The sequence below is a fragment of the Ranitomeya imitator genome, chromosome 9 (genome assembly GCF_032444005.1).
Source record: "Ranitomeya imitator isolate aRanImi1 chromosome 9, aRanImi1.pri, whole genome shotgun sequence".
NCBI classification, from domain to species: Eukaryota; Metazoa; Chordata; class Amphibia; order Anura; family Dendrobatidae; genus Ranitomeya; species Ranitomeya imitator.
Window position 1 is genome coordinate 103,975,085 of NC_091290.1, and position 288,358 is coordinate 104,263,442.

The window sequence follows — 288,358 nt, forward strand, 5'->3', positions numbered from 1 at the left end:
TGAGTCTGTTTTTGAGGCTTTGCTTTGCAGCTCACAAAATGCACCAAAAGTCACTTAGGAACCTTTGAGGAGTGTTTCTAACCTAGCCATTGACTTGTATTCTAAGTATGGAGCACTTCTAAATGAAAAATACCAGAAGAAAGATATGCTTATTTCAGTTAACCGCTTGGAATTTTTGGAAACTTGATGTGGTTAAAAGACGCCAAAAGCCCGATCATATGAACAGCAAGTCTTTTTTTACATGGAAATGAATTTGTTCAGTGTTTTCAGCATTTTCAGAGTAATTTTCAGGATGTTTTTGGAATGGACCCACTCCATATCCACCTTATGAAGAGGTCAAAGTCTTAAACTGTACATGGTTCCCATTGATGATGACTCGAAATCAGATTTTTACATTTTTACTGGGACCTAGAATTTTGTTTCTATTTTCTGAGATATTTTCCAGAGGGATAATCACTGATCTTGATCATGGTGCTATAAGAAAAGGTGTGTGAATCTCATCAAATGTTAATGTCTGAGTAGTCGTGGCCGAGTGGTTAAGGCGATGGACTTGAAATCCATTGGGGTTTCACCGCGCATGTTCAAATCCTGCCGACTACGTATATGTTTCCAAATCTTTTTGACTGATTACCTGAGTAGATTAATTTGCGCGTTTCCTTGTCTACCCCCATGACAGTGATATGCAAACTCTGGAACGGTTTTCAAGAATCAGACTGATTAGATTTTTGGATGTACATTCCATAAGCCGATCTGGTGCTGCATCTCATGTGCATCATGCCGCTAATCAAAAGAAGCACCGTGAGTGTGGCACCAGGTAAGTGGTGCTTCTCCCGCTTTTGTCTAGCGGCCACAGACCATTGTTGTGGCAGATGTACTGGGACATGCACTTTGATTTGCAACAACCTTGAATTATCTCTTGGATGAAACCTTTTACCACACAATGAAAAATTTTTAGCGACTTCTGGATGAACAGCTTTCTAACAGTATAAGTTTTGCAATTAATTTTTTTCTTGCTCTTTTTCCAAGTAACAGATCCAGCACTCTTTTACTAGTCACTTTTTATCGACACTTAAAACTGTCCATGCTGAGATATCGTGGAACCCTTGGCACACTTGTGGAATAAAAGTTTAGGAGATATTAATTTACCATTGTGTATTAATTGTAGATTTGCACTACAGCTTTAGAGCCTGTTTTCACCATCATTCATGAGTTCAATTGTGCTTTCCAGAACACAAAACTGCAGCCAAGTCTTTTTTGTGTGTGGTTCCATGGTGTAATGGTTAGCACTCTGGACTCTGAGTCCAGCGATCTGAGTTCAAATCTCAGTGGAACCTGGGCAGTTTTTCGTACACATGTTTCAATTTTTCCACTGACACTGTGTTCTCCTGTTCCCAAGGTTAAACATAAAAAGAGAAAGTTAAAATCAACATGCCAAAAAAAGATTTCAATGTTCCAAGCATACATGGAGTGATCACTGTGAGTTCTGTGGCCAAAGCTACCTATGAAGCAGGATTAATGAAACTTAAAACACCACCATTTTCGGTGGTGTTTTTCTAAAAATTATTTTGGGCATCTTTTGAGTCTGTTTTGAGGCTTTCCTTTGTAGCTCACAAAATGCACCAAAAGTCACTTAGGAGCCATTAAGGAGTGTTTCTAACCTAGCCATTGACTTGTATTATAAGTATGGAGCACTTCTAAATGAAAAATACCAGAAGATTGTAATGCTTATTTCAGTTAACCGCTTGGAATTATTGGAAACTTGATGTGGTTAAAAGATGCCAAAAGCCCGATCATATGAACAGCAAGTCTTTTTTTTACATGGAAATGAATTTGTTCAGTGTTTTCAGCATTTTCAGAGTAATTTTCAGGATGTTTTTGGAATGGACCCACTCCATATCCACCTTATGAAGAGGTCAAAGTCTTAAACTGTACATGGTTCCCATTGATGATGATTCGAAATCAGATTTTTACATTTTTACTGGGACCTAGAATTTTGTTTCTATTTTCTGAGATATTTTCCAGAGGGATAATCAATGAACTTGATCATGGTGCTATAAGAAAAGGTGTGTGAATCTCATCAAATGTTAATGTCTAAGTAGTCATGGCCGAGTGGTTAAAGGGACACTGTCACCTGAATTTGGAGGGAACAATCTTCAGCCATGGAGGCGGGGTTTTTGGGTTTTTGATTCACCCTTTCCTTACCTGCTGGCTGCATGCTGGCTGCAATATTGGGTTGAAGTTCATGCTGTGTCCTCTGTAGTACACGCCAGGGCAAGGCAAGATTGCCTTGTGCAGGCATGTACTACGGAGGACAGAGAATGAACTTCAATCCAATATTGCAGCCAGCATGCAGCCAGCGGGTAATGAAAGGGTGAATCAGAAACCCAAAAACCCCACTTCCATGGCTGAAGATTGTTCCCTCCAAATTCAGGTGACAGTGTCCCTTTAAGACGATGGACTTGAAATCCATTGGGGTTTCCCCGCGCAGGTTCAAATCCTGTTCCTAAAGCTTTTTGACTGATTACCTGAGTAGATTAATTTGCACGTTTCCTTGTCTACCCCCATGACAGTGATATGCAAACTCTGGAACGGTTTTCAAGAATCAGACTGATTAGATTTTTGGATGTACATTTCATGAGCCCATCTGGCACTGCATCCCATGTGCGTCATGCCGCTAATCAAAAGAAGCACCGTGAGTGTGGTGTGATAGAAATATTTATATCATGTAGATCTCACTTGCATGTATACTCCTCTATAATCATATATACTCATATAAACGCAAATATATCTATATACATTATAATAAATGGCTTAAAATGGCTGACATAAACTAATATAAGCCAGACTGTTCGTTGTTTTCCACCCGAAAAGCAGAAGAACTCCAGATGTATTAAGTGCTGATGAGATGTATCAACTTTGTCCCAGATGCAGAGAACTTCATGTTAGTTGCTTAATCAGCAGTCATATGTGCATTAATCACAATATTCCATAGATATTCAGATAACCAATAACAGAGGAGCTAGACAATATGATTATTAACTAATCACCCCTAACCACTCCTTTCTATATGCAATTATAAAACTATGTATCAGGAAATAAAGGGTCAGTATTGATGGAATGCTTTCCTGTCACAATCGTGTACAGACTCATTCTTGATGAGCGCTCAAAATACTCAGTCTTATTGGGAACGGCAACAGCACACACGGGATAGATTTATCCCACCCAAATTTCCATATCAAATGGCGCCCAACGTGGGGCAATGTGCATTGAGCAATGTAACATCAGCTAACTTCCCTTATTTTCCTTTCTACGTCATGCCATTCTGCAGCTTGAATTATGCCATTCTGATGAATTTCACATACTTTATACCTTCTAAAATTCTTCACGTACTTAACACCTTCGTGTTCTACCACTATCTGGTTGGCTGTTGCCAGCTGGGCCAACGCCCAATCCAAACAATGTGGTGCTTACAGCATAAGGCACCCCTTCTATGTTTCCAATACAGCCCAGCCTCTGACAGTCATGGTATCGGGGGAGGAAGGTGGAGATCCCCCAGTAGAAGGCACCCCCCAAGCTACAGACACATCAGGCAGCAGACAGCTCAGCTGTTGTGAATTCTGTTGTCGAGCTCCCTCCTGTGGTCGTGAATGGTACTTCGGCGAGTTCTGTCCATGGACTCCCATTGGTGGCTGTGAGTGAAGCTGCTGCTTCTGAGGTTCCTTACACAGGTGACGTGGTTTATCCTTTGGTTGGTTGCTCTATTTAACTCCACTCAGATCGTTGCTCCATGCCAGCTGTCAATGTTCCTGTGCTGGTTCAGTTCGCTCTTGGATCTTCTGGAGACCTGTCTCTTCCTGCAAGAAGCTAAGTCCCCGATTGTTATTTTCTGTTCTTGGTTTTCTAGTCCAGCTTGCTTTCATGATTTTGTCTTGCTAGCTGGAAGCTCTGGGATGCAGGTGGCGCCTCCGCACCGTGAGTCGGTGCGGGGGTCTTTTTGCACACTCTGCGTGGTCTTTTGTAGTTTTTTGTGCTGACCGCAAAGATACCTTTCCTATCCTCTGTCTATTTAGTTAGTCTGGCCTCCCTTTGCTAAAACCTGTTTCATTTCTGTGTTTGTGATTTTCATCTTTACTCACAGTTAATATTTGTGGGGGGCTGCCTTTTCCTTTGGGGAAATTTCACTGAGGCAAGGTAGGCTTTATTTTCTATCTCTAGGGCTAGCTAGTTCTTCAGCTGTGAAGAGGCGTCTAGGGAGAGTCAGGAACGCTCCACGGCTATTTCTAGTTGTTGTGATAGGATTAGGGCCTGCGGTCAGCAAAGCTCCCACATCCCAGAGCTTGTCCTGTGTGAGTTTAACTATCAGGTCGTGCCGGGTGCTCCTAACCACCAGGTCATAACAGTAGAGCTGGCCCAAAGTATTAATGCATCTCAATAGAGGAATAAGAGAAGCTCTGAGACCATTTTTTTTTCTTTGCACTGTGTTTTGTCTTTCTTTTTCCCTAGACCTTTGGGTGGTTCAGGACACAGGTGTAGTGATGGACATTCAAGGTCTGTCCTCTTGTGTGGATCATCTCACTGCAAGGGTACAAAACATTCAAGATTTTGTGGTTCAGAATCCTATGTTAGAGCCTAGAATTCCTATTCCTGATTTATTTTCTGGGGATAGAGCTAAGTTTCTGAATTTCAGAAATAATTGTAAACTGTTTCTAGCTTTGAAACCCCGCTCCTCTGGTGACCCCGTTCAACAAGTAAAAATCATTATTTCCTTGTTGCGTGGTGACCCTCAAGACTGGGCATTTTCCCTTGCGCCAGGAGATCCTGCATTGCGTGATGTTGATGCGTTTTTTCTGGCGCTTGGATTGCTTTATGATAAACCAAACTCAGTGGATCAGGCAGAGAAAATCTTGCTGGCTTTGTGTCAGGGTCAGGATGAAGCGGAGGTGTACTGTCAGAAGTTTAGAAAGTGGTCTGTGCTTACTCAGTGGAATGAGTGTGCCCTGGCGGCAATTTTCAGAAAGGGTCTTTCTGAAGCCCTTAAGGATGTCATGGTGGGATTTCCCACGCCTGCTGGTCTGAATGAGTCTATGTCCTTGGCCATTCAGATCGATCGGCGCTTGCGTGAGCGCAAAGCTGTGCACCATCTGGCGGTATTCTCTGAGCATAGGCCTGAGCCTATGCAGTGTGATAGGACTTTGACCAGAGCTGAACGGCAAGAACACAGACGTCGGAATGGGCTGTGTTTTTACTGTGGTGAATCGACTCATGCTATCTCCGATTGTCCTAAGCGCACTAAGCGGTTCGCTAGGTCTGCCACCATTGGTACTGTACAGTCTAAATTTCTTTTGTCCGTTACTCTGATTTGCTCTCTGTCGTCCTATTCTGTTATGGCATTTGTGGATTCAGGCGCTGCTCTGAATTTGATGGACTTGGAGTATGCCAGGCGCTGTGGTTTTTTCTTGGAGCCCTTGCAGTATCCTATTCCATTGAGAGGAATTGATGCTATGCCTTTGGCCAAGAATAAGCCTCAGTACTGGACCCAATTGACCATGTGCATGGCTCCTGCACATCAGGAGGATATCCGCTTTCTGGTGTTGCATAATCTGCATGATGTGGTCGTTTTGGGGTTGCCATGGCTACAGGTCCATAATCCAGTATTGGACTGGAAATCTATGTCTGTGTCCAGCTGGGGTTGCCAGGGGGTACATGGTGATGTTCCATTTTTGTCTATTTCGTCTTCCACTCCTTCTGAAGTTCCAGAGTTTTTGTCGGATTATCGGGATGTATTTGATGAGCCCAAAGCCAGTGCTCTACCTCCTCATAGGGATTGCGATTGTGCAATTAATTTGATTCCTGGTAGTAAGTTTCCTAAGGGCCGATTGTTCAATTTATCTGTGCCAGAACACGCCGCTATGCGGAGTTATATAAAGGAATCCTTGGAGAAAGGCCATATTCGCCCGTCGTCATAACCGTTAGGAGCAGGTTTCTTTTTTGTGGCCAAGAAGGATGGTTCTTTGAGACCTTGTATTGATTACCGCCTTCTCAATAAAATGACAGTCAAATTTCAGTATCCTTTGCCGTTGCTGTCTGATTTGTTTGCTCGTATTAAAGGGGCTAGTTGGTTCACCAAGATAGATCTTCGAGGGGCGTATAATCTTGTGCGTATTAAACAAGGCGATGAATGGAAAACAGCATTTAATACGCCCGAGGGCCATTTTGAGTACCTGGTTATGCCATTCGGGCTTTCCAATGCTCCATCAGTATTTCAGTCCTTTATGCATGACATCTTTCGAGAGTACCTGGATAAATTCCTGATTGTGTATTTGGATGATATTTTGGTCTTTTCGGATGATTGGGAGTCTCATGTGAAGCAGGTTAGAATGGTTTTCCAGGTCCTTCGTGCGAATTCCTTGTTTGTGAAGGGGTCAAAGTGTCTCTTTGGAGTTCAGAAGGTTTCATTTTTGGGGTTCATTTTTTCCCCTTCTACTATCGAGATGGACCCTGTTAAAGTCCAGGCCATTTACAATTGGACTCAGCCGACATCTGTGAACAGCCTGCAAAAGTTCCTGGGCTTTGCTAATTTTTATCGGCGCTTCATCGCTAATTTTTCTAGTGTTGCTAAACCGTTGACTGATTTGACCAAGAAGGGTGCTGATGTGGTCAATTGGTATTCTGCAGCTGTAGAGGCTTTTCAGGAGTTGAAGCGTCATTTTTCTTCTGCCCCTGTGTTGTGCCAGCCAGATGTTTCGCTCCCGTTTCAGGTTGAGGTTGATGCTTCTGAGATTGGAGCTGGGGCTGTTTTGTCGCAAAGAAGTTCTGATGGCTCGGTGATGAAGCCATGTGCTTTCTTTTCCAGAAAGTTTTCGCCTGCTGAGCGCAATTATGATGTTGGTAATCGAGAGTTGTTGGCCATGAAGTGGGCATTCGAGGAGTGGCGTCATTGGCTTGAGGGAGCCAAGCATCGCGTGGTGGTCTTGACAGATCACAAGAATTTGACTTATCTTGAGTCTGCCAAACGGTTGAATCCGAGACAGGCTTGATGGTCATTATTTTTCTCCCGTTTTGATTTTGTGGTTTCGTACCTTCCGGGCTCTAAGAATGTGAAGGCTGATGCCCTGTCAAGGAGTTTTGTGCATGACTCTCCGGGTGTTCCTGAGCCGGCGGGTATTCTCAAAGAGGGGGTAATTTTGTCTGCCATCTCCCCTGATTTGCGGCGGGTGCTGCAAAAATTTCAGGCTGATAGACCTGACCGTTGCCCAGCGGAGAAACTGTTTGTCCCTGATAGATGGACTAGTAGAGTTATCTCTGAGGTTCATTGTTCGGTGTTGGCTGGTCATCCTGGAATCTTTGGTACCAGAGATTTGGTGGCTAGATCCTTTTGGTGGCCTTCTTTGTCACGGGATGTGCGTTCTTTTGTGCAGTCCTGTGGGACTTGTGCTCGGGCTAAGCCCTGCTGTTCTCGTGCCAGTGGGTTGCTTTTGCCCTTGCCGGTCCCGAAGAGGCCCTGGATGCATATTTCTATGGATTTTATTTAGGATCTCCCCGTCTCTCAAAAGAGGTCGGTCATTTGGGTGGTTTGTGATCGCTTTTCTAAGATGGTCCATTTGGTACCTTTGTCTAAATTGCCTTCCTCCTCTGATTTGGTGCCATTGTTTTTCCAGCATGTGGTTCGTTTGCATGGTATCCCGGAGAACATCGTTTCTGACAGAGGTTCCCAGTTTGTTTCGAGGTTTTGGCGATCTTTTTGTGCTAGGATGGGCATTGATTTGTCTTTTCCCTCGGCTTTCCATCCTCAGACAAATGGCCATACCGAACGAACTAATCAGACTTTGGAAACATATCTGAGATGCTTTGTTTCTGCTGATCAGGATGATTGGGTGTCTGTTATGATAGGCAATTCAGTAACACAATGGACATAGCGGTCAGAGCACATACAGTGATCTGACAATAACCCAAAATCATAGAACGAGCTCTGAGACGTGGGAACTCTGCAGACCGCAATCCCTAATCCTCTCCAAACAACACTAGAGGCAGCCGTGGATTGCGCCTAACTCTGCCTATGCAACTCGGCACAGCGTGAGAAACTAACTAGCCTGAAGATAGAAAATAAGCCTACCTTGCCTCAGAGAAATACCCCAAAGGAAAAGGCAGCCCCCCACATATAATGACTGTGAGTTAAGATGAAAAGACAAACGTAGGGATGAAATAGATTCAGCAAAGTGAGGCCCGACTTTCTTAACAGAGCGAGGATAGGAAAGGTAACTTTGCGGTCTACACAAAACCCTAAAGAAAACCACGCAAAGGGGGCAAAAAGACCCTCAGTACCGAACTAACGGCACGGAGGTACACCCTTTGCGTCCCAGAGCTTCCAGCAAAAATAATTAGACAAGCTGGACAGAAAAAATAGCAAACAAATAGCAAAGAAGAACTTAGCTATGCAGAGCAGCAGGCCACAGGAATGATCCAGGGAAAAACAAGTCCAACACTGGAACATTGACAGGAAGCCAGGATCAAAGCATTAGGTGGAGTTAAGTAGAGCAGTACCTAACGACCTCACCAGATCACCTGAGGGAGGAAACTCAGAAGCCGCAGTACCACTTTCCTCCACCAACGGAAGCTCACAGAGAGAATCAGCCGAAGTACCACTTGTGACCACAGGAGCGAGCTCTGCCACAGAATTCACAACAGGTGTCCTTTTTGCCGTTGGCTGAGTTCGCCCTTAATAATCGGGCCAGCTCGGCTACTTTGGTTTCGCTGTTTTTCTGCAATTCTGGTTTCCATCCGCGTTTCTCTTCAGGGCAGGTTGAGTCTTCGGACTGTCCTGGTGTAGATACTGTGGTGGATAGGTTGCAGCAGATTTGGACTCATGTGGTGGACAATTTGACATTGTCCCAGGAGAAGGCTCAACGTTTCGCTAACCGACGGCGCTGTGTGGGTCCCCAACTTCGTGTTGTGGATTTGGTTTGGTTGTCGTCTCGTTATGTTCCTATGAAGGTTTCCTCTCCTAAGTTTAAGCCTCGTTTCATTGGTCCGTATAAGATTTCTGAGGTTATCAATCCTGTGTCATTTCGTTTGGCCCTTCCTGCTTTTTTTGCCATCCATAATGTGTTCCATAGGTCGTTATTGCGGAGATACGTGGCGCCTGTGGTTCCATCCGTTGATCCTCCTGCCCCGGTGTTGGTTGAGGGGGAGTTGGAGTATGTGGTGGAGAAGATTTTGGATTCTCGTGTTTCGAGATGGAAACTCCAGTACCTGGTCAAGTGGAAGGGTTATGGTCAGGAAGATAATTCCTGGATTTTTGCCTCTGATGTTCATGCTGCCGATCTGGTTCGTGCCTTTCATTTAGCTCATTCTGGTCGGCCTGGGGGCTCTGGTGAGGGTTCGGTGACCCCTCCTCAAGGGGGGGGTACTGTTGTGAATTCTGTTGTCGAGCTCCCTCCTGTGGTCATGAATGGTACTTCGGCTGGTTCTATCCATGGAATTCCTCTGGTGGCTGTGGGTGTTTCTGAGTTTCCTTCCACAGGTGACGAGGTTAATTCGTTGGCTGGCTGCTCTATTTAACTCCACTTAGATCTTTGCTCCATGCCACCTGGCAATGTTCAAGTATTGGTCTTGTTCACTCCAGGATCGTTCTTGTGACCTGTCTTCCCAGTCGAAGCTAAGTCCTGCTTGTTTTTCTCTGGTTTGCTATTTTTCTGTCCAGCTTGCTATTTTGTTGTTGTCTTGCTTGCTGGAATCTCTGGGACGCAGAGGGAGCGCCTCCGCACCGTGAGTCAGTGCGGAGGGTCTTTTTGCGCCCTCTGCGTGGTCTTTTTGTAGGTTTTTGTGCTGACCGCAAAGCTACCTTCCTGATAAAGAATACACTACACATGCTATTGACTAAGATACTGATTGCAACTAACCCCCATTAGGGACAGATCTCCTGATCGCCCATTTGCGAAAAGTCTGTACGGTGTAGGGCGTGGGCACTAGGCTTGCGTCGGTTCGCCGGCACCACAAAAGAGTTGCAGCGCTTTGGGACAGGAGGCTAGGATTAGGGCAAGTGATATCTAAGGGGGGCTTGTGATAGAAATATTTATATCATGTAGATCTCACTTGCATGTATACTCCTCTATAATCATATATACTCATATAAACGCAAATATATCTATATACATTATAATAAATGGCTTAAAATGGCTGACATAAACTAATATAAGCCAGACAGACTGTTTGGTGTTTTCCACCCGAAAAGCAGAAGAACTCCAGATGTATTAAGTGCTGATGAGATGTCTCAACTTTGTCCCAGATGCAGAGAACTTCATGTTAGTTGCTTAATCAGCAGTCATATGTGCATTAATCACAATATTCCATATATATTCAGATAACCAATAACAGAGGAGCTAGACAATATGTTAATTAACTAACCACCCCTAACCACTCCTTTCTATATGCAATTATAAAACTATGTATCAGGAAATAAAGGGTCAGTATTGATGGAATGCTTTCCTGTCACAATCGTGTACAGACTCATTCTTGATGAGCGCTCAAAATACTCAGTCTTATTGGGAACAGCCACAGCACACACGGGATAGATTTATCCAACCCAAATTTCCATATCAGTGGCACCAGGTAAGTGGTGCTTCTCCCGCTTTTGTCTAGCGGCCACAAACCATTGTTGTGGCAGATGTACTGGGACATGCACTTTGATTTGCAACAACCTTGAATTATCTCTTGGATGAAACCTTTTACCACACAATGAAAAATTTTTAGCGACTTCTGGATGAACAGCTTTCTAACAGTATAATTTTTGCAATTAATTTTTTTCTTGCCCGTTTTCCAAGTAACAGATCTAGCACTCTTTTTACTAGTCACTTTTTATCAACATTTTAAACTGTCCTTGCTGAGATATTGTGGAACCCTTGGCACACTTGTGGAATAAAAGTTTAGTAGATATTAATTTACCATTGTGTATTAATTGTAGATTTGCACTACAGCTTTAGAGCCTGTTTTCACCATCATTCATGAGTTCATTTGTGCTTTCCAGAACACAAAACTGCAGCCAAGTCTTCTTTGTGTGTGGTTCCATGGTGTAATGGTTAGCACTCTGGACTCTGAATCCAGCGATCTGAGTTCAAATCTCAGTGGAACCTGGGCAGTTTTTCGTACACGTTTCAATTTTTCCACTGACACTGTGTTCTCCTGTGCCCAAGGTTTAACATAAAAACAGAAAGTTAAAATCAACATACCAAAAGCCAAAAAAAGATTTCAATGTTTCAAGCATACATGGAGTGATCACTGTGAGTTCTGTGGCCAAAGCTACCTATGAAGCAGGATTAATGAAACTTAAAACACCACCATTTTTGGTGGTGTTTTTCTAAAAATTGTTTTGGGCATCTTTTGAGTCTGTTTTGAGGCTTTTCTTTGTAGCTCACAAAATGCACCAAAAGTCACTTAGGAACCATTAACCCCTTTACCCCCAAGGGTGGTTTGCACGTTATGGACCGGGCCAATTTTTACAATTCTGACCACTGTCCCTTTATGAGGTTATAACTCTGGAACGCTTCAACGGATCCCAGTGATTCTGACATTGTTTTCTCGTGACATATTGTACTTCATGATAGTGGTAAAATTTCTTTGATATTACCTGCGTTTATTTGAGAAAAAAACGGAAACATGGCGAAAATTTTGAATATTTTGCAATTTTCCAACTTTGAATTTTTATGCAATTAAATCACAGAGATATGTCACACAAAATACTTAATAAGCAACATTTCCCACATGTCTACTTTGCATCAGCACAATTTTGGAACCAAAATTTTTTTTGTTAGGGAGTTATAAGGGTTAAAAGTTGACCAGCAATTTCTCATTTTTACAACACCATTTTATTTTAGGGACCACATCTCATTTGAAGTCATTTTGAGGGGTCTATATGATAGAAAATACCCAAGTGTGACACCATTCTAAAAGCTGCACCCCTCAAGGTTCTCAAAACCACATTCAAGAAGTTTATTAACCCTTCAGGTGTTTCACAGGAATTTTTGGAATATTTAAATAAAAATGAACATTTAACTTTCTTTCACAAAAAATTTACTTCAGCTCCAATTTGTTTTATTTTGCCAAGAGTTACAGGAGAAAATGGACCCCAAACCTTGTTGTACAATTTGTCCTGAATACGCCGATACCCCATAAGTGGAGGTAAACCACTGTTTGGGCGCATGACAGAGCTTGGAAGCGAAGGAGCGCCATTTGACTTTTTAATGCAAAATTGACTGGAATGGAGATGGGATGCCATGTTGCGTTTGGAGAGCCACTGATGTGCCTAAACATTGAAATCCCCCACAAGTGACACCATTTTGGAAAGTAGACCCCCTAAGGAACTTATATAGAGGTGTGGTGAGCACTTTGACCCACCAAGTGATTCACAGAAGTTTATAATGCAGAACCGTAAAAATAAAAAATATTTTTTTTCACAAAAATTATCTTTTCGCCCCCAATTTTTTATTTTCCCAATGGTAAGAGAAGAAATTGGAACCAAAAAGTTGTTGCACAATTTGTCCTGAGTACGCTGATACCCCATATGTGGGGGTAAACCACTGTTTGGGCGCATGGGAGAGCTCGGAAGGGAAGGAGCGCCGTTTGACTTTTCAATGCAAAATTCACAGGAATTGAGATGAGACGCCATGTTGCGTTTGGAGAGCCACTGATGTGCCTAAATATTGAAACCCCCCACAAGTGACACCATTTTGGAAAGTAGACCCCCTAAGGAACTTATCTAGATGTCTGGTGAACACTTTGACCCACCAAGAGCTTCACAGAAGTTTATAATGCAGAGCCGTAAAAATAAAACAAAGATTTTTTCCCACAAATATTATTTTTTAGCCCCCAGTTTTGTATTTTCCCAAGGGTAACAGGAGAAATTGGACCCCAAAATTTGTTGTGCAATTTGTCCTGAGTGCGCTGATACCCAATATGTGGGGGGGAACCACCGTTTGGGTGCATGGGAAGGCTCGGAAGGGAAGGAGCGCCATTTGAAATACAGACTTAGATGGAATGGTCTGCAGGCGTCACATTGCGTTTGTAGAGCCCCTAATGTACCTAAACAGTAGAAACCCCCCACAAGTGACCCCATATTGGAAACTAGACCCCCAAAGGAACTTATCTAGATGTGTTGTGAGAACTTTGAGCCCCCAAGTGTTTCACTACAGTTTCTAACGCAGAGCCGTGAAAAAAAAAAAAATTCCCCCCAAAATTATTTTTTAGCCCCCAGTTTTGTATTTTCTCGAGGGTAACAGGAGGAATTGGACCCCAAAATTTGTTGTCCAATTTGTCCTGAGTGCGCTGATGCCCCATATGTGGGGAGGAACCACCGTTTGGTCGCATGGGAGGGCTCGGAAGGGAAGGAGCGCCATTTGGAATGCGGACTTAGATGGAATGGTCTGCAGGCGTCACACTGCGTTTGCAGAGCCCCTAATGTACCTAAACAGTAGAAACCCCCCACAAGTGACACCATATTGGAAACTAGACCCCCCCCATGAACTTATCTAGATGTGTTGTGAGAACTTTGAGCCCCCAAGTGTTTCACTACAGTTTATAACGCAGAGCCGTGAAAATTAAAAAATCTTTTTTTTCCCACAAAACTTATATTTAAGCCCCCAGTTTTGTATTTTCCCAAGGGTAACAGGAGAAATTGGACCCCAAAAGTTGTTGTCCAATTTGTCCTGAGTACGCGGATACCCCATATGTTGGGGTAAACTCCTGTTTGGGCACACGGGAGAGCTCGGAAGGGAAGGAGCACTGTTTTACTTTTTCAACGCAGAATTGGCTGGAATTGAGATCGGACGCCATGTCGCGTTTGGAGAGCCCCTGATGTGCCTAAACAGTGGAAACCCTCCAATTATAACTGAAACCCTAATCCAAACACACCCCTAACCCTAATTCCAATGGTAACCCTAACCACACCTCTAACCCAGACACACCCCTAACCCTAATCCCAACCCTATTCCCAGCCGCAAATGTAATCCAAACCCTAACCCTAACTTTAGCCCCATCCCTAACTGTAGCCTTAAACCTAACTGTAGCCTTAACCCTAACTGTAGCCTTTACCCTAACTGTAGCCTTAACCCTAGCCCTAACCCTAACCCTAGTCCTAACCCTAACCCTAGCACTAACCCTAGCCCTAACCCTAGCCCTAACCCTAGCCCTAACCCTAACCCTAGCCCTAACCCTAACCCTAACCCTAGCCCTAACCCTAACCCTAGCCCTAACCCTAACCCTAGCCCTAGCCCTAATGGGAAAATGGAAATAAATACATTTTTAAAAAATTTTTTATTTTTCCCTAAGGGGGTAATGAAGGGGGGTTTGATTTACTTTTATAGCGGGTTTTTTAGCGGATTTTTATGATTGGCAGCCGTCACTCACTGAAAGACGCTTTTTATTGCAAAAAATATTTTTTGCGTTACCACATTTTGAGAGCTATAATTTTTCCATATTTGAGTCCACAGAGTCATGTGAGGTCTTGTTTTTTGCGGGACGAGTTGACGTTTTTATTGGTAACACTTTCGGGCACGTGACATTTTTTGATCGCTTTTTATTCTGATTTTTGTGAGGCAGAATTAGCAAAAACAAGCTATTCATGAATTTCTTTTGGGGGAGGCGTTTATACCGTTCCGCGTTTGGTAAAATTGATAAAGCAGTTTTATTCTTCGGGTCAGTACGATTACAGAGATACCTCATTTATATCATTTTTTTATGTTTTGGCGCTTTTATACGATAAAAACTATTTTATAGAAAAAATAATTATTTTTGCATCGCTTTATTCTGAGGACTATAACTTTTTTATTTTTTGCTGATGTTGCTGTATGGTGGCTCGTTTTTTGCGGGACAAGATGACGCTTTCAGCGGTACTATGGTTATTTATATCTGTATTTTTGATCGCGTGTTATTCCACTTTTTGTTTGGCGGTATGACAATAAAGCATTGTTTTTTGCCTCGTTTTTTTTTTTTTTTTCTTACGGTGTTTACTGAAGGGGTTAACTAGTGGGCCAGTTTTATAGGTCAGGTCGTTACGGACGCGGCAATACTAAATATGTGTACTTTTATTGTTTTGTTTTTTTTATTTAGATAAAGAAATGTATTTATGGGAATAATATTTTTTTTTTTTTTCATTATTTAGGATTTTTTTTTTTTTTTTTTTTTTTTTTTACACACTTGTAAAAAATGTTTTTTACTTTTTTACTTTGTCCCAGGGAAGGACAATACAGATCGGTGATCTGCCAGTTTGCACAGCACTCTGACAGATCACCGATCTGTCAAACAGCGCTGCAGCGTTACCAAGTGCCTGCTCTGAGTAGGCACTTGGTAAGTCACCTCCCTCCTTGCAGGACCCGGATCCGCGGCCATCTTGGATCCGGGACTTGCTGCAGGAGGGAGGTACGGAGACCCCTGGAGCAACGCGATCACATTGCGTTGCTGCGGGGGTCTCAGGGAAGCCCGCAGGGAGCCCCCTCCCTGCGCAATGCTTCCCTGCACCGCCGGCACATCGCGATCATGTTTGATCGCGGTTTGCCGGGGGTTAATGTGCCGGGGGCGGTCCGTGACCGCTCCTGGCACATAGTGCCGGATGTCAGCTGCGATAAGCAGCTGACACCCGGCCGCGATCGGCCGCGCTCCCCCCGTGAGCGCGGCCGATCGCCTATGACGTACTATTCCGTCCTTGGGAAGTAAAGCCCACCCCACATGGACGGAATAGTACGTCTAATGGCAGAAAGGGGTTAAGGAGTGTTTCTAACCTAGCCATTGATTTGTATTATAAGTATGGAGCACTTCTAAATGAAAAATACCAGAAGATAGATATGCTTATTTCAGTTAACCGCTTGGAATTTTTGGAAACTTGATGTGGTTAAAAGACGCCAAAAGCCCGATCATATGAACAGCAAGTCTTTCTTTACATGGAAATGAATTTGTTCAGTGTTTTCAGCATTTTCAGAGTAATTTTCAGGATGTTTTTGGAATGGACCCACTAAATAACCACCTTATGAAGAGGTCAAAGTCTTAAACTGTACATGGTTCCCATGGATGATGACTCAAAATCAGATTTTTACATTTTTACTGGGACCTAGAATTTTGTTTCTATTTTCTGAGATATTTTCCAGAGGGATAATCACTGATCTTGATCATGGTGCTATAAGAAAAGGTGTGTGAATCTCATCAAATGTTAATGTCTGAGTAGTTGTGGCCGAGTGGTTAAGGCGATGGACTTGAAATCCATTGGGGTTTCCCCGCGCAGGTTCAAATCCTGCCGACTACGTATATGTTCCTACAGCTTTTTGACTGATTACCTGAGTAGATTAATTTGCGTGTTTCCTTGTCTACTCCCATGACAGTGATATGCAAACTCTGGAACGGTTTTCAAGAATCAGACTGATTAGATTTTTGGATGTACATTCCATAAGCCGATCTGGCACTGCATCCCATGTTCATCATGCCGCTAATCAAAAGAAGCACCGTGAGTGTGGCACCAGGTAAGTGGTGCTTCTCCCGCTTTTGTCTAGCGGCCACAGACCATTGTTGTGGCAGATGTACTGGGACATGCACTTTGATTTGCAACAACTTTGAATTATCTCTTGGATGAAACCTTTTACCACACAATGAAAAATTATTAGCGACTTCTGGATGAACAGCTTTCTAACAGTATAAGTTTTGCAATTAATTTTTTTCTTGCTCTTTTTCCAAGTAACAGATCTAGCACTCTTTTTACTAGTCACTTTTTATCAACATTTAAAACTGTCCTTGCTGAGATATCGTGGAACCCTTGGCACACTTGTGGAATAAAAGTTTAGGAGATATTAATTTACCATTGTGTATTAATTGTAGATTTGCACTACAGCTTTAGAGCCTTTCACCATCATTCATGAGATCAATTGTGCTTTTCAGAACACAAAACTGCAGCCAAGGAACCTGGGCAGTTTTTCGTACACATGTTTAAATTTTTCCACTGACGCGGTGTTCTCCTGTGCCCAAGGTTTAACATAAAAAGAGAAATTTAAAATCAACATGCCAAAAGCCAAAAAAAGATTTCAATGTTCCAAGCATACATGGAGTGATCACTAGGGTTGAGCGACTTTTAGTTTTTCAGGGTCGAGTCGGGTTTCACGAAACCCAACTTTCTCAAACGTCGGGTCGAGTGAATTCGGCCGATCCTATTGAAAAGTCGGGGTCGGGGATCGGCCGAAACTCGAAACCCAATGTAAGTCTATGGGTTTTTTTTTTTTTACATTTCCTTCAGGGCGATATAGCAGAAAAGCCGGTAATTCAATTACCGGCTTTTCATTTCTCCTGCCAAATCCCGACATGATATGAGACATGGTTTACATACAGTAAACCATGTCATATCCCCCTTTTTTTGCATATTCCACACTACTAATGTTAGTAGTGTGTATATGCAAAATTTCGGCGCTCTAGCTCTTAAATTTAAGGGTTAAATCACGGAAAAAATTGGCGTGGGCTCCCGTGCAATTTTCTTCGTCAGAAGAAATAGCAAGGTGACATTAACCCTTCATTACCCCATATCCCACCGCTACACAGGAATGGGAAGAGAGTGGCCAAGTGCCAGAATAGGTGCATCTTCCAGATGTGCCTTTTCTGGGGTGGCAGGAGGCAGATGTTTTTAGCCAGGGGGGGCCAAAAACCGTGGACCCTCTCCAGGCTATTAATATCTGCCCTCAGTCACTGGCTTTACTACGCTGGCGGAGAAAATTGCGCAGGAGCCCACGCCAATTTTTTCAGCGATTTAACCCTTAAATTGCCTTTAACCCTTAAATTTAATAGCTTTCAGCAATTTAAGGGTTAAATCACTGGAAAAATTGGCGTGGGCTCCCGCGCAATTTTCTCCGCCAGAGTAGTAAAGCCAGTGACTGAGGGCAGATATTAATTGCCTATAGAGGGTCCACGGTTTTGTGCCTATTCTGGCACTTGGCCACTCTCTTCCCATTCCTGTGTAGCAGTGGGATATGGGGTAATGAAGGGTTAATGTCACCTTGCTATTGTAAGGTGACATTAAGCCAGATTAATAATGGAGAGGCGTCAATTCTGACACCTATCCATTATTAATCCATTTGCATTTAATGGTTAAAAAAACACACACATTATTAAAAAGTATTTTAATGAAATAAAAAAAAAGGTTGTTTTAATATTTTATTGTACGCTCAATCCACTGGCTGAAGACCCTCGCTCTGTAACAAATAAAAAATAATAAACCAACAATATACATACCTTCCGTAGATCTGTAACGTCCCACGTTGTAAATCCATCTAAAGGGGTTAAAATATTTTACAGCCAGGAGCTCTGCTAATGCAGCTGTGTTCGTGGCTGTAAACCCCAGTGAATGAAGGTAATGTAGGTCAATGACCTATAGATACCTTCATTTGCGGTGATGCGCCCCCTGCTGGATGTCCTCATATGACCTCGAGCCTGGGAACTTTTCCCACGCTCCAGGGACATCCAGCAGGGGGCGCATCACCGTGAATGAAGGTAACTACAGGTCATTGACCTACATTACCATCATTCGCTGGGGTTTAGAGTCACGAGCAGCGCTGCATTAGCAGAGATCCTGGCTGTAAAATATTTTAACCCCTTCAGATGGATTTACAACGTGGGATGTTACAGATCTACGGAAGGTATGGATATTGTTGGTTTATTATTTTTTATTTGTTACAGAATGAGGGTCTTCAGCCAGTGGATTGAGCGTACAATAAAAAATTAAAACAAACGGTGTGTTTATTTCATTAAAATACTTTTTAATAATGTGTTCGTGTTTTTTTATAACTCTTTCATACAATTGGATTAATAATGGATAGGTGTCATAATTGACGCCTTTCCATTATTAATCTGGCTTAATGTCACCTTACAATAGCAAGGTGGCATTAACCCTTCATTACCCCATATCCCACCGCTACACGGGAATGGGAAGAGAGTGGCCAAGTGCCAGAATAGGCGCATCTTACAGATGTGCCTTTTCTGGGGTGGCTGGGGGCAGGTGTTTTTAGCCAGGGGGGGGCCAATAACCGTGGACCCTCTCCAGGCTATTAATATCTGCCCTCAGTCACAGAGAAAATTGCGAGGGAGCCCACGCCAATTTTTTCCACGATTTAACCCTTAAATTTAAGAGCTAGAGCACTGAGATTTTGCACATACACACTACTAACATTAGTAGTGTGGAATATGCAAAAAAAAGGTGATATGACATGGTTTACTGTATGTAAACCATGTCTCATATCATGTCGGGTTTTGGCAGGAGAAATGAAAAGCCGGTAATTGAATTACCGACTTTTCTGCTATATCACGCTGAAGTTAATATAAATATATATATACTAGCTGAAGAGCCCGGCGTTGCCTGGGCATAGTAAATATCTGTGGTTAGTTATAGCACATCACTTCTCTTATTTTCCCATCACGCCTCTCATTTTCCCTATCACATCTTTCATTTTCCCCCTCACGTCTCTCATTTTCTCCCTCACACCTCTCATTTTCTCCCTCACTCCTCTCATTCCCCCCTAACACTTGTCATTTCAACCTCACATCTGTCATTTTCTGATCACTCCACTATTTTTCCTTACTCCTCTCATTTTGCACTCACACCTTTTCATTTTCACCTCACACCTCTCATTTTCACCTCATCACCTCAGTATATACATGTTTGTCATCTCCCTTATATACAGTATAGTATACATCTGTATGTCATCTCCCCTGTATATAGTATATACCTGCTGTGTGTCATCTCCCCTATATATAGATATACCTGAATGTCATCTCCTTCTATATATAGTATATACCTGTATGTCATCTCCTCCTGTATATAGTATATACCTGTGTGTCATCTCCCCTGTATATAGTATATATCTGTGTGTCATCTCCTCCTGTATATAGTATATATCTGCATGTCATCATCTATATATAGCATATATCTGTATGTCATCTCCTCCTGTATATAGTACATACCTGTAGGTCATCTGCTCCTGTATTTGGTATATACCTGTGTCATCTCCTCCTGTATATAGTATATACCTGTATGTCATCTCCTCCTGTATATATATGTACCTGTATGTCATCTCCTCCTCTATATAGTATATAGCTGTGTGTCATCTCTCCTGTATACAGTATATATCTGTGTGTCATCTCCTCCTGTATTAGACCTCGTTCACACGTTATTTGCTCAGTATTTTTACCTCAGTATTTGTAAGCTAAATTGGCAGCCTGATAAATCCCCAGCCAACAGGAAGCCCTCCCCCTGGCAGTATATATTAGCTCACACATACACATAATAGACAGGTCATGTGACTGACAGCTGCCGTATTTCCTATATGGTACATTTGTTGTAGTTTGTCTGCTTATTAATCAGATTTTTATTTTTGAAGGATAATACCAGACTTGTGTGTGTTTTAGGGCGAGTTTCATTTGTCAAGTTGTGTGTGTTGAGTTGCGTGTGGCGACATGCATATAGCGACTTTTGTGAGATGAGTTTTGTGTGGCAACATGCGTGTAGCAACTTTTTGTGTGTCGAGTTGCATGTGACAGGTTAGTGTAGCAAGTTGTGTGCAGCAAGTTTTGTGCATGGCGAGTTTTGCGCGTGGTGAGTTTTATGTCTGGTGCCTTTTGAGTATGTGCAAGTTTTGTGCGAGGCAACTTTTGCATGTGTTGCAAATTTTGTGCATGTGGCAATTTTTCCGCGTGTGCAAGTTTTGCATGTGGTGAGTTTTCCATGAGGTGAGTTTTGCACTTGTGGCGAGTTTTGCAAGAGCCTAGTTTTTGCATGTGGCGAGTTCTGCGAGTGGCGAGTTTTGAGTGGCGACATTTGTGTTTCGACTTTTATGTGGCGAGGTTGGTGTATTTGTGGTGAAATGTGTGCTGAGGGTAATATGTGTTCAAGCACGTGGTAGTGTGTGGCGCATTTTGTGTGTGTTCATATCCCCGTGTGTGGTGAGTATCCCATGTCGGGGCCCCACCTTAGCAACTGTACGGTATATACTCTTTGGCGCCATCGCTCTCATTCTTTAAGTCCCCCTTGTTCACATCTGGCAGCTGTCAATTTGCCTCCTACACTTTTCCTTTCATTTTTTCCCATTATGTAGATAGGGGCAAAAATTGTTTGGTGAATTGAAAAGCGCGGGGTTAAAATTTCACCTCACAACATAGCCTATGACGCTCTCGGGGTCCAGACGTGTGACTGTGCAAAATTTTGTGGCTGTAGCTGCGACGGTGCAGATGCCAATCCTGGACATACATACATACACACACACACACACACACACACACACACACACACACACACACATACACACACACATTCAGCTTTATATATTAGACTAGCTGAAGAGCCCGGCGTTGCCTGGGCATAGTAAATATCTGTGGTTATAGCACCTCACTTCTCTTATTTTCCCATCACGCCTCTCATTTTCCCAATCACATCTTTCATTTTCCCCCCTCACATCTCTCATTTTCTCCCTCACTCCTCTCTTTCCCCCCTAACACTTGTCATTTCAACCTCACATCTGTCATTTTCTGATCACGCCACTATTTTTCCTCACTCCTCATTTTGCACTCACACCTTTTCATTTCATTGCAGATGCCAATCCCGGACATACACACACACACACACATTCAGCTTTATATATTAGATGTGTCTGAATTACATATATATATATATAAAACGAAACCCGACTTTTCAGTAGAGATCGCCGACCGCCGACCCGATCCCAGAGTCGGATCACGAAACCCGAAACCCGACTTTGCAAAAAGTCGGCGACTTTTGAAAAGTGCCGATCTGTTTCACTCAACCCTAGTGATCACTGTGAGTTCTGTGGCCAAAGATACCTATGAAGTAGGATTAATGAAACTTAAAGCACCACCATTTTTGGTGGTGTTTTTCTAAAAATTGTTTCGGGCATCTTTTGAGTCTGTTTTTGAGACTTTTCTTTGTAGCTCACAAAATGCACCAAAAGTCACTTAGGAACCATTAACCCCTTCATGACCCAGCCTATTTTGACCTTAAAGACCTTGCCATTTTTTGCAATTCTGACCAGTGTCCCTTTATGAGGTAATAACTCAGGAACGCTTCAACGGATCCTAGCGGTTCTGAGATTGTTTTTTCGTGACATATTGGGCTTCATGTTAGTGGTAAATTTAGGTCAATAAATTCTGCGTTTATTTGTGATAAAAACGGAAATTTGGCGAAACTTTTGAAAATTTTGCAATTTTCACATTTTGAATTTTTATTCTGTTAAACCAGAGAGTTATGTGACACAAAATAGTTAATAAATAACATTTCCCACATGTATACTTTACATCAGCACAATTTTGAAAACAAAATTTTTTTTGCTAGGAAGTTATAAGGGTTAAAATTTGACCAGCGATTTCTCATTTTTACAATGAAATTTACAAAACCATTTTTTTTAGGGACCACCTCACATTTGAAGTCAGTTTGAGGGGTCTATATGGCTGAAAATACCCAAAAGTGACACCATTCTAAAAACTGCAGTACGCTGATACCTCATATGTGAAGGTAAACCACTCTTTGGGCGCACGGCAGGGCTTGTAAGGGAAGGAGCGCCATTTGACTTTTTGAATGAAAAATTGGCTCCACTCTTTAGCGGACACCATGTCACGTTTGGAGAGCCCCCGTGTGCCTAAAAATTGGAGCTCCCCCACAAGTGACCCCATTTTGGAAACTAGACGCCCCATAGAACTTATCTAGATGCATAGTGAGCACTTTGAACCCCCAGGTGCTTCACAAATTGATCCGTAAAAATGAAAAAGTACTTTTTTTTTCACAAAAAAATTCTTTTCGCCTCAATTTTTTCATTTTCACAAGGGCAACAGGATAAAATGGATCCTAAAATTTGTTGGGCAATTTCTCCTGAGTACACCGATACCTCACATGTGGGGGTAAACCACTGTTTGGGCACATGGTAAGGCTCGGAAGGGAAGGAGCGCCATTTGACTTTTTGAATGAAAAATTATCTCCATCGTTAGAGGACACCATGTCGCGTTTAGAGAGCCCCTGTGTGCCTAAACATTGGAGCTCCCCCACAAGTGACCCCATTTTGGAAACTAGACCCCCCAAGGAACTTATCTAGATGCCTAGTGAGCACTTTAAACCCCCAAGTGCTTCACAGAAGTTTATAACGCAGAGCCATGAAAATAAAAAATAATTTTTCTTTCCTCAAAAATGATTTTTTTAGCCTGGAATTTCCTATTTTGCCAAGGGTAATAGGAGAAATTGGCCCCCAAATGTTGTTGTCCAGTTAGTCCTGAGTACGCTGATACCCCATATGTGGGGGTAAACTACTGTTTGGGCGCACAGCAGGGCTCGGAAGGGAAGGCACGCCATTTGGCTTTTTAAATGGAAAATTAGCTCCAATTATTAGCTGACACCATGTCACGTTTGGAGAGCCCCTGTGTGCCTAAACATTGGAGATCCCCCACAAATGACCCCATTTTGGAAACTAGACCCCCAAAGGAACTAATCTAGATGTGTGGTGAGGACTTTGAACCCCCAAGTGCTTCACAAAAGTTTAAAACGCAGAGCCATGAAAATAAAAATAAAAATTTATTTTCTCAAAAATGATCTTTTAGCCTGCAATTTTTTATTTTCCCAAGGGTAACAGGAGAAATTTGACCCCAAAAGTTGTTGTCCAGTTTCTCCTGAGTACGCTGATACCCCATATGTGGGGGTAAACCACTGTTTGGGCACATGCCGGGGCTCGGAATTGAAGTAGTGACGTTTTGAAATGCAGACTTTGATGGAATGCTCTGCGGGCGTCACGTTGCGTTTGCAGAGCCCCTGATGTGGCTAAACAGTAGAAACCCCCCACAAGTGACCCCATTTTGGAAACTAGACCCCGAAAGAAACTTATCTAGATGTGTGGTGAGCACTTTGAACCCCCAAGTGCTTCACAGAAGTTTATAATGCAGAGCCGTGAAAATAATAAATACGTTTTCTTTCCTCAAAAATAATTATTTAGCCCAGAATTTTTTAATTTTCCCAAGGGTAACAGGATAAATTTGACCCAAATATTTCTTGTCCAGTTTCTCCTGAGTACGGTGATACCCCATAAGTGGGGGTAAACTACTGTTTGGGCACATGCCGGGACTCGGAATTGAAGTAGTGACGTTTTTAAATGCAGACTTTGTTGGAATGCTCTGCGGGCGTCACGTTGCGTTTGCAGAGCCCCTGATGTGGCTAAACAGTAGAAACCCCCACAAGTGACCCCATTTTGGAAACTAGACCCCGAAAGGAACTTATCTAGATGTGTGGTGAGCACTTTGATCCCCCCGGTGCTTCACAGAAGTTTATAATGCAGAGCCGTGAAAATAATAAATACGTTTTCTTTCCTCAAAAATAATTATTTAGCCCAGAATTTTTTATTTTCCCAAGGGTTACAGGAGAAATTGGACCCCAAAAGTTGTTGTCCAGTTTCTCCTGAGTACGCTGATACCCCATGTGTGGGGGTAAACCACTGTTTGGGCACACGTCGGGGCTCAGAAGGGAAGTAGTGACTTTTGAAACGCAGACTTTGATGGAATGGTCTGCGGGCGTCACGTTGCATTTGCAGAGCCCCTGGTGTGCCTAAACAGTAGAAACCCCCCACAAGTGACCCCATTTTAGAAACTAGACCCCCCAAGGAACTTATCTAGATATGTGTTGAGCACTTTGAACCCCCAAGTGCTTCACAGACGTTTACAACGCAGAGCCGTGAAAATAAAAAATCATTTTTCTTTCCTCACAAATGATGTTTTAGCAAGCATTTTTTTATTTTCACATGGGTAACAGGAGAAATTGGACCCCAGTAATTGTTGCGCAGTTTGTCCTGAGTACACTGATACCCCAGTGGGGGTAAACCACTGTTTGGGCGCACGTCGGGGCTCGGAAGTGAGGGAGCACCATTTGACTTTTTGAATACAAGATTGGCTGGAATCAATGGTGGCGCCATGTTGCGTTTGGAGACCCCTGATGTGCCTAAACAGTGGAAACCCCTCAATTCTACCTCCAACCCTAACCCCCCCACACCCCTAACCCTAATCCCAACTGTAGCCATAACCCTAATCACAACCCTAACCACAACCCTAATTCCATCTTTAACCCTAAGGCTATGTGCCCACGTTGCGGATTCGTGTGAGATTTTTCAGCATCATTTTTGAAAAATCTGCGGGTAAAAGTCACTGCGTTTTACCTGCGGATTTACCGCAGATTTCCAGTGTTTTTTGTGCGGATTTCACCTGTGGATTCCTATTGAGGAACAGGTGTAAAACGCTGCGGAATCTGCACAAAGAATTGACATGCTGCGGAAATACGTACGCTACTCACCTGGTAGCAGTGTTTTTTCAGGAGCCATGACAGCACAACGAGAGAGGGGATCCGCCCTTCAGGGACAGGAAACCTACAGACATAAAAAGGGCGGTACCTCTCTCCCACGTCAGTTGTTTCCAGAGCATGAGAGGACCACCTTGGTTAGTAACACAGATGCAGCATGTATATAAACACATTTTACATGGAATATAACGCAAAAACCAACAGGGTGTTGAAACATCCAAAATTATAGGGTAGGGAATTTAAGGGTGCTGTCATGGCTCCTGAAAAAACACTGCTACCAGGTGAGTAGCGTACGTATTTATTCAGTCGCCATGACAGCACAACGAGAGACTTTCAGAGACGAAAGATTTAGGGGGGGATAATAGCTTCTAGCACTCTTCTCCCAAACGTAAGGTCTGAGGAACTACCCAGATCTAATCTGTAATGTCTAAGAAAGGTAGAAGGGGAAGACCATGTGGCCGCCTTACATATGTCTTCGATTGACACTTCTGACCTCTCCGCCCAGGAAGATGCCATGGCCCGCGTGGAGTGTGCCTTTATACCATCTGGAACTTCGTTGCCACCTGCGGTGTAAGCGAGAGAGATCGCCTCCCTAATCCATCTGGCTAGAGTGTTTTTAGATACTCTAAGACCCTTCCTTACCCCTTGATAGGCTACAAATAAAGAGTTATCTTTTTTCCAGGAATCTGAAACTGCAATATATCTAAGGAGGCATCTCCTCACATCTAAGCAATGGAATTTACGTTCTTTATCGTTAGTAGGGTTGGAGCAAAAGGAGGGTAGGACTACCTCCTGAACCCTGTGAAATTTAGACGCAACTTTAGGCAGATATAGGGGATCGGGTTTCAATATGACCCTATCCTCCCTAACCTGCATGTATGGGGGATGTCTGGAGAGTGCCTGCAGATCACTAACCATTCTAGCAGATGTAAGAGCAACTAACAGGGCTGTTTTGATTGACAGGATTTTCACAGGAATAGTATCAATGGGCTCGAATGGGGCTATAGTTATGGCTGAGAGTACTAAATTTAGGTCCCATGGGGCTATCCTTTGTTTAATAATTGGTCTAGACCTGGTGACTGCTTTAAAGAATCTAGAAATCCAGTGATTACTGGCTAAATTAAGATTATATAACGCTCCCAGCGCTGACACCTGAACTCTAAGAGTACTTGTGGCCAAGCCCATTTCCAGGCCTTTTTGTAAAAATTCAAGAATCTGGTTAATACATGGTTCTTGGTCAATTTGAGCCCCTGAAAATGATAAAAATTTTCTCCATACCCTCACATAAATGCCCGTTGTAGAGGGTTTCCTACTTTTAAGGAGAGTATTTACCAGATTCTGAGAGAACCCTTTCCCCCTCAGTAAGGACCTCTCAAGTTCCATGCCGCTAGGTGTAAGTTGGCTACTTGAGGATGGAGGATTGGTCCCTGGGAGAGCAGACCTGGTAGCTCTGGAAGAATCCATGGTTGGCAGACAGACATCTTCCTCAGCCAAGGAAACCAAGCCCTCTTGGGCCAAAATGGAGCTATCAAGATTACCCGGGCCTTGTCCTCCCGAATCTTCCTCAGGACTAGGGGAATCAGATTTAGAGGGGGAAAAGCATACGCGAGCCTGAAGTGCCAAGATATCAGCAGAGCGTCCACAGCGTATGGGTTGTCTTTTGGATTTAGGGAGCAGAATTGGTGTAATTTTTTGTTCTCTCTGTTGGCAAAAAGGTCTATCTCCGGACAACCCCATAACTGAATGATCTGACTGAAAATGGCTGGATTTAACGACCACTCCCCCTGTCTGAGCATGTTGCGGCTTAGATAGTCGGCTTTGGTGTTGATACTTCCTTTTATATGAAGCGCCGTCAGGGAGAGAAGATGTACTTCGGCCACCTGAAAGATATGATTTGCGACCTCCATCAATGTACTGGATCGCGTGCCACCTTGACGATTAATGTAGGCCACAGTTACCCGATTGTCTGACAAAAGCCTGACGTGTCGACCCTGTAGGGGTACAAGGAATCTATTTAAGGCATGTTTTACTGCCAACAGTTCTTTCAAGTTGGAGGAAGAGTCCTGTTCAGACTGAGACCATAGTCCCTGAACCCAATCCTCCCCTAAGTGAGCCCCCCACCCTTTGGGGCTAGCGTCCGTAGTCAACACCCTAGATATGTGATTTATCCAAGGGACCCCCCTGTGTAGATTCGAAGTGTGAGTCCACCAACCAAGCGAATGTACAGTCTCCGCAGAAAGTGTGAATTTACTGTCGAGGTGAGCTTTTAGACGACGGGAATTGTGTAACACGTCCCACTGTAAAGCCCTCGTGTGGAACTGTGCCCAGAGAACTGCCGGGATGCAGGACGTAAGAGAACCCAAGATTGACATCGCACTTCTGACTGATACTAAGGGATTATTTATTGCCCTGGTGACCAACTGCTTAATCTTAGCAACTTTTGTGTCCGGCAGGCGACATTCCTGCTGACTAGAGTCAATAACATATCCTAGGAATTCTTGTACTTTTAGGGGCTGAAGGCGCGATTTTTTTTATATTGACCATCCAGCCCAATTTGTGTAACGCATCCATGACTTTCTGTAGTTGGTCTGTGCAATGCGACTCAGAATGACCCACAATTAGCAAATCATCCAGGTAAGGGACTATTAATATATCCTGTTCATGCAAGTGCGCCATAACCTCCACCATGATTTTTGTGAACACCCTGGGTGCAACTGCGACTCCGAACGTAAGTGCCCGATATTGAAAGTGTTCTACTGTGCCAGCTAGATAAACCGCCACCCTAAGAAATCTCTGATGATCAATATGAATTGGTACATGGTAATAGGCGTCTTTGAGATCTAAGACAACCATAAAACAGTGGTGAAAGAATAATTTTATTGCTGTCTTGACCAACTCCATTTTGAAGGAGGGTATCAACAGAAAATTATTCAGGCCTTTTAAATTAATAATGGTGCGATATGAACCATCAGGTTTTTTGACCAGGAACAGAGGGGAATAAAACCCCCTACCTTCCTCGCCTGCAGGGACTTTGACTAGAACATTCTTCTGTTGGAGCTCCCGGACCTCAGACTCCAGCGCCAACTGCTCTGTAGAGGAGGAACGAACAGGTGTTAACATAAATTTGTCCCGAGGAGTATGGTGGAAGTCTAAGGTTAGGCCTTTCTCCACAATGCCTAAAATCCATGGATTGTTTGTAATCCGCACCCAGGCTGGGTAGAAGGCCGAAAGCCTACCCCCCCCACCTGGTCCGCTAGTCATTGTGGTTTCTTAACCTCTCGTGAAGGATTAAACATAAATCCTCTACCCCTCCTTCTGCTGTTGTCATATCTAGTAGATTCTGTGTTGGAGTCTCTATATGGTCTTCTGCGGTTGGACCATCCTCTATTATAGTCCCGTCTGTAGAAGGGTCTTCCTAGGAAGGGAAAGCGTTTTTTATTATCCCCTGCTTTTTCCAATAGCTCGTCTAGTACTGGTCCGAACAAGTGAGCTCCTTCACAAGGAATGCTACATAATTTTGTTCTAGCTTGTAAGTCCCCTGGCCAGCATTTTATCCATAGCGCTCTCCTGGCTGCATTGGATAATGCCGAGGACCTGGCGGCCAACCTGACCGAATCTGCTGTCTGAAAGGAAGGCTGCGGCATCCTGGATTATGGGCATGGAGGACAATATTTCCGACCTAGGGACTTTATCTCTGAGCTGATCTTCGAGGTAACCCAACCATACCATCAAGGATCGAGCGGTACAAGTGGCTGCTATAGCTGGCCTCAAGGATCCCGTTGAAGTCTCCCAAGCTCCTTTACGGAAGATGTCGGCTTTCCTATCTAACGGGTCTTTCAAATTCCCCAAGTCGTCGAAGGGGAGAGACGTTTTTTTGCATGCCTTAGCGACTGCTGCATCCAGCTTCGGGACTTTATCCCATGAGGACGAAGCCGCTTCCTCAAAGGGATACCGTCTTTTAAAGGCTGGCGGAAGCGACCCCTTCCTTTCTGGTTTCTTCCATTCCTTTGAGATTAACGATTTGATTTTATCAATCACTGGAAAGGCTCTTCGGGATTTTCGCTCAATACCCCTGAACATAACATCCTGAATGGAACATTCCGACTGGGTATCTTCTATCCCCATTGTGCCGTTAACTGCTTTGACCAGATGGTTAACCCTATCTAGGGACAAACAGGCTCGAGTAGACTCCTGATCCTCAGAGGAGGAAGTAGACGGAAGAGACCCTGAGCTTAGCTCACCCGAGTCCGAATCTACCTCAGATAAAGGGGATGATCTTTTAGCTTCTGCTCCCCGAGACTTGGATCTCTCGGCACCTTTAACTTCCTGTCTCACCATCTCTCTTATTGTAGAGGTTAGATCAGGCGCCTCCTCCTCCAGTAAACGTTGAATACATATTTTACATAACTTTCTCAAATGCCCATCTGGAAGCGGCTCTGTACATTCGGCACACTGCCTATGTTTGGCTTTGGACAAACTTTTCCTCCCCTGATAGAGGAAAAAAGACAAGGGGAACACAATCATCACTAAGTGGACTTTCACGAAGCTCACTTACCCCGTCCAGTAATGAGTGGTACCGTAGATGGGGGGTCCTTCGTAGCCGGCAAATCCTTACGGCCTGAGGACTTTGGTATAGAGATCCGTGCCTCCTTAGCTCCACCAGCGCGGCTACTGCCACTAGACCGACGCTGGGAGCTTCTACGAGGCTTATCTGACTGCTGCTGCGGCTCCTGCTGCTGCAGCTGGCTGATAGTTCCTTCTGGCGACTCCATTATGGAATGGGTGAGGAACTCTGATCATCCCAGCTTGCCGCCTTAAATACCCCCAAGGTACCGCCTCCAGATGGGGGCCAGCAGGGAATCCCAGGTGGTCATTAATCGTCCGCCGCTGCGCTGCGCTACCCCTCCCCGAAGCCCCGACCGCTCCCGCAGCTGGGCGCCGCCATTAGCCAGAGATGACGCTACTGCGCATGCCCAGCCGCGTCATCCGGCCGCGCCGCTTGCCGCGTCATCCGGACACGCCCCCTTCAGGACGCGGCGGCAGCGCCAAGCCGACACGCGGACCAGGACGCCAGCAGACCCCCTCCGGACCAATGCCGCGTCCCTGCCCGGAACAGCGTGACTCCCGGGACCCCAAGTAGCCAAGCACCTCTAGGTACCTCTGCGCTGCGGACACCCGAGAAGCTAGCCTATGTCAGAGGCTGCTTCCTCCTGCTGCCACCTACACCGCGCAGTGCCCCTGCCGTGTGGTGCTTCCTGCCTCCTGGACGGGCCGAGGTAGGGGACCCCCGCTACCTGTACCGGGCCGCCAGGAGTGGGGAGTCTTCTTAACTTCGACCCTCTTCTCAGGGCCTGTCTGAAAGAGGTTCCGCTGTCAGGGACAGGAAACCAAACTGACGTGGGAGAGAGGTACCGCCCTTTTTATGTCTGTAGGTTTCCTGTCCCTGAAGGGCGGATCCCCTCTCTCGTTGTGCTGTCATGGCGACTGAATAAAATACAACGCAGCGTTTCCGCGCTGTATTTTCTGCACCATGGGCACAGCGGATTTGGTTTTCCGTAGGTTTACTTGGTACTGTAAACCTGATGGAACTCTGCTGCGAATCCGCAGCGGCCAATCCGCTGCGAATCCGCAGCGGCCAATCCGCTGCGGATCCGCAGCCAAATCCGCACCGTGTGCACATAGCCTAATTCTAAAGGTATGTGCACACGCTTCGGAAAATGCTGCGGATCCGCAGCAGTTTCATATGAGTTTACAGTTCAATCTAAACCTATGGGAAACAAAAATTGCTGTACACATGCTGCGGAAAAACTGCACGGAAACGCAGGGGTTTACATTCTGCAGCATGTCAATTCTTTCTGCGATCTCCGCAGCGGTTTTACAACTGCTCCAATAGAAAATCGCAGTTGTAAAACCGCAGTGAAATGCGCAGAAAAACCGCGGTAAATCCGCCATAAATCCGCAGCGGTTTAGCACTGCGGATTTATCAAATCCGCAGCGGAAAAATCTGCAGAGGAACAGAATACGTGTGCACATACCGAAACCCTAACCCTAACCCTAACCGTAACCCTACCTTATTGGAAAAAAAAAAATTCTTTATTTTTTTATTGTCCCTACCTATGGGGGTGACAAAGGGGGGGGGCATTTATTATTTTTTTTATTTTGATCACTGTGATAGATTATATCTCAGTGATCAAAATGCACTTTGGAACGAATCTGCCGGCCAGCAGATTCGGCGGGCGCACTGCGCATGCGCCTGCCATTTTGGAAGATGGCAGCGCCCAGGGAGAAGACGGACGGACCCCGACAGGATCGGTAAGTATGATGGGGTGGGGGGGAGCACGGGGGGGATCGGAGCGCGGGGGGGTGGACCGGAGCGCGGGGGGGTGGAACGGAGCACGGGGGGTGGAACGGAGCACGGGGGAGGTGGATCGGAGCACGGGGGGGTGGATCGGAGCATGGGGGGGTGGATCGGAATGCAGGGGGGTTGGATCGGAGCACATGGGGCGGACAAGAGCACAGGGGGAGCGGAGCACACGACGGAGCGGTGCATAGCACTGATCGGAGGACTGGGGGGGGCGATCGGTGGGGTGGGGTGGGGGTACATTAGTGTTTCCAGCTATGGCCGATGATATTGCAGCCGCGGCCATGGCTGGATTGTAATATTTCACCAGTTTTAATAGGTGAAATATTACAAATCGCTCTGATTGGCAGTTTCACTTTCAACAGCCAATCAGAGCGATCGTAGCCACGGGGGGGGTGAAGCCACTCCCCCTGGGCTAAACTACCACTCCCCCTGTCCCTGCAGATCAGGTGAAATTGAAGTTAACCCTTTCACCGGATCTGCAGGGACGCGATCTTTCCATGACGCCACATTGGCGTCATGGGTCGGATTGGCACCGACTTTCATGACGCCTACGTGGCATCATGGGTCGGGAAGGGGTTAAGGAGTGTTTCTAACCTAGCCATTGACTTGCATTATAAATATGGAGCAATTCTAAATGAAAAATATCAGAAGATAGATATGCTTATTTCAGTTAACCGCTTGGAATTTTTGGAAACTTGATATGGTTAAAAGACGCCAAAAGCCCGATCATATGAACAGCAAGTCTTTTTTTACATGGAAATGAATTTGTTCAATGTTTTCAGCATTTTCAGAGTAATTTTCAGGATGTTTTTGGAATGGACCCACTCCATATCCACCTTATGAAGAGGTCAAAGTCTTAAACTGTACATGGTTCCCATTGATGATGACTCGAAATCAGATTTTTACATTTTTACTGGGACCTAGAGTTTTGTTTCTATTTTCTGAGATATTTTCCAGAGGGATAATCACTGATCTTGATCATGGTGCTATAAGAAAAGGTGTGTGAATCTCTTCAAATGTTAATGTCTGAGTAGTTGTGGCCGAGTGGTTAAGGTGATGGACTTAAAATCCATTGTGGTTTCCCCGCGCAGGTTCGAATCCTGTCGACTACGTATATGTTCCTACAGCTTTATGACTGATTACCCGAGTAGATAAATTTATGTGTTTCCTTGTCTACCCCTATGACAGTGATATGCAAACTCTGGACCGGTGTTCAAGAATCAGACTGATTAGATTTTTGGATGTACATTCCATAAGCCGATCTGGTGCTACATCCCATGTGCGTCATGCCGCTAATCAAAAGAAGCACCGTGAGTGTGGCACCAGGTAACTGGTGCTTCTCCCGCTTTTGTCTAGCGGCCACAGACCATTGTTGTGGCAGATGTACTGGGACATGCACTTTGATTTGCAACAACCTTGAATTATCTCTTGGAAGAAACCTTTTACCACACAATGAAACATTTTTAGCGACTTCTGGATGAACAGCTTTCTAACAGTATAAGTTTTGCAATTAATTTTTTTCTTGCTCTTTTTCCAAGTAACAGATCTAGCACTCTTTTTACTAGTCACTTTTTATCAACATTTAAAACTATCCATGCTGAGATATCGTGGAACCCTTGGCACTCTTGTGGAATAAAAGTTTAGGAGATATTAATTTACCATTGTGTATTAATTGTAGATTTGCACTACAGCTTTAGAGCCTGTTTTCACCATGATTCATGAGTTCAATTGTGCTTTCCAGAACACAAAACTGCAGCCAAGTCTTTTTTGTGTGTGGTTCCATGGTGTAATGGTTAGCACTCTGGACTCTGAATCCAGCGATCTGAGTTCAAATCTCAGTGGAACCTGGGCAGTTTTTCGTACACATGTTTCAATTTTTCCACTGACACTGTGTTCTCCTGTTCCCAAGGTTTAACATAAAAAGAGAAAGTTAAAATCAACATACCAAAAGCCAAATAAAGATTTCAATGTTCCAAGCATACATGGAGTGATCACTGTGAGTTCTGTGGCCAAAGCTACCTATGAAGCAAGATTAATGAAACTTAAAACACCACCATTTTTGGTGGTGTTTTTCTAAAAATTGTTTTGGGCATCTTTTGAGTCTGTTTTTGAGGCTTTTCTTTACAGCTCACAAAATGCACCAAAAGTCACTTAGGAACCATTAAGGAGTGTTTCTAACCTAGACATTGACTTGTATTATAAGTATGGAGCACTTCTAAATGAAAAATACCAGAAGATAGATATGCTTATTTCAGTTAACCGCTTGGATCTTTTGGAAACTTGATGTGGTTAAAAGACGCCAAAAGCTCGATCATATGAACAGCAAGTCTTTTTTACATGGAAATGAATTTGTTCAGTGTTTTCAGCATTTTCAGAGTAATTTTCAGGATGTTTTTGGAATGGACCCACTCCATATCCACCTTATGAAGAGGTCAAAGTCTTAAACTGTACATGGTTCCCATTGATGATGACTCGAAATCAGATTTTTACATTTTTACTGGGACCTAGAATTATGTTTCTATTTTCTGAGATATTTTCCAGAGGGATAATCACTGATCTTGATCATGGTGCTATAAGAAAAGGTGTGTGAATCTCATCAAATGTTAATGACTGAGTAGTCGTGGCCGAGTGGTTAAGGTGATGGACTTGAAATCTATTGGAGTTTCCCCGCGCAGGTTTAAATCCTGTCGACTACGTGTATGTTTCTACAGTTTTTTGACTGATTACCTGAGTAGATAAATTCATGTGTTTCCTTGTCTACCCCCATGGCAGTGATATGCAAACTCTGGACTGGTTTTTTAAAAATCAGACTGATTTGATTTTTGGATGTACATTCCATAAGTCGTTCTGGCGTTACATCCCATGTGCGTCATGCCGCTAATCAAAAGAAGCACAATTAGTATTTTTTAATATCTCCATTATGACACAAGATAACAGCAGAGTAAATAAAATTATTGGCAATGGGAAATTGTGACGTTTGTGTATCTCTTCAGGCTTTGCATGTGTCGCACAACTGCTAAATATAGATACTAATTTTCTATCGTTAAACAAATAGTGTATTTTTTTATATCGCCTTCATAACACATATCAACAGCAGAGTAAGGAAAATTATTGGCACTGGGAAATTGTGATGTTCGCATTCCTCTGCAGGCTTTGCGCCACTCGCACAACTGTTAGATAAAGATACTCTATTGATTTAACCAATAGACATTTGGTATTTTTATATGGCCTTCATGACACACATTAACAGCAGCACAGCTGCTAGATAAAGATACACTATTTATTTATTCAATATAATTTTTTGGTTTTTTTTATCTCACCTTTATGACACATGCCAACAGCAGACTCAGGGAAAGTAATGGTAAATAGTGACGTTTGCATAGCTCAGCAGGTTTTGCACCAGTCGCACAACTGCTATTTAAATATTAGCTACTAGATGGTGACCCGATTCTAACGCATCGGGTATTCTAGAATATGTATGTAGCTTATTTATGAAGTTTTCAGAATAATGCAATTTATACACAGGATTTGACCAGCCAGGTGCGACCAATTAGCAAAGCGTGCTTCAAATTCAAATTCCGCGCCACTTCGCGGCCGGACTGCGCCTGTCACTGATTGTTCGTGGCCGGCCGGGAGTGACCAATTAGTGAAGCCAGGGCCTGCTCCAGGTTTTTGAGGGCCCTGGGCAAAAGAGTCTCAGTGGGCCCCCCTCTTTAACACATACCACGATTCATGATGCGCAGATGCAGCAGAGAAACATAGCACAGCTACGTAGTATATAACACAGCCCACATAGTATATAACACAGCCCACGTAGCATAAAGCAAAGCCATGTAGCATATAACATAGGCCACGAAGTATATAGCACAGCCCACGCAGTATATACAGTAGCACAGCCCACGTAGCATATAGCACAGCCACGTAGGATATAATACAGCCACATAGTATATAGCACAGCCACGTAGTATATTGCACATCCATGTAGTTTATAGCACAGCCTACGCATTATATAGCACAGCCCACATAGTATATAGCACCGCCACATATTATATAGCACAGCCATGTAGTATATTGCCCAGCCAAGTATATTGCTCAGCCACGTAGTATATAGCACAGCCCACATAGTATATAACACTGCCACATAGTATATAGCACAGCCATGTAGTATATTGAACATCCACGTAGTATATAGCAGAGGCCACATAGTATATAGCACAGCCCATGTAGTATATAGCACAGCCAATGCAGTATATAACACAGCCCACATAGTATATAACACAGCCCACACAGTATATAACAGAGAAACGTAGTATATTGCCCAGCTACGTATATTGCACAGCCACTTAGTATATAACACAGGCCATGTAGTATATAACACAGCCCACGTAGTATAAAACAAAGCCTCGTATATTGCCCAGCCACATATATTGCACAGCCACGTAGTATATAGCACAGCCCACGTAGTATATAGCACAGCCACATAGTATATAACACTGCTCACATAGTACATAACACAGCCACATAATATATAGCACAGCCACGTTGTACATAACACAGCCACGTAGTATATAGCACAGCCACGCAGTATATTGCACAGCCACACAGTATATTGCACAGCCACGCAGTATATAACACAGCCCACGCAGTATATAACACAGCCCATGCAGTATATAACACAGCCCATGCAGTATATAACACAGCCCATGCAGTATATAACGCAGCCCACGTAGTATCTAACACAGCTCACATAGTATATAGCAATGTGGGTACCATATCCCTGTTCAAAAAAATAATTAAAATAAAAAATAGTTATATACTCACCTTCTGGTGGCCCCCGTATCCTGGCTAGGGGTTTAGCAATGCTCCTCGTGACGCTCCGGTCCCAAGAAAAAATTGCAGTCTCGCGAGATGATGACATCATCATCTCGCAAGACCGCAATGCATTCTTAGGACCGGAGCGTCGCGAGGATTGGGAAAGGCACCGGAAGGTGAGTATATAATGATTCTTTTAATATATTATTTTTAACATTAGATCTTTTTACTATTGATGCTGCATAGGCAGCATCAACAGTAAAAAGTTGGTCACACAGGGTTAATAGCAGCGTTAATGGACGGCGTTACACCACGGCATAATGCGGTGTAATGCAGCCATTAACCCTGTGTGAGCGCTGACTGGAGGGGAGTATGGAGGGGGCACTGACGGAGAGTAGGAAGGGCGAATTCGCGGCCGGTCTGTGCCCGTCACTGACTAATCAGCGACATGGGATTTCCATCACAGACAGACAAACAGACAAGCAGACAAACAGACAGTAGACAAACAGATGGAAGTGACCCTTAGACGATTACATAGATAGATTTCAGCAATAGTCGAGTAATATTATGTAGCTCCAAAAAAATTTGATTGGTACATGCTGGTACTAAGTAATATGATTTGTCTCCAAAAAGAGTTGCTTTGTATGTTATGGTAGGGGAAAACCCTGCCTATCTCATCAGAATACCACAGTCTGTTCCTACACTAAGCGTGTTGCATTGTGTTAATGCAGACTAGCTAAGATTTGCAGCATGTACTTGCAATGATAACACCCTTGTGCTTGCCTTTTCCTCATATTAAATCTCTCCCTACACTATCTCCACCTAACAGTGAACTAATGTTCACTCTCAGTAGCTCTTAAAAGAGCTTTTTGTAATCAAAAACTCTCCCTATATGCTGCCTTCAATTTTCCCATGCTCACACTACACTTTTTCCGGCTGTAATATGCGCAAGATGGCGCCGGCATAGATTAAATATCCCCTATGACGCTGTAAGGCCAGGCAATCATACTGTGATTGGCAAGCAAGACCAGCATGTTTATTGGCTGCAAATAAAGTGGCAAACATGCTGGGCGGGTCACTCGATTAGCAAATTACTTGTCAAGTAAAGAATAGCCCAAGTACAGTACTATTCATGCAAGTAACGAATAGTGCCGAATGTATTCTCTCATCACTATTTATTATTTCATTTCTTTTACAGTTACAGGGTACATGTGCTTCAGTGGATTAAATGTCCCTTTTAAAATTAAAAAATTATAAATTGCTTTTTATTTTTAATTAAAAAAAGTGTCAGAGTCTTTATTTCAATTATAGGACTTTATTCAGGATGTTTTTTATTTACAATATGACTATGGGGTTAATAATGGGGGAATCTTATAGACGCCTCTCCATAACTAACTCCTGAGCTTGATGTCAGCTGCCAATATAAAGCTGATATCAATCCCAATACTATTACCCCACTTGATATTGCTCAAGGGCAAGTGGGATTAGCGATGGTAATGGATGCACGCTCTCTGCTTGCCTCCCTGACCCGCAAATCCCACATAAAGTCTCTTGTTCACTTGGATGAAATAAAAAAGGACTTTGGAATAATCAATCCATCTGGTGAGTGCTGTATTATTTTTCTTCACACAGAGGTAATGGATGCACCTTTTTCTGTGGTGGCTGAGAGCTGCTGTTTTAAGACTGGGAGGGGGCCAATATCAATGGCCCCTTCCTAGCATATTAATTTCAGTCTGCAGCTGTCTGTCTAGCCTTTGCTCATTATTAATTACTAGATGGTGGCCCGATTCTAACGCATTGGGTATTCTAGAATATGCATGTCCACGTAGTATATTGCACAGCCCACGTAGTATATTGCCCAGCCACGTAGTATATTGCCCAGCCACGTAGTATATTGCCCAGTGGCGTAGTATATTGCCCAGCCACATAGTATATTGCCCAGTTACGTAGTATATTGCCTAGTGACGTAGTATATTGCGCAGCCACGTAGTATATTGCCCAGTGACATAGTGTATTGCCCAGTGACGTAGTATACAGCACAGAGCCACGTAGTATATTGCACAGCGACGTATTATACAGCACAGAGCCATGTAATATATTGCCCAGCCACGTAGTATATTGCCCAGCTACGTAGTATATTGCCCAGCCAGGTTTGTCACAGGTTAAAAAATAAAGAATAAACATATACTCACCTTTCCGAGGGCCCCTTGTAGTCCACGGCAGCTTCCGGTCCCAGGGTTGGTATGAGCGCAGGACCTGTGATGACATCGCGGTCACATGACCGTGACGTCATGGCAGGTCTTTCTAGCGCAGGCACGCAGGGCCTGTGATGACGTTGTGGTCACATGACCGTGGCGTCATGGCAGGTCCTTCTCGCGCAGACGCGCAGGGCCTGTGATGACGTCGCGGTCACATGACCGTGACATCATGGCAGGTCCTTCTGCCATACCATCTTTGCCACCAGAACCAGCAACGGAAGATGGAGGCCGTCGCGAGCGACTACGGAATGTGAGTATAGCAGGTTTTTTTATTATTATTTTTTTTAACATTACATTTTTTACTATTGATGCAGCGTCAATAGTAAAAAGTTGGGGACACACAGGGTTAATAGCGGCGGTAACGGAGTGCGTTACCCGCGGCATAACGCGGTCCGTTACCGCCGGCATTAACCCTGTGTTAGCGGTGACCGGAGGGGAGTATGCAGGCGACAGTCACTGACTACGGGGAGTAAGGAGCGGCCATTTTCTTCCGGACTCTGCCCGTCGCTGATTGGTCGCAGCAGCCATGACAGGCAGCTGGCGACACCAATCAGCGAATGAATAACTGTGACAGAAGGACAGACAGACAGACGGAAGTGACCCTCAGACAATTATATAGTAGATAGGGGGACACTACGTCATTTTTGGGGGGAGAGTCCACCATTTTAATAACCAAACAATAACTAATGAAAAACATTGGTTAGATTTAGAGTAAATTTGCAAAAGAATAGAAAATAATAATTAACCAATATTTTTATGGACTAAATATGGACAATCGTCGCTATAACGCACAAAAACAGAGGCTAGAAACCTCACGATAAGAAGCAGTCCAGAGTATATATGGAAAAGGTATAAATTTTATTGAAAGGTACATTGTGTAAGAAGTGTAACAACAACTATGAAAACATAAAAAGGAGGCGATAAAAAAACGCTCAAGGGTCGGCAGAATCACAACTGTGCCAACAATGCAATATGAGTATACTTGTAAAAAAGTAAATTTACGTACTGAAGACACCCCATACGAATATAACTACATGTCGGAAAATGTGAACTTTGTCAAAAAAGGAGTAAAAATATGCGACATGTAGTCAGGGCCGTATTTGCCACTAGGCACTCGAGGGCACGTGCCTAGGGCGGTAAGGAAACGGGGGGCGGCACCCGAGCAAGGCAAGATTTTTTTTTTTTTTTTTTTTTATTTAAATCCGGGTCCGACTGCCCGCCCGCCCTCCTCGTACTTCCCGCCCTCCTCCCCACCCACCCCAGTCTTCTGGCTGCTGCAGTCTCGGATCCAGTCCTGTCACATGTACGGCGCAGGGGGCCGGAAGCGGAAACAAGTCACACCGCAGGCCCCGCCCCCTCCTCGTTGAAGCGCCAAGTTCAATTCCGTCCTGAGTCCTGTGTCGGCCCGCTTACCCGCATCTGTCTGCTGTCGGTGTCTCGGATGGATCCCACCAGGGGCGGGCAGGGTGCAGATGCCCCCGGGCCAGTCCCCCAGCAGCCGGTTCAGGCCGTTTGCAGACGCCCACACTGTGTGCAGTAGTCAGTGTGTGCTAAAGTCACCTGGCTGGCCTGGAAGGAGGAGATCCAGAGAGGCACAGCGCCCCCGGTCCAGATCACTGCCAGCTAGGGAGGTCCTGGGATCTCACAGTGACAGCCGAAAAGGGGAGGAAAAAAAAGCATCTTGGAAAGGTATGTGGAGAACACTGGGCCAGAGCGAGGCCTCAGCCTGCAGGGAGGCACTCTTGCCAGCTGGCAGCACATACCTCTCGACAGTCCTGGATTCAGTGGATCCACATCTGTCCACCTGCAGAGCCGTGCACTGCACATAAGGTAGAGGCTAAATCCAAGTCGGCTAAGGGACCTCTGCTGACGTCATGCCCATGTGACCGGAAGGGGCGGCGCTTCTTCCTCCATAGAACAGACAGAGCAGACATGAGGAAGCTGTGGATGTCATGGCGGGATTCCATGCAGGATTTGGATTTGGACTGTTTTGTGCAGGATTTGCCTCTTCCTCCATAGAGCAGAGCAGACAGGAGGGAGCTGTGGATGTCATGGCGGGATTTCGAGGATTTTGTACAAGATTTGGAGTGTTTTGGGTCGTTCTCCATAGTCACAGATCAGGTAAGTGGGAGTCTGCCTGGGGAGAAAGGGGTGATGTTGCATGGGGCTGCATGTGCATGCTGGACAGGGGGTCTGCCTGGAGAGAAGGGGTTGATGCTTGCATGGGGCTGCATGTGCATGCTTGAGGGGGCTTGCATGGGGCTGCATGTGCATGCTGGAGGGGGTCTGCCTGGGGAGAAGGGGGTGATGTTTGCATGGGGCTGCATGTGAATGCAGGACGGGGGGTCTGCCTGGGGAGAAAGGGGTGATGCTTGCGTGGGGCTGCATGTGCATGGGGCTGCATGTGCATGCTGGATGGGGGTCTGCCTGGAGAGAAGGGGGTGATGCTTGCATGGGGCTGCATGTGCATGCTTGAGGGGGCTTGCATGGGGCTGCATGTGCATGCTGGAGGGGGTCTGCCTGGGGAGAAGTGGGTGATGTTTGCATGGGGCTGCATGTGAATGCAGGACGGGGGGTCTGCCTGGGGAGAAAGGGGTGATGCTTGCGTGGGGCTGCATGTGCATGGGGCTGCATGTGCATGCTGGATGGGGGTCTGCCTGGAGAGAAGGGGGTGATGCTTGCATGGGACTGCACGTGCATGCTGGACGGGGGGTCTGCCTGGGGAGAAGGGGGTAATGTTGCTTGCATGGGGCTGCATGTGTATAGTGGAGGGGGGTCTGCCTGGAGAGAAGGGGGTGATGCTTTCATGGGGCTGCATGTGCATGCTGGAGGGGGGTCTGCCTGGGGAGAAGGGGTGGTGATGTTTGCATGGGGCTGCATGTGCATACTGGAGGGGGTCTGCCTTGGGGGAAGTGAGTGATGTTGCTTGCATGGGGCTGCATGTGCATGCTGGAGGGGGTCTGCCTGGGGAGAAGGGGGTGATGTTTGCATAGGACTGCACGCTGCAGGGGCCTGCCTGGGGACAGGGGTGATGCTTGTGTGCCGCCCGAGAGACCGGGGTACCCAGCACCGGACCAATGGGGTCTGTCTCTTGAGGGGGGTGTCACGGGTGGCTTGACCCGGTGCTGTGGCCTCAGGCAATGCACAGTGTAAAGGGTATCGTGAGGGGACAGGCACTTACTTGATCAGCAGCAGGTTCTCCCAGCGGTGATGATCCGATGATCCCGATCCTGGATAGATGGCTATTGTCCAAATGAAAGACTGAGGCACTGAAACGTTTAATCAGTTTACTTTAACATAAAAGGATTTACAACCAGTCCTGTCACCGGAGTCTGTATGGGAACTCTGAGTTACTTTGACCCTGCCGGGGTCTTCGCCTCTTATTGTGCGCAATATCTGTGTGGCCCTGCTGCTGTATGTGAACTGGCTGCCGGCCCAATCTGTCCCCTCCGGGTCCTGGTTCGACGGGCAACCCGAGTCCTTTTATCGGTTTACCCCCTCTGGGAGTACCGCTGAACTCTGTGTCTGTTGCTGCGTCCGACCCTAGTGAAGCTGATATCACCTCACGTTTTTCCGGTTGCTGTATTATGTGTAATGAATACAGCCACGGATCCGGTATCCGTCTTTGCGCCTGTTCTGGGTAGTGATTAATGCTACCCGGTTCTCACAATGTCCTTTTTCTCTGTCCCTCTTCTCCTCAGGCCGGTGATTTGGGCCTGGAAACCGTCATAGGGCTGTTAGAAATTCAGCTGTATGACCTCTCACTTTCAGCTCCTTAGCCCAACTGCCCAACTGCCAGTTCTTCTCTCAGACCAGAATGGATCAAGGGGAGTCTCTGGAGCTCCCCCTTCTGGCCGGAGGAGGTAGTGCAGTCTTGCTATTTTAGTATTTGTATTCAGTGTCAGTAACTATTTGTGGCAAATACCTCTAGGGGTGCCACATTTGCATAGGACTGCACGCTGGAGGGGCCTGCCTGGGGACAGGGGTGATGCTTGCATGGGACTGCACGCTGGAGGGGCCTGCCTGGGGAAGGGGGTGACATTGCTTACCTGGGACTGTGTGCTGGAGGGGCCTGCCTGGGGAAGGGGGTGATGTTGCTTGCCTGGGACTGCGTGCTGGAGGGGCCTGCCTGAGGAAGGGAGACTGCATGCTGGGGGTCTCTGTTGGAAGGGGGTCATGTTGCATGCGTGGGGGATCTGTGTGCAGGGGGGTCTACCTGCTGAGTGGGGCTGATGTTATTTGCATGGGTCTGCATGGTGTGGGGGGCTGTTGTCACATACTGTGCAGGTCAGTGTGTGATGTCACTTGCGGTGGGGGGGTGTAGGGAAGTATAGTGCTACCTGTGAGGGGGCGAACAGGGGAGGGGATGAATGATGATGGAGATCTGAGGGATTGATATTACTTAACATGAGAATCTCTGATGGTGAGTCGGTCCTGTTGTGTGTTTTTTTTTTTTTTTTAAATAAAACTTTCTCATTAATATTATTGGGCGCACATGACGTCAGGATGATGACTGACCTATGACCTCTGGGAGCAAAACTGCGTGATAATGTCTCCAGATCCCGGGCTTGATTCTCTCCTCGCACGCTATTCTGTTCAGTATTAGCCTGGTGGCCACTGGTGTCAGCCACTACTTGAGTTTTCTGCATGATTTTTTCTGTTTTATTCTAGGTATTGTGGCTTTTCCCCATCCTGTGTCCTCCAGAGCAGTGACCTCCCTACAGATGTCATTTCATCACTGGACTTCTCTTCACCAAGTGGAATGCTTGTGCCCCCACAATCCATGCGAGGACCCAAAGTGATGGCACTGTGGGTGTCTGATAATGTCAGACAGATGAGTATATTTCCTACAAAAAAAACCCCAAGAAAGCAAAACGTCCCTCCGCCTCCCCGGCCCCGTCCCTCCGCGTCCCTCCGCCTCCCCGGCCCCGTCCCTCCGCGTCCCTCCGCCTCCCCGGCCCCGTCCCTCCGCGTCCCTCCGCCTCCCCGGCCCCGTCCCTCCGCCTCCCCGGCCCCGGCCCTCCGCCTCCCCGGCCCCGTCCCTCCGCGTCCCTCCGCCTCCCCGGCCCCGTCCCTCCGCCTCCCCGGCCCCGTCCCTCCGCCTCCCCGGCCCCGGCCCTCCGCCTCCCCGGCCCCGTCCCTCCGCGTCCCTCCGCCTCCTCGGCCCCGTCCCTCCGCCTCCCCGGCCCCGTCCCTCCGCCTCCCCGGCCCCGTCCCTCCGCGTCCCTCCGCCTCCCCGGCCCCGGCCCTCCGCCTCCCCGGCCCCGTCCCTCCGCGTCCCTCTGCCTTCCCGGCCCCGTCCCTCCGCCTCCCCGGCCCCGTCCCTCCGCGTCCCTCCGCCTCCCCGGCCGCGTCCCTCCGCCTCCCCGGCCCCGTCCCTTCGCCGCCCCGGCCCTCCGCGTCCCTCCGCCTCCCCGGCCCCGGCCCTCCGCGTCCCTCCGCCTCCCCGGCCCCGGCCCTCCGCGTCCCTCCGCCTCCCCGGCCCCGGCCCTCCGCGTCCCTCCGCCTCCCCGGCCCCGGCCCTCCGCGTCCCTCAGCCTCCCCGGCCCCGGCCCTCCGCGTCCCTCAGCCTCCCCGGCCCCGGCCCTCCGCGTCCCTCCGCCTCCCCGGCCCCGGCCCTCCGCCTCCCCGGCCCCGTCCCTCCGCGTCCCCGGCCCTCCGCCTCCCCGGCCCCGTCCCTCCGCCTCCCCCCGCGTCCCTCCGCCTCCCGCCGGGTCCCTCCGCCTCCCTCCCGGCCCCCGCCGGGTCCCTCCGCCTCCCCGCCGGGTCCCTCCGCCTCCCTCCCGGCCCCCGCCGGGTCCCTCCGCCTCCCCGCCGGGTCCCTCCGCCTCCCCGCCGGGTCCCTCCGCCTCCCTCCCGGCCCCCGCCGGGTCCCTCCGCCTCCCTCCGCCTCCCCGCCGGGTCCCTCCGCCTCCCCGGTCCCGCCGGGTCCCTCCGCCTCCCCGCCGGGTCCCTCCGCCTCCCCGGCCCCGCCGGGTCCCTCCGCCTCCCCGGCCCCGCCGGGTCCCTCCGCCTCCCCGGCCCCGCCGGGTCCCTCCGCCTCCCCGGCCCCGTCGGGTCCCTCCGCCTCCCCGGCCCCGTCGGGTCCCTCCGCCTCCCCGGCCCCGTCGGGTCCCTCCGCCTCCCCGGCCCCGTCGGGTCCCTCCGCCTCCCCGGCCCCGTCGGGTCCCTCCGCCTCCCCGGCCCCGTCGGGTCCCTCCGCCTCCCCGGCCCCGTCGGGTCCCTCCGCCTCCCCGGCCCCGTCGGGTCCCTCCGCCTCCCCGGCCCCGTCGGGTCCCTCCGCCTCCCCGGCCCCGTCGGGTCCCTCCGCCTCCCCGGCCCCGTCGGGTCCCTCCGCCTCCCCGGCCCCGTCGGGTCCCTCCGCCTCCCCGGCCCCGTCGGGTCCCTCCGCCTCCCCGGCCCCGTCGGGTCCCTCCGCCTCCCCCCAAAATTCAAGTTGAGCTAAGCCAACCAGCATCAGGGGCTTATCTACAGCATTCTGTAATGCTGTTTCTGTAGATAAGCCCCCGATGTATCCTAATAGATGAGAAAAAGAGGTTATAATATACTCACGCAGGCAGTCCGATCTGATGGGCGTCGCGGTCCGGGGCCTCACATCTTGTTAGGATGACGTTCTCTTCTTGTCTTCACGCTGCGGTGCGCAGGTGCCGGGAAAGGTCAGAGATGCCTGGGGCCTGCGCACTGCAGTACTTTGTGCTGGAGCCGCAGTGAGAAGACAAGAAGAGGACGTCATCTGATGAAGATAGGAGGTGCTGGACCGGACCGCGATGCCCATTGGACAGGACTGGGACTGTCCCTGGGTGAGTATAATCTAACCTCTTTTTCTCATTTGTTTAGGATACATCGGGGGCTTATCTACAGCATTACAGAATGCATTACAGAATGCTGTAGATAAGCCCCTGATGCTGGTGGGCTTAGCTCACCCTTGATTTTGGGGGTGACAGGTTCCCTTTAAGCACCACAATACAATTTTTGCAGCTAAAGCACAGGGGACTTTGGTACAAAATGTGTTTTGCTTTTTTATCATTAATCTGTCTTTAATGTTTAATTTATTGTTTTGATTTCTAAAACACAACTTATTAATTTGTATTTATGCATATATTTATATATCTCTTTTATTTCTAACTATTTGACTTGTAATAAAATTGTTTGACAGCTATGAGTTGAATTTTCATTTCTATAATTCTTAAGCGCGGGGTGACATTAGTGGAGAGTAAGGAGTTGGATCTGTATCAGGCTGAGTTTACACATTGCAGGTTATTGGGGAAACTATCTGTAGGGACGTCCTCACCAGTAGACCGGACCCGCACTTGGGTGTTTTTTTTAAATCCATAATTGTTTTTTCTGTAAAAGACATAAGCTGGCTTCCTCTGAGGGTGCTGCTGCCACCACTGATGGGACAGGCTGTGACATATTTTCCAGAGGAATAATGTATCTCTGGAATGTTAGGCAATATTTACATACTTTTTTATTTTTTTTGTACTAATGGTTTACAAAATTCTGACGACCTGTGACACAGCTGGAATGAATGTGTCGCATGTATTTATCTTGCTCCATCAATTAAGGAATGTTTCCCTCAGACCTCCTGGAGACTTTACAACCCTGGATCAGACCTAAATCACAGGACAATAAAACCTCACCCTCCTCATCTATGATGGCTGAGAGCGCCTCTAGTTCCTTCCACTGGGTCCACTGCTGAAAGCGCAGTTTTCACCTGAGGACTGTGGGCATCTTTCTACCACCTCACCCCTTTGCAAATCGGCCAAGCAGTATCAGCCCAAAGTCATGAAGCAGTCTCTTCTGATTTTTTATTTTTTTTTAAACATTTTCTTAACCCGAGCACCACCTGCATCTGAGTTCTAAGTACGAGCAGCAGTAGAGTAGACACCTTAAAAAAAAATAACATGACAGATGTGAGCTTTCCTCCTGCTCCCTCTTCTGCTGCTGTCTTGACCTCTTCATCCAGCTCACGAACAACAGCCTATCCGCAAAGACAGGATGTGACAGCACCAGCAGTGTCACCAAGCATCTCCACCCTGTCCCATTGAAGTGTTCATCTCTCCATCACCCAAACCCCATAGAGAAAGAGGAAATACCCCACTACCCGCCCACAGGCCCTGGTCCTGAATAACAGCATTTACCAATTCCTGGCCTTTGAAACACTGCCATTCCAGCTGATGGAGAAAAAACATTTTAAATAAATGATGGTGGTGGCTGTTGCTAAGTACATGGTTCCCATCCACCACTAATGTTTCAAGTTGGCCATCCCTGCCCAGCACACACATGTTGCAACCAAAATCAGGTGTGCACTGTGCAATGCCATCAGTGGCACAGTCCAGATAACTACCGATACGTGGACCAGTAAGTATTGGCAGGGACGTTATATCTCCCTATCTGCACACTGGGTAAATGTTGCAGCTGGGACAGAGGAGGAAGGCGTTCTAGCGCATGTCCTACATCTATTGTTGGACATTGCTCTGCCCATGTGGCCTACTCCACTTACTCCATCACCTAGCAGTAAGACTTGCTCCAGCAACTTTAACACAGCCAGGGGGAAAAGACAGTAGGCTGTTCTCAAACTCATCATTTTGGGGGACAAGTTCCATACTGCGCAAGAGCTGTGGACAAGGAATAAACGAGACTGATGAGTGGTTGGTGCTGCTGGACCTAAATCCAGGCCTGGTGGTGTGCAATAACGGGCGAAATCTGGTAGCACCTCTAGGCGTAGCTGGTTTGACCACATCCCTTGCCTGGCACATGTGTCAAGTTTAGTGGTGCAAATCTTTCTTAAAAATTACCCATATGTGAGAGGTCGTCTGTGCACAATTATGGCGTTCACACCCTGCAGCTGCTCGACGGTCTGCACTGCAGCGTCACTTCTGCCTTCTCGCTCAGCGCCTCATATGCGACATATCAACAAGGTGGAACTCAAAAGTTGCATACGCTGTAGAGGCTGTGCGAGCAGAAGCAATACTGGAGTTTCAGCTGCAGCACGCACGGGTGAGTAGTTCTGTGGAACAACACTTCACCATGTCGTGAACACAACAGGGTGGCACTCAAAGTAGCTCACAGGCATCACTGGAGCATGGCAGGGAGGACATAGACCATACACCTCCCACAGAGGACAGTTTGTCTTTGCCTCTGGGCAGCCTGGCATGAATTATTATTTATATAGCATCATTAATTCCATGGTGCTGTCAATGAGAAAGGGGTTACATACAGGGTTATAGATATCATTTACAGTGAAGTGAACAAATTTACAATGACAGACGGGTACAGAGGGGAGAGGACCCTGTCCTTGCGGATTTATGTTCTATGGGATAATGGGAAAGAGACAGAAGGTCGGGGTGCAGCAGCTCTGGTGGTGGGGAGGCGGCAGAATGGTTATTGCAGGCTGTAGGCTTTCCTAAAGAGATGGGTTTTCAGGTTCTGTCTGAAGGATCCGAGGGTGGTGGCACTAGTGGCTAATCAGACGTGTTGAGGTGTTGAATTCCAGAGGATGGGGGATATTGGGGAGAAATCTTGGAGGCGGTTGTGTGAGGAATGAATAAGTGTGGAGGAGAGTAGGAGGATCGAAGATTACGTGAGGGAAGATATTGGGAGAATAGTTCAGAGATATAGGGAGGGGACAGGTTGTGGATGGCTTTGTAGGTCAGTGTTAGTAGTTTGAACTGGATTCGTTGGGGAATTGGGAGCCAGTGGAGGGATTTGCAGAGGGGAGGAGAGAGGTGGATTAGCCGGGCAGCAGAGTTGAGGACAGACTGGAGTGGTGCAAGAGAGTTAGCGGGGAGGCCACAGATGAGGGTGTTGCAGTAGTCGAGGTGATGAGGGCATGCACAAGCGTTTTAGTAGATTGAGGGCAGAGGAAGGGACGGATTCTGGCAATATGTTTGAGTTGGAGGCGACAGGAGGTGGCAAGAGTTTGGACGTGCGGTTTGATGGACAGGGCAGAGTCGAGAGTTAGGCCGGCGTCACACTAGCGAGTTTTACGGATGTATGAGAGGTGTAGAAAATACGGATTGCACATGGTACAATGATTCTCTATGACCCAGCTCCTATCTGCCGTATTTTATAGATCCGTAGAAAATCGCAGCATGCTGCGTTTGTCAGCGTATTGCGCAAAAAAAAAATCGCCAATGAGTCTATGGGGGCGAGAAGAATACGGATTACACACGGACCAACAGTGTGTCTTGCGAGAAAGACGCAGCGGTGTTCTATAGAAAAGCCGGCAATTCAGTGCGGTGTACAGTAAAATCACACTGACAGGTTAGAATAGAATAGCTAAAATAAATGTCTATACATAGTATAGGGATATATATATATATGTCAGTGAGACACATACAGTGAGGCAAAAAAGTATTTAGTCAGTCAGCAATAGTGCAAGTTCCACCACTTAAAAAGATGAGAGGCGTCTGTAATTTACATCATAGGTATACCTCAACTATGGGAGACAAACTGAGAAATAAAAATCCAGAAAATCACATTGTCTGTTTTTTTAACAATTTATTTGCATATTATGGTGGAAAATAAGTATTTGGTCAGAAACAAACAATCAAGATTTCTGGCTCTCACAGACCTGTAACTTCTTCTTTAAGAGTCTCCTCTTTCCTCCACTCATTACCTGTAGTAATGGCACCTGTTTAAACTTGTTATCAGTATAAAAAGACACCTGTGCACACCCTCAAACAGTCTGACTCCAAACTCCACTATGGTGAAGACCAAAGAGCTGTCAAAGGACACCAGAAACAAAATTGTAGCCCTGCACCAGGCTGGGAAGACTGAATCTGCAATAGCCAACCAGCTTGGAGTGAAGAAATCAACAGTGGGAGCAATAATTAGAAAATGGAAGACATACAAGACCACTGATAATCTCCCTCGATCTGGGGCTCCACGCAAAATCCCACCCCGTGGGGTCAGAATGATCACAAGAACGGTGAGCAAAAATCCCAGAACCACGCGGGGGGACCTAGTGAATGAACTGCAGAGAGCTGGGACCAATGTAACAAGGCCTACCATAAGTAACACACTACGCCACCATGGACTCAGATCCTGCAGTGCCATACGTGTCCCACTGCTTAAGCCAGTACATGTCCGGGCCCGTCTGAAGTTTGCTAGAGAGCATTTGGATGATCCAGAGGAGTTTTGGGAGAATGTCCTATGGTCTGATGAAACCAAACTGGAACTGTTTGGTAGAAACACAACTTGTCGTGTTTGGAGGAAAAAGAATACTGAGTTGCATCCATCAAACACCATACCTACTGTAAAGCATGGTGGTGGAAACATCATGCTTTGGGGCTGTTTCTCTGCAAAGGGGCCAGGACGACTGATCCGGGTACATGAAAGAATGAATGGGGCCATGTATCGTGAGATTTTGAGTGCAAACATCCTTCCATCAGCAAGGGCATTGAAGATGAAACGTGGCCGGGTCTTTCAACATGACAATGATCCAAAGCACACCGCCAGGGCAACAAAGGAGTGGCTTCGTAAGTAGCATTTCAAGGTCCTGGAGTGGCCTAGCCAGTCTCCAGATCTCAACCCTATAGAAAACCTTTGGAGGGAGTTGAAAGTCCGTGTTGCCAATCGAAAAGCCAAAAACATCACTGCTCTAGAGGAGATCTGCATGGAGGAATGGGCCAACATACCAACAACAGTGTGTGGCAACCTTGTGAAGACTTACAGAAAACGTTTGACCTCTGTCATTGCCAACAAAGGATATATTACAAAGTATTGAGATGAAATTTTGTTTCTGACCAAATACTTATTTTCCACCATAATATGCAAATAAAATGTTAAAAAAACAGACAATGTGATTTTCTGGTTTTTTTTTTCTCAGTTTGTCTCCCATAGTTGAGGTCTACCTATGATGTAAATTATAGACGCCTCTCATCTTTTTAAGTGGTGGAACTTGCACTATTGCTGACTGACTAAATACTTTTTTGCCCCACTGTATATATATATATATATATATATATATTTCATGCAGCGCTAGATAGCAGAAAAGCCGGTAATTCAATTGCCGGCTTTTCCCATCTCCTTCCCCAACCCGACATGATATGAGACATGGTTACATACAGTAAACCATCTCGTATCTCTTCTTTTATTACATATTCCTCTTTAGTAATGTAAGAAGTGTCTTGGTGTAAAATTTGGGGGCTCTATCTATTAAATTAAAGGGTAAAATTGCGGAAAAAATTGTCGTGGGCCCCCACGCAATTTTCTCCGCCAGAGTGGGAAAGCCAGTGACTGAGGGCAGATATTAATAGCCTGGAGAGGGACCATGGTTATTGCCCCCCCCCCTGGCTAAAAACATCTGACCCCAGCCACCCCAGAAAAGGCACATCTGGAAGATGCGCCTATTCTGGCACTTGGCCACTCTCTTCCCATTCCCGTGTAGCGGTGGGATATGGGGTAATGAAAGGTTAATGTCACCTTGCTATTGTAAGGTGACATTAAGCCAAATGAATAATGGAGAGGCGTCAATTATGACACCTATCCATTATTAATCCAATACTAGTAAAGGGTTAAAAAAAACACACATTGTTTTTATTTCAATAAAATAATTTTTAATAAAGGTTGTTGTAATAATTTATTCTACGCTCAATCCATCTGAAGACCCTCGCTCTGTAACAAAGTAAAAATAATAAACCAACAATATACATACCTTCCGAAGATCTGTAACGTCCCATGATGTAAATCCATCTGAAGGGGTTAAAACATTTTGCAGCCAGGAGCTCTGCTAATGCAGCGCTGCTCCTGCCTGCAAAACCCCGGGGAATGAAGGTAAAGTAGGTCAATGACCTATATTTACCTTCATTTGCGGTGAGGCGCCCTCTGCTGGCTGTTCCTAGATCGTGGGAACTTTCCTAGAAAGCTCCCAGGCTCGAGTTCATATGAGGACAACCAGCAGAGGGCGCCCTCATATGAACTCGAGCCAGGGAGCTTTCTAGGAAAGTTCCCACGCTCCAGGAACAGCCAGCAGAGGGCGCCTCACCGCAAATGAAGGTAAATATAGGTCAATGACCTACTTTACCTTCATTCCCCGGGGTTTTGCAGGCAGGAGCAGCGCTGCATTAGCAGAGCTCCTGGCTGCAAAATGTTTTAACCCCTTCAGATGGATTTACATCGTGGGACGTTACAGATCTTCGGAAGGTATGTATATTGTTGGTTTATTATTTTTACTTTGTTACAGAGCGAGGGTCTTCAGAAGGATTGAGCGTAGAATAAATTATTACAACAACCTTTGTTTTTATTTCAATAAAATAATTTTTAATAATGTGTTTTTTTTAACCCTTTACTAGTATTGGATTAATAATGGATAGGTGTCATAATTGATGCCTCTCCATTATTAATTTGGCATAATGTCACCTTACAATAGCAAGGTGGCATTAACCCTTCATTACCCCATATCCCACCGCTACACGGGAATGGGAAGAGAGTGGCCAAGTTCCAGAATAGGCGCATCTTCCAGATGTGCCTTTTCTGGGGTGGCTGGGGGCAGATGTTTTTAGCCGGGGGGGGGGGGGCAATAACCATGGACCCTCTCCAGGCTATTAATGTCTGCCTTCAGTCACTGGCTTTACTACTCTGGCGGAGAAAATTGCGCGGGAGCCCACGCCAATTTTTTCCTCCATTTAACCCTTTAATTTAATGGCTAGAACGGCCAAATTTTGCATATACATACTACTAACATTAGTAGTGTGGAATATGCAAAAAAATGGGGATATGAGATGGTTTATTGTATGTAAACCATGTCTCATCATGTCGGGTTTAAGAAGGAGATAGCAAAAGCCGGTAATTGAATTACCGGCTTTAAAGCTATCTCGCGCTGTATGAAATATTAATATATATATATATATATACATATACTGTATGTGTCTACTGACATATATATATATATATATATATATATATATATATATATTTATATATATGACAGTATATATGTTTTTTGTTTTTTTTTAAACATGGATCCCTTGTATAGCCGTATGTCGGTTGTGCAAGCCTGTGAGAAAAACACGCAGTACAGATGCCATACGGATTACATACGGAGGATGCCATGCGCAAAAAACGCTGAAACACCCTGCCTACGGAGGAGCTATGGACCACTATTTTGGGGACTTTTCAGCGTATTACGGCCATAATATACGGACCGCATTGTCTTACGCTGAGTGTGACGCCGGCCTATGGCTGATAGACACTTCTGCTGGTTGTCCTCATATGACCTCGAGCGTGGGAACTTTTCAGAATATTCTCCCAGCCTCGAGGTCATATGAGGACAACCAGCAGAGGGCGCATCACCGCGAATGAAGGTAACTACAGGTCATTGACCTACTTTCCATTCATTCGCTGGGGTTTTACAGGCAGGAGCACAGCTGCATTATAGCAGAGCTCCTGCCTGTAAAATATTTTAACCCCTTCAGATGGATTTACATCGTGGGACGTGACAGATCATCGGAAGGTATGAGATATTGTTGTTTTTTTATTTTTCCTTTGTTACAGAGCGAGGGTCTTCAGGTGGATTACCAGGATAATAAAATATTCCAACAACCTGTGTTTGTATTTCATTAAAAGACTTTGTAATAATGTGTGTGTGTGTGTGTGTGTGTGTGTGTGTGTGTGTGTGTGTGTGTGTGTGTGTGTGTGTGTGTGTGTGTGTGTGTGTGTGTTTTTTAACCATTTCATACAATTGGATTAATAATGGATAGGTGTCATAATTGACGCCTCTCCATTATTAATCTGGCTTAATGTCACCTTACAATAGCAAGGTGACATTAACCCTTCATTACCCCATATCCCACTGCTACACGGGAATGGGAAGAGAGTGGCCAAGTGCCAGAATAGGCGCATCTTCCAGATGTGCCTTTTCTGGGGGCAGATGTTTTTAGCCAGGGAGGGGGCCAATAACCATGGACTATCTGCCCTCAGTCACTGGCTTTACTACTCTGGTGGAGATATGAAATAGGAAATATCTATCCGATGATTTCTAGGTAACTATAAAATACACTTAAGATTATATACCTGTGATGTTTGCTGTTCACCTTGGTGTAGTATTTCATCTGATTGTGAGGCACTGTTTTAATATTTATATGTTGTTTTATGTATGTTAAATAAAGATTTTGTCTTAAAGAATACACTTCGTGACTAGGGTTTATTACCTTATGGTCAATATGTTTATATTGAGCTTGGAATGTGGCCCATTGGTAACCTGAGGAAATGGGTTGGTGCGTTTTGTTCATTCATTGTATGTAAACCATGTCTCATATCATGTCGGGCTTAGGAAGGAGATAGCTTTAAAGCCGATAATTCAATTGCCGGCTTTTGCTATCTCGCACTGGATGAAATATTAATATATATACATATATGTGTCTACTGACATATATATATATATATATATATATATATATATATGACAGTATATATGTTGTTACGATTTTTTGAGCACATGGATCCATTGTATGTCCATAGGTCGGTTTTGCAAGCCTGCGAGAAAATCTCGCAGTACGGATGCCATACGGATTACATACGGAGGATGCCATGCGCAAAATACGCTGATACACCCTGCCTACGGAGGAGATACGGACCACTATTTTGGGGACTTTTCTGCGTATTACGGCCGTAAATTACGGACCGTATTGTCTTACGCCGAGTGTGACCCCGGCCTAAGGGTGGCATGGAAGCCACCACCTGTGAGGTCACTGGAGATTACAGTTTGCGGTTATCACAGAACCCTCTGAGCTGTCAACTGTCACTTGAGGTGAACTCAAGGAGCACAGTGACCGGCAATATGCATAACCTGGCGGAAACATTGTAGTAGGTTGGATTGCCGGACTGCCCCCTGCGTGACACAGGGGCACTACAGTACGGAAGTCCGACAGTGAACCAGTGGAATCATTACAGTGCATCAGATGGTGAATCACTGTTGGACTGCGTTGCCCACTAGAATTTGTTACATACAGCAAGCTAAATCTAAGTGGGCAGAAGGATCTGGTGTTTTAGCTTACTAAGCTTAGCTTACTAAGGCTAGGGTCACATTGCGTTAGGGCAGTCCGTTTAGCGCATAGCGCTATGGACTGCGCTAACGCAATGTCCCAAAAGGGATCGCATTAGCCGATCCCGCTAGCGCAGATGCCCGATCTGCGCTAGCAAGGAACGGACCACGAACGCTGCAAGCAGTGTTCGTGGTCCGACACTCAAATGACGGCACATCGCTAGCGCACGCCCAATGTGGGCGTGCGCTAGCGATGCGTTCGCCATTACAGGCTATGGCGGCGTTAACGGACTACGTTACACCGCGTTATGCCGTGGTGTAACATAGTCAATTAATCGCGGTCACATAACGCAATGTGACCCTAGCCTAAGTCTGGTATTAAACCACTTCAAGGGACCTGGTCCTTTATCCCACTTGGATTTAGCTTTCTCACAGTGAGCAGGCTAAATTCAAGTTGGCAGAAGGACCTGGTCCTTTAGCCTGCTAGATCTAGTAGATCATCTTTCATCGCAATGCGTCAGGCCAACGTACCGATGGACGTTGTGAAAGTTTTGCACGACGTGGGCAGCGGATACAGTTTTTCGACGCATCCGCTGCCCATTCTGCAGTCTGGGGAGGAGGGGGCGGAGTTTCGGCCGCGCATGCGCGGTCGAAAATGGCGGACACGATGTACAAAAACACGTTACATTGAACATTTTTTTGTGACGACGGTCCGCCAAAACACGATGGATCCGTAGCACGACGGATGCGACGTGTGGCAATCCGTTGCGATCCGTCGCTAATACAAGTTTATGGTAAAAAAACGCATCCTGCGAGAACATTTGCAGGATCCGTTTTTGCCCAAAATGACGGATTGCGATGGATTGCAAGAAAAGGAAGTGAGAAAGAGGCCTTAGCCGAATGGGATTTAGCTTTCTCACAGAGAGCAGGCTAAATTCAAGCTGGCAGAAGGACCTGGTCCTTTAGCCTCCTATAGTATTAAAACACTCACAGGCACCTGGTCCTTTAGCCAACTGGGATTTAGTTTTCTCACAGAGACCAGGATAAATCCAAGTTGAAAGAAGGACCTGGTCCTTTAGCCTGCTAGGTCTAGTATTAAAACACTCACACACTCACAGGGACCTGGTCCTTTAGCCGACCGTGATTTAGCTTTCTCACAGAGAGCAGGCTAAATTCAAGCTGGCAGAAGGACCTGGTCCTTTAACCTACTAGATCTAGTATTAAAACACTCACAGGGACCTGGTCCTTTAGCCAACTGGGATTTAGCTTTCTCACAGAGAGCAGGCTAAATCCAAGTTGGCAGAAGGACCTGGTCCCTTAGCCTGCTAGATCTAGTATTAAAACACTCACAGGGACCTGGTCCTTTAGCCAACTGGGATTTAGCTTTCTCACAGAGAGCAGGCTAAATTCAAGTTGGCAGAAGGACCTGGTCCTTTAGCCTCCTATAGTATTAAAACACTCACAGGGACCTGGTCCTTTAGCCAACTGGGATTTAGCTTTCTCACAGAGAGCAGGCTAAATTCAAGCTGGCAGAAGGACCTGGTCCTTTAGCCTCCTATAGTATTAAAACACTCACAGGGACCTGGTCCTTTAGCCAACTGGGATTTAGCTTTCTCACAGAGAGCAGGCTAAATCCAAGTCGGCAGAAGGACCTGGTCCTTTAACCTACTAGATCTAGTATTAAAACACTCACAGGGACCTGGTCCTTTAGCCAACTGGGATTTAGCTTTCTCACAGAGAGCAGGCTAAATCCAAGTCGGCAGAAGGACCTGGTCCATTTGGCCAATAGTTATAGAATTGACCCCTTCACAACGCATGATGTAGTTGCATCATATATCATAAAAATATATAAAAAAAAAATATCACTTTTGCTCCATTTAAAAAAAAAAAAAAATTGGAAATTTGGAATTGACGTGTTCAGAAAGGTCTGACCAATCAAAATGTAAAATAATCTGATCAGTAAACGGCACAAAGAGAAAAAAACTCGAAACGCCATAATGACTTTTTTTTGGTTGCCGCAACATTGCAATAAAATAAGAGGTGATCAAAACATGGTATCCGCGCCAAAATGGTATCAATAAGAACGTCCCGCCAAAATAAAAAAAAATCCCAAAGGCGATGTGGATGGAAAAATAAGTTATGGGCAGGAAAAAAAAATATTAAAAAAATGAAAATCGCCAGAGAGTTAAATCACTCCTAGGTGCATGCATGGAAAAAAATCTGTGGTTGTGTGATCTACAAGTTACGTCATATATCATAAAAATATAAGAAAAAAAAAATATCGCTTTTGCTCCATTAAAAAAAATAAATAAATTGGGAATTGATGTGTTCAGAAAGGTCTGACCAATCAAAATATAAAATAATCTGATTGGTAAACGGCATAACGAGAAGTAAACTCGAAACGCCATAATTACGTTTTTTTTTGTCGCTGCAAACATTGCAATAAAATGAAATAAGAGGTGATCAAAACATGGTATCCGCGCCAAAATGGTATCATTAATAACATCCCGCCAAAATAAAAAAAAAAATCCCAACGGCGATGTGGATGGAAAAATAAGTTATGGGAAGGAAAAAAAATGTTAAAAAACGGAAAATCGCCCGAGGGTTAAAACACTCCGAGGTGCATGCATGGAAAAAATCTGCGGTTGTGTGATCTACAAAAATGATCACCAGAAAATAAAACGGGACGCGGATGAGATTGGCGCAGAATATTGTACACACTGGGATTAAGGGGAAAATTCTTGCGTGTAATTGTCACATATAAATAAATGTGTGATCAGATGTCATATTTAGTCTGCAGCTCAAAAAAATCACATGACAGTATTGATATATATCTATATACAGTCAGGGTCCTTCTATCTACTGGGATTTAGCATTCTTATATAGAGCAGGCTAAATCCAAGTCGGCTAAAGGACCTGGTCCCTCTGCTGACTGGGAAATAGCCGACTCTATGTGAGAAAGCTAAATCCCAGTGCACAGAAGGACCTGGTCCCTTAGCCGACTGGGATTTAGCTTTCTCTATACTGAGCCGGCTAAATCCAAGTCGGCAGAGGGACCAGGTCCTTTAGCCAACTTGGATTTAGCCACAACCCTGCACATAACATATGTGGCTGCACTCTGCGCACAGGACCTGTGATGAGGTCACAGGAGGGGAGGAGTCAGGGGGTCACATGATCAGGGCCTCAGTGTATGCAGGACTCTGCTGTGCTGGTTGTCATGGTAATGGATGAGGGTAAGTTGATGTGTGGGGTAAGGAGGGGTTTACAGTGTGGATGGAGCAGAGCCGGGTGTGAACGAGGTGTACGGAGCAGAGCCGGGTGTGTACGAGGTGTACGGAGCAGAGCCGTGTGTGTGAGGTGTACAGAGCAGAGCCGGGTGTGTACGAGGTGTACAGAGCAGAGCCGGGTATGTACGAGGTGTACAGAGCAGAGCCGGGTGTGTACGAGGTGTACGGAGCAGAGTCGGGTGTGCACGAGGTGTACGGAGCAGAGCCGTGTGTGTGAGGTGTACAGAGCAGAGTCGGGTGTGTACGAGGTGTACGGAGCAGAGCCGGGTGTGTACGAGGTGTACGGAGCGGAGCCGGGTGTGTACGAGGTGTACAGAGCAGAGCCGGGTGTGTACGAGGTGTACAGAGCAGAGCCGGGTGTGTACGAGGTGTACGGAGCAGAGCCGGGTGTGTACGAGGTGTACAGAGCAGAGCCGGGTGTGTACGAGGTGTACGGAGCAGAGTCGGGTGTGCACGAGGTGTACGGAGCAGAGCCGTGTGTGTGAGGTGTACAGAGCAGAGTCGGGTGTGTACGAGGTGTACGGAGCAGAGCCGGGTGTGTACGAGGTGTACGGAGCGGAGCCGGGTGTGTACGAGGTGTACGGAGCAGAGCCGTGTGTGTGAGGTGTACAGAGCAGAGCCGGGTGTGTACGAGGTGTACAGAGCAGAGCCGGGTATGTACGAGGTGTACAGAGCAGAGCCGGGTGTGTACGAGGTGTACGGAGCAGAGTCGGGTGTGCACGAGGTGTACGGAGCAGAGCCGTGTGTGTGAGGTGTACAGAGCAGAGTCGGGTGTGTACGAGGTGTACGGAGCAGAGCCGGGTGTGTACGAGGTGTACGGAGCGGAGCCGGGTGTGTACGAGGTGTACAGAGCAGAGCCGGGTGTGTACGAGGTGTACAGAGCAGAGCCGGGTATGTACGAGGTGTACAGAGCAGAGCCGGGTGTGTACGAGGTGTACGGAGCAGAGTCGGGTGTGCACGAGGTGTATGGAGCAGAGCCGTGTGTGTGAGGTGTACAGAGCAGAGTCGGGTGTGTACGAGGTGTACGGAGCAGAGCCGGGTGTGTACGAGGTGTACGGAGCGGAGCCGGGTGTGTACGAGGTGTACAGAGCAGAGCCGGGTGTGTACGAGGTGTACAGAGCAGAGCCGGGTGTGTACGAGGTGTACGGAGCAGAGCCGGGTGTGTACGAGGTGTACAGAGCAGAGCCGGGTGTGTACGAGGTGTACGGAGCAGAGTCGGGTGTGCACGAGGTGTACGGAGCAGAGCCGTGTGTGTGAGGTGTACAGAGCAGAGTCGGGTGTGTACGAGGTGTACGGAGCAGAGCCGGGTGTGTACGAGGTGTACGGAGCGGAGCCGGGTGTGTACGAGGTGTACGGAGCAGAGCCGTGTGTGTGAGGTGTACAGAGCAGAGCCGGGTGTGTACGAGGTGTACAGAGCAGAGCCGGGTATGTACGAGGTGTACAGAGCAGAGCCGGGTGTGTACGAGGTGTACGGAGCAGAGTCGGGTGTGCACGAGGTGTACGGAGCGGAGCCGGGTGTGTACGAGGTGTACAGAGCAGAGTCGGGTGTGTACGAGGTGTACAGAGCAGAGTCGGGTGTGTACGAGGTGTACAGAGCAGAGCCGGGTGTGTACGAGGTGTACGGAGCAGAGCCGGGTGTGTACGAGGTGTACGGAGCAGAGTCGGGTGTGTACGAGGTGTACAGAGCAGAGCTGGGTGTGTACGGAGCAGAGCCGGGTGTGTACGAGGTGTACGGAGCGGAGGTGTACGGGGGTGTATGGTGCGGAGCTGGGTGTGTACGAGGTGTACAGAGCGTGTCTGCATGTGTGCGAGGTGTACGGTGTGGAGTTGTATGTGTGTGTGTGTGCGGAGCAGAGTTGTGTGTGAGGTGTACGGAGCGGAGCCGGGTGTGTGTGCGGAGCCACATGTGTACCATGAGCACCATGCGGAGCCATTATACAGTGTGGAGCACTGTGTGGTGTATATATGTGTATACTGTGGCCCCCTGTGCAGTGTATCTGTGATACATATACATGTCCCCTGTCCTGTTATAACGTCCCCTGTCCTGTATTAACGTTTCCAGTCCAGTGATCCCATCCCCCGTCCTGTAATAACATACCTTGTCCTGTAGTAATGGTCTCCTGTCTTGTAAGTAGGATCACAGGAGGCCGAGTCCCTTCCTCTGGAAGTCTGCAGTGGCAGAAGTGGGACAATGCAGCGGGCCCTGAATAGGAGGAGGGGGTGTCCCAGCGGTGCAATGCTGCAGGCTTGATGTTGGCGGTGAGCTAAGTGGAGTGCATTCCTTTCCTGGCGGACATATTTCTGAAGCTGTGGGCCAGTGGAGGCAGCGCATGTGGAGATTGTGATCTTGGTCCAGATGCGATCTCAGTCTGCGCATGCGCCGCCTATGGCGGCCGTCTTCCTGAAGTCTTCCGCAGGGAAACAATGCACTTACACCATAGCCTGGAGCCCTCATTATCATAGGAATATGTCAGGTAATTGTTTTTCTAAAGTTTTATAGTGTAGTTTTAGGTCAGTGAGGGATGGTAAGGGATGAGCTAGCAAGTTGCAGGGACAGGTAGTGATGGCTACTTGCGGACATGTGCGGCACTTGTGGGGAGACAAATAAAACACTGCTAGCAGCGTTTTTTTTTCCGCTGCTGCAAGTACTGCATTTGCAGGATCGCAGCAAAACAGCAAATGCCGCACATGTCCGCAAGTCCCATAGGGAATTAATGAGGCCGAACGCACTGTTGCCGTAAGTGATCCGCAGATGCAGAAAAACTGCCGGATCTGCCATGAATGACAAAAATCACTGATGTGAAAGGAGCCCAAGTCACTGCCGACAGTGTCTGCATTAACGTACCTTCACACATAACGATATTGTTAAGAATATCGTTGCAACGTCATGCTTTTTGTGACGTAGCAACGATCCCGCTAACGATATCTTTGTGTCACAGCAACCAACGATCAGGCCCCTGCTGGGAGATCGTTGGTCGTGGGGAATTATTATTATTATTATTATTATTTATTATTATAGCGCCATTTATTCCATGGCGCTTTACATGTGAGGAGGGGTATACATAATAAAACAAGTACAATAATCTTGAAAAATACAAGTCACAACTGGTACAGGAGGAGAGAGGACCCTGCCCGCGAGGGCTCACAATCTACAAGGGATGGGTGAGGATACAGTAGGTGAGGGTAGAGCTGGCCGGCTTGATGTTGATCAGGACCTTTTTTTGGTCGCTGATCACCCACTGTCATCGCTAGATCAGCGTGTGTGACGCTGATCTAGCGATGTGTTCACCTGTAACCAGGGTAAACATCGGGTTACTAAGTGCAGGGCCGCGCTTAGTAACCCGATATTTACCCTGGTTACCATTGCAAAAGTTACACAAAAAAAAAAACACTACATACTTACATTCTGATGTCTGTCACGTCCCCCACCGTCAGCTTCCCTGCACTGTGTCAGCGCCGGCCGTAAAAGCAGAGCACAGCGGTGACGTCACCGCTCTGCTTTACGGCCGGCGCTGACAGTCAGTGCGGGAAGCTGACGCCGGGGGACGTGACAGACATCGGAATGTGAGTATGTAGTGTTTTTTTTTTTTTTTTAACTTATGCAGTGGTAACCAGGGTAAATATCGGGTTACTAAGCACGGCCCTGCACTTAGTAACCCGATGTTTACCCTGGTTACCCGGGGACTTCGGCATCGTTGGTCGCTGGAGAGAGCTGTCTGTGTGACAGCTCCCCAGCGACCACACAACGACTTACCTACGATCACGGCCAGGTCGTATCGCTGGTCGTGATCGTTGGAAAATCGTTTAGTGTAACGGTACCTTTAGTCATACTCCCCAATGGGGGAGGCAGCACGAAAAGTGCCTAGGGCAGCAGAGACTCTAAATACGGCCCTGCATGTAGTATAAGTAATCACAGCATGGAGATAAACTGAAGAGGGACTTAGTAATCCTACCTCCAGCTGGATGGTAGCCGTGCCATAAGGAGCAAGTATTAAATACAGTTAAAAAATGCACTTGTTACCTGTATGAGGGGTTGTAGTGGTGGCCCAGAGGATCCGCTTGACCGCCCCAACGCGCGTTTCGGTTGGCATCTTCGTCAGGGGGCATGTTTGGATAACCAAATGCCGGACTTTTTATTCCAGCGCGTCCCGGAAGTGACTCCGCCGTGAACCAGAAGTGACGCATGCGTCACCTCGACAACCACGACACCGGCCGGCACCCGCGTCATGTGGCCCCGAGCATCAGGAAACACGTAATCCCCACGTGACCTGATAGGGACAAGGGACACATACAGATACAGGAAGCCGGCGGGCGCAGCGGGGACGAGGCGCGCATGCGTACTGGCCGCGGGAGGGTGACTAATGGGAAGTAAATGGAGTTACCGCAAAAAAGATCGGGACAGAGCCTGGTCAAGCTGGTACTGCGATAGATGTACATATGGAGGATACCATTATTAAGAAAACATATAATCTCAATAATACTTTCCCCAACAACAAATATAAAGAGAGGGATCAATACCAATATTGTAAACTTAATGTGGGGACAAAAAATAATTATAACAGTTGTAGTAGGCATAAATCAAATACATCATATACAGATCAGAGTACAAAAATAAATGCAAATAAAAGTGCATATTAAAACAGCCAAAAAATTTTTTTTTAAACATACAACCATAAATGAAATATAATATAAATGATCCAAAGATACATAAAAGTGTACACCATATGTATTTCTTGGTAACATAGACTTCCATAGCGAGTAGCAGCCAGAATTCAACCAGAATAAATAGTTATTGTAAGGAAAGGCCCGGCAGATAGTATAAAAGATATCAATACCTAAAAATATAAAGAAACATGAGTAAGAATTAAAAATGAAAACACCCAATATATATTTTCACCACAGCAAGTAGATGACCGCAGGGTATATCAGAATTTAGAAGATATATCATAGAAATGGGGAGAAAGAAAGGCTTTCCTTCAAACCTAGGGGGTGGACTGTTTGTAGCATCCAGATCCACCTGGCTTCAGATTGTGCCAGGCGCTGTGACAGTTTGCCACCTCTAATGTTAACCCCTTCATGACCCAGCCTATTTTGACCTTAAAGACCTTGCCGTTTTTTGCAATTCTGACCAGTGTCCATTTATGAGGTAATAACTCAGGACCGCTTCAATGTATCCTAGCGGTTCTGAGACTGTTTTTTCGTGACATATTGGGCTTCATGTTAGTGGTAAATTTAGGTCAATAAATTCTGCGTTTATTTGTGATAAAACTGAAAATTGGGGAAAATTTTGAAAATTTCACAATTTTCACATTTTTAATTTTTATTCTGTTAAACCAGAGAGTTATGTGACACAAAATAGTTAATAAATAACATTTCCCACATGTCTACTTTACATCAGCACAATTTTGGAAACAAAATTTTTTTTTTGCTAGGAAGTTATAAGGGTTAAAATTTGACCAGCGATTTCTCATTTTTACAACGAAATTTACAAAACCATTTTTTTTAGGGACCACCTCACATTTGAAGTCAGTTTGAGGGGTCTATATGGCTGAAAATACCCAAAAGTGACACCATTCTAAAAACTGCACCCCTCAAGGTGCACAAAACCACATTCAAGAAGTTTATTAACCCTTCAGGTGCTTCACAGCAGCAGAAGCAACATGGAAGGAAAAAATGAACATTTAACTTTTTAGTCACAAAAATGATCTTTTAGCAACACTTTTTTTATTTTCCCAATGGTAAAAGGAGAAACTGAACCACGAAAGTTGTTGTCCAATTTGTCCTGAGTACGCTGATACCTCATATATGGGGGTAAACCACTGTTTGGGTGCACGGCAGGGCTTAGAAGGGAAGGAGCGCCATTTGACTTTTTGAATCAAAAATTGGCTCCACTCTTTAGCGGACACCATGTCGCGTTTGGAGAGCCCCCGTGTGCCTAAAAATTGGAGCTCCCCCACAAGTGACCTCATTTTGGAAACTAGACACCCCAAGGAACTTATCTAGATGCATAGTGAGCACTTTAAACCCTCAGGTGCTTCACAAATTGATCCGTAAAAATGAAAAAGTACTTTTTTTTCACAAAAAATTTATTTTCGCCTCAATTTTTTCATTTTCACATGGGCAATAGGATAAAATGGATCATAACATTTGTTGGGCAATTTCTCTCGAGTACGCCGATACCTCGCATGTGGGGGTAAACCATTGTTTGGGCACACGGAAGGGCTCGGAAGGGAAGGCGCGCCATTTGACTTTTTGAATGGAAAATTAGCTCCAATTGTTAGCGGACACCATGTCGCGTTTGGAGAGCCCCTGTGTGCCTAAACATTGGAGCTACCCCACAAGTGACCCTATTTTGGAAACTAGACCCCCCAAGGAACTTATCTAGATGCATATTGAGCACTTTAAACCCCCAGGTGCTTCACAGAAGTTTATAACGCAGAGCCATGAAAATAAAAAATAATTTTTCTTTCCTCAAAAATTATTTTTTAGCCTGGAATTTTCTATTTTGCCAAGGGTAATAGGAGAAATTGGACCCCAAATGTTGTTGTCCAGTTTGTCCCGAGTATGCTGATACCCCATATGTGGGGGTAAACCACTGTTTGGGCACACAGCAGGGCTCGGAAGGGAAGGCCCGCCATTTGGCTTTTTAAATGGAAAATTAGCTCCAATCATTAGCGGACACCATGTCGCATTTGGAGAGCCCCTGTATGCCTAAACATTGCAGATCCCCCACAAGTGACGCCATTTTGGAAACTAGACCCCCAAAGGAACTAATCTAGTGTAAGGATTTGGACTGTACATCTCTTTCTGTCTGCTGTTGCCCTCAGTTCGGTTACTTTTGCCCTTACCTAAGATGGAGTCACTGGCCTCACGGGGGCCATCTTGCTTCCTGTCAGAATTTCCTTGTTCCTGTCTGTGGTGTATATAAGGGAGCTCTGTATATTACTCATTGCTTGAGTATCTTGTTCCTGGACTTGTGATCAAGCTGGAAGAACTGCAATCTTGCTGGTTTCTTCGTTACCTTGGGATACCCCATCTGTCTCCGGATCTACATCTCTTCATCGTAAGACTTGTTTCCCTGGATCTGCTCTGCACTTGTCTCTGCTGCTGGACTGTTCCCTGCTAGGAGGCCTGGCCTGGTCTCCAGGTCTTTGGATCTGACATACTTGGACTTCCACGGTCTGTACACGTGCTTACTGCTTATCCAGCTCTGTCTGCTACTAACTTGCTGTGTCATAGCTGTTTACCTGCATACCATCATAAATATTACTGAACTCTTAACCTGTTGTCTCTCGGCCTCTTTTCTGACCCATGATACTGATCTCCACTGCACTTAGCACTAAGTTTATAACATCTAGATGTGTGGTGAGCATTTAGAACCCCCAAGTGCTTCACAGAAGTTTATAACGCAGAGCCGTGAAAATAATATATACGTTTTCTATCCTCAAAAATAATTTTTTAGCCAAGAATTTTTTATTTTCCCAAGGGTTACAGGAGAAATTGGACCCCAAAATTTGTTGTACATTTTCTCCTGAGTACGCTGATACCCCATGTGTGGGGGTAAACCACTGTTCGGGCACACGTCGGGGCTCAGAAGGGAAGTAGTGACTTTTGAAATGCAGACTTTGATGGAATGGTCTGCGGGCGTCACGTTGCGTTTGCAGAGCCCCTGGTGTGCCTAAACAGTAGAAACCCCCCACAAGTGACCCCATTTTAGAAACTAGACCCCCCAAGGAACTTATCTAGATATGTGGTGAGCACTTTGAACCCTCAAGTGCTTCACATATGTTTACAACGCAGAGCCGTGAAAATAAAAAATCATTTTTCTTTCCTCAAAAATGATGTTTTAGCAAGCAATTTTTTATTTTCACAAGGGTAACAGGAGAAATTGGACCCCAATAATTGTTGCGCAGTTTATCCTGAGTATGCTGGTACCCCATATGTGGGGGTAAACCACTGTTTGGGCACACGTCGGGGCTCGGAAGTGAGGGAGCACCATTTGACTTTTTGAATACAAGATTGGCTGGAATCAATGTTGGCGCCATGTTGCGTTTGGAGACCCCTGATGTGCCTAAACAGTGGAAACCCCTCAATTCTACCTCCAAAACTAACCCCAACCCACCCCTAACCCTAATCCCAACTGTAGCCATAACCCTAATCACAACCCTAACCCCAACACACCCCTAACCCCAACCCTAATCCTAACCCTAATCCCGACTGTAGCCATAACCCTAACCACAACCCCAATTCCAACCCTAAGGCTATGTGCCCACGTTGCGGATTCGTGTGAGATTTTTCCGCACCATTTTTGAAAAATCCGTGGGTAAAAGGCACTGCGTTTTACCTGCGGATTTCCAGTGTTTTTTGTGTGGATTTCACCTGCGGATTCCTATTGAGGAAGAGGTGTAAAACGCTGCGGAATCCACACAAAGAATTGACATGCTGCGGAAAATACAACGCAGCGTTTCCGCGCTGTATTTTCCGCACCATGAGCACTGCGGATTTGGTTTTCCATAGCTTTACTTGGTACTGTAAACCTGATGGAACACTGCTGCGAATCCGCAGCGGCCAATCCGCACCGTGTGCACATAGCCTAATTCTAAAGGTATGTGCACACACTGCGGAAAATGCTGCGGATCCGCAGCAGTTTCCCATGAGTTTACAGTTCAATGTAAACCTATGGGAAACAAAAATCGCTGTACACATGCTGCGGAAAAACTGCACGGAAACACAGGGGTTTACATTCCGCAGCATGTCACTTCTTTCTGCGGATTCCACAGCGGTTTTACAACTACTCCAATAGTAAACCGCAGTTGTAAAACTGCAGTGAAATGCGCAGAAAAAACGCGGTTTAGCACTACGGATTTATCAAATCCGCTGCGGAAAAATCATCAGTGTTTCCAGCCATGGCCGATGATATTGGTGCAATGGTAACTATGTACAACTAAATGTTAAGAAAACTAAGGAGTTGGTGGCCAACTATAGCAGGATAATGATGGAATGCTTACCGATCACTATTGCTGGTCAGGAGGTAGAGCAGGTGGAGAGTTACAAATATTTGGGGGTCCATTTGGATAGCAAACTGGACTGGAGATGCCACTCAGAGACTGTCTACAAGAAGGGGATGAGCAGACTGTATTTCCTAAGGAAGCTGAGGTCTTTTAATGTGTGTAGCAAAATGTTAGAAATGTTCTACCAGTCTGTAGTGGCAAGTGCCATCTTTTTTGCAATCATATGCTGGGGTAGTAGTGTGCGGGCCTCTGATGCTAATAAGCTGAATAAGATTATTAAGAAGGCAAGTTCTGCTGTGGGCTGCAAGCTGGACTCTTTTGGGGAGGTAGTGGAGAGAAGAACTCTGAAAAAGTGTATGGCAATTATGAACAATAATGCACATCCATTATATGAGCTATTCATGAGACAGAAGAGCACCTTCAGTAACCGGCTAATACTTCTGAGGTGTAAGAAGGAAAAATATAGGAAATCGTTTGTGCCAACTGCCATGGGAATGTACAACAATAACATTAGGGTTAAACCACCAAGGTGAATGTCTACTTATTTCTCTACATTTCAGTTCACTTGTTGTGTATGTCCTATTCTAATGTATAATGTATAATGTTCTTCTGTCAACTCCACTGTCATGTCAACTATGTAATTCCCTTATGATTTTTATGATTTAACCCCTTAGTGACCGAGCCAAATTTTTGAAATCTGACCAGTGTCACTTTATGTGGTAATAACTCTGCAACGCTTCAACAAATCCCAGTGATTTTGAGATTGTTTTTTCGTGACACATTATACTTTATGATAATGGTAAATTTTGTTCAACATTTTTTGTGTTTATTTATAAAAAATATCAAAAATTTTAGAAAAATGTTAAAAAATTAGCAATTTTCTAAATTTGAATGATTATCCCTTTAATCCAGATAGTCATACAACAGCAAATCATTAATAAATAACATTTCCCACATGTCGGCTTTACATCAGCACCATTTGTAAAATGTTATTTTATTTTGTTAGCATTTTAGGAGGTCTAAAAATGTAGCAACAATTTTTCATTTTTTCAAAGAAATTTACAAAATTTATTTTTTTAGGGACTTATCCATGTTTGAAGTGCCTTTAGGGGTCTCATATATTGGGAAACCCACAAACGTGATACCATTTTAAAAACAGCACCCCTAAACATATTGAAAACTGCTGTCAGGTAGTTTATTAACCCTTCATGTGCTTTACAGGAATTAATGCAAAGTGGTATGACAGAAATGAAAATGTGTATTTTTACCACCTAAATGTTGCTAACTTCTAAACAGATTACTACAGCCGTCAGACTCTAAGGCCACTATTTGGTCATGAATTGCCATGGCAAACATCAGGACAACAAATTCATGATCTGAGGGCACCAATTGTGACAAAGAAGAAACCCCCACACACTGTTAACCATTTATAATGATGTAGTCACTATTGACAGCAGCATCTAAGGGGTTAAACAGATTTAGATGGTGCAAATACTGATCGTGGCTGGTACAGCAAGTTGTCAGCTATAGTGTACAACCGACAGATGCTGGATTGTCATCTGCATGGGGAGGCTATTCTCTTATATCTCAGGTCAGTTAAAAGACGTATTGGCGGTCATTAAGGGGTTAAGTTGTGCTGCTGTGATACCATAATTTCCCACAGGAACAATAAAGTATATCGTATCGTATATTGCAGCATCGGCCATGGCTGGATTGTAATATTTCACCAGTTTTTTAGGTGAAATATTACAAATCGCTCTGATTGGCAGTTTCACTTTCAACAGCCAATCAGAGCGATCGTAGCTACGGGGGGGGGGTGAAGCCACCCCCCCTGGGCTAAAGTACAACTCCTCCTGTCCCTGCAGGCCGGGTGAAATTACAGATAACCCTTTCACCCAGCCTGCAGGAGCCCAATCCGGCCATGACGCATATGCTGTCTCACAGGTCGGAATGGCACAGGTTTTCATGACGCATACGGTGCGTCAAAGGTCGGGAAGGGATTAATGTCAAGAGAATCGATACCCCGCTCCCTTAAGAGATCCCTGTTGCATTGGTGAAACTCCTTAAAGTGTCAGGGTATATTTTTAAGAGTGGAAGCGTCCGTGTGGCCAACTGCGGCCTGTATGCCAAGCACGTGTTCACGTACTCTTACTTTAAACAGGCGTGTTGTAAGTCCTATATAAATGAGGCCACAGGGGCATACCGCATAGTAAATCACATATCTCGTTGTGCATATAATACATTTCTTGATTTTGTAGGTTTTAGACCCACTTGAGTTCGAGAATGTATCACTTCTATAAATATTGCAGCATGCCACACAGTGGCCACACGGAACGCATCCACTCCTGTGGCTACCTTGAGTCAAAAATGTAACCCTAGGTTCATCCTCATAATGGCTATTTGTAAGGATATAGAGAAGATTTTTAGATCTCCTAAATGTTATTGCCGGTCTATGAGGTAGAAATTTAGCCAAAGTAGGGTCAGCCTGCAAAAAGTGCCAAGATCTATAAAGGGCCGATCGTATCGATGAAGAATGGGAATTGAAATTAGTAATAAACCTACTTTGATTATCTGAATACTTAGTATTATTAAGATGTCTATATAGTAGGCTATTATGGGAAGAATATCTAGCCCTATTATAGGCCCTTTTCAAAGTTCGATGACAGTCTCCCTGCTCAAGGAACCGAATTTTTAGATCCTCCGCTTGTCTCTCGAAATCTGCATCATTTTAGAGCAGATTTGGCGGAGGCACAGGAATTGTCCAACGGTGACTGACTTAATCATATGTTGTGGATGTGAGGAGGAAGCATGCAGCAACAAGTTCGTGGAGGAAGGCTTCCTATAGACATCTGAGTGTATTTCTCCGGTTGGGCCTCTTTTGACAATAATGTCCAAAAATTCAACAGAGTCCGAATTGGAAGTATGCGTCAAACGGATATTAAGATCATTGCTATTTAAATCTGTCATAAAAATATTTAATTCATGGGATGAACCCTGCCAGAACAGGAAGATGTCGTCAATGTACCGCGTCCATAATGGGACATGTATTATGATCTGGTGGCCTAGGAGCAGCATGAGACAGACTCTGGAGAAGGTGGTCCCTGTACTGACCGCAAACCCTGAACTAGCAGCGCAACTAGAAGTAGCCGTGGGGGGTACCTAACACTCCCTAGACCCCTCGGCACAGCCTAAGATCTAACTACCCCTAAAGGCAGAAACAGGAAACCTATCTTGCCTCAGAGAAAATCCCCAAAGGATAGATAGCCCCCCTCAAATATTGACTGTGAGAGTTGAGGGAAATAACATACGCAGATATGAAATCAGATTTTAGCATAGGAGGCCATACTAGCTAAAAAGAAAGAAAAGAACAGAGTACTATGCGGTCAGTACAAAAACACTAGAAAATATCCACAGCAGAAAATACGGATCACCACATCTGACTAAAGACATGGGGGGTATATCTGCATCTCCAGAGAAATATCTAGGCTGCAAAAAATCCTTCACAGACTAAGCTGGACAAAACAAAAACATGAAAAATGCACAGAACTATAAAGTCCACTGCAGGTGGACAGAAAAAACCAAGCAGGACTTATCTTAGTAGAAAAGCACAGCAAACTGGAGGGACCAGCAGGGAAGTGAATCCTTCCAGAACAATGGACAACTGGCACTGACTAAAGGATCCTGCAAAGCTATATACCCCAGTCAGTTTTGCAATTAGTAGATACACCTGTCCACTCCTGCAGTCCAGGCACAACTGCATTACCCTCTACAACCACCGGAGGGAGCCCAAAAGCTGAATTCACAACAGTACCCCCCCTTGAGGAGGGGTCACCGAACCCTCACCAGAGCCCCCAGGCCGATCAGGATGAGCCCGATGAAAGGCACGAACCAAATCAACGGCATGGACATCAGAGGCAGAAACCCAAGAATTATCCTCCTGGCCATAACCCTTCCACTTGACAAGGTACTGAAGCTTCCGCCTCGAAAAACGGGAATCCAAAATCTTCTCAACAACATATTCCAACTCCCCATCGACCAACACAAGGGCCGGAGGATCAACAGAGGGAACAACGGGCTCCACATATTTCCGCAACAAAGATCTATGGAAGACATTATGAATAGCAAAAGAGGCCGGAAGCGCCAGGCGAAAGGACACCGGATTAATAATCTCAGAAATCCTATAAGGACCAATAAATCGAGGCTTAAACTTAGGGGAAGAAACCTTCATAGGAACATGACGGGAAGACAACCAAACCAGATCACCAACCCGAAGCCGGGAACCAACACACCGACGACGGTTAGCAAAACGCTGAGCCTCCTCCTGAGACAGCACTAAATTGTCCACCACATAAGCCCAAATCTGCTGCAACCTGTTGACCACAGAATCCACACCAGGAAGGTCAGAAGGCTCAACCTGCCCAGAAGAAAAACGAGGATGAAAACCAAAATTACAAAAAAAAGGCGAAACCAAAGTAGCCGAACTAGCCCGATTATTAAGGGCAAACTCGGCCAATGGCAAAAAAGCCACCCAATCATCCTGATCAGCAGACACAAAGCCTCTCAAATAGGTCTCCAAGGTCTGATTAGTTCGCTCAGTCTGGCCATTTGTCTGAGGATGAAATGCAGAGGAAAAAGACAAATCAATGCCCAGCTTGGCACAAAAGGCCCGCCAAAACCTGGAAACAAACTGGGAACCTCTGTCGGACACAATATTCTCCGGAATACCATGCAAACACACCACATGCTGAAAAAACAACGGAACCAAATCAGAAGAAGGCAATTTAGGCAAAGGTACCAAATGAACCATCTTAGAAAATCGGTCACAGACAACCCAGATAACCGACATTCTTTGGGAAACAGGAAGATCGGAAATAAAATCCATAGAAATATGCGTCCAAGATCTCTCAGGGACCGGCAATGGCAAAAGCAACCCACTAGTGCGGGAACAGCAAGGCTTAGCCCGCGCACAAATCCCACAGGACTGCACAAAAGAACGCACATCCCGTGACAAAGAAGGCCACCAAAAGGACCTACTAACCAAATCTCTGGTACCAAAAATCCCAGGATGGCCAGCCAACACAGAACAATGAACCTCAGAAATCACTTTACTAGTCCATCTATCAGGAACAAACAGTTTCCCCACAGGACAGCGGTCAGGCTTATCAGCCTGAAATTTCTGAAGAACCCTTCACAAATCAGGGGAGATGGCAGAAAGAATTACCCCTTCTTTCAAAATGCCGACCGGCTCAAGAACCCCAGGGGAATCAGGAAAAAAACTCCTAGAGAGGGCATCCGCCTTAACATTCTTAGTACCCGGAATGTACGAGACCACAAAATCAAAACGGGAGAAAAACAGGGACCATCGAGCCTGTCTAGGATTCAGCCGTTTGGCAGACTCGAGGTAAATCAGATTCTTATGATCGGTCAGGACTACAATACGGTGCTTGGCCCCCTCAAGCCAATGTCGCCACTCCTCAAATGCCCACTTCATAGCCAACAACTCCCGATTGCCGACATCATAATTGCGTTCAGCAGGCGAAAACTTCCGAGAAAAGAAGGCACACGGTTTCATCAAGGAACCATCAGAATTCCTCTGAGACAAAACGGCCCCAGCCCCAATCTCAGACGCGTCAACCTCAACCTGAAATGGAAGAGAAACATCTGGCTGACGCAACACAGGGGCAGAAGTAAATCGGTGTTTAAGCTCCTGAAAGGCAGAAACAGCCGCTGAGGACCAATTCGTCACATCAGCGCCTTTCTTGGTCAAATCGGTTAGAGGTTTAACCACACTGGAGAAGTTGGCAATGAAACGACGATAGAAATTAGCAAAGCCCAAACATTTCTGAAGGCTCTTCACAGATGTGGGCTGAATCCAATCATGAATGGCCTGAACCTTAACCGGATCCATTTCTATAGATGAGGGAGAAAAAATGAAACCCAAAAAAGAAACCTTCTGCACTCCAAAGAGGCACTTTGACCCCTTCACAAATAAAGCATTATTACGGAGGATCTGAAATACCATCCTGACCTGTTTCACATGAGACTCCCAATCATCGGAAAAAATCAAAATATCATCCAAATATACAACCATGAATTTATCAAGATAACTCCGAAAGATATCATGCATGAAGGATTGGAACACAGATGGGGCCTTAGAGAGTCCGAATGGCATCACAAGGTATTCAAATTGGCCTTCGGGCGTATTAAAAGCAGTTTTCCATTTGTCACCCTGCTTGATACGAATAAGATTATATGCCCCTCGAAGGTCAATCTTAGTAAACCAGCTAGACCCCTTAATCCTAGCAAACAAATCAGTAAGCAAAGGCAAGGGGTATTGAAATTTAACCGTGATCTTATTCAAGAGGCGATAATCAATACAGGGTCTCAAGGAGCCATCCTTCTTGGCAACAAAAAAGAACCCCGCTCCCAACGGTGAAGAAGATGGCCGAATATGCCCTTTCTCCAAAGACTCCTTAATATAGCTCTGCATGGCGGTATGTTCAGGCACAGACAGGTTGAAAAGTTGGCCTTAGGGAACTTACAACCTGGAATCAAGTCAATAGCACAATCACAGTCCCTATGCGGTGGAAGGGAACTGGATTTGGGCTCATCGAATACATCCTGGAAATCAGACAAAAACTCAGGAACTTCAGAAGAGGGGGAAGAGGAAATTGACATCAAAGGAACCTGATCATGAACCCCCTGACAACCCCAACTAGTCACAGACATGGATTTCCAGTCTAACACCGGATTATGTAGCTGCAACCATGGAAAACCCAGCACAATATCATCATGCAAATTATGCAACACCAGAAAATGACAATCTTCCTGATGGGCTGGCGCCATGCATGGTCAGCTGTGTCCAAAACTGAGGTTTATTTTTAGCCAACGGTGTAGCATCAATGCCCCTCAAAGGAATAGGGTTCTGCAAAGGCTGTAAGGGAAAACCACAACGTCTGGCAAATTCTAAGTCCATTAAGTTCAGACGGACACCTGAATCCACAAATGCCATGACAGAAAATGATGATAATGAGCAGATCAAGGTCACGGATAACAGAAATTTAGGTTGTATAGTACTGATGGCAACAGAACTAGCGATTCTCTTAGTGCGCTTAGGGCAATCAGAAATAACATGAGCAGAATTGCCGCAGTAAAAACACAACCTATTCTGACGCCTGAATGTTTGACGTTCAGCTCTAGACAAAATCCTATCACACTGCATAGGCTCAGGGCTCCGCTCAGAGGGCAACGCCACAGTGTGCACAATTCTGCGCTCGCGCAAGCGCCGATCAATCTGAATGGCCAGAGCCATAGAATCACTCAGACCAGCAGGCATGGGGAACCCCACCATAACATCTTTAACGGATTCGGAAAGACCCTTTCTGAAAATTGCCGCCAAGGCATCCTCATTCCATTTAGTCAGTACAGACCATTTTCTAAATTTCTGGCAATACAATTCTGCCGCTTCTTGACCTTGACACAGGGCTAACAAGATTTTTTCAGCCTGATCCACAGAATTAGGCTCATCATACAACAACCCCAATGCCTGAAAGAACGAATCAACATTAAGCAAAGCAGGATTGCCAGATTCCAGGGAAAATGCCCAATCCTGTGGGTCACCACGCAGCAGGGATATGATGATTCTAACTTGCTGAATAGGATCACCAGAAGACCGGGGTCTTAATGCAAAAAACAGTTTACAATTATTTTTGAAACTCAAAAATTTGGATCTGTCACCAAAGAATAAATCAGGAGTGGGAATCTTAGGTTCTAAGGCAGGAGTTTGAACAATGAAATCTGAAATACCCTGTACCCTAGCAGCAAGCTGATCCACCCAAGAAACTAACTCCTGAACATTCATGTTAATACTAGACTCCGTAGCCACCCAGAGGTAAAGAGGGAGGAAAATACCAAACAGACTAAGGAAAAAAAAATTACTCAAAAGCTTTCCGCCCTTCTTCTGAGATGCAATTAACTCATTGTTGGCCAGTTGTACTGTTATGATCTGGTGGCCTAGGAGCAGTATGAGACGGACTCTGGAGAAGGTGGTCCCTGTACTGACCGCAAACCCTGAACTAGCAGCGCAACTAGAAGTAGCCGTGGGGGGTACCTAACACTCCCTAGACCCCTCGGCACAGCCTAAGATCTAACTACCCCTAAAGGCAGAAACAGGAAACCTATCTTGCCTCAGAGAAAATCCCCAAAGGATAGATAGCCCCCCACAAATATTGACTGTGAGAGGAGAGGGAAATAACATACGCAGATATGAAATCAGATTTTAGCATAGGAGGCCATACTAGCTAAAAAGAAAGAAAAGAACAGAGTACTATGCGGTCAGTACAAAAACACTAGAAAATATCCACGGCAGAAAATACGGATCACCACATCTGACTAAAGACATGGGGGGTATATCTGCATCTCCAGAGAAATATCTAGGCTGCAAAAAATCCTTCACAGACTAAGCTGGACAAAACAAAAACATGAAAAATGCACAGAACTATAAAGTCCACTGCAGGTGGACAGAAAAAACCAAGCAGGACTTATCTTAGTAGAAAAGCACAGCAAACTGGAGGGACCAGCAGGGAAGTGAATCCTTCCAGAACAATGGACAACTGGCACTGACTAAAGGATCCTGCAAAGCTATATACCCCAGTCAGTTTTGCAATTAGTAGATACACCTGTCCACTCCTGCAGTCCAGGCACAACTGCATTACCCTCTACAACCACCGGAGGGAGCCCAAAAGCTGAATTCACAACTGACATGGTCCATCGCCACCTGCTGGTCTGACAGGAAGATTTCAAGAGACAAGCGGATCTGTTTAAATAGGGTACATACCGTAAATGTGTTTAGCACATGTGACGTCAATTGGCGGACTTCCGTACTATGCGTGCGCGGCTATGACGGCTGCCCGGGAGGTGTGAGCCGGATCCTAGGGACGCGTGCGCCGATGTGCTAATTACATTTCTGGCATGCACCCTATTTAAACATATGAGAGCGATCAATAGTCAAACCCCTTTTGAGAAAGCCGACCGTGAAACGTGTGTCAGGGGGCTGCTTGTGGAACAGGGAGAATCATCCATACGCATGGGTAAGCCTGCTTTATGACTGTTATTGATTATGTTGGTTTGCACTGTGGCACTTTATGTTGTTACAGAGTCTTATAGGGCTTTGGAATGTACTCCACAAGTCTTCAGTATTGTTATTACAATATAGGCGGTACCAGGGATGTAATATTTTCTTCCCCTCTTGTTCCTTAAAGCTTACCATAGGTTTCCTCCACACCTCATTTGGGCTTTTTGCCTTTATTGTATTGTTACATAATCTGCTAGTATTGGTCAAAATTAAATTTATACCTTTTTATGAACATGATCTTTGGGATTTTTGTACTTCGTTTTCTTGTGCAATATATACCGGATGGAACCTGAAAACCCATCTCTTCAGGAAAGCCTACAGCCTGCAGTAACCATTCTGCCGCCTCACCACCACCCTCGAGCTGCTGCCTTACCACCACCAGAGCTGCTGCACCCTGACCTTCTGTCTCTTCCACATTATCCCGTAGACTGTAAGGATAGGGTCCTTTCTCCTCTGTACCAGTCTATCATTGTAAATTTGTTTACTGTAAATGATATCTATAACTCTGTATATAACCCTTTTCTCATGTACAGCACCATGGAATTAATGGTGCTATATAAATTAATAATAATAATATACCCCAGATATGGATTACTGCATGGGACTGAACACCAGACAGGTATGGTATATTGTTGGCTTGCTATTTTTATTTACCACTCGGAAATCGAGGGCTTCGCATGGATTAGCAGAACAATAAAGATGGGAAACTGTGTTGTGTTTGATTTAATTAAAACACTTTATTCTGGCTGTGTCTTTATTTAACCCTTTACCAACTATAGGATTAATAATGGATAGTTGTCTTATTGACACCTCTCCATTACTAAGCCAGGCTTGATGTCACCTTACAATACAAAGGTGGCATCAACCCCCAACTATTACCCCATATGCCACCACTACAAGGCAGTGTGAAGAGAGAGGCTAAGTGCCAGAATTTGAGCATCTTAGAGATGCGCCATTTCTGGGGCGGCTGGGGGTAGATGCTTGTAGTCATGGGAGGGCAATAACCATGGTCCCTTCGTAGACTATGAATATCTGCCCCCAGTCGCTGGCTTTCACTCTCTGGCTTGGAAAATTGCACGGGAGCCCATACCATTTTTTTCCCCGAAAAGATCATTTTATTAAATATGCACATCTCCCATAATTTGCACACACACACTACTAATTATATTGGTCACTGACATCTATATATCTAACTATTCTGCATGGATTTACTGTATGTAATCCATGTCTTCTATACTGTTGGCTTCTGCAGTGATTTTACAGAAGCCGACAAATGAATTAACGGTTAACCTTATATCTACAGTTAAGTCCATATATATTTGGACAGAGACATTTTTCTAATTTTGGTAATAGACATTATTACAATGAATTTTAAACAAAACAATTCAGATGCAGTTGAAGTTCAGACTTTCAGCTTTCATTTGAGGGTATCCACATCAAAATTGGATGAAGGGCTTAGGAGTTTCAGCTTCTTAACATGTGCCACCCTGTTTTTAAAGGGACCAAAAGTAATTGGACAGATTAAATAATTTTAAATAAAATGTTCATTTTTAGTACTTGGTTGAAAACCCTTTGTTAGCAATGACTGCCTGAAGTCTTGAACTCATGGACATCACCAGACGCTGTGTTTCCTCCTTTTTGATGCTCTGCCAGGTCTTCACTGCGGTGGTTTTCAGTTGCTGTTTGTTTGTGGGCCTTTCTGTCTGAAGTTTAGTCTTTAACAAGTGAAATGAATGTCCAATTGGGTTGAGATCAGGTGACTGACTTGGCCATTCAAGAATATTCCACTTCTTTGCTTTAATAAACTCCTGGGTTGCTTTGGCTTTATGTTTTGGGTCATTGTCCATCTGTAGTATGAAATGACGACCAATCAGTTTTGCTGCATTGGGCTGGATCTGAGCACACAGTATGGCTCTGAATACCTCAGAATTCATTCAGCTGCTTCTGTCCTGTGTCACATCATCAATAAACACTAGTGACCCAGTGCCACTGGCAGCCATGCATGCCCAAGCATCACACTGCCTCTGTCGTGTTTTACAGATGATGTAGTATGCTTTGGATCATGAGCTGTACCACGCCTTCGCCATACTTTTCTCTTTCCATCATTCTGGTAGAGGTTGATCTTGGTTTCATCTGTCCAAAGAATGTTCTTCCAGAACTGTGCTGGCTTTTTTAGATGTTTTTTAGCAAAGTCCAGTCTAGCCTTTTTATTCTTGATGCTTATGAGTGGCTCGCACCGTGCAGTGAACCCTCTGTATTTACTTTCATGCAGTCTTCTCTTTATGGTAGATTTGGATATTGATACGCCGACCTCCTGGAGAGTGTTGTTCACTTGGTTGGCTGTTGTGAAGGGGTTTCTCTTCACCATGGATATTATTTTGCGATCATCCACCACTGTTGTCTTCCGTGGGCGCCCAGGTCTTTTTGCATTGATGAGTTCACCAGTGCTTTCTTTCTTTCTCAGGATTTACCAAACTGTAGATTTTGCCACTCCTAATATTGTAGCAATTTCTCGGATGGTTTTTTTCTGCTTTTGCAGCTTAAGGATTGCTTGTTTCACCTGCATGGAGAGCTCCTTTGACCGCATGTTTACTTCACAGCAAAACCTTCCAAATGCAAGCACTACACATCAAATCCACTCCAGGCCATTTATCTGCTTAACTGATAATGACATAACGAAGGGATTGCCCACACCTGTCCATGAAATAGCCTTGGAGTCAATTGTCCAATTACTTTTGGTCCCTTTAAAAACAGGGTGGCACATGTTAAGGAGCTGAAACTCCTAAACCCTTCATCCAATTTAATGTGGATACCCTCAAATGAAAGCTGAAAGTCTAAACTTCAACTGCATCTGAATTGTTTTGTTTAAAATTCATTATGGTAATGTCTATAACCAAAATTAGAAAAATGTTGTATCTTAACTGTATCTGTCTATGAAATATAAAGACAAATTATATATATATATATATATATATATATATATACTAGCTGAAGAACCCGGCATTGCCCAGGCATAGTAACTGACTGTGGTTCGCTATAGCACCTCACTTCTCTCATTTTCCCATCACGCCTCTCATTTCCCCCTTACATCTCTCATTTCCCCCTCACTCCTCTCTTTTTCCCCCCCACACCTGTCATTTTGACCTCACACCTGTCATTTTCCCCTCAGTATATGCCAGTATGCCATCTCCCCTGTTAATAGTATATACCTGTATGTTATCTCCTCCTGTATATAGTATATACCTGTATGTCATCTCCCCTTTATATAGCATAGACCTTCATGCCATCACCCCTGTAAAAAGTATATTCCTGTATGCTATGTCCTCCTGTATATAGTATATACCTGTATGTCATCTCCCCTGTATATAGTATATACCTGTATGTCATCTCCCTGTATATATTATACAACTGTGTGTCATCTCCCCTGTATAAATTATATACCTGTATGTAATCTCCTCCTGTATATAGTATATACCTGTGTGTCATCTCCTCCTGTATATAGTGTCTACCTGTGTGTCATCTCCCCTGTATATACCTGTGTGTCATCTCCCCTGTATATATTACATGCCTGTGTGTCATCTCCTCCTGTATATAGTATATACCTGTGTCATCTCCTCCTGTATATAGTATATACCTGTATGTCATCTCCTCCTGTATATAGTATATGCCTGTGTGTCATCTCCTCCTGTATATAGTATATACCTGTTGTGAGTTCTGTTTTTGGGCTCCCTCTGGTGGTTACTGATGGTACTGGGTGATTTGTGTTCTGCTGTCTCTGGTGTCCCCCTGTTCTATTAGGATTTGGGAGTTTCCTATTTAACCGGGCTTTCTTGTCATTTCCCCGCCAGCTATCAAGGTTATCAGAGTGTTTTTTTACCTCAGCTTCTGGCTTCAGTAATCTTCAGGACAAGCTAAGTTTTGATTTTCTTGTTCCACGTTTTGCTTTATTTTTGTCTTGTCCAGCTTGCATATAATTGTCTCTTTGCTGCTGGTTGCTTTAGTGGGCTGTAATTGCTCCTCATGTTCCATGAGTTGGAACATGAGTTCAAGTAATTACAGGATGGTTTTTTGAAGGGTTTTTTGCTGACCGCACAGTTTACTTTTGTATCCTCTGCTATCTAGTTTTAGCGGGCCTCATTTTGCTGAATCTGTTTTCATACTGTATATGTGCCTTCCTCTCATTTCACCGTCATATGTGGGGGGCTGCTATTTCTGTGGGGTATTTCTCTGGAGGCAAGAGAGGTCTGTGTTTCTTCTAATAGGGGAAGTTAGATCTTCGGCTGGTGCGAGACGTCTAGGATCAACGTAGGCACGTTCCCCGGCTATTGTTATTTGTGTGTTCAGGTTTAGGGTCGCGGTCAGCTCAGGTTCCATCACCCTAGAGCTCGTTGGTGCTTGTCCTTTTGTGATTCCCTGCCATTGGAATCATGACAATACCTGAATGTCATCTCCTCCTGTATATAGTATATACGTGTGTCATTTCCCCTTTATATAGTATATACCTGTATGCTATCTCCTCCTGTGTATAGTATATACCTGTATGTCATCCCCTGTATATAGTATATATCTGTGTGTCATCTCCCCTGTATATATTACATACATATATGTCATCTCCTCCTGTATATAGTATATACCAGTATGTCATCTCCTCCTGCATATAGTATATTCCTGTATGTCATCTCCCCTTTATATAGTATGCACCTGTATGTCATCTCCTCCTGTATATAGTATACTAGATGGTGGCCCGATTCTAACGCATCGGGTATTCTAGAATATGCATGTCCACGTAGTATATTGCCCAGCCATGTAGTATATTGCCCAGTCATGTAGTATATTGCCCAGCCACATAATATATTGCCCAGCCACATAGTATATTGCACAGCAACGTAGTATACAGCACAGAGCCACGTAGTATATTGCCCAGCCACGTACTACATTGCCCAGCTACGCAGTATATTGCTCAGCCACGTAGTATATTGCCCAGTCACGTAGTATATTGTGTTGTGAATTCCGCTCTTGGGCTCCCTCCAGTGGTTCTAAGTGGCACTTTTGTGAGTTCTGCTCTTGGGCTCCCTCCGGTGGTTTTAAGTGGAATGGCTGCTCCTTGGATTTAGCAGTTAGCAGCTGCTTCCACTGATTGTCTATTCTGCTTGGCTATTTAGCCTGGCTCTTTCCTTCAGCTTGTGCCACTTGTCAGTGGTTCCTGGTTGGATTCACATCTCTTTTGGATTTCCCTGTTATCCTGACCAGTTCAGCAAAGTTAAGTCCTTGCTTGCTCTTTTCTGTCCACAGGTTGTGGACTTGTCCGTTCTGTGCTTTCTATGTTTTGTCCAGCTTGTCAGTTGTTGTGAATTCTGTGGCCAAGCTCCCTCCTGTGGTCGAGAGTGGTACTGCGGCTTCTGAGTTTCCTTCCTCAGGTGATGAGGTTAAGTCGTTAGGTGCTGCTCTATTTAACTCCACCTAGTTCTTTGTTCCTGGCCTCCAGTCAATGTTCTAGTATTGGTCTTGCTTCCTCCTGGATCGTTCCTGTGGCCTGTCTATCCTGCATAAGCTAAGTTTTGCTTGTGTTATTTTTGTTTGCTATTTTTTCTGTCCAGCTTGCTATATTGGTTTTTCTTGCTTGCTGGAAGCTCTGAGACGCAGAGGGAGCACCTCCGTACCGTTAGTCGATGCGGAGGGTCTTTTTGCCCCTCTGCGTGGTTGTTTGTAGGTTTTTGTGTTGACCGCAAAGCTATCTTTCCTATCCTCGGTCTATTCAGTAAGTCGGGCCTCACTTTGCTAAATCTATTTCATCTCTGTGTTTGTATTTTCATCTTACTCACAGTCATTATATGTGGGGGGCTGCCTTTTCCTTTGGGGAATTTCTCTGAGGCAAGGTAGGCTTATTTTTCTATCTTCAGGGCTAGTTAGTTTCTCAGGCTGTGCCGAGTTGCATAGGGAGCGTTAGGCGCAATCCACGGCTACCTCTAGTGTGGTGTGTTAGGATTAGGGATTGCGGTCAGCAGAGTTCCCACGTCTCAGAGCTCGTCCTTTGTTTTTGGTAATTGTCAGGTCACTTTATGTGCTCTGAACTTCAATGTCCATTGTGGTTCTGAATTACCTGTTCATAACAGTACTGAAGGCCTAAAGTACTAATGCTTCTCAATAGAGGGAAAAGAGAAGTTCTGAGACCATTTTTTTTTTCTTTGCACTGTGTTCTGTCTTTCTTTTCCCCTTTACATCAGGGTGGTTCAGAACACAGGTGTGGACATGGACATTCAAGGTCTGTTCTCTTTGATGGATAATCTCGCTATAAATGTACAGAATATTCAAGATTTAGTGGTTCAGAATCCTATGTTAGAACCTAAGATTCCTATTCCTGAGTTATTTTCTGGAGATAGAGCAAAGTTTTTGAATTTTAAAAATAATTGTAAACTGTTTCTGGCTTTGAAACCCCGCTCCTCTGGTGACCCAGTTCAACAAGTTAAGATCATTATTTCTTTATTACGTGGCGACCCTCAAGACTGGGCATTTTCCCTTGCGCCAGGAGATCCTGCATTATGTAATATTGATGCGTTTTTTCTGGCGCTCGGATTGCTGTACGACGAACCTAATTCAGTGGATCAGGCAGAGAAAAATTTGCTGGCTCTGTGTCAGGGTCAGGATGAGATAGAGATTTATTGTCAGAAGTTTAGAAAGTGGTCCGTGCTCACTCAATGGAATGAATGTGCGCTGGCAGCTATTTTCAGAAAGGGTCTCTCTGAAGCCCTTAAGGATGTCATGGTGGGATTTCCTATGCCTGCTGGTCTGAATGAGGTTATGTCTTTGGCCATTCAGATCGGTCGACGCTTGCGCGAGCGCAAATCTGTGCACCATTTGGCGGTATTATCTGAGCATGAACCTGAGCCTATACAGTGCGATAGGACTTTGACCAGAGCTGAAAGGCAAGAACACAGACGTCAGAATGGGCTGTGTTTCTACTGTGGTGATTCCACTCATGCTATCTCCGATTGTCCTAAGCGCACTAAGCGGTTCGCTAGGTCTGCCACCATTGGTACGGTACAGTCGAAATTTCTTTTGTCCGTTACTTTGATCTGCTCTTTGTCTTCCTACTCTGTCATGGCATTTGTGGATTCAGGCGCTGCCCTGAATTTGATGGACTTGGAGTTTGCTAGGCGTTGTCTGTTTGTCTTGGAGCCCTTGCAGTGTCCTATTCCATTGAGAGGAATTGATGCTACGCCTTTGGCCAAGAATAAGCCTCAGTATTGGACCCAGCTGACCATGTGCATGGCTCCTGCGCACCAGGAGGATATTCGCTTTCTGGTGTTGCATAATCTGCATGATGTGGTCGTGTTGGGGTTGCCTTGGCTACAAGTCCATAACCCAGTATTAGATTGGAAATCAATGTCTGTGTCCAGCTGGGGTTGTCAGGGGGTACATGGTGATGTTCCATCTCTGTCTATCTCATCATCCACCCCTTCTGAGGTCCCAGAGTTCTTGTCGGATTACCGGGATGTATTCGATGAGCCCAAGTCCAATGCCCTACCTCCGCATAGGGATTGTGATTGTGCTATCGATTTGATTCCTGGTAGTAAGTTTCCTAAGGGTCGACTGTTTAATTTAACTGTACCTGAGCACGCCGCTATGCGGAGTTACGTGAAGGAGTCTTTGGAGAAGGGTCATATTCGCCTGTCATCATCGCCATTGGGAGCGGGGTTCTTTTTTGTGGCCAAGAAGGATGGTTCGCTGAGACCTTGTATTGATTACCGCCTTCTAAATAAAATTACGGTAAAATTTCAGTACTCCTTGCCGCTGCTGTCTGATTTGTTTGCTCGGATTAAGGGGGCTAGTTGGTTCACCAAGATAGATCTTCGTGGTGCGTATAATCTTGTGCGTATTAAACGGGGCGATGAATGCAAAACAGCATTTAATACGCCCGAAGGCCATTTTGAGTACCTGGTTATGCCATTCGGACTTTCTAATGCTCCATCAGTGTTTCAGTCCTTTATGCATGACATCTTCCAAGAGTACCTGGATAAATTCCTGATTGTATACTTGGATGATATTTTGGTCTTCTCGGATGATTGGGAGTCTCATGTGAAGCAGGTCAGAATGGTGTTCCAGGTCCTGCGTGCTAATTCTTTGTTTGTGAAGGGGTCAAAGCGTCTCTTTGGTGTTCAGAAGATTTCATTTTTGGGGTTCATTTTTTCTCCTTCTACTATCGAGATGGACCCTGTTAAAGTTCAGGCCATTTATGATTGGACTCAGCCAACATCTCTGAAGAGTCTGCAAAAGTTCCTGGCCTTTGCTAATTTTTATCGTCGCTTCATCGCTAATTTTTCTAGCATTGCTAAACTGTTGACTGATTTAACCAAGAAGGGTGCTGATGTGGTCAATTGGTCTTCTGCTGCTGTGGAAGCTTTTCAGGAGTTGAAGCGTCGTTTTTCTTCTGCCCCTGTGTTGTGCCAACCAGATGTTTCGCTTCCGTTCCAGGTCGAGGTTGATGCTTCCGAAATTGGAGCAGGGGCTGTTTTGTCGCAGAGAAGTTCTGATTGCTCGGTGATGAAACCATGCGCCTTCTTTTCCAGGAAATTTTCGCCTGCTGAGCGAAATTATGATGTTGGCAATCGAGAGTTGCTAGTCATGAAGTGGGCTTTCGAGGAGTGGCGTCATTGGCTTGAAGGAGCTAAGCATCGCGTGGTGGTCTTGACTGATCACAAAAACTTGACTTATCTCGAGTCTGCCAAACGGTTGAATCCTAGACAGGCTCGTTGGTTGCTGTTTTTCTCCCGTTTTGACTTTGTGGTTTCGTACCTTCCGGGCTCTAAAAATGTGAAGGCGGATGCCCTGTCTAGGAGTTTTGTGCCCGATTCTCCGGGTTTGCCTGAGCCGGCGGGTATTCTCAAAGAGGGGGTAATTTTGTCTGCCATCTCCCCTGATTTGCGGCGGGTGCTGCAAAAATTTCAGGCTAATAGTCCTGACCGTTGCCCAGCGGAGAAACTGTTTGTCCCTGATAGGTGGACGAATAAAGTTATCTCTGAGGTTCATTGTTCGGTGTTGGCTGGTCATCCTGGAATCTTTGGTACCAGAGATTTGGTGGCTAGATCCTTTTGGTGGCTGTCTCTCTCGCGGGATGTGCATTCTTTTGTGCAGTCCTGTGGGATTTGTGCTCGGGCTAAGCCCTGCTGTTCTCGTGCCAGTGGGTTGCTTTTGCCCTTGCCGGTCCCGAAGAGGCCCTGGACACATCTCTATGGATTTTATTTCGGATCTTCCTGTCTCTCAAAGAATGTCGGTCATTTGGGTGGTTTGTGATTGCTTCTCTAAGATGGTCCATTTGGTGCCCTTGTCTAAATTGCCTTCCTCCTCTGATTTGGTGCCGTTGTTTTTCCAGCATGTGGTTCGTTTACATGGCATTCCAGAGAACATCGTTTCTGACAGAGGTTCCCAGTTTGTTTTGAGGTTTTGGCGAGCCTTTTGTGCTAGGATGGGCATTGATTTGTCTTTTTCCTCGGCTTTCCATCCTCAGACAAATGGCCAGACTGAACGAACCAATCAGACCTTGGAAACATATCTGAGATGTTTTGTTTCTGCTGATCAGGATGATTGGGTGTCCTTTTTGCCTTTGGCTGAGTTCGCCCTTAATAATCGGGCCAGCTCGGCTACTTTGGTTTCGCCGTTTTTCTGCAATTCTGGGTTCCACCCTCGTTTCTCTCCAGGGCAGGTTTAGTCTTCGGACTGTCCTGGTGTGGATACTGTGGTGGATAGGTTGCAGCAGATTTGGACTCATGTAGTGGACAATCTGACTTTGTCCCAGGAGAAGGCTCAACGTTTCGCTAACCGCAGGCGCTGTGTGGGTCCCCGACTTCGTGTTGGGGATTTGGTTTGGTTGTCATCTCGTTATATTCCTATGAAGGTTTCTTCTCCTAAATTTAAGCCTCGTTTCATTGGTCCATATAGGATTTCTGAGGTTCTTAATCCTGTGTCTTTTCGTTTGACTCTTCCAGTTTCTTTTTCCAACCATAACCTGTTCCATAGGTCATTGTCGCGGAGATACGTGGCACCTGTGGTTCCATCTATTGATCCTCCTGCTCCGGTTTTGGTTGAAGGGGAATTGGAGTATATAGTGGAGAAGATTTTGGATTCTCGTGTTTCGAGACGGAAACTCCAGTATCTGGTTAAGTGGAAAGGTTATGGTCAGGAAGATAATTCATGTCCATGCTGCCGATCTGTGGCTCATCCTGGTCGGCCTGGGGGCTCTGGTGAGGGTTCGGTGACCCCTCCTCAAGGGGGGGGTACTGTTGTGAATTCTGTGGCCAAGCTCCCTCCTGTGGTCGAGAGTGGTACTGCGGCTTCTGAGTTTCCTTCCTCAGGTGATGAGGTTAAGTCGTTAGGTGCTGCTCTATTTAACTCCACCTGGTGCTTTGATCCTGGCCTCCAGTCAATGTTCTAGTATTGGTCTTGCTTCCTCCTGGATCGTTCCTGTGGCCTGTCTATCCTGCATAAGCTAAGTTTTGCTTGTGTTATTTTTGTTTGCTATTTTTTCTGTCCAGCTTGCTATATTGGTTTTTCTTGCTTGCTGGAAGCTCTGAGACGCAGAGGGAGCACCTTCGTACCGTTAGTCGGTGCGGAGGGTCTTTTTGCCCCTCTGCGTGGTTGTTTGTAGGTTTTTGTGTTGACCGCAAAGCTATCTTTCCTATCCTCGGTCTATTCAGTAAGTCGGGCCTCACTTTGCTAAATCTATTTCATCTCTGTGTTTGTATTTTCATCTTACTCACAGTCATTATATGTGGGGGGCTGCCTTTTCCTTTGGGGAATTTCTCTGAGGCAAGGTAGGCTTATTTTTCTATCTTCAGGGCTAGTTAGTTTCTCAGGCTGTGCCGAGTTGCATAGGGAGCGTTAGGCGCAATCCACGGCTACCTCTAGTGTGGTGTGTTAGGATTAGGGATTGCGGTCAGCAGAGTTCCCACGTCTCAGAGCTCGTCCTTTGTTTTTGGTAATTGTCAGGTCACTTTGTGTGCTCTGAACTTCAATGTCCATTGTGGTTCTGAATTACCTGATCATAACAGTCAGTATGATTTAATTCTGTGTAGCTGGAAGCTCTGGGAAGCAGATTTACCCTCCACACCTTTAGTCAGGTGTGGAGATTTTGTAAACTCTGTGTGGATTTTTTGTAGTGTTTTATACTGACCGCACAGTATTCCATCCTGTCCTATCTAGCTAGACTGGCCTCCTGTGCTCATCCTGGTTTCATTCTGTGTATGTCTTTTCCCTCTCCACTCACAGTCATTACTTGTGGGGGGCTATCTATCCTTTGGGGATTTTCTCTGAGGCAAGATAGTTTTCCTGCTTCTATCTTTAGGGGTAGTTAGTTCTCCGCCTGTGACGAGGTGCCTAGGGAGTGTCAGGAGCATCCCACGGCTACTTCTAGTGTTGTGTTGAGCTTAGGGACTGCGGTCAGTACAGGTACCACTTCCTTCAGAGCTCGTCCCATGTTGCTCCTAAACCACCAGATCATAACAATATTGCCCAGCTACGTAGTATATTGCACAGCGACGTAGTATACAGCACAGAGCCACGTAGTATTTCCCAGCCACGTAGTATATTGCCCAGTCACATTGCCAAGCTATGTAGTATATTGCACAGCGACGTAGTATACAACACAGACTTGCCCAGTCACGTAGTATATTGCCCAGCTATGTAGTATACAGCACAGAGGCACGTAGTATACAGTACAGAGCCACGTAGTATATTGCCCAGCCACGTAGTATATAACACTGCCCACGCAGTATATAACTGTGGCCACGTAATATATAGCAAAGCCCACGCAGTATATAGCACAGCCCACAGAGTATATCACACAGCCCACATAGTATATAACACTGCCTATGTAGTATACAGCACAGAGCCACGCGGTATCTAACACAGCCCACGTAGTATACAGCAGTGTGGGCACCATATCCCTGTTAAAAATAATAAAAAAACAATAAACCTGCTATACTCACCCTCCGTTGTCCGCTGAGCCGCTCGCGCCTGCCATCTTCCGTTCCCAGGATGCATTGCGAAATTACCCAGATGACTTAGCGGTCTCGCTAAGTCCGCTAAGTCACTTAGCAGGTTTTTTGTTTTTTTATTATTTTTAACATTACATTTTTTTACTATTGATGCCGCATAGGCAGCATCAATAATAAAAGGTTGGGGACACACAGGGTTAATAGCGGCAGTAACGGAGTGCGTTACCCGCGGCATAACGTGGTCCGTTACCACCGGCGTTAAACCTGTGTGAGCGGTGACCGGAGGGGAGTATGCAGGCACCGGGCACTGACTGCGGGGAGTAAGGAGCGGCCATTTTCTTCTGGACTGTGCCCGTTGCTGATTGGTCGTGGCTGTTTTGCCGCGACCAATCAGCGACTTGGATTTCCATGACAGACAGAGGCCGTGAACAATGAATATCCGTGACAGACAGATAGACAGACAGAAGAGACCCTTAGACAATTATATAGTAGATACCTGTATGTCATCTCCTCCTGTATATAGTATATACACCTGTATGTCATCTCCCCTGTATATACAGTAGTACAAGCTTTGTTATACTGAAAATGTCCTTTGTTGCCTATATTAACCAATCAGAGCTCAGATTAATTAACTGTAGCAAAATAGAAGCTGAGCTGTGATTAGTTGCTATTGGCAGCCTGATAAATCCCCAGCCAACAGGAAGCCCTCGCCCCTGGTAGTGTATACTAGCTCACACATACACATAATAGACAGGTCATGTGACTGACAGCTGCGGTATTTCCTATATGGTACATTTGTTGCTCTTGTAGTTTGTCTGTTTATTATTCAGATTTTTATTTTTGAAGGATAATACCAGACTTGTGTGTGTTTTAGGGCAAGTTTCATGTGTCAAGTTGTGTGTGTTGAGTTGAGTGTGATGACATGCATGTAGCGACTTTTGTGAGATAAGATTTGTGTGGCGACAGGCGTGTAGCACCTTTTTGTGTGTCGCATTGCATGTGACAGGTTAGTGTAGCAACGTGCAGCAGGTTTTGCGCATGGCGAGTTTTGCACGTGGCGAGTTTTATGTGTCATTTTGACCTCACACCTGTCATTTTCCCCTCAGTATATGCCTGTATGCCATCTCCCCTGTTAATAGTATATATCTGTATGTCATCTCCTCCTGTATATAGTATATGCCTGTATGTCATCTCCCCTTTAAATAGTATTCCTGTATGTTATCTCCTCCTGTATATAGTACATACCTGTATGTCATCTCCCCTGTATATAGCATAGACCTTTATGCCATCACCCCTGTAAAAAGTATATTCCTGTATGCTATCTCCTCCTGTATATAGTATATACCAGTATGTCATCTCTCCTGTATATAGTATATACCTGTATGTCATCTCCCCTGTATATAGTATGAACCTGTATGTCATCTCCTCCTGTATATAGTATATACCTGTGTGTCATCTCCCCTCTATAAAGTACATGATTTGCTATACTGAGAATGTCCTTTGTTGCCTCTATTAACCAATCAGAGCTCAGATTAGTTAACTGTAGCAAAATAGAAGCTGAGCTGTGATTGGTTGCTATTGGCAGCCTGATAAATCCCCAGCCAACAGGAAGCCCTCCCCCTGGCAGTATATATCAGCTCACACATACACATAATAGACAGGTCATGTGACTGACAGCTGCGGTATTTCCTATATGGTACATTTGTTTCTCTTGTAGCTTGTCTGTTTATTAATCAGATTTTTATTTTTGAAGGATAATACCAGACTTGTGTGTGGTTTAGGGCGAGTTTCATGTGTCAAGTTGTGTGTGTTGAGTTGTGTGGCGACATGCGTGTAGCAACTTTTTGTGTGTCGCGTTGCATGTGACAGGTTAGTGTAGCAAGTTGTGTGCAGCAGGTTTTGCGCATGGCAAGTTTTGCCCATGGCAAATTTTATGTGTGGTGCGTTTTGAGTATGTGCAAGCTTTGTGTGAGGCAATTTTTGCATGTGTTGCAACTTTTGTGCATGTGGCAATTTTTCCACGTGTGCAAGTTTTGCATGTGGCGAGTTTTCCATGAGGTGAGTTTTGCACGTGTGGCGGGTTTTGCATGTGGTGGGTTTTGCATGTGGTGAATTTTGCGCGTGACGAGTTTTGAGTGGCGACATTTGTGTTTCGACTGTTATGTTGCGAGGTTGGTGTATGTGTGATGAAATGTGTGCTGAGGGTGGTATATGTGTTCAAGCACGTGGTAGTGTGTGGCACATTTTGTGTGTGTGTTCATATCCCCGTGTGTGGTGAGTATCCCATGTCGGGGCCCCACCTTAGCAACTGTACGGTATATACTCTTTGGCGCCATCGCTCTCATTCTTTAAGACCCCCTTGTTCACATCTGTCAGCTGCCAATTTGCCTCCAACACTTTTCCTCTCCCCATTATGTAGATAGAGACAAAATTGTTTGGTGAATTGGAACGCGCGGGGTTAAAATTTCACCTCACAACATAGCCTATGACGCTCTCAGGGTCCAGACGTGTGACTGTGCAAAATTTTGTTAAATAAACAGGGCAGCACACTGCAGCGCCAAAACATGTAAACTTGAAAAAACGAAATTTGAACTGCATTACTGCACTAGAAATATGAAAAATGAGAGCTTTTAGCGCACAAAAATGGCCAATTTTATGTGTACCTCGTAGCCACGTTAAGGCATCTCTCTTATACGAGGTCCTAAGTTTGACCTACCTCACTGAGAATAAACGTCTCCATCTGAATGGGTACATGCAAAAACCTCTTCTTGGACTCAAATTCTCTCTCTATGTGGAGGGGTATTGGACCTACTATAATTAAAACACCTGAAGCTAGGAGGCGGGGAGTGCACGATCAGAAGGCTAGAGAATACATTTCAAAAACCTGACCTGCACATCCAAACATAGACTGAGTGTGAACAGGTGCTGAACCCAGAGTCGCCAACTCGTATATAGTTAAATAAACAGGGCAGCACACTGCAGCGCCAAAACATGTAAACTTGAAAAAACGAAATTTGAACTGCATTACTGCACTAGAAATATGAAAAATGAGAGCTTTTAGCGCACAAAAATGGCCAATTTTATGTGTACCTCGTAGCCACGTTAAGGCATCTCTCTTATACGAGGTCCTAAGTTTGACCTACCTCACTGAGAATAAACGTCTCCATCTGAATGGGTACATGCAAAAACCTGTTCTTGGACTCAAATTCTCTCTCTATGTGGAGGGGTATTGGACCTACTATAATTAAAACACCTGAAGCTAGGAGGCGGGGAGTGCACGATCAGAAGGCTAGAGAATACATTTCAAAAACCTGACCTGCACATCCAAACATAGACTGAGTGTGAACAGGTGCTGAACCCAGAGTCGCCAACTCGTATATAGTTAAATAAACAGGGCAGCACACTGCAGCGCCAAAACATGTAAACTTGAAAAAACGAAATTTGAACTGCATTACTGCACTAGAAATATGAAAAATGAGAGCTTTTAGCGCACAAAAATGGCCAATTTTATGTGTACCTCGTAGCCACGTTAAGGCATCTCTCTTATACGAGGTCCTAAGTTTGACCTACCTCACTGAGAATAAACGTCTCCATCTGAATGGGTACATGCAAAAACCTCTTCTTGGACTCAAATTCTCTCTCTATGTGGAGGGGTATTGGACCTACTATAATTAAAACACCTGAAACCTGACCTGCATATCCAAACAGACTGAGTGTGAACAGGTGCTGAACCCAGAGTCGACATGTATGCATGTACCCATTCAGATGGAGACGTTTGGCCATTTTTGTGCGCTAAAAGCTCTCATTTTTCATATTTCTAGTGCAGTAATGCAGTTCAAATTTCGTTTTTTCAAGTTTACATGTTTTGGCGCTGCAGTGTGCTGCCCTGTTTATTTAACTATATACGAGTTGGCGACTCTGGGTTCAGCACCTGTTCACACTCAGTCTATGTTTGGATGTGCAGGTCAGGTTTTTGAAATGTATTCTCTAGCCTTCTGATCGTGCACTCCCCGCCTCCTAGCTTCAGGTGTTTTAATTATAGTAGGTCCAATACCCCTCCACATAGAGAGAGAATTTGAGTCCAAGAAGAGGTTTTTGCATGTACCCATTCAGATGGAGACGTTTATTCTCAGTGAGGTAGGTCAAACTTAGGACCTCGTATAAGAGAGATGCCTTAACGTGGCTACGAGGTACACATAAAATTGGCCATTTTTGTGCGCTAAAAGCTCTCATTTTTCATATTTCTAGTGCAGTAATGCAGTTCAAATTTCGTTTTTTCAAGTTTACATGTTTTGGCGCTGCAGTGTGCTGCCCTGTTTATTTAACTATATACGAGTTGGCGACTCTGGGTTCAGCACCTGTTCACACTCAGTCTATGTTTGGATGTGCAGGTCAGGTTTTTGAAATGTGCAAAATTTTGTGGCTGTAGCTGCGACGGTGCAGATGCCAATCCCGTACATACAGACATACATACTGTAGATACATACACACACACACACACATTCAGCTTTATATAATATATATATATATATATATATATATATACACACACACAGTATATATGTATTCTATGTGTATATATCTATTCTATCTTTCCTATTTGAACCTGTCAGTGTGTTTTTACAGTACAGTGCCTGCATATGAAATGCCGGCTTTTCAAAGGACACCGATGTGCAAAAATCGCACAGCACTCGCATGATGCGATCCGTTTTCAGATTACAATCGCAGCATGCTGCGATTTTTTTTCCAGCCCGATCGTGATCTGATCCGAGCTGGAAAAAAAAAAACGCAGATGAGCACACAATCATAGCTTAATATTGGTCCAAATTCAATATGATTTTTTATCGGATTGAATTCGTCCGAATTCATCGCAAGTGGGCATGAGCCCTCAGTGTGTAAATCGCATATGTGCTCGGGGGAAGGTGAAACTGAATTCTTGCCCTTGTTGCCAGAAAACCTAGATAATGCACTGTAAGAATCCCCAGGAAAGAGTTAACTCTGATAGACTTCGTTTGAAGGTGACTTTATATTTGCTTCCTGCAGAAAGCAGCCTAGAAGACTGCAGCTTCTGATCACTGAGGATTTCACCAAAGCCATGTCGGAGTTTAAGGTTACATCTGTCCTGATAACCGGCTCTAACAGAGGGATCGGTTTTGAATTTGTTCAACAGTTTCTGAAATGCCAAAATCCTCCAGAAAAGATTTTTGCTACTTGCCGAGATCCAGGGTCTCCTGGAAGCCAGGTAAAAGCTGAGCTCTCACGCTCGTCCTCTGTACCGGTCTGACAACGTTAGTTTGTTCACTCTATTTTATTCATGTATTTTCTATGTAAACTTTGATGTACAGCACATTTAGGACAGAAAGGAGAGATTTGCGGATGGTTTCCGAGCTTGCTGATAAATGATGAGACAAATATCCCAGAATGTCAAATGGATAGTGGTTTATTCTATGCGTTTCAAAGTACAAAGGACTTCATCAGAAAAGACTGCAAGTACTGGACATTCTGGGATATAGGTCTCATCATTTATTAGCAAGCACGGAAACCGTCCACAAACCTCTCGTTTCTGTCCTGGATATCTTATGGTCATTTACTGACTCGTAGATCTGCTGCAAATGATGTGCTTTTTTACACGCTTTTTAGGTATTCATAGAAGGGGAGTGTAATTTTGAATTTACCACCTGTCATACTTCTCTGATAAGACCCTATATTTTGCTCCTATCTCCTACAGCTCTGCCATTATGTACAGCACTTTGGAATAAATGGTGCTTTACAAATAATTAATAATAATGAGATCAATACACACAGAAAAAAATTAACCAGAAATAAAAGGTCATTGAAAATCTTATCGCAGAAAAATGTGCACTAGACAGTAAGTGGACTTCTCAAGAGGTGCACATTTAGAGAGGTGTTATTATAAAAGTGAAGGTCTCGGTCAGTCCCGTAGATTTAGAGTACAGCTAAATATTATGTGTCTTCTTTTTCCAGAAATTGAAGAATTTGTCCTCCAAGAACCCAAATGTGAAAGTGATTCAGCTGGGTGAGTTGTGTAACTTGGATATTCCATGTGTGCAGCTGAGCGGGATTGTACGTGACAAGGCAAAGGTCGAATGCTGACCATATTCTTTACTTAGAAGATGTGGAAAGATTTCAAACTGCCTTAGAAACTAAATAAAAGCATAACCCAAGATAAAAATAAAATAAGCAAATACCCCAGAGTAAATAAAGAGCTATGTGAATGTAATGTCCAGCTCACGGTAAAGGGAGGCAACACCCTTTTTTTGCAAAGTCATTCTGAACTTTATCCTTACAATAGATTATTACTGTGCAGAAGAAGTAACCAACAAAAGCTTATTATATTGGGAAATCAGTCAATGAAAAACTAGTTTTTGTTAATTTTTCAAACTGTTTTATCACGTACGCACAGTAATAACTTCACTTCCAACTTTTTGGTAACAGATTGTGGAATGCCCTTTTCTTTGTGTAAGGTGCACATGGTGGTAGTCATGGGCGATGGGCTTTTGTGTTCTCACAGCCCGGCACCCCACAATTAAATGGGGTCCAGACTCCCATGTGATGTCTATGTGCTGCATAACACTGACGTTTCAGCTGCAGGCCTCCGCTGTCTCCATGATTCCGGATCCAGGAACAGGCGCACATTCAATAGGGGGCACCCAGTCCTTTTCAGACAGATTAACTTTACTGGGCAGTCCAAGATCAATAGTTGTTACTGCAGAAAATGTTGTCATAGTTATGGTACCTTCAGTTTGAGCTATCCATTTCCTCACTGGCATCTCTGGCCCCTGGGATACTCCGTCCGGCTTCACAGTTTCCATGAATACCGATCCAACTCCCACATGCAATTTCCGGTCCGGCTCTCTCTTGTGGAAAGAGATTAAGGCATGCTTCTCTGTGTCTAATTCAGGCCATAGGCCCCAGATGTTCCAGGAAGGTTGGCTGAAGTTTGTTGCTGCCATTCTCATGTTCTCAAACAGTCTATAATTGTTTGTGCCTTCCATCCCTCTGACCTTGAACTTCTGCTATCACTTCACTTCTATCTAATCTCTAACTCTAATCAGGAAGTGCTCCCCTTTTTATCTAACCCTGTCCCTCCCATGTTAGAGATGTTCCAGAACAATTACCTTTGTCCTAGCCTATGCAATTTATTTTCTGTATCCAATGTGTCCGCAGCTGCACCTTTCCCATTCCTAACCTATCTCTGAAACTCTAGCAATACCTATATCCTATACTTTCCCTAAATGTTTTACATAAAATATATTATACATTCACCACATTACAATAAATTTACTGTGCATACTAGTGCCTATGAGATTCAATGGAGTTTCATGTTCTCATATAATACAATAAAACCATATTCTAAAATGTATTCTTGTACAGTTCCTGCAGACGTTGTCTTTAGGGGTAAAGGCATCTGACATTACCTGTCACACCCTCTTACATGTGCCCAGTGACTGTACGTCAGTGTAAAAAGGAAGGTCCATACAGACATCGTTGGCAGTGTTTGGTCTGGAAAAACTTGACTAGATTTATAGATCCCTGACCTCAACACCATCCAATTCTGGGATGAACTAGAATTCAGATTGTGTGTCAGGTTCTCTGGGCCAACATCAGTGTCTGACCTCACAAATGGTCTTTTGGGTGGATCGACAAAAAATTCCATAGACATCTCCAAGCTTTTGCAGAAGTCGTTCCCAGAAGAGTGGAAGCTGTTATAGATGCAAAGGGGAGACCATCTCTATATTAATGGCTATGGATTTAGAATGAGGTGTCATAAAAACTTTAGTCCCAGTAACTTTTCACATACCGTATATTGGGTGTATACATGTTTAGTCATATACTGAATATAATGTGAGGCAGTGAGGGGGATCATGTACGAGGATCATTACGTGTCCCCAGGATGTGTCTGGAGACATAATGAACCCTCTGGAGAACATGGTAATTACAGTCACAGCTGTGGTTACAATGAAAAATAAATGTGTGGACAGAGTCAAGTTATTTGACCAAGTCAGATTTAGGAATACCCGATATGGGCTTTTATTTTTGACAAGATGTGTAGGAAGGCAGTGGGGCAGAACTTTCCCTCCAGGTCAGGTCTTGTAAGTGGCCCATGTCCACGTTTTACATTTAACCCCTTAACGACCAACAGCTGACCTGAGATGTAAGAGAATAGCATCCCTGAACAGGTGACATGCAGCAGTTGTCAGCTGGACACTATAGCTGACATTCTGCTGCATCAGTCACAATCAGTGTTACATAGTTAGTTAGTAAGGCCGAAAAAAGACATTTGTCCATCTAGTTCAGCCTATATTCCATCATAATAAATCCCCAGATCTACGTCCTTCTACAGAACCTATAGTAACATAGTTAGTAAGGCCGAAAAAAAAAGCTGTAGGAACATAGACGTAGTCGGCAGGATTTGAACCTGCGCGGGGAAACCCCAATGGATTTCAAGTCCATCGCCTTAACCACTCGGCCACAACTACTCAGACAAAGTTGGCACCATCCATAGACATTTAACTCCTTAGCTGCTACAGTCAATAACGGCATCTAGATAGTTAACAAGGTGTTGGGCTTCCTTTATAATCTCATTGGTACCTGGAGATCATAATTGTGTGGTCCTGATGGTTGCTATGGCATATCAAAGCCAATTAATGGCCTCAGAGTCTGCCAGTTATAGTGGTCAGTTCAGACGTTCGCAATAAAATTTTTCTTTCCTGTCATGCCGCTTTGCAATAATTCCTGAAAAGCCCCTGAAGGGTTAATAAACTTCCCGACAGCAGTTTTGAATACATTGAGGGGTGCGGTTCTTAAAATGGTATCACTTTTGGGAGTTTTCCATTAGATAAGGCTACTTTCACACTTCCGTCAAAGTGCCTACGTCGCAATGCGTCGTTTTGGAGAAAAAACGCATCCTGCAAAGTTGCCCGCAGGATGCGTTTTTTCTCCATAGACTTGCATTAGCGACACATTGCGACATATGGCCACACGGATGCGTCGTGTTTTGGCGGACCGTCGGCACAAAAAAAACGTTCCATGTAGCTTTTATTGTGCGACGTGTCTGCCATTTCCGATCGCGCATTCGCGGCCGGAACTCCGCCCCCTCCTCCCCAGACATTACAATGGGGCAGCGGATGCGTTGAAAAACTGCATCCGCTGCCCCCGTTGTTCATTTATTTCACAACATCCGTCGGTATGTCGGGCCGACGCATGGCGATGGCCCCATACCGACGGAAGTGTGAAAGTACACTTAGCCGCCAAAGTCACTTCAAACCTGGATAGGTGCCTAAAAAAATAAGTTTTGATAATTTCCTTGAAAAAAAGGAAAAAATATTGCTGCCATGTTAAAGCTTCTAACACAGTAACAAAATAAAAGAGCATTTTACAAATGGTGCTGATGTAAAGCAGACAGGAGGGGAATGGTATTTTTTAACTATTGTGTGGTGTGACTATCCGGATTAAAGGGATAATTATTCAAATTAATTAATTACACTGGCGCTTGCCACCGTGAGAGAATAGGAGGAAAAGCTCAGATGCTGCTGGTGATCAGAACAGGTTGTGTGTTAATACCTGTTAGGCCGGAGTCACACATGCGAGAAACACGTCCGTGTCTCGCATGTGAAAAGCAAGCTCTGGCGCTGGCACTTGGGAGTGGAGCGTGCAGCTCCATGTGTTGCTGTGCGGCCGCACACTCCGCTCCGAAGTGCCGGCGCCAGAGCTTGCTTTTCACATGCGAGACACGGACGTGTTTCTCGCATGTGTGACTCCGGCCTTAGAAGTGGCCTGGTATGGTAATAGATATGTATATAATCACTGCGCTAAAACTGAGATATAGTCAAAGTGTATAAAAGTAGAGTGCTCTCAATCTACAGCAGAATATTAGTTGCTTTTACGCACTTGTTCTAGCATTTGTGGTGCGGTGTGTATAGATCAATCAAGGATTTCAGCTGACTGGTGAGGCTGCTGAAATGTATATATTGGTCAGAATATACCACATATATCTAGAGATGAGGTGCACCTAAGATTGTTAAATGTTGCTGCCGTGCACTTACTTGTGATATCGTTGGTGCTATAGCGTGCTTTGCAGATCCCGTGGGGTATTTGGCCAGTGGTCCGGTATTGCTGCGCCCAGGGCCACCGCCGGCAAGAGAGAGTGTGACCACATAAAGCGGTGTTACAAGAAAACCTCTGCTAAGCGTAGAGGGACGCCAGCAGCTCGCGTGCTCCGGCCGGAAGCAGCGCTGAGGATGCGGCGTGGTAAGGGGGTGGAGCTTAGTGTGACGTCACAAAATGGCAGGGACAGGAGCTCGGTTGGGACAATTGCCAACGCGTTTCGAGAGGTGCCTCCTCTCTTCGTCAGGGCTGTCCCCTCCACTGGCAGCCCGTCTTTTTGTAGCTTGCCTCCTCTTTTCCCAATTAAGCCTGCATGCCGCTGATTGATTGCACATGTGCTAGGATTGAGGATCACCGATGGGAATTGTTTCAACTATGCTTAGATCACTCGCTCATTTAGCAATTATTTCTGTGTGCCACTGGTTAACGCCTTCATGACCTTGGGATTTTCCGTTTTTCCGTGTTTTTGTTTTCCACTCCCCTCCTTCCCAGAACCATAACTTTTTAATTTTTCCGTCAATATGGCCATGTGAGAACTTAGTTTTGTAGGACGAGTTGTACTTTTGAATGACATCATTGGTTTTAGCATGTCGTGTACTAGAAAATGGGAAAAAAATTCCAAGTGCGGTGAAATTGCAAAAAAAGTGCAATCCCATGCGAGTTTTTTGTTTGGCTTTTTTGCTAGGTTCACTAAATGCTAAAACTGACCTGCCATTATGATTCTACAGGTCATTATGAGTTCATGGACACCAAAGATGTCTAGGTTATTTTTTATCTAAGTTGTGAAAAAGAATTCCAAACTTTGCTAAAAAAAAATTGCACCATTTTCTGATACCTGTAGCGTCTCCATTTTTCGTAATCTGGGGTCGGGTGAGGGCTTATTTTTTGTGAGGCGAGCTGACGGTTTTTGTTTTACCAATTTGATGCAGACATGTTCTTTTGATTGCCTGTTATTGCACTTTAATGCAATGTCACGGCGACCAAAAAAACGTAATTTGGGGGTTTCGAATTTTTTTCTCACTATGCCGTTTAGCGATCAGGTTAATCCTTTTTTATTGATAGATCGGGCAATTCTGAACGCAGCGATACCAAATATGTGTATATTTGATTTTATTTTTATTGTTTTATTTTGAATGGGGCGAAGGGGGGTGATTTAAACTTTTATACTTTTTTATTTATTTCATATTTTTTTAAACTTTGTTTTACTTTTGCCGTGTTTCAATAGACTCCATGGGAGGCTAGAAGCTGGCACAACTCGATCGGTTCTGCTACATAGAGGCGAAGCATAGATCGCCTCTATGTAGTAGAATTTCTTCCTTTGCTAAGAATGCTGACAACAGGGTGGTGCTCATAGCAAGCAGGAATCAACAACCATAGAGGTCTCACGGAGATCTCTGGTTGTTATGGCGACGCATCGCTGACCCCCAATCATGTGACGAGAGTCGGAGATGAGCGCATTTCCGACCGCGCGGCCGGAAACGGTAGTTAAATGCCGCTGTCAGCGTTTGACAGCGACATTTAACTAGTTAATAGCGGCGGGTGGATCGCGATTCCTCTCGCCGCTATTGCACGCACATGTTAGCTGTTCAAAACAGCAGACATGTCGCGGCTTGATGTGGGCTCACCGCCGGAGCCTGCATCAAAGCAGGGGATCTGACGTCTGATGTTCTATCCCATCCGAGGTCAGAAAGGGGTTAATTAAACATAAGGATCGCTAGTGTACAGCAATCTCTGATTCAGTGCTGCATAGAAAACAATTCCATAGATACTGGCCAGGTGATATTTGCCACTCGGTTAATGATGGTTTGGACATGGTGTGTATATATTCAACTACTTGTGTTCAAAATACATTATATATATATATATATATATATATATATACATACAAGTATGCACTTAATAACAAACTGTGGTAAAAAATATATAGTAAAAAAGTGTCTCGGTTAAAACTTAGGCTACTTTCACACTTCGATCTTTTTAGATCCGTCACAATGCGTCGTTTTGGGAAAAAAACGCATCCTGCAAATGTGCCCACAGGATGCGTTTTTTTCCCATAGACTTGTATTGCCGATGGATCGTGTCCCTCGTGCACTGGATGTGTCGATATTTGGTAGACCGTTGCAGTGAAAAAACGTTTAAGGGAACGTTTTTTCGCACGTCGTGTCCTGCATTTTAAACTGCGCATGCCCGGCCGTAACTCCACCCCCTCCTCTCTGGGAGTTTACTATGGGCAGCGGACGCGTTGAAACACTGCGTCCGCTGCCCATGTTGTGCAGAAAATCACCACTGTCCGTCGGTACATTGCGCCGACGCTTTGTGACAGCTGACATGTGCCTGCAATAGCGGAGGGTGGAATCGCGATTCACCCGCTGCTATTAACTATTTAAATGCCGCTGCCAAACGCTGACAGTGGCATTTAACTACCGCTTCCGGCCATCTGGCTGGAAATGAGCGCATTGCTGACCCCGTCACGTGATCGGGGGTCAGCGATGCGTCGGCATTACAACAAGAGGTCTATTGAAGACCTCTATGGTTGTTGATGCCGGATTGCTGTGAGTGCCACCCTGTGGTCTGCGCTCATAGCAATGCAGTAATTTAGCTACATAGGAGCGATCTATGCTTCCTATGTAGCAGAGCCGATCGAGTTGTGCAAGCTTCTAGCCTCCCATGGAGGCTATTGAAGCATGGGAAAAGTAAAAAAAAAATGTTTAAAAAAATATGAAAAAAATAACAAACATACACATCTTTGGTATCGCCATGTTCAGAATCGCCCAATCTATCATTAAAAAAATGGATTAACCTGATCACTTATCAGCATAGTGAGAAAAAAAATGAAACGCCTGAATTATGTTTTTTTGGTCGCCGTGACATTGCAGTAAAATGCAATAACGGGCGATGAAAAAAACGTATCTGCACCAAAATGGCATAATTAAAATTGACAGCTCAGCACACAAAAAATAAGCCCTCAACCGACCCCAGATCACGAAAAATTGCAGACGCTACGGGTATCGGAAAATTGTGCAATTTTTTTTTTTTAGCTAAGTTTGGAATTTTTTTTACTACTTAGATAAAAAATAACCTAGACATGTTAGGTGTCTATGAACTCATAATGACTTGGAGAATCATAATGGCAGGTCAGTTTCAGCATTTAGTGAACCTAGCAAAAAAGCCAAACAAAAAACAAGTGTGGGATTGCACTTTCACCGCACTTGGAATTTGTTTTCCCACTTTCTAGTACACGACATGCTAAAACCAATCATGTCATTCAAAAGTAGAACTTGTCCTGCAAAAAATAAGCCATCACATGATCATATTGATGGAAAATTAAAAAAGTTATGGCTCTGAGAAGGAGGAGAGTGAAAAACAAAAATGCAAAAACGAAAAAAAGCTGGGGTCATGAAGGGGTTAATACCTTCTCCTTTCACAATCTTGCAATTTTCCAATTTTGCTCTTTAATTTTTTGCTCCCCTTTTCCAAGAGCCATAACTTTTTTATTTTTCCATCTATATGGCTGTGTGAGGGGTTTTTTTTTGCAGGATGTGTTGTACTTTTGAATGACACCATTGATTTTACCATATAGCATACTGGAAAACAGCTGACGAAGCTGACGCGAAACGCGCGCTGGGGCCACTGCGTAAGGTATACTAGTTGCCTATCATCTGGGTAAGGACCGATATGGATTTATTTATGGCGGTTCCCTCTATCTGGCTTGTGGATTATTGACCTGATCTGGGTCATTTAGCCTGTGCGCAGGGCTAGTTATACTTATATTAAATTAGCTTGATAGATCGGTAGGGGAGCCTCACACTACCTGGTCCTTGACCCTTTGATTTCATTGCACTATGCACTTTAAGAGTTAATTACTGGGCATTAGGATTTCCCATAAAGTGTCTGTTTCCATCTTTTGCTACCATTCACCCTCTTTTTGTATTTGTATATATAATGTTTACTTGAAAATACTATCTTTGTATGTCTTTGGCTATGGTTGTTACCTTTGTAAAATAAATAAGATTTATGTATGGACTTGAACTCCATCTTTTCCTTCATTTCAATATTAAAGAGTTAATAATACACACACAATAAGAATAACGTATTTTATTGAAATAAAAACACACCAGGGGTTGTAAAATTTTTATTTTACACTTAATCCACCTGAAGACCCTCATTCTTTAAAAAGAAAAAAAGCAGCAATATCCCATACCTTTCTGGCACTAAGTCACGTCCCACGCTGTAAATCCATCTGAAGGGGTTAAATAATTTTACAGCCAGGAGCCTGCTAATGCAGCTGTGCTCCTGACTGTAAAAGCTGGGGAATTAATTGAAAGCAGGGGAACTTATCATCGTAAACTTGCGGGGATGCGCCCCTTGCTGGTATACACTCATATGAACTCTAGCAAGGGAATTTTTCCTGAATATTTTCTCACGCTAGAGTTCATATGAGTTTATTCCACCAGGGGGCGCATCACCGCAAGTCTACGATTTTTTCAGAAAAAAATGGTGTGAACTCCTGCACAATTTTCATAACAAGCAGAGGGAAAGCCGGCGACTGGAGGCAGATGTTTATAGCCTGGGAAGGGGGTAATACCCATGGAGCTCCCCAGACTATTAATATCAGCACACAGCTGTATAATTAGCCTTTACTGGCTATTAAAATAGGGCCTTGCAGACAGCTGCAGGCTGATATTAATAGCCTAGGAAGGGGCCATGGATACTGCCCCCGGCTAAATACATCAGCTCTCAGCCACCCCAGAAAAGGCACATCTCTAAGATACACCAATTCTGGCACTTAGCCTTGGACTTCCCACGGTGGCAAGTGGGGTAATAGTTGAGGGGGCTAATTAAATATATGTCCAGTAATTTGTACACACACTGTATTTCAAAAACTGAAAAGGGGGAGTGCAATATTATTCGGCCACTTTAACTTAATACTTTGTTGCACCACCTTTTGCTGTGATTACAGCTGCAAGTCGCTTGGGGTATGTCTCTATCAATTTTTTGTACATCGAGAGACTGAAATTCTTGCCCATTCTTTCTTGGCAATCAGCTCGAGCTCAGTGAGGTTTGATGGAGATCGTTTGTGAACAGCAGTTTTCAGCTCTTTCCACAGATTCTCGATTGGATTGAGGTCTAGACTTTGACTTGGCCAATCTAACACCTGGATACGTTTATTTGTGAACCATTCCATTGTAAATTTTGCTTTATGTTCAGGATCATTGTCTTGTTGGATGACAAATCTCCGTCCCAGTCTCAGGTCCTTTGCAGACTCCAACAGGTTTTGTTCAAGAATGGTCCTGTATTTGGCTCCATCCATCTTCCCATCAATTTTAACCATTTTCCCTGTCCCTGCTGAAGAAAAGCAGGCCCAAACCATGATGCTGCCACCACCATGTTTGACAGTGGGGATGGTGTATTCAGGGTGATGAGCTGTGTTGCCTTTACGCCAAACATATCGTTTGGCATTGTTGCCTAAAAGTTTGATTTTTGTTTAATCTGACAAGAGCACCTTCTTCCACATGTTTGGTGTGTCTCCCAGGTGGCTTGTTGCAAACTTTAAACAACACTATTTATGGATATCTTTGAGAAATGGCTTTCTTCTTGCCACTTTTCCATAAAGGCCAGATTTGTGCAGTATACGACTGATTGTTGTCCTATGGACGAACTGTCCCACCTCAGATGTAGATCTCTGCAGTTCATCCAGAGTGATCATGGGCCTCATGGCTGCATCTCTGATCAGTCTTCTCCTTGTTTGAGATGAAAGTTTAGAGGGACGGCCGGGTCTTGGTAGATTTGCAGTGGTATGATACTCCTTCCATTTCAATATGATCACTTGCACAGTGCTCCTTGGGATGTTTAAAGCTTTGGAAATCATTTTGTATCCAAATGCGGCTTTAAACTTCTCCACAACAGTATCACGGACCTGCCTGTTGTGTTCCTTGGTCTTCATGATGCTCTCTGTGCTTCAAACAGAACCCTGAGACTATAACAGAGCAGGTGCATTGATACGGAGACTTAGGTTGATACACAGGTGGATTATATTTATCATCATTAGGCTGGAGTCACACACAATGTATAAAAAATCTGTCCCATTTTGCCTGCTGAGAATCGCACAAATGTTCTCCGTATGGTGATCCGTATCTCATCCGTGTGCAATGCCAGGATGCTTTTTTTTCTCATCCGTATGTTGAGATTTTCTCACACACTTGCAAAATGAGCAAATAATGGCTGAGCCTTTCCTGTCACCTGCCCAATGCCTGAGAATTTCTCGCAAGTCTCACGCTTGGTCCGTGTGCTGTGCGATTTTTTTCACACACCCATAGACTTGCATTGGCGTTTCTCAGCTGAGATACGCAGACAGTCGCAGCATGCTGCGATTTCACTCACAAGCGTAATACGGACGAGAAAAAACGCATGATAGGAGCTGCCCCATAGATTAACATTGGTCCGAGTGTTATGCGATTTTTTTATCGCATAGCACTCGTCCGTATTACAGACTAGTGTTACTCCGGCCTTAAGCATTTAGGACAACATTGGATCATTCAGAGATCCACAATGAACTTCTGGAGTGAGTTTGCTGCACTGAAAGTAAAGGGGCCGAATATTATTGCATGCCCCACTTTTCAGTTTTTGATTTTCCACAAAAAATTAAAATAACCAATACATTTCGTTCAACTTCACAATTGTGTTCCACTTGTTGTTAATTCTTCACCAAAAATTTACATTTGGTATCTTTATGTTTGAAGCATGATATGTGGGAAAAGGTTGAAAACGTCCAGGGAGCCGAATACTTTCGCAAGGCACTGTATATACACACACACATATATATATATATATATATATATATATGTATATATATATATATATATATATATATATATATATATATATATATATATATAGATATAGATATATATAGATATATATAGATATATCTATATATCTATCTATATATATATATATATATATATATATATATATATACACACATCTATTCTATGTGTATATGTCTATTCTATTGTCACGATGTGACTGACCCAGTATGAAATGACCCAACCGTAGGTCGGTCACCAACAGTACAACAAACAAGGGAACACCGTGGACACAATTATAACGGTGGGCCCTGCGATAGGGAACAGGGAAATGGATACCTCCGGCACTCTCCTAAGGATGTGCCCTGATCTCCCTGACATCTATATACAGGTTTTTTCAACCTGTCGCCGAGCAGGATACCTAAGCCCTTGCTTGCCCTGCACCTATCCCTAGGTAGGGAATTGGCAAGTGAGGACACTGGTCCCACCGCTGCACTAATACAACACAAAGGGAAGGTATGACAGACAAGGTAAAGGAAAACAACACTTAGCTCACTGCTGCGAAGCACAGCAGGAATGAAACACCAGACTCAGCTGAAGAAAAACTGCTCCTAGCTTTTCCCAGCTTGGTCACTGCAGAATGAACTCTAACACCGACAGTCAGCTGATGCATCAGGTGACCTCTTGAAGGATGGTGGGAGTGGTCGCCACCAACATCAGCTGACTCAGCAGCAATGCAATTACACAAGCAGGCCACCGGGGGGGGGAGTAGTCCATCCCCAAAAAATAGAGTTACACATGGGTGTACACAGCCAACAGATAGTGAAAACAATACAGAAAAAGAAAAAAGATATGTGTAACTAAAATGTAACTTTTATTCCATTAGTGTTAAAATCTAATGTTTAAAATCACTGTACATACATCCATGATGGGTGTATAGTGGGTCACAAAAAGAATTTGATAATGTGACCCACTGATTCCTATAGGTATATAGATGAAGGGTGTCACGTTGCTGCAATGCAGGTAGGTGCAGGCTTCGCTAGATGGCAGTAGAGTGGAAGCAGGACTGTACCTAAACAGAGCTGGCCTGCAGTGCAGCAGTGAGGCTACCACAGATGGCAGCAGAATAGTCATAACTAGTGTTGAGCGATACCTTCCGATATTTGAAAGTATCGGTATCGGATGGTATCGGCCGATACCGGCAAAATATCGGATCTTGCCGATACCGATACCCGATACCAATAGATGTCAATGGGACACAAATATCGGAATGTATCCTCGATGGTTCCCAGGGTCTGAAGGAGAGGAAACTCTCCATCAGGCCCTGGGATCCATATTAATGTAAAAAATAAAGAATAAAAATAAAAAATATGGCTATACTCACCCCTCCGAAGGACCCTGGCTGTCACCGCTGCAAGCGTCCGCCTCCGTTCCTGAGAATTGCAGAGAGTGAAGGACCTTCGATGACGTCGCGGTCAGGTGGCCGGTCACCTGACCGCTCATGTGACCGCTCACCTGACCACGACGTCATCGAAGGTCCTTCACTCACTACATTCTCAGGAACGGAGGCAGACGCTTGCAGCGGTGACAGCCAGGGTTCTTCGGAGGGGTGAGTATAGCCATATTTTTTATTTTTATTCTTTATTTTTTACATTAGTATGGATCCCAGGGCCTGAAGGAGAGTTTCCTCTCCTCCAGACCCTTGGAACCATACGCACCGCACACTCCGATACCGATTTCCGACATCACAAAAATATCGGAACTCTGTATCGGAATTCCGATACAGCAAGTATCGGCCGATACCCGATACTTGCAGTATCGGAATGCTCAACACTAGTCATAACAAGCTGGGTCAAATCCTAGACTGTAGTGCAGTAACAAACGAATAAGCAAACTCACGGTCAGAGACAAGCCAGTAACAGTCAGGAGCGATAAGACAAAAGACAGAAGCAGGTCAGAATACAAGCCAAATCAAAATCAGGAAATCAGCACAGTAAAGGGAAACACAGAGTCAAGACGGGAATAGGGGAAAACAGAGATGCAGGTTCAGACAGCAAACGCAGCAGGACAAATAAGAGCAATCAGAGTCAGCTACAGCAGCACTAGGCAAAAACTATAACTGACATCGCCTGCAGGAAGCAGTGGCGATAAATAGCCAACCTGAACCCAGACAGAGGCTAATGATAAGACCAGAGCAGGAAAAAGGGAAAACAGGACTCAAAACCCAGTCTGGATAATGACATAGGGGAAATATAAACCATGCAAGGGATTATGACTGCTGTCCCCATAAATTCACAGTCAAATACACCCACTAATACTTCAGAATCATTGTAGGCAAAAGTAAAATTTTAAATGCTGATGACTACAAGCATCAAAACATCTAATTTGAAGATGTCAGCCTCATATAATCGGTGCAGTGTTCAAATTAAATCCTGCATTAGAACGATTGCTAATTAGAACCGACCCTAAACTAGTGCGCCAGAATTATGATTACACTGTTATTCCCTACAAGGATTACTATGGGTTACCTGTGTTATCTGCAGTGGCGTACTGCCAATGGCGGCAGGCGATGTGACTGCTATGGGGCCCCAAGGTGTGAGGGGGCCCGCCTGAGTCAGACCACAGCGGCTGTGCCAGGGTTGGATATACCGTACAGCATGTGCAGTCGGTATGACTGCACAGGGGACAAGAGGCTCAATGAGGCAGCTAATAATGAGGGCAATCTGGCCTGTTTATCTGGCCCCTAGGCTCAGGGATGCCGAAGATCCATCATATATTTTTAATGAAGATGTGAGTGTGTTTTAAGTCTTTTTTGGCGTGCAACACCTGTAACTATTTGACTAATTATATGATAATGAGGGCTCAAGAATTGAAAGTGAGACTTTCTGAAAGAAACTATCCTAAGAGAATGATTCAAATAGCATATAACATCACTCTGAGAATAAATAGAAAGGAAATCCTGGTCTCGAAACACCACAATCCTCAAAATCTAATCAGATTCATAACAGAGTATCATGAGGATTGGGAGGCAATGACAGGGATCCTCAATAAACACTGGAATATTTGTAATTCTGACTGTGACCTTAGGGAATTTTTAACACCTCGGGCATCCCTCGGGTATAAGAAGGCTACATCAATCTTTGACTATCTTGTATCAAGTCATTTTAAACGAAAGAATACCAAAACGGTGGTTAAGGATCCTGGATTCTTCCCATGCAATATGTGCAAGGCATGTCAAATATTGACCCTAAAGAAAACTATCATTGATGCTTTCGGTAAGACATATTATGTTTCTCAACATCTGAATTGTTTTTCAGGTGGGGTAATAAACTGCCTAGAATGCACATGTGGCCTACAATATGTAGGGAAGACAATGAGGGAACTCGAGGCTCGCATCAGAGAGCATGTCAGAAGCATCATCAATTTTGATAAAGATGAGCGCACATGCCGGGAGCAGAAAAATACATTTAATCCCATTGCCAGGCATTTCAAGAACAAATGGAGCGCCCCCAAGGGCAGTGGGGTACTTGGTATCGGGTCCTACGGTTCACAGGGGGATGTCACAGTGGCTGACCCGGTCTGTGGCCCTGGTACGTCCGTGTAAAAGGGAAAGGTCTTTAAAGGGATATGTTCATGACACCACCTGTGGTATTCGGTCTGGGTGACAGACGCTGCTTTAGGGGTCCGCTGGGGTGATGTTATGGCAGCTAGATGGTATACCTTCCCACAGGTGAAGTATGTCCCCAGGGCTTCCCAGTGTGTGGATGGTGAGAGGCGCAGTGAAGAACGAGGACACAAGGTTGCAGTCTTTTTACCTTTTACTGAAGGCTTCATCATCCACAGTCCAGAGCACCAGACCACAGGGCAGGCAGAGTCTGGCCGGTTTGGAGGCAAATCCAGGGTCCCCTTATCCAGGTAGAAATCAGTAGCCTTCCTCTAGTGCCGTGATGTTGTAGTACCTTACTGCTAAGCTTCTCATAAGGTCCTCACAACTGTTGAAGATGTTACAGATGTTATGTCTCTCTCTCTGTCCCCCAGATGGATAGGACAAAACCGTAAGACCGGTGGCTTGAGGCGTTTTACAGGGACTCTATCATGCCCCAGCCTCTAAGGAGTGCCACCTTGCCTCCTGGGTGTAGGGGCGGACAGTTAATGTGAAATTAGCTGTCCTACCGGTCTCTGGAGCAAGGCATAAAGGATCATTGCTCCCTCGGTGTTCCGGCTACCGGGATCCTGCGCCTCAGAAGGAGGCAGCCTGTGTAGGGCAGAACTCCTCCTGGTATCCACTCCTTTGCTATGACTTCTTCACCCTCTCTACAATACAGTACTCCTTCAGTGTTTCTGTCACGATTCAAACCGTGACTGTCACCCCTACGTCACAGATCGGGATGACTTTAGGCCAACAGATGGCTATCACATGTGCAGGGGGGCTTATTTTAGTTTTCCCTCCACTGCTACAATGTGATGAAAACACACACAAGGCTATTGACCTCTCAGTTTACAGCAGGGGCTTATTTTAGTTATCCCACTGCTCTGCAATATAACACGAACTGCAGAGATTTATGTATATCTCGCTTTACAGTTCTGCTGAAAACTTGCAGCTCTCTGGCACCCCCCTTACCCTCAGGTCAGATTAGGTACTGCACCTAGGGTAATGAGTCACCAGAAAGGCTGCCTGCTATGTACTGGCTATTGGGCACGCTGCAGCAAGGCGATATAACTACTCCCACTCAGGCAGGAACAATAATTATCAATGCCGCCATCGCTACAACGACTCCTAAAGGCACAGAACAAGGTATGCTGCCACCAGCTTGGATTAACGGGTCTGAAGCTAACCCAAAACAGTAGCGTAATTCCCTTCAGAAGACTTTTCTTTACGTTTTAGAACAGGAGAACGAAGCTAGTATTTTAAATATTTTACTCCGTAAAAGAACAGGCAGTGTTTATAAAAATATTACAAGGATGTTACAATAAGAGACAATTGTACAAGCAATTATAAAATAACGGGATTAAATGAGAAAAGGTAAAACTCACATGTTCTCAGATCATTTCAGGCAAAACCATGCTGGCAGGCAGAGCCCAGATAACCCAGTGCATAGTACAGCTCCTCAGGCAAAAACTGAAGGCTGGGTTAAGTGTAGAGACTTATAAACTGCAGCCTTGTGACATCACTAAAGGGCTGGTTAATGATATGTACTGAGGTCAGAGATATTTACGTTCTTAGACTCTGAAGACAAAAGAAATTCCTGACTGAGAAGGGAGGGACAACAGGTGGCTTTGCAGGATTGGTCACCTGCAGTTTAAAGCCACACCCTGCTCACACACTTGCTTCAAGTTACCCAGTATCTGCCATAGGGCTGGTTTGTTGTATTCAGGGGAGGAGAGGAAGAGGGATCACAGCTGCCATGTGCTTTCAGGACCATGGTCAGATGTGCAAAAACCCCTCAGCTATGGTTTTTACATTATCGTGAATCCTCTCCCTTCTGGACTGCGCTACGGAGGCAGAACCCCTAGGTATGCCTCCATGCGCACCTCATTAGGTTCGCCTTGGCGGGACAGTCCATCTGCATTGCCATGCTCCCTGCCTGTTTTGTGTTCAATGGTGAAGTCAAACTGCTGAAGAGCAAGGCTACAGCGTAGCAACCTTCCGTTGGTTCCACACATGGCGTTTAGCCAGTGCAGAGGGTTGTGGTCGGTCAGCACAGTGAAGGTGCAACCGTACAAGTAGGGCTGCAAGTGCTGCAGGGCCCAGACTATGACCAGGCGCGCCTTCTTGATGGTGGAGTAGGCCACTTCCCTCGGCAAAAGTTTCCAGCTCAGGTACAACACAAGGTGCTTTTGGTCCTCCGAGTCAACCTGGCTGAGCACAGCACCAAGGCCAAACTCGCTGGCGTCTGTACCAAGAGTGGTCGACTTATGTCAACTGCTTTCAACACAGGGGCATTGCACAGTGCTGTTTTCAACGCCTGGAATGCCCCCTCACAGCCATCGGTCCAGTTGACGATGTGGTGTAGCTTCTTCCTGGTGAGGTCCGTCAAGGGTTTTGCCAGGCTACTATTGTGCTGTACGAAGCACCTATAGTACCCTGCAGTGCCCAGGAAGGACATCACCTGTTTCTTGGTCCTGGGGGTGGGCCAGTTCATGATTGCTCCCACTTTCTCAGGCTCTGACTTTAGGGTGCCCCCGCCTACCCGGTGCCCTAGGTAGTGGACCTCACTCATGCCCATCTAGCATTTTCCCAGCTTGATAGTCAGTCCGGCTCGGTGAATTCACCTGAGCACCTCCTCTAGATGCTGCAGGTGTTCATCCCAGGTGGAACTGAAGATGGTAATGTCATCCAAGTACGCCACTGCGTACTTCTCCAGTCCCTGAAGCAGGAGGTTGACCATCTGCTAGAAAGTGGTAGGGGCATTCTTCATGCTGAAGGGCATGACTGTAGACTCATACAGTCCGAAGGGTGTGATAAAGGCAGACTTCTCCTGCGCCTTGGGCTCAGGGGAATCTGCCAGTATCCTCGACTCAGATCCATTATGGTCAGGTATTTTGCGCCAGCTAACCTCTCAAGCAGCTTCTCGATGCGCGGCATTGGTTGCGCATCAGAGGCTGTGATGGTGTTGAGCCCCCTGTAGTCCACGCTCTCATCGATCTTCTGGCGCATAACCTGCTGCACCTGGTCGGAGATTCGATAGGGTGTTCACCGTAGTGGGGCATGATTCCCGGTGTCCACCTCATGGACTGCTAACTCAGTCCTTCCAGGTCAGTTGGAGAACATGACCCGGAAGGGTTCCAGCTTGGTCCGCAACTGCGACCGCTGGGGTTTGGTTAGTGAGGCGCTTACCTCCACGTCCTCGATGGACTCACCGTCCGTGGCTCGGGCCAGCATGTCCAGGAGGGTGTCTTCCTTCCCGTCTTTGGGCAGGCTGCAGACCGGTAGGATGAAAGGTTCACGTTCGTGATGAGCCTTCATCATGTTGATGTGAAAAGCCTTTCGCCTACCCCGAGCGTGGTCAAGCGTGACCACGTAGGTGACCGGGTTGAGCTGTTGGTGGACGACGTACGGGCCCTCCCAGGCTGCCTGAAGCTTATCTTTTGGCACGGGGACCAGCACCCACACCTTTTGACCCACGTAGTAGGTCCGCTCCTGGGTGTTCTGGTCATACCAGTGCTTCTGGTCAGCCTGAGCCTGCGTCATGTTGTCATGCACCAACTGCGTCAAGTTTTGCATCTTGTCACGGAAGTGCACGACATACTCCACTATGGACACTTCTGAAGGGTTCGGCTCCTCTTCCCAGGATTCCCTTACCAACCCAAGGGGTCCCCGGACTCGCCTGCCATACAGGAGCTCAAAGGGGGAGAACCCCATTGAGGCCTGCGGAACCTCTCGGTAAGCGAATAGCAGGTGGGGGAGGTACCGCTCCCAGTCGCACCCTTGGGTCTCAACCAGCATGCATAGCATCTGTTTGCGGATAACATTGAAGCATTCACAAAAGCCACTGGTCTGTGGGTGATACGCACTCGATACCAGGTGCTTCACCTGCATTCTCTTACAGAGAGCCTCCATTAGGCGAGACATGAATTGGGTCCCTTGATCGGTAAACATCTCCCTGGGAAATCCTACACGTGAAAAGATAGCCCACAGGGCATCCGCCACCTTATCTGCCCTAGTTGATGACAGAGCTACTGCCTCTGGGTACCGGGTAGCGTAGTCTACCACAGTAAGGATGTATTGCTTTCCAGAGCTGCTGGGGACGGCCAGCGGGTCCACAATGTCCACCGCGATCCTCTGGAAAGTCTCCTCTATCACTGGCAAAGGGATCAGGGGAGCCTTAAGAGCAGGCCCCGCCTTCCATACTCTTTGACAGGTGGTACAGGAGCGGCAGTAGTTTGACACATCTGTCCCCATCTTAGACCAATAGAAGTGTTGAGACAGCCGGACCTTTGTTTTGCTGGTCCCCAAGTGTCCAGCTAGCGGGATCTCATGGGCAATCCGTAACAACTCACCCCGGAATTGCTGCGGGACGACCAGCTGTCTTTCCCTCAACCACTCCTTTTGCGATTTTCCGGGTACTGTCTCCCGGTACAACCTTCCTCGTTCCCAGAACACCCTCTCCTTATCAGTCACGGAGGTGGGTGTCTTGGCAAGTTGTCTTAAACTCTCTAGGTTCGCATCTGCATGCAGAGCGGCCTGAAACTCCAGGCTAGGGGAAGCCAGAAGCGACGTCAGGGTCCCTTCCGCACAGGAACCCTCTGGGGCCTGCTCTGGGTCCACCTCTGGTTCAGTCACAATGATGACTGAGGAGGGTCCGGAAGGCAGACAGTTATCTGCGTTCCGGGCACTCTGATTGCGGGTGACAGCAGCTACGTAGGCTGTCTCCCTGGGAATTTCCACAGACCCATCAGCCGGTGCTGCTATGGGCTCTACCTCCCCATCCACCCCCAACACTCCAGGGACAGTGCTACTTATGGGCCAGTTACCTTCCTCTGTGGCACTGGTCAATTTCATGGCATCACCTTTCTCATGGTTCCCATGCATCTCCCCATTTCCTGTAGCACCAACACTTGCCCCTGCTAGGGGTTCCTCAGCCGTCTCACTCCGCAGAGTGACGGGGCTGAGCATTCCTGTACCTATGGACACATCAACTTTCACAGAAAAATCATTATCAGGGTCAGTTGGCACAGGTACAACATTTTCACCATCAATCCTAAGGAAAAAATGGTTATCAGATGCATCATTACAAGATAAAGCATGGTCATGTAACACAGAGGTCCCCAACTCCAGTCCTCAAGGCCCACCAACAGGTCATGTTTTCAGGATTTCCTTTGCATTGCACAGGTGATGCAATTATTACCTGGGCAAGACTAAGGAAATCCTGAAAACATGAAATGTTGGTGGGCCTTGAGGACTGGAGTTGGGGACCCCTGATGTAACACATGCGATTTCCCATCATCATCATCATCATCATCCTCAGGGTGAACGTTACCCTTATTAGCAGATTGGGGAGGGGTGTCAGGGACATAGTATGCAACCATCCTCCCCAAATCAGTCCCCAACAACACATCAGTGGGCAAATTATCAGACAGCCCCACTTCTTTCACCCCGCTCCCAGCACCCCAATCAATATAAATCCGGGCCATTGGCAAGGGACAGCTGATGCCCCCAATCCCAGTGACAGTTAGGGTTTCCCCAGAATGATCTCTTCAGGGGCCGCCAGTTCGGGTCGGATGAGGGTCCGTTCAGCCCCGGTGTCCTTGAGGCCTGTAGCGACATGGCCTCCCACAGTGACGTGTTGTACGTTGACACACACCCTCCCAGCCACCCCACCCACCAAAAGCACTGCTGCGTTAGGCCCTGGGGCCTTGGCTGGAGGGTTCTTCTGCTTGTCTGGACAGTAGGGACTGATATGGCCAGTCCGCTTGCAGAAGAAACACTGGCGAGGTTCGGTGGTAGGTCTGCTGTTGTTGGCCATGGGGACAGGAACTCTGGTATGTTGGCTGGCAGGGGTACTGGCGTAGGTTGCAGGCTTACCCCGTCTCTAGCTGGTGGTGACTGGCTTCCGCACTTCTGATCTACGGTTGGCCTCATAGGCATCGGCAATCTGCGCTGCTTTCATCACGTCTTTGGGTTCTCTGTCCATCACGAACTGTCGCACCTCAGCTGGGCAAAGATGTAAGAACTGGTCTTTGATCATCAGGTCTCCCAGCTGCTCAATGGTGGTCACTGACAGTGCTTGGATCCACGGGTTAAAGTGGATCCTGAGTCCATGCACCACATCGCCGTAGCTGTCGTGTGGGTCACGTTGTAGGTTCCGGAACTTTCTACGGTACACCTCGGCTGTAAGCTGGTACTTGGCTATCAGGGCCTGCTTGATGGCCTCATAGTCACCATCTTGTTCATGAGGAAGAGCAGCAAACGCCTCCAGAGCTTTGCCACTCAGCCCTGGGGTCAAGTATCGTGCCCATTCTTCTGTAGGCAGCTGGTACTGTCTGCAGGCTTTCTCAAAGGCTCGTAGAAAAGTGTCCAAGTCCCCGTCTTTTTCCATCACAGGGAAGTGCTCAGGTCGGGGCTTCAGTATCTGAGCACTGCTGGGCTCACGGCTCCAGGCGGTGGAGGTCATATCCCCTGCCGGAGCATCTCCAGTTCATGTTCTTGCTGGGCTTGGCGCTCGGCTCGCTGGGGCTGGGCCTCTCGCTCGGCTCTCTCAGCCTTTTCGAATTGCAGGACCAGCTGCAGATGCCTCTCTGTGTCATCTGCGGAGCATTGTTGCAGAGCCAGCTGCAGGCGAAGGTCTGCGCTCCCTTGGTTGCAAGTAGGGCCGGCATTCAGTGGTTGAACCTCTGCGGCAGCACCACCTCTGCTCGTGCTGGCTTCTGCGGCCTCTGGGTTCTGTGGCCTGGCTTGGTCTGCTTCAAATTGCACCAGTTCAGCGACCATTTGAGCCTTGGACTTGCCATGGGAGTTCAGGCCAAGGTACATGTATATCCCAACAAGAGTGTCCTTCTTCTGCTGGACATACCAGGCTTCTCCTTTCGCAGCCATGGTTGCCAAATAAAAGATAGGATAGAAAACGAAGAGAAAGGGAGGGGATAATTACCAGTACACACAATTGTCTCAGAACTAATAAACACTGAGTTCGTTCTCCAAACTTATTTGCGCAGAGTCCTCGCAAGAACTTTGCAAGTTTTTAGTGAGAAGAATGATTGCTCAAACCAGATCACTAATGCTCTAAGATCCCACCGCGCTGCCAATATGTCACGATTTACACCGTGACTGTCACCAATATGTCACGATTCACACCATGACTGTCACCCCTACGTCACGGATCGGGGTGACTTTAGGCCAACAGATGGCTATCACATGTGCAGGGGGGCTTATCTTAGTTATCCCTCTACTGCTACAATGTGATGAAAACACACACAAGGCTATTGACCTCTTAGTTTACCGCAGGGGCTTATATTAGTTATCCAACTGTTCTGCAATGTAACACGAACTGCAGGGATTTATGTACGATACGATACGATACACTTTATTGATCCCGTGGGAAATTATGGTATCACAGCAGCACAACTTAAATCATAAAAATCATAAAGGAATTACATAGTTGACATGGCAGTAGAGTTGACAGAAGAACATTATACATTATACATTAGAATAGGACATACACAGCGATTGAACTGAAATGTAGAGAAATAAGTAGACATTCACCTTGGTGGTTTAACCCTAATGTTATTATTGTACATTCCCATGGCAGTTGGCACAAACGATTTCCTATATTTTTCCTTCTTACACCTCAGAAGTATTAGCCGGTTACTGAAGGTGCTCTTCTGTCTCATGAATAGCTCATATAGTGGATGTACATTATTGTTCATAATTGCCATGCACTTTTTCAGAGTTCTTCTCTCCACTACCTCCCCAAAAGAGTCCAGATTACAGCCCACAGCAGAACTTGCCTTCTTAATAATCTTATTCAGCTTATTAGCATCAGAGGCCCGCACACTACTACCCCAGCACGTGATTGCAAAAAAGATGGCACTTGCCACTACAGATTGGTAGAACATTTCTAACATTTTGCTACACACATTAAAAGACCTCAGTTTCCTTAGGAAATACAGTCTGCTCATCCCCTTCTTGTAGACAGTCTCTGAGTGGCATCTCCAGTCCAGTTTGCTATCCAAATGGACCCCCAAATATTTGTAACTCTCCACCTGCTCTACCTCCTGACCAGCAATAGTGATCGGTAAGCATTCCAACTTAATCCTGCTATAGTTGGCCACCAACTCCTTAGTTTTCTTAACATTTAGTTGTAGATAGTTACCATTGCACCAATCCACGAAATTCAACACCACCCTTCTGTATTCCTCATCCCCCTGATCTCCCCTGATGCATCCCACAACCACGGAGTCATCCGAAAATTTTTGAAGGTGGCAAAGTTCAGATTTATACTGAAAGTCTGAAGTATACAGTGTGAATAGAAAGGGCGCAAGCACCGTTCCCTGGGGGGCACCTACACTGCTCAGTAGTCTGCTTGACACCACTGCTCCCATCTGTACAAAGTGTGGCCGATCTGATAGGTAGTCAGTTATCCAATTTCTCATCCCCTCCTCAACCTTCATATCAGTCATCTTTTTGTGTAGTAAAAGTGGCTGCAGGGAGTTAAATGCACTCGAGAAATCGAAGAACATCGCTCGCACCATGGTTCCGTCAGTCTCCAGAAATGAATGCACCCTATGTAACAGAGAAAGAATAGCATTATCCACCCCCAATCTATGTCGGTAGGCAAACTGAAGGGGATCGATAAAAGCATTGACCCTTGGTCTTAAGTGAGCAAGCACTAATCTATCCAAGGCCTTCATAGCGTGAGATGTTAAGGCTACAGGACGATAGTCATTTAGGGTTGCAGGAGAAGAAGTTTTGGGTACCGGCACCAGACAGGAAGTTTTCCATAACACAGGTACCCTCTGTGTTTGTATACTTCCATTAAATAGGCGTGTAAAGACAGTACACAGCTGGTCTGCACAAACTTTAAGGATACGTGAGCTGAGTCCATCAGATCCTGCAGCTTTACCAATGTTAAGTGACTTAAACTGCCTCCTCACATCATTTTCGGATACTCTAAATTTAGTCTGCTCATCCTCCAATATCGATGTTGCAGAATTTGCACCCCATTCCCATCCACTATCAGTTGGCGGTACACATGTACTGCTAAACCTGTTGAAATACTCATTCATCTCATTAGCCTTGTCTAGATTTCCACCATGATTTTCAGGCCTCAGCTTAAGCCCAGTCAGTAATTTCATTCCTGACCAAACCTCCCTGGTATTATTGTTGGACAGTTTCTTTTCAAGTTTAATTCTGAAGGCTTCCTGGGCCTCCTTTATTTTATGCTTCAATTCATGCTGTATCATTTTAATTTCCTCTTTGTCACCTAGTTTAAATGCCTATTTTTTCCTGTTGAGCAAATGCTTCAAATCCTTTGTTATCCATGGCTTGTTGTTTGCAAAACACCTAATCTTTTTAGTCGGCACCAACATATCAGTGCAGAAGTTAATGTAGTCAGTCACTCTACCAACCACTTCATTAACATTTGTATACTCATCCATTGTCCCAAGCAGCACATCCCAGTCTGTAAGATGAAAGCAATCCTGCAAAGCCTGTTCATTTGTTGGACTCCACATTCTAACTGATTTAAAGGTAGCAGGCTGTTTTCTAACAACAGGTTGGTAGACTGGTGACAATAGTATAAGATTGTGATCAGACTTCCCCAAGGGCGGCAGGGTAAACGATGAATAAGCATTCTTGACATTCGCATAGAGTAAGTCCAAAGTAATATTGTCACGTGTTGTACATTTAACAAATTGATAGAATTTAGGTAAGGCAGTAGAAATTTTAGCCTGGTTAAAATCCCCAGAGATTACAGTAAGCGAGTTGGGGTGTTTCAGCTGGAGCCGAGCAATGACTCCAGACAGCACTTCACCTGCAGCCTCATGGTTTGCAGTTGGTGGTATGTACAACACTATTGCAGTAACAAGCGAGAATTCTCTAGGAATATAGTAAGGTCTGAGGCCAACAGCTAGCAATTCAATGTTAGGACAACAATGGCGCTCCCTTACAGTCACATGCCCCTGATTGCACCAACCATTGTTTATGTAGAGTATAACTCCACCGCCCTTTTTTTTGCCGCTCTTCATAGTGTCTCTATCCGCCCGGACTATGTGAAATCCTGGTACTGAGACACTTGAGTCCGGGATCTCGCCACGTAACCATGTTTCAGTAAAACACATCAAACTGCATTCCTTGTATTCCCTCTGGGTCCGTATTAATGCCAGCAGTTCATCCGACTTATTACCCAGTGATTGAACATTCCCCATGATGATGGACGGAACTACAGGTTTAAACCGTCTTCGCCTTGCCTTAAGTTTTTTGCCCGCTCTGCAGCCTCTGTAGGGTCGCCTTACCTCACACGGGACATGTGGTCTACCCACTGCAGGAGAAGGCATTAGCCTGCGCAGCTCCAGAAGTCGGCCCCTTGAGTAAGCAACACGTTTATGAACAGACTTAGGGACGTCAATCAAAACCTTGCCCATGTTAGTCGCACTAAGCCTGTCCGTGTAGGGAGACATACAGTGCACGCCTCCAGACATAGCTGTGCCAATTCCCAGACAGGTAGTGGCCGCCTGGCAGTAGGTGCGTATAATACCAGTCCTAGGCTGCAAGGTGATCACAAATGCACTGTAAATCCAGATAGCTACGGGTAGCAGCAAACATCCAAGGGAAACCTTTCAGGGGAGCCAAGGATCAGAAGCATACATCCAGAAAGCTGTGGGTAGCAGTATGCATCCAGGGGAAACAAATCAGAGGATCCCAGGTTCAGAAGCAACCAGCCAAGGGGAAATCCAAGGGTTCAGCATAAATCCAAGGGTTCAGCATAAATCCAAGGGAAGCATTCCAGCGGATCCAAGTTCAGAAGGAGAAGGTACTGGGGAAAAGAAAATTCCTTAGGAGTACCAAAAAAAAACTGAGGTTCAGAAAGAAAAAGGTTCACACATAACAAAAATAATTCCAAAATAAAATAAAGTAAAATAAAACAAAATAAAACAAAACAAAACTATTGCTGCTGCAATGGGCTGCCACTAGCATGGCGCCTTATTGTCCTCAGGACAATATAGGATGTATACAGGATGTATATCCTGCTTTACAGTTCCGCTGAAAACTTGCAGCTCTCTGGCATCCCACTTACCCTCAGGTCATATTAGGTACTGCACCTAGGTTAATAAGTTGCCAGAAAGGCTGCCTGCTATGTACTGGCTATAGGGCATGCTGCAGTGAGGCGATATAACTACTCCCACTCAGGCAGGAACAATAATTATCAATGCCGCCATCGCTACAATGACTCCCAAAGGCACAGAACAAGGTATGCTGCCACCAGCTTCGATTAACGGGTCCAAAGCTAACCCAAAACAGTAGCGTAATTCCCTTCAAAAGACTTAGGGTACGTTTTAGAACAGGAGAACGAAGCTAGTATTTTAAATATTTTACTCCGTAAAAGAACAGGCAGTGTTTATAACAAATATTACAAGGATGTTACAATAAGAGACAATTGAAAATATGTACAAGCAATTATAATATAACGGGATTAAATGAGAAAAGGTAAAACACATGTTCTCAGATCATTTCAGGCAAAACCAAGCTGGCAGGCAGAGCCCAGATGTCCCAGTGCATAGTACAGCTCCTCAGGCAAAAAACTGAAGGCTGGGTTAAGTGTAGAGACTTATAAACTGCAGCCTCGTGACATCACTAAAGGGCTGGTTAATGCTATGTACTGAGGTCAGAGTTGTTTATGTTCTTAGACTCTGGAGACAAAAGAAATTCCTGACTGAGAAGGGAGGGACAACAGGTGGCTTTGCCGGATTGGTCACCTGCAGTTTAAAGCCACACCCTGCTCACACACTTGCTTCAAGTTACCCAGTGTCTGCCATAGGGCTAGTTTGTTGTATTCGGGGGGGAGAAAGGAAGAGGGATCACAGCTGCCATGTGCTTTCAGGACCATGGTGAGATGTGCAAAAATCCCTCAGCTATGGTTTTTGCATTATCGTGACAGTCTCTTTCTAGAAGCTGCCGCACTTAGGGCAGGCACAGCTCCGTGTCCTTCGGTCTCGACCTCTGACAGGATCCCACCCTTGTCAGGGACCAACTCACTGAGCGAAGCTCAGCCAGCAACTGACTAACTTCCTCCCCAGGCAACCAGTGTTACCTAAGTGTGAGGAGTGCCCTAATAAATAGGAGCGGAGCAACCCCTGGTGGCCTGGAGTGCGAAATGTGTTGCATGTTTGTGATACCTGGATTCCGTTGTCCTTCTTTGCCTCCAAATGTAACATCACTCCCCCCTACAGGAGAATGATATTACTGCAACGACCAGGACCCTTGGGTGCTGCACCCCCTTACCCATTAAATCCAGTACTCCCGGACTGGGAAAAGAAAGCAACAATATATTAGCAAAAGACATACAAATTTTTAAATGCAATGAAACAAGTTAATGTAAACTGTTGCTTCCCTTTATGGGAGGTGAGAACACTTGAACGTTGCATAACAAACATATTAACATTTTGAAATGGAACAGTTTAGCAGAACAGTATACTAACTAACTATGAAACCCAATTACCCATACAGGTATACTATCTCAAAACTTTAAAGTGCAAATCAACATTTTTCTTTATTCTTACTCTTCACATGCAGGACTGTCTATCAACCCCCACAGGCTCACTGCATCTTTTTCTTCAATTTATTCAGAAGTGCATCATTAGACATTCTCTATTGTCTGCCTTAATCTCAATTTTATTATTATTCTCTACATACTATCGACTAACATCATTCTATCCATTATATTCAAAACTAATTTTGGCAAAGTGCAATGATTCACATCCCTTTAAGGATTCAACCAACTCACTGAGGTAGTGCAAATATTAAGACTCAAGTCAATCAATATCATTACAACAGCAGGAACTTTCACGATGTCATCAGGAACAGGCTCTTTGAAAAGCTCTTCTTGTAAAACCAGTAGGGAGCACCTTTAATAAGGTGCAAACTATCTACAGCTAAGTTTTGTGAGCCACTCACTGTCCATGACTCTAGTGTCTTTAATGGAAGGCAATTGTGCAAACCAAGGATCCCTTTAACATGGGACCCCTTGTAGAAATACCCTGGACGGGTGTAGAAATTGGAATCCTCCTATAACTGAGGACCCCTTTAAGACATAACCCTAGACGGGTTTAAAACTTGGAAAACAGCAGCAAAAGAGTTAAATAACTATTTACAATCAGTGTAACAGTTTGGTGGGTTCTATTGCAGTTCTCGGAGGTAGCACTGGTGGAGGTAGCCCTTTAGGGAGTGTGAAATGTGTTGCATGTTTGTGATACCTGGATTCAGTTGTCCTTCTTTGCCTCCAAACGTAACATCATTCCCCCCTACAGGAGAATGATATTACTGCAACGACCAGGACCCTGGTGCGCTGCACAAACATGGTTTGGCCTGGAATGAACTTAAGGGATGGGCACTGTGCAAAATAAAATTAGTCATCAGAGGGGGTGAAATGGAATCCATTCTCCTGAAAAGGGAAAGTGAATGGATCATCAGGCCTAATACTGTTAGTTCTAATGGCCTGAATGAGAATTTCAATTTTGGTTGCTTGCTCTAGAGATGTCTTAGGACTAATATGTATATCTTACTGTAAGGTCCTTTCTCCCAATCCCCTGGGACATGACTGTTTGAGAGTTATATGCTAATATTTATATTGATATCCTTTTTAAAAATTATCTATGGACTGATTACAATATGATGTAGACTAATCACATATGCTTCACTAGCTAGGCGTAGGTAATTTATATATATAGTATTTTATTTCTAACAGTATAAATTATGGTATAGAAAAGACTATTTCAACACTCCTTATATGTAACAATTTGTCTTCTGAAAAAAAATAGATACTACTGGAACTGCAGTAATCTACTTACTTTGAAAAATCTCCCTTAGGCTACTTTCACACATCAGGTTTTTTCATTCCGGCCCATTATGGCTCTTTTTAGAAAAAGCGGAACCGACGAAAAAAAGAAAAGGATCCTGTTTTTCCCCTTTGACTTGTATTAGCGCCGGATTGCGCCGCATTGCCCACCGTTCCTTCCTGTTTTTTTTCTGGATCCGGTGAAAATTTCCATTCCGGCATCTGGAAAAAACGTCTACAGTAACGTTTTTGTCTGCGGCAAAAAAAACAGAAAGGCCAGATCCGGCGTTTCCGGCTTTTTACTACAATGCAAGTCAATGGGCGCCGGAATGTGCCAGATGTGGAAAAATACGGATCCGGTGACCTGATCCAGTTTCTTAATCTGAGCATGCTCAGAACCAATTGGCTGCCCCCCAGGACACATATATAAACAATGCCAGTGAGGCCCTCACTCATTACCAGCCATCAAGAGAGCCTGCCTGCCAGCAAGAGAGCCTGTGTGCCAGCAAGAGAGCCTGCCTGCCAGCAAGAGAGCCTGTGTACCAGCAAGAGAGCCTGCCTGTCAGCAAGAGAGCCTGTGTGCCAGCAAGAGAGCCTGCCTGTCAGCGAGAGAGCATGTCTTCTTCTGGGAGCCCTCCCCGCGTCGTCAGCGCATTGAGGTAAATAAATGTTTTGTTTTTATTGACTTTTTTTTTGCCCTGTCTATCTATCTATCTATCTATCTATCTATCTATCTATCTATCTATCTATCTATCTATCTACAGTTAAGTCTATATATATTTGGACAGACAACATTTTTCTAATTTTGGTTATAGACATTACCACAATGAATTTTAACCCCTTTCTGACATCAGATGTACTATCCCGTCCAGGTGGGGTGGGCCCCCATGACCAGGGACGGGATAGTACGTCATGCCCTTTAATGTGACACTGCGACTTAAGTCGCGGTGATCACATTAAAATTCCGACGCCATCTTACCTCAGGGAAGATGGCCTCGGCATCCTGGGGTATGGCGTCCCCTCCCCCGCCTCCCGATCGCTGTGATTGGCTGTTCAATTCTGAACAGCCAATCACAGCCTTTCTCATTGTTTCAGCCAATAAGCTTGGCTGAAACAGTGAGGTTCCAGGCTAGGATCGAGTACCGATGTACTCGATCCTGGGGCCGGTGCCTGGCAACCCAGGCACCGGCCAAAACCCCCGGATTGGCGCGATCGACGATCACATCGATCGCGCCAATCGCAGGGCATAGCGGTGGTGTTACCGCGCTGTGCCCTGCCTGAAAGTGCCTGATCCGGAGCCGCAGGGCAGCTGAAGAAGGCTCCGGATCCTGCAGCTGTGATTGGCGCGATCGATGTGATCGTCGATCGCGCCAATCAGGAACAGTCCCGCCGGATCGGCGCGATCGACGATCACATCGATCGCCGTCGATCGCGCCGATCGCAGGGCACAGCGGCGGTGTTACCGCGCTGTGCCCTGCTTGGAAATCCAGCCTCATCTGCCTGCCACCTCCTCCACCACCTCCTGCAGCTCTGCCAATCAGGGCACAGCAGCGGTGTGCCCGCGCTGTGCCCTGATGGTGACCTGCCGGTGACCTGCCGGTCACCTGCCGGTCACTTGCTGGTGACCTGCCGGTGACCTGCCTATGATCGGAGCTGTGAGCTCCGATCATAGGCTGGTGCCTAGCGACACCGGCGTCACCAGGGCCACCTCTGATTGGTGGGATCGATGTGATCATTCGATCCCACCAATGACAGGTCACAGCAGCGGTGTGACCGCTCTGTGACCTGTCTCACCTGTCCCTGACCTGTCTGACTGCTCTTCAGGAATCCTCACACTTGGTGAGGATTCCTGAAGAGCGGTCACGCTGACAGATCCCCTCCTGTGCTGAGACTTGTGGTGCCACAGTAGCCTGTGACACCACAATTCTTGCTAAAGAAAGAAGACAGAAGAAAGAAGACAGAAGAAAGAAGAGAGACTACAACCGTAAGTGTTCATCCCCGATCCCGGCCCGATCTTACTTCACCCCCCCCTTACCCCTCCCCCCCTTCCCCTTCCCCCTCCACCCCCACTTTGCGCCGCGTCCGTCCGTGCCCAAATATAGCAGCCGCCGAGCGTTGATTGGTGACGCAGTTCACCGATCAACACTCGTGCTCGCTTTTCTTTCCCACATCCCCGTCCACGCACCCCGCCGCTGCGTCTGAACCCGTGCCTTTCATTTCTTTTTTTTTTTCCCACATCCCCATCCACGCACCCCGCCGCTGCGTCTGAACCCGTGCCTTTCATTTCTTTTTTTTTTTTCCCACATCCCCGTCCACGCACCCCGCCGCTGCGTCTGAACCCGTGCCTTTCATTTCTTTTTTTTTTTCCCACATCCCCGTCCACGCACCCCGCCGCTGCGTCTGAACCCGTGCCTTTCATTTCTTTTTTTTTTTCCCACATCCCCGTCCACGCACCCCGCCGCTGCGTCTGAACCCGTGCCTTTCATTTCTTTTTTTTTTTCCCACATCCCCGTCCACGCACCCCGCCGCTGCGTCTGAACCCGTGCCTTTCATTTCTTTTTTTTTTTCCCACATCCCCGTCCACGCACCCCGCCGCTGCGTCTGAACCCGTGCCTTTCATTTCTTTTTTTTTTTTTCCACATCCCCGTCCACGCACTCCGCCGCTGCGTCTGAACCCGTGCCTTTCATTTCTTTTTTTTTTCCCACATCCCCGTCCACGCACCCCGCCGCTGCGTCTGAACCCGTGCCTTTCATTTTTTTTTTTTTTTCCCCACATCCCCATCCACGCACTCCGCCGCTGCGTCTGAACCCGTGCCTTTCATTTCTTTTTTTTTTTTCCCACATCCCCGTCCACGCACTCCGCCGGTGCGTCTGAACCCGTGCCTTTCATTTCTTTTTTTTTTTCCCACATCCCCGTCCACGCACCCCGCCGCTGCGTCTGAACCCGTGCCTTTCATTTCTTTTTTTTTTTCCCACATCCCCATCCACGCACTCCGCCGCTGCGTCTGAACCCGTGCCTTTCATTTCTTTTTTTTTTTCCCACATCCCCGTCCACGCACTCCGCCGCTGCGTCTGAACCCGTGCCTTTCATTTCTTTTTTTTTTTCCCCACATCCCTGTCCACGCACCCCGCCGCTGCGTCTGAACCCGTGCCTTTCATTTCTTTTTTTTTTTTCCCACATCCCCGTCCACGCACCCCGCCGCTGCATCTGAACCCGTGCCTTTCATTTCATTTTTTTTTTTTTTTACACATCCCCGTTCACACACCCAGCAGCCGCCGAACTTTGATAAGTGACACAGTTCACTTATCAGAGCTAGGGCCTGCTGTTTTAGACTTTTCCTTTTACAGGTATTTTTTTTCCCTTTAGCTTTTTCCTTTCAGAATAGTTTGCACCAAACACTATCCCCCCCCCCCACACGTACACAGTTATCAATAAATATTACACCCAAGCACCATAATCACACAAAAAATGTCCCGTTCGTCCCAGCAGCGCTATTCATTGGAGGAGGCATATGCTTTCCTTGCCTCCGACACTGATAGCGAGGGAGAGGATCCCACATTCCTTTACTCTTCAGATTCTTCATCCTCTTCCTCCTCCTCATCTTCCTCCTTGGGTCCTGCGGAACCGCCACGCAGACGCCCCAGGAGAGAAGATCAGGCAGCGCCCACTCCTGAAAATGAACCAGCGCGACCCTCTTCGGACCCCATATGGACCTCGCCCCCCGAAAATTACGAGCCACTGATTCCTGATTTTGTGGCAGAATCAGGAATCAAGTTTGACACCACCGGCCTCACAGAAATAGACTTTTTCAAAGTCTTTTTCTCTGAGGCTTTCGTTAACCTCATGGTGGAGCAAACTAATTTGTATGCTCGGCAATTTTTGGAGCAAAACCCCCGTTCATCATTTTCTAACTGGTCTCCTGTGGACGCAGTTGAAATGATGCAGTTTTGGGGCCTGGTCCTCCATATGGGGATCGTGAAGAAGCCAGAAATTCGGCAATATTGGAGTGTAGATATTTTATATAACACTCCAGTGTTCCGAATGGTCATGGTTCGGACGCGTTTTGAGGCCATCCATAAGTTTTTGCATTACAACGATAATGCACGGTGTCCCGCACGAGATGACCCCAATTTTGACCGTCTGTACAAAGTTCGGCCGGTCATCGAACACTTCAGCAAAAAGTTTGCTGAAGTGTACGTGCCCAAAAGGGACATCTGTGTGGATGAGTCCTTGGTTCATTTTAAGGGGCGGCTCAGATTCCGTCAATACCTGCCCAGCAAAAGGGCCAGGTACGGAATCAAACTCTACAAGCTGTGTGAGAGTACCTCAGGGTACACCTACAGCTTTAGAGTGTACGAAGGGAAGGACAGCAGGATTGAACCGCCTGAGTGTCCTTCCATCCTGGGAGTGAGTGGGAAAATTGTGTGGGATTTGGTGCACCCACTGCTGGATAAAGGTTATCACCTCTATACTGATAACTTTTATACCAGCATCCCACTCTACAAATCCCTCTCTGCGCGAGGTACCGCAGCCTGCGGTACTGTCCGCAAAATTCAGAGAGGCCTCCCGAAGACGCTACTTGGGCAGATGCTCAGAAAAGGTGAGAGCAAAGCCCAATGTAGCGACCACCTGCTGGTGGTCAAGTACAAGGACAAGAGGGATGTCCTTCTCTTGACCACCATACACGGTGATGGCAGTGCCCTCAGCAGTGTACGGGGTACCTCAACACAGGTCTGCAAACCGGACTGTGTACTGGGGTACAACAAAAACATGGGGGGCGTTGATCTCTCCGATCAACTCCTCCAACCGTACAGTGCTTTGAGGAAGGCCAAGGTGTGGTACAAAAAGCTGTCCGTGTACATCGTACAAATGGCAATGCTCAACGCTTTCCTGCTGTCACGATGTGCACGACACACTGATACGTCGTACCTTCAGTTCCAGGAGGTAGTGGTTAAGGCCCTGATATTTGGCACGAGGGAAGGAACGGGCCCCAGTACTTCCGGAACTGAGGGTGCTCGTATCATACCAGGTCAGCATTTTCCGGGGGTGGTCCCGCCAACTGATAGAAAAAGTAAGCCGCAAAAAAGGTGCCGAGTGTGCTACAAAAGAGGAGTACGCAAGGACACCATCTATCAATGCGACACCTGCCCCGACAAACCTGGCCTGTGTATGAAGGACTGCTTCAAATTGTACCACACCTCCATGCACTACTAATTTACTTAACAGGAACCAGTAGATTAGTTCCAAAGAGGGGGCACATCTAAGTAAGATCTTGGGGGTCTAGGTTCCAAAATGATGTCACTTGTGGGTTTTTTTTACTGTTTAGGCACATCAGGGGCTCTGCAAACGGAACATGACGCCCTCAGAACTAGTCCATCAAAGTCTGCATTCCAAATCGTCACTGCTTCCCTTCTGAGTCCCGAAGTGCCCAAACAGTTTTTTCCCACATATGGGGTACTAGCGTACTCAGAACAAATTGGACAACAACTTTTGGGGTCCAATTTCTTCTGTTACCCTTGGGAAAATAAAAAATTGGGGGCTGAAAGATCATTTTTGTGGGGGAAAAAATAGAATTTTTTATTTTCACACCGGGCATCATAGACTTTAGTGAAGCACTTGGAGGTTCAAAATTCTCACGACACACCTAGATAAGTTCCTTAGGGGGTCAAGTTTCCAAAATGGGGTCACTTGTGGGGAGTTTCTACTGTTTAGGCACATCAGGGGCTCACCAAATGGCACATGATGCCTGCAGACAATTCCATCAAAGTCTGCATTCCAAAACGTCACTACTTCCCTTCCGAGCCCCGAAGTGTGCCCAAACAGTAGTTTTCTCCCACATATGGGGTACCAGCGTACTCAGGACAAATTCAACAACAACTTTTGGGGTCCAATTTCTCCTGTTACCCTTGGGAAAATAAAAAATTGGGGGCTGAAAGATCATTTTTGTGGGGGAAAAAATAGAATTTTTTATTTTCACACCGGGCATCATAGACTTTAGTGAAGCACTTGGAGGTTCAAAATTCTCACGACACACCTAGATAAGTTCCTTAGGGGGTCAAGTTTCCAAAATGGGGTCACTTGTGGGGAGTTTCTACTGTTTAGGCACATCAGGGGCTCACCAAATGGCACATGATGCCTGCAGACAATTCCATCAAAGTCTGCATTCCAAGACGTCACTACTTCCCTTCCGAGCCCCGAAGTGTGCCCAAACAGTAGTTTTCTCCCACATATGGGGTACCAGCATACTCAGGACAAATTCAACAACAACTTTTGGGGTCCAATTTCTCCTGTTACCCTTGGGAAAATAAAAAATTGGGGGCTGAAAGATCATTTTTGTGGGGGAAAAAATAGAATTTTTTATTTTCACACCGGGCATCATAGACTTTAGTGAAGCACTTGGGGGATAAAAGTGCTCACCACACACCTAGATAAGTTCCTTAGGGGGTCTAGTTTCCAAAATGGGGTCACTTGTGGGGGGTTTCCACTGTTTAGGCACATCAGTGGCTGTCCAAACGCGACATGGCGTCCGATCTCAATTCCAGCCAATTTTAGCTTGAAAATGTCAAACGGTGCTCCTTTCCTTCTGAGCCCTGCCATGCGCCCAAACAGTGGTTCCCCCCCACATATGGGGTATCAGCGTACTCAGGACAAATTGGACAACAACTTTTGGGGTCCAATTTCTCCTTTTACCTTTGAGAAAATAAAAAATTGGGGACTAAACCATCATGTTTGTGGAAAAAATAGGATTTTTTATTTTCACGCCCGGGCGTTATAAACTTTCGTGAAGCACTTGGGGGATAAAAGTGCTCACGACACAACTAGATAAGTTCCTTAGGGGGTCTAGTTTCCAAAATGGGGTCACTTGTGGGGGGTTTCCACTGTTTAGGCACATCAGGGGCTGTCCAAACGCGACATGGCGTCCGATCTCAATTCCAGCCAATTTTAGCTTGAAAATGTCAAACGGCGCTCCTTTCCTTCTGAGCCCTGCCATGCGCCCAAACAGTGGTTCCCCCCCACATATGGGGTATCAGCATACTCAAGACAAATTGGACAACAACTTTTGGGGTCCAATTTCTCCTTTTACCTTTGAGAAAATAAAAAATTGGGGACTAAACCATCATGTTTGTGGAAAAAATAGGATTTTTTATTTTCACGCCCGGGCGTTATAAACTTTCGTGAAGCACTTGGGGGATAAAAGTGCTCACGACACAACTAGATAAGTTCCTTAGGGGGTCTAGTTTCCAAAATGGGGTCACTTGTGGGGGGTTTCCACTGTTTAGGCACATCAGGGGCTGTCCAAACGCGACATGGCGTCCGATCTCAATTCCAGCCAATTTTAGCTTGAAAATGTCAAGCGGCGCTCCTTTCCTTCTGAGCCCTGCCATGCGCCCAAACAGTGGTTACCCCCCACATATGGGGTATCAGCGTACTCAGGACAAATTGGACAACAACTTTTGGGGTCCAATTTCTCCTTTTACCTTTGAGATAATAAAAAATTGGGGACTAAACCATCATGTTTGTGGAAAAAATAGGATTTTTTATTTTCACGCCCGGGCGTTATAAACTTTCGTGAAGCACTTGGGGGATAAAAGTGCTCACCACACACCTAGATAAGTTCCTTAGGGGGTCTAGTTTCCAAAATGGGGTCACTTGTGGGGGGTTTCCACTGTTTAGGCACATCAGGGGCTGTCCAAACGCGACATGGCGTGCGATCTCAATTCCAGACAATTTTAGCTTGAAAATGTCAAACGGTGCTCCTTTCCTTCTGAGCCCTGCCATGCGCCCAAACAGTGGTTCCCCCCCACATATGGGGTATCAGCGTACTCAGGACAAATTGGACAACAACTTTTGGGGTCCAATTTCTCCTTTTACCTTTGAGAAAATAAAAAATTGGGGACTAAACCATCATGTTTGTGGAAAAAATAGGATTTTTTATTTTCACGCCCGGGCGTTATAAACTTTCGTGAAGCACTTGGGGGATAAAAGTGCTCATGACACAACTAGATAAGTTCCTTAGGGGGTCTAGTTTCCAAAATGGGGTCACTTGTGGGGGGTTTCCACTGTTTAGGCACATCAGGGGCTCTCCAAACGCGACATGGCGTCCGATCTCAATTCCAGCCAATTTTAGCTTGAAAATGTCAAACGGCACTCCTTTCCTTCTAAGCCCTGCCATGCGCCCAAAAAGTGGTTCCCCCTCACATGTGGGGTATCAGCGTATTCAGGAGAAATTGGACAACAACTCTTGAGGTCCATTTTCTCTTTTTACCCTTGGGAAATTAAAAAAATTATTGCTGAAAGAACATTTTTGTGACTAAAAAGAAAAATGTTAATTTTTTCCTACCATGTTGCTTCTGCTGCTGTGAAACACCTGAAGGGTTAATAAACTTCTTGAATGTGGTTTTGAGCAGCTTGAGGGGTGCAGTTTTTAGAATGGTGTCACTTTTGGGTATTTTCTGCCATATAGACCCCTCAAAATGACTTCAAATGTGAGGTGGTCCCTAAAAAAAATGGTTTTGTAAATTTTGTTGTAAAAATGAGAAATTGCTGGTCAAATTTTAACCCTTGTAACTTCCTAGAAAAAAAAAATTTTGTTTCCAAAATTGTGCTGATGTAAAGTAGACATGTGGGTAATGTTATTTATTAACTATATTGTGTCACTTAACTCTCTGGTTTAACAGAATAAAAATTCAAAGTTGGAAAATTGCGAAATTTTCAAAATTTTCGCCAAATTTCTGTTTTTTTCACAAATAAACACAAGTTATATAGAAGAAATTTTACCACTATCATGAAGTACAATATGTTACAAGAAAACAATCTCAGAATCACTGGGATCCGTTGAAGCGTTCCAGAGTTATAACCTCATAAAAGGACAGTGGTCAGAATTGTAAAAATTGGCCCGGTCATTAACGTGCAAACCACCCTTGGGGGTAAAGGGGTTAAACAAAACAATTCAGATGCAGTTGAAGTTCACACTTTCAGCTTTCATTTGAGGGTATCCACATTAAAATTGGATGAAGGGTTTAGGAGTTTCAGCTCCTTAACATGTGCCACCCTGTTTTTAAAGGGACCAAAAGTAATTGGACAGATTCAATCATTTTAAATAAAATGTTAATTTTTAGTACTTGGTTGAAAACCCTTTGTTGGCAATGACTGCCTGAAGTCTGGAACTCTTGGACATCACCAGACGCTTTGTTTCCTCCTTTTTGATGCTCTGCCAGGCCTTCACTGCGGTGGTTTTCAGTTGCTGTTTGTTCGTGGGCCTTTGTGTCTGAAGTTTAGTCTTTTAACAAGTGAAATGCTGCTCAGTTGGGTTGAGATCAGGTGACTGACTTGGCCATTCAAGAATATTCCACTTCTTTGCTTTAATAAACTCCTGTGTTGCTTTGGCTTTATGTTTTGGGTCACTGTCCATCTGTAGTATGAAACGACGACCAATCAGTTTGGCTGCATTTGGCTGGATCTGAGCACACAGTATGGCGGCTCTGAATACCTCAGAATTCATTCGGCTGCTTCTGTCCTGTGTCACATCATCAATAAACACTAGTGACCCGGTGCCACTGGCAGCCATGCATGCCCAAGCCATCACACTGCCTCCACCGTGTTTTACAGATGATGTGGTATGCTTTGGATCATGAGCTGTACCACGCCTTCGCCATACTTTTCTCTTTCCATCATTCTGGTAGAGGTTGATCCTGGTTTCATCTGTCCAAAGAATGTTCTTCCAGAACTGTGCTGGCTTTTTTAGATTTTTTTTAGCAAAGTCCAGTCTAGCCTTTTTATTCTTGATGCTTATGAGTGGCTCGCACCGTGCAGTGAACCCTCTGTATTTACTTTCATGCAGTCTTCTCTTTATGGTAGATTTGGATTTTGATACACCGACCTCCTGGAGAGTGTTGCTCACTTGGTTGGCTGTTGTGAAGGGGTTTCTCTTCACCATGGAGATTATTCTGCGATCATCCACCACTGTTGTCTTCCGTGGGCGCCCAGGTCCCAGGTCTTTTTGCATTGATGAGTTCACCAGTGCTTTCTTTCTTTCTCAGGATGTACCAAACTGTAGATTTTGGCACTCCTAATATTGTAGCAATTTCTTGGATTGTTTTTTTCTGTTTTCGCAGCTTAAGGATAGCTTCAGAGAGACCTGTAGCGGGATTGCAAATGGTAAGTTTCTTGCATGCATCGCAGAACCACAACCTCACACTACACCCAACACATAAAAACCAAAGATCATTACAGAAATAACACTGCACACAAAACATACAAACTGTTCATTACAGACATCACACAACATACAACACACACAAACTGAATATTATAGACATCACAGTGCACACAACACATAAAATCCCAACATACAAGCACATAATTTTTTTTTCTTATAGTCTTCTGATTCTGGTGCTCGATCCAGAGGTCCTCAGAGCGGCTCCCAGGTTCGTCGGCGTGAGAGTGCGGGCGGCCGTCATCGTGTAAGCATCTTTTTCTTTTTTTTTTTTTTTTTATTTGAACTTAATGTTGTTTTGAATTTAATTTTTTTATTTTCTTCTTTTTTAACATGCTTCACAGCATTCTCCTGACTCAGACGGTGAGGAGGCCGGGCTAAATATCGACCTCCTTATTGATCTGATCAAAGAGAGGGAGCCGCCGTGGAACATGGGTAAGGCCGGCCTCACACTCAGCGTATAAAAATTCAGTCCGTTATTTACGGCTGTAATACGCAGAAAAGTCCCCAAAATAGTGATCCGTATGTCATCCGTAGGCAGGGTGTGTCAGCGTATTTTGCGCATGTCATCCTCCGTATGTAATCCGTATGGCATCCGTACAGCGAGATTTTCTCGCAGGCTGGCAAAACGGACATACGGACATACAATGGATCCATGGGCTCAAATAATCATAAAAACATATATACTGTCATATATATATATATATATATATAAATATATATATATATATATATAATTGATACACATATATATAATAATATATCATATAACGCTAGATAGCTTAAAAGCCGGTAATTCAATTGAAGGCTTTTCCTATCTCCTTCTCAAACCCGACATGATATGAGAAATGGTTTACATACAGTCCTCATGTGAACTCGAGCCTGGGAAAATATTCTGAAAAATTCCCAGGCTCGAGTTCATATGAGGACATCCAGCAGAGGGCGCATCACCGCAACTCGAGGTAACTACAGGTCATTCACCTACATTCCATTCATTCGCGGGGTTTTTACAAGCAGGGGCGGCTGCATTGGCAGGCTTCTGCTTATAAAATTAGTTAACCCTCTCAGATGGATTTACAGCGTGGGACTTGACTGATCGTCGGAAGGTATGGAATATTGTTGTTTGGTTTTTTTACATTTGTTCCAGGCGACAAGGGTCTTCAGGTGGATTACCAGTATACTAAAATTTTACAACAACCTGTGTATTTATTTCATTAAAATACTTTGTACTAATGTGTGTTTTTTTAACCATTTCATACTATTGGATTGATAATGGATAGGTGTCATAATTGACGCCTCTCCATTATTAATCTGGCTTAATGTCACCTTACAATAACAAGGTGACATTAACCCTTCATTACCCCATATCCCACTGCTACACGGGAATGGGAAGAGAGTGGCCAAGTGCCAGAATAGGCGCATCTTCCAGATGTGCCTTTTCTGGGGTGGCTGGGGGCAGATGTTTTTAGCCAGGGGGGGCAATAACCATGGACTCTCTCCAGGCTATTAATATCTGCCCTCAGTCACTGGCTTTACCATTCTGGCAGAGAAAATTGCGCGGAGCCCACACAATTTTTTTCTGCGATTTAACCCTTTAATTTAATAGCTAGAGCGTCCAAATTTTGCACATACACACTACTAACATTAGTAGTGTGGAATATGCAAAAAAAATGGATATGACATGGATTACTGTATGTAAACCATGTCTCATATCATGTCGGGTTTGAGAAGGAGATAGGAAAAGCCGGCAATTGAATTACCGGCTTTTAAGCTATCTAACACTGTATGAAATATTAATATATATACAAATATGTGTCTCACTGACATATATATATAGATATATATATATATATACCCCTATACTATGTGTAGACATTTATCTTAGCTATTCTATTCTAACCTGTCAGTGTGATTTTACTGTACACCGCACTGAATTGCCAGCTTTTCTAGAGAACACCGCTGTGTATTTCTCGCAAGTTACACTGTTGGTCCATGCGTAATCCATATTTTTCTCGCCCCCGTAGACTTTCATTGGCGTATTTTTTGCGCAATACGGTGACAAACGCAGCATGCTGCAATTTTCTACGGCCGTAGAAGACCGTATAATATGGATCAGTAAAATACGGCAGATAGGAGCTGGGCCATAGAGAATCATTGTACCGTATGCAATCCGTATTTTCTGCACCTCTCATACGTCCGTAAAACTCGCTAGTGTGAGGCCGGCCTGACCGCCGCCACGCTGATGTAATTGTGACCCGTCGGCTCTGGGAGCAAGTCTGCCAACAGCTTGTAGACAACTAGGAGGACCTCGATGTTTGAGCCCAGAATCAAGCACGTAAGTATACACAGTTCAGTTATGTTGCTGGATTTAAAGTGCTGCAGATTAACCAATTTGTGCTTTCACTTTTTTTTCAGGCTAGAGGATTGTCAAGCGGTGGCAGTCGATCAGGGATCACTTCAAGAAGGAGTTCAACAAAGAGATGTGGGCCCCCAGTGGATCTGGAGGATGCAGGAGCAGATATAAATATGCTCAAGCCCTGTCGTTCCCCAGGTCAACGATGGTGAGCCGAAGTAAATATTACCCACCACATTTAATAACCAATGTTTACATGTTTAACCCTTTTTTACTGTTTCAGCCAGGGCCATGCAATATCAATATATTAATTATATATATTTTTTCGTTGTTCCACAGCACCGTCGGCAGCACTCGCGAGCTTGCAGCAGAGTTGAACACTTCTGGGGCGATCCCTCAGGAGTCCGCCACTGTGGGACACTTCGACAGACCCGAACCCTCTGCACCTTCCCAGTCTTCCCTCACATCTGATCCCTCGGTCCCATCCACCAGCGCTGGAGTATCCTGGCCACCTGCGTAGCATGAATCTGCTGGTGAGGATATAGTTTTTCCTTTACCCCACCCCTCTGATGCTGCCACCTCTAGTACACATGTGGCTTTGGGGCGGCAGCGCCAGAGGGGTCAGGTACAGAGCTATGCGCCTGAGTTCTTGCACCTGAATGCATCCTTCCAGAACTGTCTGAAACTTTTGTTGGAGCAAATGGCCGCAGGCTTCAATTTGATAAATAAAAGCATTCTTAAGCTGCATACACTTCTACGACGGATGCATTCAGATGCAAGTCAATCACCAAACTACACTTTTTTCCGGTCGGTACTCGAGCGCATGGATAAGCTATCTCCTGATCAGCAGATGCAAGTAATGCAATCGTGCCAGTCTGCTCTAGCGCTTGTTACCTCCCAAGCCACCACATCTGCCCCCCTCCTGCACCTGCCCCCCTCCAGCCACTGTCCCTCCCTCCAGCCACTACCAGCATCCTGCCCCTGCCCCGTACAAGCATCCTGCCCCTGCCCCGTATCAGCATACTGCCCCGTACCATCATCCTTCCCCTGCCCCATCCCAGCATCCTGCCCCTGCCCCGTACGAATATCCCACCCCATACCACTTTCCACCAACATCCGAGCCTCCTCTCCCTACCTGCTACCACCAGTCTCCTTCACCATTCATGTCACTATCCCAACCCTCTTCTCCACCCATCACCTCTTCTGCCTCCCAATTCATCCACTGCACCCCTCCAACCTTCCAAATACAACTCCCAGTTTCATGTCCACCCGTTCTCTTTCTTTCTCCACCCCTTCACCACTACCTACTGATCCTTCACCACCACCACCCCATTCCTCTCTCCACACTCCCTCTGTCGAAGTGTCCCAATCTGATAGCCCCTCCAGCAATATCTCCACCCCGAACTATGGGAACCCTATGTTATTTTTGTTTAAAAAATTGTGTTTAGTAAAACTGTTTTGTTTTTTAAAAAAATTGTTTTTTATTTATAAGGTATGGATAAATACGTTGGCTAAAGCAAGTTTTAATAATAATAATGTGGTTATAGGTTTAATACTTTGGGTACAACCAAAACAGGTACACAACTTGGGTAAAATAAGGTAATACTAAGGGTTACAAGGTCCAAGACAAATTGTTCAAACTCTCTCATCCTGCCATTCTACTCTTCCTTCAGGTGAAATAAAGTATTCTGAGAATTTGTCCCTCATTTGGGAAACTGACACAGAACTTCTATACGTAATGTTGTGATAATCAGCCAAGTTGGTTTCTTCTGAGTGGTCTTCAATGGAAATATGTTCCTTGCATATCACATAATTGTGCAGGACAACACATTCTTTCACCATCTCGTCAACAGTGTCAGTCTTCAAGTTTATAGCTGTCAATAGAACTCACCAATTGGCGGTCAAAATCCCAAAAGCGCACTCCACTCTGCGTGCTCGTGTGAGGCGGAAATTAAAAATTATTTTAGTCTGCGTTAATCCACCACTGGAGTAGGGTTTCAGCAGGTGTTCCGACCAGGATGAGATACAATAAAAATTGCTTACCGAAGAGTGACCATCAGACGCTCCGCCGGTGAAATGGAGAATCAGCAATACGTCGTATCACTCCTTCAGATGAGATGTCCAATTCGGTCCACCAATAGATCGAAGTTCTCCGCTTTCATCCGCACGTAGCTGAAAAATTTCTCTGGGTCTCCTCGTAGCTCCATGTTCAGTGTAGAAAACACCCCTCATGTCATTCTCTGTGCCGTGATGGGGTGGATCCACAAACGCCGTCGGCGCAGACGCAGAATGCGTTGTCTCTCTCGCTCCTTCTCCAGCACAATTGTTTTCAAGCAATTCGACAACACAGTGAAATCCACGTTGATCTTCAGAATATTCGCAATAACGACATCCATCTTGCTCAAAACACTTGCTCCTCTACAACCTGTCACAGATGGGCTGTAGGAACACGGTATATATAGTTTTCAGGGGGCCAATCACAATTTGGAGCCTCCCAGGGGCGTTTTTAAAAAAACGTCAAAAACCAGATATAAAAACGGAAGAAACGGATGCAAACCTGATGCAACGGATCTGGTTTTCTGCCGTTCCATCATGTTTTCACATTTTACGCCAGATCCGGCTCTGCGGCTCGACGCCGGAATTGGCATGGCGCCAAAAGCCTGATGTGTGAAAGTAGCCTTATGAAAACTAACTACGTGTATACAATTGATTGTGAAATATGTTCTATCAGATGGATACTGGCAACATACATAATAATGGTCCCACATGATAGTTATCATGGTATGGCAATTATCATATTTAAACTGGCCCCGCAATGTTATAAATAGTGAGGAATTAGTTGATAAATGTGTGTATTGAAATCTTTGCTTTATATATACACAATAGAATAAAAATGAAATTATAAATTTGGGCATACAATGTTACTGTATGTCTCTTTAAATAACATGTCACGGATGATTGATAAGAATGACACACAGTCTTAAAAATCTGTGGCCAACTCAGAGATTAGTTTCCATCTTTATAATAAGTGATATCTATGATTCAATTCCTATATGGTTTCTTGTGGTTGGCCGGTGCACTTGTCAGTCATGACAGGGTGTATAAATATACGGTCTGTACAGCCAACCCTGCCCTTAGAAAAAGCCGTTATACTGGCGAAACGCGCGTCGAGACACATGTCCTATAGGTAGCAATGATGTGAGGCAGTCAGGACAGTACTATACACAAGGCAGAGAGTAATAATTGAGTGACATCGTAGCCCGCCCGACAGTGAATTGTACCACGTTACAGTGGTGATCTCACGCAGCATTCAACATGTGTCCAATCCTGCTGACATCACCCTCTGTGTGCTGTCATGCACGGAGAGTGATTGTGCCCAAAATTCTGAGTGTTATATACTTACCACATTGCTGCAGGATCATATACCAACTGCGGCTCTCGGGCACTGATAATTCCTTGTGACAGTACTCCACATGCGGTGCTTCATGTTATGTTTGCTAATGACAGGTGTTATGAAGGCAATCCAGAAACACAGTGTGCTTAGCGATCAGAGCGCAGACAGTGATCTGACAAATACCCAAAAATACAAGAACGAGCTCTGAGACGTGGAAACTCTGTAGACTGCACACCTGATCCTATCCTAAACACAACTAAAAGCGGCTGTGGATTGCGCCTAACAACTACCTAGGCAACTCGGCACAGCCTAAGAAACTAGCTAGCCTGAAGATAGAAAAATAGGCCTGACTTGCCCCAGAGAAATTCCCCAAAGGAAAAGGCAGCCCCCCACATATAATGACTGTGAGTAAGATGAAAAGACAAAACGTAGGGATGAAATAGATTCAGCAAAGTGGGGCCCGATATTCTAGGACAGAGTGAGGACAGTAAAGCGAACTTTGCAGTCTACAAAAAACCCTAAAGCAAAACCACGCAAAGGGGGCAAAAAAAAACCACCGTGCCGAACTAACGGCACGGCGGTACACCCTTTGCGTCTCAGAGCTTCCAGCAAAACAAAAGACAAGCTGGACAGAAAAAAAGCAACAAAAAAACAAAAAGCACTTAGCTATACAGAGCAGCAGGTCACAGGAACAATCAGGAGAAGCTCAGATCCAACACTGAAACATTGACAAGGAGCAAGGATAGCAGCATCAGGCGGAGTTAAGTAATGAAGCAGTTAACGAGCTCACCAGAACACCTGAGGGAGGAAGCTCAGAAGCTGCAGTACCACTTGTGACCACAGGAGTGAATTCAGCCACAGAATTCACAACAGCTTCGCAAGGGGAGAGATCATGTCAGGAACTCTGAACGGCAGACATCTATCGTACCGCAGGAGATTAGCTTTTAGGCCGGGGTCACACTTGCAAGTTCAATGCGGGAAACTCTCGCGAGTCTCTCTCATCAAGTCCCGGCACTGCCACCAACACTCGGGACCGGAGCGTGTGGCTCTATAGAAATACATGCAGCTGCAAACTCTGGTCCTGAGTGCCAGTGGCAGTGCCGGGACCTGATGCGAGACACTCGCACGAGTTTCTTATATTGAACTCGCAAGTGTGACCCCGGCCTTATGGCTCATACTCATTTGCAATAAAAACGGACGAGTGCAATCCGTGAAAAAAATCGGATTGCACTCTGACCAATGTTATGCAATGGGTTACATCTCATCTGCAATTTTTTTTCTCAGCTGAAATCAGACTGAGATAAAAATCGCAGCATGCTGTGTATTGCTGCGTATCTCGGACGAGACTCACCAATGCAAGTCAAGGGATGTGATAAAAAACACACAGCACTGGCACCATGTGAGTGCTGTCCATTTTTTATGCACCAGTGTCCTTCGAAAAGCCAGTAATTCATGTGCAATGTACAGTAAAATCACACAGGTTACAATAGAGCACATGGAATACAAATATACACATAAAATACACATATATATATACACACACATGTCAGTAAAACACACACATTACATATATATCTACTATATAATTGTCTAAGGGTAACTTCTGTCTTTCTGTCTGTCTGTCCTGTCTGTCACGGATATTCATTGGTCGCGGCCTCTGTCTGTCATGGAATCCAAGTCGCTGATTGGTCGCGGCAAAACAGCCACGACCAATCAGCGTCGGGCACAGTCCGGAAGAAAATGGCCGCTGCTTCCTCCCCGCAGTCAGTGCCCGGCGCCCGCATACTCCCCTCCAGTCAGCGCTCACACAGGGTTAATGGCAGCGTTGACCGCGGTGTAAGGCACTCGGCTAACGCTGCTGTTAACCCTGTGTGACCAACTTTTTACTATTCATGCTGCCTATGCAGATTTAGATTTAGATTCACACAGCATGCATTTTGTAGCACTGGGCAGCCCGCCTGTATGTGCGTTACTAATAGGCTGTTAGGCTACGTTCACATTTGCGTTGTGCGGTGCTGCGTCAGAGACGCAACGCACAACGCAAACCAAACCACATGCAAAACGCATTGTTTTGTGGCGCATGCGTCCTTTTTTGGCATGATTTTGGACGCAAAAAAAATGCAACTTGTTGCGTCCTCTGCGCTCTGACGCGTGCGCCAAAAAAGATGCATGCGTCACAAAACGCAATGCAACGCATGTCCCTACGCCCCCATGTTAAATATAGGGGCGCATGACGCATGCATCGCCGCGGCTGCACCCGACGCAGCCCGGCAGAACACAAATGTGAACGTAGCCTAAGCCAGATACTCTGCATTGCTTACACTGGATTGAAAGTGGTTGTTTCATCGGTATCGTTGCACCTGTGTTCCTGCCATCATTAATCGGGTCCGCTGCACCCTGCCAGTGCATTTGTTTTGGACGCTTTTTTCTCTGTGACTTTCTTCAAATTTTTGGAGGCTTGTTCATTTTTAGAAGAGTCAGCCTGTCTGCATTTCCTATTGACAGGCATGTGTGCCTATCCGTTATGATTGCACCTGCCGTACTAAAAACCAGCTCAGACAACACACTCTGGGCAGGGCATTGCAGCACCTCCAAGGCGTACAAGGAGAGGTCGGGCAAAGTGTGCAGCTTGGACAACCAATAGTTAAAGGGCACTGAAGAATCAGGAAGGACGCTGGTATGGTCACTTAAGTAGTCCTTCACCATCCTGGTCAGCTTCTCCTTCCTCGTCATAGTTACACCCACAGATAGCACTTGCTGATGTGATGGTCTCATGAAAATGGCTCAATTGGTGGACATTTCCACACCCCCCTTGAATTGCACCTGATGTTTGTGGCCCTCCACTGTAATCCTTGTGGGCGAAAAGAGCCGGTGCCTCTGCCACCAGTGTTGTCTGAGGGTAATCTTTTGAGCAAGTCTTCCGCCAAGGATCTCTGGCTTGCATGCACCGACATTAAAGAAGCAAATTTCTACTTGTAACGTGGGTCAAGAAAGGTGCACAGCCAGTATTTCAACGTGGACAAAATGTCTTTGACGCAAGGTCCTTGAGAAAGGCATTTGGACATGAACTCTGCTATGTGTGGCAGACTATAAAGAGTCAAACATTCGGTGTCCTCACCAAGAACAACACTAACCATCCTCTCCTCGTGATGCATAGCCTCCTCCTCCTTTTCAGGCCATCCATGCTGGACAGGGATGAAGCTGGAATTGGGAGTCCCTTCTGTATGGAAGAGAAAAAAATCCTGTTCCTCATCATCACCTAATGTGGCCTGAGAATAATGTGTGAGGTTGGGCTGTGTGGTATCAGCCACTGTACAGTCTTGCTCCATAGTCACGTGCTCGGCATTCAAAGCTTCCTCTTTCAGATTCTGTAGTGAATGTTTTATTAGTCAGAGCAGTGGGATGGTTACACTCATAATAGCGTCATCAGCGCTCACCATCTTGGTGCAGTACTCAAAGTTTTGAAGAACCTCACATAGGTCAGCGATCCACACCTACTCGGCATTTGTTATGTGTAGGGGCTGAGTGTTACTCTGATGGGCATTGTTAAGCTGGAATTCAGAGACTGCCCTCTGCTGCTCACTAAGCCTTGCCAACATATGGAAGGTCAAATTCCAGCATGTCGGCAGGTCACAAATCAGTCGGTGACAAGGCAAATTAAAGCGCTGCTGCAGCAAAGCTAGACCAGCGAAAGCCTAAGATGACTTTCGGATATGTGCTCTGACACAGCTGACCTTTGCAAGTAGGTTAGGCAATGCAGGGTATGTTTTTAAAAACTGCTGTACAAGCAAGTTCAGCACGTGGGCCATACATGGAACGTGTACCAGCTTGACAAGCTTTAAAGCTGCCACCAAGTTATGCCCATTATCGCACATCACATTTCCTGAAGCCTCTGGGAAACAAGTTGTGTGCATATTCCTTTAGGCTACAGGCAAACATTCATATGATAGAGGGCGAGTGCCGCCACTCCATACTGTCCCTAGATGCTGTCAGAAGGTGTTCCACAGTGTGGAGTGGCGATACCTTTGGGAATTGATGAATGGGTTTCAGTTTGGTGCTATATTCAAGAGATGGATTAAATTATTATAACTGAAACAAAAAATTGCCTAAATAAAATATATATATATTTTTTTAAGTCATCAGATTGTTCCTGTATGGCCTAGAGCTTCGACTTCAAGCTTTTATCTAAGCAAAGAACAAACATAATAGATTTACAGTCCCATTACTATTAGGAAAGCGTGATTCACATGTCGCTTCTTGCCTGTGAAATCCGAGGACTGCCGAGTGCTACGGCCCTGTGGTATACAGATCTGTGTCCTATCCTTCTGATGACAGTATAATATATTGTCATGTGATAGACCATATAGGAGCAACTTCCTTCTGTATGTTTTAATATTAGGAAAAGTTTATCATCTGTGTTTGTTGGACTCTGAATTAAAAGCTCAGGTCTTATGTATATTGGTAGAGAAGGGGTTGTTTGGTACTATAATATTCATGGCTTATCCTTAGGATAGGTCATCAATACCAGATCAGTTAGGGTGTGACACTCGGCACCGCCACCAGTCAGTTGTTCTCGTTGCTGGCAATGGCTGGATGTTCCTCCGGGACAGCCCAGCTCCATCCACCGCATAGTGGCTGCAGTGGGGTACTGCAAATTCCCTTGCTGAGGTCACTGGGAACAGCTGATCGTCGGGGGTGTCTCGTCATGTGACAAGGCTCGTTAAAGGGTTGACACTGACTGTTAGGATTGCTACTTCCAATAGGTGGCACTAGAGTTCTAGTTCTCTTCCTCTCTGAAGAGACAATTTGCATATTTCCTAAAGGAGCATTGCTGCTTAAAAGTCTCCTCATCTCTGCATACTTGACATGTCACTCTCCGCAAGGAGAAATGATACCCCTTAAACTCGAATAGGGAGTGATAAGTAGATAAAACAAAACAATAATATATGGTAAAATGAAAGAACAGTGTCACATACACAATGAGGTTCTCAAAACTACAGGAAGGATGCACAAAAAGACACCAGTATACGAGCACAAAAGAATGTTCAGCAACAACTTCATCTGAAAGCAGATAATATGATAGACATTATTGATGGCATACATGTGTAATAAACAGGTATACATACAGGAATAAAGCACACATGTTCCCAAACAGTATATTGCAAGCAGTATATTTGTCATTAAAGTCCCAGAATATTTAGCCCACTACCTGAATAATAGTAAAAGGATAAAACCTTAGGTGTGAGAGAAGTGGTATTCCTAACAGGTCAGGAAAGTAGTAAGGGTAAATAATTGGAGCATTTACCCATAAAACATGTATCAATATGAGCACCTCCTGCGCCCCCACAGGCGTTTTGCATGAGCTACCTCAGGGGGTAATGGCTAATGTGTAGAAATTAATGTGGGATACCTTCCGTATTCTCTGCTACCTTCTTGGGCTCAAAGACAAATCTTTACCAGGAAGCTGCACTTTTCCCATATGGCAAGATATTATTTTCGGTGTTGTAATACTTTATCTCTCCGTTGTAACAGATTTCCTAACCCACTTCTGCCTATGTTGTTCTGTAGACACCAGCGACCCTGCAAGTGTCAATGCCGCGGTAAAAGAAGTAGAGAAACATTTGCATGGACAACACCTTGATCTGCTGATCAACAACGCCGGGGTTCTAACAAACAACCACCTGGAGTCACAGACCCCTGAGGATATGATGCGCACCTACACCATAAATGTGGTGGGCCCTATGCTGGTCACCCAGGTATAGTTCATGTCTATACTATGTAGTTGGATACACTATCTATTATCTAAAATGTAGTAGCTGCACCCCGGGTCTCGTATCTAAGAAGTCATGAAATCCCCCAAGTTATAAGGCTAAGTAATTTTATTCCTTTACAACATTTGTTCCAGGTGCAGTAGTGGCTAGGGTTGAGGGACTTTTATTTTTATAGGGTCGAGTCGGGTTTCACGAAACTCGACTTTCTCAAAAGTCGGGTCGAGTGAAATCGGCCGATCCTATAGAAAAGTCGGGGTCGGGGTCGGCCGAAACACGAAACCCAATGCAGTGCAATGGGATACTAATGGTTCCCAGGGTCTGAAGGAGAGGAAACTCTCCTTCAGGCCCTGGGATCCATATTAATGTGTAAAATAAAGAATAAAAATAAAAAATAGGGATATACTCACCCTCGGACGCACCCTGGTTCTAGCCGGCAGCCTTCCTTCCTAAGAATGAGCAAGTGAAGGACCTTCGATGACGTCGCGGCTTGTGATTGGTCGTGTGACCGCTCATGTGACCGCTCACGTGACCAATCACAAGCCGCGACGTCACCACAGGTCCTTCACTCGCTCATTCTTAGGAGGGGAGACTGCCGGTTAGAACCAGGGCGCATCCGAGGGTGAGTATATCAATATTTTTTATTTTTATTCTTTAAAATAGGGATATACTCACCCTCGGACGCACCCTGGTTCTAACCAGCAGCCTTCCTTCCTAAGAATTAGCAAGTGAAGGACCTTCGATGACGTCGCGGCTTGTGATTGGTCGCGTGACCGCTCACGCGACCAATCACAAGCCGCGACGTCACCGCAGGTCCTTCACTCGCTCATTCTTAGGAGGGGAGACTGCCGGTTAGAACCAGGGCGCGTCCGAGGGTGAGTATATCAATTTTTTTTTTTTTATTCTTTATTTTACACATAAATATGGATCCCGATACCGATTCCCGATATCGCAAAAATATCGGAACTCGGTATCGGAATTCCGATACCCGATAAGAAGATCGCCGACCTCATGGCCGACCCCACACAGGGATCGGGTCGGGTTTCATGAAACCCGACTTTGCCAAAAGTCGGCGACTTCTGAAAATGACCGATCCGTTTTGCTAAACCCTAGTAGTGGCAACTGGGGGTCTAATAAAGACCCCTATATCTGTCATTTTAGCACTCCTGTTAAACCATGCTAAAGGACAATTCAATGCAATATTTTATGAGTAACATCTATTAAAGGGGTTGTCCAGGCTTGGGACAAAAGTCTGCAGTCACTTTTTGGGTCCGGAGACTGCCGAATCATGTGTGGTGCGTACGCTGCGACGATAACCCGGTATTCCTGATGCGTGCAGGCGGTCATGTGAACACATGTAGGCGATTTGCACACTTGTGGTTAGGTGCCAACTAGACCAGTTCGGCTTCTGTCAAGAGAAATTAATTGAGAGAAGCTGGAGAAGACTAGATGGCATGTGACCACAAGCACTCGCACCAATAATACTGGGGAATTGTGAAAGCAAGTGCATCAAATATCAATCGATTCAGAACTCTACAATCACATCGAGTGACTGCACACTTTTGTGCCAAGCCTGAACCTCTTTAAAATATGACATATTTCACAACAGTAAAAAAAAATAAGTGTAAGACTATAGCAACATTTTTAAAGTTAGTGAATCATATAACACTACAGCAGCAGCAAGCAAAATGTTTAGGTAGGCATAGAAAAATTATGCAAACTAGGAATTATTTAAAAAATCAAAGTGTTAATCGTTTATTTTTATCGAAAAAATTTAAAGTGAATGAGCAATAAATCTAAATCATGTTAATATTTGATGTGACCACCCTTTTTCTTTAAAACAACATTAATTCTTCCTGGTACACTAGCACCAAGTCAGAGTTTTTATAGGATTTTAGTCAGATGCGCAAGTAATCAATTTTACCAAACGAGGTAATTTACCACCCCTGGTAAGAAATAAGATGCATGGATTGTAAGAAGTACCACCATTTTATTAAAAAAAGTTTTTTTTCCTATTTTTCTTCTCAAAATTTGGGGTGCGTCTTATAAACCGCAAAATATGGTATATAGAACTGTGTACTTACAATTGCTCATTTTGCCTTTCTACCCAGTTAATTATTCTTTTTCTGCTCTATGAAGAAGCAGGAAGTCTCTTGTCCTCGCATTTATCATCCCCCTCTTCATCTCCTGACCCCGCTGCTCCCCCATACCAGGGACTTTTGCAGTGACTTATGACACATACAGGAAAAATTGACTGCCTTTATCTACTGCACATAGAGCTTATAAGGATTCAGCCAGTCAGTTATTAATCACGTGATGTCATAGACCTAATGAAAAAGTGAAGGATTAGCTGGGTAGAAGGGTAAAATTAGCAATTGTAAGTACAGAGTGCTAAATAATATGATGACTGCAAGATAGAGGATAAAAATTTTGATGGACGGGCTTCATTAATTGAAACAGAAACAACCATGTAGGAGGCTTAAAAATGAGTGAGGAACAGCCAAAATCTGCTATAAAGGTGAAGTTGTGAAAGATAGCTTCATGTAATACAGTGGGGAAAATAAGTATTGGACACACTGTTGATTTTGAAAGCTTTCCCAACTACAAAGAATGCAGAAGATTGTAATTTTTAGCGTAGGTACACTTCACCTGTGAGAGACAGAATCTTTAAAAAAAATCTAAGATTTTATATTGTACGATGTTCACATAATGCAATTTATTGCATGAAAGAAGTGTTTGATTCAATAGAAAAACAGAACTTAATATTTGGTACAGGACCCTTTGTGCAGCACCCCAGAGTCCTGCTCGTTGCAGTAATGTTATTCTTCCACCAGGGGGAGTGATGTTACGTCTGAAGGCAATGAAGGAGATCTTCTGTCCAGGTATCACAACCACAATACACACTTCACACTCCAGGCCACCAGGAGGAGCCATGCTTCTATCTATTAGGGCACACCTTACAATTAGGTAAAACTGGTAGTCTGGACAGCGTCAGCTCCTAAAAATCACTAAAACTGACAAATCTCCGGGCCCGGATGGGATACACCCCCGAGTACTGCAGGAATTAAGTACAGTCATTGATAGACCATTATTTTTAATCTTTAAAGACTCCATAATAATAGGGTCTGTACCACAGGACTGGCATATAGCAAATGTGGTGCCAATATTCAAAAAGGGGACAAAAACTGAACTTGGAAATTATCGGCCAGTAAGCTTAACCTCTACTGTGGGTAAAATCCTGGAGGGCATTCTAAGGGACGCTATACTGGAGTATCTGAAGAGGAATAACCTCATGACCCAGTATCAGCACGGGTTTACTAGGGACCGTTCATGTCAGACTAATTTGATCAGTTTCTATGAAGAGGTAAGTTCCGGATTGGACCAAGGGAACGCAGTGGACATAGAGTATATGGACTTTTCAAAAGCTTTTGATACGGTGCCACACAAAAGGTTGATACATAAAATGAGAATAATGGGGATAGGGGAAAATATGTGTAAGTGGGTTAAGAGCTGGCTCAGGGATAGGAAACAAAGGGTGGTTATTAATGGAGCACACTCGGACTGGGTCGCGGTTAGCAGTGGGGTACCGCAGAGGTCAGTATTGGGCCCTCTTCTTTTTAACATATTTATTAATGATCTTGTAGGGGGGATTCAGAGCAGAATTTCAATATTTGCAGATGACACTAAACTCTGCAGGGTAATCAATACAGAGGAGGACAATTTTATATTACAGGATGATTTATGTAAACTAGAAGCTTGGGCTGATAAATGGCAAATGAGCTTTAATGGGGATAAATGTAAGGTCATGCACTTCGGTAGAAGTAATAAGATGTATAACTATGCGCTTAATTCTAAAACTCTGGGCAAAACCGTCAATGAAAAAGACCTGGGTGTATGGGTGGATGACAAACTCACATTTAGTGGCAAGTGTCAGGCAGCTGCTACAAAGGCAAATAAAATAATGGGATGCATTAAAAGAGGCATAGATGCTCATGAGGAGAACATAATTTTACCTCTATACAAGTCACTAGTTCGACCACACTTAGAATACAGTGCACAGTTCTGGTCTCCGGTGTATAAGAAAGACATAGCTGAACTAGAGCGGGTGCAGAGAAGAGTGACCAAGGTTATTAGAGGACTGGGGGGTCTGCAATACCAAGATAGGTTATTACACTTGGGGCTATTTAGTTTGGAAAAACGAAGACTAAGGGGTGATCTTATGTTAATGTATAAATATATGAGGGGACAGTATAAAGACCATTCTGATGATCTTTTTAATCATAGACCTGAAACAGGGACAAGGGGGCATCCTCTGCGGTTGGAGGAAAAAAGGTTTAAGCATAATAACAGACGTGGATTCTTTACTGTAAGAGCAGTGAGACTATGGAACTCTCTGCCGTATGATGTTGTAATGAGTGATTCATTACTTAAATTTAAGAGGGGACTGGATGCCTTTCTTGAAAAGTATAATGTTACAGGATATATACTAAATTCCATGATAGGGCGTTGATCCAGGGAATTAGTCTGATTGCCGTATGTGGAGTCGGGAAGGAATTTTTTTCCCCAAAGTGGAGCTTACTATTTGCCACATGGGTTTTTTTGCCTTCCTCTGGATCAACATGTTAGGGCATGTTAGGTTAGGCTATGGGTTGAACTAAATGGACTTATAGTCTTCCTTCAACCTTAATAATTATGTTACTATAAAGTCAATCTTAGAGAAAAAAAGCTGACAGCACCACCGCTCAAAGGAAACAACATGCGCCTGCTCACCTGTGATGGGAGTCTTGGCCGCCGGATCTTAGGTGCTCCAACTCTAAACAAATCCAAGTCCAATCAAAGAAGAAAAACAGGAAAGGCAGCACTCACCGATCCATCACGAGAGGTAAAAGACATCACAGCCGGGGGTACAAAAACATGAAGCGCGGCAAGCCTGACGACGGCCGTTTCGTGCCCTCCCGGCGCTTCCACGGGTCAGTGTGGAAGCGCCGGGAGGGCGCGAAACGGCCGTCGTCAGGCTTGCCGCACTTCATGTTTTTGTACCCCCGGCTGTGATGTCTTTTACTCAATAAAAGTTACCTCTCGTGATGGATCGGTGAGTGCTGCCTTTCCTGTTTTTCTTCTTTGATTGAATTATGTTACTATGTTACTATAATGGAGTGTGGGTGGTGCGTGAGCGGAGATTGCGTGTCTGTGTGTGCGGGCAGGGTCTGTGTGTGACCGTGGGGGGACTGTGCGGGCCTGCCGGGGTCTGTGCGGCCTGCCGGGGGTCTGTGCGGCCTGCCGGGGGTCTTTGCAGGCCTCTCTGGGGTCTGTGCAGGCCTCTCAGGGGTCTATACGGGCCTCTCGGGGGTCTGTGCGGCCTGCCGGGGGTCTGTGCGGCCTGCTGGGGGTCTGTACAGGCCTCTTGGGGGTCTGTGCGGGCCTCTCGGGGGTCTGTACGGCCTGCCAGGGGTTTTTGTGTTTGTGTGCAGTCAATGGGACACAAATGAAAATAAGCCCTTTCTTTCCATGTACATCCTCTTCTGGAGGGGGGAAGAGTGTGGGCGGTGCGTGGGCGGATACTGCGTGTCTGCGTGGGACCGTGGGGGGTCTTTGCGGGCCTGCTGGGGGTCTGTACGGGCCTCTCGGGGGTCTGTGAGGCCTGCCAAGGGTCTGTGCGGCCTGCTGGAGGTCTGTGCGGGCCTCTTGGGGGTCTGTGCCGCCTGCCGGGGGTCTGTGCGGGCCTCTTGGGGGTCTGTTCGGCCTGCCAGGGGTCTGTGCAGCCTGCCGGGGGGTCTGTACGGGCCTCTCTGGGGTCTGTGCGGTCTGCCGGGGGTCTTTGTGTTTGTGTGCAGGCATTGTCCGATGGGACTACAAGTCCCATCGGGCTATGCCTGCTACAATGGCAGTGATTGACACATTAGCCAATGATGGGACAGTAGTAGTCCCATCATCCGGCTAATGTGTTAAATGTAAAAAAATAAAAAAAACTACATACTACATACAAACTACATATATACATACTACATACATACTACATACATACTACATACATACTACATACATACATACTACATACATGCAACATACTACATACATACTACATACATACTACATACATACAACATACTACATACAGTTAGGGCCAGAAATATTTGGACAGTGACACAATTTTCGCGAGTTGGGCTCTGCATGCCACCACATTGGATTTGAAATGAAACCTCTACAACAGAATTCAAGTGCAGATTGTAACGTTTAATTTGAAGGGTTGAACAAAAATATCTGATAGAAAATGTAGGAATTGTACACATTTCTTTACAAACACTCCACATTTTAGGAGGTCAAAAGTAATTGGACAAATATACATAACCCAAACAAAATATTTTTATTTTCAATATTTTGTTGCAAATCCTTTGGAGGCAATCACTGCCTTAAGTCTGGAACCCATGGACATCACCAAACGCTGGGTTTCCTCCTTCTTAATGCTTTGCCAGGCCTTTACAGCCGCAGCCTTCAGGTCTTGCTTGTTTGTGGGTCTTTCCGTCTTAAGTCTGGATTTGAGCAAGTGAAATGCATGCTCAATTGGGTTTAGATCTGGAGATTGACTTGGCCATTGCAGAATGTTCCACTTTTTGGCACTCATGAACTCCTGGGTAGCTTTGGCTGTATGCTTGGGGTCATTGTCCATCTGTACTATGAAGCGCCGTCCAATCAACTTTGCAGCATTTGGCTGAATCTGGGCTGAAAGTATATCCCGGTACACTTCAGAATTCATCCGGCTACTCTTGTCTGCTCTTATGTCATCAATAAACACAAGTGACCCAGTGCCATTGAAAGCCATGCATGCCCATGCCATCACGTTGCCTCCACCATGTTTTACAGAGGATGTGGTGTGCCTTGGATCATGTGCCGTTCCCTTTCTTCTCCAAACTTTGTTCTTCCCATCATTCTGGTACAGGTTGATCTTTGTCTCATCTGTCCATAGAATACTTTTCCAGAACTGAGCTGGCTTCTTGAGGTGTTTTTCTGCAAATTTAACTCTGGCCTGTCTATTTTTGGTATTGATGAATGGTTTGCATCTAGATGTGAACCCTTTGTATTTACTGTCATGGAGTCTTCTCTTTACTGTTGACTTAGAGACAGATACACCTACTTCACTGAGAGTGTTCTGGACTTCAGTTGATGTTGTGAACGGGTTCTTCTTCACCAAATTAAGTATGCGGCGATCATCCACCACTGTTGTCATCCGTGGACGCCCAGGCCTTTTTGAGTTCCCAAGCTCACCAGTTAATTCCTTTTTTCTCAGAATGTACCCAACTGTTGATTTTGCTACTCCAAGCATGTCTGCTATCTCTCTGATGGATTTTTTCTTTTTTTTCAGCCTCAGGATGTTCTGCTTCACCTCAATTGAGAGTTCCTTTGACCACATGTTGTCTGCTCACAGCAACAGCTTCCAAATGCAAAACCACACACCTGGAATCCACCCCTGACCTTTTAACTACTTCATTGATTACAGGTTAACGAGGGAGACGCCTTCAGAGTTAATTGCAGCCCTTAGAGTCCATTGTCCAATTACTTTTGGTCCCTTGAAAAAGAGGACGCTATGCATTACAGAGCTATGATTCCTAAACCCTTTCTCCGATTTGAATGTGGAAACTATCATATTGCAGCTGGGAGTGTGCACTTTCAGCCCATATTATATATATAATTGTATTTCTGAACATGTTTTTGTAAACAGCTAAAATAACAAAACTTGTGTCACTGTCCAAATATTTCTGGCCCTAACTGTACATACTATATACATACTATATACATACTACATACATACTACATACATATAACATACTACATACATACTACATACATACAACATACATACAACATACATACTACATACATATTACATACATACTACATACTGCATACATACACCATACATACTACATACATACTACATGCATTCTACATACTACATACATACATTCTACATACTACATACATACATACATACAACATACATATTACATACATACATACATACTACATACATACAACATACATACTACATACATACATACATACTACATATATACATTCTACATACAATACATTCATACATTACATACAATACATACATATAGACATACAGTACATATAACATAGATATCATGCTCACCATCACTTGTCATTTTGATCCCCGAAGCCAGTGTCATCTGTAAAAAAGATTAAAATAACAAACAACCAATATACTCCCTGATCCGCAGAAATCCACGAGTGTCGCACGACGATCTCCCGTGGAGAACGGCCCGCAGCTGTCTGTGTAGCCTTTTCTGGCTATTAAAATAGGAGAAACCCCAAAAAAATGACGTGGGGTCCCCCTATATTTTATAGCCAGAAAGGCTATGCAGACAGCTGCGGGCTGATATTCATAGCCTAGAGAGGGGCCATGGATATTGCCCCCCCCCCCCCCCCCCCCGGCTACAAATACCAGTCCGCAGCCGCCCCAGAAATGGCGAATTTGTAAGATGTGCCAATTCCGGCACTTAGCCCCTCTCTTCCCACTCCCGTGTAGCGGTGGGATATGGGGTAATAAGGGGTTAATGTCACCTTGCTATTGTAAGGTGACATTAAGCCGGGTTAATAATGGAGAGGCGTCAATAAGACGCCTCTCCATTATTAATCCTAGCGTAGTGAAAGAGTTAAAAAATATAAAGACACAGCCAGAAAAAAAGTATTTTAATATTCTTCATTTAACCATGCTTACCATACTTCAGCGCCTGCAAAAAATGTAAAATAATAAACCGTATACTCCCTGTCCAACGTAGTCCAATTAATAGCGAGTGTCCCACGACGATCTCCCTTATAGAACAGTGACATCGTGTGATGTCACTGCTCTATAGGACCTTCAGTGACACACTGACAGGAGACAATGGCTCCTGCAATGCATCACTGAGAGGTTACTAGAGTTCAAAGTCTCACTTTATGGCAATTGCTGCGTGGGAAAATTTATCACACAGCAATGCCAAAAGTGAGACTAGGGACTATTTTTTTACAGCGGTGGAGGAATACAGTGCGGAAGGATACCTTCCTCCTTCATTGTATTCCTGGAGCCCCTAGAGAGCGGTCGCATCAGCTCATGCTGCCGTTCTCCACGGGAGATCGTCGTGGGACACTCGTGGATTTCTGCGGATCAGGGAGTATATTGGTTGCTTGTTATTTTAATCTTTTTTTACAGATGACACTGGCTTCGGGGATCAAAATGACAAGTGATGGTGAGTATGTACTCTATGTTATATGTACTGTATGTCTGTATGAATGTATTGAATGTAATGTATTAATGTATTGTATTTAGTATGCATACTGTGTTCCAAATTATTATGCAGATGACATTTTTCTCAGATTTTCATAAATGGTCGGTGCAAATGACAGTCAGTCTAATAAAAGTCATCACCCGTTAGAGTATACATCGAATTTTATTGAAGAAACCTCCCAATGATAACAGTATAATCTCCCAAATAAATAAAAACTCAAAACGCACTGTTCCAAATTATTAGGCACAGTAGAATTTCTAAACATTTGATATGTTTTAAAGAACTGAAAATGCTCATTTGTGGAATTTGCAGCATTAGGAGGTCACATTCACTGAACAAAAAAGCTATTTAACTCCAAAGCCTCCTAACAGGCCAAGTTACATGTTAACATAGGAACCCTTCTTTGATATCACCTTCACAATTCTTGCATTCTTGAGTTTTTGGAGAGTTTCTGCTTGTATGTCTTTGCATGTAGTCAGAATAGCCTCCCAGAGCTGCTGTTTTGATGTGAACGGCCTCCCACCCTCATAGATCTTGTGCTGGATTATACTCCAAAGGTTCTCTATAGGGTTGAGGTCAGGGGAAGATGGTGGCCACACCATGAGTTTATCTCCTTTTATGCCCATAGCAGCCAATGACTCAGAGGTATTATTTGCAGCATGAGATGGGGCATTGTCATGCATGAAGATGATTTTGCTCCTTAACCCCTTCATGACCCAGGGATTTTTCGTTTTTCCGTGTTCGTTTTTCGCTCCCCTCCTTCCCAGAGCCATAACTTTTTTATTTTTCCGTCAATTTGGCCATGTGAGGGCTTATCTTTTGCGGGACGAGTTGTACTTTTGAACGACATCATTGGTTTTAGCATGTCGTGTACTAAAAAACGGGAAAAAAATTCCAAGTGCGGTGAAATTGCAAAAAAAGTGCAATCCCACATTGGTTTTTTGTTTGGCTTTTTTGCTAGGTTCACTAAATGCTAAAAATGACCTGCCATTATGATTCTCCAGGTCATTACGAGTTCATAGACACCAAACATGACTAGGTTATTTTTTATCTAAGTGGTGAAAAAAATTCCAAACTTTGCTAAAAAAAAAAAAAAAAAAAATTGTGCCATTTTCCGATACTCGTAGCGTCTCCATTTTTCATCATCTGGGGTCGGTTGAGGGCTTATTTTTTGCGTGCCGAGATGACGTTTTTAATTAAAGCATTTCGGTGCAGATGCGTTCTTTTGATCGCCCGTTATTGCATTTTAATGCAATGTCGCGGCGACCAAAAAAACGTAATTCTGGCGTTTCGAATTTTTTTCCCGCTACGCTGTTTAGCGATCAGGTTAATACTTTTTTTTAATTGATAGATCGGGCGATTCTGAGCGCGTCGATACCAAATATGCGTAGATTTGATATTTTTTTATTGATTTATTTTGATTGGGGCGAAAGGGGGGTGATTTAAACTTTTATGTTTTTTTTATTTTTTTCACATTTTTTTAAACTTTTTTTTTTAACTTTTGCCATGCTTCAATAGCCTCCATGAGAGGCTAGAAGCAGGCATAGCACGATCGGCTCTGCTACATAGCAGCGATCTGCTGATCGCTGCTATGTAGCAGAATTGCACGTGTGCTGTGAGCGCCGACCACAGGGTGGCGCTCACAGCGATGGGCAATCAGTAACCATAGAGGTCTCAAGGACCTCTATGTTTACCATTCACAAGCATCGCCGACCCCCGATCATGTGACGGGGGTCGGCGATGACGTCATTTCCGGCCGCCCGGCCGGAAGCGGTAGTTAAATACCGTTGTCTGCGTTTGACAGCGGCATTTAACTAGTTAATAGGTGCGGGCAGATCGCGATTCTGCCCGCGCCTATTACGGGGAGCCGGCATCGGACGGTATAGTACGTCCGATGCCGGTAAGGGGTTAAGGCACATTTCTGCTTTTAGACCATGGAAGAAAGTTGTCAGTCAGAAACTCTAAATACTTTACAGAGGTCATTTTCACATCTTCAGGAACCTTCATCTTCAGGAACCTTCAGCTGTTTCCCCATGATTCCGGCCAAAAACATGATTTCTGAACCTCCTTGCTGACCTCGCAGCCTTGTTGCGACCTGGTGGCCATCCACCAACCATCCACTACTCCATCCATCTGGACCATCCAGGGTTGCTCGACACTCACCAGTAAACAAGACTGTTTGAAAATTAGTCCTGATGTATGTCTGGGCCCACTGCAACCGTTTCTGCTTGTGAACACCTTTTAGGGGTGGCCAAATAGTAGGTTTATGCACCACAGCAAGCCTTTGAAGGATTATACACCTTGAGGTTCAAGTGACTCCAGAGGCACCAGCAGCTTCAAATAACTGTTTGCTGCTTTGTAATGGTATTTTGGCAGCTGCTCTCTTAATCCAAAGAATTTGTCTGGCAGAAACCTTCCTCATTATGCCTTTATCTGCATGAACTCTGTCTGTGCTCTGTTTCAGTCACAAATCTCTTCACAGTATGATAATCAAAAGGATTTTGTGAAGTATCTAATTTTTTCATACCTTGTCCAAGGCATTGCACTATTTAACGCTTTTCAGCAGCAGAGAGATCCTTTTTATTTCTCATATTGCTTGAAACCTTTGGCCTGTGGAACATCATTTTTAAGTAGTTTTCCTTTAATTAGAATCACCTGGAAAACTAATTATCACATGTGTTTAAGATTGATTCCAGTTATCTATTGAGCCCTGAGACACAATACCATCCACAAGTTTATTTGAAAAACAAAACAATTAAATCTTTATGACACTTAAATCCAATTTGCATAATAATTTGGAACACAGTATATGTAGTATGTATGTTGTATGTATGTAGTATGTATGTATGTATGTATGTATTGTGTATGTAGTATGTATTATATACACAACTACTTGCTCCTTAATAAACAAAATATTGCCCCCCAGACCAAAGGGCAACTGGTACCATATATACAATATCTATCACAAAGGGTGTGATCAAAGAATGACAAAATGATTCCCACAATGGTACTATATAAAATATAAATTTATTAAATTTTTGTTAATATCAGTAAAAAAACATGTGAGTTACTACATAAAGAGAAGGGTACAAATCCTCAACAAAAGAGGGACTATTAGCCTGAGTTAGGCACACCAATATCAGGCCAGACCAACTGGCTGTGCGGCAGTGCATGTAGTGGGCGGGTGATCGCTGTGCGGCAGAAGCGTGACAACTTCCGTCCCTTGTACGGAAACCGGAAGTGCCACACAGCAATCCCTAATGTACTTGCCGTACAGACACTCCAGCTCACTGGGCACCACCCCTGTACGGAAGCCGGAAATACCGGAAGCGCTCAGGAGCCGGGCGCTGTACGGACAGATGAGAAGACAGGACAATTAACATATCGGAACCTTCAACAGCTGTGCGGCCGTGCATGTAGTGGGCGGGTGATCGCTGTGCGGCAGAAGCGTGACAACTTCCGTCCCTTGTACGGAAACCGGAAGTGCCACCCAGCAATCCCTAATGTAATTGCCGTACAGACACTCCGGCTCACTGGGCGCCACCCCCTGTACGGAAGCCGGAAATACCGGAAGTGCTCAGGAGCCGGGCGCTGTACGGACAAATGAGAAGACAGGAAGAAGCGGCGCATAAACCAATGGGCGGATCCAGCAATAATGGTGAGTCGGATCGCGGACTGGGGATCAGGAGTGTCGGGTCGTCCAAGTCCGACTCCACAACTCCGTTCTCCAATAGTCCGTTAGACGCCCTCACCGCTGGTCCCTCATCTGGTTATGCGCACATCCTGACAAGACAGGGGAATAAATTAAAAAATAACAAAGTGAAATGTATAAGATATATCTACTATATAAAGCTGAATGTGTGTATGTGTGTGTGTGTGTATGTGTGTGTGTCTGTATGTCCGGGATTGGCATCTGCACCGTCGCAGCTACAGCCACAAAATTTTGCACAGTCACACGTCTGGACCCTGAGAGCGTCATAGGCTACGTTGTGAGGTGAAATTTTAACCCCGCGCTTTCCAATTCACCAAACAATTTTGCCCCTATCTACATAATGGGGAAAAAGTGAAATGAAAAGTGTTGGAGGCGTCGCAGCTACAGCCACAAAATTTTGCACAGTCACACGTCTGGACCCTGAGAGCGTCATAGGCTATGTTGTCAGGTGAAATTTTAACTCCGCGCTTTCCAATTCACCAAACTATTTTTCCCCTATCTACATAATGGGGAAAAGTGAAAGGAAAAGTGTTGGAGGCAAATTGACAGCTGCCAGATGTGAACAAGGGGGACTTAAAGAGTGAGAGCGATGGCGCCAAAGAGTATATACCGTACAGTTGCTAAGGTGGGACCCCGACATGGGATACTCACCACACACGGGGATATGAACACACACACAAAATGCGCCACACACTACCATGTGCTTGAACACATATACCACCCTCAGCACACATTTCACCACACATACACCAACCTCGCAACATAACAGTCGAAACACAAAAGTCGCCGCTCAAAACTCACCACGCGCAAAACTCGCCAGATGCAAAAAATAGGCTCACGCAAAACTCGCCACAAGTGCAAAACTCACCTCATGGAAAACTCGCCACACGCAAAACTTGCACACGCGGAAAAATTGCCACATGCACAAAATTTGCAACACATGCAAAAGTTGCCTCGCACAAAACTTGCACATACTCAAAAGGCACCAGACATAAAACTCACCACGCGCAAAACTCGCCATGCGCAAAACTTGCTGCACACAACTTGCTACACTAACCTGTCACATGCAACTCGACACACAAAAAGTTGCTACACGCATGTTGCCACACAAAACTCATCTCACAAAAGTCGCTACATGCATGTCACCACACACAACTCAACACACACACAACTTGACAAACGAAACTCGCCCCAAAACACACACAAGTCTGGTATTAGCCTTCAAAAATAAAAATCTGATTAATAAGCAGACAAACTACAAGAGCAACAAATGTACCATATAGGAAATACGGCAGCTGTCAGTCACATGACCTGTCTATTATGTGTATGTGTGAGCTGATATATACTGCCAGGGGGAGGGCTTCCTGTTGGCTGGGGATTTATCAGGCTGCCAATTTAGCTTGCAAATACTGAGGTAAAAATACTGAGCAAATAACGTGTTAACGAGGTCTAATACAGGAGATCACACAGGTATATACTATATACAGGGGAGATGACACACAGATATATACTATATACAGGAGAGATGACACACAGGTATATACTATATAAAGGAGGAGATGACATACAGGTACATACTATATACAGGAGGAGATGACATACAGGTATATACTATATACAGGAGGAGATGACACACAGGTATATACTATATACAGGAGCAGATTACCTACAGGTATATACTATATGCAGGAGGAGATGACATACAGGTATATGCTATATATAGAAGATGACATACAGGTATATACTATATACAGGAGGAGATGACACACAGATATATACTATATACAGGGGAGATGACACACCGGTATATACTATATACAGGAGGAGATGACATACAGGTATATACTATATATAGAAGGAGATGACATACAGGTATATACTATATATAGGAGGAGATGACATACAGGTATATACTATATATAGGAGGAGATGACATACAGGTATATACTATATATAGGAGGAGATGACACACAGCAGGTATATACTATATACAGGGGAGATGACATACAGGTATATACTATATACAGGAGATGACATACAGGTGTATACTATATATAAGGGAGATGACAAACATGTATATACTGAGGTGAAAATGAGGTGTGAGGTGAAAATGAAAAGGTGTGAGTGCAAAATGAGAGGAGTGAGGGAAAATAGTGGAGTGATCGGAAAATGACAGATGTGAGGTCGAAAAGACAAGTGTTAGGCGGGAATGAGAGGAGTGAGGGAGAAAATGAGAGGTGTGAGGGAGAAAATGAGAGATGTGAGGGGGAAAATTAAAGATGTGATTGGGAAAATGAGAGGCGTGATGGGAAAATAAGAGAAGTGACGTGCTATAACTAACCACAGATATTTACTATGCCCAGGCAACGCCGGGCTCTTCAGCTAGTAAGTGTAAGTGTTATAAGTGGGGAGAAGCATCCATGCAAGGACTTGTGCAAGAATTGCTATTATATTTTACTGGTAAAAAATTCCTAGCACAGATGCTGTCACCAGTGGTGATTTTAAGATAAACTTAAAAGTGCAACCTTGATCAATCTAGCGCAAGGGAAACAGACCATAAATATTGTGCCCTTTAGTATATGTAATACAGTAATATAAATAATACATGAATACATGCACTCCATACTGTGACATAGCTTAGTTGCTAGAAAGCTATCATTTAGATAAAATACAGAAAAAACATCTGTCTAGCAGTATATGTAATATCTGGTAAAACTAACAACAAACTAAAATAACATAATATAATATAATGATCCCCTATCCCCCCAAAAACCAATTTATTAACCCAAGTCCATGTCTTGATCTTAATCCGATCTCTGTTTCTGGGATATGTATCCAGCTTCCCATATACGATTTCCTCAAGATTTCATTCCACAATGCCAGCACGGACCGCAGCACTCCCGTCACTCAGAACAGCAGTCATCAGGACAAATGTGAATCTATACTGTAGGAAAACATTAAAGAATAAAATGAATAAAACAACCGACGAACAACATAAAATAAAAACATACCCATAGTGTGGAATAAGACCACGTATGGGTGTAACATAAGACCCTGTTAGGTCTCGAGTTCCCGCTTCTGTACAGGGGGAATCTCGAGCCATCTCCGCTGCGGTCTCCCATTCTTATCCAGCCGCAGTGGAGTCTGCTCAGCAGGGACGTCGGTTCCAGCGTCTTGCTCAGTCTCACTCTGTACAGAGAGTTACTGCTGCTTCTTCAGCTTCTGCCATTAAAGCCAGTGCTGGTCAGCAGCGAACGGACTTCTCTGGGACTAAGTCCTTGTCTGCACACACTGAGCATGCCCAGGGCAAGATCTCCCGTTGGAGATCGAGGGTCATGTGCTCAGGCCCTGCAGCACATTCCATTGGTCCTCTTGGCAGGTCTTGGAAGGGCAAAGTTTCTGTGGCCACTTCCTGTGCTGCAACTATATAAACTGCGCATGACCGCACGGCCATGCGCTAGTGTACATTTGCTTACGTGTGTTTGTTGTGAGTGCAAGTCGTCCTTGGATACCCCTTCCCTATTGAATGACTGTTCGCGGAAGGTGTATGGTTGCTATCTAGCGCCCGACTTATCCTACAGCACGAATCACACAGTACAGCATCCAGTTGCTGTGACCGCCAGTACGGCGCCGTGCACTTCCTCTGTGCTTTCCTTACCCAAGCCTGGGTGGTTAGTGGCGTTCGTCAGTGCGGCACCGCATGCACTCTTGTGCCCTAATATTTAGCTTCCTTACACACCCAGTTGCGGTGTTGTGCCAGCAAGGGTCTAATCGGACTTCAATCCTAGTTGGGGTTGAGTTCGCTGACTACTTGCTCGCGCTTTATGTGCGGTACCACGATCCTGTGACGCAACAGGATCGCTTCCTTCATGCTGGGTGAAGTTTAACCCACGTGTGTATACTTATGAGTACCGCCATATAGTCCGTCATTACTTGGCAGCAGGTTCCATCTCTGCACGGTGGACCCCGGGCTGTGAACGCACCATACTCTATCTGTCCTATTATTTGGTGCGTTCCGCTAGCCCTAACAGACCCCCTGCCTATCTACTTCCTCAAAAGTTTACAAAAATGCACCAAAACCAAAGCCCTCATTTAAGCCCTGAGGTACCAATGTTCCCAAACGATAAATCCATTGGCATTCTTTTTTAGCCAATCTTTTGCCAACATCACCCCCTCTAGGTCCCAAATCTAACTTGTCAATTCCTGTAAACACTAGCAGTCTAGAATTGCATTGATGGTAACGCTTAAAATGTTTAGGAAGGGTTTTCAGCATGGCATCATCCATGGCCGTTTTAGCCTTATCAATGTCAAGGCAGTGCTCCCGTACCCTGATTTTAAGCTCACGGCTCGTCATTCCAATGTAGACCTTTCCACAAGGGCATTCAGCATGATATATAATGCCCTTGGATGAGCATGTAATATGCGTTCTTATGTCAAAGGTTCTTGAGTTGTCGTGATTTTTGAAGATGGTACTTTTTTTCATATTGGCACAGCCTTTGCAGATGCCACACGGAAAGAAACCCCTCCTATAAGTAGCTTTTTCATTGCTGGTCTTTCTCTTAGGATCATAAGTGCTATGTACCAGCATGTCCCTTAAACTGGGGGCCCTCCTAGCTACTAGGGACGGTTACTCAGGCAAGATTTTTTTCAAAGTTGGGTCCGTGAATAGGATTTTCCAATGTTTTTGTACTATATCACGTAAGTCATTCCATTCAGTACTATAATTAGTGATAAATCTTACCTGGTTGTCCTGTTCTTTATTTGTAGATGAAGATTGATTTTTGTATAGTAATTGTTGTCTCGGGGTGTTTTTTGCCCTCCAATATCCCCTTTGTATGACACGCCGGTTATAGCCTCTGTCCTGGAATCTGCTTCTTAATAATTTGGCCTGTTCTTCAAATTGCTCATCTTCCGAGCAGATTCTTTAAATCCGAAGGAATTGACCAATTGGTATACTGTTCGTTGTTGATTTGGGATGTAGAGATGATGCATGCAACAGGGAATTGGTCGCGGTGGGTTTACGGAATACTGTGGTGGATAAATGCCCCTCTGTAGACGCTGAAATGAATAGGTCCAAAAATTCGATTTTACGTCCAAATTTGTACGTTAACCTGATGTTCCTGTCATTTTGATTTAATTTTCTCATAAGGGCTTCAAGTTCATCCACCGAACCTTCCCAAATAAATAGAATGTCATCAATGAAGCGAATCCAATTATGGATTCGCTCCACCCCCTCAATCTCATTTTCCTGGAAAATGGACCATTCCCAGGCACCCATAAATAGATTGGCGTACGAGGGGGCACAAGAGGCCCCATCGCAGTGCCCTGCATTTGTAAGTACACCCTCCCTGCAAACATGAAGGCATTATGCGTAAGGATAAATTTCAATAGCTCCAAGATGAACTCAGAAGTCTCCTTGTCAATGTTGCTCTGAGCTAGATATTTTCCTACTGCCTGTAGGCCATCCGTATGTCGAATGCTAGAATATAAGGCCTCAACATCGGCCGTGACCAAAATCATGTTTTCATTAAGCTGTATGCCCTCCAGATGCCCCAGGGCAGCAGTGGTGTCCTTGATGTATGACGGTAGTTGTGTGACTAGTGGTTTCAGATAGTATTCCACTATATTACAAATGATCTCACACAACCCTTCGTTTGCCGCCACAATTGGTCTGCCCGGAGGGTCCTCCGGGTTTCTGTGGACTTTGGGTACTAGATATAAAGTCGCCAATCTTGGGTGTAGCTTAGTATATGTGTCTAGGAGTTTTTTTGGGATGACGTTGCCCTCAACAGCATTTGTGAGGATATCTATTAATTCCTCCTTAAACCTACCCATAGGGTTGTAAGCAAGTGTTTTGTATTCATTGGCGTTTGATAGTAATTTTTCTGCCTGGGCTTCGTACATATGGTTAGGCCATATGACGACATTGCCCCCTTTGTCTGCAATTTTGAAGACAACGTCATCCCAACTTTTCAATTCTCCCAGCGCCACTCTTTCCTCTCTAGTGAGATTGTCGGCATGAAAGTGACTGGGTTTAGATTTCATATCCTCTATTTCACTAGCAACTATTTTGGTGAAAGTATCTATGGCTGGAACTAGTGTAAGTGGTGGGAACTTATTAGATGTACTGATTAAATTAGTAGGAAACAATCTGGTGCCAGCACTGTTTTCCTCCAGTAAGGCCATAAGTGCATCCAACGCCTCTCGTTCTCCATCTTCCTCCATAGTCTCCCCCAAAATGTCTCTATGGTGTAGTTTTTTCAATACGAGTTTCCTCGCAAAAAGATGGAGGTCTTTAATGGTTATAAACGAATCTAAGTGAGAAGATGGAGAAAAATTCAAACCCTTCTGCAACACCCTTTCCTGGGCTATGGTTAGTGTATGTGTAGATAAATTTATTACCTTTACATGATCTCCTTTTTGATTGTGACTACCTTGGGTAGATCCCTTTTTGGTGAACTGACGGGTTTTAGGTCCATTATATCCACTATAGTTCGGGCGATCACCCCCTTCACTCGTGGATGAGCCGGAGGTAAGGGATGAACTCCTTGATGTACTATTTCTAATAGATGTCCTGTTGGTTTGCCACTTGAATATTTTAGTAGTTTTCATTTTATTAGTATGTATGTAGTATGTATGTAATATGTATGTAGTATATATGTAGTATGTAGTATGTATGCATGTATGTAGTATGTATGCAGTATGTAGTATGTATGCAGTATGTATGTTGTATGTATGTAGTATGTATGTATCTAGTATGTATGTAGTATGTAGTATGTATGTAGTATGTATTTAGTATGCATGTATGTAGTATGTACAGTATGTAGTATGTTGTATGTAGCATGTATGTAGTATGTATGTAGTATGTTGTATGTATGTATGTATGTAGTATGTATGTAGTATGCAGTTTGTTTTTTTTATTACATTCAACACATTAGCCGGATGATGGGACTACTACTGTCCCATCACTGGCTAATGTGTCAATCACTGCCATTGTAGCAGGCATAGCCCGATGGGACTTGTAGTCCCATCGGACAATGCCTGCACACAAACACAAAGACCCCTGGCAGGCCGCACAGACCCCAGAGAGGCCCGTACAGACCCCCCAGCAGGCTGCACAGACCCCTGGCAGGCCGAACAGACCCCCAAGAGGCCCGCACAGACCCCTGCCAGGCGGCACAGACCCCCAAGAGGCCCGCACAGACCTCCAGCAGGCCGCACAGACCCTTGGCAGGCCTCACAGACCCCCGAGAGGCCCATACAGACCCCCAGCAGGCCCGCACAAACCCCCCACGGTCCCACGCAGACACGCAGTCTCCGCCCACGTACCGCCCACACTCTTCCCCCCTCCAGAAGAGGATGTACATGGAAAGAAAGGGCTTATTTTCATTTGTGTCCCATTGACTTGCATTGGTTTCCGGTATCGGCGATATCCGATATTTTTGGGATATCGGCCGATACAATCCGATCCCGATATTTCCGAATATCGGAAGGTATCGCTCAACACTAATCACCAGGGACATTATACACAGGAGCTCTGTATGAAAACAAGATCCATAAAACAGAATGCATAGTACCATTAGGAGTCACGGGTAGAGAGAACGCCGGTGATCAAGCAGTTAATGTGACTGCAGACATTGCAATAAAGGTCTTACCCACCCCCTTCCCCCGAGGAAGCCCAAGCAAAATGCGCATTGGGGCTGCTCGTACCAGATGCAGTGTGGAGACTATGGGTAAGACCTTTATTGTAATGTCTGCAGTCACATTTACTGCTTGATCACCGGCGTTCTCTCTACCCGTGACTCCTAATGGTTCAATGGTAGCCTCTGAATGAACAGTACTGAGTTCGGACTTTGGTCTTGCACATTGCCTATTGTGGCTTTAGACATTTGAGGCACACTGTGAATGTACATTAGGAGTGGGTAGGAATGATATGAAGCACTGGCACTTTACATGTAATGATGCTACTCTTATTACTATCCCATCCACTTTATATTTGTGGGTCTGTGTGCTTTTTGCACTTTTGATCTGCGCTATTCATTTTTGTCATTTTCATTGTTCTTGTGGCTATACATTGTTGTTTTAAATTACGTGTTTAACAAAATTGGTTACTTTTTATTTTTGGACTTTCCATCTCTTTTTTTTGTGCTTACAGGAGCTCTGTATGTAGTGTCAGTGTACAGGTAATACAGTGATCACCAGTGACATTGTACACAGGAGCTCTGTATGTAGTGTCAGTGTACAGGTAACACAGTGATCACCAGTGACATTATACACAGGAACTCTGTATGAAGTGTCAGTGTACAGGTAATACAGTGATCACCAGTGACATTATACACAGGAGCTCTGTATAAAGTAACCAGTGTATAGTGTAATTGTACAGGTAACACACTGCTTTTCTTCTTCATCCAGTACAGATGACCTTCACTTCTTCCAGCCAGGACTAGTCTCTGCAGAAAGTAACAGTTATCTTGAGAACCAATTCCAGAGCAAATTCCCCACTTTTCCCCAACTTCTACACTACGCATCTTAATACAGACATGCACCCAACATTCACATATAATTAGCTATAGTGCAACCCATTATTCCAAATATAAATTGTAACCCACCACTGAGCCCCCCATTAATTATAAATAGCCACTTTCCCCACCAATAAATACATAAATTAATTAGCACCTGTACTCTTTCCCCCAAATCATTAGCAGTCACACTCCATCATCCCCCACCCTGTACCTCCCACTCCCGATTCATTATATTTACATGCCCCCTCTGCCCCAATTCATTGTCAATTCCTCTCTCTCTCTTTCACTCCCACCGTCAATTCATCATTTGGTCTCCCCAGCCTCAATACAGCATAATTTGCTTTTCCCCACCCTTAATTCATCATCATTTACTGTCCCCTCTCCCCTAAATGCAATTCATCATTTGCTCTCCCTCACCCTCAATTCATCATCCTTTGCCCCTCTCCCCACCCTCAGTTCATTATCATTTGCTGTACCCCACCCTCAATTCATCATTATTTGCTCTCCACACCTTCAGTTCATCATTTGCTGTCCCTCATCCCCCACCCTTACTTCATCCTTTGCTGTACCACACCCTCAATTAATCATTATTTTCAATCCACCACCTCAATACATCATCATCATTCTCTGTCCTCCATCTAACATCCTCAAATCATCATCATTTACACCCCGCCCTCAAAGCCCATTTAATTAATTTTAATTTCATTTCATTTAAAAAAGCTTGTCATACTTATACTTACCCCTCAGATGATCCCTTGCGCAGCTCCACTTCTGGTGTCCTGGCAAATGGCAAGTTTCCTTTTGCTCACCGGGTCCCATACACAATAAGGGCAGTAATGCCCTGATGGCGGCCCTGCTTGTTCAATAACAAAATTGATCATCAAAAGTACAAATTTCCTAATAATTGTGCGCACAGTGTATGTCTCCTGTAGAGACTCTGCAATAATGCAATCAATGTCAGGCAGTCAGCCCAGTATTGCAGAGTGATGGCTAGGAATAATTTTCAGGTTTGATAATCGACTTTTGAAACATTTTCTTTTCTTGCCCTTCATCATCGTATGACTAATTCTATATTTTTCTATCCATTTAGGCTTTCTATCCCCTTCTGAAAAGAGCAGAAGGCACAGGAAAGTCAGCAGTTGTCCATATCTCGGCTCTGCTTGGATCCTTGGAAGATGTCCCTCGCGTCTTCTCTATGTTTCCAGCCATTTCTTATCGCTGTAGTAAGGTAGGTTTCCCTATGGTAAATGCGGATGAGCTGTGCAGTAGGGCAAGCTAGTTGAAACAATGGAGGCAAATGCTGTAGGACTAAAACGATGGGAACAGGATGAGCTGAACTGGAACTGAAAATGCATAGCTGAAGCAGCAGTAACGAAGCAGAGTAGACATAAAAAGGGAGGGACCGATGTAGCACAGCTCTATTTTTAAATGAGGGAATTAATGCACAGCTAGTTACATAGTAACATAGTTAGTAAGGCCGAAAAAAGACATTTGCCCATCCAGTTCAGCCTATAATCCATCATAATAAATCCCCAGATTTACGTCCTTCTACAGAACCTAATAATTGTATGTTACAATATTGTTCTGCTCCAGGAAGACATCCAGGCCTCTCTTAAACCCCTCGACTGAGTTCGCCATCACCACCTCCTCAGGCAAGCAATTCCAGATTCTCACTGCCCTAACAGTAAAGAATCCTCTTCTATGTTGGTGGAAAAACCTTCTCTCCTCCAGACGCAAAGAATGCCCCCTTGTGCCCGTCACCTTCCTTGGTATAAACAGATCCTCAGCGAGATATTTGTATTGTCCCCTTATATACTTATACATGGTTATTAGATCGCCCCTCAGTCGTCTTTTTTCTAGACTAAATAATCCTAATTTCGCTAATCTATCTGGGTATTGTAGTTCTCCCATCCCCTTTATTAATTTTGTTGCCCTCCTTTGTACTCTCTCTAGTTCCATTATATCCTTCCTGAGCACCGGTGCCCAAAACTGGACACAGTACTCCATGTGCGGTCTAACTAGGGATTTGTACAGAGGCAGTATAATGCTCTCATCATGTGTATCCAGACCTCTTTTAATGCACCCCATGATCCTGTTTGCCTTGGCAGCTGCTGCCTGGCACTGGCTGCTCCAGGTAAGTTCAACGATGTATAAGAGTTATACAGCGAGCAGAAACCAGTGTGGTAGGCCTGGTTTGCAATAGAGTTCAAAACACAGCCAGCACTTTCAGGCAGAGGTTGGAGGCCGTAGTGTTATGGCTGGCAATCAGGCAACACAGCGTGCAGTAATCAGCGCACATACAGAGATCTGGCAATAACCCAAAACAATAGGACGAGCTCTGAGACGTGGAATCTCTGTAGACTGCAGTACCTGATCTATCCTCACACAACTGGAAGCAGCAGTGGATTGCGCCTATCAACTACCTATGCAACTCGGCACTGCCTGAGGAGCTGACTAGCCTGAAGATAGAAATACAAGCCTGACTTACCTCAGAGAAATACCCCAAAGGAATAGGCAGCCCCCACATATAATGACTGTTAGCAAGATGAAAAGACAAACGTAGGAATGAAATAGATTCAGCAAAGTGAGGCCCGATATTCTAGACAGAGCGAGGATAGCAAAGAGAACTATGCAGTCTACAAAAAACCCTAAAACGAAAACCACGCAAAGGGGCAAAAAGACCCACCGTGCCGAACTAACAGCACGGCGGTGCACCCCTTTGCTTCTCAGAGCTTCCAGCAAAAGATAAAAACAAGCTGGACAGAAAAAACAGAAAACAAACTAGAAGCACTTATCTAGCAGAGCAGCAGGCCCAAGGAAAGATGCAGTAGCTCAGATCCAACACTGGAACATTGACAAGGAGCAAGGAAGACAGACTCAGGTGGAGCTAAATAGCAAGGCAGCCAACGAGCTCACCAAAACACCTGAGGGAGGAAGCCCAGAGACTGCAATACCACTTGTGACCACAGAAGTGAACTCAGCCACAGAATTCACAACAGTACCCCCCCCTTGAGGAGGGGTCACCGAACCCTCACCAGAACCCCCAGGCCGACCAGGATGAGCCACATGAAAGGCACGAACAAGATCTGGGGCATGGACATCAGAGGCAAAAACCCAGGAATTATCTTCCTGAGCATAACCCTTCCATTTGACCAGATACTGGAGTTTCCGTCTAGAGACACGAGAATCCAAAATCTTCTCCACAATATACTCCAATTCCCCCTCCACCAAAACAGGGGCAGGAGGCTCCACAGATGGAACCATAGGTGCCACGTATCTCCTCAACAACGACCTATGGAATACATTATGTATGGAAAAGGAGTCTGGGAGGGTCAGACGAAAAGACACCGGATTGAGAATCTCAGAAATCCTATACGGACCAATAAAACGAGGTTTAAATTTAGGAGAGGAAACCTTCATAGGTATATGACGAGAAGATAACCAAACCAGATCCCCAACACGAAGTCGGGGTCCCACACGGCGTCTGCGATTAGCGAAAAGCTGAGCCTTCTCCTGGGACAAGGTCAAATTGTCCACTACCTGAGTCCAGATCTGCTGCAACCTGTCCACCACATAATCCACACCAGGACAGTCCGAAGACTCAACCTGTCCTGAAGAGAAACGAGGATGGAACCCAGAATTGCAGAAAAATGGAGAGACCAAGGTAGCCGAGCTGGCCCGATTATTAAGGGCGAACTCAGCCAACGGCAAAAATGACACCCAATCATCCTGGTCAGCGGAAACAAAACATCTCAGATATGTTTCCAAGGTCTGATTGGTTCGTTCGGTCTGGCCATTAGTCTGAGGATGGAAGGCCGAGGAAAAAGATAGGTCAATGCCCATCCTACCACAAAAGGCTCGCCAGAACCTCGAGACAAACTGGGAACCTCTGTCAGAAACAATATTCTCAGGAATGCCATGTAAACGAACCACATGCTGGAAGAACAAAGGCACCAAATCAGAGGAGGAAGGCAATTTAACCAAGGGCACCAGATGGACCATTTTAGAAAAGCGATCACAGACCACCCAAATGACAGACATCTTTTGAGAAACGGGAAGGTCAGAAATGAAATCCATCGAAATATGTGTCCAAGGCCTCTTCGGGACCGGCAAGGGCAAAAGCAACCCACTGGCACGTGAACAGCAGGGCTTAGCCCTAGCACAAATTCCACAGGACTGCACAAAAGCACGCACATCCCGTGACAGAGATGGCCACCAGAAGGATCTAGCAACCAACTCCCTGGTACCAAAGATTCCTGGATGACCGGCCAGCACCGAACAATGAAGTTCAGAGATAACTTTACTAGTCCACCTATCAGGGACGAACAGTTTCTCGGCCGGACAACGATCAGGTTTATTAGCCTGAAATTTCTGCAACACTCTCCGCAAATCAGGGGAGATGGCAGACACAATGACTCCTTCCTTGAGGATACTCGCCGGCTCAGATAACCCCGGAGAGTCGGGCACAAAACTCCTAGACAGAGCATCCGCCTTCACATTTTTAGAGCCCGGAAGGTATGAAATCACAAAATCAAAACGAGCAAAAAATAACGACCAACGGGCCTGTCTAGGATTCAAGCGCTTGGCAGACTCAAGATAAGTAAGGTTCTTATGATCAGTCAAAACCACCACGCGATGCTTAGCACCCTCAAGCCAATGACGCCACTCCTCGAATGCCCACTTCATGGCCAGCAACTCTCGGTTGCCCACATCATAATTACGCTCAGCAGCAGAAAATTTCCTGGAAAAGAAAGCACATGGTTTGAACACTGAGCAACCAGAACCTCTCTGTGACAAAACCGCCCCTGCACCAATCTCAGAAGCATCAACCTCGACCTGGAACGGAAGAGAAACATCAGGTTGACACAACACAGGGGCACAGCAAAAACGACGCTTCAACTCCTGAAAAGCTTCCACGGCAGCAGAAGACCAATTAACCAAATCAGCACCCTTCTTGGTCAAATCGGTCAATGGTCTGGCAATGCTAGAAAAATTACAGATGAAGCGACGATAAAAATTAGCAAAGCCCAGGAATTTCTGCAAACTTTTTAGAGATGTCGGCTGAGTCCAATCCTGGATGGCCTGAACCTTAACCGGATCCATCTCGATAGTAGAAGGGGAAAAGATGAACCCCAAAAATGAAACTTTCTGCACACCGAAGAGACACTTAGATCCCTTCACGAACAAGGAATTAGCACGCAGTACCTGGAAAACCATTCTGACTTGCTTCACATGAGACTCCCAATCATCTGAGAAGATCAAAATGTCATCCAAGTAAACAATCAAGAATTTATCCAGATACTCACGGAAAATGTCATGCATAAAAGACTGAAAAACAGATGGAGCATTGGCAAGTCCGAACGGCATCACCAGATACTCAAAATGACCCTCGGGCGTATTAAATGCCGTTTTCCATTCATCTCCCTGCCTGATTCTCACCAGATTATACGCACCACGAAGATCAATCTTAGTAAACCAACTAGCCCCCTTAATCCGAGCAAACAAGTCAGAAATCAATGGCAAGGGATACTGAAACTTAACAGTGATCTTATTAAGAAGGCGGTAATCAATACACGGTCTTAGCGAACCATCCTTCTTGGCTACAAAAAAGAACCCTGCTCCCAATGGTGACGACGATGGGCAAATATGTCCCTTCTCCAGGGACTCCTTCACATAACTGCGCATAGCGGTGTGTTCAGGTACGGACAAATTAAATAAACGACCCTTAGGGAATTTACTACCAGGAATCAAATCGATAGCACAATCACAATTCCTATGCGGAGGAAGGGCATCAGACTTGGACTCTTCAAATACATCCTGAAAGTCCGACAAGAACTCTGGGATGTCAGAAGGAATGGATGACGAAATAGACAAAAATGGAACATCACCATGTACTCCCTGACAACCCCAGCTGGTTACCGACATAGAGTTCCAATCCAATACTGGATTATGGGTTTGTAGCCATGGCAACCCCAACACGACCACATCATGCAAATTATGCAGTACCAAAAAGCGAATAACTTCCTGATGTGCAGGAGCCATGCACATGGTCAGCTGGGCCCAGTACTGAGGCTTATTCTTGGCCAGAGGTGTAGCATCAATTCCTCTCAACGGAATAGGACACCGCAAAGGCTCCAAGAAAAATCCACAACGTTTAGCATAATCCAAATCCATCAGATTCAGGGCAGCGCCTGAATCCACAAACGCCATGACAGAATATGATGACAAAGAGCACATTAAGGTAATGGACAAAAGGAATTTGGACTGTACAGTACCAATAACGGCAGAGCTATCGAACCGCCTAGTGCGTTTAGGACAATTAGAAATAGCATGAGTAGAATCACCACAATAGAAACACAGTCTGTTCAGACGTCTGTGTTCGTGCCGTTCTACTTTAGTCATAGTCCTGTCGCACTGCATAGGCTCAGGCTTACTCTCAGACAATACCGCCAGATGGTGCACAGATTTACGCTCGCGCAAGCGACGACCGATCTGAATGGCCAAGGACATAGACTCATTCAAACCAGCAGGCATAGGAAATCCCACCATTACATCCTTAAGAGCTTCAGAGAGACCCTTTCTGAACAAAGCCGCTAGTGCAGATTCATTCCACAGAGTGAGTACTGACCATTTTCTAAATTTCTGACAATATACTTCTACATCATCCTGACCCTGGCATAAAGCCAGCAGATTTTTCTCAGCTTGATCCACTGAATTAGGCTCATCGTAAAGCAATCCCAGCGCCTGGAAAAATGCATCAACATTACTCAATGCAGAATCTCCTGGTGCAAGAGAAAACGCCCAGTCCTGTGGGTCGCCGCGCAAAAAAGAAATAATAATCAAAACCTGTTGAATAGGATTACCAGAAGAATGAGGTTTCAAGGCCAAAAATAGCTTACAATTATTTCTGAAGCTCAGGAACTTAGTTCTGTCACCAAAAAACAAATCAGGAATCGGAATTCTTGGTTCTAGCATCGATTTCTGATCAATAGTATCTTGAATCTTTTGTACATTTACAACGAGATTATCCATTGAGGAGCACAGAGCCTGAATATCCATGTCCACAGCTGTGTCCTGAAGCACTCTAATGTCTAGGGGAAAAAAAAGACTGAAGACAGAGCTAAGAAAAAAAAATGATGTCAGGATTTCTTTTTTCCCTCTATTGGAAATCATTGAAAGGCTCCTTGTACTGTTATGGCTGGCAATCAGGCAACACAGCGTGCAGTAATCAGCGCACATACAGAGATCTGGCAATAACCCAAAACAATAGGACGAGCTCTGAGACGTGGAATCTCTGTAGACTGCAGTACCTGATCTATCCTCACACAACTGGAAGCAGCAGTGGATTGCGCCTATCAACTACCTATGCAACTCGGCACTGCCTGAGGAGCTGACTAGCCTGAAGATAGAAATACAAGCCTGACTTACCTCAGAGAAATACCCCAAAGGAATAGGCAGCCCCCACATATAATGACTGTTAGCAAGATGAAAAGACAAACGTAGGAATGAAATAGATTCAGCAAAGTGAGGCCCGATATTCTAGACAGAGCGAGGATAGCAAAGAGAACTATGCAGTCTACAAAAAACCCTAAAACGAAAACCACGCAAAGGGGCAAAAAGACCCACCGTGCCGAACTAACAGCACGGCGGTGCACCCCTTTGCTTCTCAGAGCTTCCAGCAAAAGATAAAAACAAGCTGGACAGAAAAAACAGAAAACAAACTAGAAGCACTTATCTAGCAGAGCAGCAGGCCCAAGGAAAGATGCAGTAGCTCAGATCCAACACTGGAACATTGACAAGGGGCAAGGAAGACAGACTCAGGTGGAGCTAAATAGCAAGGCAGCCAACGAGCTCACCAAAACACCTGAGGGAGGAAGCCCAGAGACTGCAATACCACTTGTGACCACAGAAGTGAACTCAGCCACAGAATTCACAACAGTACCCCCCCCTTGAGGAGGGGTCACCGAACCCTCACCAGAACCCCCAGGCCGACCAGGATGAGCCACATGAAAGGCACGAACAAGATCTGGGGCATGGACATCAGAGGCAAAAACCCAGGAATTATCTTCCTGAGCATAACCCTTCCATTTGACCAGATACTGGAGTTTCCGTCTAGAGACACGAGAATCCAAAATCTTCTCCACAATATACTCCAATTCCCCCTCCACCAAAACAGGGGCAGGAGGCTCCACAGATGGAACCATAGGTGCCACGTATCTCCTCAACAACGACCTATGGAATACATTATGTATGGAAAAGGAGTCTGGGAGGGTCAGACGAAAAGACACCGGATTGAGAATCTCAGAAATCCTATACGGACCAATAAAACGAGGTTTAAATTTAGGAGAGGAAACCTTCATAGGTATATGACGAGAAGATAACCAAACCAGATCCCCAACACGAAGTCGGGGTCCCACACGGCGTCTGCGATTAGCGAAAAGCTGAGCCTTCTCCTGGGACAAGGTCAAATTGTCCACTACCTGAGTCCAGATCTGCTGCAACCTGTCCACCACATAATCCACACCAGGACAGTCCGAAGACTCAACCTGTCCTGAAGAGAAACGAGGATGGAACCCAGAATTGCAGAAAAATGGAGAGACCAAGGTAGCCGAGCTGGCCCGATTATTAAGGGCGAACTCAGCCAACGGCAAAAATGACACCCAATCATCCTGGTCAGCGGAAACAAAACATCTCAGATATGTTTCCAAGGTCTGATTGGTTCGTTCGGTCTGGCCATTAGTCTGAGGATGGAAGGCCGAGGAAAAAGATAGGTCAATGCCCATCCTACCACAAAAGGCTCGCCAGAACCTCGAGACAAACTGGGAACCTCTGTCAGAAACAATATTCTCAGGAATGCCATGTAAACGAACCACATGCTGGAAGAACAAAGGCACCAAATCAGAGGAGGAAGGCAATTTAACCAAGGGCACCAGATGGACCATTTTAGAAAAGCGATCACAGACCACCCAAATGACAGACATCTTTTGAGAAACGGGAAGGTCAGAAATGAAATCCATCGAAATATGTGTCCAAGGCCTCTTCGGGACCGGCAAGGGCAAAAGCAACCCACTGGCACGTGAACAGCAGGGCTTAGCCCTAGCACAAATTCCACAGGACTGCACAAAAGCACGCACATCCCGTGACAGAGATGGCCACCAGAAGGATCTAGCAACCAACTCCCTGGTACCAAAGATTCCTGGATGACCGGCCAGCACCGAACAATGAAGTTCAGAGATAACTTTACTAGTCCACCTATCAGGGACAAACAGTTTCTCGGCCGGACAACGATCAGGTTTATTAGCCTGAAATTTCTGCAACACTCTCCGCAAATCAGGGGAGATGGCAGACACAATGACTCCTTCCTTGAGGATACTCGCCGGCTCAGATAACCCCGGAGAGTCGGGCACAAAACTCCTAGACAGAGCATCCGCCTTCACATTTTTAGAGCCCGGAAGGTATGAAATCACAAAATCAAAACGAGCAAAAAATAACGACCAACGGGCCTGTCTAGGATTCAAGCGCTTGGCAGACTCAAGATAAGTAAGGTTCTTATGATCAGTCAAAACCACCACGCGATGCTTAGCACCCTCAAGCCAATGACGCCACTCCTCGAATGCCCACTTCATGGCCAGCAACTCTCGGTTGCCCACATCATAATTACGCTCAGCAGCAGAAAATTTCCTGGAAAAGAAAGCACATGGTTTGAACACTGAGCAACCAGAACCTCTCTGTGACAAAACCGCCCCTGCACCAATCTCAGAAGCATCAACCTCGACCTGGAACGGAAGAGAAACATCAGGTTGACACAACACAGGGGCACAGCAAAAACGACGCTTCAACTCCTGAAAAGCTTCCACGGCAGCAGAAGACCAATTAACCAAATCAGCACCCTTCTTGGTCAAATCGGTCAATGGTCTGGCAATGCTAGAAAAATTACAGATGAAGCGACGATAAAAATTAGCAAAGCCCAGGAATTTCTGCAAACTTTTTAGAGATGTCGGCTGAGTCCAATCCTGGATGGCCTGAACCTTAACCGGATCCATCTCGATAGTAGAAGGGGAAAAGATGAACCCCAAAAATGAAACTTTCTGCACACCGAAGAGACACTTAGATCCCTTCACGAACAAGGAATTAGCACGCAGTACCTGGAAAACCATTCTGACTTGCTTCACATGAGACTCCCAATCATCTGAGAAGATCAAAATGTCATCCAAGTAAACAATCAAGAATTTATCCAGATACTCACGGAAAATGTCATGCATAAAAGACTGAAAAACAGATGGAGCATTGGCAAGTCCGAACGGCATCACCAGATACTCAAAATGACCCTCGGGCGTATTAAATGCCGTTTTCCATTCATCTCCCTGCCTGATTCTCACCAGATTATACGCACCACGAAGATCAATCTTAGTAAACCAACTAGCCCCCTTAATCCGAGCAAATAAGTCAGAAATCAATGGCAAGGGATACTGAAACTTAACAGTGATCTTATTAAGAAGGCGGTAATCAATACACGGTCTTAGCGAACCATCCTTCTTGGCTACAAAAAAGAACCCTGCTCCCAATGGTGACGACGATGGGCGAATATGTCCCTTCTCCAGGGACTCCTTCACATAACTGCGCATAGCGGTGTGTTCAGGTACGGACAAATTAAATAAACGACCCTTAGGGAATTTACTACCAGGAATCAAATCGATAGCACAATCACAATTCCTATGCGGAGGAAGGGCATCAGACTTGGACTCTTCAAATACATCCTGAAAGTCCGACAAGAACTCTGGGATGTCAGAAGGAATGGATGACGAAATAGACAAAAATGGAACATCACCATGTACTCCCTGACAACCCCAGCTGGTTACCGACATAGAGTTCCAATCCAATACTGGATTATGGGTTTGTAGCCATGGCAACCCCAACACGACCACATCATGCAAATTATGCAGTACCAAAAAGCGAATAACTTCCTGATGTGCAGGAGCCATGCACATGGTCAGCTGGGCCCAGTACTGAGGCTTATTCTTGGCCAGAGGTGTAGCATCAATTCCTCTCAACGGAATAGGACACCGCAAAGGCTCCAAGAAAAATCCACAACGTTTAGCATAATCCAAATCCATCAGATTCAGGGCAGCGCCTGAATCCACAAACGCCATGACAGAATATGATGACAAAGAGCACATTAAGGTAATGGACAAAAGGAATTTGGACTGTACAGTACCAATAACGGCAGAGCTATCGAACCGCCTAGTGCGTTTAGGACAATTAGAAATAGCATGAGTAGAATCACCACAATAGAAACACAGTCTGTTCAGACGTCTGTGTTCGTGCCGTTCTACTTTAGTCATAGTCCTGTCGCACTGCATAGGCTCAGGCTTACTCTCAGACAATACCGCCAGATGGTGCACAGATTTACGCTCGCGCAAGCGACGACCGATCTGAATGGCCAAGGACATAGACTCATTCAAACCAGCAGGCATAGGAAATCCCACCATTACATCCTTAAGAGCTTCAGAGAGACCCTTTCTGAACAAAGCCGCTAGTGCAGATTCATTCCACAGAGTGAGTACTGACCATTTTCTAAATTTCTGACAATATACTTCTACATCATCCTGACCCTGGCATAAAGCCAGCAGATTTTTCTCAGCTTGATCCACTGAATTAGGCTCATCGTAAAGCAATCCCAGCGCCTGGAAAAATGCATCAACATTACTCAATGCAGAATCTCCTGGTGCAAGAGAAAACGCCCAGTCCTGTGGGTCGCCGCGCAAAAAAGAAATAATAATCAAAACCTGTTGAATAGGATTACCAGAAGAATGAGGTTTCAAGGCCAAAAATAGCTTACAATTATTTCTGAAGCTCAGGAACTTAGTTCTGTCACCAAAAAACAAATCAGGAATCGGAATTCTTGGTTCTAGCATCGATTTCTGATCAATAGTATCTTGAATCTTTTGTACATTTACAACGAGATTATCCATTGAGGAGCACAGAGCCTGAATATCCATGTCCACAGCTGTGTCCTGAAGCACTCTAATGTCTAGGGGAAAAAAAAGACTTAAGACAGAGCTAAGAAAAAAAAATGATGTCAGGATTTCTTTTTTCCCTCTATTGGAAATCATTGAAAGGCTCCTTGTACTGTTATGGCTGGCAATCAGGCAACACAGCGTGCAGTAATCAGCGCACATACAGAGATCTGGCAATAACCCAAAACAATAGGACGAGCTCTGAGACGTGGAATCTCTGTAGACTGCAGTACCTGATCTATCCTCACACAACTGGAAGCAGCAGTGGATTGCGCCTATCAACTACCTATGCAACTCGGCACTGCCTGAGGAGCTGACTAGCCTGAAGATAGAAATACAAGCCTGACTTACCTCAGAGAAATACCCCAAAGGAATAGGCAGCCCCCACATATAATGACTGTTAGCAAGATGAAAAGACAAACGTAGGAATGAAATAGATTCAGCAAAGTGAGGCCCGATATTCTAGACAGAGCGAGGATAGCAAAGAGAACTATGCAGTCTACAAAAAACCCTAAAACGAAAACCACGCAAAGGGGCAAAAAGACCCACCGTGCCGAACTAACAGCACGGCGGTGCACCCCTTTGCTTCTCAGAGCTTCCAGCAAAAGATAAAAACAAGCTGGACAGAAAAAACAGAAAACAAACTAGAAGCACTTATCTAGCAGAGCAGCAGGCCCAAGGAAAGATGCAGTAGCTCAGATCCAACACTGGAACATTGACAAGGAGCAAGGAAGACAGACTCAGGTGGAGCTAAATAGCAAGGCAGCCAACGAGCTCACCAAAACACCTGAGGGAGGAAGCCCAGAGACTGCAATACCACTTGTGACCACAGAAGTGAACTCAGCCACAGAATTCACAACACCGTAGTGCCTGATGCTAAAGCTAAGGCTGCGTTCATATTTGGTTGTTGTGTGCTGCGTCGGCGACGCAATGCACGCAAAAACACGTGCAAAACGCAGCAAAACGCTGCGTTTTGTGACGCATGCGTTCATTTTTATAGCGCAAAAAAAAGCAACAAGCAGCATCCTCTGCGCCCTGACGCTTGCGCCCAAAAAACGCATGCGTCACAAAATGCAACACAACGCATGTCCATGCACCCCCATGTTAAATATAGGGGCACATCGCCGCGGCTGCGCCCGACGCAACGCAAATGTGAACGTAGCCTAAGAGAGGTGGGTAACAGCAGGGCTGAGAACCAAGCTGGGCGATATGGGCCAGGAGGTTAGTCACAGTACAGCCACAGCAACCAGATACATAGAAGAATAGAGGGAATCAGGCGCAGATGACTGAGGTAGCTGTGAAAATAATGGATCCTGGAAAGGTGAGTAACAGCAAACGTAATAGGGAATGGTTGATATTTTTAGAAAATATGACACCAAGCAAATGTGTGTGAGAAACAAGTTTATTGGCTGAACAGTGCCATAATAGAAAAGTTATCTGATCCTACTGATTTCAAGCCCAGGTGAATGGGGGCCTCCTAACTTTTCCCCTAAAAGATTATCTAAGTGGGGTGGAGGATTAGGATGGGGCAAGTTAAATTTCACACCCAAGCTTTATTGAACCACGAGATAAGCCACCTTCAGACACATTTCGCATTGATTTGCTCCACTCCTCCCATTGAAAACATGGACCTGCATGAATGTTTTGTGTGTGGGGTGGGGAAGCAGTCAGTAGAGATAGTTGTCAGTCAAATAGCTTCCAGCGAATAGTTATCAGCCATTTTAAGGGCTCGCTCACACTGGCTTATAATTCAGAGCAGTGCAAAGCGAGAAAACATCACATTGCACTCTGACCAATGTTATTAAATGAGTCAGTGCCCATCTGCAAGTTTTCTCTCAGCTCGGATCGGATTGAGAAAAACTTTGAAGCATGCGGTGATTCTCTGTAAGAATTGTAGCGCACTTGCCAATGCCAGGCAATAGGCATGAGAAAAAAAAATCGCACAGCACAAGGATCATGCATCTACTGTCCAATTTTTACTCACATATCTCAAAGGAAACCCGACATTTAATCAGCCAAGTACAGTAAATTCACAGCCCAAACTATAAGAATAAAATAGATAGAAATAGATCAGTGATATATAAAACAGGTGCTTTGCGTGTGTAGTTTTCTGTACTTGTATTTATCGAATAATTAAATTGTTAAATGAATAAAATGGTGTGAGGTTTCCCTTATTTTTAATAACCAGCCAAGGAAAAGCAGACAGCGGAGAGCTGGTGTTATGTTGGGAAGGGGCCAATATCCATGGAGCTTCGCACTATATTAGTGACAGTTCACAGCTGTCTACTTAGCCTTTACTGGTTATTAAAATGGGGTGGTCCCAAAAAAAATGACATGGGGTCCACCTTATTTTGAATAACCAGCAAAGGTTAAGCAGACAGTTGTGTATAATAATAATAAAGTTTATTAAGTAATTATCAAAAGACAGTGTACATTTACATGGCAAGAGATCTTCTAAAACAGCACACCAGTTAGGTTGAAGATGAAAAGGTGATGAAATTAGATCAATAAATTCCTGAAAGGAAGAGACAATGAGTCCCCCAAAGTAATACTCCCTGATTTAGAATGTAATATACAAAAAGAGAAGTTGGTAGAAACAACAGTGACTGGCCATCAAAAGATTGATAAATTATTTGGCAATGGTTTTGCAAACCAATGTAAATAACAATATATAGGAAAATACCTAGCTACGATAAAATGCATAGGGTGAAAGAGTAAGTAACATGCTAAATGCATGTACTAAATAAAGTGCATGAAGTGCATAAGTAAAAATACGACATAGCCATTACCTGACCACTATAATGAACACCAGGGAAAGAAATACAGGAGGGGAACACACTAGCACTTCAACACTTCAAACAATGCCTACACAAAGCATCAGAAGGTGTTAGCAAGATTCTGGGCTGCGAGTCAGACTTTCAGTTACAGGTCTTCCATTTACTCAACCCCACCACTCTAACAGACTATCACTGTGCAGAGAAAGACAGCAATGGAGGCTGGAACAGTTCCACTTTTGTCTTTGATACAATGATAGCCAGAGATTGGCCTGGAAACTAGGTGGGCAATGCCATGAAGAAGCCTTGAGGAGGAAACATCACACTAGACCTACGCAAGGGATTATAATGTGGGATTGTATAATGAATGGTAGTCGGACGCCTCTATGCTTCATTTGAGGCGCATTAATAGCTCGGTATTACATTAATTTGGCCGTGGAACCAGTGGTGTGGACATTTCTCCAAAGTGTCCCAGGAGCTGTTCTCAACATGACTACACCAAGCCTCATATTGCTCTTGCTAGTGTGAGCAGCCTGTGTCCCAAACAAGCTACTATGGCATGCAGCATCAACAAACTAGGTTTCCATTGAGCACATCTGATAGGTCATTGGTCGACAACAAGAAAGGGAGCTGCCAGCAGCGGATCTTGACTATTTGCCCAAGTGAATTTGGCGAGGCAGAACATTACTCAGACAACTGGAAGAGTGGTGGACTGTACAACTGTGGAAGATACCAATTGAGTCATGCAGATAATATCATCTGATATATACTGTATATAGTGCCATGTGAAATGTGAACTATGTGCTGTGGTTTTATTGTAGATTGTGAATAGATTGTGATATGGTTCACCTATACACAAAGCAAGGCTTAAATTAGTGGCACTTCCCACATCAAAGTATAAACCAATCCGGAAAATTGGGAACACAAGCCAATAAAATTTCAAAACTTTATTGTAAACAAAATTTAAAAGTAGATCACAGAAATTTAAATATAGAAATAGGAGATACAGCTGCACAATACAACCGCTTTCCTAGGTAGCACACCCCTATTAATATCCTGACTGTCTTACAAAGTTCCCGCCCATTTGGCTAAACACAACATAAGTATAATTCACTTCAAAACATAATTGGATTCATAAAGCAGGCACAAAGAGCACTTCAGATGTGGTGCTGACAGCATACTAGAGTTACTTGCTGAATAGTACCAAAACAAACAATATATAGGCTGACACTGGTCATTTACTAGTCATAGCTAAGCACAGTAATGTAACACATCTCCTATCTATTCATAGCGTGGCAGTCACTGGTGTACATCTGGCCGCATGCAATGCCTATTGTGAACAAAATCAGGGCATGTGCCACAGTATAATCGTTATATGTTAGACACAGGTGTTGTGAATTTGCTTTTTGGCTCCCTCTAGTGGTTACTAGTTTTTTGACTCTGGTTTTTCTGTCTTTCCTTTTATCCGCACCTGGGTCGTTAGTTAGGGGCGTTGCTTTATAAGCTCCCTGGACACTCAGTTCTATGCCTGGCAACGTAGTTATCAGAGCTAATCTGCTGTGCTCTTGTCTACTGATCCTGGTCCGGTTATTCAGCTAAGTCATTTACTTTGCTTTTTGCTATTTGTTTTTGGTTTTGTATTTTTGTCCAGCTTGTTCCTAATCTGTATCCTGACTTTTGCTGGAAGCTCTAGGGCGCTGGTGTTCTCCCCCCGGACCGTTAGACGGTTCGGGGGTTCTTGAATTTCCAGTGTGGATTTTTGATAGGGTTTTTTGTTGACCATATAAGTTACCTTTCTATATTCTGCTATTAGTTAGCGGGCCTCTCTGTGCTAAACCTGGTTCATTTCTGTGTTTGTCATTTCCTCTTACCTCACCGTTATTATTTGTGGGGGGCTTCTATCCTGCTTTGGGGTCCCTTTCTCTGGAGGCAAGAGAGGTCTTTGTTTTCCTCTACTAGGGGTATTTAGATTCTCCGGCTGGCGCGAGTCATCTAGGATCAACGTAGGTATGACCCCCGGCTACTTCTAGTGTTGGCGTTAGGAGTAGATATATGGTCAACCCAGTTACCACTGCCCTATGAGCTGGATTTTTGTATCTTGCAGACTTCCACGTTCCTCTGAGACCCTCGCCATTGGGGTCATAACAGTTTGCCAGGCCTATATTAAATGTTTAATGCATTGCAAAAGAGGGATTATAAGAAAGAAGATTCTGAGTTTTTTTTTTTTTCCTCTCTCATTTTTTTTTTTTTTTTTTTTCTTCATCCCCTTTACCTCAGAGTGGCTTATGCTTGCTGCAGACATGAATGTCCAGACCTTGATTACAAGTGTGGACCAGCTGGCTACTCGTGTGCAGGGCATACAAGATTATGTTATCAGAAGTCCTGGGTCAGAACCTAAGATACCGATTCCTGAACTGTTTTCCGGAGACAGGTTTAAGTTTAGGAATTTCAAGAATAATTGTAAATTGTTTTTGTCCCTGAGACCCTGTTCATCTGGAGACTCCGCTCAGCAAGTAAAAATTGTTATTTCGTTCTTACGGGGTGACCCTCAAGATTGGGCTTTTTCGCTGGCGCCAGGAGATCCGGCATTGGCTGATATTGATGCGTTTTTTCTGGCGCTCGGTTTACTTTATGAGGAACCCAATCTTGAGATTCAGGCAGAAAAGGCCCTGCTGGCTATGTCTCAGGGGCAGGACGAGGCTGAAGTGTATTGCCAAAAATTTCGGAAATGGTCCGTGCTGACACATTGGAACGACTGTGCACTGGCCGCTAATTTTAGAAATGGTCTTTCTGATGCCATTAAAGATGTTATGGTGGGTTTTCCCATTCCCACAGGTCTGAATGATGCTATGGCACTGGCTATTCAAATTGACCGGCGATTGCGGGAGCGCAAGACCGCAAATTCCCTCATGGTGTTGTCTGAACAGACACCTAATTCGGTGCAATGTGATAGAAAAACCGCAAATTCCCTCATGGTGTTGTCTGAACAGACACCTGATTTAATGCAATGTGATAGAATCCTGACCAGAAATGAGCGGAAAATTCATAGACGCCGGAATGGCTTGTGCTACTACTGTGGTGATTCTACACATGTTATCTCAGCATGCTCTAAACGTATAGCTAAGGTTGTTGGTCCGGTCACCGCTGGAAATTTGCAACCTAAATTTATTCTGTCTGTAACTTTGATTTGCTCACTGTCGTCTTATCCTGTCATGGCGTTTGTAGATTCAGGTGCTGCCCTGAGTCTTATGGATCTGTCATTTGCTAAGCGCTGTGGTTTTACTCTTGAACCATTAGAAAATCCTATTCCTCTTAGGGGTATTGATGCTACGCCATTGGCAGCAAATAAACCGCAGTATTGGACACAGGTTACCATGTGCATGACTCCTGAACACCGCGAGGTGATACGTTTTCTTGTTTTACATAAAATGCATGATTTGGTTGTTTTAGGGCTGCCATGGTTACAGACCCATAATCCCGTCCTGGACTGGAAGGCTATGTCAGTTTCTAGTTGGGGCTGTCGTGGTATTCATGGGGATATCCTGCCTGTGTCTATTGCTTCTTCTACGCCTTCGGAAGTTCCGGAGTATTTGTCTGATTATCAGGATGTCTTTAGCGAGTCCAGGTCCAGTGCATTGCCTCCTCATAGGGACTGTGACTGTGCTATAGATTTGATTCCAGGCAGTAAATTTCCTAAGGGAAGACTCTTTAATCTGTCGGTACCTGAACATACCGCTATGCGTTCGTATATCAAGGAGTCTTTGGAGAAAGGACATATTCGTCCGTCTTCTTCCCCTCTTGGTGCAGGATTCTTTTTTGTGGCTAAAAAGGACGGATCTTTGAGGCCTTGTATTGATTATCGGCTTTTAAATAAGATCACTGTCAAATTTCAGTATCCTCTGCCGCTGTTGTCTGACTTGTTTGCCCGAATTAAGGGTGCCAAGTGGTTCACCAAGATAGACCTTCGTGGTGCGTACAACCTTGTGCGCATTAAGCAAGGTGATGAATGGAAAACCGCATTCAATACGCCCGAAGGTCATTTTGAGTACTTGGTGATGCCTTTTGGGCTCTCCAATGCGCCTTCAGTTTTTCAGTCCTTTATGCATGACATTTTCCGGAAGTATCTGGATAAATTTTTGATCGTTTATCTGGATGATATTTTGGTTTTTTCTGATGATTGGGACTCGCATGTGGAGCAGGTCAGGTTGGTCTTTAAAATTTTGCGTGAAAATTCTTTGTTTGTCAAAGGCTCAAAGTGTCTCTTTGGTGTACAGAAGGTTCCCTTTTTGGGGTTTATTTTTTCCCCTTCTGCTGTGGAGATGGACCCGGTCAAGGTCCGAGCTATTCTTGATTGGACTCAGCCCTCGTCAGTTAAGAGTCTTCAGAAGTTCTTGGGTTTCGCTAACTTCTACCGTCGTTTTATCGCTAATTTTTCTAGCGTTGTGAAACCTTTGACGGATATGACCAAGAAGGGCTCCGATGTAGCTAACTGGGCTCCTGCTGCCGTGGAGGCTTTCCAGGAGTTGAAACGCCGGTTTACTTCGGCGCCTGTTTTGTGCCAGCCCGATGTCTCACTTCCCTTTCAGGTTGAGGTGGATGCTTCGGAGATTGGAGCAGGGGCCGTTTTGTCGCAGAGAGGCCCTGGTTGCTCTGTTATGAAACCTTGTGCCTTTTTCTCTAGGAAGTTTTCGCCTGCCGAGCGAAATTATGATGTGGGCAATCGGGAGTTGTTGGCCATGAAGTGGGCATTTGAGGAGTGGCGTCATTGGCTCGAGGGTGCTAGGCATCGTGTGGTGGTCTTGACTGATCACAAAAATCTGATGTATCTCGAGTCTGCTAAACGCCTTAATCCGAGACAGGCCCGCTGGTCATTGTTTTTCTCCCGCTTTGATTTTGTTGTCTCGTATTTACCAGGTTCAAAGAATGTGAAGGCCGATGCTCTTTCTAGGAGCTTTGTGCCTGATGCTCCTGGAGTCGCTGATCCTGTTGGTATTCTTAAGGATGGAGTTATCTTATCAGCTATTTCTCCGGATCTGCGACGTGTGTTGCAGAGATTTCAAGCTGATAGGCCTGAGTCTTGTCCACCTGACAGACTGTTTGTTCCGGATAAGTGGACCAGCAGAGTCATTTCCGAGGTTCATTCCTCGGTGTTGGCAGGTCACCCGGGAATTTTTGGCACCAGAGATCTGGTGGCCAGGTCCTTTTGGTGGCCTTCTTTGTCAAGGGATGTGCGGTCATTTGTGCAGTCCTGTGGGACTTGTGCTAGAGCTAAGCCTTGCTGTTCTCGTGCCAGCGGGTTGCTCTTGCCCTTGCCTGTCCCGAAGAGACCTTGGACACATATCTCCATGGATTTCATTTCTGATCTTCCGCTATCTCAGGGCATGTCTGTTATCTGGGTGATATGTGATCGCTTCTCCAAGATGGTCCATTTGGTTCCTTTGCCTAAGCTGCCTTCCTCTTCCGATCTGGTTCCTGTGTTTTTCCAGAACGTGGTTCGTTTGCACGGCATCCCTGAGAATATTGTGTCAGATAGAGGATCCCAGTTCGTTTCCAGGTTCTGGCGATCCTTTTGTAGTAGGATGGGCATTGATTTGTCGTTTTCCTCTGCTTTCCATCCTCAGACTAATGGACAGACGGAGCGAACCAATCAGACTTTGGAGGCTTATTTGAGGTGTTTTGTCTCTGCTGATCAGGACGATTGGGTGACATTCTTGCCGTTGGCTGAGTTTGCCCTTAATAATCGGGCTAGTTCCGCCACCTTGGTTTCGCCTTTTTTCTGCAACACTGGTTTCCATCCTCGCTTTTCTTCAGGTCATGTGGAGTCTTCTGACTGTCCTGGGGTGGATTCTGTGGTGGATAGGTTGCAGCGGATCTGGAATCATGTGGTGGACAACTTGAAGTTGTCACAGGAGAGGGCTCAGCGCTTTGCCAACCGCCGCCGCGGTGTGGGTCCCCGACTACGCGTTGGGGATTTGGTATGGCTTTCTTCCCGCTTTGTTCCTATGAAGGTCTCCTCTCCCAAATTTAAACCTCGTTTTATTGGTCCTTACAAGATATTGGAAATCCTTAATCCTGTATCTTTTCGTCTGGATCTTCCTGTGTCGTTTGCTATTCACAATGTATTTCATAGGTCCTTGTTGCGGCGGTACGTTGTGCCTGTAGTTCCTTCTGCTGAGCCTCCTGCTCCGGTGTTGGTTGAGGGCGAGTTGGAGTACGTGGTGGAGAAGATCTTGGATTCTCGCCTCTCCAGGCGAAGACTTCAGTACCTGGTCAAGTGGAAGGGCTATGGTCAGGAGGATAATTCCTGGGTGGTCGCCTCTGATGTTCATGCGGCCGATTTAGTTCGTGCCTTTCATGCCGCTCATCCTGATCGCCCTGGTGGTCGTGGTGAGGGTTCGGTGACCCCTCACTAAGGGGGGGGTACTGTTGTGAATTTGCTTTTTGGCTCCCTCTAGTGGTTACTAGTTTTTTGACTCTGGTTTTTCTGTCTTTCCTTTTATCCGCACCTGGGTCGTTAGTTAGGGGCGTTGCTTTATAAGCTCCCTGGACACTCAGTTCTATGCCTGGCAACGTAGTTATCAGAGCTAATCTGCTGTGCTCTTGTCTACTGATCCTGGTCCGGTTATTCAGCTAAGTCATTTACTTTGCTTTTTGCTATTTGTTTTTGGTTTTGTATTTTTGTCCAGCTTGTTCCTAATCTGTATCCTGACTTTTGCTGGAAGCTCTAGGGCGCTGGTGTTCTCCCCCCGGACCGTTAGACGGTTCGGGGGTTCTTGAATTTCCAGTGTGGATTTTTGATAGGGTTTTTTGTTGACCATATAAGTTACCTTTCTATATTCTGCTATTAGTTAGCGGGCCTCTCTGTGCTAAACCTGGTTCATTTCTGTGTTTGTCATTTCCTCTTACCTCACCGTTATTATTTGTGGGGGGCTTCTATCCTGCTTTGGGGTCCCTTTCTCTGGAGGCAAGAGAGGTCTTTGTTTTCCTCTACTAGGGGTATTTAGATTCTCCGGCTGGCGCGAGTCATCTAGGATCAACGTAGGTATGACCCCCGGCTACTTCTAGTGTTGGCGTTAGGAGTAGATATATGGTCAACCCAGTTACCACTGCCCTATGAGCTGGATTTTTGTATCTTGCAGACTTCCACGTTCCTCTGAGACCCTCGCCATTGGGGTCATAACACACAGGCATAGCATGCAGTCAGCAGAGCCGGAGCAGACATCTCCAATACAGCGATACTAGCGACCACATGAGATCAATCTATATGAGAGGTATAGAGGAGTATACGACCTAGTGAGGCGGTGTGGATCCCCGACGCGCGTTTCGCGTGTTGCTTCTTCCTGGGGGATTCTTGCCGTATGAGTGAGCATTCTTAGCGTGCTTTTATCCCTCATGTTCAATGGTGGCAGTGGTACGAGCGAGCGCCTTTCCGCCCACACACCGGGCATGACGTAGGTCCATGTCAGCGTCACATGCCGCCTGCGCGCACACCCCCGTCCGACGCGTCAGGACGAGGGGGCGGAGCCGGCAGCAAGCTAGACGCGTCTCCAGGACCACACATACCCGGAAGTGTGCGGGAGCGCTCACCGCTGCGCAATGCAGGATATGTAAGTCTGTGTGTATGATGGTCCCACGGCAGATGAAATTAAGGACGTTTAGAACGTCCCAACGTGAAATGTGCTGAGGACACAAGTGTCACAAGTGTACCAATCTAAGGTATAAGTGTAAGAACTATATAAATCAGGCTTGTAATTTAATCATGTATATGAATAAGTGCAGTGACATTTAAGTGAATAAAAATGCCTATTGAAAAGTTGTGTGTAACACACATAAGGGACAGTGCTCCCTATCTCTTGTATTACCTGAAAAGTGGAAATATGTAAAAGAAGTTACAAAAACAGCCAATGTCATTTAGACTGATCTCATAAAGTGCATAAGTGCATAAGGAATAATAAAAAATAACTAAAAATAAAAAAAAATATATATATATAATATATGAATAGAAAATAAAGAAATACCAGAAAGTGCATAAGACTAAACTCACTATTCATCCGCATTCGGCGCATAGCATAATAATACAGCACCTAAACTATATATTCCTCCTATATGCCTTAACGAGAAGGTAAGCCGGATTCTCTGTCCAAATGAAAGATATAAATATCCAGAAATTATATCCGGACTTTTTTGGATAGTCAGCAGTTATTCAAAATATCTCTTCCAGCAGGATATACATAGCATTTCTGATATTCAGGATTCTGGTTATCCATCATGTTGTTGAGTCTCATGGGTCCACACAGACGCTCTTAGCCCACCACCAGGGACGGAGAAGCACGAAAGGTAAAGATGTACTAGAAAAGAAGAAAGTCAATATAAAAACTGTAATAAAATATAATAAAAACATATAAAACAATTCTACCAAAACCCATCGAGGAGGAAGAACACATTTTTTAGAGAAAGGGGGCATAACTCAGAACCTCATTTAACCCATTTGGCTTAACCGTATCAAGTTTAGCAATCCATTTCGCCTCCAATTGGGCCAAATCCCTCCTCCAATTACCACCTCGTTGGTCTATATGCACCTTATCAATCCCCATTACTTTCAGGAGTCTCCCATCACTTTCATGAAATTGTCTAAAATGTCTGGCTACTGGTTTTAAATTAGTAACATCCTCAATTTCTTTTGCCTTAATTATGTCCCTGTAGTGCTCCCTTACCCGGATTTTTAAGGGTCTGGAGGTCAGTCCAACGTAAATTTTTCCACAGGGGCATGTGGCGTAGTAAACAACCCCAATACTGTTACAGGTGATATGTTGAGTGATCGTAAATGTTCTAATTCCTGTGCTGGACTTAAAGGTGGTAGCTTTTACCATATTGGGGCATGCTATGCAGCTCTGGCATGGAAAGAAACCCCATTTTTGCCCCTTGCTACCAAATGCTGTTTCAAGTGTAGGTCCCTTATAGTAGCTGTGGACCAATTGGTCCTTTAAGTTACTGGACCTCCTATAGGTAATAGAGGGCCGGTCATTGATGTATTTGCCCAGCGTTTTGTCAGTCAACAATAATGGCCAGTACTTCTCAAGGGCCGCTCTTACTTCAGACCACTTCTCATTATAAGTGGAGATAAATCTCACTTTAGGCTCAGTCTGTTTTTTAGCCTTGGATGCTAGTAACTCCATTTGTGTAGCACTGCGCGCTCTCTTAAATCCTCTTTTGATACTACGCCTTGAGTATCCCCTATCTTCAAATCTGGAGGTTAGGATCTCTGCTTGTTCCGCAAAAGCCTCTTCATTTGAGCATATTCTCCTAGCTCTCAAGAACTGACCCGTTGGAATTCCATCAATTAGAGGTCGTGGGTGCGAAGATGTCGCATGAAGTATAGCATTGACTGCCGTGTCCTTGCGGTAAACATTGGTTTCCAATGTTCCATGTAAACCTTTTTGTATCTGAATGTCCAGAAAGTCGATTGATGTTTGGCTGCGTTTACATGTCAGTTTGATGTTCATATTATTATTATTCAGGACATCAACAAACTCAAGAAGGTCCTGCTCCGAGCCCTGCCATATCATGAGAATATCATCGATATAGCGGACCCAGAACAGGACCCTCTCAATGTAGGCTATGGGGTTCACAAAAAAGATTAACCTTTCCCACATACCTAAAAATAGGTTTGCGAATGAGGGGGCAAAAGCTGCCCCCATAGCTGTTCCTTGCTTTTGCAGATAAATTGTGTCCTTAAACATAAAATAATTATGGTTAAGAACAAATTCGAGAAGAGTCAGAAGAAAATCGATAAATTCCGGCTCATAGTCAGTCATCACTGGGAACGTCTTAGTTGCCAGTATCCCATTATGATGGTGTATTGATGTGTACAGAGATTCCACATCTAGACTTACTAACCACATATCATTATCCATTGGGATGCCTTCTACCTTTTTCAGGACATCCCCTGTGTCCTTCACATGTGATGGTAGATCAAAGACCAACGGTTTCAAGTAGAAGTCGAGATACTTAGAGATTGTTTCACATAGGCTCCCATTGCCTGACACAATGGGGCGTCCAGGTGGTGTTGTCAGGCTCTTGTGAATTTTCGGGATAAAGTATATGCACGCCACTTTGGGGTATGTGGGTATCAGATTATTTCTCAGTTCTTTACTTATAATCCCCTTTTGAAAAGCTTCTTCCAAGATGTCTGTTAATTCTCCCTGATAGGTTGTTGTGGGGTTGAACGTTAGCCTCTGATAGCACATGTTGTTCCTCAGTTGCTTGAAGGCCTCTTTTTCGTATAATTTAGTAGGCCATGTGGTGGTATGGCCTACTAAATTATACGAAAGGGGATTATAATGTGAAGGACACAGGGGATGTCCTGAAAAAGGTAGAAGGCATCCCAATGGATAATGATATGTGGTTAGTAAGTGGTTAGTAAGTCTAGATGTGGAATCTCTGTACACATCAATACACCATCATAATGGGATACTGGCAACTAAGACGTTCCTAGTGATGACTGACTATGAGCCGGAATTTATCGATTTTCTTCTGACTCTTCTCGAATTTGTTCTTAACCATAATTATTTTATGTTTAAGGACACAATTTATCTGCAAAAGCAAGGAACAGCTATGGGGGCAGCTTTTGCCCCCTCATACGCAAACCTATTTTTAGGTATGTGGGAAAGGTTAATCTTTTTTGTGAACCCCATAGCCTACATTGAGAGAGTCCTGTTCTGGGTCCGCTATATCGATGATATTCTCATGATATGGCAGGGCTCGGAGCAGGACCTTCTTGAGTTTGTTGATGTCCTGAATAATAATAATATGAACATCAAACTGACATGTAAACGCAGCCAAACATCAATCGACTTTCTGGACATTCAGATACAAAAAGGTTTACATGGAACATTGGAAACCAATGTTTACCGCAAGGACACGGCAGTCAATGCTATACTTCATGCGACATCTTCGCACCCACGACCTCTAATTGATGGAATTCCAACGGGTCAGTTCTTGAGAGCTAGGAGAATATGCTCAAATGAAGAGGCTTTTGCGGAACAAGCAGAGATCCTAACCTCCAGATTTGAAGATAGGGGATACTCAAGGCGTAGTATCAAAAGAGGATTTAAGAGAGCGCGCAGTGCTACACAAATGGAGTTACTAGCATCCAAGGCTAAAAAACAGACTGAGCCTAAAGTGAGATTTATCTCCACTTATAATGAGAAGTGGTCTGAAGTAAGAGCGGCCCTTGAGAAGTACTGGCCATTATTGTTGACTGACAAAACGCTGGGCAAATACATCAATGACCGGCCCTCTATTACCTATAGGAGGTCCAGTAACTTAAAGGACCAATTGGTCCACAGCTACTATAAGGGACCTACACTTGAAACAGCATTTGGTAGCAAGGGGCAAAAATGGGGTTTCTTTCCATGCCAGAGCTGCATAGCATGCCCCAATATGGTAAAAGCTACCACCTTTAAGTCCAGCACAGGAATTAGAACATTTACGATCACTCAACATATCACCTGTAACAGTATTGGGGTTGTTTACTACGCCACATGCCCCTGTGGAAAAATTTACGTTGGACTGACCTCCAGACCCTTAAAAATCCGGGTAAGGGAGCACTACAGGGACATAATTAAGGCAAAAGAAATTGAGGATGTTACTAATTTAAAACCAGTAGCCAGACATTTTAGACAATTTCATGAAAGTGATGGGAGACTCCTGAAAGTAATGGGGATTGATAAGGTGCATATAGACCAACGAGGTGGTAATTGGAGGAGGGATTTGGCCCAATTGGAGGCGAAATGGATTGCTAAACTTGATACGGTTAAGCCAAATGGGTTAAATGAGGTTCTGAGTTATGCCCCCTTTCTCTAAAAAAGGTGTTCTTCCTCCTCGATGGGTTTTGGTAGAATTGTTTTATATGTTTTTATTATATTTTATTACAGTTTTTATATTGACTTTCTTCTTTTCTAGTACATCTTTACCTTTCGTGCTTCTCCGTCCCTGGTGGTGGGCTAAGAGCGTCTGTGTGGACCCATGAGACTCAACAACATGATGGATAACCAGAATCCTGAATATCAGAAATGCTATGTATATCCTGCTGGAAGAGATATTTTGAATAACTGCTGACTATCCAAAAAAGTCCGGATATAATTTCTGGATATTTATATCTTTCATTTGGACAGAGAATCCGGCTTACCTTCTCGTTAAGGCATATAGGAGGAATATATAGTTTAGGTGCTGTATTATTATGCTATGCGCCGAATGCGGATGAATAGTGAGTTTAGTCTTATGCACTTTCTGGTATTTCTTTATTTTCTATTCATATATATATATATATATTTTTTTATTTTTAGTTATTTTTTATTATTCCTTATGCACTTATGCACTTTATGAGATCAGTCTAAATGACATTGGCTGTTTTTGTAACTTCTTTTACATATTTCCACTTTTCAGGTAATACAAGAGATAGGGAGCACTGTCCCTTATGTGTGTTACACACAACTTTTCAATAGGCATTTTTATTCACTTAAATGTCACTGCACTTATTCATATACATGATTAAATTACAAGCCTGATTTATATAGTTCTTACACTTATACCTTAGATTGGTACACTTGTGACACTTGTGTCCTCAGCACATTTCACGTTGGGACGTTCTAAACGTCCTTAATTTCATCTGCCGTGGGACCATCATACACACAGACTTACATATCCTGCATTGCGCAGCGGTGAGCGCTCCCGCACACTTCCGGGTATGTGTGGTCCTGGAGACGCGTCTAGCTTGCTGCCGGCTCCGCCCCCTCGTCCTGACGCGTCGGACGGGGGTGTGCGCGCAGGCGGCATGTGACGCTGACATGGACCTACGTCATGCCCGGTGTGTGGGCGGAAGCGCCGCTCGTACCACTGCCACCATTGAACATGAGGGATAAAAGCACGCTAAGAATGCTCACTCATACGGCAAGAATCCCCCAGGAAGAAGCAACACGCGAAACGCGCGTCGGGGATCCACACCGCCTCACTAGGTCGTATACCCCTCTATACCTCTCATATAGATTGATCTCATGTGGTCGCTAGTATCGCTGTATTGGAGATGTCTGCTCCGGCTCTGCTGACTGCATGCTATGCCTGTGTCTAACATATAACGATTATACTGTGGCACATGCCCTGATTTTGTTCACAATAGGCATTGCATGCGGCCAGATGTACACCAGTGACTGCCACGCTATGAATAGATAGGAGATGTGTTACATTACTGTGCTTAGCTATGACTAGTAAATGACCAGTGTCAGCCTATATATTGTTTGTTTTGGTACTATTCAGCAAGTAACTCTAGTATGCTGTCAGCACCACATCTGAAGTGCTCTTTGTGCCTGCTTTATGAATCCAATTATGTTTTGAAGTGAATTATACTTATGTGGTGTTTAGCCAAATGGGCGGGAACTTTGTAAGACAGTCAGGATATTAATAGGGGTGTGCTACCTAGGAAAGCGGTTGTATTGTGCAGCTGTATCTCCTATTTCTATATTTAAATTTCTGTGATCTACTTTTAAATTTTGTTTACAATAAAGTTTTGAAATTTTATTGGCTTGTGTTCCCAATTTTCCGGATTGGTTTATAGATTGTGATATGGTAGTCAACAGCATGGCTTAAAATATAGATTAAGTTCTAAGGCATGAGAAAAGGACAATGGGCTTAATACATACTATTATAGGATAGAAACTGTAGTTATTTAAAGGTATAGGATAGGATGCAGTTAATGTTTGTTACTAGCAACAGTGGGAGGGGGTTACTGCTAGTAAAAATCAGGCACTTCCTGATAGTCAGATAGGGAAGTACAGTAACCAAGGTCAAGTACAACTTACAATGGGCAGTCAGCTATATTTCATGGCAGAGGGAGGCCTTACTAGAATCCCTTGTATACATTCTTGCCACGTTCGGAGCTCAGGGCACGGTATGGATACTATTGAGAGTGCCGTATCCTTCGGTGTACAGGTGACCTATGGACACAGAACTGCAAGAAGGGAAGGTCCAGGATTCTGGACTGCAAGACTGGATGGGAAATCTCAGTGGCTCAGAGTCTGTGAATGTGGGGATAGTCCAGGAGGATCAACTAGCAATGCTGAGGGTGCTCTGTGCTAACGAAACGAGGAACGGGAAGTGTGGTGCCCAATACTGCGTGTTGCAATCTGATGAACTTGAACTGTCCAGTAAAGTTTTGGTTGTTGAAATGAACCAGGCTGCCGAAGATGGAGACCTGGAGACAGTGAAGGTTTGCTGCCTACAAGTGAGTGTGATCCACCCTAGCACATTGAGACTTGGACACAATTTTCCTGTAAAGTGCTAGGGTGTTAAGAAGCAGTAGCCCAGTCATGGCTACCGCCTGCGGTAACTTTACACAACCGTTAATAACCTCAGTGAAATCAGCCAAGATGTATAAGTGAAAGGATATCTCAATAAATCGAAGTACATTGAAAATGTTGTTTCCATTTTTTCATTACTTACCTTTCTATCCATCCATCCTGTGATTTCCAGAATTCCAGGGCTATTCCTTCTTGGTGTTGCAATTTCATTGTCCAGAAGTGTATGTTCAGATTTGGGGTTCATCTACAAAAAGTACATAACTATAGAATATATTTTTACATAATGATACAATTTATTTCCATGGAATTAACAAGGTATATGTTACGCCCGCTACTCACCTTTGCGGCTCCGTCCCTGGCTCTCGGCGCGCCGCTCCTTCGGCCGGTGCTGCGGCTTCCGTACACCTTGGTCCCTCTTCTTCCGGGTTCCGGCGTGCTTCTTCCTTGGCGTCGCGATCTCCTGCCTTCAGTGCGCGCTCCCGCTGTCCTACTGCTGGAGGGCGGCGCGCTCGTTCCCGGCACCTCGTCTAGCTTCTGCGCAGGCGCGCAGGGGTCTGCAGCTGACGCTCTAGCACTGATCCTCTGTTTCCGGATACCTTTTGCCTCAGCCAATCCTGGGTAGGTTCGGGGTATTTCAGGCCACCTCCTCTGCTAGGAGGTGCCTGAGTATCATTTGCTTTTTGCTTCTGTCTTCAGCCCTTCTGCTCTGTGCTTCTGTGCTACAGTCTGCTCCGAGTTCTACTCCTTTGCTCTCGCCTTTTTGCCCGCCACTTAACCGTTCCTTTCTGTGCTCTCTCTTCCACAGTTCCGCTCCTGTTCCAGTTTTCCTTCTGCTCAAGCCAGACGTCCTCTTCCCATTCTTCGTTGCCATTTGTTCCTCCGTCTCCGTTCCGGTATTCCTGTTTTTGTCTTTTTCTTTGTCTTTTTCCTTCTCCTCCTGAGCCGTCCCTCTTGGTATCTGCTACCGTGGATTAGCGACCTCTGGGCCTGCTCCTGACAGTCCCTGTATAGGGGTTGGTTAACTTTAGGTCAGCTCGCCCAGGGGTAGGTCTCTTCCACGGTCCAGAGGGTCCACTCTCTTTATTTACACCTAGAACGTAATAGTATACTCAGGCCATGGACCCCGCAGGTGCCGCGTTTTCTGCTCAGAAAGAATTGGCGCATCTGCGCGATAATCAGCAGTGCATCATGTCCTTCTTGAAAACCATGGAGACTCGTCTGACCGCTCTACAAACCTCCGACCTAGTTAATGCTTCTCAAATAGCGGGTCTGCAGCAAGAGCTCTCCCAGCAGCGCGATACGCAGGTACGCATGCTTTCATATATGGCCTCTATTGACGACCGCTTATTTAACTTGCAGTCGGTCTCCGCTCAGGTAGTCCCTCCGGACCATAATTCTATGGTTTCTCCCCATCCGCCACCTCGCTTAGGCAAACCTCCCAGGTATAGCGGGGATCCTAAACTCTGTAGGGGATTCCTAAACCAGTGCCGTCTCCACTTCGAACTCCTCCCTCAGCAATATCCTACCGATAGGGCCAAGGTGGCTTTTATTGTGTCTGATTTAGAGGGAGAGGCTTTGGCTTGGGTCAATCCCTTGTGGGAGCGGGATGATCCCATAGTTTCTCAGTTAGTTATTTTTCTTGAGACTTTCCGCCGGGTTTTTGACGAGCCCGGGCGCTTAGCTTCCACAACCGAGTTACTTTTCAACCTACAACAGGGCTCTCAAACAGTAGGTCAGTATGCCATCCGCATTCGTACCCTAGCCTCCGAACTTGGGTGGAACAATGAGGCTTTGGTTGGCGCGTTCTGGCGAGGCCTGTCCACTCGGATAAAAGATGAGTTGGCAGGACGAGATACCCCAACCTCTTTGGAGGATCTTATATCTTTGTCTACACGCATTGACCTGCGCTTCCAAGAGCGAACTCGTGAGGCCATAAGAGAGAGGAGGCCCGTTCGCTCTTTACCATCCGTTCGCAGGTCTGGGAGTCCGCGGCCTCTGTTGTCTCCTACTGCATCCGTACCAGAGCCTATGCAAGTAGATCGTGTCAAGTTGGCTGAGCAATGTCGTCGGGAGAGACGTTCCCAAGGACTCTGTTTCTACTGCGGTAGCGCTTCGCATTTACTACGGTCTTGCCCTGAGAGACCGGAAAACTCCTCCGCCTAGGACAGGTAAGAGAGGCCTCCCTAGGTGTTTCTGATTCCTCTCAACCCTTGTTTCTGTCCGTCATGCTTATTTTTAAACTGAAGCGTTTTTCCGAGGTAGCGTATGTGGATTCGGGTGCGGCAGGCAACTTTATCAGTCTTGAGGCGGTTCGGAGGCTTAACGTTCCAGTGCTCTCTTTGGATTCTCCTCGTTTGATCGCCTCCGTAGATGGGAGACCCCTGCAAGACGCCATCACCTTGGTTACGGAAGAAATTGAACTTCAGATCGGAGCTCTACATCACGAGAAGATCTCTTTCTACGTTCTCCCTAACCTCGCCCATGCTCTACTGCTTGGGTTACCATGGCTCCGAACTCATGAATCTACTCTTGACTGGCGTTCGGGTGACGTGCTTCGTTGGGGTTCCACTTGTCATAGACAGTGCCTGCAATCTGTTTGTCCTGTTATTCCACCACCGGCAGTTTCCGTTCCCTTAGATCTACCTTCTCCATACTGGTCTTTCTTAGATGTTTTCGATAAAAAAGAAGCTGAGAGTCTTCCTCCACATCGTGCCTATGATTGCTCAATTGAGCTTCTTTCCGGTTCCACCCCACCTAGGGGGAGAATTTACCCACTTTCTCCTGCTGAGACCAAAGCCATGTCCGAATACATCCAAGAGAACTTGTCTAAGGGATTCATTCGTAAGTCTTCGTCTCCCGCAGGTGCGGGATTCTTCTTCGTCAAAAAGAAGGACGGTTCACTTAGACCTTGCATCGATTACAGAGGTTTGAACAACATCACAGTCAAGAACAAGTACCCTCTACCTCTCATCCCTGAGCTCTTTGATCGACTCAGAGGGGCACGAATTTTCACCAAGTTAGATCTTCGGGGAGCTTATAATCTTGTCCGAATCCGCGCCGGTGATGAATGGAAGACCGCTTTTAACATTCGAGACGGCCATTATGAATACTTGGTCATGCCGTTCGGCCTCTGTAATGCTCCCGCAGTCTTCCAAGAATTCGTTAATGACATTTTTAGAGACCTTCTCTATTCCTGTGTTGTGGTGTACTTGGACGACATCCTGGTGTTCTCAGCAGATTTACCGTCCCACAGAAGAAGTGTTCGCTTGGTTCTGCAGCGGCTAAGAGAGAAGCGTCTTTATGCTAAATATGAGAAATGTCTTTTCGAACAAACTTCTTTGCCCTTTCTTGGATACATTGTTTCGGATTCCGGCCTCAAGATGGACCCTGAGAAAGTGAATGCCATTCTCAATTGGCCGCGTCCCCATGGGGTAAAAGCCATCCAGCGGTTTTGGGGATTTGCCAACTTCTACAGGCAGTTCATTTCTCATTTCTCCTCAGCTATTCGGCCTCTTTCTGCTCTCACCCACAAAGGTTCCAACCCGAAGACTTGGACCTCGGAGGCCGAGAATGCCTTTATGCTCCTGAAACAGTCCTTTTCCTCCGCTCCAGTGTTACACCATCCTGAAATTAACAAGCCATTCGTTCTCGAGGTGGATGCCTCTTCCACGGGAGCCGGAGCAGTACTCTCCCAAAAGGTCCTCAGTGGGTCATCTGGTTCCTTGTGGATTCTTTTCCAAGACGTTTTCTGCATCTGAACGTAATTATACCATTGGAGACCGAGAACTCCTGGCTATTAAACTAGCCCTAGAGGAATGGAGGCATCTTCTCGAAGGAGCAGTCCATCCATTCGTAATTTTCTCTGACCACAAGAATTTGGCCTACCTTCAAACCGCGCAAAGACTTAATCCACGGCAAGCTCGTTGGTCTCTGTTCTTTGCCCGCTTCGATTTCGAGCTTCGTTTTCGACCCGGCGACAAAAATGTCAAGGCAGACGCCCTGTCCAGGCTTTCGCAGCCAGAAGACTTGGACGAAGAACCAGCACATATCTTGGATCCCTGCAAGATCATCACGGTGGCACCTTTAAGGATGACCTGTCCTCCTCCTGGTAAGACACTGGTGGCTGAGAACGACAGAGAGAGAGTTCTTCATTGGGGACATTCCTCTAAATTAGCAGGCCATGCAGGGATAAAGAAGACCTTCCTTCTCATCTCTCACTACTATTGGTGGTCTTCGTTGCGTCAAGATATCAAAGAGTTTGTCGCCTCTTTGTCCTTCCTGTGCTAAATACAAAGTGCCAAGACAGTTACCTCATGGAGGCCTGCTTCCTCTTCCAGTACCTTCTAGTCCGTGGCAGCACATCGCCATGGACTTCATTACCGATTTACCAAATTCCTCTGGTTGTACAGCCATCCTTACGGTAGTAGATTGGTTCTCCAAGATGGCTCATTTTGTACCCCTGCCCGGTCTACCTTCGGCTCCAGAATTGGCGAAGATCTTTATTTCTAATATCTTCAAACTTCATGGTTTTCCTCAAAACATCGTGTCCGACAGAGGGGTACAATTTACTTCGCATTTTTGGAGGGCATTATGCAAACTCCTGAAGATTTCTTTAGATTTTTCTTCTGCCTATCACCCTCAGACTAATGGTCAAGCTGAAGGGACAAATCAAATCGTGGCTGCCTATCTTCGTCATTTCTCTAATGCCCATCAAGATGATTGGGTCAACCTTCTGCCATGGGCTGAGTTTGCCTATAATAACCACTCCAATGAGTCTTCAGCTAAGTCTCCATTTTTCGTCGTGTTCGGACAACATCCTAATATGCCTCTCCCGATTTCCTCTACGTCTGGAGTACGGGCAGCAGATACTTTGACTTCGGACTTTTCGTCTGTTTGGGGACAGGTTAAAAGAGCTCTCAATAAGGCATCTGTGAGGATGAAAAGATTTGCCGACAAGAGGCGATTAGATATTTCTCCGTTTCTACCCGGCGACAAGGTCTGGCTCTCCTCACGTTACATTAGACTCAAGATACCTTCCTGCAAGCTTGATCCTCACTACATCGGTCCCTTTGAGGTTCTGAGTCGGGTCAACGATGTCGCCTACAAGCTGAAGTTGCATGCTTCGCTCCGATATCGGAAAGTATCGGTATCGGATTGGATCGGCTGATATTCAAAAAATATCGGATATCGCCGATACCAATACCCGATCCCAATGCAAGTCAATGGGACCAAAATATCGGAATTAAAATAAACCCTTTCTTTCCTTGTAGGTTCATTCTACATGAAGGAAAACAACTAGGAATAAAGCAGGATGTATTTGGGGAGGTGGCGGAGACATTAAAGGCATAGAGGTTTAGCCCAATCAAATAGAATAGCATGATTTTTTTTTTTAAAGACGTTCGGAGTGACAAAGATATTGACTATGTAAATTTTTTTTTATTTTGTCAGATATTGATGTTTCAATATTCCACGCCCTTCCCCTTTTTTTTTTTACTTTTCCCACACTTTCATCTTCGTCATCATCAGCATCTTTGACATCAACTTCTTCTTCACCTTATTCATCTTCTTCTTCATCTTCTACCTATTTTTTTTTATTACATTCTTCATATTCATTTTATTCAACTATTATTATTCTTCCTATTCTACATATTCATTTTATTCAACTGTTATTATTCTTCCTATTCTACTTCTTCATCATATTCTCATTTGTGACAGGCATTCCCGTAGTTGTTATCTATAAAAGTTTGAAGATTACACCTTCCGTTCTGCCTGTCACAAAAGTTACATTTGTCCGCGTTCAGTTTGGCCTGCAGCATCAGGCTTTATCCAGGGGCACCACGAGGAGAAACGGACTCACCCCCATACACTGCTTAGTCTTCTTCTGCATATAATTTAGATAATATCTTTTGATCTGATATTAAGTGTTATGCTTAATGTTCTTCTGCTCTTTGTTCTGCAGCCTCTTGTTCTTCTGCTTCTCGGTCTTCCATGTCGTCGTCTCCAGGGTCGTCGTCTCCAGGGTCGTCGTCTCCAGGGTCGTCTTCTCCGCCGTCGTCGTCTCCGCCGTCGTCGTCATCGGGGTGGTCTTCAGGGTCGTCATCTCCAGGGTCGTCGTCATCTCACTGGTTGTCGTCTCTGGTGTCGTCGTCATCTTAGGGGTGGTCTTCCGGGTCGTCGACTTTAGGGTCTTCAACTTGGAAATGTAGCAGAAGGTACAAGAAGGCTGAGAAAATGCCGAGAACCAGCTGATGGAACTGGAACTCGGATGGCTACCCGAAGGTTCAAGAGCCTATGGAACTACCGAGGACCAGCTGACGTTACTGGAACCCGGTTACTAAGCAGGAGGTACCGGTGCTAAAAAGCACTACCAAGGACCGCCTGACGTTGGCGGAACTCGAATACCCAGAAGGAGGCACCTAAGCCAAAGGCTCTGCCCGGAACCAGCTGACGTTACTGGAACCAGGATGGGGAGCAGAAGGTACAAGAGCAAAAGACACTGCCGAGAACCAGCTGACGGTACTGGAACCCGGATGGGTAGCCGAAGGTCCAAGAGCCAATGGAACTACCGAGGACCAGCTGACGTTACTGGAACCCGGTTACTAAGCAGGAGGTACCCGTGCCTGAAAGCACTACCAAGGACCACCTGACGTTGGTGGAACTTGGATACCCAGAAGGAGGCACCTAAGCCAAAGGCTCTGCCCGGAACCAGCTGACGGTACTGGAACCAGGATGGGGAGCAGAAGGTACAAGAGCAAAAGACACTGCCGAGAACCAGCTGACGGTGCTGGAACCAGGTGGTGGACCCGAAGGCCCACAGGAGAGGAGAGAACAGCTAGGCCGCGAGGCAGCCGCAGTTACCGAACCCCAACAGTCCTACAGGGGGAGCTTGGCCTACTGGCACTACAGAACCAGCCTTGACTACCAATTCACGCAGCCCACATAGGAATCTCCTAAACTGGAGGCACCCTGGAGTTGGCTAACCCGACCGCAACACGACGGGGCAACGCATAGGTGTCTCAGTGAGTTTGACAGTACCCGGAAACAGCTGACGGTGCTGGAACCAGGCTGGGCACGAGGGAGTACCCGTGACAAAAACACTGCCGAGAACCAGCTGGCGGTGCTGGAACCCGGATGCGTTGCCCCAGTGTGCAAGAGCCAATGGCACGACCGAGGACCAGCTGACGGTGCTGGAACCCGGTTACTAAGCTGTAGGTGCCCGCGCTTAAAAGCACTACCAAGGACCGCCTGGCGTTGGCGGAACTCGGATACCCAGGAGAAGACACCTAAGCCAACGGCTCGGCCCGGAACCAGCTGACGGTGCTGGAACCAGGTGGTGGACCCGAAGGCCCACAGGAGAGGAGAGAACAGCTAGGCCGCGAGGCAGCCGCAGTTACCGAACCCCAACAGTCCTACAGGGGGAGCTTGGCCTACTGGCACTACAGAACCAGCCTTGACTACCAATTCACGCAGCCCACATAGGAAGCTCCTAAACTGGAGGCACCCTGGAGTTGGCTAACCCGACCGCAACACGACGGGGCAAGCATAGGCGTCTCAGTGAGCTTGACACTACCCGGAAACAGCTGACGGTGCTGGAACCAGGCTTGGCACGAGGGAGTACCTGTGACAAAAACACTGCCGAGAACCAGCTGGCGGTGCTGGAACCCGGATGCGTTGCCCCAGTGTGCAAGAGCCAATGGCACGACCGAGGACCAGCTGACGGTGCTGGAACCCGGTTACTAAGCTGTAGGTGCCCGCGCTTAAAAGCACTACCAAGGACCGCCTGGCGTTGGCGGAACTCGGATACCCAGGAGGAGACACCTAAGCCAAAGGCTCGGCCCGGAACCAGCTGACGGTGCTGGAACCAGGTGGTGGACCCGAAGGCCCACAGGAGAGGAGAGAACAGCTAGGCCGCGAGGCAGCCGCAGTTACCGAACAGTCCTACAGGGAGAGCTTGGCCTACTGGCACTACAGAACCAGCCTTGACTACCAATTCACGCAGCCCACATAGGAAGCTCCTAAACTGGAGGCACCCTGAAGTTGGCTAACCCGACCGCAACACGACGGGGCAACGCATAGGTCTCTCAGTGAGTTTGACAGTACCCGGAAACAGCTGACGGTGCTGGAACCAGGATGCGTTGCCTATTAAAGATTGTCTTCCTACAGCCCCAACTAGCGGTGTTGGAGTAAAGGGTAAGCAGGGGGAGCAGAGTGTAGGCCGAAGCCTGCACTGGAGTCAGCTTTGTGTCTGCGTTGCGTTTGCAGGACACTTTGCCGGCTACACAGTGGGGGAACAGCTGGCGTTGCTGAACCCCACTGACACAATGGCGGGTGTTTTTCTCTGTGCAGCTAGCACTTCCGGGCAAAAACTAGCGGTGTTAGAGCCCAGGGGCAGCAGGAGGAGGAGAGGAGCAGAGTGTAGGCCGAAGCCTAGTAGAACCAATTTCAAAGGTAACCTTTAACCCCCCCTCAGGTGTTACAAAGTACAAGAGCCACACCTTGTGCAGCATTAATGCTGCACAAGTGAAAGGTTGCTCTATTAATTTGTCTACTTGCACACGCTGAATGAAAGACGTACACAATTTAGCCCATTCTACAGTCAAACTGTAGTGTAGGCGTGACTTGTATTTTTAAGGAGACGCAGCACAGGTGTCCCAAATAACGCCTTGGTGCTTGGCGCAGCTTCCTGAGCGTTGTTATTTGCTGTACAGGAGTCTGCGCTCTTGTGTTATCCCTTGGCAATGCCTTGTTAGCGCTGCCCGTCTTATGACATCATTTCATGTTGGCCGGTGCGGTTAACGATGGCCATAAATCCCAGACCCACAGTGCCTTTTCATAAAGTCACACTGCGGTGCTGGGATTCGTGGCCTTGAGCAGTAAATATTTTCGCCGCTCACACACATCCTTACACCTGCTTCAGACTGGGCGGCCTCTGCTGATCCCTTCTTGCATGCCGCAGCCATGAGGCCGCACAGTCTGAAGAAGGCGGAAGGAGATGAGTGACGACAGGCGAACATATGCACTGCTCGTGCCCATAAACCACACCCTCGCTGACAAAATAAATAAGACACAGAGGGGCGTTGTTTCTAGCCGGGCGGACGCACAGGCGCAGCCAGCTAACCAATGATGTCAAAAGACGGGAAGCGCTACCAAGGGGGGTGCTGCGTATCATTAGAAAGGAAAGTCACACCTCAGGGACAGTGGAATGGTCTCAATGAGACACATTTTTTACGTGTTGAGTTCCACGTGGGCAAGGAGAAAAAGTCAGCCACCTTGTACAAATGCAGCAGTACTGCTGTACAAGGTGGCTGTTATACATAGAAACACCTGGGGGTGGGGGGGCAGGTTCCCTTCAATTTCAGTTCATGTGCCTGCGTGGCGTTTGCAGGTCACGTTGCCGGCTACACAGCAGGGGAACAGCTGGCGGTGCTGAACCCCACTAACACATTGGCTGGTGTTCTTCTCTGTGCAGCTAGCATGTCCGGGCAAAAACTGGCGGTGTTTGAGCCCAGGGTCAGCAGGAGGAGGAGAGGAGCAGAGTGTAGGCCGAAGCCTGCACTGGTGGCAGCTTTTGGTCAGTTGTGCCAGCGTGGCTTGTTCTGGACACGATGCCGGCTACACAGCAGGGGAACAGCTGGCGGTGCTGAACCCCACTAACACATTGGCTGGTGTTTTTCTCTGTGCAGCTAGCAGTTCCGGGCAAAAACTGGCGGTGTGATAGCCCAGGGTCAGCAGGAGGAGGAGAGGAGCAGAGTGTAGGCCGAAGCCTAGTTGAACCAATTTCAAAGGTTACCTCAGGTGTTACAAAGTACAAAAGCCACACCTTGTGCAGCATTAATGCTGCACAAGTAATAGGTTGCTCTATTAATTTAGCTCCTTGCACACGCTGAATAAAACACGTACACTATTTAGCCCATTCTACAGTCAAACTGTAGTGGAGGCGTGACTTGTATTTTTAAGGAGACGCAGCACAGGTGTCCCAAATAACGCCTTGGTGCTTGGCGCAGCTTCCTGAGCGTTGTTATTTGCTGTACAGGAGTCTGCGCTCTTGTGTTATCCCTTGGCAATGCCCTGTTAGCGCTGCCCGTCTTATGACCTCATTTCATGTTGGCCGGTACGGTTAGCGATGGACATGAATCCCAGACACACAGTGTGTTTTCAAAAAATCACACTGCGGGGATGGGATTCATGGCCTTGTGCAGTAAATTTTTTCGCCTGTCACTCATGTCTTTACACCTGCATCAGACTGGGCGGCCTCATCTGATCCCTTCTTGCATGCCGCGGCCATGAGGCCGCACAGTCAGAAGAAGGCGGAAGGAGATGAGTAAAGACAGGCGAAGATATGCACTGCTCGTGCACATCAATCACACCCTCGCAGTCAAAATAAGTAAGACAACGAGGAGCGTTGTTTCAGGCAGGGCGGACGCACAGGCGCAGCCAGCCAAACAATGATGTCAGAAGACGGGCAGCGCTACCAAGGGGGGTGCTGCGTGTCATTAAAAAGGAAAGTCACACCTCAGGGACATTGTAATGGTCTGTAATGAGACACATTTTGTACGTGTTTAATTCAACGTGGGCAAGGAGAAAAAAATCAGCCACCTTGTACAAATGCAGCAGTACTGCTGTACAAGGTGGCTGTTATACATAGAAACACCTTGGGGTGGGTGGCAGGGTCCCTTTAATTTCAGTTCATGTGCCTGCGTGGCGTTTGCAGGTCACGTTGCCGGCTACACAGCAGGGGAGCAGCTGGCGTTGCTGAACCCCACTGACACATTGGCGGGTGTTTTTCTCTGTGCAGCTAGCACTTCCGGGCCCAAAACTAGCGGTGTTAGAGCCCAGGGTCAGCAGGAGGAGGAGAGGAGCAGAGTGTAGGCCGAAGCCTGCACTGGTGGCAGCTTTTGTTCTGTTGTGCCAGCGTGGCTTGTGCTGGACACGTTGCCGACTACACAGCAGGGGAACAGCTGGCGGTGCTGAACCCCACTGACACATTGGCGGGTGTTTTTCTCTGTGCAGCTAGCACTTCCGGGCCCAAAACTAGCGGTGTTAGAGCCCAGGGTCAGCAGGAGGAGGAGAGGAGCAGAGTGTAGGCCGAAGCCTGCACTGGTGGCAGCTTTTGTTCTGTTGTGCCAGCGTGGCTTGTGCTGGACACGATGCCGGCTACACAGCAGGGGAACAGCTGGCGGTGCTAAACCCAACTAACACATTGGCTGGTGTTTTTCTCTGTGCAGCTAGCAGTTCCGGGCAAAAACTGGCGGTGTTAGAGCCCAGGGTCAGCAGGAGGAGGAGAGGAGCAGAGTGTAGGCCGAAGCCTGCACTGGTGGCAGCTTTTGTACTGTTGTGCCAGCGTGGCTTGTGCTGGACACAATGCCGGCTACACAGCAGGGGAACATCTGGCGGGGCTGAACCCCACTGACACAATGGTGAGTGTTTTTCTCTGTGCAGCCAGCACTTCCGGGCCCCAACTGGCGTAGTTAGAGCCCAGGGTCTGCAGGAGGAGCAGAGTTTAGGCCGAAGCCTAATTGAACCAATTTCAAAGGTAACCTTTAACCCACCCTCAGGTGTTACAATGTTGAAGAGCCACACCTTGTGCAGCAGTAAAGCTCCACAAGTTAAAGGTTGCTCTTTAAGTTTTGCTCATTGCACACGCAGAATGAAAGACGTACACAATTTTGCCCATTGAACAGTAGAACTGTATTGGAGGCGTGACTTGTCTTTTTAACGAGACGCAGCACAGGTGCACATACATAACGCCTTGGTGCTGGGCGCAGCCTCCTGAGCGTTGTTATTTGCTGTACAGGAGTCTACACTATTGTGATCCCTTGGCCATGCGCTGTGAGCGCTGCCTGTCTTCTCACCTCATTTCATGTTGGCCGGTGCGGTTAGCAATGGCCATGAATCCCAGACCCGCAGTGTATTTTCAAAAATTCACACTGCGTGGCTGGGATTCGTGGCCTTGTGCAGTAAATATGTTTGCCGCTCTCACATGTCCTTACACCTGCTTCAGACTGGGCGGCCTCAGCTGATCCCTTATCGCCTACCACGGCCATGAGGCCGCACAGTCTGAAGAAGGCGGAAGGAGATGAGTTAAGACAGGTGAACATATGCACTGCACATGCCCATCAATCACACCCTCGCAGCGAAAATATATAAGACAACGAGGGGGGTTGTGTCGGGCAGGGCGGACGCGCAGGCGCAGGCACAGGCAGCCAACCAATGATGTCAGAAGACGGGCAGCGCTACCAAGGGTGGTGCTGCGTACCATTAGAAAGGAAAGTCACACCTCAGGGACAGTGGAATGGTCTCAATGAGACACATTTTGTACGTGTTGAGTTCCACGTTGGCAAGGAGAAAAAGTCAGCCACCTTGTACAAATGCAGCATTACTGCTGTACAAGGTGGCTGTTATACATAGAAACACCTTGGGGTGGGTGGCAGGGTCCCTTTAATTTCAGTTCATGTGCCTGCGTGGCGTTTGAAGGTCACGTTGCCGGCTACACAGCAGGGGAACAGCTGGCGATGCTGAACCCCACTAACACATTGGCTGGTGTTTTTCTCTGTGCAGCTAGCAGTTCCGGGCAAAAACTGGCGGTGTTAGAGCCCAGGGTCAGCAGGAGGAGGAGAGGAGCAGAGTGTAGGCCGAAGCCTGCACTGGTGGCAGCTTTTGTTCTGTTGTGCCAGCGTGGCTTGTGCTGGACACGTTGCCGACTACACAGCAGGGAAACAACCATCAAAAATTGGAGTACATGTCCATAAATACTCAAAGAGATTTTTATTACATTGTCAATAAATACAAAACATATTAGCATTAACAGGTCAATACTACAAATTCAAACAGCCAAATGAGGAATGATGGTAGCAATAAGATGGAAAGACACAGCGTGGATAAGCCTAATGCCAAAAAATACTTATTCAAAGTGCTTAGTGCAATTATTAGCTGGGCCAAGATCACAGTACTGGAAAGTTCCAACACGAATTACAGCAATAGCATAATCAGGTATACAGAGCCCTGCGCATAGGCTCAAGAAACCCTCTCCACAAAGTATATTAATACATATAGATGTGCTTGTAGGACCTTACCCAGCTATTGGCAATTAGGACGCTCCACGCTGTGGCCCCAACGCGCGTTTCGCGTCAGCTTCGTCAGGGGGCGGTGTTATTGCATATCCTCTGTGTGTCTTATAAAGGTCGCTCTCATTAACTACATTAAACCCACATGTGTCGGCGCATGTCGCTCCGGTCCGGCAGGGAATTACATCCCAGGCGGCCCCCAACATGGCGCCGCGGTCAGTTCCGCCAGAAGTGGCGTCACTGGACCGCACGCGTCATAAGCAGTCGCCGCCCACAATGTCCCACAATCCAAACGCAGACAGACATGCGCACTGTGGATCAAGGCGTCAGAAGCATAGGTCGCGTCGTTATGGAGACGAAGATACGAAGGGAGGGGAAATTGGACCGCATCACAATGTTCTATAATACAACGCCAGCGTCAGCCACCATACTGTGGATGCTAAGTTAAAACCGCCGCAGAAAAACAGTGACTGTTGTGCCACAAAGTAAATAGAAGTGAAATAGCCTACACTATTATATTGCATGTGCAAAATCGTAACGACAATCATTCTAAATGATTGCAATGTTTACATATCACAAACACCGTGATAGATATGCCGTACGTGAAGAAGGAAGCTATAAAGCCAAAAATTACATTGGGCCACTAGAATCATAGCAGATAAAAATGTGACACACCATTTAAACACACACATTTCTGCGTAATTGATACATCTAACCATGATATGATACTATAATATATTACAGCAATTCTCTATGAACGTGAAATATAAAAAGTGAATACACCCTTGAAAATACATACAAGACTGCATGTGAATAGTACACTAAAAAGAAGGACATAATATACAAATAAAAAATAAAAAATAGAAGCATATATTAAGTGATCTGTCTCCTTTTCTCCATAGATGATGTCCATTAAAAAACACCGTCACGAAGATCACAGTATGGTTGAAGACACTGCATCCCAGAAGAAAAGCTTCATCACACAATATAGTCCTGGCGCGATCGAAGAACCAGCCCCTTAGTGAGTATAAGCAGAGCGACATACTAGTATAAAAATGAAAACAAAAAAAAAATTAATAAACACGAAACACAAAACACCATAATAAAAAAATAATAATTAAAAACCGAAGACTAGTACTACAAGAAGGAACTAAAGCTTAGTTGTTCATTGAGACCCGCTGGGGCAAGCGTACCTAATACAGTAATCCAGCGGCATTCTCTCTGAGCCAACCTCCGCTTGGCATCACCACCTCTACTTCCCATATGAATTTTTTCAATTCCCCATATTTGGAGATCTTTGGGATTACAGTTATGGCACTTCCGAAAATGTTTTGGAATTGGTTTAAGGTCCTCCACCTCTTCCACCCCCTTTGCTGCTTTGATATCGCGTACGTGTTCGCGCACACGGATTCGCAGCTCTCTTGATGTCAAACCAATATAGACAAGCTTGCATGTGCACATTGCAAAGTACACCACATGGGTCGTACTACACGTGATATGATCCATTATTTTAAATTCACGCTTGCCGTCAGACGAGAAAAAGGTGGAGGATCTAACCATATTTCTACAGGCCATACAATCACCACATGGAAAAAAGCCATTCCTGGGTTTACCAGCTTTAAATGGGTCAGGCTTCTTTACCACGTAGTGACTGTGTACAAGTATATCTTTGATGTTATTGCTACGGCGTGATGTCATTAGAGGTCGCTCAGAGAGACAATTCTTGAGCAGTGGGTCAGTTTTCAAGATGGACCAGTGTTTATTTAAAACACGTCTCATTTCATCCCACTTATGGTTAAAAGTGGATATAAATCTAGGTTGGTTATTCCCAGTCCTATCTCTAACTTTCCTGTTATCACTCAACAGATCGTTTCTGCATGTTTGTTTTGCTCTTAAATACCCCTTCCGTATAATACGTCTACTATATCCACGTTGATAGAATCGCTCCCCAAGGTCCATAGCCTGCCTCTCAAACAAGATGTCAGAGGCACAGATCCTTCGCGCCCGAAGGAACTGTCCAATGGGGATGGCTCTTATCGTGGAGGGCGGATGGGAAGAGGAGGAGTGAAGGAGCGCATTAACTGAGGTTTCTTTCCTATACATGTCAGTATAAATTTCCCCACTTTTTTGGACCCTTAATGTGATGTCCAAGAATGAAATTTCATCATGATGGTGTATATATGTGAGCTTGATGCTGGAGCCGTTATCATTCAATCCCGCCATAAACTTATGTAATTCCAGGGCAGGGCCCTGCCATATAAATAGAATATCATCAATATATCTGTACCAACCAAGAATTTGGTGGACAAAGGGTGCGGACTGTGCGCCGCCCTGAAAGATCTCTCGCTCCCAAAAGCCCCAAAATAAATTTGCATAGGACGGCGCACAGGCCGCACCCATGGCAGTGCCCTGCCGCTGGAGAAAAAAACGATCTTTAAAAATAAAAAAATTATGTGTCAGGATGAATTCCAACAGCTCCAGCACCAGCTCACGTAGATCCGGGTCCAGATTACTACCCTCCAGAAAAAATCTAGTGGCTCTCAATCCCTCCGTATGTCGGATACTAGTGTATAACTGTTCAACATCGGCTGCCACCAAAAGCATGTCTTCCTCCACGATAAGGCCATCTACCCTCCGTAGGACGTCCGTAGTGTCTCTGACATACGAGGGCAGCGTCTCAACCTGTGGTTTTAAATAATGTTCAATGAACTTGCATGTCATATCGCATAGCCCTCCTATGCCAGAGACAATCGGACGCCCAGGCGGAGAAACGAGGTCCTTGTGGACCTTGGGGAGTAAATAAAAAGTGGGTATCACTGGACATTGGGTAAGTAGACCACCCAAAGTTTTTTTATTGATGATACCTCTTTCACAAGCTATTTCTAAAATTGTATGAAGTTGTTTTTGAAAAATCAATAGAGGATTTTGTGTTAAGGGGGTGTATATATCCCTATTCCTCAGCTGCCTGAACGCTTCCTTTTCGTACCTCTCCACTGGCCAAATGACCACATTTCCACCCTTGTCGGCTGGCTTAATCACCACATCATCCCATGACTTAATTTCTTGTAAAGCCTCTCTCTGTTTATGTGTGAGATTATCTCTTTTTTTGTAGTTGTTGATTTTACTGAGATCTTCCGCCACTAGTCTAGTAAAAATTTCCACTTGTGGACAAAGAGACAAGGGGGGAAATGTGGTACATCTGGCCGAGATACAAGGTGGAGAGGCACTTACCCCCATATCCAGGGACTCTCGTTCCAGATCTTCCAGATCCCTTAAGGTTTGTAATTCAATGGGATCATTAATGTCTCCAGCGGCAGGGCACTGCCATGGGTGCGGCCTGTGCGCTGTCCTATGCAAATTTATTTTTGGGCTTTTGGGAGCGAGAGATCTTTCAGGGCGGCGCACAGTCCGCACCCTTTGTCCACCAAATTCTTGGTTGGTACAGATATATTGATGATATTCTATTTATATGGCAGGGCCCTGCCCTGGAATTACATAAGTTTATGGCGGGATTGAATGATAACGGCTCCAGCATCAAGCTCACATAGATACACCATCATGATGAAATTTCATTCTTGGACATCACATTAAGGGTCCAAAAAAGTGGGGAAATTTATACTGACATGTATAGGAAAGAAACCTCAGTTAATGCGCTCCTTCACTCCTCCTCTTCCCATCCGCCCTCCACGATAAGAGCCATCCCCATTGGACAGTTCCTTCGGGCGCGAAGGATCTGTGCCTCTGACATCTTGTTTGAGAGGCAGGCTATGGACCTTGGGGAGCGATTCTATCAACGTGGATATAGTAGACGTATTATACGGAAGGGGTATTTAAGAGCAAAACAAACATGCAGAAACGATCTGTTGAGTGATAACAGGAAAGTTAGAGATAGGACTGGGAATAACCAACCTAGATTTATATCCACTTTTAACCATAAGTGGGATGAAATGAGACGTGTTTTAAATAAACACTGGTCCATCTTGAAAACTGACCCACTGCTCAAGAATTGTCTCTCTGAGCGACCTCTAATGACATCACGCCGTAGCAATAACATCAAAGATATACTTGTACACAGTCACTACGTGGTAAAGAAGCCTGACCCATTTAAAGCTGGTAAACCCAGGAATGGCTTTTTTCCATGTGGTGATTGTATGGCCTGTAGAAATATGGTTAGATCCTCCACCTTTTTCTCGTCTGACGGCAAGCGTGAATTTAAAATAATGGATCATATCACGTGTAGTACGACCCATGTGGTGTACTTTGCAATGTGCACATGCAAGCTTGTCTATATTGGTTTGACATCAAGAGAGCTGCGAATCCGTGTGCGCGAACACGTACGCGATATCAAAGCAGCAAAGGGGGTGGAAGAGGTGGAGGACCTTAAACCAATTCCGAAACATTTTCGGAAGTGCCATAACTGTAATCCCAAAGATCTCCAAATATGGGGAATTGAAAAAATTCATATGGGAAGTAGAGGTGGTGATGCCAAGCGGAGGTTGGCTCAGAGAGAATGCCGCTGGATTACTGTATTAGGTACGCTTGCCCCAGCGGGTCTCAATGAACAACTAAGCTTTAGTTCCTTCTTGTAGTACTAGTCTTCGGTTTTTAATTATTATTTTTTTATTATGGTGTTTTGTGTTTCGTGTTTATTAATTTTTTTTTTTGTTTTCATTTTTATACTAGTATGTCGCTCTGCTTATACTCACTAAGGGGCTGGTTCTTCGATCGCGCCAGGACTATATTGTGTGATGAAGCTTTTCTTCTGGGATGCAGTGTCTTCAACCATACTGTGATCTTCGTGACGGTGTTTTTTAATGGACATCATCTATGGAGAAAAGGAGACAGATCACTTAATATATGCTTCTATTTTTTATTTTTTATTTTTTATTTGTATATTATGTCCTTCTTTTTAGTGTACTATTCACATGCAGTCTTGTATGTATTTTCAAGGGTGTATTCACTTTTTATATTTCACGTTCATAGAGAATTGCTGTAATATATTATAGTATCATATCATGGTTAGATGTATCAATTACGCAGAAATGTGTGTGTTTAAATGGTGTGTCACATTTTTATCTGCTATGATTCTAGTGGCCCAATGTAATTTTTGGCTTTATAGCTTCCTTCTTCACGTACGGCATATCTATCACGGTGTTTGTGATATGTAAACATTGCAATCATTTAGAATGATTGTCGTTACGATTTTGCACATGCAATATAATAGTGTAGGCTATTTCACTTCTATTTACTTTGTGGCACAACAGTCACTGTTTTTCTGCGGCGGTTTTAACTTAGCATCCACAGTATGGTGGCTGACGCTGGCGTTGTATTATAGAACATTGTGATGCGGTCCAATTTCCCCTCCCTTCGTATCTTCGTCTCCATGACGACGCGACCTATGCTTCTGACGCCTTGATCCACAGTGCGCATGTCTGTCTGCGTTTGGATTGTGGGACATTGTGGGCGGCGCCTGCTTATGACGCGTGCGGTCCAGTGACGCCACTTCTGGCGGAACTGACCGCGGCGCCATGTTGGGGGCCGCCTGGGATGTAATTCCCTGCCGGACCGGAGCGACATGCGCCGACACATGTGGGTTTAATGTAGTTAATGAGAGCGACCTTTATAAGACACACAGAGGATATGCAATAACACCGCCCCCTGACGAAGCTGACGCGAAACGCGCGTTGGGGCCACAGCGTGGAGCGTCCTAATTGCCAATAGCTGGGTAAGGTCCTACAAGCACATCTATATGTATTAATATACTTTGTGGAGAGGGTTTCTTGAGCCTATGCGCAGGGCTCTGTATACCTGATTATGCTATTGCTGTAATTCGTGTTGGAACTTTCCAGTACTGTGATCTTGGCCCAGCTAATAATTGCACTAAGCACTTTGAATAAGTATTTTTTGGCATTAGGCTTATCCACGCTGTGTCTTTCCATCTTATTGCTACCATCATTCCTCATTTGGCTGTTTGAATTTGTAGTATTGACCTGTTAATGCTAATATGTTTTGTATTTATTGACAATGTAATAAAAATCTCTTTGAGTATTTATGGACATGTACTCCAATTTTTGATGGATTTTTCTATATTGTGGAGTGTTCAATTGATATTAGTGATTCTCTCCGTGAAGCTCCCACACTAGTTTTGTGAGCATGGTAGAGAAATCTGATTTTCATTTAAATTTGGCTTTTTTCTGTACAGCAGGGAAACAGCTGGCGGTGCTGAACCTGTTGTGAATTCTGTGGCAGAGCTCCCTCCTGTGGTCACAAGTGGTACTTCGGCTGGTTCTCTCTGTGAGCTTCTGTTGGTGGAGGGAAGTGGTACTGCGGCTTCTGAGTTTCCTCCCTCAGGTGATCTGGTGAGGTCGTTAGGTGCTTCTCTACTTAACTCCACCTAATGCTTTGATCCTGGCTTCCTGTCAATGTTCCAGTGTTGGACTTGCTTTTCCCTGGATCATTCCTGTGGCCTGCTGCTCTGCATAGCTAAGTTCTTCTTTGCTATTTGTTTGCTATTTTTTCTGTCCAGCTTGTCTAATTTGTTGCTGGAAGCTCTGGGACGCAAAGGGTGTACCTCCGTGCCGTTAGTTCGGTACGGAGGGTCTTTTTGCCCCCTTTGAATGGTTTTCTTTAGGGTTTTGTGTAGACCGCAAAGTTACCTTTCTATCCTCGCTCTGTTAAGAAAGTCGGGCCTCACTTTGCTGAATCTATTTCATCTCTACGTTTGTCTTTTCATCTTAACTCACAGTCATTATATGTGGGGGGCTGCCTTTTCCTTTGGGGTATTTCTCTGAGGCAAGGTGGGCTTGTTTTCTATCTTCAGGCTAGTTAGTTTCTCAGGCTGTGCCGAGTTGCATAGGCAGAGTTAGGCGCTATCCACGGCTGCCTCTAGTGTTGTTTGGAGAGGATTGAGGATTGCGGTCTGCGGAGTTCCCACGTCTCAGAGCTCGTTCTATGATTTTGGGTTATTGTCAGATCACTGAATGTGCTCTGACCGCTATGTCCATTGTGGTACTGAATTGCCTTTCATAACAGTACAGGAAGCCAAAAGTACTAATGATTCTCAATAGAGGGAAAAAAGAAATTCTGAGACCATTTTTTTTCTTTGCACTGTGTTTTGCCTTTTTTTTCCCCTAGACATTTGGGTGGTTCAGTACACAGGTGTAGCGATGGACATTAGAAGTCTGTCTTCATTTGTGGATCAGCTCTCGGCAAGAGTACAAAAGATTCAAGACACTATTGATCAGAAATCTATGTTAGAACCAAGAATTCCTATCCCTGATTTGTTTTTTGGAGATAGAACTAAGTTTCTGAGTTTCAAAAATAATTGTAAATTATTTCTGGCCTTGAAACCTCGCTCCTCTGGTGATCCAGTTCAACAGGTTTTGATTGTCATTTCTTTTTTGCGCAGCGACCCTCAGGACTGGGCATTTTCTCTTGCGCCAGGGGATCCTGTATTGAGTAATATCGATGCGTTTTTCCTGGCGCTCGGATTGCTGTACGATGAACCTAATTCAGTGGATCAGGCAGAGAAAAATTTGCTGGCTCTTTGTCAGGGTCAGGATGAGATAGAGGTATATTGTCAGAAATTTAGAAAGTGGTCCGTGCTCACTCAATGGAATGAATCTGCGCTGGCAGCTATGTTCAGAAAGGGTCTCTCTGAAGCCCTTAAGGATGTCATGGTGGGATTTCCTATGCCTGCTGGTTTGAATGAGTCTATGTCTTTGGCCATTCAGATCGGTCGACGCTTGCGTGAGCGTAAATCTGTGCACCATTTGGCGGTATTACCTGAGCTTAAACCTGAGCCTATGCAGTGCGATAGGACTTTGACCAGAGTTGAACGGCAAGAACACAGACGTCTGAATGGGCTGTGTTTCTACTGTGGTGATTCCACTCATGCTATCTCTGATTGTCCTAAGCGCACTAAGCGGTTCGCTAGGTCTGCCACCATTGGTACGGTACAGTCAAAATTTCTTCTGTCCGTTACCTTGATCTGTTCTTTGTCATCGTATTCTGTCATGGCATTTGTGGATTCAGGCGCTGCCCTGAATTTGATGGACTTGGAGTATGCTAAACGTTGTGGGTTTCTCTTAGAGCCCTTGCAGTGTCCTATTCCATTGAGAGGAATTGATGCTACGCCTTTGGCCAAGAATAAGCCTCAATACTGGACCCAGCTGACCATGTGCATGGCTCCTGCACATCAGGAAGTTATTCGCTTTCTGGTGTTGCATAATCTGCATGATGTGGTCGTGTTGGGGTTGCCATGGCTACAAGCCCATAATCCAGTATTAGATTGGAAATCCATGTCGGTGTCCAGCTGGGGTTGTCAGGGGGTACATGGTGATGTTCCATTTCTGTCAATTTCGTCATCCACCCCTTCTGAGGTTCCAGAGATCTTGTCTGATTACCGTGATGTATTTGATGAGCCCAAGTCCGATGCCCTACCTCCGCATAGGGATTGTGATTGTGCTATCAATTTGATTCCTGGTAGTAAATTCCCAAAAGGTCGACTGTTTAATTTATCCGTACCTGAGCACGCCGCTATGCGCAGTTATGTGAAGGAATCCCTGGAGAAGGGGCATATTCGCCCGTCATCGTCACCATTAGGAGCAGGGTTCTTTTTTGTAGCCAAGAAGGATGGTTCGCTGAGACCTTGTATAGATTACCGCCTTCTAAATAAGATCACGGTTAAATTTCAGTACCCCTTGCCATTGTTATCTGATTTGTTTGCTCGGATTAAGGGGGCTAGTTGGTTCACCAAGATAGATCTTCGTGGTGCGTATAATCTGGTGCGAATCAGGCAAGGAGATGAATGGAAAACTGCATTTAATACGCCCGAGCGTCATTTTGAGTATCTAGTGATGCCATTCGGACTTGCCAATGCTCCATCAGTGTTTCAGTCCTTTATGCATGACATCTTCCGAGAGTACCTGGATAAATAACTGATTGTGTACTTGGATGACATTTTGATCTTCTCGGATGATTGGGAGTCTCATGTGAAGCAGGTCAGAACAGTTTTTCAGGTCCTGCGTGCTAATTCTTTGTTTGTGAAGGGATCAAAGTTGTGATGTGCTGCTGCAGTGCAGTATGGAGCAATCTCCACCAGGGGGTGCTGGATAAGGAAAGGAGGCTGCACACACAGCACAGCTACACTAAACAACAACACAGGTGTCACAGGTAATGAAAAGGACATGAAACAAGCCAAGGTCATACATGGAGATAGCAGCGCGTTACAGAAGGGGCGAGCAGAGAATCGTCGGGGGCAAGCAAGATGTCAGAACCTACCGGGAACGTGGTAACCAAAACGTGAGGCGTAAGACAGAGTCGGGGTACAGGCCAAAGGTCAGAACAAGTAACAAACGGGTGCAGTCAGTCAGAGGCAAAGAGGAACACTTAGAACAGGGATCCAGGTCAGGAGCTCAAACAGTGCAGCATGAACTTATAGCTGACACTGGCCCCCAGGCTGCAGAGGACTTAAATAGCACAGCCAGCTCCAGGGTGAGGCAGAGAGGATTAACTCCCACATGACCAGTCCAGAGACAAGAGAGCTGAACATAATCTCAGAACTGGATCATGACAAAAGTGTCTCTTTGGTGTGCAGAAGGTTTCATTTTTGGGGTTCATCTTTTCCCCTTCTACTATCGAGATGGATCCTGTTAAGGTCCAAGCCATCCATGATTGGACTCAGCCGACATCTCTGAAAAGTCTGCAAAAGTTCCTGGGCTTTGCTAATTTTTATCGTCGCTTCATCTGCAATTTTTCTAGTATTGCCAAACCATTGACCGATTTGACCAAGAAGGGTGCTGATTTGGTCAATTGGTCTTCTGCTGCTGTGGAAGCTTTTCAGGAGTTGAAGCGTCGTTTTTCTTCTGCCCCTGTGTTGTGTCAACCAGATGTTTCTCTTCCGTTCCAGGTCGAGGTTGATTCTTCTGAGATTGGAGCAGGGGCTGTTTTGTCGCAGAGAGGTTCTGATTGCTCAGTGATGAAACCATGCGCTTTTTTTTCCAGGAAGTTTTCGCCTACTGAGCGAAATTATGATGTGGGCAACCGAGAGTTGCTGGCCATGAAGTGGGCATTTGAGGAGTGGCGTCATTGGCTTGAAGGAGCTAAGCATCGCGTGGTGGTATTGACTGATCATAAGAACTTGACTTATCTTGAGTCTGCTAAGCGGTTGAATCCTAGACAGGCTCGTTGGTCGCTGTTTTTTGCCCATTTTGACTTTGTGATTTAGTACCTTCTGGGCTCTAAAAATGTGAAGGCGGATGCTCTGTCTAGGAGTTTTGTGCCCGACTCTCCGGGTTTGTCTGAGCCGGCGGGTATCCTCAAGGAAGGAGTAATTGTGTCTGCCATCTCCCCTGATTTGCGGCGGGTGCTGCAAAAATTTCAGGCTAATAAACCTGATCGTTGTCCAGCGGAGAGACTGTTTGTCCCTGATAGGTGGACCAATAAAGTTATCTCTGAGGTTCATTGTTCGGTGTTGGCTGGTCATCCTGGAATCTTTGGTACCAGAGAGTTAGTGGCTAGATCCTTTTGGTGGCCGTCTCTGTCGCGGGATGTGCGTGCTTTTGTGCAGTCCTGTGGGATTTGTGCTCGGGCTAAGCCCTGCTGTTCTCGTGCCAGTGGGTTGCTTTTGCCCTTGCCGGTCCCGAAGAGGCCTTGGACACATATCTCTATGGATTTTATTTCTGATCTTCCCGTTTCTCAAAAGATGTCAGTCATTTGGGTGGTCTGTGATCGCTTTTCTAAGATGGTCCATCTGGTACCCTTGTCTAAATTGCCTTCCTCCTCTGATTTGGTGCCATTGTTCTTCCAGCATGTGGTTCGTTTACATGGCATTCCAGAGAATATCGTTTCTGACAGAGGTTCCCAGTTTGTTTCAAGGTTTTGGCGAGCCTTTTGTGGTAGGATGGGCATTGACTTGTCTTTTTCCTCGGCTTTCCATCCTCAGACTAATGACCGAACGAACCAATCAGACCTTGGAAACATATCTGAGATGCTTTGTTTCTGCCGATCAGGATGACTGGGTGTCCTTTTTGCCTTTGGCTGAGTTCGCCCTTAATAATCGGGCCAGCTCGGCTACCTTGGTTTCGCCATTTTTCTGCAATTCTGGGTTCCATCCTCGTTTCTCTTCAGGACAGGTTGAGTCTTCGGACTGTCCTGGTGTAGATACTGTGGTGGACAGGTTGCAGCAGATTTGGACTCATGTGGTGGACAATTTGACCTTGTCCCAGGAGAAGGCTCAACGTTTCGCTAATCGCAGGCGCCGTGTGGGTCCCCGACTTCGTGTTGGGGATCTGGTTTGGTTATCTTCTCGTCATATTCCTATGAAGGTTTCCTCTCCTAAGTTTAAGCCTCGTTTCGTTGGTCCGTATAGGATTTCTGAGGTTCTTAATCCTGTGTCTTTTCGTCTGACCCTTCCGGATTCTTTTTCCATACATAACGTATTCCATAGGTCATTGTTGCGGAGATACGTGGCACCTATGGTTCCATCTGTTGATCCTCCTGCCCCGGTTTTGGTGGAGGGGGATTTGGAGTATATTGTGGAGAAGATTTTGGATTCTCGTGTTTCTAGACGGAAACTCCAGTATCTGGTTAAATGGAAGGGTTATGCTCAGGAAGATAATTCCTGGGTTTTTGCCTCTGATGTCCATGCTCCCGATCTTGTTCGTGCCTTTCATGTGGCTCATCCTGGTCGGCCTGGGGGCTCTGGTGAGGGTTCGGTGACCCCTCCTCAAGGGGGGGTACTGTTGTGAATTCTGTGGCAGAGCTCCCTCCTGTGGTCACAAGTGGTACTTCGGCTGGTTCTCTCTGTGAGCTTCTGTTGGTGGAGGGAAGTGGTACTGCGGCTTCTGAGTTTCCTCCCTCAGGTGATCTGGTGAGGTCGTTAGGTGCTTCTCTACTTAACTCCACCTAATGCTTTGATCCTGGCTTCCTGTCAATGTTCCAGTGTTGGACTTGCTTTTCCCTGGATCATTCCTGTGGCCTGCTGCTCTGCATAGCTAAGTTCTTCTTTGCTATTTGTTTGCTATTTTTTCTGTCCAGCTTGTCTAATTTGTTGCTGGAAGCTCTGGGACGCAAAGGGTGTACCTCCGTGCCGTTAGTTCGGTACGGAGGGTCTTTTTGCCCCCTTTGCGTGGTTTTCTTTAGGGTTTTGTGTAGACCGCAAAGTTACCTTTCTATCCTCGCTCTGTTAAGAAAGTCGGGCCTCACTTTGCTGAATCTATTTCATCTCTACGTTTGTCTTTTCATCTTAACTCACAGTCATTATATGTGGGGGGCTGCCTTTTCCTTTGGGGTATTTCTCTGAGGCAAGGTGGGCTTGTTTTCTATCTTCAGGCTGTGCCGAGTTGCATAGGCAGAGTTAGGCGCAATCCACGGCTGCCTCTAGTGTTGTTTGGAGAGGATTGGGGATTGCGGTCTGCGGAGTTCCCACGTCTCAGAGCTCGTTCTATGATTTTGGGTTATTGTCAGATCACTGTATGTGCTCTGACCGCTATGTCCATTGTGGTACTGAATTGCCTTTCATAACATGAACCCCACTGACACATCAGCTAGTGTTTTTTCTGTGTAGACAACACTTCCAGGTGGCAACTGACAGTGTTGAAACCCAGGAAATCAATGAGGAGCAGAGTGTAGGCCGAAGCCTGCAGTGCAGCAAGTTGAAAGGGAACCTTTAACTTCCCCCCCCCCAGGCATTTGTTGCTGAAAGAGCCATCTTGTACAGCAGTAATACTGCACATGGAAAATGGTGGCTCCTAAAATTATGCTCCTTGCAAACGCTGAAGTACACACTCATATAATGTGTCCCCTCACACCGTCAAACCGTCACGGAAGTGGGACTTTCCTTTGTAATGTGACACAGCACAGTCGTCATTCCAACCCCCTTGGTGCCGTGCGCCACCTCCTCAACGTTGTTTGGTTCTGTCACGGAGCCCGCGCTGTAATTTTATCCCTTGGCCATGCACAGTTAGCGGTGCCCGTCTTCTGACATCATTTAGGTGTCAGGCTGGCAGTGCCTGTGCGTCAAAGCTGCCCGAGATACAACCTTGCAGTGTCATCTAATGTAATCCCACTGCGGGCCAGGGATCCATGGGCATGCGCAGTGCATATCATCGCCTCTCACTCACCTCCTTCCTGCTTCTTCAAACTGTGCGGCGTCACGGCCGTGGCATGCTATTAGGGATCAGCTGACGCCGCCTAGTCTGAAGAAGCGTGAAGAAGGGGAGTGAGAGGCAAGTATATGCACTGCGCATGGCCATGGATACCAGGCCCACTGTGGGATCACATTAGACGACACTGCGAGGTGGCATTTTGGGCAGTGTGGACGCACAGGCGCAGCCAGGACGACAACAAATGATGTCAGAGGACGGGCAGCGCAAACTGTGCATGGCCAAGGGATAACATAACAGCGCAGGGTCCATGACGGAATCAAACAACGCTAAGGAGGCAGCGCACGGTGCCAAGGGGGTAGCAATGACGGCTGTGCTGCGTCACATTACAAAGGAAAGTCCCACCTCCGGGACGGTTGGACGGTGTGAGGGGACACATTACATGAGTGTGTAGTTCAGCGTTTACAAGAAGCATAATTTCAAGAGCGACCTTTTCCTTGTACAGTATTAGTGCTGCACAAGGTGGCTCTTTCAGTAACAAACGCCTAGGGGGGGGGGGACAGGTCCCCTTACATTTTAGTTGTGCCAGCGTGGCGGTCGCATGACATGTTGCCGGATACACAGCTGGGGATCAGCTGACGTTACTGAACCCCAATAACAGAGGAGCGACTGTTGACTGTGCAGACAGCACATCCAGGCACCAACTGGCGGTGTTAAAGCCCAGGGACAGCAGGAGGAGCAGATTGGAGGTATTGCCGCACACACAGCTGGAGATCAGCTGACGTTACTGAACCCCAATAACAGAGGAGCGACTGTTGACTGTGCAGACAGCACTTCCAGGCACCAACTGGCGGTGTTAGAGCCCAGGGACAGCAGGAGGAGCAGATTGGAGGTATTGCCGCACACACAGCTGGGGATCAGCTGACGTTACTGAACCCCAATAACAGAGGAGCGACTGTTGACTGTGCAGACAGCACTTCCAGGCACCAACTGGCGGTGTTAGAGCCCAGGGACAGCAGGAGGAGCAGATTGGAGGTATTGCCGCACACACAGCTGGGGATCAGCTGACGTTACTGAACCCCAATAACAGAGGAGCGACTGTTGACTGTGCAGACAGCACTTCCAGGCACCAACTGGCGGTGTTAGAGCCCAGGGACAGCAGGAGGAGCAGATTGGAGGTATTGCTGCACACACAGCTGGGGATCAGCTGACGTTACTGAACCCCAATAACAGAGGAGCGACTGTTGACTGTGCAGACAGCACTTCCAGGCACCAACTGGCGGTGTTATAGCCCAGGGACAGCAGGAGGAGCAGATTGGAGGTATTGCCGCACACACAGCTGGGGATCAGCTGACGTTACTGAACCCCAATAACAGAGGAGCGACTGTTGACTGTGCAGACAGCACTTCCAGGCACCAACTGGCGGTGTTAGAGCCCAGGGACAGCAGGAGGAGCAGATTGGAGGTATTGCCACACACACAGCTGGGGATCAGCTGACGTTACTGAACCCCAATAACAGAGGAGCGACTGTTGACTGTGCAGACAGCACTTCCAGGCACCAACTGGCGGTGTTAGAGCCCAGGGACAGCAGGAGGAGCAGAGGAACAGAGTGTAGGCCGAAGCCTGATTGGAGCAAGTTGAAAGGAAACCTTTAACCCCGCCCCCAAGACGTTTGGAGCTGAAAGAGCCATCTTGTGCAGCACTAAGGATGCAAAAGGAAAAGGTTGCTCTTTTAATTATGCTCCTTGCAAACACAGAAGTAAACACAAAAAATGTGTCACGTAATACCGTAAAACCGTCCCGGAGGTGGGAATCTCCTTCGTAATGGGACGCAGCACAGCTGTCATTCCTATCCCCTTGGTGCCTTGCGCTGCCTCCTCAGTGTTCTTTTAAGCTGTCACGGAGCCTGCGCTGTTCTGTTATACCTTGGCCATGTCCAATTAGCGCTGCCTGTCTTCTGACATAATTTGGTGTCAGGCTGTCAGTGCCTGTGCGTCCACGCTGCTCCAGATCTCACCTCGCAGTGTCGTCTAATGTAATCCCACTGCGGGCCTTGGATCCATGGGCATGCACAGTGCATATCCTCGACTCTCACTCCCCTCCTTCCCTCTTCTTCAGACTGTGCGGCGTCACGGCGTCACGGCCGTGGCATGCTATTAGGGATCAGCTGACGGCGCACAGTCTAAAGAAGGCGGAGGGAGATGGGCGAGAGCCCGAGGTGAAGATATGCACTGCGCATGCCCATGGATCCCAGGCTCGCAGTGTGATTCAATCAGAAGACACTGCGAGGCGGGTTCTCAGGCAGCGCGGGCCAGGGCTGCCACTAGAAATTTCGGGGCCCCATACTGGCAAAATTTTCGGGGCCCCCTTGAGACTCCGCCCAGGCTCCACCCCAGCCCCGCCTCCAGGCTTCACCCCTCGAACTGTCCACAGTCCCACCGCCATCTCTTGGAAAATCTCCACTTCTCACCTATCACACATTAATAGTTCCCATCACCAGATCACACATATAGCCAGCAGCTTTTGTTTTGGCCAAAAGATTTTTTAAGCCGCCAGCAGAACACGGTAGACACTTTTGGCCGGGCCCTACTCTACTGTAACCTACTAAATATTTGTTAAAATATGCAATACAATTTAGGTATATTTTTATTTATTTTTCAATTTTTAAAATGACCTATAATACTACATACAAGGAACAAATACCACAGCACTATGACCAGATGACATATTACCACCACAGTGACCGAATAATATCAAACACAAGGAACAAATACCACAACATCATGACCAGACCGCATATTACCACCACATAGTGACTGAATACTACAATACTGATCAGTAATAAAAAAAAAAAAACACAATACTATCACCATCAGTGCCATTATACACAGGAGATCTGTAATTAGTAAGCAGTGTCTACAGGTAATACAGTGATCACCGGTGACATTATACACAGGAGCTCTGTATATAGTATACAGTGTATAGTGTCAGTGTATAGTTAACACTGACTCACCAGTGACGTCTCTAGGTGAAGTCCATCATCTTTCATCCAGCACAGACCGCCATCATTTCTTCCAGCCAGGACTCGTCTCTGCAGAAATAACACAGTTATCTTGAGTTCCACTTGCAGAATACATTACTTAATTTTCACAGCCTCTACATTACACCACATAAAGAAGGTGACATAGTATCACTCTGCACAGTAACAGGACCTTCCCCCATTTAAAACAGTATACTCAAAAAATAAAATAAATACATCACTGCAATAATAATATCCCTTAATTAGCTCCTATGGTAATATTCGCCATCCTAGCCCCCGTGTGTCTCATTGCAGGCTCCAGCCATATGTTCTCCCATCCTGCCCTCATGAGTATCCATTCTGCCCCATATGATCTCCCCATCCTGCCCCATCTGTCTCCATCGTATCCATCCTGCCCCCTCTGCGTCCAGCACACTCTGCCCCCTCTGCGTCCAGCACACTCTGCCCCCTCTGCGTCCAGCACACTCTGCCCCCTCTGCGTCCAGCACACTCTGCCCCCTCTGCGTCCAGCACACTCTGCCCCCTCTGCGTCCAGCACACTCTGCCCCCTCTGCGTCCAGCACACTCTGCCCCCTCTGCGTCCAGCACACTCTGCCCCAGCGTTCTTCCCTGGGCCCCCGGATCGCCGCTCTCAAGAAAAAAAAAAAAAAGTTCTTCTTACCTGCCGCGGTCCTGCGGCGGGCGAAGTCTCCACGCAGCTGCAGCGTGCATGCACTCGCCGGCGACTGACAATGATGTCAGACGCCGGCGACATGCACGCACGCTGCGGCTGACGTCAGCGCCTGCCAGCCTCAGATTGGCTGGCGGCGCCGCGGCTGTTAACTATTGACGTGCGGGCCCGCGCCCGCACGTCAATAGCTTTAAACAGCTGCAGCGTCGGCGCTAAGGGGCCGGTTCAGCCTGCGGCTGCCGGTAGGGGCCCGGTGAGCAGATAAGACGGGGCCCGATGTGGGCCCCCTCTGCTCACCGGGCCCCATACGCCAGTCACGGCCGTCATGCCCTGATGGCGGCCCTGGCGCGGGCGCACAGGCGCAGCCATCCTGACACCAAATTATGTCAGAAGACAGACAGCGCAAACTGGCCATGGCCAAGGGATAACAGAACAGCGCAGGCTCCGTGACAGCTTAAAAGAACGCTGAGGAGGCAGCGCATGGCACCAAGGGGGTAGGAATGACACCTGTGCTGCGTCACATTATGATGGAAAGTCCCAGCTCCGGGACGGTATAACATTATCAGTGAACACATTTTATAAGTGTTAAGTTCTGCGTGTGCAAGGAGCTAAACTAGAAGAGCTACCTTTTCCTTGTGCAACATTACTGCTGCACAAGATGGATCTTTCAGTAACAAACGCCGAGGGGGGGGGGGGGACAGGTTCCCTTACATTTAGGTTGTTGTGCCAGCGTGGCGGTCGCAGGACACATTGCCGGCTACACAGCTGGGGATCAGCTGACGTTACTGAAACCCAATAACACTGGGTCGTATGTTTTGACTGTGCAGCCTGCACTTCTGAGCCGCAACTGGTGGTGTTGGAGCCCAGGAATAGCAGTTCAGGTGGTAGAAAGATGAACACATCAGGAGACCTGGATGACACCCAATTACTTAATCAGGCAGAGGAGTGGCAAATTCCTGCGAGATCCAGGCCTGGTTCATTTTCAGGAAAGTAAGCCGGTCAACGTTATCGGAGGATAGTCGCATGCGACGGTCTGTTAGTACACCACCTGCGGCACTAAAGACACGTTCCGATAAGACACTAGCCGCGAGGCAAGCCAGCACCTCCAATGCATACTGGCTTAGCTCTGGCCATGTATCCAGCTTAGAGACCCAAAACTTGAACGGGGAAGAGCCGTCTGGGAGTACACTAAGAGGGCAAGCCATGTAGTCTGTCACCATCTGACGGAACCGTTGCCTCCTGCTGACTGGAGCCGCCGGTGATGGTGTAGACATTTGGGGCGGGCACAAAAGTTTTCCACAGTTGTGCCATACTGGGCTTGCCTTGGGCAGAGGCACTGCTTCTGCTCCCTCTTTGTGCAGAGCCTCCTCCTCCACTGCCTCGACGCACTGAGCTGCTTTGTAAAGCACTAGCAGCACTCCTCTCAGTTGGACTGGAGAAGATGATGGAATTCACCAATGTGTCATGGTACTCCCGCATTTTACGCTCCCGTGTCAACGCCGGGATGAGGTTTTGGACATTGTCATGGTAGCGAGGATCGAGGAGGGCGTACACCCAATAATCAGGCACGTTGAGAATGTGGTCGATGCGGCGGTCGTTTCTCAGGCACTGCAACATGAAATCAATCATGTGCTGCAGACTGCCAACTGGCCCAGAAACGCTGTCCCCTGCTTGAGACATGATCTCTGCCCGCTCTTCATCACCCCACCCTCGCTGTACACACTGACCACTGGACAATGGTGTAACTGCCTCCTCTGGACGTAGCTCTTCCTCGTCCATTGACTCCTCCTCATCCTCCTCACAAAGGGTCCCCTGCTGACCCCTTTGTGAGGAACCACGTGGCGCTGACTGCCCAGAAGCTGATGGAAAAGGTGACTCCTTATCCTCCACCTCTTCCACATCATCCCTTATCCCTTGCAGGGTTTCTTGAAGCAAGCAGATAAGGGGGACAGTCATGCTGACTAGTGCATCATCTGCACTTGCCATCCGCGTGGAATAATCGAAAGGACGCAAAACCTGGCAGACGTCCTTCATAGTGGCCCACTCTGTGGTTGTGAAGTCTGAGCGGCGCTGACTGCGACTTTTTTGCGCCTGATGCAGCTGGTACTCCATTACTGCTTGCTGCTGCTCACACAACCGCTCCAACATATGTAACGTGGAATTCCACCTGGTAGGTAGGTCACATATGATGCGATGTTCAGGAAGGTGAAACCGACGCTGCAGAGCAGCAATGCGGGATCTTGCCAAGCTGGAACGCCGCAAGTGAGCACACTTTAGGCGGGCCTTGTGCAGAAGTGCATCAAGATCCGGATAGTCCCTCAGAAAACTCTGCACAACCAAATTGAGCACATGTGCCAGACATGAGATGTGAGTGAGGTTGCCAAGGCCAAAAGCTGCCACCAGATTTTGGCCATTGTCACACACTACCATGCCTGGCTGGAGATTCGCTGGCACAAACCACACATCGCTCTCCTGCTTTAGGGCATTCCAGAGTTCCTGCGCTGTGTGGCTTCGATTCCCCAAAGAAACTAGTTTCAAGACGGCCTGCTGACGTTTGGCCACGGCTGTGCTCATGTCGGTCATAGGTAAACGTTCACGGGTCCATGTGGAGGTGGACTGTGACGGATCCTGCAGCGATGAATCTGAGGAACTGGTGTAAGAGGAGGAGTCAATGCGTACAGACTGGATTCCTGCAATCCTTGGAGTGGGCAGGACACGTCCTGCGCCACTCGCACGGTCTGTACCCGGCTCAACAACATTAACCCAATGGGCAGTGACGGAAAGGTATCGCCCCTGTCCATGTTGACTGGTCCACGCATCGGTGGTGAGGTGGACCTTGCTACTGACGGCGTTCAGTAGCGCGTGTTTTATTTGTCCCTCCACATGCTTGTGCAGGGCAGGGACGGCTTGCCTGCTGAAGTAAAAGCGGCTGGGCACCTTGTACTGTGGGACTGCCAATGCCATCAAGTCACGGAAGCTGTCAGTCTCCACCAGCCTGAATGAGAGCATTTCCAGCTACAGAAGTTTGGCAATGCCTGCATTCAGACCCTGTGCTCGGGGGTGGTTTGCCGAGAATGCCCGCCTTTTCTCCCATGCCTGTACTACCGATGGCTGTAGACTAGGCTGGGAGTGTGAGGATGACTGGGAATGTGGTGCTGTGGGTGGAATTACACTAGGTCTCTGGACAACAGTGCCAGAGGTTCTTCCATGGCGATCCAAGGAGGAAGCCGAATCAGCTGTGCGTGAGCTGGAGGAAGAAGCAACACGAGCTGAAGAGGTGGTAGCTGCCGCTGTTGGTTGGCCTAGGTCTTCAGTGTGTTTTTGGAACTCCACCGCGTGCCTGGTCCGCACATGTTTCCACATATTTGTGGTATTGAGGTTGCTGACACTTTTACCTCTTTTTACTTTCTGATGACACAGCTTGCATTTGACAAAACAAATGTCATCTGCAACTGTGTCAAAAAAGGACCAGGCACTGCAAGTCTTGGGAGCGCCCTTTTTGGCTTTTGAAAGAGACAGGCTCCTAACTGGTGCCAAAGTGGAGGCTACAGGCTCCGCAGTCTTCCCCCTCCCTCTCCCTCTTTGGCCCGTTAGGGGAATCTCTTCCTCTGAGCTGCTCCCACCACCTTCCTGTTCCTCACGCCACGATGGGTCAAGGACCTCATCATCTCCACTACCCTCTGCCACCAACTGCTCCTCCTGGGTAGTCTCGGCAGCACAGTACGCACCAGAAAGCGGAACCTGAGTTTCATCATCAGATGCGTACTGCGCTGTGGTCACCGCAGGCACTGACCCACCCGCCTCTTCAGAGTCAGAGAGACAAAGCTGTTGGGCATCACTGCACACTGCCTCTTCTTCCATTTCTCCAATACTGCTTGGCTGGCCCCCTGTTTCCAAGCCAAGAGATTCAGAGAACAGAAGTAGAGACGGCTCCTGTCCTGGGCTCTCTGACTGCCTGGCCAATTTGGCAGGTGGTGAAGAGACAGATGGCTGCTCTCCAGTGGTCTGTGCCTGAGAGGATGTGGCACTCATTGAAGTCGATGCGTTAGCTGCCATCCATCCAACAACGGCTTCAATTTGATCTTCACGCAGCAGCGGTGCACGGCGCTCTCCGACAGAGCTGCGCATGAAGGACTGTTCCCTGCTGAAACTGGGTGATGATGAATCACCGGTGCCCGCAGCAGGCACAGAATCACCCCGTCCTCTCCCTGCTCCACGCCCACACCCACAACCCTTACTCCCTGCCCTCTTCATCTTGGTTGACAGATAAAGATAAGCAGAAAAGTACTAAGGCCTTAGTGTGCTTATTCCTGAAATGCTCCTCCTAACAGGTGTAAGAAACACTAATGTTGTAAAGTGTGGACTAGACTTTATTATTGATAAAATGTGGCCTACACAAGTGTTAAGTGGTGTTTGGTGAACTTTACTTTTTTTTTTTGGTGCAGATCGGGCTACAGAGCGAGTTTAACTCATACGGAGACTGTGCAGACAGCCGTAAACGGCGCTGCAAGGCCCAAAAAACCTCCTCTAGGTTATCCTATCTAGTGTTTTTCCACTATTTTGCTGGAGACGGGTGGAAAGACACTAATAGGAAATTGTTTACAAAATTTTCAACAGGCTGAACTAGTTGAAAAAAAGGACAAGTTATTGAACGGTATGAGGCAGTGACAAACCCTGAGCTGAATACAACGGGCTGTGGCTGCACACAGACTACAGGGCGAGCTGCGCTCACACGGAGACCGTGCAGACAGCCGTAAACGGCGCTGCAAGGCCCAAAAACCCTCCTCTAGGTTATCCTATCTAGTGTTTTTCCACTATTTAGCTGGAGACGGGTGGAAAGACACTAATAGGAATTTTTTAAATAATTTTTAAACAGGCTGCACTAGTTGAAAAAAAGGACAAGTTATTGAACGGTATGAGGCAGTGACAAACCCTGAGCTGAATACAATGGGCTGTGGCTGCACACAGACTACAGGGCGAGCTGCGCTCACACGGAGACCGTGCAGACAGCCGTAAACGGCGCTGCAAGGCCCAAAAACCCTCCTCTAGGTTATCCTATCTAGTGTTTTTCCACTATTTTGCTGGAGACGGGTGGAAAGACACTAATAGGAAATTTTTTAAAAAATTTTCAACAGGCTGCACTATTTGAAAAAAGGACAAGTTAGTTTACAGTATGAGGCAGTGACAAACCCTGAGCTGAATACAACGGGCTGTGGCTGCACACAGACTACAGGGCGAGCTGCGCTCACACGGAGACCGTGCAGACAGCCGTAAACGGCGCTGCAAGGCCCAAAAACCCCCCTCTGGTTTATCCTATCTAGTGTTTTTCCACTATTTGGCTGGAGACGGGTGGAAAGACACTAATAGGAAATTTTAGAAAAAATGTGCAGCAGGCTGCACTATGAGCAAAAAAGGACAATGGATAGAACTGTGTGAGGCAGTGTGAACCCCCCCTGAGCTGAATATGACCTGGTATATGGCTGCACACAGACTACAGAGTGAGCTGCACACACACACACACAGACCTTGCAGAACGCTGTTAAAACAGCGCTGCAAGGCAAGAGCAAGGTGAACTGAACAGTGAACACAGCGTTTGCTAAATTAGCCTTGGAAAAGCAAAATAAAGCAATTAGCTATCTCAACTGGCCCTCAGTTAGAACACAGCGTCCTGTCCCTAACTGAAATCACAGCAGAGTGAGCGCAAAATGGCGGCAGCGTTTTTTATAGTGCAGAGTGACATCATTTCAGCAGCCAATCACAGCCTTGCCAGTACTTACATGCCCACCATGCTAAACAGGATGTGCCCACACTTCCATTCATTCCTCATTGGCTGCTGCGTTCAGTTTGAATTCTGGGAACTTCCGATTCAGGTATCCGATACGCGGGAAGTATCGGAATTCGGTATCGGAATTCCGATACCGCAAGTATCGGCCGATACCCGATACTTGCGGTATCGGAATGCTCAACACTACTCCCTACTCAAACCTGTTACTTTTAATCGCTTCCACCCTTCTTCCTGCGCCTCTCCTCAGCCTGCCTGTGCCGATAATATCTTTGAGGTGAGGGATATTTTAGCTATGAAGAGGGTTCGTGGGAGAAAATTTTTCTTGGTGGATTGGAAGGGGTTTGGTCCTGAAGAGAGATCGTGGGAGCCCCTGGAGAATATCAATGCACCTCGCCTTCTAAACAAATTTCTCTCCTGTTTTGGGAGGGGGAATTTTAAGGAGGGGGGTACTGTTACGCCCGCTACTCACCTTTGCGGCTCCGTCCCTGGCTCTCGGCGCGCCGCTCCTTTGGCCGGTGCTGCGGCTTCCGTACACCTTGGTCTCTCTTCTTCCGGGTTCCGGCGCACTGCTTCCTTGGCGTGGCGATCTCCTGCCTTCAGTGCGCGCTCCCGCTGTCCTACTGCTGGTGGGCGGCGCGCTCGTTCCCGGCACCTCGTCTAGCTTCTGCGCAGGCGCGCAGGGGTCTGCAGCTGACGCTCTAGCACTGATCCTCTGTTTCCGGATACCTTTTGCCTCAGCCAATCCTGGGTAGGTTAGGGGTATTTCAGGCCACCTCCTCTGCTAGGAGGTGCCTGAGTATCATTTGCTTTTTGCTTCTGTCTCCAGCCCTTCTGCTCTGTGCTTCTGTGCTACAGTCTGCTCCGAGTTCTACTCCTTTGCTCTCGCCTTTTTGCCCGCCACTTAACCGTTCCTTTCTGTGCTCTCTCTTCCACAGTTCCGCTCCTGTTCCAGTTTTCCTTCTGCTCAAGCCAGACGTCCTCTTCCCATTCTTCGTTGCCATTTGTTCCTCCGTCTCTGTTCCGGTATTCCTGTTTTTGTCTTTTTCTTTGTCTTTTTCCTTCTCCTCCTGAGCCGTCCCTCTTGGTATCTGCTACCGTGGATTAGCGACCTCTGGGCCTGCTCCTGACAGTCCCTGTATAGGGGTTGGTTAACCTTAGGTCAGCTCGCCCAGAGGTAGGTATCTTTCACAGTCCAGAGGGTCCACTCACTTTATTTACACCTAGAACGTAATAGTATATATGAACACGACATGTTCATAGCGTTTATATAGTGGCTAGTGCACTGCCATTATATAAGATGGACACTGGATAAGTGAGAGCTGCTGGTAAAGCATCGGGCCCCAGAGCCTCAAGCTTCCCTTCAGTATTGAGAGCATGGATCTTAAAAAGAATGAGTTTAATATTTTTTTTATCTCTGTAGAAGGCAGTCAGTGTTACTTTTAGATGATGTAACACGCATTTATAATGTGTTTTGCAGGCAGCACTTAACATGCTGTCGAGATGCCATGCCGTGGGATACAAGCATGATGGCATCATCATCATAGCCATTCATCCTGGTTGGGTTAAAACAGACCTCGGAGGTGATCAGGTAAGACATGCTTAAGATTATTTTGAATAATGTTGTAAAAGTTTGTGCCAATTTCCACTTAAAGCATGTTTACTTCAGTCCGTTTTGAAGGAAGAAAGGTTGGTGGACATTTCCTCTGCAGAAGCTACTTGTAATATAACTCCACTCAAGTTTATAGAAGGTGGTGTAAGTAGAGTCCGATTGACCCAGTGGAAAATTTGGACCTGGGTCCCCAACTGCTTGTTGGTCAGATGTATAGGAGAAAAATTGCCAGACTAATGGACAGGAATAAGGTCCACAGTCCAAAAAACACAGTGGGGAACACCCAATATGATTAGAACAAAAAAGAGAGAACATGTAGTGTATAGATCACAAATACAATTAAAAATAGTAGAAAAACCTATTTAGTAATAGTTTTGTATTTTTATTGAAAATTATAAAATTAAATAGGTATCAGATACAAATAAATATATATAGACAATGATAGATGGTCAGACGGTGGAGACCCAAAATATGTAACAACACACAAGCCGTAATGTTAACATGAATATTAGGGTAGCACAATTTATACAAATGTGTACAGTCGGTGCAATAAATGTTGAAAATGTCACCAATTTTCAAAGTATATATATTTCTAAATGTGCTATTGACATTAAATTCTAAGCAGATGTCAGTAACAACCCATCCAATCCACACAGGCAAAGAAATCAAACCGTAGATATCCATAAATTAAGTTATGTGTAATAATGAGAAATGACACAGGGAAAAAGTATTGAACACATGAAGAAAGAGAGGTGCAAAATGCCGGGAAAAATCATGACACCAGCTGAAATCTATCAGTAATTAGTAAGCAATCCTGCTACTTAGTGAAAAATAATATCAGCTAGTTCAACTGATGCTGTATAAAAAGGTGCGTTATTATCAAGGTACCCCACAAGAAACACCTCATGATGGGTAAAACCAGTGAACTGTCTCAAGACCTTTAGAACCTTATTGTTGCAAAGTATACTGATGGCATTGGTTACAGAAGAATTTCTAAACTACCAAAAGTTCAAGTGAGCACTGTTGAGGCCATAATCCGGAAGTGGAAAAATCATAACTTAACCATAAACTGACCACGACCAGGTGCTCCCCACCAGATTTCATACAGAGGAATAAAAATAATTATTAGAAGATCCACCTGTGGAGAGCTACAGAAAGACCTGGAATTAGTGTACAATTGTTTCAAAGAAAACTATAAGTAATGCAGTCAACCTCCAAGGTCTGTATACACGCTCACCTTGCAAGTCTCCATTATTGATCAAAAGCATGTTCAAGCATGCTGAAGCTTTGCTCAATAACATTTATACAAGACTGAGAAATACTGGAAGAATATAGTCTGGTCAGATCAGACCAAAATTATCTATTTGGATGCCATAATACACACTATGTTTGGAGACCAAAAGGCACTGCATATCACCCTAAAATCATCATACCAACAGTGGAGGTTGGAGGTGGGAACATCATTGTGTGAGGCTGTTATTCAGCATACAACACTGGAAAATTTCATATAATTGAAGGAAGAATGAATGGACAAATGCACTGAGCATTCTTGGTAAAAATCTGCTGCCATCTACCAAGATTATGAAGATGAAACGAGGGTGGACATTTCAGCAAGACAATGATGCCAAGCACACAGCCAAGGAAACTCTCAATTGGTATCATAAAAAGAAAATAAATCTGCTAAAATGGCCGAGCCGATCACTGGACCTGAATCCAATAGAAAATGTATGGAAGGAACTAAAGTTCATAGTTCATAGAAGGAGCGCAAACTTCAGGATTTGAAGAGTGCTTGTGTGGAAGAATGGGACAAAATCATACACCTGAGCAATGCATGCAACTAGTTTCTCCATACAGGAGGCATCTTATCACCAACAAAGGCTTTTATACAAAGTATTAAATACATTTCAGTAAGCGTGTTCAATACTTTTTCCCTGTGTCATTTCTCATTATTGATCACTTTATTTATGGACATCTGTGGTTTGATTTCTTTGCCTGTATAGATTGGTTGGGTTGTTACAGACATCTGGTGAGAATTTCATGTCAATAACACCTTTAGAAACATATTTACTTAGAAAACTTTTGAAGTGTCCAATACTTATTTCACCCGCTGTATATACAAATGTTAATTGTAATCTGAATGCAAAATAATCTGAATTTGTATAAATTATGCAACCCTAATGCCCATGTTAACATCATGCCTGGTGTGTTGTTACATATTTTGCGTCTCCACCGTCTGATCGTCTACCATTATCTATATATTTTTTTTTGTATCTGATACCTATTTAATTTTATTATCTTCAATAAAAATACAAACATTTTTACTAAATAGGTTTTTGTACTATTTTTCATTGTATTTGGGGTCTATGCACTGCATGTTCTCTGTTTTGTTCTAGATGTATGGGCCCCTGTAGCTTTCTAGAATCTATATTCGCTTTCTTTCCTATAATAATGTCCCCCGTCCTGACTCCTTCCTGTAATAATGTCCTCCTCCTCGCCCCTCCTGGAATTTATGTCCTCTGTCCTGGGCCCTTTTTTGTAACAATGTCCTCCTTCCTGGACCCCCTCCAGTAATATGTAATATACATCTCCTGACCTCTTCGTGTAATAATTCCACTCTCAATCCTGGAGCCCATCCTATAACAATGTCCCCCAGCCTGACCCTCCTAGGACTTTTCCAGCACATTTTAACAATTAAACAAATTTATTATTTTTAGCTTCCCGCTTTTATACCTGGCAGCTGACTTTGGCCTGCCAGCCATGGCAGCATATAAGTCGACTGTGCTGTCCGTGACATGGAAGATGACATCAGCTGCCTTCCTCCGATTGGCCGGAGGTGTGTATTGCGGTGCAGAGAACTGGCAGGTCTCTGCGCAGTAAGACATTTCAGATCAATGGGCATCTGAGGACGCACAACGAGGTGACACAGGCGATGGGGTCAATGGGCCTTCTCCCACACTGGCCCTGTCGAACCTTCTGTGACCGAAATTTTTCCAACCCTGTTTACCGAGGTTATGAAAGTAATATGTAGCCAACAAAAATGAAGATGTACCTCTACCTGCAGATAAAAGTATTTTTGTGCATCTTCTTTTTAGGCACCTCTAACAAAAGAAGGAAGTGTCGGCGGCATGATGAAGATCATCACAACCCTCAGTGAAAAAAATAATGGCACGTTTGTGGATTGGACAGGAAAAATCATTCCTTGGTGAACCAACAACAAGAAGTTGTACTAACTGTGATATATTCCAGTTGAGCAATAAAAACTGATTTTATTCCACATTTTCACCATATAATGTATTTATTCTGAACACAGGCTGAACAGTGAGTCGCATTGACCCATGGCCAAAAGTGATGCACTATTTTTTAAAGCATAAAGAATAATATAATTAAAGAGTACTTATTGTTTTTTCTATTTAATAATTAGTGGTTTGCAGAGTTCCTCAACATCAATCATCCAGGCTTTTTTTTAAACTTCTTTAGTGAATCAGCCGTTACAAAATCACATGGCGATACTCTCATTGCTCTTACAGTAAAGAATTGCCTCCTGTAATAATTACTAAACCTTCTTTCCTCTAGACGTAGAAGAAGGCTCCTTGTCCCCGTTGCAGGCCTTACCATGTTCACTAAATGGCTAAAACTAACCTGCCATTACATTATAAATCTCCATCTTATTACGAGTTCGCCAATACCAAAAATGTATAGGTTCTTCTTTATTCAAAGTTTTTTTTGTTTTTGTATTTAAAATCAGATTCAGAATTTTATTATTTATTCTACTTTATATCTTGATACATCAGGGGTTTCTGAATCCAGCGATTCCAACATTGTGCATTTTTTAACTTTTATATTAACTTTTTAAATATTTTTAAAAACTTTTTTTTTCAAATTTGTACTTGCTTTAACTCCTTAACTACCAGAGGTATTTTTGGTTTTGCATTTTTCAATTTTTGCTCCCCTGCTTCCCCTTCGCCTGCTTTTTTATTTTTCTGTCACTATGGCCAAGTGAGGGCTTGTTTTTTGCAGGATGAGTTCTACTTTTGAATGACACCATTGGTTTTACCATGTCTTGTACTAGAAAACGGGAAAAAAAATTCCAATTGCGGTTAAATTGCAAAAAAGTGCAATCCCCCACTTGTTTTTTGTTTGGCTTATTTATTGTGTTCACTAAATGCTATAACTGATTTGCCATTATGATTTTCCAGGTCATTACGAGTTCATAGACACCAAATATGTCTAGGTTTTTTCTTATCTAAGTGGTGAAAAAAAATTCTGAACTTTGTAAAAAAAAAAAATTGCGCCATATTCCGAAACCCGTAGTTTCTCAATTTTTCATGATCTCAGGTTGGGTAAGGGCTTATTTTTTGCATGCTGAGCTTATGTTTTTAATGATACCCTGTTGGTGCAGATACAATTTTTTGATCGCCCGTTATTGCATTTTAATGCAATGTCGCGACGACCAAAAACACGTAATTCTGATGTTTTCACTTTTTTCTCGCTACGCCGTTTAGCGATCAGGTTAATCCTTTCTTTTTATTGACAGATCGGGCGATTCTGAATGTGGTGATACCAAATATGTGTAGGTTTGATATTTTTTTATTTTATTTTGAATGGGGCAAAAGGGGGTGATTTGAACATTTATTTTTTATATATTTTTAAAAACATTTTTTTTTTTTACTTTTGGCATGCTTCAATAGACTCCATGGGAGGCTAGAAGCTGCCATAACCCGGTCGGCTCTGCTGCATACAGACGATGATCAGATCACCTGTATGTAGCAGAATTACTCACTTGTTATGAGCGCCGACCACTGGGTGGCACTCATACCGTAGTTATCCAGCAATGACAACCATAGAGGTCTGCAGGAGGCCTCCGGTTGTCATGCCAATGAACCGGTGACCCGCAATCACATGACGGGGTCACCGGTGGGCGGATTTCCTGTCCGATGGTTGGAAGCGCTTGTTAAATGCCGCTGTCAGAGTTTGACAGCGGCATTTAACGGGTTAATATCCGCGGGTGGATCGCAATTCCACCCGCGGCTATTCCGAGCACATGTCAGCTGTTCAAAACAGCTGACATGTGCAGTAAAAGATGTGGGCTCACCGCCGTCGCAAACATCAAAGGGAGGGAGTCCGAAGTCGGCATACTATTACGCCTGACATCAGAAAGGGGTTAATAGTCTCTTTTCTTTTCAACATTCTTTTTATTAAGAATAATAATAACATAGAAATAGAATGCGGGACAGTATTCATAACAATAAAAGTCAAATAGTGTCAACTATTTTGTAATTAAGTACAGAAAAACAATTCCTCTACAGGTAGAGCATTACATAGAACAATGTACTAAAACAGCAGGAGGAAAAGAGTTACGGTTAGGGCTCAGTCAACAAAACAAGTTAACCATGGGGAAAAACAAAAGAAAAGAAAAGGAAAAGTTAGGGGATAAAGAAGAAATGAGGGTATGGAGGGGAGCTGGGGAAGGGGAGTGGGAAAAAAGGGGGGGGGACGATCCGATGGAGAATATTCTAGAGGAAAGTAGGGGTTGTATAGATATTATTATTAATTGACTCGGTTACCTGTGATTTCAAGAATAAAATTGGGACTGGATCTAAATTGAATCCAGGGTTCCCATATATTTTGGTAAGAGTTTAGTGACTCCTGCGTATTGGCTACTAGTTCTGCAGTGTGATATAGTAGGTTGATTTTCTCAAGAACTTGTTTTTTAGTGGGAATTTGAGTTGATTTCCACAGAGTAGGAATTAGGAACTTTCCAGCAGCTATTATATTTTTAGCCATTTTGGAAGCTATGGGATTCCCTGGCCATACAGGTAGATTAAGTAAGAAGGATTGTGGTCACAGCACAGGAACCCGATCCAGTACTTCAGTGATTATTTCACCCACCATTTGCCAAAAGGGCATGATTACTGGGCAAGTCCACCATATGTGGAGATAGGTACCTGGCTCTGCATTGCATCTCCAGCTCATCTCCGAAGTAGAGGAATGCCATTGATTCAACTGAGATGGAGTGCGATACCATCTAGATAACACTTTATAAGAATTTTCTTGAATTTTTACACATTGGGAAGAACCATGGGATCTTTTATAAATGGAAGCAATTTGATCAGCTGTAAAGTATTAAGATCCCATAACCCAATGAATGCTCTTTTGGCATCGGCCTTCTCTAGGACCTGAGAATTATAAATTTTAGATAAGACCTTTTGGGGGGGATTTTTCTGTATACATAATTGTTCAAAATGGGTGATTGGGCGAAGTAAGGAAAGCTGGTTCCTGTATTTAAAACAATACTCCTTAATTCTATTAAAATGAAGAAAATAAATATTGAGTTGTGGTTTAAAGGCTTGGAGCTGTGAAAGAGTCATCAAGGAGCCATCTATAAGCACTTGGTTAATCGGTATTGGTAGATCAGATAGGTCATAAGTAACATTGGCGGGGTCTTTAGGTAATTTAGGGGGAATAGGACCCATTACATCTTGAAGTGATAGGAGTAAATTTAAGAAATTCTGTCCTCCATAATTTAAGAGTAGCCAAGGTGATCTCATTTGTTACTAAACAGGGTAGACTAATATAATCATGAAGCAGGACCATAGATCTCAGGGGCAGGAGCTACATGTTCTTCAATAGAGAGCCATAATTTGTTCGGGGGATTCCTGATCCAGTCCACTATTCTAGTGAGCATTGCAGCTCTGTAATATTTAAAGATATCAGGGGCGCCCATTCCTCCTTCTGATTTCGGCAAAGTGAGCGTGCTAGTGTTAATTCGAGGACGTTTATTATCCCAGATATAACTAATAAAAAAAAGAGTTAATTTTAGAAAGGTAGTGATTAGGAATGTGGATGGGAAGCATTTGAAATAGATATAGAAATTTAGGAAGGATTATACTTTTCAGCAGATTTCTTCTCCCCATCCAAGATAAAAAAAAATTGCTCTCCAGGAATGAACTGTGGAGGCCGCTTTATTTAACATAGGTAAAATGTTGAGATCGAGAAGTTCTCCTGCTGATCTTCTGATCTTGATACCCAGGTTCGTTATAAAACTGGGTGGCCAATTGAAAGGGTTAAGTTGTTTTAGTTTATCTACCGAGGATTTAGGGATATTTAGACTATTCGCTTCTGATTTAGTGGGATTCACTTTAAAATTAGATATTCTTCCATATAAGTCTAGTAAACGGACAAAGGCAGGGATCCCCTTGTTGGGTTCAGATAGAAAAAACTAAAAGGTCATCAGCGAATGCTGCTGATTTGTGGTGGAAACCACCTACTTGAACCCCTTTAATTTCTACATCCTGTTGAATGCCTTGAATAAGAGGTTCCATGGCAAGCACATATAGAAGCGGAGAGAGGGGACAACCCTGCCTTGTGCCGTTCTGAATTTGAAAGGGGTCCGATAATAAATTATTAATTTTTAACCAAGCTGAGGGGGAAGAATACATTTGAAATATTGCGTCAACTAATTGTTTAGGTATACGGAATGCTAGGAGAGTTTCACAAAGATATGTCCAGTCCACCCTGTCGAAGGCCTTCTCAGCATCTGTTCCTACTAAAACAAGAGGCCTTTTATTAATTTTCGCATACTGTATTAAATGCAAGATCCTACTCGTGTTGTCCTTCCACTCTCTGCCAGAAACGAAACCAGTCTGGTTATAGGAGATGAGATCTGGTAATATCTCAGCAAGCCGTTTAGCTATTAGACTAGCATCAATTTTTAAGTCAACATTTAGCAAAGAGATAGGTCTATAGCTTCCACAACATTCAGGGTCCTTACCTTTCTTATGAAGAAGGGAAATGTGAGCTTCTAGGGCCTGCGGAGGGAATGATTTGCCACTTAGGACCGCATTACACATATTTAATAGGTGAGGACCTAGTTCTCCTATAAAAGTCTTGTAATATGTCTTCGAAAACCCATCAAGGCCAGGAGATTTTCCTTTTGAGTTCAAGCAAGGCAAAGGGTCTGAGTAAACTCTCCTGTTGGGAGTCTGATAATTTAGGACGATGTAGGGAGGATAAAAAGGATTGAGCATCATTTCTCCTTTGATTCCTATCGTCCGTCGATTCATTATGACGTAGTTGGTATGAGTCTTTATAAAAGGACAAAAATGTATCAATGATCTGGCAATATTGTTGGGTAACAAGGCCGGTTTTAGTTTTAATTTGATGGATAAATGTATGGAATTGATGATTTTAATCAGGGAAATCATACGTTTAGAAGCCTTATCACCATGGGCAAATATCTTATTCTTCCAAGAAATGTATTGTTTGGAAGATCGCTTTTTTAAGAGATCTTTGAGAGATTGTCGTTTTTCCGTAAGTTGGATAAGTGTGGCTTGTGTTAGCTCTTTTTTGTGGAGAGCATCCAAGGCGACTATGTCACTGTATAGAGACTGCATTTCCTGCTTCCTCTGCTTATTCAGATAAGAAGCTATTGAAATGAATACACCACGAATTGTGGCCTTGTGTGCCTCCAACAAAACAGTGGGATTAACTTCTGGGTTAGAATTAATTTGAAAAAATTCTTGGAGAGATTCACATATTCGAGCTTTTATGTCCTCGCGTTGTAGCAGTGATTCATTAAGCCGCCATGTTCTAAAGTGGGAATAGGGCTTATGAAATTCCAGATTCACCAATACTATAGAATGATCAGAATGAAGGGCGGGGATTATATCGGTTCTTGAAGTAGTAGATAGAATGGATCTAGAGGCCAAAATGCAATCTAAGCGGTGGTAAGAGTTATGTGGATGGGAATAGTAAGTGAAATCGATATCTGATGGGTGTTGATATCTCCATACATCAATTAATTCTAAAGAATGGAGGAGAGTTTTAAGTCGGGCCAAATCTCTTAGAGAAATAGAGCTTTTATTTGTTGACGTGTCTAGGAGGGGATCTAGAGCAACTTTCAAATCACCTCCAATGATAACTACACCTTCTTGAAAAGAACGTAGTTTAGCAAAGGCCTTGCGCAACCAAGTGAAATGATGTTTGCTGGGGGCATATAGGCTGCCTAGGGTCACCATATTACTAGCTATTAGACCTTTAATAAAGATATAGCGACCTTCGGGGTCACTTAAGCAGCTCAGAAGAAGGAAGGGAATATCCTTAGCAAAAGCAATCAAAACTCCTCTTGAGGCTTTCTGAGGAGAACTGGCATGATACCATGTATCGAAAAAAAACATTTCTCAAAGGAGGGGATTTTATCTGTGGTAAAGTGGGTTTCTTGTAGTAATAAAATATCGTACCCTGATTTTTTTAATAGATTTATAGTTTGTGACCTGGGGATTGGAGAATTGAGACCATGTACGTTGTGAGAAAAGACTTACGGTTTGACGTCATGGCGGGTGTAGGAAAGGATGCTTCATATAGGAGAAAGATTCGTCCATCAGATCTAGGGAAGAGAGGAGATACACAAGAGCAGAAGGGAGTAAGAAAGAGGGGTAGTTAGGAAAGAAGAGAAAAGGGTAGATAAAATCCACCCGAGGGATTGTTAGAAAACTGAACATTTTTGGATGTAGTAACCTCATCCTGAATTATTTCATGGGGAAGGAGAAGAGAATCGAACAGAGAAGTTAAGCAATGTAACAAAAGGAAAAAAAAACGGGATTATAATCCACAGTTAATAATGACAATAGCACTACACAACTATAAGTCGCAATATTCTATCAGAAGATCTGTGAACCTAGGGATCAAAAAACATAAGATAGAATAAACATTTAAAGATTATGGAAGGCGTGTGAGTCCTCAGCCTCCCGGATCATCATCATCAACTTTTGGTGGTGTAGCCTTGGACGACCTACGTCTTGCCCGTGAAGACCTTGAGGAGGGCGAGTCTTGCCACGGAGATGGGAGAGAGAGATTTCAAACGACGGGCGTCACAAGACGTTTCCAAGATGGGAAGTTGGTCCAGGTGAATCTCCAGCTCCTTGCAGATGTCTTTAATGTCAGATGTGGACCTTATAAGGAATCTCCTGTCTTTAGCTGAAATGGAGAGGCCGAATGGGAATAGCAAACGGTAGGGGTAATGTCTTTGTTGGAGTATGGAAGTGAAAGGTTTTAGGAGACGCCGTTTGTACAGATGTAGAAGCTGAGAGGTCCTGGAAGATTTGGATTGGAGTTCCGTCGTGGGCGATCAAGTCAGCTTCTCTGGCTCTTTTTACTAAGAGATCCTTGGTTCTGAAATCTAAAAAATGGCAGAGAACATCATGAGGAGGCTCATCTGATTTTGGTTTGGGTCTCAGAGCTCTGTGAATCCTCACCATTTCAATCTCTGTCGGGTCAGTAGGGGCCAGAATGGCTCGAAAAATTTCGATGACCGTTGTTGACAGAGCTTCAGGTAGAACCGATTCAGGGATACCTTTTAACCTCAGGTTGTTTCTCCTTTCCCTGTTCTCATGATCTTCTAGAATGGTATAGATCCGATTGATATGGTCCTCTTGCTGTCTGTGGCAGGTAATGGAGGAGTTAGAGCATTGAATGATTTCTGTTTGGGTAGATTCAACTGTCTCAATCCTGTGACCCAACTGGTTAAGGTCATGTTTAATAGCCATAAGATCTTTTCCCAAAGGTTCAAGGGCTTTACTTAGGATCCTTTTAATAAATGATCGAGTAACATGAGTACCTTTGTCTTGATCCTCAGAGTCTCCATCGCTGTCCAGATCAGATTCTGTATGATCCTCCAAGGCATTCTCAAATGAACGGGAGGATTTTGAGGCATTAGATGAGTTTCCTTGTTTCTTTAGGAATTTATCCATGTCAGCTGGAGATCCTGGTCTGATGGACTTGGTGCTCGATCTAGTCTGCTTATGAGAAGATTTAACCATTGTGAGCAAGTCGTGCAGTTAATAAAGAATTCCCTCAATTCTCCTCAGAGTCCCCTGAATAGATGATTACATCTTGTGAAGCATAGTGGAGTAGAATAAATATTTCTCCTAGATTACGGCAGGCAAAAGGGGTGTAGCAGTCAAAATGGTATACTAGATCCCTTGACAAAAATAAGACAGTCAGAGTCTCTTAGGGGGTGAGGGAAACAAACTAACTCCAAGCTGGGGCCTCTGCTAGTCAAGCAACAGAGTCTAGGGCCCAGAGCGCCTTCCAGGAGGGGAGCACTGGTCCCCAGCAGTGCACAAGGCAGGAATACCAAAAGGCACCAGAAGTCCCAGCGATCCTCCTCACACCGCCCAGCACAGGGACGTCAGCTGCTTCTATCGGTGGCTCCGGACCCAACGTCCTACTCTCCAGTGATGCCGCAGCTAACCAGGCCGCACCACGAGGCCACGGTCGGGCCGGAAGTGAAGGCCGCAGCATACCATGGATACCGCAGGACTCACCGTCCGCCTCCAAGCCGATTCCATACGCGCCGGGTAGGAATCCGGGTAGGCGAGCATGTCCCCCTCACCATCCGAGCCCCATTCGGGGTACAGAGCGGCTCCCAAAAAGCGAGTCCGACCGGGATGCCGGAGCTCCAGCAGACAAGGCGCCACGTGGAGGTCTCCACAAAAACGCTGCCAGGTAGGTCTAAGTGTTTGGGTGCCGGCTCAAGTCCACTCAGTTAGCCTCCAGGGGTCCTGTTCAGCCTGAAGGGGAGGCAGATGGAACTCCAGTAATGGGATTTTAACTAGGTTCTCTGATGGGGCCTTGGAGCTCCACTATGCATGTCCAGCTTCCGGGGGTTAATAGTCTCTATAGGAGACTTGAAGCTATGATATTCTGAGCACTTGGGCTACACACAGCAGGTCTTCAGCAAAAGCCAAAATCATCATGGGCTATTGAGTCTCACCGGACGGGCCGCTGCGGTAACGGTACTGGGTCGAGTCCAACTGGGGGCGCTCAACAGTCTTTGTCAATTGTAGGGTTAATAATAAAAATAATTAAAAGGTTTGTGTAAGTATACTGGACCTACGGCGGTAACGGGAGAGGTATTAGACCTTTTTATGTATGAGCATTACTGTATATGGGCTCATTATACTGTATGGAGCATTATATGGTACCCAGTATACTGTATGGAGCATTATATGGGGCATAGGCAGCATCAATAGTAAAAAGTGAAGCGGTGTTCAAATCCCGCCTCAATCTCACCGATTGGTTGCGGCCGGCGACCCAGGAGTTCCGTTACGGAAGTTGCAGACAGACAGACAAACAGACGGAAGTACCCCTTAGGCAATTATATATAGAGACTGTATGGAGCATTATATGGGGCCCATTATATACTGTATGGAGTATTAAATGGGGCCATTATTCTGTATGGAGCATTATATGGGGCCATTATATACTGTATGGAGCATTATTTGGGGCCCATTATATACTGTATGGAGCATTATATGGGGCCCATGATATACTGTATGGAGAGCCTTATATGGGGCCCATGATATACTGTATGGCTTATTATATGTGACCCAGTATACTGTATGAAGCAAAATATGGGACCTAGTTTACTGTATGGAGCATTATATGGGGCCCATTAAATACTGTATGGAGCAATATATGGGGCCCATTATCGTGTATAGAGCAATATATGGGGCCCCGCCAATATATACTGGGGTCCCGCCCAGTAAATATGGGACCCAGTTTACTATATGGAGCATTATATGGGGCCCATTATTCTGTATGGAGCATTATATTTGTGTTATTATATACTCTATGGAGCATTATATGGGGCCCATTATATACTCTATGGAGCATTATATGAGGCCCATTTGTTGTGAATTCTGCTTTTGGGCTCCCTCTGGTGGTTGTAGATGGTAATGCAGTTGTCTCTGGGCTGCAGTCTTGGATAGGTGTATCTGCTAATTGCAATTCTGACTGGGCTATTTAGCTTTGCAGGACTCTTTAGTCCTTGCCAGTTGTCAATGTTTCTTTGGAAGTATTGGATCTCTGCCTGGCCTCTCCTGCTTAACTGCCAGTTCAGCAAAGATAAGTGTCTGTTTCTTTTTCTGAAGCACATATGCTGTGTGCTTATTTTCAGTGCTGATCTTATGTTTCTATTTGTCCAGCTTAGACTGTGTCAGTTGTTTTTCTCAGTCTGGTTGGATTCTCTGGAGTTGCAGATATATTCTCCACATCTTTAGTTAGGTGGTGGAGTTTTGTATTTTCTGCTGTGGATATTTTTGTAGTATTTTTATGCTGACCGCTTAGTATCCTGTCCTGTCCTTTTCTATTTAGCTAGAATTGGCCTCCTTTGCTAAGCCTGTTTTCTGCCTGCGTGTGTCTTTTCCTCTCCAACTCACAGTCATTATTTGTGGGGGGCTGCTTATCCTTTTGGGGGTCTACTCTGAGGCAAGATAGTTTTCCTATTTCCATCTTTAGGGGTATTTAGTCCTCCGGCTGTGTCGAGGTGTCTAGGTTTTGTTAGGCACACCCCACGGCTACTTCTAGTTGCGGTGATAAGATCAGGGTTTGCGGTCAGTAAAGTTACCACTTACTCCAGTGAAGGTTTTCATGCTGCTCCAAGGCCACCTAATCATAACACCCATTATTCTGTATGGAGCATTATACTGGGCTTATTATATACTGTATGGAGCACTATATGGGGCACATTATATAGTGTATGGAGCATTATATGGGACCCATTATTCTGTATGTAGCATTATATGGGGCCATTATTCTGTATGGAGCATTATATGGGGCCCATTATATGCTGAGTAGTATTATATGGGGTCATTCTGAATGGAGCATTATTTAGGGCCCATTATATACTGTATGGAGGGTTATATGGGGCCCATGATATACTGTATGGAGCCTTATATGGGAACCAGTATACTGTATGAAGCAATATATGGAACCCAGTTTACTGTATGGAGCAATATACGGGGCCCATTAAACTGTATAGAGCAATATATGGGGTCATTATGAAATGCTCAAATACAGCTGACTTCATAGGAAGCTTCTTAGACATTTTGTAATCATATAAATTTGCTCTCAAATTAATTTTGTCCTACAAAAAATAAAGATATATTGAAATTCTTGAAGAATAGGGAATCGTGTATAATTTTAGCTAGAAATAGAACAATCTGTATAAATTAATAATACAGATGATGACAAATAAAAAGTTTGCAATTTGTTATTAGGTTTACTCTGGACATTTATTCTCAGGCTTTTCTCAGGGTACAGCTCACTAGCTGTTTCACATTATAATGGTTTACAGTCTATGCAGAGGGAAGCAAGCTCCTGCTGAAACATACTCCAAAAAGAAACAAACTGATAACCGAGCTAATACCACGAAGACTTGATTTCTATACCTATAGTACTTTTCACGTTTATGTTTATGTCCTCATCGATCCTATTGCTGTATTTTCAAATTTGAAATGTTGTAAATCAGTTTTTCCCACTTATGTTCAATGTATGGGGTATACTGTAGAAGTGATCAGGGCAGCTAACCTCTCCAAACATGAGATCAGATGAAAAGCAAACTAAAACATGAAGCATACAGAGTGTACACTGAGCTATTGATTTATGCAGTTTATTGAAAGTTTAGATCTGCTTTAAGAAGTTCTTGCCATTCTATTTTCCTGTTCACGCTAGCAGTTCTGAGATGAGTGTAGGCATTCCTTCCCAGTTCCCAGTGTATTTTTCCTCTGATCTGTAGACAAGGAGCTTCACTATTGAGCATGTACATAAAGTGCAGCACAGATTCGTCTGAACAGACTAGATCCTTAGATCAGGAATAGAACATCTCATAACTTTCCCAAATTATTCTTAAAAAAAATTACATCTCAATCTGCATTGTACGACTATCCAATTTATTATATATTTTACAAGTCCACCAAAATGGACACCGACTCCACAGCACTGTAGACAACATCCATGTTCTTACCCTGATCCTGGCTGGAATTTACCTCATCAAAGAAGCTGTTCAGATTACTTTGACAGGATCAATGCCTCATAAACCCATGTTGATGTTGGGTCATGAGGTTATTCTTATTGAGATACTCAATACAGCCCTTTACAGACATTATTATTGCAATATAATTTCCCTATCAGAGACTTTAGAGTGTACAAGGAAACGGGAGAACCTGGAGGAAACCCAAACATACACAGGGAGAGTATACAAAATCATTGTAATGCAGACCTGGGCAAAGTGCGGACTTAGACAGCCGTGGGGCTGGAAACCAGAGGCCCACGGGTCGCACCATGCCCGCCCGCCCGCCTGCTGTCTCCATCTGCGCTTGCTTCTTCGGTGGAGGAGGAGCCTCCGGCCACTTCCTCCAACAGTCAGCGTGTGAAACAGCTGAGGTGATGACATAATTTCATCGCATCAGCTGTGTACTGCTGAGAGTCAGCACACCGGAGGCAAGGAGAGAAGCAGAGCACCAGGGAACAGAACCGAGGTGAGTATGTGGTGTTTTTTGTGTGTATGGGATGTTTGGGTGGGCATGGGGAGGCTATGGGGGTCACATGTAGAACATAGTCCTGCATATAGGGGTGACATGCTGCACATGGTGCTGCATATGGGGGTGACATGCTGCACATGGTCCTGCACATGGAAGTGACATGCTGCACATGGTGCTGCATATGAGGGTGACATGCTGTATGTGGTGCTGCATATGGGGGCAACATGCTGCACATGAGGAGGCTATGGGGTGACATGCTGCACATGGGGAGGTTATGGGGAAGTCATGCTGCACATGGGGAAGCTATGGGGGTGTCAAGCTGCACATGGGAAGGCTATGGGGGCACCATGCTGCACATGGGGAGCCTATGGGGGCATCATGTTACACATGGGGAGGCTATGGGGGCCTCACGCAGTGTATGTAGGGAGGCTGTGTGGGGCTCACGCAATGTATATAGGGAGGCTGTGTGGGGCTCACGCAGTATGTATGGGGAGGCTGTGTGGGGCTCACGCAATGTATATAGGGAGGCTGTATGGGGCTCACGCACTTTATATAGGGAAGAAAACCAACAAAAGATGGACACAGGAGCTAAAATAAGCAATTTTATTGAAGACAAAATTCTAAAAAAGTATATAAATACATAAATACAAACAACAATAAGAACGATGCAAAGATAAAAGAGAGGCAACACTAGTGCCACGCACAAGAAAACTAAGCAGGTGAGCCGTACAACAGATACCTGTATATATAGATCTAAATATATTGATAAATGCTTTATAGGGATTCCAAGTAAGTGACCTGGTTACACCATATACAATCAGATTATACTAGATAATAATATCAATAGTTACTAGAGCATAGAACCAGCCACACCACCAATGTGAGGCTCCAAAGCATCATATATCCATAAAGAGGTTCAAAGCCTGAGCGTACATACAAAAAGTATACCATACTGTAACTACCATGAGGAACCCTCTACAGCTAGTACACAACCATATATATACCGCTATTTTCAGGAAGTCCCATGTATAGTGTATGAAAAATAAGGCCAGAATTAATTCCTACATTCGCAACGTGTGCGAAACGCGCGTCGGGGCCTTCCTTCTCCACGCACGAGCAGCAGGTTGGTTCATTGCCTTTAGTGTTATTCCTTATTCTCATTCTTATTCTGTACTACCATGTAGGAATTAATTCTGGCCTTATTTTTCATACACTATACATGGGACTTCCTGAAAATAGCGGTATATATATGGTTGTGTACTAGCTGTAGAGGGTTCCTCATGGTAGTTACAGTATGGTATACTTTTTGTATGTACGCTCAGGCTTTGAACCTCTTTATGGATATATGATGCTTTGGAGCCTCACATTGGTGGTGTGGCTGGTTCTATGCTCTAGTAACTATTGATATTATTATCTAGTATAATCTGATTGTATATGGTGTAACCAGGTCACTTACTTGGAATCCCTATAAAGCATTTATCAATATATTTAGATCTATATATACAGGTATCTGTTGTACGGCTCACCTGCTTAGTTTTCTTGTGCGTGGCACTAGTGTTGCCTCTCTTTTATCTTTGCATCGTTCTTATTGTTGTTTGTATTTATGTATTTATATACTTTTTTAGAATTTTGTCTTCAATAAAATTGCTTATTTTAGCTCCTGTGTCCATCTTTTGTTGGTTTTCTTATATACATATTATGGCGGAGTACTTTATATTGATTGCCCCCCTTGTAGGTTTATTAATTATTATATTACTTTATATAGGGAGACTGTGCAGGGATCACGCAGTGTATATGAGGAGGCCGTGTGGGGCTTATGCAGTGTATATAGGGAGGCTGTGTGGGGCTCACGCAGTGTATATGGGGAGGCCGTGTGGGGCTCACGCAGTGCATATGGGGAGGCCATGTGGGGCTCACGCAGTGTATATGGGGAGGCCATGTGGGGCTCACGCAGTGTATATAGGGAGGCTGTGTGGGGCTCACGCAGTGTATGTAGGGAGGCCGTGTGGGGCTCACGCAGTGCATATGGGGAGGCCATGTGGGGCTCACGCAGTGTATATGGGGAGGCCGTGTGGGGCTCACGCAGTGTATATAGGGAGGCTGTGTGGGGCTCACGCAGTGTATGTAGGGAGGCCGTGTGGGGCTCACGCAGTGCATATGGGGAGGCCATGTGGGGCTCACGCAGTGTATATGGGGAGGCCGTGTGGGGCTCACGCAGTGTATATAGGGAGGCTGTGTGGGGCTCACGCAGTGCATGTAGGGAGGCCGTGTGGGGCTCACGCAGTGCATGTAGGGAGGCCGTGCGTGGTTCACGGAGTGTGTATAGGAAGACCATAAGGGGCTCACTCAGAGCATGCAGGGAGGCCATGTGGGGCTCACGCATTGTATGTAGGGAGGCCGTGTGGGGCTCACGCAGTGTCTATAGGGAGAATGTGTGGGGATCGTGCAGTGTATATGAGGCCGTATGGGGCTCATGCAGTGTATATAGGGAGGCAGTGTGGGGCTCACGCAGTGTATATGGGGAGGCTGTGTGGGGTTCACGCAATGTATATAGGGAGGCAGTATGGGGTTCACGCAGTGTATATAGGGAGAATGTGTGGGGATCGTGCAGTGTATATGAGGCCGTGTGGGGCTCATGCAGTGTATTTAGGGAGGCTGTGTGGGGCTCACGCAGTGTATATGGGGAGGCCATGTGGGGCTCACGCAGTGTATATAGGGAGGCCGTGTGAGGCTCACGCAGTGTATGTAGGGAGGTCGTATGGGGCTCACGCCGTGTATGTAGGTAGGCCGTATGGGGCTCACGCCGTGTATGTAGGGAGGCCGTATGGGGCTCACGCCATGTATGTAGGGAGGCCATGCTGGGTTCACGGAGTGTGTATAGGGAGGCCATGCGGGGCTCACGCAGTGTATGCAGGGAGGCCATGTGGGGCTCACGCATTGTATGTAGGGAGGCCGTGCGGGGCTCATGCAGTGTATGTAGGGAGGAAGTGCGGGGTTCACGGAGTGTATATAGGGAGGCCATGCGGGGTTCATGCAGTGTATGCAGGGAGGCCATGTGGGGCTCATGCAGTGTATGCAGGGAGGCCATGCAGGACTCATGCAGTGTATGCAGGGAGGCCATGCGGGGCTCATGCAGTGTATGCAGGGAGGCCGTGTGGGGCTCACGCAGTGTATGCAGGGAGGACAAGCAGGGCTCATGCAGTGTATGCAGGGAGGCCGTGTGGGGCTCACGCAGTGTATGCAGAGAGGCCGTGCGGGGCTCACGCAGTGTATGCAGGGAGGCCATGCGGGGCTCATGCAGTGTATGCAGGGAGGCCATGCGGGGCTCATGCAGTGTATGCAGGGAGGCCATGTGGGGCTCACGCAGTGTATGCAGGGAGGCCATGCGGGGTTCACGCAGTGTATGCAGGGAGGCCATGTGGGGCTCACACAGTGTATGCAGGGAGGCCGTGCGGGGCTCATGCAGTGTATGCAGGGAGGCCATGCGGGGCTCATGCAGTGTATGCAGGGAGGCCATGCGGGGCTCATGCAGTGTATGCAGGGAGACCATGTGGGGCTCACGCAGTGTATGCAGGGAGGCCATGCGGGGCTCATGCAGTGTATGCAGGGAGGCCATGTGGGGCTCACGCAGTGTATGCAGGGAGGCCATGCGGGGTTCACGCAGTGTATGCAGGGAGGCCATGCAGGGCTCATGCAGTGTATGCAGGGAGGCCATGTGGGGCTCATGCAGTGTATGCAGGGAGGCCATGCAGGGCTCATGCAGTGTATGCAGGGAGGCCATGTGGGGCTCATGCAGTGTATGCAGGGAGGCCATGCAGGGCTCATGCAGTGTATGCAGGGAGACCATGTGGGGCTCACGCAGTGTATGCAGGGAGGCTGTGTGGGGCTCACGCAGTGTATGCAGGGAGGCCATGCGGGGCTCATGCAGTGTATGCAGGGAGGCCATGTGGGGCTCACGCAGTGTATGCAGGGAGGGCATGCGGGGCTCATGCAGTGTATGCAGGGAGGCCATGTGGGGCTCACGCAGTGTATGCAGGGAGGCCATGCGGGGTTCACGCAGTGTATGCAGGGAGGCCATGCAGGGCTCATGCAGTGTATATAGGGAGGCCATGTGGGGCTCATGCAGTGTATGCAGGGAGGCCATGCAGGGCTCATGCAGTGTATGCAGGGAGACCATGTGGGGCTCATGCAGTGTATGCAGGGAGGCCATGTGGGGCTCACGCAGTGTATGCAGGGAGGCTGTGTGGGGCTCACGCAGTGTATGCAGGGAGGCCATGCGGGGCTCATGCAGTGTATGCAGGGAGGCCATGTGGGGCTCACGCAGTGTATGCAGGGAGGGCATGCGGGGCTCATGCAGTGTATGCAGGGAGGCCATGTGGGGCTCACGCAGTGTATGCAGGGAGGCCATGCGGGGTTCACGCAGTGTATGCAGGGAGGCCATGCAGGGCTCATGCAGTGTATATAGGGAGGCCATGTGGGGCTCATGCAGTGTATGCAGGGAGGCCATGCAGGGCTCATGCAGTGTATGCAGGGAGACCATGTGGGGCTCACGCAGTGTATGCAGGGAGGCTGTGTGGGGCTCACGCAGTGTATGCAGGGAGACCATGTGGGGCTCACACAGTGTATGCAGGGAGGCCATGCGGGGTTCACGCAGTGTATGCAGGGAGGCCATGTGGGGCTCACACAGTGTATGCAGGGAGGCCGTTCGGGGCTCATGCAGTGTATGCAGGGAGGCCATGCGGGGCTCATGCAGTGTATGCAGGGAGGCCATGCGGGGCTCATGCAGTGTATGCAGGGAGACCATGTGGGGCTCACGCAGTGTATGCAGGGAGGCCATGCGGGGCTCATGCAGTGTATGCAGGGAGGCCATGTGGGGCTCACGCAGTGTATGCAGGGAGGCCATGCGGGGTTCACGCAGTGTATGCAGGGAGGCCATGCAGGGCTCATGCAGTGTATGCAGGGAGGCCATGTGGGGCTCATGCAGTGTATGCAGGGAGGCCATGCAGGGCTCATGCAGTGTATGCAGGGAGGCCATGTGGGGCTCATGCAGTGTATGCAGGGAGGCCATGCAGGGCTCATGCAGTGTATGCAGGGAGACCATGTGGGGCTCACGCAGTGTATGCAGGGAGGCTGTGTGGGGCTCACGCAGTGTATGCAGGGAGGCCATGCGGGGCTCATGCAGTGTATGCAGGGAGGCCATGTGGGGCTCACGCAGTGTATGCAGGGAGGGCATGCGGGGCTCATGCAGTGTATGCAGGGAGGCCATGTGGGGCTCACGCAGTGTATGCAGGGAGGCCATGCGGGGTTCACGCAGTGTATGCAGGGAGGCCATGCAGGGCTCATGCAGTGTATATAGGGAGGCCATGTGGGGCTCATGCAGTGTATGCAGGGAGGCCATGCAGGGCTCATGCAGTGTATGCAGGGAGACCATGTGGGGCTCATGCAGTGTATGCAGGGAGGCCATGTGGGGCTCACGCAGTGTATGCAGGGAGGCTGTGTGGGGCTCACGCAGTGTATGCAGGGAGGCCATGCGGGGCTCATGCAGTGTATGCAGGGAGGCCATGTGGGGCTCACGCAGTGTATGCAGGGAGGGCATGCGGGGCTCATGCAGTGTATGCAGGGAGGCCATGTGGGGCTCACGCAGTGTATGCAGGGAGGCCATGCGGGGTTCACGCAGTGTATGCAGGGAGGCCATGCAGGGCTCATGCAGTGTATATAGGGAGGCCATGTGGGGCTCATGCAGTGTATGCAGGGAGGCCATGCAGGGCTCATGCAGTGTATGCAGGGAGACCATGTGGGGCTCACGCAGTGTATGCAGGGAGGCTGTGTGGGGCTCACGCAGTGTATGCAGGGATGCCATGCAGGGCTCACGCAGTGTATATGGGGGAGGCTGTGTTAGGCTCATGCTGCATATGGGGGAGGCTGGCGTGGGGCACATGCTGCATATGGGGAGGCTGTTTAGAGCTCATGCCACATGTGGGTATTCGAAAAAATAACACTTTCTTACTTTTTCAGTAAGAGCACGGTAAGGATAGAAAGGAAAGCAATATTGAATTGTGTGGATAAAACAAATCTTGTTTAAGGTTCAATCAATGATTATAAAAATGAAGAAAAGTAAATTCATAGCACACAAAATTAAGTATTAGATTATAGAAGAGAAACCAAGCATTCATTTGTCTTACATATAGTCTTGAGGCATGATGTGGTCCGTGTTGGAGATTCCCAAAGTATGAGCAATCTGTCTGTAAAGGAGTTGGGTCAGCTTATATACTATTTTGACCCATAGACTTACATTGGTTTCTATTTTTCCTGTGTCATAACCACATATGGTGATCTGCCGTTATGTTCGTAGCTTCTACCATATTAGAACACTAGTAACTTACGGAATATGCATATTAGTTATTTGTAAATGACCTTATTTTGAAATGCTTAAGCATATAGCCTGTGACCATTAAAGAACCATTTACTATCTCCAAATAGCCACATATTGACAGTTCTGACAAGAGCCCAATAGTTCTGACAAACAGAGAACAGATGAATCTAGCAAGATTCTCAAAATGGCTCAGTCACACACTAACCAGCGCTCTGCTTGCTAGTTAAAATCTGCATGTATTAAGTAATCTATATATATTTTTTTTATTATAGTTATATTAATATTGTACAGTGGGGGAGGCTGTGTGGGGCTCATACCGCATATGGGGGAGGAAGGTGTGGGGCTCATGCCGCATATGGGGAAGGTGTGGGGCTCATGCCGCATATGGGGAGGGTGTGGGGCTCAGGCTGCATATGAGGGAGGAAGGTGTGGGGCTCATGCCGCATATGGGGGAGGAAGGTGTGGGGCTCATGTCGCATATGGGGGAGGAAGGTGTGGGGCTCATGCCGCATATGGGGAAGGTATGGGGCTTAGGCCGCATATGAGGGAGGAAGGTGTGGGGCTCATGCAGCATATGAGGGAAGGTGTGGGGCTCATGTCGCATATGGGGGAGGAAGGTGTGGGGCTCATGTCGTATATGGGGGAGGAAGGTGTGGGGCTCATGCCACATATGGGGAAGGTATGGGACTCAGGCCGCATATGAGGGAGGAAGGTGTGGGGCTCATGCCGCATATGGGGAAGGTGTGGGGCTCAGGCCGCATATGGGGGAGGAAGGTGTGGGGCTCATGTCGCATATGGGGGAGGAAGGTGTGGGGCTCATGCCACATATGTGGAAGGTATGGGGCTCAGGCCGCATATGAGGGAGGAAGGTGTGGGGCTCATGCCGCATATGGGGGAGGAAGGTGTGGGGCTCATGCCGCATATGGGGGAGGAAGGTGTGGGGCTCAGGCCGCATATGAGGGAGGAAGGTGTGGGGCTCATGCCGCATATGGGGAAGGTGTGGGGCTCATGCCGCATATGGGGAAGGTGTGGGGCTCAGGCCGCATATGAGGGAAGAAGGTGTGGGGCTCATGCCACATATGGGGGAGGAAGGTGTGGGGCTCATGTCGCATATGGGGGAGGAAGGTGTGGGGCTCATGTCGCACATGGGGGACGAAGGTGTGGGGCTCATGCCGCATATGGGGGAGGAAGGTGTGGGGCTCATGCCGCATATGGGGAAGGTGTGGGGCTCATGCCGCATATGGGGAAGGTGTGGGGCTCAGGCCGCATATGAGGAAAGAAGGTGTGGGGCTCATGCCGCATATGGGGAAGGAAGGTGTGGGGCTCATGTCGCATATGGGGGAGGAAGGTGTGGGGCTCATGTCGCATATGGAGGAGGAAGGTGTGGGGCTCATGTCGCATATGGAGGAGGAAGGTGTGGGGTTCATGCCGCATATGGGGAAGGAAGGTGTGGGGCTCAGGCCGCATATGAGGGAGGAAGGTGTGGGGCTCATGCCGCATATGGGGAAGGTGTGGGGCTCAGGCCGCATATGAGGAAGGTGTGGGGCTCATGCCGCATATGGGGGTGGAAGGTGTGGTCTCATGTCGCATATGGGGGAGGAAGTTGTGGGGCTCATGCCGCATATGGGGGAGGAAGGTGTGGGGCTCATGCCGCATATGAGGGAGGAAGGTGTGGGGCTCAAGCCGCATATGGGGAAGGTGTGAGGCTCATGCCGCATATGGGGAAGGTGTGGGGCTCAGGCTGCATATGAGGGAGGAAGGTGTGGGGCTCATGCCGCATATGGGGGAGGAAGGTGTGGGGCTCATGTCGCATATGGGGGAGGAAGGTGTGGGGCTCATGCCACATATGGGGAAGGTATGGGGCTCAGGCCGCATATGAGGGAAGAAGGTGTGGGGCTCATGCCGCATATGGGGGAGGAAGGTGTGGGGCTCATGCCGCATATGGGGGAGGAAGGTGTGGGGCTCAGGCTGCATATGAGGGAGGAAGGTGTGGGGCTCAGGCCGCATATGGGGAAGGTGTGGGGCTCAGGCCGCATATGAGGGAAGGTGTGGGGCTCATGCCGCATATTGGGGAGGAAGGTGTGGGACTCATGCCGCATATGGGGAAGGTATGGGGCTCAGGCCGCATATGAGGGAGGAAGGTGTGGTGCTCATGCCACATATGGGGGAGCAAGGTGTGGGGCTCATGCCACATATGGGGGAGGAAGGTGTGGGGCTCAGGCCGCATATGAGGGAGGAAGGTGTGGGGCTCATGCCGCATATGGGGAAGGTGTGGGGCTCAGGCCGCATATGAGGGAAGGCGTGGAGCTCATGCCGCATATGGGGGAGGTATGGGGCTCAGGCCGCATATGAGGGAGGAAGGTGTGGGGCTCATGCTGCATATGGGGGAGGAAGGTGTGGGGCTCATGCCGCATATGGGGGAGGAAGGTGTGGGGCTCAGGCCGCATATGAGGGAGGAAGGTGTGGGGCTCATGCCGCATATGGGGAAGGTGTGGGGCTTAGGCCGCATATGAGGGAAGGTGTGGGGCTCATGCCGCATATTGGGGAGGAAGGTGTGGGGCTCATGTCGCATATGGGGGAGGAAGGTGTGGGGCTCAGGCCGCATATGAGGGAGGAAGGTGTGGGGCTCATGCCGCATATGGGGGAGGAAGTTGTGGGGCTCATGTCGCATATGGGGGAGGAACGTGTGGGGCTCATGCCGCATATGGGGGAGGAAGGTGTAGGGCTCATGCCGCATATGAGGGAGGAAGGTGTGGGGCTCATGCCGCATATGGGGAAGGTGTGAGGCTCATGCCGCATATGGGGAAGGTGTGGGGCTCAGGCTGCATATGAGGGAGGAAGGTGTGGGGCTCATGCCGCATATGGGGGAGGAAGGTGTGGGGCTCATGTCGCATATGGGGGAGGAAGGTGTGGGGCTCATGCCGCATATGGGGAAGGTATGGGGCTCAGGCCGCATATGAGGGAGGAAGGTGTGGGGCTCATGCAGCATATGAGGGAAGGTGTGGGGCTCATGTCGCATATGGGGGAGGAAGGTGTGGGGCTCATGTCGCTTATGGTGGAGGAAGGTGTTGGGCTCATGCCACATATGGGGAAGGTATGGGACTCAGGCCGCATATGAGGGAAGAAGGTGTGGGGCTCATGCCGCATATGGGGGAGGAAGGTGTGGGGCTCAGGCCGCATATGAGGGAGGAAGGTGTGGGGCTCATGCCGCATATGGGGGAGGAAGGTGTGGGGCTCATGTCGCATATGGGGGAGGAAGGTCTGGGGCTCATGCCACATATGGGGAAGGTATGGGGCTCAGGCCGCATATGAGGGAAGAAGGTGTGGGGCTCATGCCGCATATGGGGGAGGAAGGTGTGGGGCTCATGCCGCATATGGGGGAGGAAGGTGTGGGGCTCAGGCCGCATATGAGGGAGGAAGGTGTGGGGCTCATGCCGCATATGGGGAAGGTGTGGGGCTCAGGACGCATATGAGGGAAGGTGTGGGGCTCATGCCGCATATTGGGGAGGAAGGTGTGGGACTCATGCCGCATATGGGGAAGGTATGGGGCTCAGGCCGCATATGAGGGAGGAAGGTGTGGGGCTCATGCCACATATGGGGGAGGAAGGTGTGGGGCTCATGCCACATATGGGGGATGAAGGTGTGGGGCTCAGGCCGCATATGAGGGAGGAAGGTGTGGGGCTCATGCCGCATATGGGGAAGGTGTGGGGCTCAGGCCGCATATGAGGGAAGGTGTGGGGCTCATGCCGCATATGGGGGAAGTATGGGGCTCAGGCCGCATATGAGGGAGGAAGGTGTGGGGCTCATGCCGCATATGGGGGAGGAAGGTGTGGGGCTCATGCCGCATATGGAGGAGGAAGGTGTGGGGCTCATGTCGCATATGGGGGAGGAAGGTGTGGGGCTCAGGCCGCATATGAGGGAGGAAGGTGTGGGGCTCATGCCGCATATGAGGGAGGAAGGTGTGGGGCTCATGCCGCATATGGGGAAGGTGTGGGGCTCAGGCCGCATATGAGGGAAGGTGTGGGGCTCATGCCGCATATGGGGGAGGTATGGGGCTCAGGCCGCATATGAGGGAGGAAGGTGTGGGGCTCATGCCGCATATGGGGGAGGAAGGTGTGGGGCTCAGGCCGCATATGAGGGAGGAAGGTGTGGGGCTCATGCCGCATATGGGGAAGGTGTGGGGCTCAGGCCGCATATGAGGGAAGGTGTGGGGCTCATGCCGCATATGGGGGAGGAAGGTGTGGGGCTCATGTCGCATATGGGGGAGGACGGTGTGGGGTTCATGCTGCATATGGGGGAGGAAGGTGTGGGGCTCATGCCGCATATGGGGTGAGGAAGGTGTGGGGCTCATGCCGCATATGGGGGAGGAAGGTGTGGGGCTCATGCCGCATATGGGGGAGGAAGGTGTGGGGCTCAGGCCGCATATGAGGGAGGAAGGTGTGGGGCTCATGCCGCATATGGGGGAGGAAGGTGTGGGGCTCATGTCGCATATGGGGGATGAAGGTGTGGGGCTCATGTCGCATATGGGGGTGGAAGGTGTGGGGCTCATGTCGCATATGGAGGAGGAAGGTGTGGGGCTCATGCCGCATATGGGGAAGGAAGGTGTGGGGCTCAGGCCGCATATGAGGAAGGTGTGGGGCTCAGGCCGCATATGGGGAAGGTGTGGGGCTCAGGCCGCATATGAGGAAGGTGTGGGGCTCATGCCGCACATGGGGGTGGAAGGTGTGGGCTCATGTCGCATATGGGGGAGGAAGGTGTGGGGCTCATGTCGCATATGGGGGAGGAAAGTGTGGGGCTCATGCCGCATATGGGGGAGGAAGGTGTGGGGCTCATGCCGCATATGAGGGAGGAAGGTGTGGGGCTCATGCCGCATATGGGGAAGGTGTGGGGCTCATGCCGCATATGGGGAGGGTGTGGGGCTCAGGCTGCATATGAGGGAGGAAGGTGTGGGGCTCATGCCGCATGTAGGGGAGGAAGGTGTGGGGCTCATGTCGCATATGGGGGAGGAAGGTGTGGGGCTCATGCCGCATATGGGGAAGGTATGGGGCTTAGGCCGCATATGAGGGAGGAAGGTGTGGGGCTCATGCAGCATATGAGGGAAGGTGTGGGGCTCATGTTGCATATGGGGGAGGAAGGTGTGGGGCTCATGTCGTATATGGGGGAGGAAGGTGTGGGGCTCATGCCACATATGGGGAAGGTATGGGACTCAGGCCGCATATGAGGGAGGAAGGTGTGGGGCTCATGCCGCATACGGGGAAGGTGTGGGGCTCAGGCCGCATATGGGGGAGGAAGGTGTGGGGCTCATGTCGCATATGGGGGAGGAAGGTGTGGGGCTCATGCCACATATGTGGAAGGTATGGGGCTCAGGCCGCATATGAGGGAGGAAGGTGTGGGGCTCATGCCGCATATGGGGGAGGAAGGTGTGGGGCTCATGCCGCATATGGGGGGAGAAGGTGTGGGGCTCAGGCCGCATATGACGGAGGAAGGTGTGGGGCTCATGCCGCATATGGGGAAGGTGTGGGGCTCATGCCGCATATGGGGAAGGTGTGGGGCTCAGGCCGCATATGAGGGAAGAAGGTGTGGGGCTCATGCCGCATATGGGGGAGGAAGGTGTGGGGCTCATGTCGCATATGGGGGAGGAAGGTGTGGGGCTCATGTCGCACATGGGGGACGAAGGTGTGGGGCTCATGCCGCATATGGGGGAGGAAGGTGTGGGGCTCATGCTGCATATGAGGGAGGAAGGTGTGGGGCTCATGCCGCATATGGGGAAGGTGTGGGGCTCATGCCGCATATGGGGAAGGTGTGGGGCTCAGGCCGCATATGAGGGAAGAAGGTGTGGGGCTCATGCCGCATATGGGGAAGGAAGGTGTGGGGCTCATTTCGCATATGGGGGAGGAAGGTGTGGGGCTCATGTCGCATATGGAGGAGGAAGGTGTGGGGTTCATGCCGCATATGGGGAAGGAAGGTGTGGGGCTCAGGCCGCATATGAGGGAGGAAGGTGTGGGGCTCATGCCGCATATGGGGAAGGTGTGGGGCTCAGGCCGCATATGAGGAAGGTGTGGGGCTCATGCCGCATATGGGGGTGGAAGGTGTGGTCTCATGTCGCATATGGGGGAGGAAGTTGTGGGGCTCATGCCGCATATGGGGGAGGAAGGTGTGGGGCTCATGCCGCATATGAGGGAGGAAGGTGTGGGGCTCATGCCGCATATGGGGAAGGTGTGGGGCTCATGCCGCATATGGGGAAGGTGTGGGGCTCAGGCTGCATATGAGGGAGGAAGGTGTGGGGCTCATGCCGCATATGGGGGAGGAAGGTGTGGGGCTCATGTCGCATATGGGGGAGGAAGGTGTGGGGCTCATGCCGCATATGGGGAAGGTATGGGTCTCAGGCCGCATATGAGGGAGGAAGGTGTGGGGCTCATGCAGCATATGAGGGAAGGTGTGGGGCTCATGTCGCAAATGGGGGAGGAAGGTGTGGGGTTCATGTCGCTTATGGTGGAGGAAGGTGTTGGGCTCATGCCACATATGGGGAAGGTATGGAACTCAGGCCGCATATGAGGGAGGAAGGTGTGGGGCTCATGCCGCATATGGGGGAGGAAGGTGTGGGGCTCAGGCCGCATATGAGGGAGGAAGGTGTGGGGCTCATGCTGCATATGGGGGAGGAAGGTGTGGGGCTCATGTCGCATATGGGGGAGGAAGGTGTGGGGCTCATGCCACATATGGGAAGGTATGGGGCTCAGGCCGCATATGAGGGAAGAAGGTGTGGGGCTCATGCCGCATATGGGGGAGGAAGGTGTGGGGCTCATGCCGCATATGGGGGAGGAAGGTGTGGGGCTCAGGCTGCATATGAGGGAGGAAGGTGTGGGGCTCATGCCGCATATGGGGAAGGTGTGGGGCTCATGCCGCATATGTGGAAGGTGTGGGGCTCAGGCCGCATATGAGGGAAGGTGTGGGGCTCATGCCGCATATTGGGGAGGAAGGTGTGGGACTCATGCCGCATATGGGGAAGGTATGGGGCTCAGGCCGCATATGAGGGAGGAAGGTGTGGTGCTCATGCCACATATGGGGGAGGAAGGTGTGGGGCTCATGCCACATATGGGGGAGGAAGGTGTGGGGCTCAGGCCGCATATGAGGGAGGAAGGTGCGGGGCTCATGCCGCATATGGGGAAGGTGTGGGGCTCAGGCCGCATATGAGGGAGGAAGGTGTGGGGCTCGTGCCGCATATGGGGAAGGTGTGGGGCTCAGGCCGCATATGAGGGAAGGTGTGGGGCTCATGCCGCATATTGGGGAGGAAGGTGTGGGGCTCATGTCGCATATGGGGGAGGAAGGTGTGGGGCTCAGGCCGCATATGAGGGAGGAAGGTGTGGGGCTCATGCCGCATATGAGGGAGGAAGGTGTGGGGCTCATGCCACATATGGGGAAGGTGTGGGGCTCAGGCCGCATATCAGGGAAGGTGTGGGGCTCATGCCGCATATGGGGGAGGTATGGGGCTCAGGCCGCATATGAGGGAGGAAGGTGTGGGGCTCATGCCGCATATGGGGAAGGTGTGGGGCTCAGGCCGCATATGAGGAAGGTGTGGGGCTCATGCCGCATATGGGGGTGGAAGGTGTGGGCTCATGTCGCATATGGGGGAGGAAGTTGTGGGGCTCATGCCGCATATGGGGGAGGAAGGTGTGGGGCTCATGCCGCATATGGGGTGAGGAAGGTGTGGGGCTCATGCCGCATATGGGGGAGGAAGGTGTGGGGCTCATGCCGCATATGGGGGAGGAAGGTGTGGGGCTCAGGCCGCATATGAGGGAGGAAGGTGTGGGGCTCATGCCGCATATGGGGGAGGAAGGTGTGGGGCTCATGTCGCATATGGGGGATGAAGGTGTGGGGCTCATGTCGCATATGGGGGAGGAAGGTGTGGGGCTCATGTCGCATATGGAGGAGGAAGGTGTGGGGCTCATGCCGCATATGGGGAAGGAAGGTGTGGGGCTCAGGCCGCATATGAGGAAGGTGTGGGGCTCAGGCCGCATATGGGGAAGGTGTGGGGCTCAGGCCGCATATGAGGAAGGTGTGGGGCTCATGCCGCACATGGGGGTGGAAGGTGTGGGCTCATGTCGCATATGGGGGAGGAAGGTGTGGGGCTCATGTCGCATATGGGGGAGGAAAGTGTGGGGCTCATGCCGCATATGGGGGAGGAAGGTGTGGGGCTCATGCCGCATATGAGGGAGGAAGGTGTGGGGCTCATGCCGCATATGGGGAAGGTGTGGGGCTCATGCCGCATATGGGGAGGGTGTGGGGCTCAGGCTGCATATGAGGGAGGAAGGTGTGGGGCTCATGCCGCATATGGGGGAGGAAGGTGTGGGGCTCATGTCGCATATGGGGGAGGAAGGTGTGGGGCTCATGCCGCATATGGGGAAGGTATGGGGCTTAGGCCGCATATGAGGGAGGAAGGTGTGGGGCTCATGCAGCATATGAGGGAAGGTGTGGGGCTCATGTTGCATATGGGGGAGGAAGGTGTGGGGCTCATGTCGTATATGGGGGAGGAAGGTGTGGGGCTCATGCCACATATGGGGAAGGTATGGGACTCAGGCCGCATATGAGGGAGGAAGGTGTGGGGCTCATGCCGCATACGGGGAAGGTGTGGGGCTCAGGCCGCATATGGGGGAGGAAGGTGTGGGGCTCATGTCGCATATGGGGGAGGAAGGTGTGGGGCTCATGCCACATATGTGGAAGGTATGGGGCTCAGGCCGCATATGAGGGAGGAAGGTGTGGGGCTCATGCCGCGTATGGGGGAGGAAGGTGTGGGGCTCATGCCGCATATGGGGGAGGAAGGTGTGGGGCTCAGGCCGCATATGAGGGAGGAAGGTGTGGGGCTCATGCCGCATATGGGGAAGGTGTGGGGCTCATGCCGCATATGGGGAAGGTGTGGGGCTCAGGCCGCATATGAGGGAAGAAGGTGTGGGGCTCATGCCACATATGGGGGAGGAAGGTGTGGGGCTCATGCCGCATATGGGGGAGGAAGGTGTGGGGCTCAGGCCGCATATGAGGGAGGAAGGTGTGGGGCTCATGCCGCATATGGGGAAGGTGTGGGGCTCAGGCCGCATATGAGGGAAGGTGTGGGGCTCATGCCGCATATTGGGGAGGAAGGTGTGGGACTCATGCTGCATATGGGGAAGGTATGGGGCTCAGGCCGCATATGAGGGAGGAAGGTGTGGGGCTCATGCCACATATGGGGGATGAAGGTGTGGGGCTCAGGCCGCATATGAGGGAGGAAGGTGTGGGGCTCATGCCGCATATGGGGAAGGTGTGGGGCTCAGGCCGCATATGAGGGAAGGTGTGGGGCTCATGCCGCATATTGGGGGAGGTATGGGGCTCAGGCCGCATATGAGGGAGGAAGGTGTGGGGCTCATGCCGCATATGGGGGAGGAAGGTGTGGGGCTCATGCCGCATATGGGGGAGGAAGGTGTGGGGCTCAGGCCGCATATGAGGGAGGAAGGTGTGGGGCTCATGCCGCATATGGGGAAGGTGTGGGGCTCAGGCCGCATATGAGAGAAGGTGTGGGGCTCATGCCGCATATTGGGGAGGAAGGTGTGGGGCTCATGTCGCATATGGTGGAGGAAGGTGTGGGGCTCAGGCCGCATATGAGGGAGGAAGGTGTGGGGCTCATGCCGCATATGAGGGAGGAAGGTGTGGGGCTCATGCCGCATATGGGGAAGGTGTGGGGCTCAGGCCGCATATGAGGGAAGGTGTGGGGCTCATGCCGCATATGGGGGAGGTATGGGGCTCAGGCCGCATATGAGGGAGGAAGGTGTGGGGCTCATGCCGCATATGGGGGAGGAAGGTGTGGGGCTCATGCCGCATATGGGGGAGGAAGGTGTGGGGCTCAGGCCGCATATGAGGGAGGAAGGTGTGGGGCTCATGCCGCATATGGGGAAGGTGTGGGGCTCAGGCCGCATATGAGGGAAGGTGTGGGGCTCATGCCGCATATGGGGGAGGAAGGTGTGGGGCTCATGTCGCATATGGGGGAGGAAGGTGTGGGGTTCATGCCGCATATGGGGGAGGAAGGTGTGGGGCTCATGCCGCATATGGGGGAGGAAGGTGTGGGGCTCATGCCGCATATGGGGGAGGAAGGTGTGGGGCTCATGCCGCATATGGGGGAAGAAGGTATGGGGCTCAGGCCGCATATGAGGGAGGAAGGTGTGGGGCTCATGCCGCATATGGGGGAGGAAGGTGTGGGGCTCAGGCCGCATATGAGGGAGGAAGGTGTGGGGCTCATGCCGCATATGGGGAAGGTGTGGGGCTCAGGCCGCATATGAGGGAAGGTGTGGGGCTCATGCCGCATATGGGGGAGGAAGGTGTGGGGCTCATGTCGCATATGGGGGAGGAAGGTGTGGGGTTCATGCCGCATATGGGGGAGGAAGGTGTGGGGCTCATGCCGCATATGGGGGAGGAAGGTGTGGGGCTCATGCCGCATATGGTGGAGGAAGGTGTGGGGCTCATGCCGCATATGGGGGAAGAAGGTATGGGGCTCAGGCCGCATATGAGGGAGGAAGGTGTGGGGCTCATGCCGCATATGGGGGAGGAAGGTGTGGGGCTCATGCCACATATGGGGGAGGAAGGTGGGGGGGCTCATACAATATACATAAGGGGCTGAACTCAGGTTCTAATGATATATAGGGGATGCCAGCATACTTAATTCTGCTCAATATTAAGTGATACAATTAATATTAATATAATTATCAATAATATAATAGTTATATATCGATAATATTGAGTAGAATTAATTTTGGCCTATTGATTCATCCCTCCACAACACTGATGGTCTCTCATGTTGTAGTGGGATTTAAAGCCAGTACCCCATGCAATTTTCTGTATCTCTACTCCTCCTCGATTTACTGTTCTAACCTCTCCTGCCATGGGGAGGTCATTATGTAGAGTATCTTCCCCTCCTGTGCAGTAATTGCCCTCCATATTTCCAGTCCCAGCTCACCATCGACACTACTTTTCTCTGTTGTGTAGTGACTGCCATACACCGCCAGTATATCATTTAAAGAAAACTTGAATCATAAAATGACCTACTAGCCTGTCCCCATGTTCCTGCAGGCAATTTCATAGTAATAATAATTGTGTTTGTAGCTAAACTGTATGTTTTGTGTTTTTTTAACAGTTTTAAATTAAAAACTTGCCTCTGCGTGTGTGTAAAACCGTTACCCCGGGTCAGCATCATGGCAGTGTCATCTTTTGAAAACACATCCATTTACTTTGATCTCTCCAGCTGGGTGACGTCAGCACACACCCTTGAAGGGGCAGTGTGGATAACTCCCATTTCTTGTGCAGTGGGCTGAAGTGTAGACTTCTCAGCCTCACCAAACTTATCATACATGATTTCACAAATGTCTGCACTGATGTCACACAACTTGTATAGCGATCAAAGGGAATAGGTCCATTTTCAAAAAAAATTCCTTCTGTCTCTGTGGCGTGGCATGTTGGACAAGTGATTATTACCTTCCAGGTCCTTACTTTAAGCTTCCGGCCCAACTCCCTAAAGTCATTTTTAAGGACCTCCCACCCATCTCGATCTTTGTCATTGGTGCCGATGTGTACCATGACCACTGAGTTCTTACCAGCCCCTGCCAGTAATCTGTCAAACCAATCAGCTATGTGGTAATCTCGAATGCCAGGAAGACAACACACAGCTCAATGAACCCGGTCTTTGAGACAGATTACACTGTTTCCCTAATAATGGAATCCCCCACTACCAGCACCTGTCTGCCTTGGCCTACGCCATTTCCCACCTTACCACAGCAGACACTCTCCTGACTTTTAGAGGACACTTTTTTTTTTGCAGTGCTACTCCTGTACGGACACTTATCATCTGAAAACTTATTAGGGTGTGCCAGATCAGGACTAGCCTCCCTCACGCTTTCGACCAGCCTTCTGTCACCCAACTAGGTGTCAAACTCTCTTGCAGCCCATGCTACCATCTTCCCCCATATGTAGCCCAGCGAGCACCTGCTCAATTAGTAGCAAACTCCTTTCCACATAGTCAATGGATCTTAGTGTTGCAAGCTGTTCAGTACTAGGGCTTCCAAATGTCCAACATTGCACACTTCTCGCACAGACAAGATGTACATTGGATGCCATTTTCCATAATGGAGCACATTTTCCTAATGGGGATTACACAACACAGGAATATAAACAATGCAATTACTGCTTCAGTACAAAGTACTCTCTTCTAAAATCACTGAAACCAAAGTCACTGGCTCTCAAGTGACTGTTCACGTTCGCTTTTTTAGATATTTTCATTCCCTTAGTTGAAACACAACCTGCAGTCATACTGCAATTTTAATGATTTCTTCACACCCAAAGGTCTGCAGGTTAACCCTCCGCTAGTCACATGGATTAACCCAATGGCTGCAGTCCGTGTGTCCATCTTGACCTGTGGCTCTGTGAATTCACTTCAGCAGGTGAGCTAAACAGACTGACAAGATCATGTTGAAGCCTCCGACCTCTCGCTGAGTAAAAGCTAAAATTTTTCTGCTTAATGGGAGTCAGATGGCCGTATAACTAAGACGGGGATTGCAACACAATGTTCGGACTGGCCTGTGGCTCTCCCGGCCAGAGCGTGACAGCACGACAGGCGGTAGTCCTACTCATCCTCTAGGGACAGGAAACACACAAGAGGTTAAAAAAAAACCCTCCTCCACCTCAACCTCTGTTTTTCCTGTCTATAGCAGGACAGAGCACAGCAAGAGCGTGGAAGTGCGAAGAACTTACCGTAGCTCAGTGGGATCGGAGGGGACTGGATCTCTTCCCTTTCCGCTGTCATGAGGCTCCGAGGCGGATACCTCACTGGCGGGGATCCTTGATCCTGCCGGTGGAGCAGGATGGAGCTTCTGACTTTGTCGCTTCCCTCTCCGGAGGGCTCTCGGCTCCACTCTGCTGCTGGCCGCTGGAATTCTGGTCGCGCATACTGGCGTGCGTTCCAGCGTGCAATGCATGACCCGTCAGGGATGCCTTCCGATGATGCGTGTGCGTTCCAGCATGGAGCACACTTCCGATCGGGGAAGTGCAGCATGCGTTCCAATCAGGCACGCAAGAAAAGGTTATGGGGGTAATATGAAGGCCACATAGAAACGGCAAGACCCTATAATGGGGTGCTGACAGAGTGATGTGGTGTGCAGTCTGAACCATGGATGTTAATCCTTCAGATGCACCAGCTGAGCAGTTCTTGGCCAGTGTAAGTAAACCCCCCACAGAGTCTCTTTTTTAATCCGTTTCATAGTGTGAACCACTTAAAGGAGCACACATTTCCCATCTTTTAAATAGGACAGAGGGACTCCCTTAGGATCAGGCTCCAGTTCCCAGAAAAGACAGAGAAAATGCCCGACATGCAATACGAAACACGCAGAATTGTATAAAATACTTTTTCCTTTCCTCCGAAGGCATCTGAAGAATACTTTCTTCCTCCCCTTCAACGTTCTATGAATAGTATGAGTATGGGTGCGTCTCCTCTGAGGATTCCTCCATCTCCCATCTGGCTCTCTTATGACGGGAGGTTTTCGGGGAAGGCTGCGGTGGTACGATATTGGTGACTGTGCTCTGGACCTCTTGCCTAATTATGGCCTACATATCCGTAAAGGACACCTGCTCATCCTTCAGGAACTTCGCAATACACTCTGCGCATAACTGCTTTTTTTCTCATACAAAAATACAGATGATCTATTGAGGGCAGTAAGAGGTACCATGAAGGTCGAGGAGGCCCAGGTGCCTCACACGATTCTGGATGAGAGGTTTGGGGAGCTGAGGACACAAAGGAATAGAGTGTTCCCAGTCAAACATATTAAGGCAATATTCCTGGAAGAATGGGAAGACACAGAGAAGCGTCTTGTCATTTCCGGAGACATTAAAGCCCGTCTACCCTTTGATCCAGAGGAGGTAAAAGTTTGGAAAGAAATCCCCATCGCCAAAATTGCAAAAAAGACCTCAATACCATTTGAAGACTCTTCATGCCTGCTGGATATGGGCAGAAAGGCATAGGGACTATTAAAGAGGAGTTGGGAGTCTTCGGCAGCCATCATTAAGGCTAATATAGCCGCCACCTCGGTAGCCAGGTCCATGTGTATGTGGATCAGCGAGCTAACCTCCCAAATGAAATCTAACACCCCTAGAGAGGTTATGTTAGAGTCCCTCCCTATGATGGAAATGACGACAATTTATGGCAGATGACTCAGCTGAATCTGTAAGTTGCAGCCAGGAGTAATGTGCCATCTAACTCGGCCAGTTGGGCCATCTGGCTTAAAATGTAGTCGGGGACAGCCATTCAAAAAGCAAACTCTGCTCCATCCCATTCTCAGCCACACGTCTTCGGCCCTGTGCTAGATGACATTTTAGAGAGGGCTGCTGATGACAAGAAAGGGTTCCCACAAGAAAAAAACTAAAAAAATACCATTGCTTTCGTAGGGCCAATCAGTCCCACAGGCAATACTATAAGGGGAAGAAGATCAGGTGGCGTTACCCCAAGGGGGCAGAGGTATATCCACTTGGTTTTCTTCGGGCCCACAACGGAGATCTTGATGCCAGGAAGGTAGGACGGAGACTGCAGTTTGTTCTGGGAAGGTGATGGACCATTACAGACAATCAATGGATCCTGCGGACCATAGGGGAAGGGTACATGATAGACTTCTCCCATCTCAACGGCTTTGCACCACCAAACCCCAGTCCCTCTCCGCTTCAAAAAGACTCTGGGCAGATGTCAGGAACGTCTTAGAATTAGGAGCAGTCGATGGAGACAGTGGAAGGACTCTGTCACATGCATGTTAAATCTAAGAGATGCATACTATCACGTACCAATCCATCCAGACCACCTCCTGTATCTGAGATTTGCACTGGAACATCAGGGATCAAGCCACCATTTCCAGTTAACATGTCTACCATTTGGCCTATCATCGGCACCTCGTATCTTTACAAAGGTAATGACAGAGCTGGCTGCTTTTCTGAGGAAGCAGGGAATTATTGTGATTTAATACCTAGATGCCATCCTTCTGGTGGCGGACTCAGCTATCCTCCTCAGTCAGCAGCTGGCCCAGACTATCGACATCCTAGAGGGCCTGGGATAGCGCGTCAACTGGGAAAAATCCGACTTGCGACCAGGTACTCAAGGGGTGTTCTTAAGAGTCCTCCTCGATCCCCAGCGCAGGATTTCTTCCCTACCCCTCATAAAGCATTAGGAAATCAGAGGCAAGATCGATCTGTGCATTGCAGAGGAAGAGGAGTTTCCATTAGGTATGCCATGTGGGTCTTAGGCCTGATGACATCCTGCATCCCAAGCGTACGGTGGAGTCAAGTCAACTCAAGACTGCTACAAGGAATGATCCTATCAGTCTGGAACAGACATCCATCCAGCCTGCCTAGGCAGGAAGATGAGAATTTCGGCCAGCCTGAAAAATTACCTATCCTGGTGGACATCCGTGAACAAACTCAGGGAAGGAGTACCATGGATCCTTTCTCCATTAATCCGTATCACCACAGACACAAGGCTGAAAGGATGGTGAGCAGAAGTGGAGGGACGATACCTGCATGGTACATGGTCCCCGAAAGACCAGAAAATATCCTCAAATTACAGAGAGCTAAAGGCTGTATGGCAGACACTACAACAATGCCAAGACACGGTCAGAGATCGTCATGTAAAATTTATTTCAGACAATGTTATGGCAGTTTCTTTTCTGCGCCGCCAGGGAGGTCTGAGAGGCTTACAGGCCTGAGAAGAACAAATATTTCAGTGGGCAGAAATGAACATTCTGTCCATTTCGGCAGTGCACTTGAAATGCTCCAAATACAGAATACCAGACTTTCTCAGTAGGGAAAAGCTGAGGCCTAGCACGCTTAAAGTACAGATTTCTGCCCTTTTATTATTATTATTATTATACATTTTTATAGCGCCATTTATTCCATGGCGCTTTACATGTGAATACGGGGCAAATATAGACAAATACATTAAACATGAGCAGATAACAAGGCACACGAGTACATAAGGAGGGAGGACCCTGCCCGCGAGGGCTCACAGTCTGCAGGGGGTGGGTGAGGATACACTAGGAGAGGGAAGAGCTGGCTGTACGGCTGTTCAGTAGGTTGAGGATCACTGCAGGCTGTAGGCTTGTCGGAAGAGATGAGTCTTCAGGTTCTTTTTGAAGGTTTCTATGGTAGGCGCAAGTCTGATGTGTTGGGGTAGAGAGTTCCAGAGTATGGGGGAAGCACGGGAGAAGTCTTGGATGCGGTTATGGGAAGAAGAGATGAGAGGGGAGTAGAGAAGGAGATCTTGGGAGGATCGGAGGTCGCGTGTAGGTAGGTACCGGGAGACCATGTCACAGATGTATGGAGGAGACAGGTTGTGGATGGCTTTGTATGTCAGTGTGAGGGTTTTGAACTGGAGTCTCTGGGCGATAGGAAGCCAGTGAAGGGCTTGACACAGGGGAGAGGCTGGGGAATAGCGGGGGGACAGGTGGATTAGTCGGGCAGCAGAGTGTAGGATGGATTGGAGTGGTGCCAGAGTGCTAGAGGGGAGTCCAGAGAGTAGGAGGTTGCAGTAGTCGAGGCGGGAGATGATAAGGGCATGCACTAGCGTTTTTGCAGTGTTGCGGTCAAGGAAAGCACGGATCCGGGAAATATTTTTGAGTTTGAGACGACAGGAGGAGCCAAGGGCTTGGATATGTGGCTTGAAAGAGAGGGCAGAGTCGAGGATCACCCCGAGGCACCGGGCGTGTGGGACTGGGGATAGTGAGCAGCCATTGACATTGATGGATAGGTCTGGTGGAGGGGTAGAGTGAGATGGGGGAAAGATGATGAATTCTGTTTTGTCCATGTTCAGTTGTAGAAAGCGAGCAGAAAAGAAGGCTGAAATGGCAGACAGACAGTGCGGGATTTTGGTAAGCAAGGAGGAGAGGTCAGGTCCGGAGAGGTAGATCTGCGTGTCGTCAGCGTAGAGATGGTACTGCATACCGTGGGATTCTATGAGCTGTCCCAGGCCGAAAGTGTAGATGGAGAAGAGTAGGGGTCCTAGAACAGAGCCTTGAGGAACACCGACTGACAAGGGGCGAAGTGAGGAGGTGGTGTGGGGGAGGGAGACACTGAATGTTCGGTCTGTCAGATATGACGAGATCCAGGAAAGGGCCAAGTCTGTGATGCCAAGGGATGAGAGGATTTGTAGCAAAAGGGAGTGGTCTACAGTGTCAAAGGCAGAAGACAAGTCCAGGAGAAGGAGGACAGAGTAGTGTCGCTTGCTCCTGGCAGTTAGTAGGTCATTGGTGACTTTAGTTAGGGCAGTTTCAGTTGAGTGATGGGAACGGAAGCCTGATTGTAACCGATCAAAGAGGGAGCAGGAGGAGAAGTGGGAGGACAGTTCAAGATGGACGTGTTGCTCCAGCAATTTGGAGGCATAAGGGAGAAGAGATATTGGGCGATAGCTAGACACAGAGGATGGGTCGAGGGAGGGCTTTTTGAGGATGGGTGTGATCTTGGCATGCTTGAAGGATGAGGGAAAGACACCTGTTGTGAGTGAGAGGTTGAAGAGGTGCGTTAGGGTTGGGATGAAGACCGTGGAAAGGTTAGGGATGAGGTGGGACGGGAGCGGGTCAAGCGTGCAGGTGGTGAGGTGTGATCTTGACAGGAGGGTGGAGAGCTGATCTTCTGTCATGGTGGAGAAGCTGGTTTTGGAGGAGCAGGGTTGAGCAGCTAAGAGGGGCAGTGGGCGCTGTGGGCCAAAGCTTTCTCTGATCGTATCGATCTTCTGTTTAAAGAAAGAGGCGAAGTCATCAGCAGAAATGAGGGGGGAGGGAGGAGGTGCGGGGGGACGGAGTAGAGAATTGAAAGTGTTGAAAAGCTGTTTAGGGTTGTGGGACAGGGAGGATATGAGGGATGAGAAGTAAGTTTGTTTTGCGGCAGTGAGCGCAGACTTGAAGCTGGCGAGGGACTGCTTGTATGCAGTGAAGTGGTCGGCAGAGCGGGATTGCTTCCATCTCCGCTCAGCAATCCTGGAAGCCCGTCTCAATTCTTTGGTCAGGCTGGTCAGCCAGGGCTGCCTGTTAATTGTACGAGTTTTACTATGCATGAGTGGGGTGGCCGAATCGAGTGTTGTTGTTATTGTGGTGTTATAAAAAGTGGCAGCAGCATCTGTGTCATGAAGGGAGGCTATGTCTGTGAGAGGGAGAAGGGACTCAGAGAGTGATTGTAAGTTGAGATGTTTGAGATTTCTGCGAGGGTGAGTGAGTTTGTGGAGTGGGGGTTGCACACTAGGAGAGGAGAGGGACGAGAATGTCAGTAGGTTGTGGTCAGACAGGGGGAGGGGTGTGTTAGTGAGGTTAGTAAGGGAGCAGAGGCGGGTGAAGATGAGGTCCAGCGTGTGGCCATCTTTGTGAGTGGCCTCAGAGGACCATTGAGTGAGGCCAAAGGAGGCAGTCAGTGATAAAAGTTTAGAGGTAGCTGAGTTGAAAGTGTCAATGGGGACATTGAAATCACCCATGATGATAGTGGGGATGTCAACAGAGAGGAAATGAAGTAGCCAGGTGGTGAAGTGGTCGAGAAAGGTGGAGATGGCTAGTTCTGGGGGGCGGTAGATGACAGCCAGCTGGAGGTTGGAGGGGGAATAGATGCGGACAGAGTGCACCTCAAGCGAGGGAAGAGTAGCGGAGGGTGGTAGCGGGATTGGAGTAAAGGAGCAGGTGTCGGACAGGAGCAAGCCAACTCCTCCACCGCGTTTGTTGCTGGGGCGAGGGGTGTGAGAGAGGTGGAATCCGCCATAGGAGAGCGCAGCTGGAGAGGCCGAGTCAGAGGGGGTGAGCCAGGTTTCAGTGAGGCCGAGGAAGGAGAGTTTGTTGGTGATGAAGAGGTCATGGATAAATGGCAGTTTGTTGCAGATGGAGCGTGCGTTCCATAGTGCTCCAAGTAGGGGGAGCGGGGGAGTGGGGGCTGGATGAATGGGTATGAGGTTATCGTGGTTGGGAAAACGTGCGGAGGATCGTGGCAGGGGGTTAGAAACGAGTGTGGGGATGAATTGGGGAGGGCCGGGATTTGGGGATATGTCACCAGCAATGAGGAGTAACAGACAGATCATTAGAAGGTGGGAGCAGGATAGGACATGATGTGGCCGTGTGTGTCTGGAGAAAAAGGATTGTATGTGGAGGAACAGTTCTGAGGGGAAGGTGAGATGGCTGGGGAGTATGGAGGAAGAAATGACTAGTTCCTTACTAGGAGGAGGGATTGCAGGAGATTGTAAGAAGGAAAGTAGTATGGGGGTGAAAGAGAAAAGAAACCGAAACATTGTAGTGGTTGGTATTCTGTTACCTTCCAGTCAATTCCAGTCCAATTCAGTCTAATTCAGAATCATAATTAAAAAGATGTAATTCAGTCTAATTCAGAATCATAATTAAAAAGATGTAATTCAGTCTAATTCAGAATCATAATTAAAAAGATGTAATTTAAAAGATGGAAGTTAAAAGATGATTTTCAGCAGACTGAGTCTATAGCAGACTCCTGCATGTGAATATATCCCCAGTTAAGGGCAATCAGGTGTGAATGAGGGGGTGGCTGGGTATGGGAGACCAGATGTAGAGAGTTAAGCAAAGGTCATAAAGTGAGGGAGGGGTAAGACTGACCACTCAAAGAGATGCCAGGATCACACAATGAGAGACATGAAAACAGGTCGTGGAAACAAGCTCATAGGTGAGAAAGCATACTAAAAGGATTGTATGTGCTGCACCAAGACACTCAGATCCAGGGGAAGCATAGAAAAGCCAGTGCAATATACAGAGACATTCAGAAGCCAGGGAGAGCTGGGTAAAGTCAGTGCATACCATGGAAAATCAATGCAGTATACAGAGATATTCTGGAGCCAGGGAGAGCTGGGTAAAGTCAGTGCATACCATGGAAAATCAATGCAGTATACAGAGATATTCTGGAGCCAGGGAGAGCTGGGTAAAGTCAGTGCATACCTGTGGGAAGAGGAGAACAGCTCGATTAGATGGTGCAGATGATGATAATATTGTAGTAGTGATGAGTAGCCAAATGCATTCTAGAATTCAGTCTAATTCAGAATCATAATTAAAAAGATGTAATTTAAAAGATGGAAGTTAAAAGATGATTTGCAGCAGACTGAGTCTATAGCAGACTCCTGCATGTGAATATATCCCCAGTTAAGGGCAATCAGGTGTGAATGAGGGGGTGGCTGGGTATGGGAGACCAGATGTAGAGAGTTAAGCAAAGGTCATAAAGTGAGGGAGGGGTAAGACTGACCACTCAAAGAGATGCCAGGATCACACAATGAGAGACATGAAAACAGGTCATGGAAAACAAGCTGATAGGTAAGAAAGCATACTAAAAGGATTATATGTGCTGCACCAAGACACTCAGATCCAGGGGAAGCATAGAAAAGCCAGTGCAATATACAGAGACATTCAGAAGCCAGGGAGAGCTGGGTAAAGTCAGTGCATACCATGGAAAATCAATGCAGTATACAGAGATATTCTGGAGCCAGGGAGAGCTGGGTAAAGTCAGTGCATACCATGGAAAATCAATGCAGTATACAGAGATATTCTGGAGCCAGGGAGAGCTGGGTAAAGTCAGTGCATACCATGGAAAATCAATGCAGTATACAGAGATATTCTGGAGCCAGGGAGAGCTGGGTAAAGTCAGTGCATACCATGGAAAATCAATGCAGTATACAGAGATATTCTGGAGCCAGGGAGAGCTGGGTAAAGTCAGTGCATACCATGGAAAATCAATGCAGTATACAGAGATATTCTGGAGCCAGGGAGAGCTGGGTAAAGTCAGTGCATACCATGGAAAATCAATGCAGTATACAGAGATATTCTGGAGCCAGGGAGAGCTGGGTAAAGTCAGTGCATACCATGGAAAATCAATGCAGTATACAGAGATATTCTGGAGCCAGGGAGAGCTGGGTAAAGTCAGTGCATACCATGGAAAATCAATGCAGTATACAGAGATATTCTGGAGCCAGGGAGAGCTGGGTAAAGTCAGTGCATACCATGGAAAATCAATGCAGTATACAGAGATATTCTGGAGCCAGGGAGAGCTGGGTAAAGTCAGTGCATACCTGTGGGAAGAGGAGAACAGCTCGATTAGATGGTGCAGATGATGATAATATTGTAGTAGTGATGAGTAGCCAAATGCATTCTAGAATTCAGTCTAATTCAGAATCATAATTAAAAAGATGTAATTTAAAAGATGGAAGTTAAAAGATGATTTGCAGCAGACTGAGTCTATAGCAGACTCCTGCATGTGAATATATCCCCAGTTAAGGGCAATCAGGTGTGATTAGCACCTTTATGCACTTCCTTCTAGCAGACCACCCATTGGTTGTAAAGTTTACTCGAGCAGTTACTAGGTTAAGACCCACAATCAGAGAAACTGTTCACCATGGGACCTAAACCTAGTGTTAGGGACACTACGCAGATCTCCCTTTGAACCCTAGAAAGAATTTAACACTAACTTTCTCTCCATGAAGACATTTCTGGTCGCAGTCGCCTCTGCAAAACAATTAGGGGAAATCCAGGAACTGTTAAGTAAAGGATCCCTATTAAGCTTGACCCTTCTTTCTTGCCAAAGGTAGTATCAAAGACAAATTTGAGCCAAGAGTTCATTCTTCCATCATTTTGTCAGCTCCCGAAGAACGAGAAAGGATATTCCACACACTGGATGTCAGACATCACAGCTCCCTGGAAGCAGGACTTGATCTTGTTCATACAGTACGCAGGGAAGAATGAGGGCAAGAAAGCCTCAAAGCCAACTTTACCCAGTTGGATTACATCAACCATATAGAGAGTCCCCGCTTAACTTTAAAGCTCACTCCACAAGAGCGATATTCGTATCCCTGGCAGAAAGAGCAGGGGCTTCCATAGACCAAATCTGTAGGGCCACAACTTGGTCTGATATAACGACTTTCTGTAGACACTACCAACTAGATGTAATGTCAGGTCAGCAGTTAACATACAGACAGTCCTGCAGGCAATAGTCCTGCCCTGATATGCCATTGATTTGATATTTCTCCTGTCATGAGGGACATCCTGGGGAAAATAGGACTGGCTAGCAGCTTTCCCGACCAGAGTGTGACAGCTGCATAGAAAATAGGAATTAGTCCTACCGGTAATTGTACTTCCAGGAGCCCATTATGACAGCACCATTACATTCCCTCCCCTGAATTCTGAAAGCTGATGTGAGATTAATATTTGTATGTAAGAATTTAATAAAATAGAGTTGTATCCATCCTGGTGTGGCGATTGGTAGACACTGAGGGTGTGGTGGAAGGGGGACTTTGAACCTCGTGTGTTTCCTGTCCCTAGAGGATGAGTAGGACTACCTCCTGTCGTGCTGACAAGATGGACTCCTGGAAATACAATTACCGATAGGAATAATTCCTATTTTCTATGCAGCTTTCACACTCGGGTCGGGAAAGCCGCTAGCCAGTCTGGGCATTGTCTTGTGATCCTCCTCCACGTTATACGGCCGTCTGACTCTTCGCTTAAAAAGTGTATTTCAGCACTGCTAACTTCTGCGCAAAGTACATTACAACTTCAAATTTTTGCAAACTACACTCTTCTCGTTGGCTAAAAATGCTCCTCTTAGCAGTTTTCATGAGTATCTTTTTACTTTGCTGTAAAATATGTGGTGGGATCTCTGGACACCAGTGAGATTTCTAATGATATCATCCAATATCGCAAGCAGTCAGATTGGAAGAAGCAGAACACGCATATAATAGTCAAACATTTTAATCATTATATAAACACAGTAACACCAATATTAGAAATATTAGTAGAAAAATAAAAAACTTTACCTTTTGAAACAACCCCTCTAATATTAAAGGAACAATTGGTCAAAGTATGACGTAAAAGGTGCGCAAAGTGGCGACATAGATGCTGGAGCCATTTATGTAGTTTTCTAATTAAATTAAGACTATGCTTTTTAGATGTGACATTCAATGATCCAATAATTTACATCGGAACCAGAGCAAGCCTGAAAAGAGCCTTAAAGAGCATCATAGGTAATACAACTTACAGAAAAATAAAGTATGTGCCTTTATGGCTTGGTAGTCCTGGTCTCTACATCCAATACAACACTGCTTCTGGACTTTTAAAGAGGACCTGCCCCCTGATTTAAAATATATTGGTTAAATATATTGTACAGATCCCTGCGAACTACTGATCCTGCTGCTTTTTTCCATTTTACACTGCATTGCACCAATACAGACATTCACGTTTAGTTCTTCTGGAGCGCAGTATGTGAAATCTCTGCTTGTAGTGCATCTGGGCGTTTCTACAGCTTCTTCTCTGGGGGTGTGATCTTTCACCCCTCCCTGCAGATGCTGCCAATCACAACTTAGCAGTTGATCCAGCAGTTTAACAGTCTTAGATAATGCCAAGCTATGATTGGCAGTGTCTAGGAGAGAGCGGAGTGAAACTGCACGCCTCCAGAGAAGACTGCAAATAAACTCCTAAGTTGGTCTGCAAGCAGAGATTTCACATGGTGTGATCGAAAAGCAACATATGTGAAAATCTCTGCAATGGAGTGACTCAGTATAAAATAGAAAAAAACGACAGCATCAGGAAAGTGTTTTTTAACGAGTTATTTAACTCCATTAAGCAAATGACAGGTCCTTTAGGTGAGAAACATGCACAGTGCAACTTCCTTGTGCATGTGTTCAGTTTACATAATATCACCAACTGCATGAGTCACACACCGGTTTGGGCACAGATTTCCACTCTTGCATACTGTTGGGAATAATCTGTGGCAGATTCTGAATATTAGTAATAAAACAAACATTAAATATCGATATTAAAATCCTCAGCTCATGTTCTCAAATTCTGCTGTACATGGGAGAGGATTTCAGAGCCCCATTCACAAGCATTATGTGGTGATCTGTTGCAGATTTTTTGTTGTAGAATTAGGACCTAACAGCAACAAAAATGTGCCACAGCCCAATAGCCCGACATGCTTAACTGTATCATCAGGTAGATGCCTGCTGGTGCAAGAGATCGGTGTCAAACCAAGTACAAAGGTTAATTATGTCAAGACCCTGACTAAATGAGGAAGCAGGAGGACGACAAGTCAAGGAAGGCAGGGCGATGTCACATTTATAAAAACCCGTAAAGGGTGTTCCTTATGTTTAAAACTAATCTCAGCCAAACCAAGAAAAAGATATCACATCTTATGCGATTAGGAAAACCCCCATGAAGAATGATGGTTGTCAGACAATGATGGTTTGTTCCGACAGCAACTTTCTCCGGACTCCTCTGTACACAGGAGCACTCGCCTTGCCGAGTGTTCCGGTGTTATGAGAGAGCCGCTTCCAGACTCTTCTAGAGGTGGCTTACCTGACATCATCTGTCCGGGGTCTTAGATGGTTAAATAATTAGGGAACAGGCATTACCGGAAATGAGCTTTCTTTAGGCGATCCTAGACAGCAAACACTAGTTTTTGGTGGGTGCTTTAATAAGCCGTAAATATTCCCTGAAGGCCAAGCAGAATTCTAGGGGTCTTGACCTGGAGGCATTATCTCCCAGAGAGGATCAGGTACACTCCCATTTACACGCTTGATCTTCTGCTCTGCGAGAAGCTGCCTTTTTTCCCCACTAAGTGCACACTGGGGTGAAACAAGAATGCATGTGTCGTGGGGTGGGGGAATAAAAGCTTACAATTCATTCAACCTATTTTAGGCATATGGAGGCCAAGTCTATGACCGCTATCACATATATTGTGTTATTTTTGCTGCACAGTGCAAAAATGCAACGATTTTGAAACATTGAACCAAAATTATGCATCTATGCATCAAAAGAACCTGCACAGTGTGAGCAGCTCTATCACACTAATAGTTATCAGTGCTCTACAATTGGCTTATCTACGCCTAGCCCGTATTCACATATCGCTGTGTCACCGTAAGGGCTCATGCACATGACTGTAAAACTCAGAAGAGTGCTATCCGTCGTTTTGACAGATCAGACTCGTCCCCCGATCAGAGTCTGATTACAGTGTGATCAGCATAATAGGACCAATTTTCTTGGATGACAGAACATTGTTGAGACCCCGAGCGTAAGAGGTAAGGACTGCGTTGTACGGACCGGCTACAGGGCTCCTGACCCGAACCGGACAGCCCGATATGAGCTTGGGCTGGGAGCCACGAATGGATCAGGACTATGAACTATGCACCTGTGGCTGGAATTTGTTTTAGGATTTGCATATATAATAGTCAAATATTACACTTTATAAAGGATATAAAAATCAATATAATTACATGCATTTACAGAGAGAATATCCCAAATACGAAATCCTCAAAAAGCATCTCCAGAAAAAGCCGTCTCGTTGTAAAGTGCAAGTTATAATATACAGGAGGATCTACTTAAACATTCACAATGGTATGTACACACACGTCATGTCGTAGGCTACATGGAGAGCATAGCTCTGACAAGGGGCGTTCACCCCGACTCGGCTCTGTATTGTCGGCCATACACATTACATGGCTGTCGGCCGAATTAAGCTTTGCCCGTCTCTCCCATCTGCTGGTCGAGCGCTCCTGTGTCCTCTACGAGAAAGCAGGCAATAGACACCTCTGCCGGTGGCTTATCTCTGAAATTGGACATGCCCGATCTGACAATCAGTTGGTTGTCGCCCCCGTATACTTAGGAGTGTTGGCCAAACCCATCTGTGGGTGGGTTCGGCCGACATTGGTCCAATGTGTATGGGGGGCCTTTAGATGCATTGAGAATCATCTCGCACTTTGATCCAGTGGCCCTTTAATGTCGCTGCCTATTTCAAATAATACAAAATTCATTATTACCCATTACTTATCCATCTCTAAAGTTATCCTGGGAGTTTTTACAACAGTTTCAACCAGAAAAAATAAAATATTAAAATTCATTGGCCGCCAATAAACACTGGGAGAGATTCTTTTCAGAACGCAATCCCCATCTCTTTGCAATCCCAGAAAAAAAAATAAAGCAATCTGGGTTCAGCAGCATTAAGACTTAAAATCAACTGAATAAAAAGTTAAAATACTTCTAAAATGACATCTGGCAAATGGGGCAGAATTGGCTTTAGAAAGGGTTAATTACAATACAAGAAAAGCTCCCAAAAAAAAAAAAATACAGGGAGGCACAGATATATATATTTTTTAAGACATCCACACGGGACATATTAGCTGCAGCTTTTTCACAGCGGAAATATTTGCTCCGAATTGTGTGGATTTTGCAGCATAAAATGGACAATCTGTGGATTTATGTAAAATCTTTTCAATGCAAAATTAATATTCAGCAGATCTTTCAACTGTACAAATTTACCCAAAGACCCCGGCTACATGGCAAATTGCTGTCCCAGTAACGGCGCCTCTGCCATGCAGCAGAAGCTCCCATCTACTGGTTCAGGTTACACCAGCCATGATACTTGGGCCTCGCTATTAGAGGATCCTCACACAATGACTTTCCTCCCCTGGACATAAGTGTTTGGGGCTCATCTACGGACCCCACAGTGTATCCGGGCGTTATCCCCTAGAAGCCCCTCATCTGTACCACCACCATAGCCCAGGTACAGAACCACCAGGACCAGAAATCCTAAGTCCATTCTCTAAAATAGAACGCTGAACTTGCTGGCATCGGCTCATCCAGGGCCACCGCCGTGGCCTTCTAGGAGGACTTGTGTGAAGGCAATGTGACAATCAGAAACTCCATTGTAATATAGACATGGCTGCGCGGCTCGGATGTGGCGCTTTCCTCATTCAATGCCAAGTCCAGCCACGATGTGCATCCTCGGAGGTCCGGAAGGTATTGATGGATTAGGTTACAAAGTTGCTAAAACCCTTAAGAAGGAAATGACAAGCACACAGAAGGTCTGTCCCACGCCGTAGACCAGAGCGACGAGAGGAGCCATGTCCTTGGCGGCAGCTCTGTAAACCCCAGCAATGGCGGCACCTACAAAACAAAAGAAAATGGCAGATTGAAGCTTTCAAAAGTGTCGATGGCTGAAATTTCACAAAGTTAACCACTTATCATACTAATATGCCAGATACATATACCAACATGAGGGCGCCATTACTCCACGATAGGAAGAAACATTCAGGTAATTATAGCTGCAGACAATCACTCCGCTCCACGGCTTGTGCTGTCTGCATCAGAAGAGAAGCTTAGCACAGGGATTGGCTGCAGTCATGGCGTCACGGCTGTGCCCTGTAAATCAATGGTCACCAGCCTTCCTACCTTCAGAGCCACATTCAGCTCAGAGGGTCACAAGCCACATTCTAGGCAAAGAAATCTTAGAAACCCCAAGCGTGTGCCTCCCTTGTCAAATATAGCAATGGCCCAAGCGTGTGCCCCCCCCTTGTCAAATATAGCAATGCCCCAAGCGTGTGCCCCCCTTGTCAAATATAGCAATGCCATAAGCGTGTGCCCCCCCTTGTCAAGTATAGCAATGCCCCAAATGCGCCCCCCATTGTCAAATATAGCAATGCCCCAAACGCGCGCCTCTTGTCAACAATGTCAAGTATAGTAATGCCCCAAGCGCGCCCCCTTTCTCAAGTGGCAATGCCCCAAGCGCGCCCCCCTTCTCAAGTGGCAATGCCCCAAGCGCGCCCCCCTTCTCAAGTGGCAATGCCCCAAGCGCGCCCCCCTTCTCAAGTGGCAATGCCCCAAGCGCGCCCCCCTTCTCAAGTGGCAATGCCCCAAGCGCGCCCCACTTCTCAAGTGGCAATGCCCCAAGCGCGCCCCCCTTCTCAAGTGGCAATGCCCCAAGCGCGCCCCCCTTCTCAAGTGGCAATGCCCCAAGCGCGCCCCACTTCTCAAGTGGCAATGCCCCAAGCGCGCCCCACTTCTCAAGTGGCAATGCCCCAAGTGTCCCCCCATTCTCAAGTGGCAATGCCCCAAGTGCGCCCCACTTATCAAGTAATAATGAACCAAGTGCGCATTTAAAAATGGAATAATCTCCCAAAAGCCCCTTATAAAGTAGTAATGGCCTGAGTGCCCCTTCAAAAGGTAACAATGTCCCCTTTACATGTAGCAATGCTCCCCGAGGACCCTCCTCAATAAGAAATACAAGAAATAATGCCCCTGAGGACACCAATACAGCTCAGAGCTGGAAGCCACTGGTTGGGGACCACTGCAGAGAGGTGTCACAGGAGTAACAGCTCTTAATTATTTCAATCCTGCACAAACCGATAAGCGGAAGTAATGTATTCCAGGAAAACCCCTTTAAAAATTTAACTTTCAGAAAAAGCTAATTAATCCCTTAACGACCGCTGATACACCTTTTCACGGCGGCAATTAAGGGTACTTAAACCACAGCACCGGAAAAAGTGTATAGCGCCCTCAGAGAACGTGATTCGGATCGATTTTTACTGATGTGTGATCCCATCAGAGGAGAAATAGGGTCCCACCATCGCCCCCCCCCCCCCCCGTACCTCTAGAGTCCAGGAATCCCACCGTGATGTCCCCCAGCTTCTTCGTTCAGTAAGAAAATGTCAGGCGCATGCGCAGTGCGCCCGGCGAAATTTGCTGGCCGGCATCAGCAACAATAGGAAAATTTTCCTATTGGTTAATTTTGATCACAGTGAAGGGTCTATCACAGTGATCAAAAAAAAAAATGTAAATAAAAACCCCTTTTATCACCCCCTTAGATAGGGAACAATAATGTAATAAAAAAAATAAATTTGTTTACATTTGGGTTAGAGTTAGGCTAGAGTGAGTTTGGCTAAAGTTAGGGCTAGAGCGAGGGGTGAGTTAGGATTATGATTAGGGTTATGGTTAGGGGTTTGTTGCGGTTAGGGTTACGGTTGGAGTTGTTTTTAGGGATGTGTTGGGGTTAGGGTTGTGGTTAGAATTGGGGGGGGTTTCCACTGTGTAGATATATCAGGAGGTCTCCAAACGCGACGTGGCGCTCGCCATTGATTCCAGCCAATTTTGCATTCAAAAAAGTCAAATGGTGCTCCCTCCCTTCCAAGCCCTGCTATGCAACAACACAGTGGCTTCCCCCACATATGGAGTATCGGCGTACTCAGGAGAAATTGCACAACTAATTTTGTGGTCCATTTTCTCCTGATACCCTTGTGAAAATTAAAAAAAAATAGTTCAAAAGTAAATTTGTGAAAAAAAAGTAAAAATGTTCAATTTTTCCTTTCACATTGCTTTAGTTCTCGTGAAGAACCTGAAGGGTTAATAAACTTCTTGAATGTGGCTTTGAGTACCTTGAGGGGTGCAGTTTTTAGAATGGTGTCACTTTTGGGTATTTCTGTTATACTGACCCCCAAAAGTCACTTCAAATGTGAGGTGATCCTTAAAAAAAATGGTTTTGTAAGTTTTCTTGGAAAAATGAGCAATCACTAGTTAACTTTTAACCCTTATAACTTCATAACAAAAAAATATATATATGTGTGTTTCCAAAATTGTGCTGATGTAACGTAGACATGTGGGAAATGTTACTTGTTAAGTATTTTGGGTGACATATCTCTCTCGATTTAACCCCTTAGTGACGGAGCCAGGTTTTTGAATTCTGACCAGGGTCACTTTATGTGGTAATAACTCTGCAACGCTTCAACAAATCCCAATGATTTTGAGGCTATGTGCACACGTTCAGGAATTCATGCAGAAAATTCCTGAGAATTCCGGACATTTTCTGCATGAAATCCGCAAGAAAACCGCGTGCGTTTTTGCCGTGGTTTTGACGCGTTTTTGCCGCGGTTTTTTCCGGACACTTCCCAATGCATTTTGGAGTGGGCAATCCACAAAAAAAAACGCAAAAAGATAGAGCATGTCCGGATTTTGTGCCTGATGCGGTTTTTTTTGCGGAAAAAAACGCATCATGTGCACAAAACATGTGGAATTCATTCTAAATGATGGGATGCTTATTGTATGCGGTTTTTTTGCGGTTTTATAGCGTTTTTATCGGGAAAAACCGCGAAAAAAACGGAACGTGTGAACACAGCCTGAGACTGTTTTTTCGTGACACATTATACTTTATGATAATGGTAAATTTAGGTCAATATTTTTTGTGTTTATTTATAAAAAATATAAAAAATTTGAGAAAAATGTTAAAAAATTTGCAATTTTCAAAATTTTTAATAATTATCCCTTTAATCCAGATGGTCATACCACAGCAAACCATTAATAAATAACATTTCCCTCATGACTGCTTAACATCAGCACCATTTGTAAAATGTTATTTTATTTTTTTAGCATTTTAACCCCTTCAAGACCCAGCCTATTTTGACCTTAAAGACCTTGCCGTTTTTTGCAATTCTGACCAGTGTCCCTTTATGAGGTAATAACTCAGGAACGCTTCAACGGATCCTAGCGGTTCTGAGATTGTTTTTTCGTGACATATTGGGCTTCATGTTAGTGGTAAATTTAGGTCAATAAATTCTGCATTTATTTGTGATAAACACGGAAATTTGGCGAAAATTTTGAAAATTTCGCAATTTTCACATTTTGAATTTTTATTCTGTTAAACCAGAGAGATATGTGACACAAAATAGTTAATAAATAACATTTCCCACATGTTTACTTTACATCAGCACAATTTTGGAAACAAAATTTTTTTTTGTTAGGAAGTTATAAGGGTTGAAATTCGACCAGCGATTTGTCATTTTTACAACGAAATTTACAAAACCATTTTTTTTAGGGACCACCTCACATTTGAAGTCAGTTTGAGGGGTCTATATGGCTGAAAATACCCAAAAGTGACACCATTCTAAAAACTGCACCCCTCAAGGTACTCAAAACCACATTCAAGAAGTTTATTAACTCTTCAGGTGCTTCACAGCAGCAGAAGCAACATGGAAGGAAAAAATGAACATTTAACTTTTTAGTCACAAAAATTATCTTTTAGCAACAATTTTTTTATTTTCCCAATGGTAAAAGGAGAAACTGAACCACGAAAGTTGTTGTCCAATTTGTCCTGAGTACGCTGATACCTCATATGTGGGGGAAAACCACTGTTTTGGCGCATGGCAGGGCTTGGAAGGGAAGGAGCGCCATTTGACTTTTTGAATCAAAAATTGGCTCCACTCTTTAGCGGACACCATGTCACGTTTGGAGAGCCCCCGTGTGCCTAAAAATTGGAGCTCCCCCACAAGTGACCCCATTTTGGAAACTAGACGCCCCAAGGAACTTATCTAGATGCATAGTGAGCACTTTGAACCCCCAGGTGCTTCACAAATTGATCCGTAAAAATGAAAAAGTACTTTTTTTTCACAAAAAAATTCTTTTAGCCTCAATTTTTTCATTTTCACATGGGCAACAGGATAAAATGGATCCTAAAATGTGTTGGGCAATTTCTCCTGAGTACACCGATACCTCACATGTGGGGGTAAACCACTGTTTGGGCACATGGTAAGGCTCGGAAGGGAAGGAGCGCCATTTGACTTTTTGAATGAAAAATTATTTCCATCGTTAGCGGACACCATGTCGCGTTTGGATAGCTCCTGTGTGCCTAAACATTGGCGCTCCCCCACAAGTGACCCCATTTTGGAAACTAGACCCCCCAAGGAACTAATTTAGATGCCTAGTGAGCACTTTAAACCCTCAGGTGCTTCACAAATTGATCTGTAAAAATGAAAAAGTAATTTTTTTTCACAAAAAAATTCTTTTCGCCTCAATTTTTTCATTTTCACATGGGCAGTAGGATAAAATGGATCATAAAATTTGTTGGGCAATTTCTCCCGAGTACGCCGATACCTCATATGTGGGGGTAAACCACTGTTTGGGCACTCGGCAGGGCTCGGAAGAGAAGGCGCGCCATTTGACTTTTTGAATGGAAAATTAGCTCCAATTGTTAGCGGACACCATGTCGCGTTTGGAGAGCCCCTGTGTGCCTAAACATTGGAGCTCCCGCACAAGTGACCCCATTTTGGAAACTAGACCCCCCAAGGAACTTATCTAGATGCATATTGAGCACTTTAAACCCCCAGGTGCTTCACAGAAGTTTATAACGCAGAGCCATGAAAATAAAAAATAATTTTTCTTTCCTCAAAAATGATTTTTTAGCCTGGAATTTCCTATTTTGCCAAGGATAATAGGAGAAATTGGACCCCAAATATTGTTGTCCAGTTTGTCCTGAGTACGCTGATACCCCATATGTGGGGGTAAACCACTGTTTGGGCGCACGGCAGGGCTCGGAAGGGATGGCACGCCATTTGGCTTTTTAAATGGAAAATTAGCTCCAATCATTAGCGGACACCATGTCACGTTTGGAGAGCCCCTGTGTGCCTAAACATTGGAGATCCCCCAGAAATGACACCATTTTAGAAACTAGACCCCCAAAGGAACTAATCTAGATGTGTGGTGAGGACTTTGAACCCCCAAGTGCTTCACAGAAGTTTATAACGCAGAGCCATGAAAATAAAAAAAAAAAATTATTTTCTCAAAAATGATCTTTTAGCCTGCAATTTTTTATTTTCCCAAGGGTAACAGGAGAAATTTGACCCCAAAAGTTGTTGTCCAGTTTCTCCTGAGTACGCTGATACCCCATATGTGGGGGTAAATCACTGTTTGGGCACATGCCGGGGCTCGGAAGTGAAGTAGTGACGTTTTGAAATGCAGACTTTGATGGAATGCTCTGTGGGCGTCACGTTGCGTTTGCAGAGCCCCTGATGTGGCTTAACAGTAGAAACCCCCCACAAGTGACCCCATTTTGGAAACTAGACCCCCAAAGGAACTTATCTAGATGTGTGGTGAGCACTTTGAACCCCCAAGTGCTTCATAGAAGTTTATAATGCAGAGCCGTGAAAATAATAAATACGTTTTCTTTCCTCAAAAATAATTATTTAGCCCAGAATTTTTTATTTTCCCAAGGGTTACAGGAGAAATTGGACCCCAAAAGTTGTTGTCCAGTTTCTCCTGAGTACGCTGATACCCCATATGTGGGGGTAAACCACTGTTTGGGCACACGTCGGGGCTCAGAAGGGAAGTAGTGACTTTTGAAATGCAGACTTTGATGGAATGGTCTGCGGGTGTCACGTTGCGTTTGCAGAGCCCCTGGTGTGCCTAAACAGTAGAAACCCCCCACAAGTGACCCCATTTTAGAAACTAGACCCCCCAAGGAACTTATCTAGATATGTGGTGAGCACTTTGAACCCCCAAGTGCTTCATAGAAGTTTACAACGCAGAGCCGTGAAAATAAAAAATCATTTTTCTTTCCTCAAAAATTATGTTTTAGCAAGCATTTTTTTAGATTCACAAGGGTAACAGGAGAAATTGGACCCCAGTAATTGTTGCGCAGTTTGTCCTGAGTATGCTGGTACCCCATATGTGGGGGTAAACCACTGTTTGGGCACACGTCAGGGCTCGGAAGTGAGGGAGCACCATTTGACTTTTTGAATACGAGATTGGCTGGAATCAATGGTGGCGCCATGTTGCGTTTGGAGACCCCTGATGTGCCTACACAGTGGTAACCCCTCAATTCTAACTCCAACACTAACCCCAACACACCCCTAACCCTAATCCCAACTGTAGCCATAACCCTAATCACAACCCTAACCCCAACACACCCCTAACCACAACACTAACCCCAACACACCCCTAACCCTAACCACAACCCTAATTCCAACCCTAACCCTAAGGCTATGTGCCCACGTTGCGGATTCGTGTGAGATATTTCCACACCATTTTTGAAAAATCCGCGGGTAAAAGGCACTGTGTTTTACCTGCGGATTTTCCGCGGATTTCCAGTGTTTTTTGTGCGGATTTCACCTGCGGATTCCTATTGAGGAACAGGTGTAAAACGCTGCGGAATCCGCACAAAGAATTGACATGCTGCGGAAAATACAACGCAGCGTTTCCGCACGGTATTTTCTGCACCATGGGCACAGCGGATTTGGTTTCCATATGTTTACATGGTACTGTAAACCTGATGGAACACTGCTGCGAATCCGCAGCCAAATCCGCACCGTGTGCACATAGCCTAATTCTAAAGGTATGTGCACACGCTGCGGAAAACGCTGCGGATCCGCAGCAGTTTCCCATGAGTTTACAGTTCAATGTAAACCTACGGGAAACAAAAATCACTGTACACATGCTGCGGAAAAACTGCACGGAAACGCAGCGGTTTACATTCCGCAGCATGTCACTTCTTTGTGCGGATTCCGCAGCGGTTTTACAACTGCTCCAATAGAAAATCGTAATTGTAAAACCGCAGTGAAATGCGCATAAAAACGCGGTAAATCCGCCATAAATCCGCAGCGGTTTAGCACTGCGGATTTATCAAATCCGCAGAGGACCAGAATACGTGTGCACATTCCTAACCCTAACCCTACCCCTAACCCTAACCCTACCCCTAACCCTAGCCCTAACCCTACCCCTAACCCTAACCCTACCCCTAGCCCTACCCCTAACCCTAACCCTAACCCT

At 46.1% G+C, this 288,358-nt stretch overlaps 2 protein-coding genes and 7 non-coding genes across 9 annotated transcripts in view; 7 read left to right on the forward strand and 2 right to left on the reverse strand.

The window, feature by feature from the left end:
• Nucleotides 1-518: 518 nt before the first annotated feature.
• Nucleotides 519-600, forward strand: TRNAS-UGA (transfer RNA serine (anticodon UGA)). Its single transcript has one exon. It is a non-coding gene; the product is annotated as a tRNA-Ser (tRNA).
• A 662-nt stretch (nucleotides 601-1,262) lies between these two features.
• TRNAQ-CUG (transfer RNA glutamine (anticodon CUG)) lies at nucleotides 1,263-1,334 on the forward strand. Its single transcript has one exon. It is a non-coding gene; the product is annotated as a tRNA-Gln (tRNA).
• A 9,723-nt stretch (nucleotides 1,335-11,057) lies between these two features.
• On the forward strand, nucleotides 11,058-11,129 carry TRNAQ-CUG (transfer RNA glutamine (anticodon CUG)). The gene has a single exon. It is a non-coding gene; the product is annotated as a tRNA-Gln (tRNA).
• Nucleotides 11,130-16,203: 5,074 nt separating this feature from the next.
• On the forward strand, nucleotides 16,204-16,285 carry TRNAS-UGA (transfer RNA serine (anticodon UGA)). The gene has a single exon. It is a non-coding gene; the product is annotated as a tRNA-Ser (tRNA).
• Nucleotides 16,286-32,739: 16,454 nt separating this feature from the next.
• Nucleotides 32,740-32,821, forward strand: TRNAL-UAA (transfer RNA leucine (anticodon UAA)). Its single transcript has one exon. It is a non-coding gene; the product is annotated as a tRNA-Leu (tRNA).
• A 663-nt stretch (nucleotides 32,822-33,484) lies between these two features.
• TRNAQ-CUG (transfer RNA glutamine (anticodon CUG)) lies at nucleotides 33,485-33,556 on the forward strand. Its single transcript has one exon. It is a non-coding gene; the product is annotated as a tRNA-Gln (tRNA).
• Nucleotides 33,557-64,963: 31,407 nt separating this feature from the next.
• LOC138649779 (C-signal-like) lies at nucleotides 64,964-235,565 on the forward strand. The gene is made up of 7 exons (XM_069740457.1): nucleotides 64,964-65,233; nucleotides 93,232-93,430; nucleotides 94,174-94,225; nucleotides 144,147-144,334; nucleotides 166,961-167,098; nucleotides 232,158-232,268; nucleotides 235,382-235,565. Exons 2-7 carry the CDS (start codon nucleotides 93,284-93,286, stop codon nucleotides 235,493-235,495), a joined length of 750 nt encoding a protein of 249 aa, XP_069596558.1. The 5' UTR covers nucleotides 64,964-65,233; nucleotides 93,232-93,283; the 3' UTR covers nucleotides 235,496-235,565.
• Nucleotides 96,608-96,689, reverse strand: TRNAS-UGA (transfer RNA serine (anticodon UGA)). Its single transcript has one exon. It is a non-coding gene; the product is annotated as a tRNA-Ser (tRNA).
• A 41,167-nt stretch (nucleotides 235,566-276,732) lies between the features above and the next one.
• TMEM170A (transmembrane protein 170A) overlaps nucleotides 276,733-288,358 on the reverse strand; it is a 21,911-nt gene continuing 10,285 nt past the window's right edge. Inside the window, exon 3 of the mRNA XM_069740467.1 lies at nucleotides 276,733-280,936. Coding sequence (XP_069596568.1) covers nucleotides 280,806-280,936 — 131 coding nt within the window. The 3' untranslated portion in view covers nucleotides 276,733-280,805. The remainder of the gene's footprint in view (nucleotides 280,937-288,358) is intronic.

Excerpts from the sequence above, each read along its gene's own strand:
- LOC138649779 (XM_069740457.1), top strand. The coding sequence starts at position 93,284 with ATGTCGGAGTTTAAGGTTACATCTGTCCTGATAACCGGCTCTAACAGA. Across the intron at positions 93,431-94,173 it reads CAGGGTCTCCTGGAAGCCAG|AAATTGAAGAATTTGTCCTC; the intron begins GTAAAAGCTGAG and ends TTCTTTTTCCAG. Across the intron at positions 94,226-144,146 it reads TGTGAAAGTGATTCAGCTGG|ACACCAGCGACCCTGCAAGT; the intron begins GTGAGTTGTGTA and ends GTTGTTCTGTAG.